Source organism: Bos grunniens, chromosome 2 (assembly GCF_055505025.1).
Source record: "Bos grunniens cultivar Pamir isolate PY7600 chromosome 2, Bosgru_T2T1.0, whole genome shotgun sequence".
Lineage (NCBI taxonomy): Eukaryota > Metazoa > Chordata > Mammalia > Artiodactyla > Bovidae > Bos > Bos grunniens.
The window spans coordinates 73,273,578-73,541,492 of record NC_141166.1 but is presented as its reverse complement, the minus strand read 5'-3'; the positions used below and the strand labels follow the sequence as shown (position 1 = coordinate 73,541,492).

The 267,915-nt window shown below is 41.3% G+C and overlaps 2 long non-coding RNA genes and 2 other non-coding genes across 5 annotated transcripts; 3 read left to right on the top strand and 1 right to left on the bottom strand.

Annotated features, from left to right (window-relative positions):
- Window positions 1–37,463: 37,463 nt before the first annotated feature.
- Window positions 37,464–182,178, bottom strand: LOC147378232 (uncharacterized). Of its 2 annotated transcripts, none has more exons than XR_015149754.1 (3): window positions 181,912–182,172; window positions 167,185–167,265; window positions 37,464–37,638 (listed from the first exon to the last, which is right to left on the bottom strand). It is a non-coding gene; the product is annotated as an uncharacterized LOC147378232 (long non-coding RNA). The 2 variants fall into 2 exon arrangements; XR_015149751.1 differs by lacking the exon at window positions 37,464–37,638 and adding an exon at window positions 73,990–74,400 and having other exon boundaries at window positions 181,912–182,178.
- On the top strand, window positions 82,697–82,803 carry LOC147378233 (U6 spliceosomal RNA). Its single transcript, XR_015154087.1, has one exon. It is a non-coding gene; the product is annotated as a U6 spliceosomal RNA (small nuclear RNA).
- Window positions 182,179–220,598: 38,420 nt separating the features above from the next.
- Window positions 220,599–220,724, top strand: LOC147378231 (U6atac minor spliceosomal RNA). Its single transcript, XR_015153976.1, has one exon. It is a non-coding gene; the product is annotated as a U6atac minor spliceosomal RNA (small nuclear RNA).
- Window positions 220,725–246,481: 25,757 nt separating this feature from the next.
- LOC147378230 (uncharacterized) lies at window positions 246,482–266,440 on the top strand. The gene is made up of 2 exons (XR_015151534.1): window positions 246,482–246,696; window positions 266,111–266,440. It is a non-coding gene; the product is annotated as an uncharacterized LOC147378230 (long non-coding RNA).
- Window positions 266,441–267,915: the final 1,475 nt, after the last annotated feature.

Genomic DNA, 267,915 nt, shown 5'->3' with positions numbered 1-267,915 from the left:
TCCCTCATCCATTATCTAATTTGTTGTTTACAACTACCCTGGTGTAGGCACTGCAGTTCTTATTCTTTTGCTTCTTCTTCTACAAAGATATATTTAAAACACAAATTTACCAGAATCAGAGCAAAGATTCAAAATGGAATAAACAGTGATATTTCTGAGAAGGATACAATGGCTCCCTCCTTAGAGAGAAAATTCAAACAAAATGAAATATTTAACATATAAATAATTCCTTTCTGCCAAAGCACAGCACTAAGTGCTTATTAAAGGAGAACACATTTTTAGGTCATTTTTTTCCAAGAGAGAAAATGCTTATAAAAAATTCAAACAATATGGCAGTGTTGTAGAGAATACTTAAAATTTTTTGCTCACCTAATATAAAAAAAAATCAGAGAACTTGTGTGAGGCTGAGTCCAGTTAGGAAACAGAAATAATAATAGTTATTTGAATGAAGCAAATTTTATATAAAGAATTGCTAACTAGGTATAAAGTGGTTAACTAGGTAACTAAAAGTGTAAACAGAGAAAAAGGCAGAGGTCTGAAAACTATAATACAACCTGTGGGCCAAATCTGGACAGCTGCCTATCTTTGTAAATAAAGTTTTCTTGGAACACAGCCATGCTCACTTCCTTACAGACTGTTTATGGCCACTTTGTGCTATGATGGTAGAATTAAATAAGCTCAACAGAGACCACATTGCCTGAAAAGCCTAAAATATTTACTATCCAGCTCTTGGCCAGGAAGGTTTGTGGGCCTCTGCTCAGTATCAGTATCAAGGGTTTCCCAGTATTTATCTCAGTGGTAAAGAATTCCCTTGCCAATGCAGGAGCTGCAGGAGACATGGGTTCGATCTCTGAGTCAGGAAGATCCCCTGGAGAAGGAAATGGCAACCCACTCCAGTATTCTTATCAGGATAATCCCATGGAAGCTCCAATACTTTACCTGATGTGAAGAGCCAACTCATTGGAAAAGATTCTAATGCTGGGAAAGATTGAGAGCAAGAGGAGAAGGGGACAACAGAGGATGAGATGGTTGGATGGCATAAATGACTTAATGGATATAAGTTTGAACAAACTCTGGGAGATAGTGAAGGACAGGGAAGCCTGGTGTGCTGCAGTTCATGGGGTCACGAAGAGTCAGACATGACTTAGTGACTAAGCAACAATCCCATGGACAGAGGAACCTGGTGGGCTGCAGTCCATGGGGTCACAGAGTCAGATATGACTGACTGAGCACGCACTCATGTTTAGTTTCAAGGGGGCAGCAATTGCAGGAAGCAACTTTGACCTCTAGAAGGGAGGGAACAAAGAGAAGGAGTTGGAATTATTAACCCTTGGAAGCTCGGAGGAGCCAAAAGCAAGACCACAGAGGAAGGGGTTGCAGTCTGGGTGCTGCTGGAGTTTCAGGGATGGGGCACCATAATGCTGGTTTTCCAAGTGTTGGAAGAACTTTAAACTTTGTCCCTTTGAGCCAAGAAATGAGGCTTACAAGGGTTAAGAGCCTGCCTTCAGACCACACAACCTTAGGAGCAGAACTGTAAGTTCCTCCAGGAAACAATTTTTCAGAATTGCCATAAAAACATTTGAAAGGAGAGAGAGCTTGGTAGGATGGTAATGTTGGAAGAGTTTTCTTAGGGAACAGCTCAAGGTGGGAAATGCAATGCAGGCATTAAGCTTGGGAAAAAAAAATGAAAAGGGTGCCAGATCCTCTGCCCAGGTCGCAGCTCAGACAGGTTAAATCAGGACCTCTAGGCATGGTTCTTGAGCATCAGTGGTTCTGAAAGCCCTGCAAGTGATTCCAATGTGGGGCCAAGGCTGAGACCAAGTGCTTGAATGAGACATGGATGCATTCATGTTCAAAATCATCCTCATACCCACTCCCTGCTTCACTCATGGTATCTTCCACCTTGGAAGGAGTCCATTGTTTTGGGATGGAGGGGATCACTTCTGCATTTGGGGGCAGAGTGGCTGTGGGAGGGAAAAACAGCAGTCCCTTTTAGAGGAACAGCAGTCTCTTATGCCTCACCAAACAGAGACGTAGGTACACGTTGGTACTGCAGCCACAGGGGTGAGCAGCTGTTACCAGACTCTTGGCTTAGAGCAGCTTGGCTCCACCCGCTGTGTTTCTCTTGCAGTCAAGCCCCTTAATCAAGCTTTCATTGAGCGAGGTCATTTTCAGAGCATTAGCACTGGTGTGTTGCAGAGAAAACAAACCCTCATCAAGGAGGAAAACACCCACACAGGAGGAGGCTAGGGCAGGAACCTCCTCACCCCAGAAAACTCTGAGCTGGGCCTTCCTGTGGAAGGTGATACCAGAGGGCCCCAAGGGAGGCATCTTTGCCGAGCAACACATCCCGGGGCCTGATTCTTCTTTAACACTCTTTTCCCACAACAAAAGAAATGCATGTTCATTTTTTTTTTTAATTTGAAAAACCCTGAAAAGCACAAGGTAGAAAATCGTCAGCTGTATTCTACTCCTCAGAGATGATTACAGGTAGAATAATAGGGTAATTGGCCTGGACAAGCCATACATACATAAAATAAAATATAGATAAGAACGAAATTTGGATCATATTGATTGTATATCTTTGTACTGTTTTTTTCAAACTTAATAAATCTTGAGCATTGTCATCTGTAGTGTTATTTTAAAGAGTTCATTGGATTCTATTGCATGGATAGCATAGCTTATTTAAGACTTTTTTTTAGAGTAGTTTTAGGTTCACAGCAAAATTAAGAGGAAAATACAGATTTCTTACATATCTCCTGCCCCCACACATGCATAGCCTCCACCATTATCAAATCACCCATCAGAATGGTACATTTGTTACAGCTGATGAGCCCACACTGAAACATCATAATCACTCACAGTCCATAGATTACATTAGGGTTCTTGGTGTATTTTCCATGGATTTAGACAAATGTATAATGACATGTATCCATCATTATAACATCATATAGACTTTCTTCACTGACCTAAAAATGCTCTATAGCATAATTAATTTTTCCCCTGTTATTGGACCCATGGGTTGTTTTTTATTTTTCATTCTCATAAATATTACTCTAATGATCATTCTTACAGATAAGTCTTGATACTGCTGCTACTGTTTAGTCGCTAAGTCGTGTCCTATTCTTTGCAACCCCGTGGATTGTAGCCTGCCAGGCTCCTCTGTCCATGAGATTTCCCAGGCAAGAATAATTGAATGGGTTGCCATTTCCTTCTTGAGGGGATCTTCCCGGCCCAGGGATCAAACTCACATCTTCTGCATCTCCTGCTTGGCAGACAGATTCTTTACCACTGAGTCACCTGGGAAGCCAAGTCTTGATACATGTATTGATGGTTTTTCATTTCCTCTTAAGTTCTGAGATGTGGGCTTTTATACCCTCTGTTTGTAACACTTCCCTCTCTCTAGGCTCTTAGTTAACTGTGAACCTAAAATATCAATTCCTCCAGGGAGTCTTCCTGATCCCAAGGCTAGGTTAGACCTACTATTATATAACTTGGTAACAACTGTACTTTACTTTCACAGCAATAGGACATTTATTTCTGTCTTGTTTCTCCCAAGCTCCCAGAATTTGAATAGTGTCTGGTCTACAACAGGTATACAAGCATATGCTAATTGAATTTATATGGTCATCAATGCTTCTCAGCAGGGTTTTCAGATATCTTATCATTTTTCAGAGAAATGTTTTAGAAGACTGATTTAACCTCCAGTTCACCCATTGTCCTAAGGCTGCATTGCCCAGGTTGCAGGTAATGAAGTTAAGGTCAGAGTCTGATCATTTTAACTGTTAATCAATTATGTTTGCCTGATGACCATGGTCAGATCCTCCAATCTAGGCCCTAAGAGAACAAATTTATCTTTACTAGAGGAAAACCTACATATCTCTCTAACCAGGCATCTGTCAGCCTGCCCATCCATCCATCCATCTTACTCAGAGTGAACATGTATTATTCCTTCTCTCAAAAATATTTATTGAGTGTCTACCATGTGCCAGGCATGGTTCAAGTTTCAGTGAAAATGATGGCTAACATTTCCTTTTTCTTGGAGATTATAATTCATTTACTATATGGAAAACATTGCACCATCAATTTAGAAAATACTACAGAGAAAGAGACATGGTTCTGATTCCTAAGGAACTTAAGGTCTACTGATGAGTTATGGCAAGCACACAAATAGCCATAATACAAGAAGATATGAGAGCTATTAAAAGAAACTAAGAATTGTCACAAGCATTACCTCCTTCATGATGGAGTTCCCATGTTCCCATATATGGAAGTTCCCATATAATTTCAGCTCTTGGTCCACTGGTGGGATGTCATTCAAACTGATCACTATCCTCTGGTCAAGGTGTAGAGAAGAAATCTGCTTCCTTCCTTGGAATATTTCACATTAAAATCGAGAGTATCCGTTTCTTTCTAAGAGTATACATTTTAAGAGGAAAAGTTCCAAGGAGCTGTAGGCAGCATGTTTCTTGACATGTGGGGAAAAATGGGCTGCAGGGAGAGAGAATGGAGCCTACATGAAGGAGGTGGAGAATCTGGTGCCTTTCATTCACGGTTCCAGCTGTTTCTGCAGACCAGCTGTGATTTTTCGGTCATATTGTCTGTTAACGTCTTCCTTATATTTCAACAGCTGACATATTTACCACCAGTATTTATTGCTTAGGGTTGGGTTTGTATCACTTGCAACTAAAAGAATCCTTTCTAAAACTAAAGACTTTGGAGAAGAGGTGAAATTTGAGCTTGAACAATAAATAGGATTCAAGGTTTTAAGCTTTGACTTTTGCTCCAAGCCTGAGCTACCAGATAAAATGAGTCAAATCACATTTCAACTGTCATTTTGTATTTGGAAAAAAATTGAAATAACTTTTCCCCTGATAATATTAAAAATATGAATATTTCAATAATACAGAAAAAGTTTGTGTTTATCCCTCAGTGTCACTTAATCCCAGCCTCAAGAAATAACCATTGTTAACAATATGGGATGAATACACAGTCTTCTATAATCTACTTTTTTCCTCACTATGGGCTTCTTTTAAAATCATTTTATTTAGAAAGTTTTTTTAAAATTTGGCAATAATTTCAAATTTATAAAAATTTGAAAAGTCAAAACAGTACCGTGAAAAGAAAACAAACCTAGATTCATCTTATCTCATTTACTTTTCTTTTGCTTTCTCTTTTTGAGTCATTTGAAGGTAGATCATATACATCAGGAAATGGCACCCCACTCCAGTACTCTTGCCTGGAAAATCCCGTGGATGGAGGAACATGGTAAGCTGCAGTCCATGGGATCACAAAGAGTCGGACACGACTGAGCGACTAAACTTTCACTTTCATCTCTAAATTCTTTAGTGTATATATGTAAGTATAGGGACATTCTCTTATATGACTATACCTCAGTTGTCAACTTCATAACTTTATACCAATATGACAGTCTTACCTAACCTACAGTCTACAGTCCAGTTTTCCAGTTATCCTAATGATGTCCTTCACAGTCTTCTTCCCTCTCAGGACTGCGTTTAGCTGTCATGTTTCCACAGCTTTATTTAATCTGGAATGTTTCCACAGCCTTCTTTGTCCTTTATGACATTAACATTTTAAAAATAGAAAATGCTTCATTTTGTGTTCATTTGATATTTCCTTGGGGCTTCCCTGGTGGCTAAGCAGTAAAGAATCCTCCTGCCATGCAGGAGACAAGGGTTCGATCCCTGGGTCAGGAAGATCCCCTGAAGAAGGAAATGGCAACCCACTCCAGTACTCTTGCCTAGAAAAATCCCATGAACAGAGGACTAGCAAGCTAGTCCATGGGGTTGCAAAAGAGTGGGACACAACTTAGCTACTAAACACAAACACACACATGCTATTTCCTTGTGATTAGTTTATTTATTCTCCACTAGAATATTGCATAGGTGATATTATAGTCTTTTCAGAGTATTTCATCTAAAGGTGTAAATTATATGCAGAAAAATGCATGAATCCAAAGTGCATAGCTTAATGTATTTTTTAAATTGAAGTATAGTTGATTTATAATATTGTGTTAGTTTCAGCATATGGCAAAGTGATTCAGATATATATGTGCATAAAATATATATGAAAAATATATACATATATATGTATATATATTCTGACTCTTTTTCTTTTCCATTATAGGTTATTACAAGATACTTAGCATAGTTCCTGGTGCTATACAGTAAATCCTTGTTGCTTATCTATTTTATGTGTAGCAGTTTTTAATTTATTATTCCCATACTCCAAATATATTCCTTTCCTCTTCCCTTTCTCCTTTGGTAAACAAAAGTTTGTTTGATAATTTTTCTTTGCATATTTACATACCCATATGACAAGGTCAAAATCTAGAATATTTCCATCCACTCAAAACGTTTTCCTGTGCCCCTTCCCAGTCAATGCCCACTCTTAGCCCACCTGAGAGAACCACTATCCTTCTATCAATATATATTAGTTTTTTGTGTTCTTGGATTGCATATAAATGGAACCATACACATGTTACTCTTCTACATCTTACTTCTCTCATTTAACATAATCTTTTGAGATTCTTTCATATTGTATATATCAGTAGTTTACTCCCCCCCCGCCCCCCCGTAGGCACTCTTTTGTACGAATGAACCACAATTATTTTTATCCATTTTCCTGTTGCTGGAGAATATTTTCACCTTTTGGGTATTGTGAATAAAATTGCTATGAAAAACCTATTTACAAGAATTTGTAGATATTCAGTTTTATATGTCTTGGGTAATTAGCTTGGAGTAGAATTGCTTGAAAAAGCTTATGCTTACATTTATTTTTTTTTTGAAATAGCTAGTTTTCCAAAATAGTTCTATCATTTTAAACTCGTAGCATGAAAATCCTGTGGCCCCACGTTCTCGCCTAGGCTTGCAGTTGTCAATCTTTCATTTTAGCTTATTCTAGTGGTTATACATTAGTTTCTTTTTGTGATTTTCATTTGTATTTCCCTGATGATTAACTATTTTAAGCATCTTTGCGTGGACCTTTGGGTCATTTGGATGTCTTCATTTGTGAAATGCCTTCTTGAGTCTCTTGTTTACTTTTTTTAATTGGACAGTTTGGTTTTTCTTCTTGATTTCTCAGAGTTCTTTGCATATTCCAGATAAGTTATGTCAGATATGTAGATAGTGAATATTTTCTCCCAGCTTCCCCTTAATTCTCTGAATAATGTCTTGTCAATGAGAAAAAGTGTTTTATTTTGACTGAGTCATAATTGCAGCTTTCACATTTCACATATCTATGTATTATTTTTTGCATATGGTGAGAGATAAGAGATAAGGGTCGAAGTGTCATCCAATAGGTGTTACAGGTCCTTGCCTCTAGCGGGACTCTGGACCCCAAGCCCTGGATGCCTAAGCCTCTTTCTCTGCCCTCCAGCTAGGCTCTAGTTTCTCTACCTGCTGTCACTGCATACCCAGCACATGGGATGGGAAGAATTGGTGGACAAGGAGAGTTAGCTCTGCACTGAAAGCTCTAACAGATCCCAGGCTCTCTGGCCAACCCAGAGACTTTCTGAGCTCCACTGGTTTCTCCTTATCCCTATGAAGTCTCTGCCTACAACAGGATGGATTCTCCATACACTTACGTCAAGATTCAGCAGATATCTCAAAGGCAAAAAGCAATCTCTAATCTCCTGTCTTCTGAGGAGACCCCATCCTTTGCTGGTACTTTGTTCCCTTAGACTTCTTTGCTCTCCCAAATTCTGGAGTCCTTTAAAAATGTACATTTTATCTGGCATATCCACTTTTTTTTTAAAGTTATTACAGGGAGTGTGATGAGCCACTACAACTGTCTGTCAGAACTGAAGCTAGAAACAGAGTTTCATGAATTTCAACTTCTATTGTCCGGTTGTTGATTCTCAGCTGTTTATTTTGAGCCAGGATTATGCTAATGAATCCCAGACCTTTATCTTTAGTTATGCTAATATTCTATTACCCTTTGACATTTGCAAAGAGTAATACACCAGCTCCTATCTGGAATTTCCTGTCTTGGTGAATACCATCCCCACCCACCCAGCCACTCAACCCCCAAACTTGATGATTTTTCCTTCTCTTTCTCTACCCTAGCAATGGGTTATAATAATTTCACTGGAGTCTATCTCTGAAATTCTTACAAATCCATTCTCTTGATTCCCCTACCTCTGCTCTACTCAAGGCCTTCAGAATCACTGGCCCAAACTATTATAACAGCTTCCTGACTGAACTCTGGTGCCTCTCTCTGCCTCTCTATTTCTTTTCTAGAAACCACACACACACACGTACACTATTTTACTTATTACTTTAAGAATGATCTTTTAAAACAAATATCATTTCGAAGAGTCAAACATGGTTGAATAGCTCCAAGACTTGGGCTCAGTTACGAGGATCTTTGAATTCTAAAGAGCTTATACTTTCTTCCATGGGAATTAAGAGATCTATCAGGACTAGAGTAGAAATTCTTTAGACCACAAAATCCTTTATTACCTAGCCCAAACCTACCTTTCTAGTCACACGTCTAGTCCTCCCACTTAGATGCTTGTGGACCAACTGCTGTGCAGCTTCTGGGCACCATTCCTGTGGAATTCTATATAAATGGCATCCTATAAAATGTAGTGTTACTCACTGGAGGTTTTGCAGTGAAATAGCTTGAGTATACTGTAGCATCTCTAGATTGTTTTCTGTTCCCCCCTAAATAAAGTACATTTACACCTTTGTATTCTTTCTCATGTTCCCAAGAGACCCCTTCCATAGCTGGCAAAATTCCTCTTCTTACTCCAAGATCCAGCTCAGATGGCTCCTGGCCACCTTAGGTTTTTCTAAAAGCCCCCTCATCCTACACAGAGGAATACATTATTCCATTGTGTTATAGTTGTTTGTTTCTCTCTCGCTCGCTCTCTCTTTCTAAGCAGTCAGATTTGAGGAGAAGCTTATGTGGGTATATGTCCTCATCTACTAGGCTGGGTAATCTTTGCTCTTTTGAGTTAGAAATAATTTAGATGTCTGGGTGTGGCTGTGGTTGAGAGCTTTGAATATCCGTTTGTGGAAGTTGTATTTATCCTGCAGACAATGGAGAGGCATTAGGATTGGAGCTGGGTGAGTGGTAGGTAATAAAATGAGCTCTCCTGTGCTTAACAAAAGAAGTCAGCATCAAACAAAAGAACAATTCAGGTATCCGTGGAGGCAGGAAGGGCAGCTGGGTTGCCTGCCCAACCCACATGAGTCAGTAATAATTTCCTCACACATTACAAACAGTCATGTTGTTGTTGTTATTCAGTCGCCAAGTCATGTCCGACTCTCTGCAACCCCATGGACTGCAGCCCATCAGGCTCCACTGTCCATGGGGTTCTCCCGACAAGAATACAGAGTGGCTTGCCATTTCCTTCTCCACAAGCAGTCACATGAAGGCATTATTTTTGCGGAAGAGAATAATTAGCCAATTTCTGAATTGTCCCCGTTAGCTTTCAATCTGAATGTCCCATTTAATGGTCCAAGTGTTGACTTGTTGAAATCTCCCTGGAAGCATATTCATGTGTATTTCTTGATGGCTTTGGCTAGGCTGTCTCTAGGTATAAGGAGCAGTTTCTTCATTTATGATATGACTGCATATTCTGCTTTCTGCTGGGATATGTGGGGAGAGAACCACTCAGCTCAAGGGCAGGTGTAGGTCCAGTCTCTTCTTCATTCCCTTGTTTGACTGTTTTCCTAATTGGATCCCACTGACTCCTCTAAGCGAGCCTAGGGCCCTTCCTTGCTGGACATACAACATTTTATTTCAAGACAGAATCAAATCATTTTTGCAGTTCCTCCATTTCTCTCTCCTTTCTTTATTTGCTTTCTTTGTTTCTCACTTGGTCTTGATTTTCTATTTCATTAACCTCATTGTATATTTCTGTTGCTGAAAGCCATGTCAAATATACTGTACAAAAGGCAGGCTATAAATAAAACCAAGAAAAAAAATGAAACAATAGCATGCTTTTGAAAAAAGCAATACACATATATTACAGAAATTTTATGACATGTAGACAGGTAAAAAGAAAAAAACTATTTAGAGAATAGCAGTATTAACATTTTGGTATATACCTGTAGACAAAGAATGCTGCCTACCATCAAGCCATCAGCCAATGCCCCACCCCCTGCAGCAAACAGTGTACTTTGAAGGGAATTCAGGATGGAGAAAATAGGATACTAGCCCTAGATATTTAAAATGTGTATTAAAGGAATAATTTCAATGAGCCCAAACTCTTGCATCTTTCCACATATAGAAAAGCACTAACATTGACTTGAAATGTCTATTTTGTGATTAGCAGTAATTTTTTGATGTTCTACTACATATTTTTTTTCAGCAAAAATTCCTAGGTATCCTGGCTCCTTCCTTACCTCTTTGGAACCATTCCTCAGAACTATCTAAGAGGCACTCTCCCAGGCTACAGTCCTCAATAATATCTCCAAATAAAACATAATGCACAATTTTAGGCTGTGAATTTTTTTCAGTTGTCTTGCCCTTACAAATTTTTACATAGAATTTCTACACTATAGTTTTACATATCTATATTTGTGGGCTTCCCTGGTGGCTCACATGGTAAAGGATCTACCTGCAATGCAGGAAACCTGAGTTTGATCCTTGGGTTAGAGAGATCTCTTGGAGAAGAGAATGGTAACCCACTTCAGTATTCTTGTCTAAAGAATTCCATGGACAGAAGAGGCTGCTTCCTCAGTCCTATATACACATATATATCTATATCTTTAGATTTCAATATAGCTACAGATACATACAGAAACATTGACCAAATATATATTTTTATAACAATAAAATGCTTATTTCATAACCTGCCTTTTTATCGATTTGTTTCTCCATGTCAGTCTATATCCATCTAGTTTCCAGATAAGTGTAGTTAAATGAAATTGGAGCTTAGAGTTTATTTCTCTCTCTGTCTAATTAAATAAAAGCAGCAAAAGCAAAAACAAAACCAATGCAACCAAATAAATAAACACAACCTCATCATAACCTAATATTCTTTTTTTTTAAATTTTTATTTATTTTTTGACCTCACTGCATGGCATGTGGGATCTGGGATCTTAGTTTTCTAACCAGGGATTGACCAATGCCTTCTGTATTCGAAGTGCAGAGTCTTAACCACCAGATCACCAGGGAACTCCCTAGCGTTCTGATCAGGAAGACAAATACTTCTTTTTCCAACCCTCAGAAGCAGGTTATTAAAAAAAGAATATCAATCAACAAAGCCCTGAGAATTTTTGCAAATATTTTCTAATATGAAAGGAAAAAAGAATAAAAGTTAAACAGGAAGCTCAGGATCTTTTCTATCGAGGGAAGCAAGAACATCTGCTAGGAAGAGATGAGTGAAAAGAGAAAGTAAACAATAGGAACTGACAATCTCATTTGACATATAGTTTCTAGGGAGTCATACTGAATTAAGCAAATAATCCAAAGTTGAAGTGCAGAACTAATGCTTCCCACTTTATTAAGTGGAGCCCTTTTACAGGACATTTCAACTCACTTGAGTTGAGAGTGAGTTGAGAGGAGTTGAGTTGAGAGGTCAGAGCCAAGTTTTCCAATGAAGATTGCATACAGTACAAGCTGATCACTTCCTCTATCTTCAAGTGAACCAAATTTCATACTTAGTTGATTTGGAGCAGAAGGAAACAGATGTCAAGTGGGAAGGAGTCAAGGATAATTCATTTATCTTCCGTTATAGGACAGAACTTCCCTCTTAAGCATGACCAAGATCAAAAGAAACTACATGGCACTTAGGCCTATGTACTAATAGTATTAATAGAAATAACAACAAAAAGTGAAAGGAACATAGAATGCAGCTGACAGCTGAAGATTCCATTCTGGGAGAAAAAACCTAAGAAACAGAAGAAAACTGTCTGCAAATATTTCATTCTACACAACAATTTAATGAGAATTTGAATGCAATATTTAGAAGAGCTCTGAAATTAGATGATAAAATATCTAAATGAGATGGATATGGAGCTGCAAAACTAAGGGGTGATAATAAATAAACCACTATCACTATAGAAGTTATTACTTAGAATAATTTAGAAATAGGGAGGAATGGAATAAATGTGGTTGGAAATGTAACCATGGAAATTCAGGAAAAGCTAGAGGTAATTTCAACAAATTTAAATGATTTAGGAACAAGCAAAAGGAATTAGAGAAAGAGAAGATAACAACTATAGAAGGGAGATAAGAATGATCAAACATTGATAAAACATGAAGCAGAAAATCCATCAAATAGAATATAACATTTATTAAATTTCGTAAAAGAAAAATGTCCCTGAAAAGAATACTTGAGTTTAATATAGAAGATAATCTGTGCTGTAGAAAATCATTGGTCCAGATAGTAGACTCTGAATTATATCCTTTTAAACTCATTGAAGAAGGGAAAAATAGTATTCTTTAGGTCACCATGAATAAAAAGTCTTTTGAACAAGAATCAGGTTATCTTTAGACTTTCCATAGCGATATTCAATGCAGCAATGCCTACAACTAATACGAGGGAAAGTATGGGAAAAAAAACCACTTAGCAATTAACAAACATTAAAGAATCAGGGAATAAGCACATATGAACCATTCTCGAAGCAAATAACAGTTACTTTGTAATAAAATCGAGTGATCAAGAGATGAATGGAGAGGCCATAGGGAGAAAAACAACAACAAAAGATTAGTGGAACAATTTATGCAAGAGCACAGTGAAATAATGTCTACAAACTTCTCAGGTGAAAAAAGTGTGACTCAAAGGTTTTATAGTCACATAGATTTTATAGCATAAAAGTGAGGACTCCTCTCTACAGCCCCCAACATACACATGTGAGAGTTGGATTTAGTGATTAGACTCAGAAGTCTTGCAAAACAGAGAGTTGAAGCCCTCTGGTGATGAGCAGATCCTCTGTGGAACTTCTACCTTGGACTACTGCTGCCTTTGTGCCATCTCATGTTCTGACCTCAGTATCTCCACCACTTTGACTTCTATCTCCTTCTTGGTCTGCCAATAGAAAGAGGAGATAGGCCTGGGACCTGGAACCCTTTGCTGTAGTGCTGCAATGCTTGCACCTGGATACCCCTCTCCTCGAGCAACAAAATGCAAAAAAAAAAAAAATATATATATATATATATATATAGAACTAAAAATAACTGCATGCACGTGCAGTTGGATCAAATTCTGGACCCTCAAAATTCAGAGAGACCAAAAAATCCAACTGACAGTTTTGAGGAGCCTGGAGCATAAACAGAGTGTTAGGAGCAAAAGCAGGGTACTGCACACACCCCCTGCACTCAACATCACCAAGGGGGTGGGCAGACCATCTAGGCCACCCTTACCCTCACCCCATTTAAGAAACAAGATTGCCCCACCATTAGGGAGTGAGCAAACCAGGGAAATGGGTGTTTGTTCTCACCACCCTCTGCTGCAGCAGAGGTCCCAGTAAAGCCTTGCCTAAATTTCTTGTCTGGCCTCTAGCTAATTTCTATTCATTGGGGAAGGCCAAGAACCCTGTCAGTAACAACAGCATGATACTTAATACAGGGATTCTGAGTTTATATTCATAAATGCTGCTGCTGCTTGAGCTAAAGTGTTACTTTCTCATAATGTCCTTGCTGTTTTTGAATCAAGGTGATTCAACCTTATGAGTTGGTATGTATTTTTTCAATAGTTTGGATAAGATTGGAATTAATTTTCTTTAGTTGTTATGTAATAAGTGTTTTTAGTTGTGAATCTCTATATTACTAGCCTAAGAGTAAAAAAGGATAATCTGATGATACCAGTTGTTTGAAATTTACTGAGATATATCATATGGCCTAGTACAAATACCATTCCCCAATACAAATATCAATGTCATTCTTACAACTGCTTAATGTTTGCTTCATATGTTTTATTTTATTATTGGGTCCAGGATTATATATGTACGATTAGGTCAAAATCGTTTATTATGTTGTTCAAATTGTTTATACTCTTATTTATTTTTTGTTGACTTGAAATCATACAATCACTTCCAATCATGTCCTCTTTCTTTATATGCTGTTTTTGTCATTTATTTTCATTGTAATTTCATTTTATTTTCTTGCCATAGATACTGTTCTTTGATAGTTACTTATTTGGTTTTCATAATACAGCCCATAGTCCAAAAAGTCAAAATACTGAGATAGGTGTGCTAAAATCTCCCACTATGATTGTGAAACATCACAATCTTTTAGCAGTTCTGTCAAATTTTGCTTTGTTTTTTTGAGGCTACATTATTAGAGAAATACTATATTAATTACATCAGTCATATCAAATGCTATGTAATTAAAACTTTGCTTTTAGAAAGTCTTTATATTTTAAAATGGATCTTTAAAGTTTGACAGACTTTGTGTATAAATGAGCAATCTATTTACATATATTATTATTTGTGTATTTAGATTTATTTTCTGCCATCGTATGTTGTGTGTTCTATCTGTTGTGATTTTTCTCACTGTGGTTTTCCTCTCTCCTCTTTTTTTTGAAAGATTAAATATTTTTTCTTTATTCATTTTTTTCTATTCTTTTAGTCATTAACCTAGGATTGTAATATTAGTGCTTAACTTACTACCTTCTAGGGCTTCCCTGATTGCTCAGTGGGTGAAGAATCCGTCTGCAATGCAGGAGACACAGGAGACGCAGGTTCGATCCCTGGGTTGGACCATCCCTTGGAGGAGGAAATGGCACCCAACTCCAGTATTCTTGCCTGGAAAATTCCATGGACAGAGGAGCCTGGCGGGCTATAGTCCATGGAGCCACATGGGCCGCAGTCGAACATGACTGAGCACCTGGCACATCTCCATTCTAAAGTTATACAAGATGTTCGTTTAACATCTTTTAACATCATTTATGAAGGCAATGGTACCCCACTCCAGTACTCTTTCCTGGAGAATCCCAGGGACGGGGGAGCCTGGTGGGCTGCCGTCTATGGGGTCGCTAAGAGTCGGACACGACTGAAGCGACTTAGCAGCAGCAGCAGCAACATCGTTTAACACCAGTTCCAATCATGTCCTCTTTCTTTATATGCTGTTTTTGTCAGTTATTTTCACTGTAATTTTATTTTATTTTCTTGCCATAAGATATTGTTCTTTAATATTTATTTGGTTTTTATAATACAGCCCATAGTTCAAAAAGTCAAAACACAACATTAAAGGGGAAGTTTAATAAAAATTCTTCCTTTGTTTCTGACTACAACCCACTCCTTACCTCTCCAAAGAGATTTTTATAATCTTCTAGTATCTCTTAATATTTGTACAAACAGCTATAAATACAAATTCTCATTTTTTGACTTTCATATATAACTGCCAGCATATTATAAAACGCTTGTGTATTTTGATTTTTAAGTTTAACAGTATACCTTAGAAATGATTCATATTAATACGTGGTTGTCATTTAGTCACTAAGTCATGTTCAACTCTTTGTGACTCTATGGACTGTAGCCTGCCAGGCTCCTCTGTCCATGGGATTTCCCAGGCAAGAATATTGGAGTCCTTCTCCAGGGACTCTTCCTGACACAGGAATTGGACCCAGGTCTCCTACATTACAGGCAGATTCTTTACCACTGAGCCACCTGAGAGGCCCATTAATACATAGAGATTGTCATTATTCATTTTTATAACTGCACAATATTCTACTGTCTGGGTGTACAGTAATTTATTTAACAAGGTCTTTACCATTGGCAACTTGGGCTGTCTCCAATCTTTTCCTAATACAAACAATGAAGCAATAAATACTCTATATGTGAAAACTATCTTTTTATAGGAGAGCAATTAAATCTGTGAAACAAATTCTCAGAATTGTGATTGTCAGGTCATAGGATAAATGTACTTTTCATTGAACAGATCTTTCCAAATTGCCCTGGTAGACTTGGTTTGCTAATATTTTGGTTAAGATTTTTTACATCTTTGTTCATGAGTGAGATGGATTTGCTTTCTTGTCATGTTCTTGGCAGATTGGGGTATTAAGATTATGTTTGTTTCAGAAAACAAACTTGGGATATCCCCTTGTTTTCTTTACTTTGGTAGAGTTTGTATAAGATTGATTTTATTTTTTATTTATTAATTATTTAGTAGAATTTGTCAGGAAAGCCATCTGGGCCTGGAGTTTTCCTTGTGAGGAGGTTTTAAATTACAGCTTCAGAATTTTAATTGAATTATATGGCTTGCCATTACCAGAAAGGAATCTCCCTATGGCCTTATTATCAAAAGAAATCTTCACAGGTAAAAAATTCAGGCTGATATTTGTCTCAGCACAGGGAATTGATTGAATATAGTGGTCAAGGGCATAGTCTCAGAAACAAGGCTAACTTGATTTGAATTTTAACTCTGAAATTTACTAGCTGGGTGAACCCGTTAAGATTCCTGCTTGATGTGGGCTTTCCCTGGTGGCTCACTTGTGAAGAATCTGCCTGCCAATGCAAGACACATGGATTTGATCCCTGTCCCGGGAATACCCCAAATGCCACAGAGTAACTAAGCCCATGTGGCACAACTATCGAGCCTATGCTCTAGAGCCTGGGAGCCACAGCTACTGAAACCCTTGCACCCTAGAGCCCATGCTGCAAAATGAGAGTAGCCCCTGCTCACCACAAGTAGAGAAAAACCTCCACAGCAATGAAGACCCAGCAAAGCCAAAAAAAAAACACCACAGATTCCTGCTTCAGTTTTCTTATGTATAAAATGAGAATAGTATCAGTACCTACCTCCTTCTGATTCTGAGGAGTGAATAAATGGGTTGTGAAAGCAAGAAAAGCCCTTAGAACATTCTTAGGTACAGTACAGGTACCATGGAAGTGCTGATTTCTATGATTCACGATATTATCCTATGATACCGTGGTTTTTCCACGGAGAGGAGACTTAGACTTTAGCTTTTGTTGCTTTGAAATTAACCTGTGTTTTCTTCCTGGCTACTTGTATGATCTGCTTTTTGTTCGTGGTATTTCCCAGTTTGATTATGATGCAGCCCAAGATATATTTCTCTTTATTAATCCCCTTGCTTTTTACAATTTTCTATTTTCTATTGGAGTATAGCCGGTTAACAATGTTGTGATAGCTTCAAGTGCACAGCAAAGTGAATCAGCCATATCCTTTCTTCTTTTTAAATATGTGCATAAGAGTAACACAGCTTTTTGAAAACGTTGAGCACTTATTTCCTCAAAGACTGCTTCTGTCTCATTCTTCTTCCTCTCTTTATGGAGTTCTAACAATACGTATGTTGTACCTTCCTACTTGAACTCCTTTTTGTGGGGGGATGTGTTTTTCCATCTCTTTGTGTCTGCTTAACCTTGGATAATCCCTCCATTTCTCACTGAGTTCACACTGTCTCTTCAGTTGTGACTAATCTGTTTTGTAGCCTATCATCAAAGTTTTAATTCCAATTATTATTATTATTATTATTTTAATTTCTAGAAGTTCTGTTGGGTTCTTCTTGAAATCTGGGTATACTTCATATTTCTAGCTCCTTGTTCATTTTTCAAGTGTCCCCTCAGTTTCTCTAAGCATGATAAACACAGTTTTAAGTTATGTGTCTGATACTAATATCTGAAATATTTCATGTTGCTTTAGCCTTCTCTCTTGCTTTGGCTTACTCTCAGACCTGGTGACTTGTGTTCATGTGTGTTTTATGACGTTGTATTCTACACTGCTCATTTTTCTTGGACTTGATGCATAGGAATCCTCAGGACCTGGGATGAGTGGGCCCTTCAGAGAGGAACTGTGTTTATTTCTTCTCTGTATCTTAAGGCAGTATCATAGTCTGTGATGATTTGAAACTATTTTTGGTTTGAAGATTTTTAGAACATAAGGAAATATGAATTTGGGGGTACAGATTTAAGCAAAATTTAAATTTAAGAAAATCTAAGTAAAATCAAATAAAATTAACTTTAATACTTTGAAAGTAACAGTATCTACCTGTCTGTTGAGGTGTTCATCCATGTGTCCATGGATCTATTTGTCTAGATTTCTTTGCACATATGTGCTTAGAATTGTCTGAAATGACATCCATCTAACAGGAAGAAAGCTTATTCCTCACTGATACAACTTAATGTTTTATTCTTTGGTCTCTGTTCTTTTTTGTATTGCTTAATTTTATGTTATAATGACCACATGTTCATTTCCTAAAACAATGAAGTCATTTTACTTTGAAAGCAAATGAATATGTAAATAATTTTCTATGTATGCATAGTCTATAAACTATTCCCCCTCAGTCTGACCAGGAGGCATCTTATATGGTCTCTCCTTGTGTTTTTGTTCTGTAACAGCATTCCTGCCTAGTGCGCTGGTCCTAAATCTTTTTTGTAACATTGGATGAGAGTCCAGTCTCTGGTTTCTATCCGGCATGTCCGGCTTCACTAGTTGCTGACACACTTTGAGCCTGCCTGCTTGATTTTCCAATCTGGCTGGTGGAGAGAATCTTCCTGCCAAGGCCTGGTGTCCCAGCAGGTCATTCTTGTCAGATCTTGGTGCTGACTGCTGTCTTGGTATCGCATCGGGGGTCTCTGGTCCCGCCCTTAGGATGATATGCTCAATCCAGATCCTCTGGACACCTTCTGCTGGACCTGGGCTTCCCTTGGGGCAAAGGTGCTTGGAGTTGCCACCTGTTTATTCTTTAAATCTTTCCTTCCCTCATTCTTTCTCCATTGCACCTCTTCTCCATTCCTAGTCCCCCTTCCCCTCCTGATCCTATCCCACCCCCTTTTCTTTTCACTCTCCTTCCATCTGCCTTCCCCTTTCCTTCCACCCTCAGCTACCCTCCATCCCCTCTTTTCATCCTTCTACCTCTTTCCTTTTTCTTTTTCCATTTCTTTTCCTCCCCATTTCTTATCTATAAAATGCTTTGTTAGAAGGACTAAACGGGATGATAAAATGTCAGTTTTTAGCATAGTGTCGAATACGTAGTTAACGCCTGTTCTATATGGGCACCGCTATAATTGCTATCTATTTATGAATGAATGAATCTATTTATGAATGAATGCTATCTATTTATGAATGAATCCTTCATTCAGGCAACAAACATGAGTGAACCTACCACACACCAGGCACAGGGCTAGGCATTCACAGTTACAGTGAGGATTCAGATACTTTGTGCTCAAGGAGCTCACAACCAAGAAGGGAGAAAAAACACAGGAAAGGACAGATACTGTGCAGCTAGCTGGCCATTTCTGCTCCTTCTGCTCATTTGTGCACAGAGGCTGGGGATTGTCAGCTCTGGGGCAGAATTCGAGAGAACCACTCCATGACTTGTCACTGTTGCTGCTGAAGGATTTGCTCCTTGAGTGAGGAGGGGAAGGGCAATAGCAAAGATAGATTCTATACCTTAAATAAATGGATCTTTTTGGTCTTCGCAGACCAAAGTCAGCCTGCTTAGTCTCTACATTGGGAAAGCTCTGAAGCAGAGTTTAAGGAATCTATATTTGAGCCACTTTTATTATACAAGCAAGACAGTAAATTGGAAATCAGAGGGAGCGATGATGCTTGCAGGAGGCAAACTCGGTCTCATAAGAACTCAGGTGTCCTTTAAAAAAGAATTACCATGAATTCTGCCATTTTCATTATGAGCCAGATTTGGGCCTCCTGCACCCCTTCTAACACACAAAATTTTGCCTTTGGAAAATAAGATGTCCTAAGACATTCAAAGGACAATTTTCCACAAAGAGTCCAACTGCTTTTCAAACAATCGTGTGTGAAATGTACTATTCCCAGCTGTCTGAGCCATTTGGCCTTTGCAGTAGCCCCCCTGCCAAACTGCTGTGCATGTTAGTTGTCCCAAGGTGGGGCAGTTTAAGCTTGGCCCTGCAGTGAAGCCCAGGCAGGAAGCCCTGTGGCCAGGCTTAATGTTATTTGTGCATGTCAGCCTTAGCGCCTCTTCTCCAAGTCCCCTTCCTGGGTGTGCTCCTGGATATGCACAGCTGCCCACTGTTTCCTCCAGGCTGGGTGGTGTGCCCTGGAACTTTTGGGACTAAATCTGCCAGCAAAATCAATCTGTCACCTGTCTCCTTAGACTCCTGAAGCCTTCTAGTGTTGTTGTTGTTCAGTTGCTAAGTCACATCTGACTGTTTGTAATCACATGGACTACAGCATGCCAGGCTTCCCTGTCCTTCACTATCTCCAGAGTTTGCTCAAATTCATGTCCATTGAGTCGGTGATACTAACCGTCATCTAATTATCTCATCTTCTGTCACCCCTTTCTTTTGCCTTCAGTTTTTCCCAGCAGCAGGGTCTTTTCCAATGAGTCAGCTCTTCACATCAGGTGGCCAAAGTATTGGAGCATCAGCCTCAGCCTCAGTCCTTCCAGTGAATATTCAGGGTTGATTTCCTCTGGGATTGACTGGTTGGCTCTCCTTGCAGTCCAAGGGACTCTCAAGAGTCTTCTCCAGCAACACGATGTGAAAGCATCAATTCCTCAGTGCTCAACCTTCTTTATGGTTCAACTCTTACGTACATATATGACTACTGGAAAAACTATAGCTTTGACTATATGGGCCTTTGTTAGCAAAGTGATGTCTCTGCTTTTTAATACATGTCTAGGTTTATCATAGCTTTCTTTCTAAGGAGCAAGTGTCTTAATTTCATGGCTGCAGTCACCATGTGCGGTGATTTGGAGACCAAGAAAATTAAAATCTGTCACTGCGGGCCTGTGGGATTTGCTTTACCCATTGAATCACACCTACTGGGTGGCTGCTGTCTTTGTCTTTAAAAAGATGCTGTTTTTGTTTGTTCATTTGTTTGTTTTGTTTTTTGCTGTTAAATGTCTATCGCACAAGATTCTGAGAAGGGAAGGGCCAGGCCAGGCCTGGAAGGAAGAGTGAGTGCCCAGCCCTTGGTCATTGTCATTTTCTAGGATTATATTAGAGAGGTCCCAGCCAGCAAGTCTCTTTTGAATAATACTTTTCCTATAAAAGTATCTTTGAATAACATATGTCCTATATATGTATTTTTCAAACTTCAAGAGAAATAAGTGCTTGGTTTAGGTAATTAGAAAAGTTCAGAATGGACAGAGTTAAAAAATACAAATCATCCATAATCTTACAGCCTAGTTATAATCACAACTACCATTTGGTGTACATTGTACTTCTGGTCATAGATAACAGACAGAAAAATGGAGAAGCCTTAACATCATTACATTTAGCTATGTCCAGACCATGATGTTTCTTAACTCTCTAGAAGAGTGGTTCTCAAGATATCATTCCTGAACTAGCAGCATTTTGGGGAAACTTATCAGAAATGCAAATTATGAGGCCCCATGTCAGACTTCCCAGGAGTCCAAAGCTCTGGTGGTGGGTCCAGTACTTTGTAATTTAACCAGCCCTTCTGGTGATTCTAATACACAGGAAAGCCTGAGGACTTCTATATCTGCAACTAATCTGATCCTCTGCGCCATTCTGACCCCTATCACATCCTCCATAACTACACAGGGTTGCTGGAGAAGATCTTCCACTGAGCTTACTGGAGTTGAAACTTAATCCAGACTAATAATTTATATAGTCTCTTTAGGCTTACCTTCATCTTCCTGGGACAATTGTTGAGTCTTTCAGATTCTTACTCAGCTCTTCTCAAAGTAGCATTTGGGAAATATAGGGCTTAAACTTTCATGTCCCCATAGCCAGAGGGACCCCTGGCCCTGTATTGGTGTCCCCCGTGTGCTGACTGCTGATAACGAGAGACAGCTGGCCGAGTCTCATCTTGGACATTCTACTGGCATTTGCCTCTACCGTGTGACTGCTGACATGTGTCCTATTCTTTCTCAGCTTGTTTCGGGGCTGGGAGCCTCCCTCTGCAACCTAGGTCCTTCCATGGCTCCTACAGGTGCTGCAGACCCCTGAGTTTCTGTCGTTTCTTCTTATTTACTCTTGATCAGCTTGATCCACCCGTGCTGTCACCTGTCCACACCTTAATTCAGATGCTACAGCCACGGGGATGCTTGCTCTGCTCAGCTGTGTCTCTCTGCTATGAGTTGTGCACCATGGACTTGTCTTGCACCTTGGCCTTGTCCTCTTCAGGAGGAGACCTGGGTAAGATTCTGTCTCTCCTGAGCTCAGCAGAGACAGCTTCCCCTCTCTGTCTCCATTTTCATTCTCTCTAATCCCTTATGCAAAGCTATTGGCTTCCCAGCTTTCAAACCCATCTCAGGTGTAAAATCCTCTTTTGAATGTCAAAAGCTAAACAGTCATTCTTTCCCTTGGCAGCTGTAATCATGCCTTGCCCCTAGGCAGATGGAAGTAGGAAGACAAAATAGAAAAACACAACAATATGTTTCCAAATCTTACTGTCTTCTCCTAATCGAACATACACACTACTTCCATACAATTTGAATTCTACTGCACGTTCTTTTGGATAGGTCTTTTTTTTTGTCACTTATCCATATGCCATGAACACTGTTTCCATGTCATTAAATACTTTTCTACAACATGACTTTTAATGACTCTGAGGAACTCAATTAAATGTGTGGTGGGAAGGAAAATAAATTGCTATTTTAAAAGCCACTGGTAATTTGTCTTGGTTTCTCTAGGATGTGGTAGCAAAATTCATTTGAGGAAGAATTTTTTTTAATTGATATAAAAGAAACATTTCAATGGGACTTTGATGATGCAAAGTTAAGAACGAATTCCTTCAGTGGAGCCAAAGTTTGAAACAAGGAGGAAATAAGTGGCAGCGAAAAATGCCTCTTTAGTTGTTCTAATAGTTATTGATTTTTGGCTTCCTTTGGGGGTCTGAGGTCAGGGTTACAGGCTTAGGGCACAGAAAGGTGAGAAGAACATGGATATAAGTAAGAGTGGACTTTTGAGGGTGGGGATGGGGAGGGAGTGGTGAGGTAGGGGATGGACCAGGACAAAGAGGTGAGGTCAGCAAGGAGATCCTTGTATTGAGGCACCAAAGATGGATTTATGAATATTAATGTCTGATTTTGAGATTTAAGTTTAGTGTTTTTGGTCTTGAACTCTATGATCTCCCAAGTCAAGATTCACAGTGATGCCTTGAGAAATGAAACAAAGGGGCTATTTCCATGTTTGCAGTAAAGTGGAGAGAGGGTAAGGATACCACCAAAAGATACTAGAAGTCAAGAGATCATGAACCAAAGGGTGAGAGCCACCACCAATTGCTATGGCTACTTCCTAGGACTTGTTAGAAACATTCAGGAGTCCCAGTGTCACAAGGAATAAAAAATCCAGTTGATTCATTTGAGAATTAAATAGCAGGGTGATTACACAGGATTGGAAAGCCTGGCACACTTTAACCATAAGTGTATATAACTTATTTAACCACTTCCTAATTTGGGGCATTTTCCTCTCCATTTTCCACTATCATTCATAACACTGCTATAAGCAGCCTTATAGATAAAGTTTGGGGTATATTATTGATTGCCTCCTTAGAGAAAATGCTAGAAGTGGAATTGTGAGGGTGATGATATGCCCATTTCAAAGGCATGTTATGTAGAGCAATTTTGCTTTTGTCCTTGAACTCCTTAGAAGAACAGCCATCTGTAGGGTCATGTGTCTATCAGAATTGGCATTTTGCCTGTAATCTGTGAACCAGACAGAGGATTCTAGTGTTTGAAGGAAGATCTACATCCTAGGCTCATACTCTGGCACCATACCATGGCCTGGGACACCTGAAGTGAGTCAGATGTCTGAGACTGTTCTCGTTGAAAAATGTTGTATATAAACACATATATGTGGACTCTAGAAAAATGGTATTGTGTGTGTGTATTAAATCATTTCAGTTGTGTCTGACTTTTTGTGACCCTATGGACTGTAGCCTGCCAGGCTCTTTTGTCAATGGAATTCTCCAGGCAAGAATACTGGAGTGGGTTGCCATGCCCTCCTCCAGGGGATTTTTCCCGATCCAGGAATTGAACCCACATCTCTTATGTCTTGTGCATTGACAGGTGGGATCTCAACCACTAGCACCACCTGGGAAACCTATTTCCAGGGGAGGAATAGAGACACAGATGTAGGGAACAGACTTGTGCACACAGCAGGGGAGGGGAGGGTGGAACGAACTGGGAGAGTAGCACTGACACATATACACACTACTGTGTGGAAAATAGCTAGCTAGGGGGAACTTGCTATGAAGCACAGGACTCTCAGCTTAGCGCTCTGTAATGATCTAGATGGCTGGGATGGGGATAAGGGTAGGTTAGGGTGGGAGGGTGGAGAAGGAAATGGCACCCCACTCCAGTATTCTTGCCTGGAAAATCCCATCGAAGGAGGAGCCTGGTGGGCTGCAGTCCATGGGGTCTCGAAGAGTCGGACACGACTGAGCGACTTGACTCTCACTTTTCACTTTCCTGCATTGGAGGAGGAAATGGCAACCCACTCTAGTGTTCTTGCCTGGAGAATCCCAGGGATGGGGGCGCCTGGTGGGTTGCCGTCTATGGGGTCGCAGGGTCGGACATGACTAAAGTGACTTAGCAGCAGCAGCAGTAGCAGCAGGGTGGGAGGGAAGTCCAAGAGGGAGGGGATATATGTATACTCATAACTGATTCACTTCATCGTACAGCAGAAACTAACACAACATCGTAAAGCAATTATACTCCAATTTAAAGAATTTTTTAAAGGGAAAAAGATAAAATGAGGATGATTCCATATGAACTTTATCAATTTGATTTCATGGAAATTACACATAGAAAGTATGTGAAATTTTATGTATACTAAAAAAAACCATAGATATTAAAAGCATTGAATTCTCTGCCATTTTTTTATTTAATAGTGAAAGAAATGAAAATTTCAATGCTTTCATCTCTACAACTCCAGAAAGAAAAGAAAAATAAACCACATAGAACCTGCTTGCTGTGGTGGCCACAGTCAGCCATTAGCCCCAGTAATTAAATTCAAGGATATTTATGACCTACTTTTTGAATCACTGCAGCCCAAGCAGTGCTGTTTCTCATGTTCTCTTGCTAAGAACTCAATGTCCAAGCAGAGGTTGTGTGGTTTTCCGTAAAGAGGTGGGTAGAATTTCTCTGGAAATTCTGGAAACCTTTCCAAGTGTGCAGCACAAGCTACGAGAATGATGGAGACAGGCTGTAATGCAAACTCATGCAAGTCTGCTCTCTCAGTCTTGCAGCCATGAGCCTGGGGGAAGTTCTTGCCTCCATATGTGCTCATCTCTCTGACACTCACTGACAATAATTGGATCCCATTCGGCCAGAAGGATGGGCTCTGACTCTCTCTCAAACACCATTATTTCACTGAAAATTTGTTGTTGAGTCCTTCAGTTGTGTCCGACTCTTTGGACACAGCACTCTTGATGGGATGTGCAACCCCATCGACTGCAGCATGCCTGGCTTCCCTGTCCTTTACCATCTGCTGGAGCTTGCTCAAACTCATGTCCATTGAGTCGATGATGCCATCCAACCATCTCATCCTTTATCATCCCCCTTCTCCTCCTGCCTTCAATCTTTCCCAGCATCAGGGTCTTTTCCAATGAGACAGTTCTTCACATCAGGTGGCCGAAGTATTGGATCTTCAGCTTCAACACCAGTCCTTCCAGTGAACACCCAGGACTGATCTCCTTTATGATAGACTGGTTGAATCTCCTTGCAGTCCAAGGGACTCTCAAGAGTCTTATCCAACACCACAGTTCGAAAATATCAGTTCTTTAGTGCTCAGCCTTCTTTATAGTCCAACTCTCGCATCCATAACTGACTACTGGAAAAACCATAGCTTTGGCTATGGGTTTTTATGGCTGGCTGTTCATGGAGAATGGCCAGCCATATAAAAGGATGAAATTATGCCATTTGCAGCAACATGGATAGACCTAGAGATTATCATACTAAGTGAAGTAAGTCAGAAAGAGAGAGACTAATATCATATGATATTACTTATATCGGGAATTAAAAATAATGCAAATGAACTTCTGTGTACAACAGAACAGACCCAGAGACATAGAAAACAAACTTACGGTTCCCAAAGGAGAAGGAGAGGGTATGGATAAGGTAGGAGCTTGGGATTAAAAGATTCACACTGCTATATATAAAATAGATAATCAACAAGGTCCTACTGTATAGACAAGGAAATATATTCAGTATCTTGTAATAAACCATAATGGAAAAGAAAGAAAAAAAAAAAGAATGGAGTTACGCCAGTATGGACAATGGGTGCAAGAGGGAAAAGAAATATTCTCAACTGTGCTTGTGCCCCTTGACACCTGAGAGGTCAAATCCCAGCCCCATGATAGTTCCTCGCGGGAGGGTGTGCAGTGCAAAGTGGTAGAAGAAATCGTTGAGTGTGTCTTTCTAGTTCCCTGATCTTGTTCTGGAGGCTTTTTACGGAGATGATCTCATCAGGGCTGGGCCTGGGGGAGGTGAATGAAGTGCATTGTGCCAGTGCAGGGGTGGATCCTGTACTTAGAATTTGGAAATTTTGTTCTTTTTTTTTTGCATGAATTTTGCTCTAAGAAATATTGCTGTGGTTGAATAGTGTCCCTTCAAATTCAGAACCTCAGAAGATGACCTTATTTGGAAATCCATAGAGTCTCTGCAGATGTAATTAGTTACAATAAGATCATACTGGATTCGGGTGGATTCCAAGCCCAGTGGCTGGTGTCCTTATGAGAAGGCCACCACGTTTATGTGAGATTCAGAGACACAAAGGGAAGACATCCATTTGGCCTGTAGCTGCATCCCTCCTACCTCTTTTTGCACTATGGTATCACCTGCAAATCCCAAATCCCAGAGTGAAGGCCGAGGTAGGAGGGATGCAGCTATAGGCCAAGGGATGCCAAGACCACCGGCAGCCAGCAGAAGCTAGGAAGAGGCAAGGGAGAAGTTAGGGAGCATGGATCTGCTGACACCTCGACTTCTGTCTTCTCGTGCCCAGAACTGCGACAGGATACATTTCCATTGTTTTGAGCCACTCAGTTTGTAATGCTTTGTTATGGCAGTGCTAGGAAACTAACACAATGGCATTGAAGTGTTTATCTGACTACTGAGGTTTGGTGTGCCCCCTTAAATATTGATTCTAGTCTGCGAGTCTGTTTCTGTTCTGCTCTAAATAAATTCATTTGTATCATTTTTTGGATTCCACATATCAGTGGTATATGATTGATACTAATGTAACTTTATTTGAACCTCTGGTTGGTGAGGTCAACATATCCAAGCTATAGATGTGCCCAGTGGCATTCATTCATTCATTTAACAAATGCTAGATGTGAGCAGTGTCAGAAACTATGCTGAGTGACAACGCTGAAACACACAATCTCTGCAGTGAGAAGGGGATACAAGAGACAGACCCAAGCACCACAGAAAGAGATGGCATAGAGTGGGGTCCACAGTCCCCCAGAGGTTTTCATCTGCAAGGATTCTTCCAGGCCTTTCACAAAACACTCCCTGGACCTCGTCCTCCTCATCCACAGGACAAGAGATGGAGCTGTGGGAGAGTTTCCTTTGCCTTGTTCCCTCCCTCCTGCTTCTGATAGGCGTGGTCCTCCTGGTGGTGTGCCAAAACCTCTCTCTTGGCCAAGGTTGTGAGTGAGGAGGTCAAGCCCATAATGATGTCAAAACAAACTTCCAGAGCCAAGACACCCACGCCAGGGTTCAGAAAGCACATTGTCAAAATAAAACTAGGAATACACATTTCTCTTGGTATGAGGGAGTATGGATAGGGGACCTCAGTGGGGCCACTGAGCATGTGCCAATTGTAAGAGGATAAATCAGATCTCCGTTGGTTTGGAGAGGCAGTTGGACAGGATAGGCAAGAAAGAAGAAACAGGTTGATGGTCCCAGGAGCCTGGGATTTGCAGGTGATACCATAGTGGAAGAAGAACATCAGGGGAAAGAGGGATGGGCAGTGACTCTGGTGCATAATTTTCCCAGCTGGAGAAAACTCAGCCTTCTTGGAAACAGCTGTACATAAAGCCATTTGCCTTAGTGATGCAGGTTAAAAATAGTGGTAATTGCCAGCTGCCTGAGTGTGGCCAATTATTACCATTATTATAGTTGGACTGGAAATTAACCCATTGTGTATGGAACCCACAACATATCCACACTTGTTTCAGGCCAGCTGGTTTGCAAAACACTAGCATTAATGTGGTTGGTGTTTTCTTGGAAGAACTCAAAGCAGGGGAGGAGGGGGTAGGAGGGATGGTACCAGCTGTAGCCCTTGATTTTTCCAAGCTCTGGAGCAGTTCTTTTTTTTTTTTTTTTTTAATTATTTTTTTATTGGAGTATAGTTGCTTTACAATGTTGTGTTAATGTCTGCTGTACAAACAAAGTGAATCAATTATACACATATCCCCCTTCTTTTAGATTTCCTTCCCATTTAGGTCACTACAGAGCACTGAGTAGAGTTCCCTGTGCTCTACAGTAGGTTCTCATTCTTCATCTATTTTATACATAGCAGAGTATCTGTGTCAATCCCAATCCCCCAATTCATCCCATCCCCTGCGAGTTGATCTCTACATCTGTATCTCTATTCCTGCTTTGCAAATAAGTTCATCTATACCATTTTTCTAGATTCCACATGTAAGCAATATTATATGATATTTACTTTTCTCTTTCTGACTTACTTCACTCTGTATGACAGTCTCTGGCTCCATCCATGTCTCTGCAAATGGCACGATCTCATTTTTTAGGGTTGAGTAATATTCCATGATATATATGTACCACATCTTCTTTATCCATTCCTATGTTGATGGACATTGATATTGCATTCTTGTTCTAGCTATTGTAAATAGTGGTGCATATATGGTTCCAAATTAAGATTTTCTCTGATATATGCTCCAAAGTGGGATTGTTGGTTCATATGGTAGTTCTATCTTTTGTTTTTAAGGAACCTCCATATTGTTCTCCATAGTGACTGTACCATTTACATTCCCACCAACAGTGTAGGGGTTCCCTTTTCTGCACACTCTCTCTAGCACTTACTGTTCATAGATTTTTTTTTTTTGATGATGGCTATTCTGCATCATTTCTAAAGTCTAAAGCTAGGAGAAGCTGTGCTAAGGGGCTGAGTGGCTTTGCCCTTCCTGGTGAAGCGGCATTCAGCCTCACCATTGTGGTGTGTTTACCTGCTCTCTAGGGGTGATGGGGACATGGCTGTGATGGTGGGACCTGTGTGTTATAGAGGGTGTGAAGAGATCCGAGGTCTCTGAGAACTCCCAGCTGACTGAAATTCTGAGGCTCACTTAGAAGGGTTGTTCATTTTGGAAAATCAGATCTAATGGGAAGATACTGCCCTGAACAACATGGTGAGGGGGAAATAAGGGCTGGGTGTTTCCACTTGGCAAGTTTAAGATCAAGATGGGATTAGGATTAGGCCTGGAAGTTGCCCGGGTTGCAAAATTTAAGGAGGCTCTCAGTCCCAGGTTCAAACAAGTATACAAGTGCATGAACCTAACAGTAAGAGCCTCCTTAAATTTTGTGCTCTGGTCCCAGTACTGCTATCTGGTGGACCCGCTTTTCCCAGGTTTTTTTTTTTACTTTACAATATTGTATTGGTTTTGCCATACATCAACATGCATCCGCCACAGGTGTACATGTGTTCCCCATCCTGAACCCCGCTCCCACCTCCCTCACCATACCATCCCTCTGGGTCATCCCAGTGCACCAGCCCCAGCTTCCTGTATCCTGCATCGAACCTGGACTGGCGATTCATTTCTTATATGATATTATACATGTTTTAATGCCATTCTCCAAATCATCCCCTCCTCCCTCTCCCACAGAGTCCAAAAGACTGTTCTATACATCTGTGTCTCTTTTGTTGTCTCGCATACAGGGTTATCGTTACCATCTTTCTAAATTCCATATATGCGCGTTAGTATACTGTATTGGTGTTTCTGAGGAGAAACGTGAGCATGATGCCTGTGATGGGAGTGACCTAGAAACGAGCTCAGGAAAATGGGGGCTTTTGTGGCAACAGTTGGTTGCCTCCGTCAAAGTTCATTTCTCCTTCCTTCTTAGGAATAGGAGCCCAATTTTATTTAAGGGGATGAGCAATGAACCTAGTTTAATAAAAGCACACAAAAGATTTCCCTGGTACCCTTATACCTTACAGCTTCGTCATGAAACTGAGTTCTCCTCCTTGAAAGAGAAGAGTAAATGTATGTCATGTGGGCAGCACAGTTTGCTTAAAAGGAGCTGATTAAACCAGACAAGGCTCTTTCTGTCCTCTTTTTTTGCCATTTTGACTTTTCTCCTCCTTCTGTGTATACCTGAAATTAAAAAAAAAAAAAAAATTAAAAAATTTAAAAAAAAAAAAAAAAAAGAAATCTGGGTGCTTAATGCCAGTGTGGAGCTGTTAGTGACGCTGTTATTAAATCTCCTATGAGACAGGTCTTTATAGATAAGGAAGCATGATGCTGGGGGATAAAGTAACAGGCTTCACATCCTTTTCCTAAGAAAGGCCAAAGAGGACTTGAGACTCAGAACCATCTGATTACAAACCTATGTTCTTAGCTGCTACCTCATTCTGCTATGAGCCAAGGGTGCTTGTGGCCAACCTTTGGGAAATAAGTTGTACCGGGGCCTGTTTGGGGTGGGACTAGAGGTCAGCCCCTTCCCTGATACAGCGGGAAGGTTTCTGCCAAGTTCCCCTGAGCGGCTTGTGCTACCCGGACCTGAAGCCTGATCACTGGCTCTGCAGTCCCACGGCTACCTCCACAGGCCGGGCCTAAGGATCAGCTTCCCTGCTGGGACCTTTGAGCTCTCAGCTTCCAGGGAGCCAGCTTCACTGCACTGGTTGACCTGCCCAGCCAGGATGGAAACACTCCCCAGGGCTTCTTTTTCCAACCTCCACATGCTCAGTTAGATTAGGTTTCCATGAAATATGTATGCTTTTTCCTATGGTTCTGGGAAGTCTATGGCTGCCAGCATCAGCTGGGCAGGCTGATAAGTCAGGCTGAGGAGAGCTACTTTTTTATTTAGCTGTTTGTCCTCCACCAACAGTCAGATGGCAAAGAATCTGTCTGCAATGCAGGGGACTCAGGTTTGATCCCTGGGTCGGGAAGATCCCCTGGAGGTGGGCATGGCTAACCCCTCCAGGATTCTTGCCTGGAGAATTCCAAGGACAGGGGAGCCTGGTGGGCTACAGTCCATGGGGTTCCAAAGAGTTGGATACAATTGAGTGACAAACACTTTCACTTCATTAAGGGGCTGGAGTATCTTCATGTTTTGAGGGTAGCTTGGGATCAGAAAGGCTGCCCACAAACTGGTTCTGTGGGTGGCAGGGCAGGTACAGTGGATTGTTCTCAGGCAAATCATTCAGTCGAGAGGCAGGACAGGGCCTATCTGGTGTGACATGAGGCCCCTAGTTCTATCCTGCTGCCCTCAAACTTCCCACTTGTCTCCAACCCCAGAAACTCTACCAATAGCAGAGATGCATATCTTTCATCTTGAAGCCTGTGAGACCTTCAGCGGGTTTCCCAACCCAGTTGAAAACTTGAATTGTGTTTAGGGTTAGGGTTGTTGTGTTTATCTTAGGATTCAGCCTTGCCTAATCAAGTGGAGAGCTGATGGTGGGGTGCCATGAGAGGCCACTGGCGGGGTTCGGGGGTGGGTTGCTGCTTATATGAAAAATAAAGGAGTTTGTGGGGGAGGATCTTAGGGTTAGAGAAGAGAAAGTTAAAGCCATACTTTGGTTCAAGGGGTAAGGAAGGGGATGAAGGTGAGGTGGGGCAAACTCTTTTCCCATCAGAAGAAGCAGCTATGGTAAAGGATTTGGTGCCAGCCACATGAGCTGTGTGTGTCCGTGTGTGTGTGTGTGTGTGTGTGTGTGAGTTGGACCATATAGAAGGCTGAGCACCAAGAATTGATATCTTTGAACTGTGATGCTGGAGAAGACTCTTGAGAGTCCCTTGGACAGCAAGGAGACCAAACCAGTCAATCCTAAAGGAAATCAGTCCTGAATATTCATTGGAAGGACTGATGCTGAAGCTGAAACTCCAATACTTTGGCCACCTGATGTGAAGAGCTGACTCATTGAAAAAGACCTTGATGATGGGAAAGATTGAGGTCAGGAGAAGAAGGGGGAGACAGAGGATGAGGGTTGGATGGCATCAATGACTCAGTAGACATGAGTTTGAGCAAACTCTGGGAGAAAGGACAGGGTAGCCTGGCATGCTGTAGTCTATGGAGCTGCAGAGTCGAACATGACTTAGCGATTGAACAATAACAACTACACACGAGCTGTGTTCCTGCCTGCTTTGTGGAAGCCGCATGCTGCTCTGTATCAGCCCCAGTAGCTCCAGGTGATGCACTGACTGTGAAGTGCGGGCCATGGTGCTGGATATCCCTGGACTCTGTGTACCCTGGTGCTGCTTTAGTGGCATCAGTGGCGGTGTCAGCGCTGGGGGACAACCACCCCAGCAGACATAAGCAGCACAGCTGCCACCTCTGTCGCTAGTGCTGGCTGCTGCTGCTGCTAAGTCGCTTCAGTCGTGTCCGACTCTGTGCGACCCCAGAGACGGCAGCCCACCAGGCTCCCCCGTCCCTGGGATTCTCCAGGCAAGAACACTGGAGTGGGTTGCCATTTCCTTCTCCAATGCATGAAAGTGAAAAGTAAAAATGAAATTGCTCAGTCATGTCCGACTCTTAGCGACGCTGGAGGGGTGCTTAGTTTTAGGTGTCAACTTGTCTAGGCTATGGTGGGAGATTGGAAAAAAAGCAGGTTGCTTTTCTTAATGTGTGTGGGCCTTAGCCAATCAATTGAAGACCTGAATTGAACAAAAAGGCTGACCTACCCATAACTTGAGAGAGAATTCTGCTTCCTGTGCCTTTCAAACTGGGACATCAGCTCTTCCTGGTTCCATGGACTCTGGATTTTGGACTCACTTGTCAGACTCCAGAATTGTGTGTGTCAACTCCTTATAATAACTCTTTTCATCTATATCTATACCTGAAGCTAATCTCCTAATGATGCTTCGAAAAACCGTTAACTGTCCAGAAACATCACCACGGGGGCCCAAAATAAAGGTTTACCTTTAACCTCATCACACCTGTCATGGAGTAGCCAAACCACCTGGGGAGGCTGAGTGAACTGAGAAACACATGTGGAAATTTCTAGAATTATCTGACTAAATCTTTAGAAAGAATGGTTTATTTCCTTAGAGTGAGTGGGCGCTTAGAGGATGTCACCAAAGAGATACACTTGTGAGGCCTTGCGGTAGGCTGAAAAATGGTCCCCTAAGGATGACCATAGGAGAAGGCAATGGCACCCCACTCCATTACTCCTGCCTGGAAACTCCCACGGACGGAGGAGCCTGGTGGGCTGCAGTCCATGGGATCACTGAGAGAGTCGGACATGACTGAGCGACTTCACTTTCACTTTTCAGTTTCATGCATTGGAGGAAGAAATGGCAACCCACTCCAGTGTTCTTGCCTGGAGAATCCCAGGGACATTGGGGCCTGGTGGGCTGCCATCCATGGGGTCGCACACAGTCAGACACGACTGAAGTGACTTAGCAGCAGCAGCAGCAAGGATGACCATAGGCTTCCCGGGTGGCTCAGATGGTAAAGAATCCATCTGAAATAAGGGAAACCTGGGTTCAATCCCTGGGTTGGGAAGATCCCCTGGAGGAGGGCATGGCAACCCACTCCAGTATTCTTGCCTGGAGAATCCCCATGAACAGAGGAACCTGGTGGGCTATAGTCCATGGGGTTGCAAAGAATCAGACACAATTGAGTGACTGAGCACAGCACAGCACAAGGATGACAACGACCTAATCCTCAGAACCTATGACTGTGTTACCTTTCATGGCAATAGGGACTTTGTGGTGAGTAAGTTAAAGATTGTGAAATGAGGAGTTTGTCCTGGATGGTCCAGGCAGGCTCAGTGTAACTGGAATGGTCTTCATAAAGAGGTAGAGAGGATCAGAGAAGAGGGCGGGAGATGTGAAGGTGGTCGTAGCAGTTGCAGCCGTGTGCTTTACAGATGGAGGAAGAGGTCACGAGCCAAAGATGCTGCTGGTCTCCAGAAGATGGAAAAGGCAAGAGAGACAAATAGCTGGAAAACACATTACTGTCCCTGAGTAGGGACAGTAGGGTAGGGCATGAAGACATCAGCTGGGCAGAAGGCAAGCCTGTCTTTACACAAGTAGGGAGGCAGACCCTGAGGACGGCTCCCCAAACTGCACAGACTGATGTACTGACAACACAGAGCAGCTGAACTGATCCTGGAACTAGCTTCCCCCAACTGTCTTACTACACTACAAAAACATATGCACCCTTCCGGGTGAGATCATTGTTTAGGAGGGTTTTCTGGTGTGACAGCCAGGTGTGTCTGAACAGACCCAAATCTTGGCTGAGTTTCCTGGGGGCATCTCAAAATTTTGTGTGGGGGCTGGGCATTTTTTGGAGACACAAAGCTTTGCTATTTATTTCCCTTGTGCATAAGGCGGGTCCATCCCATGGGAGAGAAGGGTGTGGAGACCCTCTTGCTGCCCCAGGATTTTGCTTTGTTTAATGGTTGCACAGTACGAGACAAGGCGGTTTGCTTATCTGATCTGAAGGCTTTGATGTGTGGTGCAGGTGACCTGAGATGGTTTCTACTGGGAAGGAATAGTGGAGGGATAGAGTGCTGCTCAGCCAGCCCACAGCAAGGAGGGGTGTAATTGTTGCTGGGGAGTGAGGCTGTGGTTCTGTTTTTTCTCTCTCTCTCCCATCTTGTAGTTTTTCTAAGTTTGGCTTGGCTGCCCAAATAATCTGATTTTCACATTCTGTCTTTGTGTTTGCTTTAACTATTTTTAGATCCTTAGTTGGCAGCTGTTCTTCCCCCAAATACTTGAAGAACTTCCAATTTCACAGTCAGATGAGGCAAAGTTGAGGTGGCTGGGAAGAAACCCCTTCCCACTGCCGCCTTCCTGAGTCACCAGGACACGGGTGGCCTGGACTCAGCAGGGCGTGCACTGGCCCGCAGTTGGCGTCCTCTGTGGGAAAGCTCCAAAGGAGGCTTTCTCACGCGACCAGAGAGCTCACGTCACCTCCTGTGAATGCAACTCATGGCAACATTTTGAGGGCAGCCCTAGAAGTCCTTTCTTGGGAGAACTTACGCTAGCTCTTCTAAGGTTCTGTTTGCCAGAATGGGCAAAAGTAGGATATCTGATGGCAAACTTATATGGCAAATGCGTGGGTTTTAAACTCAGCTGAGATTTCAATACTACTTTCTGATCCCTCAGTCATTCCCTGGGTATTTCTTCTCTAAATCCTGACATTGCTTGGTGACCACCTGGGTTCAAGTCCTGGCTTTGCCACTTTCCCCCACGTGACCATAACCTCTAAGCCTCAGTTTTCTCTGCTGTAAAATGGATATGATGATAATAGTGTGTCCCTCCTGGAGTTGTGGGGAGGATTAAATGAGTCAATATATATGAAACACTGATGACAGTGCCTGACATATAACACACACTACGGAGGTGTTAGCTATGTTCTCAGGCGACGGCGTTGCTGTGCTGCTGTCTCATGACTGAGGAAATAGAGGCCTCTACTACCAATGATCTCAGCTCTGTTCCATTTCAAAAACTGATATTTCTAGTTCAAATCTTATATTCTGTGTATGTTAATTTTACAATTAGACAAACAACATCAACACTTTGCCTTGGATTGTTTTTAACTGATTGAGTACCCAATAAAACCTGAGTCATCTGAAAAAAAAATAAGTATTTCATGAATTTTTATCCTCTTCTTGTTGATCTCAAAGGACAAACGACTCCTCCTCTTTGTCAGTACTAACCCTTCTGCCTGTGGGCTTGATCACTGCTCTTGTCTTTAAGTCTGGGTCTCGAGGGCTTTCCCGTCTTGGGTTACACCTTTTCTTCATGGCTGTACTTCTTAATTTCAAAGGAAGTCCTGAGTAAAATACTTTCATAGTAGGGTAAAATATAAATAAATTAAAAAAAATCAACCAGAATCTCACTGAACTGGCCCCCTCTCCAACTTTAAGATTATGAGTGGTTCTTCCCACTCAAACCAATTGGTCTTTCTATGTATCTATTTCATCACATCATCCCCCTGCCTCCAAGGGTCTCCACTTTCCACAGAAAAATATTCATCTTCTTCAGGTTGTTGCTGGAGCTCTTTGTCATCCACCTTCCCATCCTTCTCTCCTTCCCAGGTGGCTTTTGTGAGCCCCCAACCTTTGTTCCAACTTGTTTCTCTACCTTGTAAAATTCTACTGGTGATTCAAGCTCCACAGTGAATGTTATCTGTTGGGTAAAGCCTTCCTTTTTTATCCGCAGTCAGCAGCACTGGCTGCCTCTGTACTTGATCACATTGTGTTCAAACTTCTAATGAAGCCCTTATCACACATTACCACCTGTGCAGGTGCATATTTACATGATTCTTTAGATTTATGGCATTTGGCTGTTGTGTGATTCTCTCTCACTCAGCACTCCTGGAGATGGCTGAAATATCAGCAGGGAGTTCTTCCTCAAAGTTGCATGCATAGGCATTTAGCGTACTTTTGGAAGTAGCATGCTACAAATTGTCCTAGATCTCCATTTGCAACTGGAGGAGGGCACTTTAGGGGCTTGTCTTACGAGCACCCCTGTCAGGTGTATCTTTTGTGGTTTCTTCAGGAGACAGGGGTAACTCATCTATGTCAGGTTTTCTGCTGTGCATTTGCCTTCCTGAGTTATTTAGAATCTAGTCCTCACTGAACTTTGAGTCAGGGGTTCTCAATGGCAACCCACTCCAGTATTCTTGCCTGGAGAATCCCAGGGAAGGAGGAACCTGGTGGGCTGCCGTTTATGGGGTCGCACAGAGTTGGACACGACTGAAGCGACTTAGCAGCAGCAGCAGCAGCAGCAGCAGACTTTAGCAGACGTCAGAGTCACTTGGCAGTGGAGGTGAGAGCTGGTCAGAGGCAGGTGAAGACGGGGAAGGGGAAGAAGGATGTGTTAAAATGCAGATGGTGGTGGCCCCACCTCCAGGGTTTATGATTCCCAGAAGGTCCCAGATGGGGAGCTCAAATGTGCATGTCAAGTAAGGCCCCAGGAGAGGCTCATGCTGCTGGTCTGGGGACCATACCTGGAAAACCTGTGTTCTTAGAAGAAGGACAGGCTTAGACCCTGCTTCCCTCCATGGTCACCACCCTACACTTTCCTTCTGTCTCAGTGGCAATGGCCACAGGCTTTTCCTCTGCTTACTACCATCACTTCTTGTGACTTCCACTCACTTTATATCCATTCCTTGCTTTTCCCTGGCCCTCTTTTCTTTCTCCAACATGCCTATTATGAACACCCAAAGGACAAAGATTATGCCAGTGAGGTTTTTATATCCTCATTGTCCACAATGAGTGACATACACTAGATACTTGAATAAACTTGAGAATAATTGAGGTGGATGTCTGGTCCTGGCCCTGCTATTGCACTTTGTTCTTTTGGCAGTGAGTTAAATATTCTCCCATCCATTTCTATTGTTGGTAAAATGAAGGGAATGGTGTTTGACAGTAGATATGCATTAGAGAATTGGGTACAAAAACAAGTCTGCCTAGGAAGAAGGTGAATCAATAACCTGTTAATCAATCAGGTGGAGGCAGTGTCCACTGGTGCCGCTGGGAGTGGTTGTGCTGGGCAGCCGAGAGCCCAGGCGGCCTGCAAAGCTGTTTCCCGGGCAGGCTGCTTCCAAGACTTGTTCCTGAATGTTCTCCACAGGAACACAAGCTACTGCAGCATCCATGAGAAGAATTTTCCCTGAAGAATTTCAGTTTGGGAAAAGAAATAAGGAAATGTGAGCCATTACATAGCTGCTCTGGCCTAACACTTCACAGGATAGTAATATAAAAGTTGACTTTAAAAAATAATGATGTCTACTTTTTTCTGACTTAAAAAATTAATTTACATTTTTTCAGGATACAAAATGTATCCTGAAGGACATAAGTTATCTACAACCTTCATACCCAGAAATTACCTGCATTTACATGTTGAATTATTTTCTTCCTTTCAGTGTCTTTTTTGACCTTGTGCATGTGTGTGTGTGTGTGTGTGTATGTGTGTGTTGGAGGGACAAAATATTTTATGGGGTTTTAGCCTTTATATATTGTATGTCCTACTTTAAAAAACTAACCTTGCATTATAAACATTTCTATTTCATCCATCAATCTTCAAAAACATAATTTTGGGGGATTTCCTTGGCAATCTAGGGGGCATGGGTTTGATCCCTGGTCAAGGAGCTAGGATCTCACATGCCAAATGATGTGACCAAAAAAAAATACACACAATTTTTAATCTTTATTTTTTTATTTAAAAAAAATTATAGTAAGTAAACCCAAGGATTCACAATTATATATAGTAGAAAAGAGAAATTTTCTCTTCTCTAAATTCATTCCCCAAAAGAAATCACTGCCAACAGCTTGAGACTTTTTATTCCAGGCATAGTTAGTAATTTAAAGTTTAAAGAAAATAAACAAATGGGTTTATATCATTCTGCCACTTGCTCTTAAAAAAGATTTAGCATTTTGTAGCCACTTCTTTCATACAAAAAAAAAGTAAAAACGTGATTATTTTCGCTAGCTATTCCAAGATTCTATTATCGAACACTCCCATTGTTTGGCATTTTCAATATTCTAAAGAATGCTGAGAACACCCTAATATAGACGTCTTTATCTGTGGGAGGTAGTGAGTGAGTGAAGGTCACTCAGTCGTGTCCAACTCTGAGACCCCATGGATTATACAGTCCATGGAGTTCTCTAGGCCAGAATACTGGAGTGGATAGCCTTTCCCTTCTCCAGGGGATATTCTCAACCCAGGGATCGAACCTAGGTCTTCCACATTACAGGTGGATTCTTTACCAGCTGAGTCACAAGGGAAGCCCGAAAATACTGGAGTGGGTAGCATATCCCTTCTCCAGTGGATCTTCCTGACCCAGGAATCAAACTGGGGTCTCCTGCATTGCAGGCAGATTCTTTACCAACTGAGCTATGAGGGAAACCCCCATGGGAGGTAGGACATTTTTAATGGCACTTGTATGCTAAGCAAGTCAGTATCAAGGATTCAGTCTTCAAATAGGGCTCTTGACTTTGGTCTCACCTTGACTCCTGACCTCACCCCTCACTCCCACCAATGTCTCAAGGACCTTTGGGGTTGAGTGCTGTCTGCAGGGTGGATCACTGAACTCTGGGTCCCTTACTTGGTCCCTCAGGTCACGCTCAAGGTGGCATTTTCCCAGAGGAAGGAAATGTTTTGAAAAATTCAGAGCAGCATAAATGTCCTGGAGGGTAAGAGGGTTCTTATCATTCATCCCTGTGAACACCCAGGGTCAGGGGGTCTAGGATGAATCCTGCTTCCCCCTTCACCCCCTCAATTGGAAGTCTTCTAGCTCCATCTCTGCTCCTGAAACCCACTAGAACAAACAGCTTTTGTATATGATGCTGAAAACTCAGCTTCTCTGTAGAGCAGTGCCAAATCAAATCTCAGAGACAGAGTCCTGGTTGAGGTAGAAAAAGATAGTTTTATCGCTTTGCCAGGCAAAGGGGGACACAGTGGGCTACTGCCTTCAAAACCATCAGTCCCCACTTTGGAAACATAAGGAGAAGTTTTATAGTAAATGAGGGCATGATCAGTTTCTGGACATTTCTTCTGATGGGTTAGTAGTGAGGTAAGTGGGAGTCAGCATCAACCTTCAAGTCCAACTGGTCTGGGTCTGCATGCTTGTGGACAGGATGCCATTAACTTCTCCCACCTAGGGGGGATTTCAGTATCTGTAAAATAGCTCAAAGATATTGTTGTATGTATTGATGGGGAAACAGGACCTTGCCCTAAGGCTGCTCTTGACTGTTTGTTTCTCCCCAGACTTGCATCACCTCCCTTCCCTAATTAACAACTGTTTGAATCTGCCTATTGGAACTCAGGGAGGGTCATGGAGGACGAAAAAAGGCTGTTTCCTATAATCAAAAAAATGGGGGACATAGAAAGGCCTTTGTGCCCAGGAACCCCACAGGGATCTGCATGGTATCAGATAGAAACTTCTGAAGTTATCAGGATGATTAAATGTGGAGGACAATGTTACTGGTCCTCCCAGAAAGTCAGATTCACTGCTTATGTAGGGGAGGGGTGGGATTTTGACAGAAAGCTCTCAAGACAATGGGTAGCAGAGCTAAAGTCTTTTGAAAGGGAGTGCGTAGACCCTTCTTGGATGAAACCAGAAATACATGCAGTTTTACATGACAGGAATATGTGCTTCTTGGTGAAAGACTGGAGAGGGTTCACAGTTCACTGGGAATGAGCAGGAAATCACCTCCTCCCAAGATGCACAGAGATAAGGGAGGAATCCTGAGTCCTTGAGGAATACAGCTGATGTGTGATTATTCCAGGCCTGGGACACAGTTCAAGGGTCTTGGCAGCCATTTCTCATTTCCTCCAGCATTCTTTCTCTGGAAGCATCTCTGTCATAATCCCCTCCCTGAGATGGTGCAGTAGGGGAAAGGATGAGCCTAGAAAGAAAAGAAGCCATAAAGGCACAAAGACTTCTCCTCCAGACCCAGGGTTGGGAGTTTTATGATGGATGGTTATCGTGCAGACTGGGGGCTCTTCAGAGTCTCACAGGGTGTGTGCCTGGTGGTCACATCTCTGATCCTTTGAGCTAGACCTACCAAGCAGGAACCTATGGGACCTTCCAGGGACAGGACCCACTCTCACCCCTTGACCATCACTCCCCACCCATGATCTGTCTGCTTCTTGTTTCATGAAAAACTTTAGCCTTCTAGGCCTTCCCTGAGTTCCAAAGAACAAATTTAATCAGAGAGATGAGAAAATACAGAAACAAAGGAAAACAGTTAAGCAAGACAAAACAATATAGTTTAGCCATTAAATAAAGTCAAGGACATTTAGTGCCTCCTCATTGGTTCTTGATAATATTCTGAGTCATATCCTTGAGTTGAAATCTCCACGAGGTGGAAGAAATCAACAGCATGCTGACCGCAAGCACATAGACCCCATACTAGATGGAACCAGAAGGTTGATGATGCTGACTCCCGATTACCTTACCACCAACCAATCAGAAGAATGGCCAAGGGCTGATCACACATCCCAAGACCCTTTCCCTCACCCTGTCTTTAAAATATCTTTTTGTAAAAGGGGAAGTTCGGGCCTTTTGAGCATTGGTGGCCCACACTCCTTGCTTGGCCTTGCAATAAATGCTGCACTTCCCTTCACCACAGCCTGGTGTCAGTAGACTGGCTTTATTTCAGCAGGGTGAGTGGACTCAAGTTTGGTTTGGTAACATATGGGTCAGGATTCAATCAGAGAAGCAGAGTCACTGGGAATGAATATCTATACCAGGGACTTCCATGGTGGCACAGTGGATAAGAGTCTGTCTACCAATGCAGGGAAAACAGGTTTGATTCCAGGGAGGATTCCATGTGCTGAGAAGCAGCTACACCCATGCACCACGACTACTGAGCCTGTGCCCTAGAACCCGCTAGCTGCAACTGCTGAAGTCCGTGTTCCTATAGCCTGTGCTCCACAAGAAGAGAAGCTCCCACAATGAGAAGCCCGCAAACCACACCTAGAGAGTAGCCCACACTTGCCACACTTAGAGAAATCTGCACGTAGCTACGAAGACCCAGCGTAGTGAAAAATAAAACAAATTAATAAAAAGGAATATCTATCCTAAATCCCTGCAACAAAGTATTTCTGTGTATTATATATAATATAATGCTTTTATATTATATATTTGCATAGATAGTTCTTACTATTGGTAAGGTCAAATTCCTGCAACAAATCATAGATAGATAGATAGATGTGGTTGGCTAATAATATTATATGTGGGAGACTATTTATTGGTCTCTATTCACACTATTTATTGGTAAGGTCAAACTTCTGAAACACATTATATGCCTATATATGTGACTGTGAAGTAGAAGAGAACAAAGGACAAGCTGGAACCCACAGGATGAGTGGGGTCTCATGAGGATAAACTTAAGCCCATGTCAGTTCTCACTGCCTCTGAACTGGGTGGTATGAGCCACCACCATGAGAAGCTGAGGCTCTTCATCAAGGTGTGAAACACACTCCTGGTCCAGAAACTGCACAAGCTGAAGAGTTCAGGAGAAGGCAGAGCAGTTGCAGCCCTGGCTTCTTCTCGCCAAAGAGATGAGCCAGCAGATAAATGAGCACACGCGTGAGCTTTTCAACACCTGCAGCTTCCCTTCCATCCCCAACTCCAATCTCCCACAAGAATCTCTCTTGTGGCCCATCCTAACCAGAAACACTGAGCCAAAAAAGGAATCTAGCAAATGTAGGGTAGCTTAACCACACTGACACATCACACAGATACTGGAGTCTGCTTCCTGACCGTTTGGCACTCATACACACCCTGAAACCACACTTTTTAATCTCCAAATAAAGACAGTAGCAAAGTCATCCTTCCACCTACCATAATACGACTATTTAGTGTGAAAACAGAAACATTCTAGCCATTTCTCCAAAAAAGAATATAGAATCCTTTCTTTGGTCTTTGGGTAAAGTTTCTTCTTCCCCTAGGAGATTCACACACCCTCTTTTACATCCTCTACTTTAAATATTGAGATTAAAATACCAGGAAGGTAGATAAGGCATTCTGTAGGTTCATAGATGGTAGTTTTGGCAGAAGACCTGCAGGGAGGAAAGGCAAATTTCTACCCAGTGACTACGCTTCCATGATATTCCATAAATATCCCATAAATATCCACTGGGAATATTTCCCTTTTCCACTGTCATTCTGGCTCATCCAAGAGTGAGGCTATAATGAGGCAGTCACCCGCTTTCAGGTACAGAATCAATTGTGAACCATACCCCAAACTTCTTCATTCTTCTCCTCAACCAATTGTCATAGGGAATATCCTATGAAGCCATAGGTGTGGGTTAAAAGAGAGAAAGTGATGAGAAGATAGAGGAGCTGTGGTGGTGATGGTTTAGTCGCTAAGTCATGTCTGACTCTTGCAACCCCAGACTGTAGCCTGCCAGGTTCCTCTGTCCATGGGATTCTCCAGGCAAGAATACTGGAGTGGGTTGCCATTTCCTTCTCCTGGGGATCTTCCTGACCCAGGAATCAAACCCGGGTCTCCGGCATTGCAGGTAGATTTTTACCGACTGAGCTAGAGGGAAGCCCTAGAGGAGCTGTAGGGATCTGATTTACTTCTTTGTGCAACTTGAATCTTTAAACCTGCTTGACTCTGATCTCATATGTACTACTTCCATATGATGATGGAATGCTGTTGTGGGTCAGACATCCCCCCCGGTCCCCCCCCACCCCACCCGTTTACAATGTGTAGCTCAAGTCATATAATAATGTAGTGTCCTATGGTCAGGAGCATTTTGTCTCCATCAGCGCCCAGCAGAAAGCCCAAAGCTGTTGTTGTTTCTCAAAGGAAAGTAGTTATCTGCAGAGGATAGCATGACTTTTCTCCCACATCCTAAGAATCTGCCCTGTGAATCACATACAAGTGCTTTCCAAAGCCTCCAGACATCATGCCTACCAGCCACTTCCACTTCAAGCGTGATTGGACCCGTGGGTTCTGTGGTCCAAGTGTCAGAGCAGCTGGCATGGCAGACCTGCTTTAAAGTCTTCTCTTGTTCTGGGACCCACTCAAAACAGGAAGCTTTTTGAATCACTTGGTGAACGGGTATGTGTTGCTTCCAAAATCCAGAGAACCGCTATGCAGGATGGGGCAAATATAGCAATTTGTCCTTCACATTGGAAGAGATATCACAACATGCCTCAGACAATGAAATTTCATTAAGGTTTTTATGGAATTTATTTCCCTTACCTTACTTAGATGTTACCTCAGTATGCCTGAAGTTTGCTCACCAGGTTCAATTATCATAATATCATCAGTGAAATGGACAAGCCCAGTATCTTATGGGATGGAAAGGTAGTCATGTCCCTATGGACTAGATTGTGGAACAGGACTGGAGGGTTTCTATAGCCCTAAAATAGAACAATGAAGGTATATTACTGGCCTTGCCAGCTGAAAGTAAACTACTTCTAATGATCTTATTAATAGGTATAGAGAAGGAGGCATTTGATAGACCAATAGCTGCATACCAGGTGCCAGAGGATGTGTCGATCTGCTACAACAACAAAGCCACATCTGGAAGAGCAGCTGCAACTAAATATACCACCTGATTAAGTTTAAGGTAATTCAAGTTCCATCTGTTTTCAACACAGGCGAACAATTATAGGCTAGTTGTGTGGCATGTGGTAGTAATCGCCATGCCTGCACCTTTCAAGTCTTCAGTAGTGACAACAGCCCCCACAATGTCTCCTGAAATGTGGTACTGCCTTTGGTTTTTGATTTTCCTGCGTATAGTACTAATGGCTTCCCTTGGTCTTTCCTAGCACGATAGTCCTCATTCTACAGATTAGGGATTCTGCTATGTCTATTCCAACTATGCAGCCCAGATCTGGGCAAGTAACCACAGGATGATTTCAGGAACCCACTGAGCTCCCTATGAAGTGTAACTGTACCAGAATTCCATCAGCCATTTGGTCAATAGAACCCCTGCTCTGACTGGTGGACTACGGTGACATTTTAGACTTTTTAGGAAATCATGCACATCCAGATTCAGTGTTCCAGAATCCTTCCCCAGTGCACAGCCTCTCTGGTAAACAGTCAGAGATCTTTGGAGAGAAGGATGGGAGGGAGTTAAACAAGATATATTTTTGATGCTGGAGAGGTGCAGAGAAAAGGAAACCCTCTTAACACTTTTGGTGGGAATGTATTGAATAAATCAGTGCAGCCACTATAGAGAACAGTATAGAGGTTCCTCAAGAAGCTAAAAATAGAGTTATCATATGATCCTTTAATCCCATTCCTGGACATATATCCAAACAAAACCATAATTCGAAAAGATATATGCACACATATTTTCATAACAGCAGTATTTACAATAACCAAGCCATGGAAGCAACTTCAATGTCCATTGACAGATGAATGGATAAAGAAGATGTGGTGTGTATATATATATTTAATATTCATATTGTGTTATATATAATATAATAGGAATATTGAATGAATATGAATGAATATTATTCAACCATAAAAAGACTGAAATAATACCATTTGCAGCAACATGGATGGACCTAGAGATTATCAAACTAAGTGAATTAAGTCAGAAAGAGAAAAACAAATACCATATAATACCACTTGTATGTGGAACCTAAAATATGACACAAATGAACATATCTATAAACAGAAACAGACTCACAGTCATAGAGAACAGTTGTGTTTGTCAAAGAGGAGGGGGGGAGAGGGAATAATTGGGAGTTTGGGACTAGCAGACACAAACTGTTATATATGGGACAGATAAACAACAAGGTCCTACTGTGTAGCACAGGGAACTATATTCAATATCCTGTGATAAACTATAATGAGAAGAATATGAAAAAGAATGTATATGTGGATACCTGAGTCACAGCAGAAATTACACAACACCGTAAATCAACTATAATTCAATAAAAAAGATACAGTTTTGAGAGTGTGGCAGGCTTCTTCAAGGACCCACTGAGTGGGCTGGTGAACTGGCTTAAGTTTGGAGATGGACTGAAAGGCTAAAACTTTCTAGTTTGGTAGCTTGAGTCAGAATTCTGTTCACTTAACTTCAAGCTTTGATGACTATACAAATAAAATAAGGCTTTAATATACCGTCCAACTATTTTGGTCCTAGGGACAGCAGGATCAGTTATTCAGTGCTAAAGATCTCTGTGAGTCAGACTTTTGATTACTGCCTGGACTCTTCTGTGCCACTCCAGAGTCCTATCATTCTCATCACACTTAGGAATCACAGTTGAGTCACAAGTCACACTATAACATCTGACCTACAGAGAAGAGCAATCACAAAACTCTTCAACAATGCTGGTGGAGGGTATCCTCTAATTAATTTATCACAGCCTTAGTGAAAAGCGTATCCTCTGGATCCCACCCAGAATGGATGAGGTGGTATTATACAATCTCTCCATCCTATCCATCCTAATCTCAGCAAGGAAGTTTTGGCGTCTCATCTTCGTTTACTATAGACCACTTTTGGATACAAATTTCACTCACTCAATCAAGCAAGATGTGAGAGCTATTCCAATTTCCTTGAGCTAAATCCTCAATTATGGAATCTTTACTCAGTGAGCCTGTATTGATTAGAGCTTTCCAGAGAAACAGAACCAATCAGGTGTGTGTGTGTGATTTATTACAGGGAATTGGCTCATATGACCATACAGATTAATTCCAAGATCTGCAAGGTGAGATTTGTGAGGTGAGTCCTAAGTCTGTAGGGTGAGTTGCTAAACTGGAGACCCAGGAGAGTTGATGGGGTGGTTCCAGTGAGAAAGTGGGCAGGCTTGAGATCCAAGAAGAGCTGATGTTTCAGTTCAAGCCAAAGGCCTGAAAAAGTCAATGTCCTAGTTTGAAGGTCATCAAGCAGGAAAGCTCTTCCTTACTTGGGAAAGTTCAGCCTTTCTGTTCTATTCAGATCTTTGACTGCCCACCCACATGAGAGAGAGCAACCTGCTTTACTCAGTCTACAGATAAATGTCCATCTCACCCAAAAACAGCTTCATAGAAATACCCAGTATAATATTTTACCAAACGTCTGGGCACTCTGTGATCAAATTAACACAGAGAATTAACCAATTTAGAGTCCTTATCAATAAGTTTGGATTGATTCAAGTTTATAATTCTTCTGTCTGAACCAACTAAGGCAGGAAAGGAGAGGGAGTGGAGGAGAAAGCTAGGATAGAGAATCTATATGGTATATAATGATCTCACTAGTCACTATTTATTCCATGATGTACAGCCTTTAGAATCCCCAAGAGATTGATAAGGCACACTTCCTAACTAGCAAGGCAGCTAGCTATACCCTTAATTAGCTTATCTTTGTATTTTCAGCCTATTCTTATTGTTTGTATTGAGGTGAATAGACAACAGAACTAGGAAAGGATGCTATTGTCATCTGGATTCTATTCTTGCTCCTTCTTTTTGGAAGAAAAAGTACATAAATTCTAGTTTCTTTCTCTTTGAATGGGGTGTTGCTTTGTGGAAGTTGTGATGATTAGAGACACTGTAAAGACCTGAGTTCTGGCTTCCCAGGTGGCACAGTAGTAAAGAATCCACCTGCCAATGCAGGAGATGCAAGAGACTCCGGTTTGATCCTTGGGTTGGGAAGATCCCCTGACATAGGAAATGGCACCCGACTTGACTATTTTTGCCTGGAAAACTCCATGGACATGAGGAGCCTGCTGGGCTATAGTCCATAGTGTCGCAAAGAGTTGATCATGACTGAGCATGCGCACACTACTGTAAAGAGCTTGGCACAGAGTCAGCATGGAATAAAACACGTGGTGTCAATTCTTATCCTTAGGCCTGAGCATGCAAATAAATTCCATTCCCATCCTTTTTGCATGAATACTTCTGGAGAGCTTTTTTGCTTTTAAATCTTAAATTTTGTGTAATCAGAAAATTATCCCTTTCATGAAAAGTGAAAGTGAAGTTGCTCAGTCGTGTCTGACTCTTTGCGACCCCATGGACTGTAGTCTACCACACTCCTCCATCCATGGGATTTTTTAGGCAAGGGTACTGAAGTGGGTTGCCATTTCCTTCTCCAGAGAATCTTCCCAACTCAGGGATCGAACCCAGGTCTTCTGCATTGTAGGCAGACGCTTTACCATCAAGAAAACTATCCGAAGGACCTGACATCACAGAGATAATGAGAAGGTGCTGTTTCGGAGTATTAGAAGCATACCAATGACTGGTTTATTTTGTGCAAACCTCATTGCAAATGCTGCTTGACCACATGGGGGAAAAAACAGGGTAGTGGAGCGTTTCAAAGCATGTATTCTAGAGCCAGTTGGTGAGGGTTTTAATCCTGGCTAGGCATGGCTTATCAAATCTCTTTGTACCTTGGTTTCTTAAACTGTACAGTGGGGGCTACTGTGCCTACTCCCAAGGTTTGCTCTGATGATTAAAGGTGTAAACACATTAAAGACCCTTAAAACAGCTGCTGGTACACTGTCCTTGTGCTCAGTAAGTATTGCTCTTGAAAGCAGGTCTCTGCAGTGTACTGTGGCTATGTATTAATAATATATGATCTTGGGGGGAAGCAGGGTGAAGGGGTTCATGGAAATAATTTTCACTGTTTTTGTAACATCTTGTGTGTCTTAAATTCTTTCAGAATAAAATGGTATAGAAACAAAAGGGAATCTCCTGACTCCAAAGCCTGTATCCATCCTTAGATGTCTCTTTCTTCATTATTAGGAAAAGGCATTTCTTAAATGTTCCTCTACAGTAGCTGCTCTGGCCTAAGGACTGCAAAGTTAATCAAAGAGTTCTTCAGGGTCCAACTATACATATAGAGAACAGCGTTAACTACTTATGGAGCAACTGATTACACCTAGAAGGAACTGCAAGTAACTTGTAGTTGAGAAGCCCAGAGGTTAAAAGCAATGACAGAAATATCACTCTGTCCAGTTTAACTATGAGTGGAAGACGTTGGCAAAAAATCTTTAGTAGCCTGAGTTCAGGATGTGTGTGCATATACACAACACACACTTGCCTTAGGAACCTCAGAGGTCATCTACTTGTCATGTGTATATGGCTCAGGTGTCTGATAAAGCCCCATTAAGAATGGAGAACATATGTTATAATCTTGTGCATCACATAAAGGAAAAGAAACAGGAGGAAAATACCCAGGAATATAATTTTTAAGACATTAAAAAGAACGACACATCCAAACCCCTACTGATCAGGTGATTTTTGCTACTCTCAGTTCAGTTCAGTTCAGTTGTTCAGTTGTGTCCGATTCTTTGCAACCCCGTGGACTGCAGCACACCAGGCCTCCCTGTCCACCAACTCCCGGAGTTTACTCAAACTCATGTCCATTGAGTCAGTGATGCCATCCAGCCATCTCATCCTCTGCTGTCCCCTTCTCCTCCTGCCTTCAATCTTTCCCAGCATCAGGGTCTTTTTTGCTACTCCAGGGAGGAACATAAAGATTTTTAGAGCCAAGGATGAAGAAGAAACAAAGAATTTTTTGACTCCTCCTACTTGCAAAATTATTCCTCCTTCAGAGGCTCTTGAACTCTAGGAAGTATTCCAGAGAATATATGTTCAGACAAAAGTTCCTAGTTGTAATGTTTCTCTCAGTGTTCTTCAAGGGCAGTGAGAAGGTAGAGTCTCTCAAATGGGAATATGAGTGGTTTGAAACATATTTAAATTGTAATAACATTTATATTTGGAAAACAAACCAAAAAAACCATTTTTGTAATTCTAACTAGAAAAGTAAAACTCAGTATAGTCTTGGCTAGGAAGGCTATGTCAAAAAACAAAACCAAAACAAAACAGACTCTTTTGCACATTAATAATTCTTAGGGTGGTGATGAAAATTTTTAATCAAATGGTAGATGTGTGGTCAGTTGCTCAGTTGTGTCCAACTCTTTGTGACCCCAGGGACTGTAGCTCGCCAGGCTACTCTGTCCATGGGGTTTCCCAGCAAGAATACTTGAGTTCATTGCCATTTCCTACTCCAGGGAATAATCACCATGGTGTGATCACTCACCTAGAGCCAGACATCCTGGAATGTGAAGTCAAGTGGGCCTTAGAAAGCATCACTATGAACAAAGCTAGTGGAGGAGATGGAATTCCAGTGGAGCTATTTCAAATCCTGAAAGATGATGCTGTGAAAGTGCTGCACTCAATATGCCAGCAAATTTGGAAAACTCAGCAGTGGTCACAGGACTGGAAAAGGTCAGTTTTCATTCCGATCCCAAAGAAAGGCAATGCCAAAGAAAGCTCAAACTATCACACAATTGCACTCATCTCACACGCTAGTAAAGTAATGCTCAAAATTCTCCAAGCCAGGCTTCAGCAATACATGAACCATGAACTTCCAGATGTTCAAGCTGGTTTTAGAAAAGGCAGAGGAACCAGAGACCAAATTGCCAACATCTGCTGGATCATTGAAAATGCAAGAGAGTTCCAGAAAAACATCTATTTCTGCTTTATTGACTATGCCAAAGCCTTTGACTGTGTGGATCACAAGAAACTGTGGAAAATTCTTCAAGAGATGGGAATACCAGACCACCTGACCTGCCTCTTGAGAAACGTATATGCAGGTCAGGAAGCAAGAGTTAGAACTGGACATGGAACAACAGACTGGTTCCAAATAGGAAAAGGAGTACGTCAAGGCTGTATATTGTCCCCCTGCTTATTTAACTTATATGCAGAGTACATCATGAGAAATGCTGGGCTGGAAGCAGCACAAGCTGGAATCAAGATTGCCGGGAGAAATATCAATAACCTCAGATATGCAGATGACACCACCCTTATGGCAGAAAGTGAAGAACTAAAAAGCCTCTTGATGAAGGTGAAAGAGGAGAGTGAAAAAGTTGGCTTAATACTCAACATTCAGACAACAAAGATCATAGCATCTGGTACCATCATTTCATGGGAAATAGATGGGGAAACAGTGGAAACAGTGTCAGACTTTATTTTTGGGGGCTCCAAAATCACTGCAGATGGTGATTGCAGCCATGAAATTAAAAGATGCTTACTCCTTGGAAGAAAAGTTATGACCAACCTAGATAGCATATTAAAAAGCAGAGACATTACTTTGCCAACAAAGGTCCATCTGGTCAAGGCTATGGTTTTTCCTGTGGTCATGTATGGATGTGAGAGTTGAACTGTGAAGAAAGCTGAGTGCCAAAGAATTGATGCTTTTGAACTGTGGTGTTGGAGAAGACTCTTGCGAGTCCCTTGGACTGCAAGGAGATCCAACCAGTCCATTCTAAGGAGATCAGTCCTGGGATTTCTTTGGAAGGAATGATGCTAAAGCTGAAACTCCAGTACTTTGGCCACCTCATGCGAAGAGTTGACTCATTGGCAAAAACTCTGATGCTGGGAGGGATTGGGGGCAGGAGGAGAAGGGGACGACATAGGATGAGATGGCTGGATGGCATCACCGACTCGATGGACATGAGTTTGAGTGAACTCCAGGAGTTGGTGATGGACAGGGATGCCTGGCATGCTGCGATTCATGGGTCGCGAAGAGTCAGACATGACTGAGTGACTGAACTGAACGGAACTGAACTCCAGGGAATCTTCTGGACCCAGCGACCAAACCTGTATCTCTTGTGTCTCCTGCACTGGCACAGAGATCTTTACCATGGAGACACCTGGGAAGCCCCTCATCAAATGGTGATATGGGTTAAAAAAAACTATTGACTCAGATAACTACAAATAGAATTAGCATATGATCCAGCAATTCCACTCCTGGGTATATATCTGGACAAAACTATAATTCAAAAAGGTACATGCACGTTTATGTTCAAAGCAGCACTATTCACAATGGCCAATACATGGAAACAGCCTAGATGTCCATCACCGGTTAAATGGGTAAAGATGTGGTGCATATGTACATCAGACTGCTACTCAGCCACGAAAAAGAACAAAATAATGCATTTACAGCAACACAAATGCAACTAGAGATTACCATGACAAGTGTGTCAGAAAGAGAAAGACCAATATCGTATGAAATCACTTAGCTACAGAATCGAAAAGATGACACAAATGGAGCTATTATGAACTAGAAGCAAACTTATGAACATAGAGAGCAGACTTGCAGTTGCCAAGGGGAAGGGATTTGGGGAAGGGATGGATTGAGAGACTGGGGTCAGCAGATGTAAGTAAGCTATTATATATAAATGGATAAACAACAAGGTCCTACTGCATAGCACAGGAAACTATACTCAACATCCTGTGACAAACCATAATGGAAAGAACATTAAAAAAAAATATATATATATATGTATAACTGAATCTGCTGCACAGAAGAAATTAACACAACATTGTAAATCAACTATACTTTAATTAAAAAAAACAATTTATATAGACAACTATTAAATATATATAAATTTATATTTTATATTAAATAACATATATTCATAAACATTTTAATTTATACTTTTAAATAAATGGCAAATGAGCTTATTGAAGGCCGATGATACAGCAGAAGCGGTAGAGTATAAAAATGCACAAAGAATGGTAAATTTGAAGAGAAGTTTTATACTGATGAAGAATAAGTGGTTCTGAAGTCATTATTCAACAAGGGAGATTCTTTACCATTGGAGCCACCTGGGAAGCCCCTTCTTATTTTTAAAATGATAGAACTTTTAAAAGTAGCAATATGGCGTTACATTTGTATTTTCTTACATTGTTTCCAGTCACAATTAAGTCTTAAAAGAAACTAGAAGAAAATCTATTGAAAACTTCTGGACTAGATGGTGCAATTCTCAGGTACCCTACATCTTATTTGCCCCCTCCCCCACTTCTACATCCCTATCTTCCACCATTGGCTAAGACAAACTGGGATGACTGCTAAATATTAGCAGACATTTTTCTACGGGATGATTGAGGACTCAATATTTGGAAGGAGAGTTGGAGAAACATTTTTCCATGGATCTCTGCTCTTTCACTTGTCTTAAAAAGCAGAGTTCTCTGAGCTTTGGAGAACAGATCAAGGTTTATTTTTTCCCACCTGGTTTCCATGAACTACAGACTACACATCAGCACACACCTTCCGTCTGTAGTCCTGCTTGACAAGGCTGACTGCTAGACTTAAATCCTATGTCAACAGCTTAAAAGCTGAACTGTATTGAGTGACACATTTAATCTCTCTGAACCTCCATTTCCTCATCTATAAAGTAAGAAGGATAATAAGAGTACTCCTAAGTTGGTCATTGAAATGCTTAAATGAGATAATGCACTTAAAACCTCCAGCACTTAAAAGGCCCTCAGTAATATTAGCTATCATTATTAATATCTGGGGATAGAATTAATTGATCCTTTGCTCTCCTTCCCCTAAATGCCACCTCCTATGACTTCTCCACACATGTTTTCAGTACTATCATAGGATCTTATATAAATGCCTGGTCATGTTCCAAGTATATATTTGTTGTATACATAAGAAGACAGTCAACTAGAATCAGCATTAGTCTGTAATTTGGACAGTGGTCAAGATGGAACCTGGGTGTAAAAGGCTGAATTCCAGATGCTTCAACCTGGAGCATCTCTCTGGTCAGGAAAGGCCATAGTAAGACCTAATAACAATCCTTGACCTTACCTGTTAAGTTCTTAAAAGTGTTATCCTTCTTGGGCTTTCTTCTGGGAACCTGAAACGTCCCAAGTTGTAGAAAACAGGACCTTGGTCGCCCACTCCCTTTTCACTCAGGAGTGCTTCCAGCTTGTGAGGATCCAGAGTATGGTCCCCATCTTGGTAAGAGATGAGCAGTTTTTCCAGCAGACAATCCAGTGCCTAAGGCGCGTGTGCTCCCTGAACACCCAGCTTGCACTATCCTGGATTTTCTCTCTGTGAGGTGAGTCTCTCCTGAATGGAAGCCAGCTGAACTTTGTGAAAGTGACCTCAGGGTGACTCACATTTACATTTCCAATTTTTTTCCTCTTTGGCATTTTGTTTCTATTTTTTATGCTCCTTTTTTGGTATTTGATATATCATTTTAAGCCATCTGCCATCCTTTCTGGAATGAGATGGCATATAAATACATACATAGATGCATACATAAAATGAAATGCTGAGATTTGAGAGAGACATCAAACACAAATGTATCCCTCTAGGTTATTGATATTCAAGAGAGTGACAAGGGAGGGGAAAGGAAAGGGAGTTCTATTTTTCAAAATGTACATTCTAGTATTTTTTTCTCATCCTTCCCAACCCCCACTCTCCAGCTTCCTAGGTAATATGAAAATCAAGGTGAAGGGTGGATTTGTATTTTGAAAAATTCTTTCAGATGATTTTGATATATCTCTTTGTCTCCCAAAATCCTCTCCCCAGAGCTCAGAGTCATATCTCCAGGTTTTCTCAGCTCTGTCCTTGTGTTTGGTCAGGAAGCAGCTCGTTCTGCCAGACTAGCTCATCTCTCCATGGAAATGCCATCCCAGAGTTATGATGGAGAATTACACCCTTGGCTCTTAAAGTGGGATAACATGAGAAACAAGCAAGATAGTTGAAGGGCATTTCTGAATCATTTGCAAAACCTTAGATGAGGCCACTGTCTGCTATGTGACCAAATGTCACCCAAATAAAGATTTCTCTTCATGATATTCAGTCCCTGAGAAAGATCTGACTCTCCAGGAAAACTTGACTGTCTATAGAGGAGAACTTCAATGCCCATCATTCTGTCATTTCCTCCCCATTATCTTTCAGGGGATTCTATTCAATGCAGCAAATATTGGATGCTGGGTACCATGTTACACAGGTTTATAAAGATCAGCAGGGCCAGTTCTGGGCTCTAGAACATTTATTCAATATAATCTACAGGATGCAGAGTGAAATACATGTTCCATTATAGCTATACTTTCCTAAGATTCTTCTTATAATAATATCTCCATACTTTCTCAGTAGTTTCTATAAAGCTTTGTTATATGAATTTTTAAAAAATATGACAAATGGATAAGAAAGCTATGGTACATATACACAATGGAATATTACTCAGCTATTAAAAAGAATGCATTTGAATAAGTTCTAATGAGGTGGATGAAACTGGAGCCTATTATACAGAATGAAGTAAGTCAGAAAGAAAAACACCAATATGGTATATTAATGCATATATATGGAATTTAGAAAGATGGTAATGATGACCCTATATGCAAGACAGCAAAAGAGACACAGATGTAAAGAACAGACTTTTGGACTCTGTGGGAGAAGGCGAGGGTGGGATGATTTGAGAGAATAGCATTGAAACATGTATATTATCATATGTGAAATAGATTGCCAGTCCAGGTTCAATGCATGAGACAGGGTCCTCAGGGCTGGTGCACTGGGATGACCCTGAGGGATGGGATGGGGAGGGAGGTGTGAGGGGGGTTCAGGATGGGGAACACATGTACACCCATGGTGGATTCATGTCAATGTATGGCAAAAACTACTGCAATATTGTAAAGTAATTAGCCTCCAATTAAAATAAATAAATTAATTTAATAAAACATTTTTATAGTTTTTAAATATTATTTTGCATTTACAGTTATAGAATATGGGTTATATTTCCTGTATTGTACAATATGTTATACATGTACAATGTTGTACATCCTTGAGCCTATCTTACGCCTGACAGTTGTTGTCTGAATTTTTTAATGTCTTGGCTTGGTTTTCCCCCAGTAGAAGGCAGACTTTTGGAGGTGTTTTCTGTTTTGTTTGTTGGGTTTTGGCTGTTTGCTGTCCTGTATTTTCTCTCACCCTATATCCACTACTCAAAATCTCTTTATAAAAGCCTCATGTGCAGTGTAACCCCTCCTCCAGTCCAGGTAAATGGACTGGAGGTGACCACCTGACCCAAGCTGGGCAATAAGGTTTTTCACACTAGGAATTTGAAATTAGAACTCTTAGAAACAAATCAAGTGGTCTTGTGGGCTCAGGTTACCATTTTGAGGTGACTGTGGTGGAAAATGAGATGAGAATGATGATCTTCAGAAAGGAGGAGACTGAATTAAACAGCCAAGAAAAATCTGACACAGAGACCATAAAGAATGAAGGGAAAATGGGTATAAGTCTAAGAGGATGAGAAAAGCAGATGGCAGCACATGAAAGTTCTCTAGATTATTTCTATTTTCTCAGCGAAATGAAAGGTGAGGTCTTCAGCTGAGATGAGTTGTGGGAAGGAGGTGGGCAGCTTGAGAGGAGAGAAGGTGGTGTGAATTACTCATCATGCTATGGGGGAGTGAATTGACTCAGGGAACGTGGTGGGTGTGACAATCAGTGCTACAGACTCACTGGAGTGACTAAGTGGAGACAAGTCATCCTAGTTGTATGCTTTTCTCTGACCACTTTCAGCTGTGTGGATATGGAGCTGTCAAGTGAATATGACAGAACAAGAGAGGAGCAAAGGAGTCGACTATGCCTATGAAGGATTATTCCAATAATGGACCACGGAATCTAATGAGGGAGTGGACAAGTGAAATGATGACAGGGTTCATGATTCCAATGTAGTCAAAGCATCAGTGATACTGGAGTACAGAGGGAATAAGCTTGAGACAAAAGACTGAGGATCAGTTCAGTTCAGTTGCTCAGTCATGTCCAACTCTGCAACCCCATGAACTGCAGCATGCCAGGCTTCCCTGTCCATCACCAACCCCCAGAGCTTGCTCAAACTCATGTCCATCGAGTCAGTGATGCCATCCAGCCATCTCATCCTCCGTTGGCCCCTTCTCCTCCTGCCCTCAATCTTTCCCAGCATCAGGGTCTTTTCCAATGAGTCAGTTCTTCTCATCAGGTGGCCAAAGTATTGGAGCTTCAGCTTCAGCATCAGCCCTTCAAATGAATATTCAGGACTGATTTCCTTTAGGATGGACTACTTGGATCTCTTTGCTGTCCAAGGGACTCTCAAGAGTCTTCTCCAACACCACAGTTCAAAATTGGTGCTCAGCTTCCTTTATAGTCCAACTCTCACATTCATACATGACTACTGGAAAAACAATAGCTTTTACTAGACAGACCTTTGTCAGCAAAGTAATGTGTCTGCTTTTTAATATGCTGTCTAGGCCTAGACTACTGGTTTTTCCAGTAGTCATGTATGGATGTGAGAGTTGGACCATAAGGAAAGCTGAGCACTGAAGAATTGATGCTTTTGTGGTATTGGAGAAGACTCTTGAGAGTCCCTTGGACAGCGAGGAGATCCAACCAGTCCATCCTAAAGGAAATCAGTCCTGAATATTCATTTGAAGGGCCGATGCTGAAGCTCCAATACTTTGGTCACCTGATGAGAAGAACTGACTCATTGGAAAAGACTCTGATGCTGGGAAAGATTGAGGGCGGGAGGAGAAGGGGCTGATGGAGGATGAGATGGTTGGATGGCATCACTGACTCGATGGAAATGAGTTTGAGCAAGCTCTGGGGGTTGGTGATGGACAGGGAAGCCTGGCATGCTGCAGTTCATGGGGTTGCAAAGAGTCAGACACGACTGAATGACTGAACTGAACTGAACTGAACTGAACTAGTTGGGTTATAGCTTTTCTTCCAAGGAGCAAGTGTCTTAATTTCATGGCTGCAGTCACCATCTGCAGTGATTTTGGAGCCCCAAAAAATAAAGTCTGTCACTGTTTCCATTGTTTTCTCATCTGTTTGCCATGAAGTGATGGGGCCAGATGCCATGATCTTAGTTTCCTGAATGTTGAGTTTAAAGCCAGCTTTTTCACTCTCCTCTTTCACCCTCATCAAGAGGCTCTTTAGTTCTTCTTCACTTTCTGCCATAAGGGTGGTGTCATCTGCATATCTGAAGTTATTAATACTTCTCCCAGCAATCTTGATTTCAGCTTGTGCTTCATCCAGCCCAGCATTTCACATGATGTACTCTGCATATAAGTTAAATACGCAGGGTGACAAAATACAGCCTTGACGTACTTCTTTCTTGATTTTGAACTAGTTTGTTGTTCCATGGCCAGTTCTAACTGTTGCTTCTTGACCTGCATATAGATTTCCTAGGAGGCAGGTAAGGTGGTCTGGTATTGGTTTACTTGAAATACAGATTGTGGAAGGGTGTGACAAAGAATAAAGTGGTGGTGAGCAGAGGTAGGGAGGACAAAATAAGTGGAGAAGAGAAGATCAGGAAACTGGGAGGTAAAGTCCTGGAGGTATTATCTATGTGAATACTGAAACTATCAAGTGTTGTACAAGGAGTACTAGAAGGAGAGAGAGGGAAACAAAGACCTTCACATGGCCCTGATAAGATGATACCATACGGTGCACAAACATCATGGAAGCCATGTGTGTCCTTGTTTGTGTGTGTGTACAGGAGGAATGAAGGTCTGAAAGTTGCATTGAAGAGGAAAGAGGATATGTTTCCCACTAATAACCTCAGTGGTTGGAGAGGAGTGAGATAAATCTTGGACTTGAGAGGGCTGCAAGGGTTGGGGAAAGTCCTCAGGGAAGAGTCAGGCTTCAGCCAAGAAGGAAACATTCAGCTGTTAAGGATGGATGGGATTTTACTGATGATGGATCATGAGTTTCAGAATGCACAATGAAAGAGTTATGAATAAATAGGAAATTGGATTTGGTTAGGGGATGTTTCGAAGCTTACGGGGGTGAGAGTCCAGGTGGAAAAGAAAGACCGGAATTGTGGAATCTTGTGGTGACTTAGGGAAACAGGAATGTAGGATTAGATGGGAATGGCATTTATGGTCTCTGACTGGGAGGTGGACAGTTCATTGTAACTGTATCTTTTTTTTGTATCCTCTTCTTAAAAGTAAATTCTCAGGCAGATGGGAACCGTGAAGAGGAAGTCCTGGGGAAGGTTGCTTGTGGTGTTCCTGATGGTGGAGGCATGACTGGATAGGCATGATGGCATAGAACATAGGAGCAGGCATGTGACACATGCAACAAATCACAGACCCCAGCTTCCATCAGAGGTGGTCTCAAACACTAGAAACCAGTATCCAGGTTTTAATGATCTTTTATCCACATCCTTGTAGCTCTACCATCTCTTATCCGTTATTCTGAAATCCTCCTACTTTGAAAATCAAAGTTTTATATTATACATTTATTGGCAAAGTCTGACCTGATCTGAGTTAACGAGAAAATTTACATTAACATCATTATCTTGAAAGTGTGACTCTTCAAACATTTTACCATAAAAGATTGCTTGAGTTGGATGATGGAGTACTGCTCTACACTCCACTGGTAGGGATATGTAATATATACCCTATATTATTCATAAAACCTGAAAAATTATAACACTTATCTGACTCCTAAGGTCTTGGGTAGAGATTTTTGGATTTACATACGTAACCAAGTGTGCAAAAATCTCTCCCAAGCCTCTCGAAGGTGGGGCAGCTTCATGGGACTTGGCCCCACCTGGGAACACTGTGAGAGCTCCCAGGACCTGGGGGTCCTGTGGGCTTGACCTGCTTATTCTCCATTCCTGCTTCTAGTCTTTTCCTCTATAGGCCAAAACAAGATGGGAAGAGAAGCAAAAATACAGCCACAGAAAAGAACAAAATTTTTAAAAAAAGAATGAAATAATGCCATTTGAAGCAACATGGGTGAACTTAGAGATTAATAATATCATAACAGGCGAAGTAAGGCAGAAAGAGAAAGACAAATATACCATATGATATCACTCATATGTGGAATCTAAAAAATTATACAAGTTAACTTATTTACAAAACGGAGATAGACTCACAGACATAGAAAACAAACTTATTGTTACCATAAGAGAAAGAGGTGAAGGGAAGGATAAATTAAGAGTTTGGGATTAGCAGATACAAACTAGCATATATAAAATAGATAAAAATGACCCACTATATAAGCACAGAGAACAATATTCAGTATCTTGTAATAACCTATAATGAAAAAAAATCTGAAAAATATATACATACAGATATATGTACACACACATATATATATGTGCATGGATAACTGAATCACTTTTGCTGTACACCTGAAATTAACATGTTGTAGCCACACATTCCAGGAAACAAACTCCCTCAGAAGGACAATGCAGATAGTGGAGCGCAGCGGTTTATTATACCTGCGGGCCCAAGGCAGAGTCTCCTCTTAGCCAAGGACCCTGACCAATTTTTGTGAAAACCTTACATACCCTAAGTGTATGTGCACAAACCCACCTCCCCAAATTCCCTGACAATCAAAGTTAACCCATGATTTATATGCCTTAAGCCTAGGTAGTTAACAGTGGACAGTTATCAACAGGCCTGTGGTCATACCCCAATAAGCATAATAGAATGTATGGTTTTTTCAGTTACACAGATAATTAGGGTATTCTTTTAGCGAAGGAAGAGTGGGGCTCTTCCTTCTGGGGCCTGGCTTACCAGTTGGTATGTTGTTTCCATAATACTGGGCATATAGCTCAAAGTCCACAGTCCAGCCCAAGATGGAGTCCTGCTTTCAAGATAGGGCCTGTTCTGATTCCTCCTTCAAACACACTATAAATCAATTATGCTTCCATAAAAAAAAAAATTAAAGGAAGCTACAAACCTCTATCCTTCTCCTCTCTTTATTGATAGGAGAAAGAGAAGGAATTTTTATTCAGGTACTGAAATTCATATCCACTAGAGATTCCATGGCTGCTGCTAACCATGGTTCCTGCCCTTAGAAAAAACTTTCTTTAGGGAGTAAAGGTGAAGCCAAGATTTTAAGACAACACTGGTGGAACGCAGGACTAGAAACAGGTCCTAACTATGTTCCAGTCCTGGAATCTATTATTTCTGAGCTCCCAAATCCTCATCTCCTGCTTAAACTGGGTCAAGTATTCTGTTCATATATGACACAGCAGGAATGCTCTTCCAGGCAAGTGGTATAAAGTGACAGAGATCCCTGGACCTGGGGATGTTGGGCATCTTAGAAGACAGGTAGTTATGAGTACCATGGAAATGTGTCAGCCATTAGCAAAGTCTCCATTTCCTGGGCTTCAGGATGGGACTCAAGTCCTGTAGAGAGAGAAGGAGAAGCCAATAATTCCAGAGAAACTAGGGTCTTAAATGAATTCCAAGTCAAAGACTCAGGATCATGAGGCAAATATACACATCTGAGTATTACACATCTCAGCCAAGCAGGATCGAAGATGCTGGACCCAGAAGCTCAGGTGGTACATAGAAATAAGAATGCAGTTTCAGGGGCAGCATCTGGGTTGAAACCCAGTAATAAAAATCAAACAGCTTTTCCTTAGTAGTAGTTGTCATTGGAAAGAGTCTAGCAGAGAGGGTGGATATGGTAACATTTATAGATAGAAGAGACTTGGTGACTGAGCACACACACTCAGAAGAGAAGAGAAGCAGATGAGAGAGAAGATCCTCAAAGAGGAATGAAAGAGAGAGAGTCTGGAGAAATTCCTGAGTTGAAGGAAGGGTAGGTGTGGCTGCTTTTTAAGGGTTATCTGCGGCTTAGGTTTTGAGCACAGAGAAAGCTGCTGAGGTAATAGTTCACTGGAGACAGCAGACACACAATGGTCAGAACTGCGGCACAGGATTGGGTCTGGACAGGACTCTCAGATGAGCCAGACTGTGGTAACTATTATGCTTATGGCCCCTGGGAAGCCATGCGTCTCAGTATTCACACTCTTGTGTGGTCCTTCCCACAGTAGTGACTCTGGGCTCAGCCAGATACCTGGCTTTGGCCAATGAGATGTCAGCAAATCTGATTAATTAGAGATCTGATAAGCACTTGCGCATTGACTTTACACTCTTAGAATTCTCCCTCTTTGAACTCTGAGGCCACCATGGTGTGAGGAAGCCCAAGTTCGCCATGTAGGCTCTCAAAGTGGAGGACAACAAGGAATTCAGCCAAGAACCAAACTCTAGGTCCCCCAGTTGGCCAGTCCCCCATCTGAAGCTTCAGATATCATGGAGCAGAAACGAATCTTCTCCATTGTGTCCTTCCCATTTCCTGCCTCATAGCACTGTGAACAAATCAAGTGATTGTTGCCTCAGGTTACTAAGTTCGGGGCCCTTTGTTATGCAGCAATGGGTAACCAAAACAGGTGACCTCCTATCTACAAAGTTGCCGTCTTAGGTTAGAACTGGCCCTAAAGCTAGTGGGGTCAGGGGTGAGAACAGTGAAGCCTGCAGGTTTGTTAATTAACTGTTGCTGTAGGGGTTTGAAAGGTGGAGACTTGACCCGGGCCTGACACAGTGATCTGTCTGCAGAGGGTGTTGGTGGTTATCTACTATTTTTTATTTCTCTTCCTAACAGTTCTGACCAGGTATAAATCTCTACTCTAGGTGATTTGTAGAAAGGTGACCCAGTCCCCAAGGATAGATACTGGTTATGGAAGGAATATGTGGCTTAGTTTTGGCCAATGAAGCATGAGGGTGATCCTGCAATGGGGATATGTACGGTTTCTTTTTTGTTTTTTTCTGCTTTTTAAACAAGTATAATTGATTTACAATGTTGTATTACTTTCATGTGTACAGTGAAATGATTCAGTTACAGTATATATATATATATATATATATTCTTTTTCAGATTCTTTTCCCTTATAGGTTATTACAAAATATTGAGTATAGTTCTCTGCCTCTATAGTTTCTTGATCCTAACAAAGTCCTTTTCCTCTCAACAGTCATTGCCCACATGACTTGACGACCTATCATCATCTTTCTACAAACCTGTTAATGAAGCCAGCACAGCAGGAATGGAAGGAATGAGAAAGTAACAGAGATGTGGGGCTGGAACTCTAATACAACATGTCTGGCCCCCTCTCTGCCCCTGGCCTTCTTGTTAATGTGTTAATGTGTTAACTTTTTGTGTGAGCTTTTCAGTAAATTCAGTTACTTGTAGCTGAAAGTGCATTAATAATATAGGCTTGGGCTTTGTTGTGTTTTTAATCTTTGGAAGTAAAATTCTTGACATAGGTGTTTATTGCAAGCTGGACATTCTATAAATAAAAATTTTACAAACTACTTCCCATCTTCAGTGGGGAGGCTCTATCACTGTGTCCTTACTTTCGTCCTACCCAATCCCCTCAGGACCAATTTCTAAAATGCACTGGGATGCAGCAAGGAGCTAGGCTGGTAATTTTAGAGGATCACAGCCATGCAGAATTATTATGGGTTATGTGTATTCATTTTGAACTAAGATAGACTTTTTGGTTCCAATTGTCATCTTGTGACCCAAGTGGGCAATACCCATTTATCCTCACTCCAAAGGGCTTTGAGGGGCACACCAAATATAAACACTTCTCTTATCCCTTCTTGCTCAGTGCCTAACACATCTGCTGTCTTTTCCCTCTGGTGCTTGAAACTTTAAAAAGGCAATAAAAGACACACATCAATATGTTAAAACAACTGTATCTTCCAAATATCATATTCTGGTTTTCTGGACATAAAAAAAGTGTACAATAGCCTTCTGTAAAAATAAAAGCACAGCTTATAACACTATTTCCATCTGACATGTTCTCCTGCAAAGAAGACTGTATTATATTTCCTAATGTTTCCCCAACATCTACTTGAGTATCAAACAACTGTAAGATGCTGTTATAGAAATTAGTGGTTATTTATCTGTAATTGTCTTCAGGTTCAACTGTATCTATAATATGTCACTGTGCTGAGGTCATTAAGCTCTAAATAAATCAGAGGATGGGAATGACTCGTTCTATCCCCACTACTGGGTGAAAACTCAAAGCTTGTCCTTATTACTCACTCTGGGGTGTCTTTCTAAAGAGAGAAGAACAAGGCTGAGTTATTTGGAGAAAGCTGAAACCTGTGAATGCAGAGGCACAGCAGTGATCAATGGAGCATCCCCATCATTCATCACTGGGAAAGTCTAGAGAGGGACTATGAGCCCTATTTCCTCTCACTACCCTTAATGGAACACAGTCTCATTGCTCCATCTCTCCCCATAGCCTGTGCAAGAGCAAACAGTTTTGGGATGTGCACACTTCAAAACAACCCCATTAAGTCAGGATGGCAAATGTTGTAAAGAATTTGCCATTCCTCTTTTGGAGAAGTTGGATAAATGTGGCAAGTGGTAAAGCCTTTCCTACATAAAGACTGTGACAGAGCATTAACTAAGTTTAGAAAAATAGGTCAAGGTCCTTTCTCAGAGGAGAACCACCAACTACTTCCACTTGGTGTGGTAGCTATACTAGAAACCTGTGGGTTTGCCCTAAGGCTGTAGCTGGAAGCAGGGCAGTTATTGGGACATTTAGGCCAGAGTTCCATCCTCTGAGCAGTGCTGCTATTCCAGGAAGACTCTAAATGAGGTAACTCAAGTGTTCAATGGGTTCCGTGTTTTAGTCTCCATCACTCCGTTGACACTTGGTCTTATCCTATTTCCATCCCTTTCTTTTTGATCTTATGCCCAGCTGTCTGCAAATTATAGGACTTCTTCCATACCCAACCAGAGGGTATCTGGTCACTACATTTCCACATGCTGCCAGAAGCCAAACAGGACAAGAAATTCTAGCAACTCCTTTTGTCCATGGAAGGGAGATAGATGGTGCAAGGGAATTTCTGTTCAATTCAAGTAAGAATGTATGAAGTACCACATACTGATGAGGCCGTCAGGGGACACAAAGGTGAATGAAGCATGGCCCATCTCAAAGACCTCACTATCTAGAGAAAGGATTGGCAAACTACATCTGAAGGCTGAAGACCGCTGCCTGTTTTTGTAAATAAAGTTTTACTAGAACACAACCATGTTCATTCATTTACACATGGCCTATGGCTACTTTCTCTCTACAGTGGCAGAGCTGAAGAGTTGTAACAAAGATTGTATGACCCACAACGCCTATGACATTTACCATCTGGCTCTTTACAGAAGACGTTGGCCCACCTCTGTATAATTCAGTGATTTTTTTTTATATATTTACAGAATTATTGCACTCATCACCATTACTGAATTTGACAACATTTTCATCACCCCAGGAGAAACCCAGTGTTTATTAGCAGCCAACACCCTAACCCCTGGCAACCAGTGTAATACATATCTCTATGCATTTGTCCATTCCTGACATCTCATATAGGTAGGCTAATATGTGACCTTTTGTTACTGACTTCTTTCATTCACTAAGTATACTATTTTTCAGGTTCATCCATGTTACAGCATGGATCAACACTTTATTTCTTTTTATTGTCAAACAATAGTCAATTGTGTAAATATACCACATTCTTCTTATTTATCAGTTGATGGATATTAAGGTCATCTCCACTTTTTGACTCTTATGGGTAATACTCCTATGAACATTTGCTTTGTATGGTTTAAGTTTTCAGTCCTCTTGAGTATATAACTAGGTGTGGAATAGCTGGGTCACTGAAATTGAAGAAGGTGGAGAAAACCACTAGACCATTCAGGTGCGACCTAAATAAAATCCCTTATGACTATACAGTGGAAGTGAGAAATAGATTTAAGGGACTAGATCTGATAGAGTGCCTGATGAACTGTGGATGGAGGTTCTTGACATTTTACAGAACACAAGGGATCAAGACCATCCCCATGGAAAAGAAATGCAAAAAAGCAAAATAGCTGTCTGAGAAGGCCTTACAAATAGCTGTGAAAAGAAGGGAAGTGAAAAGCAAAAGGAGAAAAGGAAAGATATACCCATATGAAGGCAGAATTTCAAAGAACAGCAAGGAGAGATAAGAAAGACTTCCTCAGTGGTCAATGCAAGGAAACAGAGGAAAACAATAGAATGGGAAAGACTGAAGATCTCTTCAAGAAAATTAGAGATATCAAGGGGACATTTCATGCAAAGATGGGCTCAATAAAGGACAGAAATGGTAGGGACCTAACAGAAGCAGAAGCTATTAAGAAGAGGTGGCAAGAATACACAGAAGAACTGTACAAAAAAGATCTTCACGACCCAGATAATCATGATGGTGTGATCACTCACGTATAGCCAGACATCCTGGAATGTGAAGTCAAGTGGACTTTAGGAAGCATCACTATGAACAAAGCTAGTGGAGGAGATGGAATTCCAGTTGAGCTATTTCAAATCCTGGAAGATGATGCTGTGAAAGTGCTGCACTCAATATGCCAGCAAATTTGGAAAACTCAGCAGTGGCCACAGGACTGGAAAAGGTCAGTTTTCATTCCAACCCCAAAGAAAGGCAATGCCAAACAATGCTCAAACTACTGCACAATTGCACTCATCTCACACGCTAGTAAAGTAATGCTCAAAATTCTCCAAGCCAGGCTTCAGTGATACATGAACCGTGAACTTCCAGATGTTCAAGCTGGTTTTAGAAAAGGCAGAGGAACCAGAGATCAAATTGCCAACATCCACTGGATCATTGAAAAAGCAAGGGAGTTCCAGAAAAACATCTATCTGCTTTATTGACTATGCCAAAGCCTTTGACTGTGTGGATCACAAGAAACTGTGGAAAATTCTGAAAGAGATGGGAATACCAGACCACCTGAACTGCCTCTTGAGAAACCTATATGCAGGTCAGGAAGCAAGAGTTAGAACTGGACATGGAACAACAGACTGGTTCCAAATAGGAAAAGGAGTACGTCAAGGCTGTATATTGTCACCCTGCTTATTTAACTTCTATACAGAGTACATCATGAGAAACACTGGACTGGAAGAAGCACAAGCTGGAGTCAAGATTGCCGGGAGAAATATCAATAACCTCAGATATGCAGATGACACCACCCTTATGGCAGAAAATGAAGAACTAAAGAGCCTCTTGATGAAAGTGAGAGTGGAGAGTGAAAAAGTTGGCTTAAAGCTCAGCATTCAGAAAATGAAGATCATGGCATCTGGTCCCATCACTTCATGGGAAATAGATGGGGAAACAGTGTCAGACTTTATTTTTCTGGGCTCTAAAATCACTGCAGATGGTGACTGCAGCCATGAAATTAAAAGATGCTTACTCCTTGGAAGGAAAGTTATGACCAACCTAGACAGCATATTGAAAAGCAGACATTACTTTGTCAACAAAGGTCCATCCAGTCAAGGCTATGGTTTTTCCAGTGGTCATGTGTGGATGTGAGAATTGGACTATAAAGAAAGCTGAGCGCCAAAGAATTGATGCTTTTGAACTGTGGTGTTGGAGAAGACTCTTGAGAGTCTCTTGGACTGCAAGGAGATCCAACCAGTCATTCCTAAAGGAGATCAGTCCTGGGTGTTCATTGATAGGACTGATGTTGAAGCTGAAACTCCAATACTTTGGCCACATGATGCAAAGAGCTGACTCATTTGAAAAGACCTTAAGGCTGGGAAAGATTGAGGGCAGGAGGAAAAGGGGACGACAGAGGATGAGATGGTTGGATGGCATCACCGACTCAATGGACATGGGTTTGGGTGAACTGTGGGAGTTGGTGATGAACAGGGAGGCCTGGTGTGCTGCGGTTCATAGGGTCACAAATAGTCGGACACGACTGAACGACTGAACTTACTGAACTAAACAGTAAGTATATGTTTAACATTTTGAGGAACTAGCAAACTGTTTCACAAAGCAACCGCACTGTTTTACAAGCTTAGCAGCAATGTCTGAAATTTCCTATTTCTCCAAATCTTGCTAACACTTCTTATTGTCCATCTTTTTTACTCTAGCCACCTAACTGGGTTTGAAGTGGTATATTATTGTGGTTTTGATTTGCATGTCCCTCATGAAGAATAAGGTTGATCTTTTCAAGTGCTTACTGGCCAAATGTATACTCTCTTTGGAGAGATGCAAGGAAAAGCATATGCTTTTTTTTTTGAGAAATATCTATCATATCCTTTGTCCACTTAAAAATTTGAGTTATTTGTCTTTTTATTGTTGAATTGTAAGAGTTCTCTATATACTCTTGATCATAGTCACTTATCAGATATATGATTTGCAAATATGTTCTCTTATTCTGTGGGTTGCTCTTCACTTTTTTGATGATATACTTAGAAGTAAAAAAAAAAAAAAGATGTAATTTTGTCAATGTCTAATTTATGTATATTTTTGTTCACTTATGCTTTTGGTGCCATATCTAAGAAACCATTGCCTAATCCAATATCACAAAGATTTATTCCTATGTTTTTTCCTAAGAGTGTTATGGCTTTAGCTTTTACCTTTAGGTCTATCATCCATTTTAAGTTAATTTTTGTATATAGTGTGAGGTTGAGGCCCAACTTAAAGTTTTTGCATATGATGTTATTTGTTGAAAAGACTATTCTTTCCCCATGAATTGTCTTTACATCTTTGTTGAAAGTCAATAAACTGCAAATATGAGTTTATTCCTTGACTGTGAGTTCTGTTCCATTGATCTATATGTCTATCCTTATGTTTATACCATACTGTCTTCATTACTAAAGTTTTGTAATAAATTTTGTAATTGCGTGAGTCTTCTAACTTTATTCTTCCTTTTCAAGACTGTTTTGGTTATTTTGGATTTTAAGAAGTTTGTTAATTTCTGGGGAAAAAAAAGCCATCTTGGAGTTTTGATTGTTGTTGTTCAGTCACTCAGTCATGTCCGACTCTTTGCAACCCCATGGACTACAACATGCCAAGCTTCCCTGTCCTTCACTATTTCCCAGAGTTGGCTCAAACTCATGTCCATTGAGTCAGTGATGTCATCCAACTTTCTCATCCTCTGTTGTCCCCTTCTCCTCCTTCCCTCAATCTTTCCTGGCCAGCATCAGTGTCTTCCAGTGAGTCAGCTCTTCACATCAGGTGGTCAAAGTACTGGAGCTTTAGCTTCAGCATCAGTCCTTCCAATGAATACTTAGGGTTTATTTCCTTTAGGATTGACTGGTTTGATCTCCTTGCTGTCCAAAGGACTCTCTAGAATCTTCTCCAGCACCACAGATCAAAAGTGCTTCAGTTCAGTTCAGTTCAGTCGCTCAGTCATGTCTGACTCTTTGCGACCCCATGAATCACATCACACCAGGCCTCCCCATCCATCACCAACTCCCGGAGTTCACTCAGACTCACGTCCATCGAGTCAGTGATGCCATCCAGCCATCTCATCCTCTGTCGTCCCCTTCTCCTCCTGCCCCCAATCCCTCCCAGCATCAGAGTCTTTGCCAATGAGTCAACTCTTCGCATGAGGTAGCCAAAGTACTGGAGTTTCAGCTTTAGCATCATTCCTTCCAAAGAAATCCCAGGGCTGATCTCCTTCAGAATGGACTGGTTGGATCTCCTTGCAGTCCAAGGGATTCTCAAGAGTCTTCTCCAACACCACAGTTCAAAAGCATCAATTCTTCGGTGCTCAGCCTTCTTCACAGTCCAACTCTCACATCCATACATGACCACAGGAAAAACCATAGCCTTGACTAGACAGACCTTTGTTGGCAAAGTAATGTCTCTGCTTTTCAATATGCTTTCTAGGTTGCTTAGCCTTCTTTATAGTCCAACTCTCACATCCGTATATGACTACTGGAAAAACCATAGCTTTGACTAGGAAGAGCTTTGTTGGCTAAGTGATATCTCTGCTTTTTAATGTGTTGTCTAGTTTTGTCATAGCTTTTCTTCCAAGGAGCAAGAATCTTTTAATGTCATGGCTGCAGTCACCATTCACAGTGATTTTGGAACCCAACCATTGTTTCATCATCTATTTGCCATGAAGTGATGAGACTGGATGCATGATATTCGTTTTTTGAATGTTGAGTTTCAAGCCAGCTTTTTCACTCTCCTTTTTCACTTTCATCAAGATGCTCTTTTGTTCTTCACTTTCTGCCATTAGGGTGGTGTCATCCACACATCTGAGGTTATTGATATTTGATGGAGATTGTGTTAATCTGCAGATCAGCTTGGGGATAATTCTAGGATCAGTATTCACCCTTTTGTTTACAAAATATGTGGATGGATTGTCTGGGTAACTTTCCTCAATGATGCCCAACAGTTTTGAACATCAAGATCCTTCTATAATACAAAATATTACTTCTGGCTCATCAAAGGGTAAAAATTGTACTTTTTAAATTAATAATAATCATTTATTGCCTAAGTACACAGGAACAAAAACTATTATGAATTTGATAATGCTTTCATGTGAATTTGTATTTTATCAATTCACAGTTGCATCTATATAACATCCAGAAGTCATAAGCCATAACATGGAGAAATGCTAAGTACTCTGTCTTCAGTCATGTGTCGTATATTTATGGCTTTGTTGTAGCATTTGCCCAATGGCTCCCATGCTGAGAACCTCTAGTCAGCATAGAAGTCCTTCTTATGTATTCCATCATAGCATTCCTTCTTTCTGTACAGCATGTCTCAGCCACAGAAGAAGGAAGTTTGGCCAGTATTGGCCCCTGAGAATTAATGCACAATCAGTCCAGTGCTTGTGATAACCTGATTTTCTTGTGGAGAAGGAAATCCCATACTGAGCCACTGCCCTGCCATCTCAGGCCAACCATGCTGATTGTCTCACCTGGCTTAGGAATCCTTGCTCCCAAAATGATCTAACAATTGAGCTAATTGGCAGTAATACTTAGATGAACAAATTAGCCACAGAGATACTGTAACATTTTTTTCTTTGACACCTCCAATTACCAGTCTTTATAAAAATAGAAAACAAGCAAACAAAACTTACAAAACATTCTGATCTTTCCTGCTGCTACCACTTTTCTTTATATTTGAAACAAAGTAAAGAAATGAAAAATTATCATTTTTTTAAATGAGTCAAGGAGCTCTACTGAATAAAAGAATGAAATATGCTGATTGCTTACAACTGCCCAGAGAGATGTTTAGTTTTTTTATCTTCTTTTACTTGAAAAGATCCATTTTGCCACATGTTAATTGAAAGATCACTGATTTTAGCATAAAAATATTTGAGCTCAAGTCTCAAACCCCTGTCTTGCCAGTCCACATTTCTTTATCAGTTATAAAATTAGTAATAGCTAACTTTTGGATATAAGAATTAAGGAGAAACTTGAAGAGAAGTGGTTCAATAATTTAAGTATATTTTTGTCATTAGTGCACCATTTCCACATTAATACTAATGTGGATGTGTTCAGTCATGTCTGACTCTCTGCAACCCCATGGACTGAGCCAACCAGGCTCCTCTGTTCATGAGATTTTCCAGACAAGAGTAATGGAGTGGGTTGGCATTTCCTCCTCTAGAGGATCTTCCCAACCCAGGGGTCAAGCCTACATCTCCCTCATCTCTTGCATTGGCAAGTAGATTCTTTACCACAGAGCCACCTCAGAAGCTCTCTTTAATGCTGCTGCTGCTGCTCCTGCTGCTGCTAAGTTGCTTTAGTCATGTCCGACTCTGTGCGACCCCAGAGACAGCAGCCCACCAGGCTTCCCCGTCCCTGGGATTCTCCAGGCAAGAACACTGGAGTGGGTTGCCATTTCCTTCTCCAATGCATGAAACTGAAAAGTGAAAGTGAAAGTCACTCAGTCGTGTCCGACTCTAGCGACCCCATGGACTACAGCCTACCAGGCTCCTCCATCCATGGGATTTTCTAGGCAAAAGTAATGCTAATGTGCCTGAAACCTAATAAGATCCCCAGACTCTTCTAGAGGGTCATCTGTTTTCAGAGAAGCATGAGTCTATGTGGCTTCCCTTCCTCTGGAACAAGTAGGAGGTGTGCACACTCTCAGAGATGTGCCCAAATCATGGAACGCTCGAGATGCCAGGTCCCAGGAGTTTGTTTCTGGGACAGGAGTTCTTTCTTTCTGATGGCAGGAGTTGCCAAAGGCAATGGACCACAGGCCCACATGAAGTGAGACTGAGACAGCTAGGAGAGAGAGAGGAGCATACAATTTTTCTCTCTCCAACTTCTCACTTGCCCAGGTAACTGACATTGCTTTCATCTCCATGTGCCCTTTGGGTCCTCGGGTCTTCTATTTTCTTTTTCAGTATCAGTATTTTCTAGGCTTCTGGCTTGGTGCAAACTATTTGCCTTTATGGAAAAATAACACTTTTTTTTTTTTTTTAAGATTCACAGAGTTTTAAAAATCCCTCTAGTTTCCCCTTCTTTTCTCTCTTTTCCCCCTTCTGACAAACCAGGTTCCATTTTGTGTTCATTGCTTTAGGAACAGCTTGAAAGGGCAGGCTAGCTTGCTAGTCACTGGCTTTATATTTCTGAACCTTGACCCATGAACAAGAGTTGGTAGCGTGCCTTGGGTAGGATTGGGAGATAATAGGAGAGCATGAAGATGGAGGAAGTGGGAATGCCTCTGAGGACAAATGCCCAAGGTCAACAGAGAAGAGGTTCTTCCCCCTACTCTCCTTTCTCCAGACTAGAAAAGGATCCTCTGGGCTGAGGGTTAGGTTCAGAGGGAAGAGGTAAGAGCAGAAAGTCAACAAGTCAGAGAAGTTGACTTGTGCACCCTACTTCAAAGGCAGGACCTGGGATCCCATGCAGCCACAGAAATTTGGGGGAAGCTGGAGAGCAGGTTTGCAACCTTCCTCCATGGCAATAGTCCAGAGAGGCTGCAAGTGCCTGGATGGATTATGTCTGAGCAGGATGTCTCACAAGATAGGCCACAGGAAACCTGGCTGAGAATCTTGTGTTCTGTTCTGCTCAGAAACTTCACAACGGGTCATAAATAGAAAAGAGAAGTGCAGCCCCAAAGGGGCTACATGAATAAGAATCTTAGGATGTGGACAGGTGACAGAGGAGCAAGTGGGTAAGGCATATTTTGGTTAATACCTGTGACTTAAGGAACAGGAGATACCTTCCCTCTACTCCCACCCTCATGGCCTTGGCACTAAGTAATATCTCTTGAATTTAAAAAAAAAACAAAAAACAAAACACCCTGGGCAAAGAAGTGGATTCCTATCATGTGAGATCACATCTTTGTCATTCTGGCAGGATGAGGGCTCAGAAAAAACAAACTGAGTTATAGGAAACTTTGTACTTTTCACATTCTTTGGTTGGTGGAATGAAAGTCATACCCACCACACGTTTCTTTGTTTATTCCTTGTATATATCCTACTCTCCTTGGTGTGAGACCTTTGGACTGGCTTACTTCCTGTAAAACAATTATAATTGAGGCTACCATTTGCCTAACTCTGTAATAGGTGCTAGGCACACCCATGTGACTGAGATGGATTGCTTGAATGAAGCTTCAAGGAAAACCCAGGTGAGCTCTACCTCCTTGGGCAATTTCCCAGGTCTCTTGGTATTTATGATCTTCTGAATCCTCTCCATTTGGGTATAGGCTGGACCTAGTGACTCACTTTTAGTAAAGAGAATATGGCAAAAGTGATGGAATGCCATTTCTAATATTAGGTTATGATAAGACTACTGAGGAAAGTCAGCTGCCGTGTTGTGAGCCGCCCCATAAATAGATCCATGCAGAAAGGAATTGATGTCTCTTGTCAACATTCAGTGTGTCTTGTCAATAGCCATGTAAGGGAGCTTGATTTCTTCCCATGTTGGACCTTAAGCTTTAGTTGACCCTTGATTACAGCTTTGATTGCAGGAGGTGCCCTGAGACAGATACCCAGAGGAGCCACCTGGATTCCTGACCCTTGGAAACCATGAGATAAAAAATGTTTTCTTTTTGAAGCTGCTAAGTTTTGGGGGGGTGGCATTTGTTATGCAGTGATAGATAACTAGTACGTGGTCCTTCTTCTCCAATAACTTTTGCTCTAGGATGTGAATTTCTTTGGAATGGGCATCCATGATAGTCAATGTGAGCTGGGAAGAATGACATAGGTTCTGTTAATTAGGCTTCAGGTGGTGAGATGGGAAGGAGGGGATACTCAGATTGATGAAGAGGCAATAATGGCTTTTGACATCTGTGATGGACTTCCTCTAGACAAGGCATTCTCTTTAATTTACAAAAGTTCATTTTCTTGAAATGACAATATTTGCATTTTCACTTGGGTGGCAGAAGTTGGAGAAACAGCATCAAATGGTAGAGAAGAAAAATCAGGGCTGTTCTGCTATTGAATTTAGCTCAAACCAACATCTATTTGGGGGGGCATGTTGATGCTATACTCGTGTATGCTTCATATACTCACACACGTTCTGCCCTAGGCCTTTACTGAGGACATCTTTGCTAGGAAGGACTGCCTGTGAGTGATATCCTTAGTCCCCATCTCTTCTGTGATTGGAACACACAGAAGGATGGGAGCTCTGAGTCAGTGATTCTCATCTGCCATCATTTACACTTGTAATCAGTTTTGGAACTACTTTATTGAAAATGGAAGGGGGTGGTGGTGGAAGTGGAGGTAGTCATGAGGGAGAAATCAGACAATCACTGTTTCCCCTAAAAAGTCTCAGCTTAGCCCAAACATTGGAAACAGTACTTTTTTTTTTTTTTGATTCTGCTACCTACAGCTGAGGATCCCTAAACCACCCTCAAGGTAACCTGCCTTTTCATTCCAAATAATGTATTCTAACAAAAGCAGCCCTGGGCATCTAGATCATTTTCCTATCTATTGATTCGTTTTCCCTTGAGTGTCATCATATTGGAACATTATTCCTGAATCTTCACATGAGGAGAGTTCAGAAGAAAAGCTTCAAATTGAAAGATGGCATTGATATCAACTATAAACCCATTAGCTTGAAACAGTTTCCTTGTTCTTTTTTCTTTTTCCCCTTTCTCTTTTGGCAAATCCCCACACATACTGCATTTGGGTGCAATCAAACTGCTCCAGTCTTCTGATAACTGCCTTGAATGTCAGAAGTCACAGGGAGTACCAGCAGTCAGGCACCATTTCTGCAGAAACACCACTGAGTTATATGGAATTATGCGAATTTTATTGGAACAGCTTATGTTTCATCTTGTGAGCCCAATACCTTAGCTTACTGCTTGCTATTTGCAATGTTTGAGAGATAACCAAAGTATTCGCTCCTTTGTCTTCTGTTAATAGCACTGACTTCCTGGGGAGTAGATCCCACTCTTGGTCCGCATGATTGGGTGGGACTGCTCCCATCCTTGGCTCTGGAAGGAGGCACAGGACCCAGGGATGAACCTTCAGAGCACTGTATCTCCTGGACCTAGTAATTGGTTTAAGATGGACTGATTACCCAATCCCGGCCAAGCCATCGAGACGTGATTCCCAGGTGTTTATTAGAAGGGTTGTAAAAGGCATGCTCTGTTTTGGAGTTGGTGATGGCAACCCTCTTCCAATCACAAGGGAAGTGCCTAGAGGCTAGTGGAGACAACATAGAGGAAAAGGGAGCAGAGAGAAAAGAGAGAGAGGAGTTTTGTGAGTTGATATATTTCTCTATATCTTCTTTTTTTTGGTTTCATTTTGTTTAAACAAGTTTAAGCTGGGTTTCTGTAATTTGCAACTTGAAGGGTCTTGGGTAATGTCAGGGAGCAACCTGCATGGGCCCTGCACACTCTTGCTGGATATGCCAAGGACTCAAGGCCCTGACTGATCTTTTTTTGATACACTTTTCAGGACTGTGTTTGCACAAAGCAACTTGAGGGATGAGGTGACTTCTTCCATAAAGAGCACACTTGTTTCCAAGTGCTATAAAGATGGTGAATCTTCCAAGCTCAGTGTTCCTGTGTGCACTGGGGAGCCTGGGAGTGGAAACAGGAGAAGAGACACAAACCAACAGAATGTTCACATTATCCTGTCTGTGACTGCTAAAGACCTTTGTCTCTTACCCAGGAGTCTCATGTCTCCTGCCAACATCCATGAAAAAGTAACAAAGTAATTTACTAGCTTGAAAAGTAAAGCAAAATCATATCCTTCACCCTTGTTGACACTGTATAGTTCCTAGGGCTTCCCTGGGCCATTGTGGGGTGCATGCTATTTCACTAGGGCACATACCAAATAGGAAGACAGACAGTTGATTCTAGGCTCTGCCACTGACTGGCTTTGTGATTATGCTTGCGCTTAATCTTGCGCTTCCCATGTGGCAATAGTGCTAAAGAACCTGCCTGCCAGTGCAGGAGACATAAAAGATGCGGGTTCGATCCCTGGGTTGGGAAGATCCCCTGGAGGAGGGCATGGCAATCCACTCCAGTATCCTTGCCTGGAGAATCCCATGGACAGAGGAGGCTGGCGGGCTATGGTTCATAGCAGTGCAAAGAGTCGGACACGACTGAAGTGACAACACTCATGCACACGTATCTAACCTCGGGCTGTCTGCTTTCTCCTCCATGGAAGGGGGCTACTATTGCTAATCACAGATTTTTTCCATGAGGACTTAAGAAGAAAATGGTTGTAGTGTACCTGACACAGAACCCGGCATAGGGTAAGCTCAGCAAGTGTTAACTATTATCAACTCCTTAGTCGTAGCATTTAGTACATTATATTATTAAAAAAAAATTCTGAAATATTTTCTCATTACAAAAAAGTTTATTGTTGAAAACTTAGGAAATACATATCAAAAAAATAAGAAAAGCTTTTTAGAAGTTATAATTCCATAACCCACACACTTCTTAATATCATTTTGCTCAATATCTAGCTAGAATTTTAGTGTGGATATATATATGTGTGTGTGTGTATGGGTGTATGCTTATCTGGTTCAAGGCAGGGTCATAATGTACACATTGTTTTGTTGTCTCTTTATCCTTACTTAACATATCATGACCAGACTTTCTTTTCAGGTTATACTTCAGTTTATACTTCATATACTTCACTAAAGAATGAGTAAAGCGCGCCGGCTGCAACAGACGGTGCAGAAGCGTGGTCACCCCTCGCCCAAGGTCAGGGGTAGCGGCCAAGAGGAGCCACCCCACGTCCAAGGAGCAGCGGCTGCGCAGGCACAGGAGGGCAGAAAGGAGCTACTCCATGTTCAAGGTCAGGAGGGGCGGCCGTGAGGAGATACCCCTCGTTCAAGGTAAGGAGCAGCGGCTGTGCTTTGCTGGAGCAGCCTTGAAGAGATACTCCATGTCCAAGGTAAGAGAAACCCAAGTAAGATGGTAGGTGCTGCAAGAGGGCATCACAGGGCAGACACACTGAAACCATACTCACAGACAACTAGTCAATCTAATCACACTAGGACCACAGCCTTGTCTTAACTTAATGAAACTAAGCCATGCCGTGTGGGACTACCCAAGACGGGTGAGTCATGGTGGAGAGGTCTGACAGAATGTGGTCCCCTGGAGAAGGGAATGGCAAACCACTTCAGTATTCTTGCCTTGAGAACCCCATGAACAGTATGAAAAGGCAAAATGATAGGATACTGAAAGAGGAACTCCCCAGGTCGGTAGGTGCCCAATATGCTACTGGAGATTAATGGAGAAATAACTCCAGAAAGAATGAAGGGATGGAGCTAATGCAAAAAGAACGCCCAGTTGTGGATGTGACTGGTGATGGAAGTAAAGTCTGATGCTGTAAAGAGCAATATTGCATAGGAACCTGGAATGTTAGGTCCGTGAATCAAGGCAAATTGGAAGTGGTCAAACAGGAGATGGCAAGAGTGAATGTCGACATTTTAGGAATCAGCGAACTAAAATGGACTGGAGTGGGTGAATTTAACTCAGATGACCATTATTTCTGCTATTGTGGGCAGGAATCCCTTAGAAGAAATGGAGTAGCCATTATGGTCAAAAAAAGAGTCCAAAATGCAGTACTTGGATGCAATCTCAAAAACGACAGAATGATCTCTGTTCATTTCCAAGGCAAACCATCCAGTATCACAGTAATCCAAGTCTATGCCCCAACCAGTAACACTGAAGAAGCTGAGTTGAATGGTTCTATGAAAACCTACAAGACCTTTTAGAACCAACACCCCAAAAAGATGTCCTTTTTATTATAGGGGACTGGAATGCAAAAGTAGGAAGTCAAGAAACACCTGGGAAATTTGGCCTTGGAATATTGAATGAAGCAGGGCAAAGGCTAATAGAGTTTTGCCAAGACACTGGTCATAGCAAACACCCTCTTCCAACAACACAAGCAAAGACTCTACACATGGACATGACCAGATGGTCAACATCGAAGTCAGATTGATTATATTCTTTGCAGCCAAAGATGGAGAAGCTCTATACAGTCAGCAAAAACAAGGCTGGGAGCTGACTGTGGCTCAGATCATGAGCTCCTTATTGCCAAATTCAGACTTAAATTGAAGAAAGTAGGGAAAACCACTAGACCATTCAGGTATGACCTAAATCAAATCCCTTATGACTATGAAAGTGAGAAATAGATTTAAGGGACTAGATCTGATAGATAGAGTGCCTGATGAACTATGGACAGAGGTTCATGACACTGTACAAGAGACAGGGATCAAGACCATCCCCATGGAAAAGAAATGCAAAAAAGCAAAATGGCTGTCTGGGGAGGCCTTACAAATAGCTGTGAAAAGAAGAGAAGCGAAAAGCAAAGGAGAAAAGGAAAGATATAAGCATCTGAATGCAGAGTTCCAAAGAATAGCAAGGAGAGATAAGAAAGACTTCCTCAGTGATCAATGCAAAGAAATAGCGGAAAATAACAGAATCGGAAAGACTAGAGATCTCTTCAAGAAAATTAGAGATACCAAGGGAACATTTCATGCAAAGATGGGCTCGATAAAGGACAGAAATGGTATGGACTTAACAGAAGCAGAAGATATTAAGAAGAGGTGGAAAGAATACACAGAAGAACTGTACAAAAAAGTTCTGCATCATCTTCATGACCCAGATTATCATGATGGTGTAATCACTCACCTAGAGCCAGATATCCCGGACTGTGAACTCAAGTGGGCCTTAGGAAGCATCACTACAAATGAAGCTAGTGGAGGTGATGGAATTCCAGTTGAGCTATTTCAAATCCTGAAAGATGATGCTGTGAAAGTGCTGCACTCAATATGCCAGCAAATTTGGAAAACTTAGCAGTGGCCACAGGACAGGAAAAGGTCAGTTTTCCTTCCAATCCCAAAGAAAGGCAATGCCAAAGAAAGCTCAAACTACTGCACAATTGCACTCATCTCACACGCTAGTAAAGTAATGCTCAAAATTCTCCAAGCCAGGTTTCAGCAATACATGAACCATGAACTTCCAGATGTTCAAGCTGGTTTGAGAAAAGGCAGAGGAACCAGAGACCAAATTGCCAACATCTGCTGGATCATCGAAAAAGTAAAAGAGTTTCAGAAAAACATCTATTTCTGCTTTATTGACTATGCCAAAGCCTTTGACTGTGTGGATCACAAGAAACTGTGGAAAATTCTGAAAGAGATGGGACTATCAGACCACCTGACATGCCTCTTGAGAAATCTGTATGCAGGTCAGGAAGCAACAGTTAGAACTGGACATGGAACAACAGACTGGTTCCAAATAGGAAAAGGAGTATGTCAAGGCTGTATATTGTCACCCTGCTTTGCAGAGTACATCCTGAGAAATGCTGGGCTGGAAGCAGCACAAGCTGGAATCAAGATTGCCAGGAGAAATATCAATAACCTCAGATATGCAGATGACACCACCCTTTTGGCAGAAAGGTAAGAGGAACTAAAAAGCCTCTTGATGCAAGTCAAAGAGGAGAGTGAAAAAGTTGGCTTAAAGCTCAACATTCAGAAAACTAAGATCATGGCATCTGGTCCCATCACTTCATGGGGAATAGATGGGGAAACAGTGTCAGACTTTATTTTTGGGGGCTCCAAAATCACTGCAGATGGTGATTGCATCCATGAAATTAAAAGATGCTTACTCCTTGGAAGGAAAGTTATGACCAACCTAGATAGCATATTCAAAAGCAGAGACATTACTTTGCCAACAAAGGTCCGTCTAGTCAAGGCTATGGTTTTTCCTGTGGTCATGTATGGATGTGAGAGTTGGACTGTGAAGAAAGCTGAGCACTGAAGAATTGATGCTTTTAAACTGTGGTGTTGGTGAAGACTCTTGAGAGTCCCTTGGACTGCAAGGAGATCCAACCAGTCCACCCTAGAGGAAATCAGTCCAGGGTGTTCATTGGAAGGACAGATGCTGAAGCTGAAACTCCAATACTTTGGCTACCTCACGCGAAGAGTTGACTCTTTGGAAAAGACTCTGATGCTGGGAGGTATTGGGGGCAGGAGGAGAAGGGTATGACAGAGGATGAGATGGCTGGATGGCATTACCGACTTGATGGACATGAGTTTGAGTGAACTCTGGGAGTTGGTGAAGGACAGGGTGGCCTGGCGTGCTGCGATTCACGGGGTCGCAAAGAGTCGGACACGACTGAGTGACTGAACTGAACTGAACTGAACTGATCTAAAGAATGAGTAGCATAGAAATCATTAAGAGGGATAAAATGAACACCCAGGAGCCTACCATATACCTTAAACAGGAGAATATCCCCACAACTCAGCCTCCTATGTGCCCCTTCCTAATTAGACCATCCTGCCTCATCCCTTTGCTCTCATGATACCACAATCCTGAGTTTCTCTTTATCATTCTCTTATAATTGGCATAGTTTTACCATGCATGTGCATATTAATAAACATTGCATAATTTGGCTTGCTCATAGAACTTAGTAGACATGGCATTATGCTGCGTATGTTTTCTGTGACTTGTTTTTATGCTTGGCATGTGTCTCTGAGATCCAACCATGTTGATATATGCAACTGTTCTTTTGTTTTTCAGGGATGTATAGTTTTCCCATGTAGACACATGACACTATTTAGTCAATGATATTTGGGTAAATTGCCAAGGAGATGGGTTTGGAGAAGGATGTCTTATCTCCCTTGACAGGTGCTTCAGACTCTAGGTGGGAGATGGGAGTCCCACCCCAACCTAAGCTATTTGCTCCCAGGCCACTTAGAGGTTTCCCAGCACTAAACAGACTGACCCAGATAATACACATCCCAGGGGTAATGTGGAGGAGACCCTTACAAGCAGAGGAGAAAAAGGAGGATTGGTGGTTCAAGGCTGTAGATAGAAGACAGTATGGATGCCATAGGTAGATTGCAAATATTGCACTGAGGGAAAACATTTTCCCATAAGAATAAATGGCTGGAAATGTAGTACTGAGTAAGTTAAGATTACTTTGCCTAAGAAAAAGCATGGAAAATGTCATGCCGTTTAAAACAAGCTATGTGGGCTGAGTGTGTGGGTAACTGACACTCTCTAACATTGCTAACAAGAGGATAAATTAGCAAAACCTTCACGGAGGATAATTTGGCCGAATTTACAAAAATGTAGATCTAAAATGTGCCCAAAATGTACCTTTGAGCCAATGATTAAATTTCTAGGAATTTATCTTACAGATGAGTAAAATTACATATGTAATTCGTTAGTTACTGCAGCATTATTTATGATAATAAAACATTGAAACAATTTGAATGTCTTTCTATAGAGAATTAGATAAATTACATTTGTTCCATCCAATGGAAAAAACGTAGCTGTTACAGAGGATGAGGTAAACTCTGAGGTACTAGTAGGGTACAATCCCCAAGTTTTATGAATTAAAAAGGCAGAGTGTAATGGTTTAAAAAAGAAACTGTGTTATGTGTATTTTCTATAAATAGAATATTCTTCGTGGTTGCTTCCATGAATCTGGATTATAGGGAATAAAGATGGGAGAAATACATTATGGCTGCCTTTTGTGCCTTTACAATTTTGTACTGTATAAATGTATCAGTGAGCCAAAGAGTAATAAACATAATTAGAGGTGAGAAGCTGCAGTCAAAGTGAGGGAAGCAGAGGAGTGAAGAAGTTGCAAGTATAAGCTGGAGCTTTGAGGAAAAGCAGAGGGGTTTGTCCTGAAGGAGACTGTCAGAAGATAGGGTGTTAAAGAGGATTTTTGATACATTTTGTAGACTGTTGGAGTAGTTTTGCCAAGATGCCCTTTGCCTGAGGAAATCTTTACTCTCAATGCAGTTTGTGAAGTTGGATTCTTTTTCTTTTATTATTTCCATTTTTTTTCACCTTTAAAGTGAAAGTTGTAACAGTGGTAATAACAATAATAGTAAAATAGAGATAATACTAATATCAACAATGACGATTGGTTACTATTTTGGCATTTTGAATTTGACAGCCATTGACTAAGACTTCACATGCTTGATCTAATTTATTTCTTGTATCAACTGTAGGAAGTCAGTGGCACTATAATTCCCACTTTATAGATGAGGAAACTGAGGCACAAAAATATTAAGTAACATATATTAAGATTACATAGCTAGGAAGTGATAGCACTGAAAAGTGAGCTCACTTTGGTCTACCTTCAAAGACTGCGCTTTTATCCATTTTGCTGTATTCTTTTCCTAATAAATGAGAAATCTGTTAGAAAGTATAGTAGCCAGAAAGCATGCATACACACATACACACCCCTCATCTAACTTCAGATGTTAACTGCTTACAAATGTCTATGGTCCAGCTTTCAGGCAGAGGTGGGATAAGAACAGGGAATTGATGTTATAATCTTGTTCACCCAAGAAAAATCTAGAGATATTAGGACAATAGGCAGGGTAGTCATTTGGGGAGTGTTAGGAGGAAAGATAACTGCAAATCGACAGCCAAGCAGGTGTTGCTACCATTACTATTAGGCTACTGGGGATTCTTAGAATGTGAGGCTGAGGAGGAAATCAAATAAATACTTTGCTGACTCCACTAACTTGCGAAATATTTTCAAAACTCCAAGCAGATTATTGCCCACTGTTCAGGGATTCTCTGACTCTTGGTGATATTTCAGAGATAATGTGTTAAGCCGAAAGCTCTCACAAATCACCCCAGAGCTAAGATGAGCCAAGCTACTTCAGCTCACATGGGGCACGAAGGAGCCACTATTTTCCCTGGAAGACTAGTTCTTTCTTCCTTTCCCTTATTGTTCCAACAAGGCTGATTATTTCAGTAAGTTTTGGAGAATAATTCAAGGCCTATTTTCTCCAAAGGGAGCTGAAGTAACATTAGTATCTTTGTTCCCACCAAAGGAGAAGTGTATTTCCGTATTGTTCCCCACCTTAAGCTTTGATTTATTTGGACAGAAAATTTCTAATCAGGTACTCATATTCCCATCAACACCAAAACTTTTAAACTCTGGTTTCAAAAGACTAGAGTGGATTTGTGCTATCGGAGGCTATAGTCCCGATGGCTCACTGGGTCAAGAATCTGCCTGCAATGCAGGAGACATAGGAGATGCAGGTTTCGGTCACTGTGTTGGAAAGATACCCTGGAGGAGGGAATGGCGACCCACTCCAGTATTCTTGCCTGAAAAATCCCATGGACAAAGGAGCCTGGTGGGCTACAACTCAAAGGGTTGCAAAGAGTCAGACGTGACTGAGCAACTAAGTCCACACGTACACACACATATGCTGTAGTCACTAGTCTGTGTGGCTACTGAGCACTTGAAATGTAGCTAATCTAATCTGAGCAGTTTTGTAAGTTGAGATACATATCGTATTTTGAAGACTTTGTATGAAAAAAGAATGCAATATACCCCAAACTTTTACATTGAGTATTGAAATGATAATATAGGCAGTCCTTGCTTTACAGACAGTGCAAAACCACAAAAGTGACTTAGTAAGCCAAAACTACAGTTAGTAAGCCAAAATGATTGTAATAATCAATGGAGGGAAGTTATGATTATTATGTGATCTTTAGTGCTCACTTTGGCAGTACATATACTAAAATTGGAATGATGCAGAGAAGATCAGCATGGTCCCTGTTCAGGGATGACAAACAAGTTCATGAAGCATTCAGTATTTTTAGCATGAGAAAGGAAACATTCACTCAAGTCCACTTGAAATATTCAGTGAGAGTCCCATATAGGATTACTCCAAGGAGGAACACATCAAGACACATATTAATAAAAATGACAAAGTTAAATACAAAAATATTTAAATCAACAAGGGAAAATCAATAAATAATATACAAGGGAACTCCTAAAAGGTTATCAGCTGATTTTTCAGCAGAAACTCTTCAGGCCAGAAGGGAGTGGCATGATAATGTTTAAAGTGATAAAAGGGAAATACCTACAACCAAGAATACCCCACCCAGCAAGGCTCTCATTCAGATTCAATGGAGAAATCAAAAGCTTTACAGTTAAGCAAACATAGAGAATTCAGCACCACTAATCTAGCTTTATAACAAACAGTAAGGAATTTCTCCAGGCAGAAGGGAAAAAAAAAAAAAAGACCACAACTAGAAACAAGAAAATCATAAATGGGAAAGATCACCAATAAAAGAAAACATACAGTAAAAGTAGGAAAGCATCCACACACAAATATGAAATCAAAACCAGCAAACACAAGAAGAGGAAAATACAAATGCAGTAAGTGGAAGGTGAAATTAAAGAGACAAGCAACTTAAAACAACCTTGCATATAAATAGACTGCTATATCAAAACCGCATGAAAACTGCAAACCAGAAAACTATAACAGACACACACACACAAAAGAAAAAGCAATCCAAACACAATAATAGTCATCAAATCACAAAAGAACTATGGAGGAAGGGAAGAGAAAAGACCTACAAAAACAAATCCAAAACAATTAAGAAAATAGCAATAAGAACATACAAATTGATAACTACCTTAAACGTACACAGACCAAATGCTCCATTCAAAAGACATGGACTGGCTGAATGAATACAAAAACAAGATTCATATATATGCTGTCTATAATAAAACTCACTTCAGACTATAGACTAAAAGTAAGGGGATGAAAAAAGATACTTCATGCAAATGAAATCCAAAAGAAAGTTAGAGTAGCAATACTCATATCAGACAAAACAGACTTTAAAATAAAGATTGTCACAAGAGATAAGGAAGGACACCATATAATGATCAAGGTGTCAATTCAAGAAGATATAACAACTGTAAATATATATGTACCCAATGTAGGAGCACCTCAGTATATAAGGCAAATACTAACAGTCACAAAGAGAAGAAATCAACAGTAACACGGTAAGAGTTGGAGACTTTAACACCCACTTACGCCAATGGACAGATCACCCAGACAGAAAATTTTTCCTTTTTGTCACAACCGCATTCCTCATTTCTTTCAATAAGTTTACCTTCACTAAGTTTCTGAGGCTATTCATCTGGTCTCTTGAACACTAGAATTGTCAGAGTCCCCGCAATTGTTCATCATCACATCTGCTTTCACTTCCAACAGTATCTTTTAAAAATTTCTTTGCTGATCTCTCACTTTATCAGGCAACTCCCTAAATGATTATCCATTTTTATGACGTGTTATATGGGCTTAACAGTGAGCTACAAGAAGGAACACAACTATATGCTTCACTGTCCATGCATGAATTGAATAACAGTTGTGCAGTGAACAATTACCAACAGACTTCGAAAGAAAACAATGTTTTGATTGGTCACTGATAATGATGCTCACTTGTTCAGGTAGTTGTTTGTGGACTGAAAGTCTAGTAGTGAAGTTTGTACAATGCAACTACTCACAGTTATTATATAAGAATAATAGAGATTCAGACCATGTTATTGGAAGATTACTTTTATTAAACTAAATGGTGATAACTGAAATTAATGCATGCCAGAATCATGCAAAGTAAAATCTGCCTGTATTTTGGATACTGGGTCAAATAAATTATATGATTAAAATTAATTACACCTGTTTATTTTTACTTTCTGTGACTAATAGAACATTTTAAATCACATATGTGGCTTGCATTAAATTTCTGTTAGTGCTGCTGTATACCGTATATTAACAAAAATGTTAAAAGAACAAAAAGAAATACTCAGCTAGGAAAGAATCAAACACTGTCACAGTTTCCATGTGAGAAGAGTAGTCACAGCAAAGGAACAGATTCAAATCTACATAAACTGAACATAAGTGTATGGTGAAAAACAGCAAAGCTAAAACTAAAAGACAATAAATTGGGAAAACATTTGCGACAAATATGAGCCAAGGGTGAATTGCTGACATTATAAAATTACCCATTCAAATTTATTCTAAAAGTATCAAGATACCAGTAGGTTGTAAAACAGATGAATAGGCAATTTATATGAGAGGAAATTGAAGTAGTAAGTAAACACCTAGAAAAGTATTTATCTTGTCTAATTATCAAAGATATGAAAATTATTGCAACTTTGAGTTACAATTTAGTATCTGCTTTATTAACAAAACAATTACAACACCCAACACCATGGGGGAATTTTGTGAATTCATGCATGATAACTGGCATTATAATCAGATATAATACTTTTAGTAACCAGCAATGTATAAACAGGAAGAGCCATACAGATAGTCCCAACCCTTTGACCTCATACTGGCACTCCTGAGAATGACTTGAAGGAAGTAATTCAACAAGAACAAAAAGTTATATATATAGTAAGATACATACTGTATCTGTATCATTGCTTATAATGGCAAAAACCTGGAGATATTCTAAAAATTTAATGTAGAAAACTGCATTCAACAATGACAGAATACACAGTGTTTTTCAAATGCATATCAAACATTTACTAGAATTTACCATATGCTGTGTCATAAAGCAACCTGCAATATATTTCAAAGGATTGAAATCATTCAGGGTGTGCTCTCTAAGCATAGTGGAATTTCTCTCAACATCCATAACAAAAGCTAATTAGAAGAGTACCAACTGCTTTTAAAATTGAGCAATAAAATTCTAATCAATCCATGAATCAAATAAGGAAATACATAGAAAGTAGAAAATATTGAGCTAAATGACACTGAAAATATGGCATATTAAAACATCTGGAAAATAGTTACATGATAATCAAGAAAATAACTACCAACCTGTAATTATATAATCATCAAAAGTATCCTTTATCTTCAGATTAACAAAAACTGAGAGAATTTATGCAGTTCTTAGAGAAAAATTTATATTAAGTGTATATATTAGAAAGAAAATAGAATGCTATTCATCCATGATTCAATTTTCTGTCTCAAAACAAAAAGAATGGCACATACGATTAATTAGTACAGAGAAAGTAGAAGGAAAGAAACAATAAAAAATAAAAGCAGAAATAAGATAAACAGAAAACAAAATACAATAAAGAAAATCAACAAAATGAAAACTTTGTTCCTTGAAAAAAAGTAATCAAATTGATAAAACTCTGGAAAGACTGATGTAAAAAGAGAGAGAAACAATATACTAATATCACTAATGAATAAAGAGACATTCATATGGGTCCTATAGATACTTTAAAAATAAGGCTGCAAATAACTTTATGGCAATTTAAATGAAATAAATTCCTTAAAGAATATAGTGTACTGAAGCTGACACAAAAGGAAAGAAAAAACAGAACATCATACATCTACTAAAGAAATTAAATGTTTTATTTTAACCTCTCCACAAAGTATGCTCCTAGCCCAGATGGTTACTTTGGTGAATTCTAGCAAATAGTAAAGAAAGTAGAAGCTTCAATTTTATATATACTCTTCCATGAAATAGAAGAAGAAGCTACCTTTTCCAATATTTCTATGGTATCAGCATAATCTTGATAGCTAAATTGTTACAAAAATTAAAAGAAAGGAAAATTACAGACCAATATGCAGCATGAACATACACATATAAAAATTTAATAGACTAGAAAAGGGAATTCAGTAATATATAAAATGGATAATGCATCGCAATTTAATGAAGTTTATTCTAGGAATGCTAATAATAGTTTACCATTAATAGGACTTCTGGTAAAGAATCTGCCTGCCAGTGTAGGAGATGAAAGAGACATGAGTTCAATCCCTAGTTTGGGAAGATTCCCTCCAGTAGGAAATAGCAATTCACTCTGGTATTTTTGCCTAGAAAATTCCATGGACAGAGGAGGCTGGTGGGCTGTAGTTCATGAAGTTGCAAAGAGTTGGAAACAAGTGAGTGACTGAGCACGCACACACAATAGTCAGTATAATTCAACACATTCACAGAAAAATGGAGATAAATAAAATGATGATCTTAATAACTAGAGAAAAACTTTTGATAAAATATTGATTTATGATGAAGACTCTTAGAAAATAAAAAGGGAAGCTAACTTAATGATCAATTACTGAAACTTTCTTCCTGAGATTAGGAACACTATATGGATTCTACTAATACTACTTCCATTAAAAAAAAAAAAAATAGAACTTAACCAATGCAATGAAGCAATACAAAGAAACAAAAATCATAATATTTAGGAAAATAAAAAATAAAACTATCATTACTCACAGAAAATATAATTGTGTATAGAGAAAAATCTTGAAAAAAATCTAGAGGTAAATATCTAGAATTAACATTTATTATTCAGGTTGTTGGATCTAAGGTCAATGTATGAAATCAATTGCATTTTTACATACCAGCAACAAAAAGTTTGGAAAAGAAATTAAAGTGATAACACTTATAGCAGCATAAAACCCTTTAAGTCCAAAAATATATTTGATGATAGATGATCAGGACCTCTACACTGAAAATTGTAACACTTTGTCAAAAGAAATGGATAAAAGCATAATAAATAGATAAATTATTTTCCCTCATTTTCATGTACTGGAAGAATTTAAAACTGTTAGAATGTAAATTTTTCCTAAATTAATTTTTAGATTAAAAACAATTCTAATTAAAACCCCAATACATCTGTGTAGAAATTGACAAGCTGATTTTAAAATTCATATAAGAATGGAAGAGGGTAAAAACTATCAAGGTGATCATCAATAAATAGAAACCAGCTGGAGGACTTATACAGCCACGTGTCACAACAATTAAAAGCTATTAAAATTAATACAGATTGAAGTTAGTATAAGAATAGACTAAAAAAAAACAATAGAAAAGAGTTCCACATCTCAGGGCTACCTCATATCGGCAGAGGTGGCACTGTGGTGTAGTGTAGAAATAATGCTCTTTTTGACAAATAGTGCTAGGCTATTTGGATTTCCAAGTAGGAACAGTTACTCTTTACTGTCACCCCTCACAAATCAATTCTAGGTGGATTATAGACTTAGATATGCAAAAGTTAAGCAAAGGCTTTTAGAAAACAATTGGACAATATTTTTATTAACTCAAGTAGACAAAGTTTTCTTCAATAAGATACAGAATATTCTAATCATAAAACATTAACTTAAACTATATAACTTCCCTGGTGGCTCAGATGGTTAAGAATCTGCCTGCAATCCAGGAGACCTGGTTTGATTCCTAGTTGGGAAGATCCCCTGGAGGAGGCATGGCAACCCACTCCAGTATTCTTGCCTGGAGAATCCCCATGGACAGAGGAACCTGGTGGGCTACAGTCCATGGGGCTGCAAAGAGTCAAACTCAGCTGAGCAACTAAGCACATATTAAAATTAGGACATTCCTATTCCTCAAATGACATCATTCAGTTCAGTTCAGTTCAGTTCAGTCACTCAGTCATGTCCGACTCCATGAACGCAGCACACCGTGAACCGCAGCACACCAGGCCTCCCTGTCCGCCACCAACTCCCGAGTCTACCCAAACTCATGTCCACTGAGTCAGTGATGCCATCCAACCATCTCATCCTCTGTTGTCCCCTTCTCCTCCTGCCTCCAATCCTTCCCAGCATTAGGTCTTTTCAAACGAGTCAACTTTTTGCATCAGGTGGCCAAGGAAGAGAATCAAGACTCAAGCCACACAACATTGAATATATTGGTAATTCATATAAAAAGACTCATATGCAGGATATATAAACAACTAAACATTCAATATAAAATAGGACAAATGACTTAAATAGTCAAAGAGGATAGCCAAATGGCCAATAAACATATAAAACATGTTTAATTTCATCAATCAAGAAATGCAACTTAAAATGGCAAAGTAATATCATCACACATTCACTGGAATAGCCAAAACAAAGTCAGACACTACCAAATTTTAGCAAGGGAATAGAAGAACTGAACTCTCATTCACTGCTGCCAATTTAAGTGTAAATTCATACAACCACTTTGGAAAAACGTTTGACAGTCTCTTCTAAAGCTGAATGTATATATTTCGTATGAGCCAGTAATTTCTCTCCTAGTGTATTCATTCAATAGAAATAGAAACACAGGGCATCCCAAAACTTACAAGGAAGTTTATTGTACTATTTGAAATAGCTCTGAACTGAAATAATATGTATTTTTCAATAGTTGAATGTATAATTTTTGTATGTTTATACAATAAATACAAATGATAATAATGACCCACTGCTACATGCAACAGAGTGAATCTCTAGGAGTGACATGTGCATCATGGAAGCATAAGCTACCCCTCTTTCTCCTTTTTAAACAACTAATTAGACATCCATGACTGAACAAAAGTGCTTCTGTACATTACACCAAGGCACTCAGCAGGTGTCTAGCCCACCTGTGCATCTGAAAAACAAATGAGCAGAGCCTGAGAAAGAGCTGAGGATTCAAAGGAGTCAGCAAGCCTGTCCCACCCCACTAGCCATGACTGGGAGAAAGGAAACCTGAAGATTGCACATGTGGGCAGATACCCATGGATGAGAGAGAATTTGTGGAAGTGCAACCTGCCTAAGGGGGAGAGTCTAGCAGAGCATTGGAGAGGGATAGGGATGAGTTTGAATGCAGAGGAGAGGGAGGAACTTGCCAAGGTGACAGGCCTCACAAGGGTGACCCTGCAAAGGGTTGGACTTTTGGTGGCAGCAGTGGAGACGTGTCCAACAAAGGAGGAGAAAAGCAGTGACCTTTCCAATGGAGGAGGTGGAGAGCAAAACTGATGAGTAACTGCCCAGCTACCCCAGTTAATGAACAGAAGGAGCTCTTTACCAAAGAGAGTGAAATTAAAACAAACAAACAGAAATTCTGGACCTGAGTAATTCAATGAATGAGATGAATAATACAATAGAGGTCACTGGTAATAGGGCAGACCACATGGAAGAAAGGATAAATGACTTGTAGGATAGAAATACAGAAGTAATTCAATTAGAAGAGGAAAGAGTTCTAAGATTTTTTTTAAGTGAAGAAACCCTACAAAATCTATTGAATTTGATAAGAAAGGTAAATATAAGAATAACTAGCTTATAAGAAGAAGGAAGGAAGAAAAGAAACAGTATATTTAAAGAAATAATAGCGAGAATTTCCCAAACTTGGGGAAAGACTTGGACATAAAATTCCATGAAGCTAATAGAACACCTTATTATTTCAATGCAAAAAGATCTCCAAGACACATTATGGTAAAACTGTTAAAAACTATAATAAAGAATCTTAAAAAAATTATTATTATTATTATTTTTTACTTTACAATATTGTATTGGTTTTGCCATACATCAACATGCATCCACCACGAGTGTACACGTGCTCCCCATCCTGAACCCCCCTCCCACTTCCCTCCCCATACCATCCCTCCGGGTCATCCCAGTGCACCAGCCCCAAGCTTCCTGTATCTGGCATCAAACCTGGACTGGTGACTCGTTTCATATATGATATTATACATGTTTCAATGCCATTCTCCCAAATCATCCCCCACTCCCTCTTCCACAGAGATCAAAAGACTATTCTATACATCTGTGTCTCTTTTGCTGTCTTGCATACAGGGTTATTGTTACCATCTTTCTAAATTCCATATAGATGCGTTAGTATACTGTATTGGTGTTTTGCTTTCTGGCTTACTTCACTCTGTATAATAGACTCCAGTTTCATCCACCTCATTAGAACTGATCCAAATGTATTCTTTTTAATGGCTGAGTAATACTCCATTGTGTATATGTACCACAGCTTTCTTATCCATTTGTCTGCTGATGGACATCTAGGTTGCTTCCATGTCCTGGCTATTATAAACAGTGCTGCGATGAACATTGGGGTACATGTGTCTCTTTCAATTCTGGTTTCCTCGGTGTGTATGCCCAGCAGTGGGATTGCTGGGTCGTATGGCAGTTCTATTTCCAGTTTTTTAAGGCATTTCCACACTGTTCTCCATAGTGGCTGTACTAGTTTGCATCCCCACCAACAGTGCAAGAGGGTTCCCTTTTCTCCACACCCTCTCCAGCATTTATTGCTTGTAGACTTATGGATCGCAGCCATTCTGACTGGTGTGAAATGGTACCTCATTGTGGTTTTGATTTGCATTTCTCTGATAATGAGTGATGTTGAGCATCTTTTCATGTGTTTGTTAGCCATCTGTATGTCTTCTTTGAAGAAATGTCTGTTTAGTTCTTTGGCCCATTTTTGATTGGGTTGTTTATTTTTCTGGCATTGAGCTGCAGGAGTTGCTTGTATATTTTTGAGATTAGTTGTTTGTCAGTTGCTTCATTTGCTATTATTTTCTCCCATTCTGAAGGCTGTCTTTATATAAAGAATCTTAACCTTAGCCAGAGGGATAAAAGAAAGTAACCGCCAAAGAAGCCCTGTTTGGATATCAGTAGATCTCTTAGCTGAAACCCTACAGGATAGTAGAAAACAGAATGATATGTTTGAAGTGTTGAAAGATGAATTTGTCAGGCAAGAGTAATTTCAGCAAAGTTACCCTTCAGTTATGAAGGAAAAATAAAGATTAAAAAAAAACTAACAAAAAATTAGAAAAGAACCAAAAAACTGAGGGAGTTCACCACCACCAGACCTGCCTTGAAGAAACAGTGAAAAAAGTTCTTCAAGCTAAAATGTAAAAAGAGTAACTGGCAACATGAAAATATTGCCAACACAATATTAGGGATACAACACACACTGGTGTAGGCGAAAACAGAATTTAAAAAAATGTAATTCTGTATTGAAATGGTGTGTTAACCACTAACCAGAGTATAAAGATTAAAGGAAAGGAATATTAAAAATAACTATAGGTACAATAATTTGTTGGCCTTCCCTGGTAGCTCAGCTGGTAAAGAATCACCTGCAATGCAGAAGACCCCAGTTCGATTCCTAGGTTAGGAAGATCCCCTGGAAAAGAGATAGGCTACCTGCAGCAGTATTCATGGATTTCCCTGGTGGCTCAGATGGTAAAGAATCTGCCTGCAATGTGGGAGACCTGGGTTCAATCCCTAGTTGGGAAGATCCCCTGGAGGAGGGCATGGCAACCCACTCCAGTATTCTTGCCTGGAGAATCCCCATGGACAGAGAAGCCTGGTGGGCTACGGTCCATGGGGTCACAAAGAGTCAGACACAACTGAGTGACTAAGCACAGCATAGCACTATAATTTGTTAATAAATATACAACGTAAAAAGAGATAAATTGTGACATCAAAGGTATGAAAGGGGATGAGTATAAGAGTGGAGACTTTATAGGTGAACAAAGATAAGTTGTTATCAGTATAAAACCAAATGTTTTGTCTGTAAGATGTTTTATATAAGCCTCAAGATAGCTACAAAGCAAAACTCTATAATAGATTCATGAAACATAAAATAGGGGGGACAGAGCTTACCAGAAGGGGGAAAAAAAAAACAATGGAGACACCTAACAGGAGGCAAACAATACCACGGCAGTAGGAAGTCCTTGCTGCTGTTGTTGTCACTAAGTTGTGTCTGACTCTTTGCAACCTCATGAACTGCAGCACGCCAGGCTTCCCTGTCCTTCACTATTTCCCTGAGTTTGCTCAAATTCATGTCCACTGAATCAGTGATGCCATCCAACCATCTCATCCTCTGTCACCCCCTTTTCCTCCTGCCCTCAATCTTTCCCAGCATCAGGGTCTTTTCCAGGGAGTTGGCTCTTCACATCAGGTGGCCAGAGTGAAAGTCTTTACATGTCACTAATCACTCTAAATGTAAATGGATTAAATTTACCAATCAAAAGGCACAGAAAGGATGGATAGATAAAAAATAAGACAACTATACGCTGCCTATAGGACACTCACTTCAGCTCTAAGGACACACATAGAAACAAAGTGAATAGGATGAAAGAAGATATTTTATGCAAGAGGAAACCAAATGGAAGCAGAGATACTCGTATTTATATGACACAGATTAAACCTTAGGCCAAAAATGGTAACAAGAGGCAAAGAAGGTCACCATGGTTAGAGAACAAGATGTTTGGTTAAAAAAAAGAGGTTACGTGGAATCAATTATTTCTCTATGAAATTGTCAGTGTCTTCACTTTACGGATGTGGCTTCAGTTCAGTTCAGTCACTCAATCGTGTCCGACTCCTTGCGACCCCATGAATCACAGCACACCAGGCCTCCCTGTCCATCACCAACTCCTGGAGTTCACTCAGACTCACGTCCATCGAGTCAGTGATGCCATCCAGCCATCTCATCCTCTGTCATCCTCTTCTCCTCCTGCCCCCAATCCCTCCCAGCATCAGAGTCTTTTCCAATGAGTCATCTCTTTGCATGAGGTGGCCAAAGTACTGGAGTTTCAGCTTTAGCATCATTCCTTCCAAAGAAATCCCAGGGCTGATCTCCTTCAGAATGGACTGGCTGGATCTCCTTGCAGTCCAAGGGACTCTCAAGAGTCTTCTCCAACACCACAGTTCAATTTGTCATTGTCATTGTCATTCTGAGTGAAGTTAGACAGAAACACAAATATTGTATGACATCCCTTATGTGTATATCTAAAAGGAAATGATATAAATGAACTTATTTAAAAAAAAATAGAAACAGACTCACAAACTTAGAGAATGAACTTATGGTTACCCGGCAGGGGGTCGGGGGTGGGGGAAGGTGGCAGAAAGGGATAGATGGGGAATTGGAGCTCAACATGTATACACTGCTATATTTAAAATGAATAACAACTCTGATCAATTTTGAACTGTGGTGTTGGAGAAGACTCTTGAGAGTCCAACCAGTTCAAAAGCTTTTGAACTGTGGCGTTGGATGTGGCTTAGAACTATTAAATAACCTATGACTATACAATCTAGTCAGAGAAGACAATGGCAACCCACTCCAGTACTCTTGCCTGGAAAATCTCATGGACGGAGGAGCCCAGTAGTCTGCAGTCCATAGGGTCACTTAGAGTCGGACACGGCTGAGCGACTTCACTTTCCCTTTTCACTTTCATGCATTGGAGAAGGAAATGGCAACCCACTCCAGGGTTCTTTCCTGGAGAATCCCAGAGATAGGGGAGCCTTGTGGGCTGCCGTCTCTGGGGTCGCACAGAGTCAGACATATGACTTAGCAGCAGCAGCATACAATCTAGTAATTCTCTGGGGTGAGATCTGAATATGGATTTATCCCACTCTAAAGCTTATTTCTTTCATAAAATGTAGCCCATAGCTGTTCACTGTACAAGCAATTCAGTTACAGGAACTCACACAGCAGAGAGAACATTGCAGGCTGGGTTCATCTGGAAGCTGAGTGGAGGGGGATACCCTCTGAGATTGGACTTAAACAGGAGACCCATGGAGAGGAAAGAATCCTGGGTTGAGGGTGGAGGTGGTCAGGAAAGTCCTGGGAGTTTCAGTGGTCAGTAAGCAACTTGTTTGATTGAAGAAGAGGATTTTCAAGTTCCCTGAAGTTAGGGATTGTGTCTGTTGTGAGAACTGAGTTATCCCCAGAGCTTGACACATTTTAAATGCTTGATTGATATCTGTTAAATGAATGAAAGGGTAAATGAATAAAGGTTTCACATCAAAATTGGTTTGAAGCAACCTAAATGTCCATTGACAGAGGCTTGGATAAGGAAGATGTAGCACACATATACAATGGAATATTACTCAGCCATTAAAAAGAAAAAGATAATGCCATTTGTAGCAACATGGATAGACCTAGATTGTCATACTGAGTGAAGTTAGACAGAAACACAAATATTGAATGACATCCCTTATGTGTAGTATCTAAAAGGAAAGGATACAAATGAACTTATTTAAAAAAAAATAGAAACAGACTCACAAACTTAGAGAATGAACTTATGGTTACCGGGCAGGGGGGGCGGGGGTGGGGGAAGGTGGCAGAAAGGGATAGATAGGGAATTGGAGCTCGACATGTATACACTGCTATATTTAAAATGAATAACAAACGAGGACCTACTGTATAGCACAGGCAACTCTGATCAGTGTTATGTGGCAGTCTGGATGGAGGAGAATGGAGACATGTATATGTATGGCTATCTGCTCTGTACCTGAAACTATCACAATATTGTTAACTGGCTATACTCCAACATAAAATAAAAAGTTTTTAAAAATTGGGCTAAAGATAACTGTTTATAGATGGCATAGTTCATTTACTCCATGAATAACACAATTTGACACACCAGTTAAAAAGTACCCAGAAAATAAGATGGTATCAGCCAAATTTATTGAGAAAATATTCAGGGAAATTGAGCTTTCCAAGCATGACTTTGCATTTAGGTGCTGGGGGTATCTTAGAGCACAGGGTGGAAGTGGCTTGGATTAGGCCAGCACATGGACATGTTACCCAAAGCATCTGCTTCGGCCCTTCCATTTGGGGCTTTAGAACCATTGTCCTTCCTGTCAGAACTGCATTTCTTGGAAATTTCTTTCTGAGTTCTCTTTTCACTAGAAATACAATTTGTTGAGATAATGATCTATACAACACTACAAAATATTTCAGGCACCACCTCTGCTTTTAGGGGGAAGACTGGCATTTCAGGTCACTGTTAAAGAATTTCTCTTTTTTGGTGTTGCAGGAACACTGCTTCTCAAACAGTTTCCTCCTGGGGGAGGAGAAGATGATGAATCTCCTAACCTCAGTGTCTCTGACATTTACATCTGTGGGCTTCAGGTAAGACTCATTTCTAAGATATCATGGTTGGTTACTTACAAAAGGTATTGATTAATGGACCCAAGTCAACCTTGAAAAATGTTTCTAATGGATTGCAACAAGGTTCTGTGACTCTATTCATTTTATTATCTACTCGTGAATATATGAATGAAATCCAGACTTCAGACAGACAATTGGAATACATTAGTAATATATGTTGGATGAGAAATTCCAGTAAAAATTTCAGGCTTTAAAGATGTGCTGAAATTCAATCAGTACAAATGATGTCATAGGTTCACAATATCACAAATACAGAATGGGATACATGAGACTATACATCAATTTAAATATAAATGGAAAAGATAGTTTAATTAACTGCTAGTCAAAAAAAGAAACCTGAAACATTGTATTCTCTAGTAAACACTTGCATTTCCATTTGTACCATGACAAGACCTGGTTCCCTGCCCATAGTTAAGGGGTCCAGGAGTGAGCATGTGACTCAAAAATGAGATACCATCGCTTAGTTCTGATTAAATAATTATTAAGTTCATAGTAATTTAAAAAATATGATTATTTTGATATAGAGAATGGTAAGCCAGTCTCCCCTTGAAACCCTAGGTTCTGAAAGGCAAAGCTCTGGATTTGTAGGCAGCCATGTTTTCATCACTGGGCAACAGACGAATCTGCCATGGAGAGAACATCAGCTGAGAGATGAAAAAAGAAACCTCTGTTGAAATTTGGGTTCCTTGGGTCAGTTGTGCCTGTGACTCAGCTCCATTCCTCCTTTCTTGGTATCATTCTATTCTAATAGCCTAATGTGTGTGTGTGTGTGTGTGTGTGTGTGTGTGCATGCACATGTGTGCACATGTGTCTGACTCTTTGCAAACTCATGGACTATAGTCCGCCAAGCTCCTCTGTCCATGGCATTTTCCAGGCGAAGATACTGAAGTGGGTTGCCATTTCCTTCTCCGGGGGATCTCCTCAACCCAGGGATCAAACCCTTGTCTCTTGTGTCTCCTGAACTGGCAGACAGACTTTTTACCACTAGTACCACCTATAACTAAGCAGAACCTGAGAAATTACTTTTTAACTCAAGTTATTTAAGTTTCTGTTATTTATAATACAAAATGTCATAAGTAATAATACACAAACTTAAGCTCCAACTCTAGTGTCTGGAATAAGGGTGGGATAATCATTAAATACTAAATCTCTGCTGCTGCTGCTAAGTTGCTTCAGTTGTGTCCAACTCTGTGCGACCCCATAGACGGCATCCCACCAGGCTCCCCCATCCCTGGGATTCTCCAGGCAAGAACACTGGAGTAGATTGCCATTTCCTTCTCCAATGCATGAAAGTGAAAAGTGAAAGTGAAGTCGCTCAGTCATATCTGACTCTTAGAGACCCCATGGACTGCAGCCTACCAGGCTCCTCCGTCCATGGGATTTTCCAGGCAAGAGTACTGGAGTGGGGTGCCATTGCCTTCTCTGACACTAAATCTCTAGGTAGCTATAATCTCAAGCTCTGTCCTGGCCACACTAGTATGGACTGTTGTGGTCATTTCTGGGTTCAACTTTCTACAGATGCCTGTCAACTGGGAGAAATCTTAGAGGAGGAGGATGCAGCTATGTAGAAAAGTTTAAAGGGCTGCCATGTGGAAGGCAGAGTAGATGTTCTATTTGAGTCAATGGACAAAACTGATCCCAAGAGTAGGAAGTTAGAATGAAGATTTTGACTCAATATAAAGATAGCCTTTTATAAATGGAGACAGTAGCATGGATGCATATACACTAACATATGTAAATAAATAACCAGTGGGAATTTGTATGACTCAGGGAACTCAAATGGGGGCTCTATAATAACACAGAGGGGTGGGAATAGGTGGGAGGTGGAAGGGAGACTCAAGAGGAAGGGGACATATGTACACTTATGATTAATTCATGTTGATGTATGACAGAAATCAAATCAATATTGTAAACCAATTAAAAATAAGTAAATATTAAAAAAATAAAGGTGGCCTTTCTAAACCTTAGAGCTATCCAACAATGGAATGGACGACCTAATGAATGATAAAGGTCTCTATCAATGGGAAGGTTGGCTCTGAACATGGACAGTCACTTATTTGGTAATTTGACAGATAGGTAGCAACTAATAGCTATAATCTGTTGAAGGCTTCCTATATGTAAAGTGCAGTGGTTAATACACGCTTTATATAAATTTACTCATTTAATCTTTATAACAATGAGTGACTATCATACACTAACAATTTTGCAGTACACTTAGGGCTTCCCTGGTGGCTCAGATGGTACAGAATCTGCCTACAATGCAGGAGACCTCAGTTCAACCCCAGTCGGGAAGATCCTTTGGAGAAGGGGATAGCTACCCTTCTTCAGATAGCAAGAATACTGCCTGGAGAATTCCATGGACAGAGGAACCTGGTGGGCTATAGTCCATGGGGTCTCAAAGAGTTGGACATGACTGAGTGGCTAATAAGACAGATAAGACTCATTTAATCTCTATAACGATCAAGCAAAACAGACATTTCATATCCATTTTTTTAAAAGGTACTAAATATTGTACATAGGGCAATATTTCAATAATATTTAAAGGTAAAAAATATGTATAGAATTATACTACAGGTAGTGTCAGTCTTTGTCATAAATACTTGTAATTTTATTATTTCATGGTTATTTAAGTTGATAAATAGTTTTCAACTCACTTCTACAGCAAATGGTAACCTATAAGATTTTTAAATATGGACAAGATAAAGCCCTTTCATCTCCATTATGATTAATTCCGTATGTTTGCCCAACAGCCTCCCTGTAGTGTCTTTAGGACCTAGTGGATAATGGCTTTTCATTTATTCTATAGTAGGAAAATTGACCTTTGTTGTCCTAATATTCACTAGTTGCGAAGCTCAAACACTTTCTTTCATAAGTGGGTAAGATAAGGAGTTAAACTGTCTGCTTTACTATTGCTCATCAACTCTTAAATCTTTAATATTATCTGCTACATGAAAATTCCAAAGACCAACACTGCTTAACATCAGCCTAGAAATGAATCATTTCTTTTGGAGGATAACCTAAATTTGATAACTAACCCAACCTACCATACTCTTTATATAATAAGGAAATCTTATCCATCACACTAACTTCTATATGTATATATATATATACATATAGAAATATATTTTTGAGTTTTAAAATATTTTCTATAGCCATCTGTTCAATTTTGCATTTACTTTTTTTACCAGGTACTGTAACAATTTTGTGACGGCACATCAGTATTGTTTTCCCTTATCTCTTTTCTTAGTTTGCTCCACATTCTTTTTCTTTATAAAATGTCTGTGAAAAGACTAAACATGAACATACAACGATCCCAGCTAAGCCAGATGCAGAGAGACTGAGGGTTAATGCCAGATGCTGGAGGTTCTCTTCAAATTAAATATTCAGCACCAGGTGTTTGAGTTGGCCTAACAAAGGAACATGTGCTTACGAGGGATACAAAGACGGAATTAGAGGGACCAATTCTCATTTGGATAAATTATTTAATCAAAGTATGTAAAGAGGGTTTGAAATCAGAGTAAAAATGAGATTAAGTTAAATCATTCATTCACAGCTATACAAAAGGGTATACAAAAGGGAAATATTGCAATTTGTAAAATTTCTTTTCAAAACTCATACTTAGGACAAATGCTGGTATTTATAATACAGCTAAAGGAAAAACCTCTTTAATTTGCTTTAGTGACAGCATAATATTGTCTGTTTCCAACTCCCTCCAGACTGGTAATATTTAAAATAATCAATTTTTTTTTCATTTGACTTAAAGTAGAAATAGCATTTCTCTCAAAAATGTATTTCTTTACTGAAAGATCTCACAGCTGAAATTCAGGTTGATGCCTTTACAATTGGCTACAGTAAGTGAACTGACCACTCGGTATGACCTCACACAGAAACTAGTGACTTAGCAGCATTCTAAGATGCTTTCTTAACACAAGTAAAGCAAGTCATCACAAATACACTGTGAAATGTGTTTAAGATAGATGTTTACACATGTGTGGATGATGCGGGCAGGTGAATGTTGCTATTGCCAAAGTTGCTACTGTTTCAGAAAGCTATCATGAGGGCAGGATGCTAATTTTACCATGAGATGTATTTATCAAGGTAGCACTGTCATTACTTACATTTATTTCATAAAAGTTACTTTTTAAGAATATAATATAGATGAACAAGAAAGTAGCCTCTTAAAAATATTTCAGACAATATTACAGACAACAAATGCAAATGCATAGCTGTATTGTCAACACACAGGAGTCTCCTTTCTTCTTTGCCAACTATCACCTTGCAGAAATAAGCTGAATACACAGAAGAACTGTACAAAAAAGATATTCATGACCCAGATAATCATGATGGTGTGATCACTCACACTCACCTAGAGCCAGACATCCTGGAATGTGAAGTCAAGTGGGCCTTAGGAAGCATCTCTTTGAACAAAGCTAGTGGAGGTGATGGAATTCCAGTTGAGCTATTTCAAATCCTGGAAGATGATGCTGTGAAAGTGCTGCACTCAATATGCCAGCAAATTTGGAAAACTCAGCAGTGGCCACAGGACAGGAAAAGGTCAGTTTTCATTCCAATCCCAAAGAAAGGCAATGCCAAAGAATGTTCAAACTACTACACAATTGCACTCATCTCACATGCTAGTAAAGTAATGCTCAAAATTCTCCAAGCCAGGCTTCAGCAATACGTGAACCGTGAACTTCCAGATGTTCAAGCTGGGTTTAGAAAAGGCAGAGGAACCAGAGATCAAATTGCCAACATCTGCTGGATCATTGAAAAAGCAAGAGAGTTCCAGAGAAACATCTATTTCTGCTTTATTGACTATGCCAAAGCCTTTAACTGTGTGGATCACAATAAACTCTGGAAAATTTTGAAAGAGATGGGAATACCAGACCACCTGACCTGCCTCTTGAGGAATGTATATGCAGGTCAGGAAGCAACAGTTAGAACTGGACATGGAACAACAGACTGGTTCCAAATAGGAAAAGGAGTACATCAAGGCTGTATATTGTCACCCTGCTTATTTAACTTACATGCAGAGTACATCATGAGAAACGCTGGGCTGGAAGAAGCACAAGCTGGAGTCAAGATTGCCGGGAGAAATATCAATAACCTCAGATATGCAGATGACACCACCCTTATGGCAGAAAGTGAAGAGGAACTAAAAAGCCTCTTGATGAAAGTGAAAGTGGAGAGTGAAAAAGTTGGCTTAAAGCTCCACATTCAGAAAACGAAGATCATGGCATCTGGACCCATCAATTCATGGAAAATAGATGGGGAAACAGTGGGAACAGTGGCTGACTTTATTTTTTGAGGCTCCAAAATCACTGCAGATGGTGATTGCAGCCATGAAATTAAAAGATGCTTACTCCTTGGAAGGAAAGTTATAACCAACCTAGATAGCATATTCAAAAGCAGAGACATTACTTTGTCAACAAAGGTCCGTCTAGTCAAGGCTATGGTTTTTCCAGTAGTCATGTATGGATGTGAGAGTTGGACTATAGAGAAAGCTGAGCACCAAAGAATTGATGCTTTTGGACTGTGGTGTTGGAGAAGACTCTTGCGAGTCCCTTGGACTGCAAGGAGATCCAACCAGTCCATCCTAGAGGAGATCAGTCCTGGGTGTTCATTGGTGGGACTGATGTTAAAGCTGAAACTCTAATACTTTGGCCACCTGATGCGAAGAGCTGACCCATTTGAAAAGACGCTGATGCTGGGAAAGATTGAGGGCAGGAGGAGAAGGGGACGACAGAGCATGAGATGGTTGGATGGCATCACCAACTCAGTGGACATGGGTTTGGGTAGACTCTGGCGGTTGGTGATGGACAGGGAGGCCTGGTGTGCGGCAGTTCATGGGGTCACAAAGAGTCGGATATGACTGAGCATCTGAACTAAACTGAACTGAACTTATCATTCTGGAATGGATTCTTTCAAGTCTTTCAAACAGCAGATTATTTTTATATTAAAAAGGGTAGGAAAAAAGCAAATTTCATGTCTGTTTCTGATACATTGTTGGACTTCCTATGGTTTACAACAAGAAACACTTTAATATGGTTTAAACTTGCTCTAAAATCCATCATTTATGTCCAAAACCTTTAGAACACTGAGATTTATTCCAAAGTCCTCATGTTAGTCATGATCATTAGAGGCTGAACATGGCAGGAATCAAGAGAACATAGGATGCCCCATTAGTCAAATGATAGAACTGCAAATGAAATACCATCACTCTCATGTAAACATCATATATTTCATGATTTCACAAATACGGTGATGCAAATGTGTACGCTTTAAGCATACAACACTGAATATTTAAATGATATGGGATATGCTTAAAATAAAATGAAAAATAGAATAATAGAATAATGTAAATAATAATCTTGTTTGTTACAGAATGGCTGGATAGTAACTGGTTAATTCAGATGTAATATTATGGTAAAATATTGATCTTGCAGTCTAAGGGGCTCTGAAGAGTCTTCTCCAACACCACAGTTCAAAAGCATCAATTCTTTGGCGCTCAGCTTTCTTCATGGTCCAATTCTCACATCCATGCATGCCTAATGGGTAAATCATGGATTCATGGACCTTTCTCGGCAAAGTAATGTCTCTGCTTTTTATAAACTGTCTAGGTTGGTCATAGCTTTTCTTCTAAGGAGCATACCTGTGGCATAACAAGTGGTTTTCACTACCTGTGGCATACCAAGTTGACGATGTCAAAATCTAAGAAACTTAATATTTTTTTAGTATTTTTACCATAATATTACAATATCATTTTAAAAGTTACATGCATTTTTAAAAATAAGACTTGCCATAAAAACATTCAGACCCCTCATCTATGCTAACCCACCACCAACTCCCTCTCTCCTTAAGTAGTTATGTTTAATTTTTCTAGCTATTTCTTCTGGAATTTATTCTGAGTTGGGTTTGTGTGTGTGTGTGTGTTGGGGGGTGGTGGTTGGTATGGATAGTTTTTGTTTTTGCTTTGCTTTTTGGCTGTGCCATATGACTTGTGGGATCTTAGTTCGCTGACCAGGGATTGAACCCAGGCCCATAGCAGTGAGAACGCCAAGTCCTAACCACTGGACCACCAAGGAATTCCCTCTGTATTTTGAAATAACACGTGTGTGCTATACTATTGCTTCCTGAGAGGATGTATTAGTTTTCTGTTGCTTGTGTAACAAATGACCACAAACTTCGTGGCTTAAAAAACACAGACTTACTATCTTACAGTTCTGCAGAAGAGAAGTCCAACACTGGCCAAACTGGGCTAACATTGAGCTGTCAGCTCTGTTTCCTCCTGGATGCCCTAGAGCAGCATCCACTTCCTCACTTTTCCATCTTCTAGAGGCCACCCACATTCATTGGCTCATGGCCCCGTTCACCAGCAACCTTGCATCGCTGTGCTTTTCTTCTGTAGTCACATCGTCCTTTGAGAGACCCTCTGCCTCCCTCTTTCATTTTTAAGGATGCTTATGATTTTCTTGGGCTCACTGAATCATCTAGCATGATCTTCCTGTTGTAAGGTCGGATTATTAGCAATCTTAATTCCATCCAGTAGCTTAATTGCTCTTTACCATGTAATGTAACGTATTCACAGGTTCTGAGGATTAGGATGTGGATATTTTGTGGGGAGGAGTAGGTATTTGTTTCAATTAACAAAGGGGTCATGGGGATGTTGCCATCCAAAAAGAAGAGTTTTGCTCAATTTCCTTGTTTTTACTGCAACAGCCTATCTTGTCTATTCCTGGTGTCTCTGAGTCCCTTGGTTCAATTTTTCATCTAGTCTTTGGCTGTTGTGAAGGAAGATCTGACAACACGCATCTAGAAAGGGAACCTAGGATTTTTTCTGCTTCCTCCACCTTCCCCCATCCCCTTCCCCTACCCTCAGCCAGGCAAGAATACTGGAGTGGGTTGCCATATCCTACTCCAGGGGATCTTCCTGACCCAGGGGTTGAACCTACATCTCTTGTGTCTCCTGCATTGGCAGGAGGATTTTTTTATGCTGCACCAGTCGGAAAGCCCTCCGCAGTGTCATGTCCCCTCCAAATCTTGAAACTCTCTGAGGTTCTTTGTGTTGTGAATCGACTTTTTTCCCTGAAAGAAATTGGCTTCTTTCTGCTTATAAGCATTTTTGCCCATTTTCCCCTCTCTGTTTCTCTTGTTTCTTGTGGGTAAAAAACTTTGCTGCAATTTATTAGAGTTTAAAGAGAGAGTAGAGACAAACATGTGTGTTCCATCAGCCATGTCCAACCAGAAATTTAGGATACTCATTTTACAGAGGAAAAGCAAAGTCCCAAAGCTATCAAATAACTTGCCTATGCTCACAAAGCCAGTTAATTTGGAGCCAGAATTCCTGTCTAGGCTTTTCTGATTCTTGCATTGGGAAGAAGATAAAATGAGATGAACTTTAAGTTCTCTCCCTAATCTAAGACTTTATGGATACAATTAACCACAGTGATTCTCAAGATTTATTGCCTTTCTGATCGGAAAGGCAATTTAAATTTATATACATGCCATATAATGTCTATAAGATGATAATTACCTTGAGAATTTTATATATCTTTTTAACTCATGTGTCATAAACATAATGGTCACCTGATAGAAGAATGAAATAATAAAAAAATTCTTATTTGCTAACAGATTTGATCTTCAGGGTCTCCTAATCTATAATTCTAGAAATGGTTAGTGTCAGAGCTAGAGCTCAAATCCAGCCCTGATATAATGTGAGGGTTACTCTAGAGTAGGGTTTCTGTGCTTTGTGAGTCAGCAGTCTACTCATGTGGTGTTTCCAAGGCTCTTTCAAAAGCACATGTAAGACAAGAGGCCACAGACATCTATGTGGATTATTAGCACTTGGTATATATTGGTACAGGATCAAAATTTTGGATAATTTTTCTTGTTGACACTTTTGGTATTTGGGGCTAGAAGGCATCAATGTTAGCAATAAAATTCTTGCAGTTTCCTATTACCAGACAGAATGGAGATGGTATTAAGCCTGGGCTATAACTTTAAAGGATTTGAGAATTGTAAAATTTATAGTGTCCAGAGAATGAGAAGATAAACCACAGAGTTGGAGAAAATACTGTCAAAATACACATCTGATAAAGAACTGTAATCCAACATATACAAAAAATTAAAACTCAACAGTATGAAAACAAACCAACTACAGTGGGGAAAAGATCTTAGCAGATACCTCACCAAAGAAGATATACAGATGGCAAACAAACATATGAAAAGATATGCCACATCTTGTCATTGCGGAATGCAAGTTAGCACAACAGTGAGTTACCACTACACACCTATCAGAATTGCCAAAATCCAGAACACTGACAATACCAAACGCTGACAAGGATGTGGAACAACAGGAACTCATTCATTGCTGATGGGAGTGTGAGGTGATACAGTCAGTTTGGAAGATAGTCTGATGGTTTCTTACAAAACTAAACATACTCTTACCATACAGTTCAGCAATCATAGAGTCTAACTGTGCAAACTGAGGCAAGTTGTGTTATTTCTCCAAACCTCAGATGCTTCAGTAACATTCACTTTAAAACACCAACCCCTTAACACATACATACTACTATAAATAAAATAGATAACCAAGAAGGATCTATTGTATAGCACAGGGAACTATACTCAATATTTTGTAAAAACTTATAAAGGAAAAGAATCTGAAAAAAAAAAAAAATATATATATGTATAAGTGAATCAATTTGCTGTACACCCAACACAACATTTTAAATCAATATATTTCAATAAAAAAAGAGAAAAAAATTTTTACAAACTCATTTAAAAACTTATTTCATCTTCTATTTGTTTTTTCTACCTGTGCAAATACATGTGTTTAAATGAATAAAATACACTTTCCACAGATGTTTACTTAAAAAATAAAATACCAATCATTTAGGAGGAATGTGAAGGAGAAATGGAAAAATACATTAGGAGTTAGTGCCTGCCAATAGATATCAGTTCCATTCCCCCCTTTCCCATTATAAATAAGGGGATTCTGGTGACAATAATGAAGTACATTTTACTTTAATTTAAAAACTACAAAGCAGTTTCATATACATTCATAGAATGATCAAATATTAGTATTTGAAGATAATTTTAAAATTATCTAATTCTTTATTCCTATCCATGAATAAACTGGGGTCAAGAGACTCTATGTAAAATGTATCCAAGGCCATTCAGTTAGATAAGGGCAAGATTAAGATGAAAAACATGGGTGATACTCTGCTCCTAAACACACCTTTGGGTATATTTTATCTTTATGGATGATGTAGAGTAATATAATGGTAGCTATTATTTATAATCACTTACATACAGAAATCAAAGTGATTACATTCTTTGTAGCCAAAGATGCAGAAGTTGTATACAGTAAGCAAAAAGAAGCCTGGAGCTGACTGTGGCTCAGATCGTCAGCTCCTCATAGCAAAATTCAGGCTTAAACTAAACTGGGAAAAGCACTCGGCCAGCCAGGTATGACTTAAATCAAATCCCATGTGAATTCACAGTAGAAGTAACAATTAGATTCCAGGGGCTAGATCTAGTTAACAGTGTGCCTGAAGAACTATGGGCAAAGGTCTGTGATACTGTGTAGGAGGCGGTGAACAAAACCATCCCAAAGCAAAAGAAAAGCAAGAAGGCGAAGTGGTTATCTGACGAGGCTTTACAAATAGCAGAAGCATGAAGAGAAGTGAAAAACAAGGGAGAGAGGGAAAGGTACATCCAGTCAAATGCAGAGTTTCAAGGGAGAGCTAGGAGAGACAAGAAGGCCTTCTTCAATGAACAGTGTTTAATAATAGAAGAAGACAACAGAAGCGGAAAGACTAGAGAGCTCTTCAGAAAAATTGAAAACATCAAGGGAACATTCCACCCAAAGATGGGCACAATAAAGAATAAAAATGGTCGAGTCCTAGTAGATGCTGAAGAGATCAAGAAGAGATCGAAAGAATATATGGAAGAACTGTATAAAAAAGATCTTAATGAACCAGATTACTATGATGGTGTGGTTAGTCACCCAGAGCCAGACATTGGAGTGTGAAGTCATGTGGGCTTTAAGAAGCACTGCTGTTAATAAAACTAGTGGATGTGATGAAATTCCAGCAGAATTATTCAAATCCCTAAAGGACGATGCCATCAAGGTTTTGCATTCATTATGTCACCAAATCTGGAAGACCGAGCAGTGGCCACAGGACTGAAAAAAGTAAATCCTCATCCCACTTCCCAAGAAGGGTAGTACCAAAGAATGTGCTAACCATCGGACAATTGGACTCATCTCCCATGTTGATAAGGTCATGCTAGGCTTCAGCATTATGTGAACCAAGAACTTCCAGATGTCCAAGCTGGGTTTAGAAAGGGAAGAGGAACTAGAGATCAAATTGCCAACATTTGCTGGATTATAGAGAAAGCAAGGGTATTTCAGAAAAACATCTATCTCTGTTTCATTGACTGCACTAAAGCCTTTGACTGTGTGGATCACGACAAATTGTGGAAAGCTCTTAGAGAGATGGAAATATCTTACCTGTCTCCTGAGAAACCTGTATGCAGGTCATGAAGCAACAGCTAGAACCCTGTATGGAACAACTGACTGGTTCAAGAACAAGAAAGAGAACAACAGGGCTGTCTGCTATCTCCCTGTTTGTTTAATCTGTATGCTGAGCACATCATGAGAAATGCCAGGCTGGATAAGCTGGAATCAAGACAGGTAGGAGAAACATCAACAACCTCAGATATGTGGGTGATACCACTCTAATGGCAGAAGGCGAAGAGGAACAAAAGAGCCTCTTGATGAGGGTGAAGGAGAAGAGTGAAAGAGTCAGCTTAAGACTAAATATTAAAAGAAAACTAAGATTATGGCATCTGGCCCCATTACTGTATGGCAAATAGAAGGGGAAAATGTAGAAGTTGTGATAGATTTCCTCTTCTTGGGCTCCAAAATCACTGCAACAGTGACTGCAGCCATGAAATCAGAAAGTGTTTGCTTCTTGGCAGGAAAGCAATGACAAACCTATACAGTGTGTTGAAAAGCAGAAACATTAAGTCCATATAGTCAACAGACGTACATATAGTCAAGGTTGTGGTCTTCCCTGTGGTCACGTACGGTTGTGAGAGCTGGACTGTAAAGAAGGTAGAACACCAAAGAATTGATGCCTTTGAACTGTAGTGCTGGAGAAGACTCCTCAGAGCGCCCTGGACTGCAAGATCAAACCAGTCAATCTTAAGGGAGATCAACCCTGAGTACTCACTGAAAGGACTGATGCTGAAGCTGAAGTTCCGGTATTATGGTCATCTGATGCGAACGGATGACTCATTGAAAAAGTCCCTGATGCTGGGAAAGGTTGAGCTCAGGAGGACAAGAGGGCATCAGAGGATGAGATGGATGGCATCACCAATGCAATCAACATGAACTTGGGTGAACTCTGGGAGATGGTGAGGGACAGAGAGGCCTGGCATGCTGCAGTCCATGGGGGTTGCAAAGAGTCAGATATGACTGGGTGACTGAACAACAACAATAATCATTTACCAAATTCCAAGATTTTCCCAATACTTTCTCATCTAATTCCTATAACAATATTCCAAGGTGGGTACTATTATTTTCCCATTCAAGGAATTAGGAGTGGAGGCTCAGAGAGGTTGAGGAACATTTATAAGTTCACTCAGCCAACAAGAGACAGTGTAGGAATGGGTCTGACAAATTCCACAAAAGTGTTGTCAAATGGGGTTATTAAAGGACAGTTTGGGTGGAATTAGTTGCACTGTTCAAACCACCTGTATGAGTAACTCCCTGAAACTGGTATTTATTGCTAGGAAACACAGTAGTGAAAAGTCTATCTGCTTTGGAGTTAGGCAGACCTGGGTTGGAGTTGGAACTTCAGAGGATATCTTTTGAGTGGAGTGGTTGAGTATGCACTCTGGTGTCTATCTGACCCCTGTTCCAGGCCTGGCACTGCCACTGAGCAATTATGTAACCTCCAATTATGTGCTACTTGTCCTCTCTAACCTCTTTCTCCCATCTGTGGAATAGGCATAATAATAGTATCAACCTCGCTGGGTTGTTGTCAAGAGGAAATGAGACCAAGAATGTTTAAGCAAACAGTAGAGACACAGCATTTTGCACCATGCTTGTTACCTAGAGGGTGCTTACTGAATGCTAACTCTCATTATTATTGTTTTCAATAATTTCCTAACCTCTCTGAGTCTTGTTTTTTTTATTAGTAAAATGGGAAAATGATATCTGTGTTATAGTATAATCATTAAAGAAATGTATGCAAAGTACCTGGCACCAAATAAATGGCAACTCAAAAGTCCAGAGTGCCCTAGAGACTTTCATCACTGAGTCTCTGCAGATAAATACTGAGCATTCGGAAAAGTGTAGGTAAGTAGTCTCAATGCCAGTAATGCTGTCCCAGATGGGAAGTTGCTTCCTTATACTCATGTTCTTGGAGAGGGAAATGGCAACCCACTCTAGTATTCTTGCTTGGGAAATCCGGAATGGACAGAGGTGCCTGGTGGGCTACAGTCCATGGGGTCACAAGAGTCAGACACAACTTAGTGACTAAACCACTCCCACCGCCCATGTTCTATTTTGTAAAACCAACTATCAGAAGTAAATGAAAAGCTACAGATGAGGAAAGACGTCAGCTTTGCCCAGGACTAATTTTTTTAAACGGCTGAAATGCTCTCAACCCCAAGGTTGAAAAGAAAAATCTGTTGTTCTTTTGCCTTCCTCCAACATTCACTGAGAGCTGAGTTTGCTGAGACATTAGACTTAGCTTATAAGAAAAATGATTTAAACTAGTTAAAATAGCAATAGTTCCAGAAGGCTCTTGAGGAGGGAATAAAATGGTGGGCGTTTCATGGCTTTGCAAAGAGTGTGGAGTGTGATGCCTTTTCTCAAGCGTGCATCTTGTGCCTCATGATTCACACTATGTGGTGAGGTACTGCTCATATCACACCCAAGTGGCTGAGTCTTCTCATGCTCCTTGGCAGGCAGAGAAACGAGTGGTTTTCTGAAGCCAGTGTATGCTTGGGGATGGGGAGGGGCTGCAGGTAGCATGGTAGGTTGGGAGCAGGGGTCCTGGACCAGAAGTTCCCTTGAGTGCACAATGGGTAGGAAAAACTATCCATCCCCAAGATGCTGTCGTGGGTGGTAAGAAGAGAGACCACTCAGGAGAGCCCTGATGGGAATGTGACCTTGCTGGGTGCCTCTGCCTTCAGCCACAGTGCCCTGAGGTCTCCCTGCTGCTGCTGCTGCTGCTGCTAAGTCACTTCAGTCGTGTCCGACTCTGTGCGACCCCATAACCTAAAGAAGGCTTAGTGAGGTTGGTTCCTGACATTGTGGTAGCCCTTCTCCTTCAGATTCCCTCACAGAGGATAGGGTGCACAGGGGCAGAGTGGGATGTCAGAAACCACTGGGAAACAGAGAGGGCATAAGACAAACCCCAGCTTACTTTTTTATCAGCTGGGGACCCCAGGGAAGTAAATAAATCCACACCCCTATGTTGCTCCCTGACTCAACCATCTGTAAAATAAGAACTGTGAAAATAAAACACAGAAATGTGTTTGCTATGATGTATTGTGGGTGCTCCAAAAATGTCTTCAAATATTTAAAAATCATTAATGTTAAATGTTGGAGAAATAGAGAATACATCGTAAACAGCGACAACAAAAATAAAACCAAACCCCTGAATCAAAACCAAACCTGAGCTTTCCAGGCCTCCTGTTCAAAGCATGAAATAACACCCAGTGGATTGTTCTGATGATTACTTCAAGTCTAAATTGGTAGTACTGTTTAAAAAAATAACCATTGATTTATATTTTACTGGCTTAAAACTCCCTTGAAAGATGTTTTCATCAGTGACATACTCTTTCTAAATTAATTTGAGAGATTAAGTCATAGGACTGTTTGAAGGAACTTAAAAACAATTCTTCTTTAACACTTGTTATCTCAATAAATAAATGAATTTCTAACTTTGGTATTTCACATTAAGTAATCGCCTATAGTCTAGAAAAAAGTCTTTATATTTCTGAAAAGCTTCCTACTATCATCTTAATTATGACAAAGTATTTAATTTTGTATGAATATTGCCCTTTTCACAGCTCACATGATTGCACAAAGATCAATTAATGGATTCTGAATCCCTGATTTGCATAGTTTGAGGCCATAACTACGAAGACTCAGAATATTCTTTTTTTTTTTATAAATTAGCTCATTTCCAACTCCAGTACTCTTGCCTGGCAAATCCCATGGACGGAGGAGCCTAGAAGGCTGCAGTCCATGGGGTCGTTGAGCGTCAGACACAACTGAGTGACTTCACTTTCATTTTTCACTTTCATGCATTGGAGAAGGAAATGGCAACCCACTCCAGTGTTCTTGCCTGGAGAATCCCAGGGATTGGGGAGCCTGGTGGGCTCCCATCTATGGGGTCGCACAGAGTTGGACATGACTGAGGTGACTTAGCAGTAGTAGCAGCAGCAGCAGCTCATTTCCAAAGAGCAGCCAAAACTGGATCCCCTGACTATTCCAACCTTTTCTTATAGGAAATAAAGGTACAATAAATACATTTCCCCAAATAGAATTTGTAGGTTTCCATATAGAAAGGCAAAAGCTACACCTCCCCAAAATAATAGTGCCCAAGAAGGAGAGGAAATAGTATTTATTGAGCATCTGCTTTGGAATCTAAAAGCATTAGATGCATGATCTCATTATACTTTCACAGGCTCCATTTCATTTAATCCTTACAGCAACACTGTGACATAGACATTGCTTCCATTTTTCTGCATCCTGCTTCCCAAACCTGTCTCTCTCCCCAGTCATCCTCCCTGCTTAAATTCCAGGTAGACATTGCTTCCCAGCATTTTCATATCTTGGCATACCTGGAAAGGTGTAACATTTGCATGGCACATTGAAACAAACAACAGAGTCCTCTGAAACACTTTAGATAAGTCTTGGTGAAATATACGTATATAAAATAAGAAAAATAAAGCACATATATTATAGAAGATATTAAATATGGAATTTGTACCATCCTTAAAAATTAAAATTTTTTGAGAAACTTAAAGCCTACTTTTGCAAACAATACTTCATTTTTTATTAGAAAAGTTTATTGAGGCTTAACATTCAGTGAAATACACCGATTTTAATACACTTTTGATCATTTTTGACAAGTGGACAAATACCTAGGCCCCAATCAAGATACAGAACATTTTTTCACCCTAAAAAGTTTTTTTTTTGTGTGCTAGCAATCAGTCAATGGCCCAAGAAGCAGCCCCTTGATCTGGTATCTATTACTGTGGAAAAGACTTTGTACAAATGGAATAAATCAGTGTATACTCTTTAGTGTCTGACTCCTTTTATTAAGCTTAATATATTAAAGATTCATTCAGTTTGTTGCATGTATTGGTAATTTGTTACAGGCATACCTCATTTTATTGTGTTTCATTTTATTATGCTTTGGAAATACTGCTGTTTTTTCCCACAAATTAAAGATTTGTGGCAACCTTGTGTTGAGCAATCTATTGGCACCATTTACCATTTTTTCAATAGCATTTGCTTACTGCAGATCTCTGTGTCACATTTTGGTAATTCTCATAGTAGTTCAAACTTTTTCATTATTGTTATAGTTGATATGGTGATCTGTGATCAGTGATCTTTGATGTTACAATTGAAATTTTTTTGAGGCTCCATGAACCATGCTCATATAAGACGGTGAACTTAATAGATAAATTCTGTATGTGTTCTGACTGTTCCATGGATCAGGCTGTTCCCTCATCTTTCTCTCTCTCCTTGGGCGTCCTTATTCCCTGAGAGACAATATTGATATTAAGCCAATTAATAACCCTATTCTGTCAAAGGAAGATTCACATGTCTTTCAATTTAAATCAAAAACTAGAAATGATTAAGCTTAGTGAGGTGGGTGGTGGTGGTTCTCGCTAAGTCATATCCAACTCTTGTGACTCCATGGACTGTAGCCCACCATGTCCCTCTGTCCATGAAATTTCCCAGGCAAGAATACTGGAGTGGGTTGCCATTTCCTTCTCCAAGGGATCTTCCTGACCCAGGGATTGAACCTGGGTTTCCTGCATTGCAGACAGTCTTCTGCACTGCAGGCGATTCTTTTCTGCTGATCCACCAGGGAAGCCCAAGCTTAGTGAGGAAGGCATGTCAAAGCTGAGATAGATTAAAAGCTAGGTGAATGTATGGCAAAAACCACTACAATATTGTAAAGTAATTAGCCTCTAATTAAAATAAATTAATTAATTTACCAAAAAAAAAAAAAAGCTAGGTTTCTTTCACCAAACAGTTAGCCAACTTGTGACTGCAAAGGAAAAGTTCTTTGAAATTAAAAGTTCTACTCCAGTGAATACATGAATGACAAGAAAGCAAAACAGCCTTACTGCTGATATGGAGGAAGTTTTAGTGATCTGGACAGAAAATCAAATTAACCACAACATCTTCTTAGGCAAAAGACTAACCCAGAAGAAGACTCTAACTCTCTTCAGTTCTATGAAGGCTGAAAGAGGTGAGGGAATTGCAGATGAAAAGTTTGAAGCTAGCAGAGGTTGGTTCATAAGATTTAAGGAAAAAAGCCATTTCTGCAATATGAAAGTGTGAGGTGAAGCAGCAAGTGCTGATGTAGAAGTTACCTACAAAATCTAGCTAAGATAGCTATGGAAGGTAGCTACACTAAACAGCAGATTTTCATTGTAGACAAAACAGTCTTGTGTTGGAAGAAGATGCCATCCAGGACCTCCATGGCTAGAGAGAAGTCAGTGCCTGTGTCCAAAGTTTCAAACGACAATGTGATTCTCTTGTTAGGGGCTAATACAGCTGGTGACTATAAATTGAAATAAGTGCTCATTTATCATTCTGAAAACCCTAGGACCCTTCAGAATTGTGCTAGGTCCACTCTGCCTATGCTCTACATGTGGACCAACAAAGCCTAGATGATAGCACGTCTGTTTACAACACAGTTAACTGGATATTTTAAACCCTCTATGAGACCTACTGCTCAGAAAAGTGATTCCTTTAAAAATGTTACAGCTCACGACAATGTACCTGACCACTACAGGCCTCTGATAGAGATGTAAAAATTCATGTTGCTTTCATGCCTGCTAACACAACATCTATTCTAGAACCCATGATCAAGGAGTAATTTTGACTTTCAAGTCTTACTTTAAGTAATACATTTTGTAAGGTTATCATTGCCATAGAGAGTAATGGATTTGGGCAAAGTAAATTTTAAAACTTCTGGAGAGGATTCACAATTCTTGATTCCATTAAGAAGATTTGTGATTCATGGGAAGAAGTCAAAATATCAACGTTAACAAGAGTTTGAAAGAAGTTGACTTTAGCCCTCATGAATGATTTTAAGGGGTTCAAGACTTCACAGGAAGAATTAACTGCAGATGTCATAGAAACAGCCAGAGAACTAAAATTACTAAGTGGAGCCTGAAGATATGAAGATGATAAAACATTAATGGATTCAGTTCAGTTCAGTCGCTCAGATGTATCTGACTCTTTGCGACCCCATGAATTGCAGCACGCCAGGCATCCCTGTCTATCACCAACTTCCGGAGTTTACCCAAACTCATGTCCATTGACTTGGTGATGCCATCCAGCCATCTCATCCTCTGTCGTCCCCTTCTCCTCCTGCCCTCAATCCTTCCCAGCATCAGGATCTTTTCCAATGAGTCAACTCTTCACATGAGGTGGCCAAAGTATTGGAGTTTCAGCTTCAACATCAGTCCTTCCAATGAACACCCAGGACTGATCTCCTTTAGGATGGACTGGTTGGATCTCCTTGCAGTCCAAGGGACTCGCCAAGAGTCTTCTTCAACACCACAGTTCAAAAGCATCAATTCTTCAGCACTCAGCTTTCTTCACAGTCCAACTCTCATATCCATACATGACCACAGGAAAAACCATAGCCTTGACTAGACGAACCTTTGTTGGCAAAGTAATGTCTCTGCTTTTGAATATGCTATCTAGGTTGGTCATAACTTTCCTTCCAAGGAGTAAGCATCTTTTGATTTCATGGCTGCCATTACCATCTGCAGTGATTTTGGAGCCCCCAAAAATAAAATCTGACACTGTTTCCACTGTTTCCTCATCTATTTCCCATGAAGTGATAGGACCAGATGTCATGATTTTAGTTTTCTGAATGTGGAACTTTAAGCCAACTTTTTCACTCCTCTCTTTCACTTTCATCAAGAGGCTTTTTAGTTCCTCTTCACTTTCTGCCATAAGGGTGGTGTCATCTGCATATCTGAGGTTATTGATATTTCTCCCGGCAGTCTTGATTCCAGCTTGTGTTTCTTCCAGCCCAGTGTTTCTCATGATGTACTCTGAATATAAGTTAAATAAGCAGGGTGACAATATACAGCCTTGACGTACTCCTTTTCCTATTTGGAACCAGTCTGTTGTTCCATGTCCAGTTCTAACTGTTGCTTCCTGACCTGCATAGGTTTCTCAAGAGGCACTTCAGGTGGTCTGGTATGCCCATCTCTTTCAGAATTTTCCAGTTTCTTGTGATCCACACAGTCAAAGGCTTTGGCATAGTCAATAAAGCAGAAATAGATGCTTTTCTGGAACTCTCTTGCTTTTTCAATGATCCACCGGATGTTGGCAATTTGATCTCTGGTTCCTCTGCCTTTTCTAAAACCAGCTTGCACATCTGGAAGTTCGTGGTTCACATGGCTTGGAGAATTTTGAACATTACTTTGCTAGCATGTGAGTTTTGCCAAGAGAACACATTGGTCATAGCAAACACCCTCTACCAACAACACAAGAGAAGATGGACATGGACATCACCAGATGGTTAACACCGAAATCAGATTGATTATATTCTTTGCAGCCAAAGATGGAGAAGCTCTATACAGTCAGCAAAAACAAGACTGGGATCTGACTGTGGCTCAAACCATGAACTGGAGAAGGAAATGGCAACCCACTCCAGTGTTCTTGCCTGGAGAATCCCAGGGACAGGGGAGCCTGGTGGGCTGCCATCCATGGGGTCACACAGAGTCGGACATGACTGAAGCGACTTAGCAGCAGCAGCAGCAGCAGACCATGAACTCCTTATTGCCAAATTCAGACTTAAATTGAAGAAAGTAGGGAAAACCACTAGACCATTCAGATATGACCTAAAGCAAATCCCTTATGATTAATGGATTAGGAGTTGCTTTCTTATGAATGAGCAAAGAAAGTGGTTTCTTGAAATGGAATCTACTGGTGAAGATGCTATCAGTTCAGTTCAGTCGCTCAGTCGTGTCTGAATCTCGACCCCATGAATCGCAGCACGCCAGGCCTCCCTGTCCATCACCAACTCCTGGAGTTCACTCAAACTCATGTCCATTGAGTCAGTGATGCCATCCAGCCCTCTCATCCTCTGTCATCCCCTTCTCCTCCTGCCCCCAATCCCTTCCAGCATCAGAGTCTTTTCCAATGAGTCAACCGTTCGCATGAGGTGGCCAAAGTATTGGAGTTTCAGCTTTAGCATCATTCCTTCCAAAGAAATCCCAGGGCTGATCTCCTTCAGATGAAGATGCTATAGGGTTATTGAAATGACAACAAAAAATTTAGCATATGACATAAACTTAGATGATAAAGCAGCAGCAGGGTTGGAGAGGATTGACTCCAGTTTTGAAAGACATTCTATTAATACTGTGCATAAAATGCTATCAACCAGCATTTCACACTACACGGAAATTATCCATGACAGGAAGATGTGGCTTTGCCACAGCCACCCCAAACCTCAACAGCCACTACCCCAATCAGTCAGCAGCCACAAATATCAGGGCAAGGCCAACACCACCAACAAAAGAAATTCCCTCAAAATTCAGATGTCGGTTAGCTTTTTTTTAGCAATTAAGTATTTTTAAACTGGGGTATGTAAACTGTTATTTTTCAGACATGATGGTATTGCACACTCATCATGTAGTGGACTACAGTCTAGTATGAACATAACTTTCATAGGCACTAGGAAACAAAAAAATATTGTGTGACTTGCTTTATTGCAGTATTGCGGTATTTACTTTACTGCATGGTCTGGAACCAAACCTGCAATATCTCTAACATGCCTGTGTATAGATATCCAGTTGTACAGCCATCACGCTTTAATGATACTTTCCTTTACTGTTTGAATTTCTTAGGTGCCCTTGTTGAAAAATCATTTCACTACATATGTGTGGATTGCTCTGTTTTGTTCCAAGAATCTATTTACCTATCTTTTAACCAATATCACACTCTTATGATTAATGTAGCTTTTAAGCAAGTACTGAAATGAAGCTAAGTCCTCCAGACTTGTTTATCCTTTTGAAAATTTGACCCTTGTAGATCCTTCTTGTTTACATATGTTTTATATATATATATAATTTATTTTTCCTTTGGCTCATGGCATGAGGAACTTCCCCGACCAGGCATCAAACATGCATGCCCTGCAGTGGAAGTGCAAAGTCTTAACCCTAGGCCACCAGGGAAGCCCCTTGTTGAAGTTTTAGAATCAACTTGTCAATTTCCATACATAGTCTGCTGTTATTTTGGCTGGGGTAGCACTGATTCTAGAGCATTTGAGTAGAATTCCCATAGTAACACACTGAATCTTCCCACTCAAGAACATGGAATTTTTTTCCCTTTATGTCTTTAATTTCTCTTAGCAATGATGTTTAGTTTTCAGTATAAAAGTGCTGTGTATCTTTTGTTAAATTGATCCTTAAGTGTTCTATATTTTGGGGTGCTTTTCTAGGATGTTATTTTAATTTAGATTTTCAGCTATTTATTGTTAATATACAGAAAAACCATTTGATTTTGTGTATTTTTGTATACTTTGTATTCTGTTGTTTTTGTTGTTTAGTTGATAAATCGTGTCCAACTCTTTTGCAACCCCATGGACTATTACCCACCAGACTCCTCTGTCCGTGGGATTTTCTAGGCAAGAATACTGAAGTCAGTTGACATTTCCCTCTTTAGAGGATCTTCTCTTGACCCAGGGAGTGAACCTGCATCTCATGGTTGGCCAACCTGGGAAGCTCCTTGTATTCTGTACCTCTGTTAAATTTTACTTATTAGTTCTGATAGAGTTTTTGTACATTCCTTAGTATATTCTATACACAAAGTTATTCCGCCTATGGAAAAAACTGCTACTTCTTCTTTTACAAACTTTATTCATTAAAAAAAAAATAAACTTTATTTATTTTTGGTGATCTTACTGTGCTGGGTAGGGCCTCTAGTAAAATCTGTGATAGAAGATAAAGTAGTAGACAAAACATTCTTATCTTGTTTCCAATCTTAGGAGGAAAGCATTTGATATTTCATTGATATTAGTAATAGGTTAATCATAGATGACTCTTACTACATTGGGAATTTTACTTTGATTCCTGCTTTAACATATTTTTGGTTTACGTGAAATAGTGTTGAATTTTGTCAAATGATTTTCTGAATTCATCAGGAGAATCATATAATTTTTTTCCCTTTAATCTGTTAATGTGGTTAACTACATTGATTTTCCAAGGCTGAAACAGACTGGTTCCAAATAGGAAAAGGAGTATGTCAAGGCTGTATATTGTCACCCTGCTTATTTAACTTCTATGCAGAGTACATCATGAGAAATGCTGGGCTGGAAGAAGCACAAGCTGGAATCAAGATTGCTGGGAGAAATATCAATAACCTCAGATACGCAGATGACACCACCCTTATGGCAGAAAGTGAAGAGGAACTAAAGAGCCTCTTGATGAAAGTGAAAGAGGAGAGTGAAAAAGTTGGCTTAAAGCTCAACATTCAGAAAACGAAGATCATGGCATCCGGTCCCATCACTTCTTGGGAAATAGATGGGGAAACATTGGAAACAGTGTCAGACTTGGGGGGGCTCCAAAATCACTGCAGATGGTGATTGCAGCCATGAAATTAAAAGATGCTTACTCCTTGGAAGGAAAGTTATGACCAACCTAGATAGCATATTCAAAAGCAGAGACATTACTTTGCCAACAAAGGTCGGTCTAGTCAAGGCTATGGTTTTTCCTGTGGTCATGTATGGATGTAAGAGTTGGACTGTGAAGAAAGCTGAGTGCTGAAGAATTGATGCTTTTGAACTGTGGTGTTGGAGAAGACTCTTGAGAGTCCCTTGGACTGCAAGGAGATCCACCTAGTCCATTCTAAAGGAGATCAGTCCTAGGTGTTCTTTGGAAGGACTGATGCTAAAGCTGAAACTCCAATACTTGGGCCACCTCATGCGAAGAGTTGATTCGTTGGAAAAGACCCTGATGCTGGGAGGGATTGGGGTCAAGAGGAGAAGGGGACGACAGAGGATGAGATGGCTGGATGGCATCATCGACTCGATGGACTTGAGTTTGGGTGAACTCCAGGAGTTGGTAATGGAAAGGGAGGCCTGGTGTGCTGCAATTCTTGGGGTCACAAAGAGTCGGACATGACTGAGCGAATGAACTGAACTGAACTGAACTGAAACAATCTTATATTCTTCCAATAGAGTCCACTAGTTCAGGATGCATTCTTCTTTATGTTATATATATATGTATATTTCATATTTTTATATGTATCTTTATATTTTATATATACCTGAGTTCAATTTGCCAATATTTTGTTACGAATTTTTGCATTTACATTCATGAGGACTGGGGTTCTTGTAGGCAACTTTTAATTGACAAATTCAATTTCTTTAATGGAGCTAGGAATTTTCTGTTTTTTGTTGTGTCAAAAATCCTTTTCAAGGAATATGTTTATATCATTTGAGTTATCAAATTATTAGAATGAAGCTTCTCCTAATGTTCTTTTATTAGCATTTTAATACCTGGAGGATATAACCTGCTTCCTTCATTATTGATATGGGTATGTGTGCTTTTTTCTTTATGCTAGTTGTTTATTACTCTCCTGGATCTTTTTGAAGACTCTACATTTACTTGTTGATTTTTCTCTATTGTTTCTTTTCTATTTTTTTTGGCTTTGTTGTAATGTTTTCCTTTTATTTATGTAATTTGAATTAACTACGCTACCTTTTTAGCTTCTTAAAGTGGAAGACTGGATCACTGATTTTAGATGTTTACCCTTTCTTAATATAGACATTTAAAACTATGAAATTTCCTCTAAAAACTTTTATCTATATTTCATAGAATTTGAAATTATGTGTTTCACTATGATTCTGTTAAAAATATCTTCTAGTTTATCATGCTGACTTTAAAAACACCATGTGTCATTAGAAATGTGTTGCTTAATTTCCAAATACATGAACATTTTCTACTTTTCTACATTTTTACTATCCAGTACAGTAGCCACTAGCCATATGTGTGTATTTAAATTTTTATTAATGAAAAGAATTAAAATTAAAAATTCAGCTGCTAAGTCACTCTAGTCAAATTTCTAGTGCTCAACAGTTACACATGGAAAGTGACCACCTTATTGAGCAATACAGATACAGAATATTTTCATCATTACAGAAAAATCTATTATAATATTTTATTGTTATCAATTTCTAATTTAATACATTGCAGCCAGAGAATACTCTATATAATTTTGACTTTTTGAAATTTATCGAGATGTGTTTTATGGCCCAGAAAAGAGTCTATCTTGGTGAATTTTTCATGTGCGCTTGAGAAGATTATACAGTCCTTTTCTGTCATTGGGAGTAACTGTCAATTAAGTTGAGTTACATCTTCCATGTCTTGGGTACATATTCTTTTTGTCTAGTTGTCCTATCCATTGCTTAGAGAAAAGTGTTAAATTTTTCAATAATTGTATATCTATATATACTTTTATTTAGCTCTGTTTCATTTAAACCTGTTTTAGTCTTTTTTTCTTTGATGTGGACCATTTTTAAAGTCTTTATTGAATTTGTTACAATATTGCTTCTGTTCTATGTGTGGTTTTTTGGCTATGAGGCATGTGGGATCTTAGGTCCAGGACCAGGGATCGCTGCATTAAAAGGTGAAGTCTTAACCACTGGACCACCAGGGAAGTCCCTGTTACAGCCTCTTGATCACCTATTCCCTTTATCATTGTGAAATGCCTCTCTATCCCAGTAATACTCTTTATCTAGATATCTACTTTTGTTATTAAGTGATGGTAGATTTTTAATGATTAGTATTTGCACAGTATATCCTTTTTCATGTTCCATTATTTTACTTTCAAATTTTCTGTGTCTTTATGTGTCAAGTGTGTTTCTTGTCAACAGATACACTTTAGTCTTGTTTATTTTTAGCCAGTCTGACAATCACTGAGTTTCTTGGCTCTTTAGTCCGTTTTGCAGCTATTGGTGTGTGTGTGTTTGTGTGTGTGTGTTAAGTAGCTTCAGTTGTGTCTGACTCTTTGTGACCCTATGGACTGTAGCCCATCAGGTTCCTCTGTCCATGGGATTTTCTAGGCAAGAGTACTGGAGTGGGTTGCCATGCCCTCCTCCAGGGGAGCTTCCCGACCCAGGGATTAAATGCACACCTTTCCCATCTCCTGCACTGGCAAGCAGGTTCTTCACCGCTAGTGCTGCCTGCGAAGCCCAAGTTACATGAATTTTAATCTAACTTAGCGATCATAGTGATATTTGATTTATGTTGTTCCATCTGCTTTTTTCTTTGATTCCTCCTCTTCTGCCTTTTTTTTGTGTCTGTGTGATTTAATTATTTTAAGTATTCATGTCATTTTTATTTTCCATGCTAGTTATTATCAACAGTTATGTCTCTCCTTGTTAAAATTTTAATGGTTGATCTAGAGATTATCATAGGCATTTCTCACTTGTCACATCTACCATGAAACATTGTTTACTACTTTACAATGTAAGAATCTCAAAATAACATGTTTTAATTACCATCCTCTCACTCTTTGTCCTCTTGTTATATATTTTACTTCTAAATATGCCAGAACCTCACACTACAATGTCATTAGCTTTACTTTAAAAGATTAATAGTCTTTAAAACATGTATTTTTGTGTATGTGGGTTCTAATGTCCTTTATATTTACTGACATGTTTTCTTTTCCCTCCCAAAGAACTGGTTCTCTATCTGGTATTATTTTTATTCAGCTAAAATAATTTTTTGCATTTCTTATAGTAGAGGTCTCTATGAGACAATTTCCTTCACTTTTGTCTGTTTGAAAATATCTTTATTTTGCCTTTTTAATTTAACAATGTCTTTATTTATTATTGGAGGACCCCAGTATCGCTCCTAAGTCTCTATATCTATTTTGGGTAGTCCCCAAGAAATGTCTCTATAAGCTCACAAAACTGACACTAGCCAATTTTCTTATCTCCTGCTTCAATGCTGAGATCTCAGAAACTCAAGAAATTTGCCAAGGCATTAATTTTCCCAAGTTCCCAGAAAAAGGCCTTCAGCTACAGCAAAGGCTGTTGCCTCCTGTGTCTGCTTTTTCTGAGTCTCTTGTGCCAGCCCTAAGAATTTGCTCTGATGCCAGAACTGTGTGTGCGTGCTCAGTCCCTCAGTCGTATCTGACTCTTTGTGACTCCATGGACGTTAGCCTGCAAATCTCTTCTGTCCACGGGATTCTCCAGGCAAGAATACTAGAATGGGTTGCCTTTTCCTACTCCAGAGGATCTTCCTAACCCAGGGATCAAACCCATGTCTCCTGCATACATGTATTTCCTCTTTTTTGGATTTCCTTCCCATTTAGGTCACCACAGAACACTGAGTAGAGTTCCCTGTGCTGTTCAATAAGTTCTTGTTAGTTATCTATTTTATATGTAGTAGTGTATATATGTCAATCCCAGTCTCACAATTTGTCCCACCCTATTTCAGTTTTCTTAATTTTTAGGAAATAATTCCACTAGACCTAGAATTCTAGATTGATTTCTTTTCTCCTTTCCTTAAAGATGTCATTCCATTGTTTTCTCTTCTCCATTGTTGAGAAGCTATAATTTCTATTGTTATTTCCCTAGATGTAATGTATCTTATTTCTTCTGGCAGCTTTTAAGATTTTCTTTTTATGTTTGTTTTTCAGCAGTTTGGTTACAATGCTCTAAAGGTGCTTTTATTATTATTTCTTTGTATTTATCTTTCTTTGGGTTTGCTGAGCCTATTGAATCATGGGTTGATGTCTTTTATGTATTTTATAAAGTTCTAGGCCATTCAAATAATTCTCCAGCAACTCAAATTACATGTTTATTTGGACATTATATATATCCCAGGTATGTGTGTGTGTGTGTGCGCTAATATATAGCTTTAGTGCAAACAGAATTCAAAAGTGAACTGTCTATTTTCAATTTCACCAATTCCTTCTGCTGTGTCCGGTCTGCTAATAAACTCATTGAAATGAATCTTTATCTCTGGTATATTTTTTATGTCTAGCATTTCCACTTGGATATGAAATTGTTTATCTGTTCAAACGTTCACTTTTTCTGTGTTATCATTTTATATATCTATTGTTATATAAAAATGCCTGATAATTCCAGCAGCAATGCTATTATTTACTAGGTCCGGTTCTATTTACTGTTTTCTGTTTAAGGGAAGAGTCATTTTTCCATGTGCCTTGTAACTTGATTTTGACTGAATTCAGACATGATAAATGATCAATGAATAGTAGAGTCTGAAGAAATCAATAGTCAATGGTAGACTTTTTTTTTTTTCTGACCGACCATTAGGGAGAATGTTTGATACAATCCAGTCTGTCCTTGATTCACGTCTGAAAGTTTTGCTGCTGGAGTTAGATTTAGTTCACCATATGCTTCACGTTAATGAGAACCTTTCCTGTAGCAGGGCTTGGAATATGAGTACTTGAGGGTATGTTATCAGCACTTTGCCTTGTGCTCATTGCCACATCTGGGGGTTTCTGTCAATAGCTCTGTTCTGCCCTTGGATTCTAGCTGGCCCTATGCACTTATGTTCAGAGCAAGGTGTCTTCCTCAGCTCACCAGCTCCTCCCCTGGCAGGGACAAGGATGGAATCTGGTAAGGTAAGATCCTTTAGTGTCTGTGGAGTTTCTCTCCCCTCTCCTTGGACTCCAGCAGGCTTCACCCAGCTGCACGTGGGAAAGCTTTCCTCAGCTCTCCAGTTTCTCCCCCAGGAGTAGGCAGTTACTCCTCAAAATCAGCACCAGGATCTTAGAGCTGAGGGAGTTCCCTAAGTTCTCTTGCGCAGACTTCTACAGTCTCCACACACCTGTGCATTGGGGGTCTCTCAGCAATTTTACCATACCCTAGTCTGTCCTGTACACACTCTGTGAAGGCTTGTGGGAAGAGTTGGTGGGGAGGGGCAGACCCCTCTGTGTCTGAGCTCCTGAGGATTTAAACACTTTTAAAATTGCACTAAGTACATGCACCTCAGTATTCATAGCAGCACTATTTACAATAGCCAAGATACAGAAGCAATCTAAATGTCCATTGACAGATGAATGATTAAGGAAGATGTGGCACATCTGTATGTTTTCTTTGGAGAAATGTCTGTTTAGATCTTCTTCCCATTTTTTGATTTTTTTAAAATATTGAGCTGTATGAGAAGTTTGTATAGTTTGGAGATTAATCCCTTGTTGGTTACTTCATTTGCAAATATTTTCTCCAATTCTGTGGGTTGTCTTTTGGTTTTGTTTATGACTTCCTTTACTATGCAAAAGCTTTAAGTTTAATTAGGTCTCATTTGTTTATTTTTTGACCAAAAAACACATGAAAAGATGCTCAACATCACTAATTATGAGAATGCAAATTAAAACCACAGTGAGATATTCCCTCATATTACATATGAGATATTCCCTCATATTACATATACATATCTCATATTATAAGATATTACACCAGTCAGGATGGTCATTATCTAAAAATCTATAAAAACAATAAGTGCTGGAGAGTATGGAGAAAGGTGAACACTCCTATACAGTTGGTGATCATGTAATTGGTCCAGCCACTTTCTTTCTCATGAAAGTTCCTAAAAAACTAAAAATAGAGCTACCATATGATCTCACAATCAGATTTCTGGGCATATATCCCAGAGAAAACCATAATTCAGAAAGATACATGCACCCCAATGTTCATTGCAGAACTATTTACAACAGCCAGGAAATGGAAGCAACCTACTTGTCTATTGGCAGATGAATGGATAAAAAAGATGTGATAACATATATACAATGGTATATTACTCAGCCATAAAAAGAATGAAATAATGCCATTTGCCGTGACATGGATGCACCTTGAGATTGTCATAGTGAATGAACTATGTCAGACAGAGAAATACAGTTATCAATGATATAGCTTATATGTGGAATCTTAAAAATGGTACAAATGAACCTATTTACAAAACATAAATAGAGTCACAGTTGTAGAAAACAAACTTATGGTTATCAGAGAGGAAAAGTGGGGTGGGGGCAGATAAATTGGGAGATTGGGATTGACATATACACACTACTGTATATAAAATACATAACTTATAAGGGCTTACTAGATAGCACAATGGAGAAGGAAATGGCACCCCACTCCAGTACTCTTGCCTGGAAAATCCCATGGATGGAGGAGCCTGGTAGGCTGCAGTCCATGGGGTCACTAAGGATTGGACACTATTGAGTGACTTCACTTTCACTTTTCATTCTCATGAATTGGAGAAGGAAATGGCAACCCACTCCAGTGTTCTTGCTTGGAGAATCCCAGGGATGGGGGAGTCTGGTGGGCTGCCATCTATGGGGTCGCACAGAGTCGGACACGACTGAAGTGACTTAGCATAGCATAGCATAGCATGTATATGCATAACCAATTAACTTTGCTGTACAGCAGAAACTAACACGTTGTAAATCAACTATATTCCAATAAAAAGTAAAAAAGATAGATAATGGAATATTGCTTAACCACAAAAAGAGAATGAAATAATGCCATTTATAGCAACATGGATGGACCTAGAGATTATCATACCAAGTGTCAATTAGTCAGACAGGGAAAGACAAATATCTTATGCAGTCACTTACAGGTGGAATCTAAAAAAATAAAACAAATGAACTTATTTACAAAACAAACTTATGGTTACCAAAGGGGGAAGCAGGGGAGGGAGGGATAAATTAGGAATTTGGGATTAGCAGATATAAACCACTATACATAAACAATAAGGTGCTACTAAATAGCACAGGGAACTATACTCAATATCTTGTAATAACCTATATGGGAAAAGAATCTGAAAAAGAATATATGTGTGTGTGTGTATATATATATATATATGAATCATTTTTTGTACTCTTGAAATTAATAGAACATTATAAATCAACTGTACTTCAATAAGAAACATTGCACTCAAGATTCAGCTTTTTTCTTATCAGCTTCCTCTCACATTAACAGTGCTGCCAAGGATAGAAGAAGCTCTCAAGAAGGATGTTGTTACTTTTTGGACTTGGGTTCATTAGGTTTCTTTATACTCATATCAGCTTTCAAAAGTTATGACTTTGTAGATTATCTGGCTTGTTCTTATTGTTAGGGTGAGAGCAATGTTCTCCTGTGACTTTCCATATCTCAAGTAGAAAGGGAAGTCAACATAGCTTTTTCTATCAAGTTATATTTTGAAATTGTTATAAGCAAATCCTAATAGGCTTTTTAATGTGTTCTTGTCAAATCCTCATCATCACCATTGAAAACAGAGTTTCATGTAGAGGTGATGAAATACTTGAAAACATTTTTTACAATCATTCAAACAGTTGCAAGAGCCAAAGCTCATTTAAAACCCTCAATAGTGCTTCCCTTTCTTGTATGGACAAAGTTATGTTAAATTTTGTTTTGTAATAATGCAACCAGAGTTCAAATGCAAGCTATTTTGGCATATCAAGAATTTGAAAATAATAATGAGGCTTTAATTTACAGAACATACATAGCAAAGCCTTTACCAGGAAGATATTTGGATTGCTAGTAAGAACACTTCAGCCACAAAGCAACACTTTCTAATCTGTGTTAAAGAGATTTGGAACTACACTATCCAGTCTTCTAGGGCCCCTGGCCAACAAGTTGCCCCCTGGCCTATAAGCCCTGTTCTGTGGGCATTTGGAATACCCCTGGCCACCTTCACTGAAACAAACTATACCTTGACCTATGACCCCTGTTATGCAGGCACTTAGAATATGAACCTTAGTGGGTCCATGAGTCCCATGGCTGTGATGGGCAGCTGAGTGCCTTACAACTGGCTGCTGATATAGAGGTCCACCTGGAACAATCTAGATGCTACCTGAGGAAACCAGGGGCCCACCATTAGACCTCATCATGCCTTCATCACTCTTCAAAAAGCCCTAGAAGAGACTTCTATGGCTACAAGTGCCTGGCCTTGTGTTTACCTTCAGCCACTGGCACACACCAATTAGGGAACTCAGGGATAGAAGTGGCCTCACACTGCTTCCAGGCCCCCCGGCCTCCCTTGCTCTTCCCTCACTTAACCCTGTGTTCTGAGCTTGGTTCTCACTTGTAAGGTTGCCAAGTGAAATGCTGGAAAAAAAATCAGGTAAACATAGATAACATTTTCATATGTCTCAAACATTGCAGGAAACATACTTTTACTTAACATTATTTTCTATCTGAAATTATAATTTTACTGGGAGTCCTGTATTTTTATTTGCTAAATCTGGAAAGGCTACTCACTTGGAGATGGGCCTATTACTGGCTATCTCTTGGAGATATTTTATTTTAGTCTTTGATTAGCTATAATGAGTTGGCCAACACACTCAACCTCTGTACTCTAATTAGCTACACCATCGAACAGGGTTGGGTAAGATTAGATAACACATGTGAGTGCTATTGGTGTATTATGAACTTCTCTGCAGAAGTGAGGCAGCATAATGATTACAGAAATGATAAAATCTAGTTAAATGACTAATTGCAACAGAGAACAAACCTGACGCCATAGTGGATCCATTCCTTTAGCTCTGACCCTTGTGCTTTGTTGCCTGTGCTTAGTCATGCTGGCCCTGCACTTTTGTAAAAGAATGTCGCCCATAGCTTGAAATATCTCAGTGCTCTGCCTTTCAGTCTTAGCCTTTCAAGGTATAACAATTTTCCATTCTTACAGAGACAAAAAATCGCAGAACAGAAATAACAATTGTTTTGGAAGATTATAGGAACCTTGTGACCAGACTTAGCAGGACAGTTGCAAGAACAAAGGATTCCAGAACCAAGAAATTTGCAACAACTAGCCACACCTCCTCCCCTTTCTGTAGAAAAGAAGCCTGAATTCTAATTCTGGTAATATAGTTCTATGGGACACTAGTCTACCATCTTCTCAGACTGCTGGTTTTCTGAACAAAATTGCTTTTCCTTGCTCCAACACTTTGTCTTTTGATTTATTACCCTGTCATGCAGAGAGCAATACAAGCCTGGACTCTGTAACACAGCCATTTTAAAAAGTCTTTTTACACTGTTCTCATTTTAGGCCACACGTCTGTCCGTGGGGGAGACAGGATAGCGAAGTCGGGGAGTTCTAAACTTGAGGCCTCAGTTTGAATCCTGACTCTTCCAATTAACTGGCTGTGGGATGTTGGACAAACAATCTGTTATGTCTGTGCCCCAGACGCCTAGAGATCCTGTTAGTACAGAGCCCCCAGGGTACTGTGTAATCACATTTAGAATAGCATCAGCAAGTAGCAAGTGCTCAGTGTGTGAGCAGACCCTCCCTCTTTTGCATCCAACAGGAGACTGCCTCCTCTACCTTTGTACAAGCATTTTCTTATGATATTAATAGATGTTCTGAGGGAAAAAAGTACATGTGATTAAGTTTGGGAAGTGCTACACATTATAAGCCCCTTTGAAGCTTCATAGCATATATTTGCATATCAAAGCTACTGAGATGATCTACTACTGTAAAGAAACTTATTCTATTTATTGATCTAGGATTTCTAAAACTTTTTTATACATAAAACACCGTTTTAAAAAATGCTTCATCTATTAACAGTCTGTGAAACTATGTTCATCTGTCAACATTCCCATTAAAAGTCCTTCCAATGCAAGGCAGAAAGTCAAGAGGAACAAGACATAATGCTGTGGAATATATCACTCAAAGTGACAAAAATAATCCATAGAGGAAGTACAAACAGTGATAGACCTTTACTGAAGTTAGGAATTGGGATGATTTTTATAGTTGAGCTAAATCTTCGTCTACTAAAGAGGGTCAGGAGATCTCTCAAATTATCACACAAAGCAAGAGTGATAGAAACATAAGTTTTTCTAGGCAAGATAGGAACAACCCAAACAACTGAAAACAGGGCTGGGGGGTGGACAGGGGCAGAAATGCTTTCTTTTATTACCAATTCCTCGGTAAAAGCCTGACTTTTTAAAGAATATATGCTTGTACTATTTGGATAAACATTTTAAATAAGAAGAAAAACTTTGAATCTTCAAAGTTTTCAGGCTTGGGTAACTCTAAGTGGGGCCTATATCTTATGAAAAGGGAATTTCTTGCGACTAAGACCACCCCCCACCCCCTGCCCCCCCTCACCTCCACCACTTTGATAACAAACAGAGCTGTGATCAATCAACACCAGCCAGTTGGAACTTCATGCACGGCTTTCTACTTGCTCCCTTTCAATTTTGTGCTTGCTCTAATACTCTTCCCTCCCTCCCTTCTCTCTTTTTCACATTTCACGCCATCCTGCAGTTCTATATTGTGGGGTAAGATTAAAAAGAAACTAATAAGCCCAGGGCAACTGGCTGATTGGTGAATTCAGCTACCATACTATTTAGACAATATTATGACTATTTTTCCTCCAGCAACTCCACATATGCCTGCTCCTTTATGGCTTTTTTTTTTTTTTTTTAGCAAAAAGATGCTGAAAAGTCTTAGTAATCCTAAGATAAGAAGACTTTCAAGATGCAGCAAACTTTAGAAATGGCATCCAGATGCATTGTTTAAGCCCCCTGACATCACCAAAGTAGCCTACCTGACTGATTAAATGATTAATTCTGCCTGGATTTAATTTCTGGCTCTCTTAGAATTCCGCTGTGGTCTAGATTAAAGCATTAGTCTTTTATGAATTTGGTTTACATGTGCAGCTCCCATTAGGAACTAGTTCTCATCCATCAAATCTCAGCTCATAATTCATCTCCTTTCTCAACTCCATTTCCCTCCTCCTCCTCTGATTTTACTCCTAATTGCCTATAGGTCTCATATGCACCTTTTGTGCCAACACCTCCTGTGCTATATTACAACCTTTTTACCTGTTTATCCTCACCTTACTTACTACAAGGTATATTTTAGACACAAGATGGTATATAAATGGAGGTGTATGGCCCCCTCCCCCTGAGTGTAGGCAGGGCCTGTGAATCTGACATCTTATCACTCTGTTGACCTGGTTACTTTACAGGGCAAAGGTGATGGGAGAGTCCCTCTGTGATTACCTTATGTTATGTGAGACTCACAGCAGATAGCAGGGACCTGCAATGCTAATGCCTTGGTTTCAGCCCACTGAGAAAGATATTTGGACTCTGATCTTCAGAAGTATAAAATAATAAATGTGTGCTATTTTAAGCCACTAAGTATGTGGTAATTTGTTACAGTAGCAACAGGAAATTGATAGAGATTTCAACCCCACCACCATCCTATATTCTCTTGGTGACTATCAGTCACTGTGCTTACCCTGCTTCCTCTCCAAAGAGAAGACAGGATTCAGATTTCCTATCCTGGAATATGAATTTTAAATGAACTGAAACAAGGATCAGAATGGAAGCCTTCTGGAGCTAAATCATTCCAGGGCAACACCCAGAATAAGGCTCTTAAATTCCAGTTGCTGAGATCCCTATAGGTGCATCGTTCTCAAGGTTGATAGTTTCGATTACACTTTGAGCCAGTTAGTGCCCCAGCATCTTTATAAATTCCTCTTTTTTTTTTTTTTTTTTTTCTGGCTTAAGCTAGCCAAATGCAATTTCTTTCACTTGCAGCCAAAAAAAAAAAAAAAAAAAGCCCTAACCAACAAACAAAACCCTACCAGCTATCACATGGTCAGCACTTTTCTCTTTTTCCTCAAATATTCTCACCAGCTTGACTTTCCCTCCCAGGTATTGTGCTTTGTCCTTAATTGTATTTTAACTCTATTACAATGAGGGCAGGAGGAGAAGGGGACGACAGAGGATGAAACTGTTGGATGGCATCACTCACGCAATGGACATGGGTTTGGGTGGACTCTGGGAATTGATGATGGACAGGGAGGCCTGGCGTGCTGCTGTTCATGGGGTCGCAAAGAGTCAGACACGACTGAGTGACTGAACTGAACTGAACAATGATTAACTCTTTATAGTAACTCTTATAATAACTTTAGGATTAGCTATTCTTAGTCATTTCACTGACGGGAAACAGACACAAAGGATTAACTTGCTCAGTGCCACATGGCTATTTCATGGCAGCACCTGAATTCAAACATGGATCTCTTATTCCAAAGGTCCATTTGCCCAGCCATGAAGCTATATTGCTTTAAAATAAATGATGTTTGTTGAAGAAAGATGAAAGAGGCACTCCTCAGAGGGAACAGAAGAATCTAAGGTTGAGGGCAAGGAATAGCCTATGTAGATGTTGTAGATACAGAAGCTAACGTGAAGTAAAAGTTGCTCAGTCGTATCCAGCTCTTTGTGACCCCATGGACTATACAGTCTATGGAATTCTCCAGGGGAAGTCTATTTTCAAAGGGCAGGAAAACTGGTTAGAGGATGAATCTATCAACCGATGTAGGCTGTTCCTCTCAGTATTGTGTTCGGTGCTGTGATATTTGGGCCCCATATTGAGCAAAAGAATTATGAGAAACAGAAGGCATAGTTTCTGTTCCCATGAATATCAGTAATCTACTTTTAATGATAAAAACCAGTGGTAGCAAGGGAAAGGGCTGTTGGAGAGAGCAGATTACAGGAGATAATGCAAGGAAATCTCTCAGCAAGGTGTTTGGCCAGTATTGAGGCTAAATAAATATTTGCTCTAATTCTAGGACTTCGAAGCCCTCTGTTAAGGAAGAGAGTTTTCCTTTAGATATGGTAGTGCCTCCACCTGAGATTTGCCACAGCTTACAGCCCTGATCCAGTGTTGGTTGCTTCCTATTTGTGTGTCTGAAGGCTATTTTATTTTTTTCCTATTTCAGTTCCTCAGAGGACTTTTCACTTTGGGTTCTCACACATTGTTACCATTGCCTATAGGATAATGTGGCAGGGTGAAGCTTTTTCCTTTCACCCAAGGCTCTCCCATCCTCTCCTTTCCCCAACTGTGTGGCCAGAAGACCATCTTTTATGGGACAAAAAAATATGAACATAGCAATGCATCAGAGCTATCCTTCTAGCAATATTAGAAAGGTTGGTTGTCTTTGAAGATTCCCACTTACACTGGATTATTCAAACTAATATCCTCCAGAAAGAGTGAAAGTGAGTGTTAGTTGCTCAGTAATGTCTGACTCTTTGTAACATTATGGACGGTAGCCTGCCAGGCTCCTCTGTCCATTGAATTCTCCAGGCAAGAATACTAGAGTGGATTGCCATTCTGTTTTCTAGGAGATCTTCCCAACCCATGGATCCAGCCCAGATATCCTGAATTTCAGGCAGATTCTTTACCATCTGAGCTACCAGGGAAGCCCTAAAGAGTAGAAGGATCTAAAACCATTTCCAGCACTCCCTAGGGGAAACTATTGCAGAGTTGGGGTCTAGAGGAAGAGATGAAGAATGGGGGAAGAGCAGAGATAAAAAGACTGAAAAAACAAAGAAGAGAACTGGGTAGAACAGAGAGGAAGTGGAATGAGAGACAAGAGGGACAGGTACACTCCATTCATGCTATGAATATTTGGGGGGGTCTACTACATTTCAGGGAATGTGAGCATGGCAAAAGAAGGCCCCAGACCTCAAGGAATTCACATGACAGTGGGCAATAAACTAGTTAACAATGGATGAACTAGATGATTACCAAGACTGGTAAATCCTAAGACTAATATACAAGAGAATGATATTGTGGAGAGCACCTAGGGATGAGAGGCAAGGGAGTGATATTGGTTTGGGGGCCTGGGAAGGCCTCTGAATAAGTGGTGGGTGAGCTAAGATCTAAATGATGAGCAGGCAGCATGTAAAGATGAAAAGAAAGTGTTCCAGGCAAAACCAAAACTGCAAGTCAACACGGAGGTGCAGAGAAAGACTGATCCAAATAAGAGAAGGACTGTAAGTCTCAGTGGTCATGGACCTGCTGTGGTCAAGCAACAGGAAACAGACTTCAAGCAGAGGATCTCCTGCTCCTTCTCTGGGAGCACAGGTACAGGTAGCATGGTCCATGGTGAGAGCTTTCTGTAGTGGACTCCTCTCCACTTTCTCAGATAGTACCCATCCAAATATTCAGGGGAAGCACAGGGATAATGATGTACTTTTTAACAGATGAGGAAACCTAGGCACAAAGTGAAGATGACACCCCCAGAGAAACAGAGAAAATGAGTGGCTGAGCCAAGGGTTCAAAGGTATCACAGCCACATGATGTATCCCTTAAGCCACGCAGATGTTCCCTGGATTCAGCTATTGGGTTCCCTGCTTCTAAAAAATAAACTTCTCTCTTTTCACTAACATCCTGTCTGCTGTGGATGTTACAGTTTCTTTATTTGGCTGCATCAAGTCTCTTAGTTACATTAAGTAACCAATAGGTAAACTTCCTTTTTCAAAAATTTTATTTTAAAATTATTTATTTATTTTTATTGGGGTGTAATTACTTTACAGGGCTTCCCTTGTAGCTCAGATGGTTAAGAATCCACCTGTAATGAAAGAGACCTGGGTTCAGTCCCTGGGTTGGGAAGATCCCCTGGAGAACGGAATGGCAACCCACTCCAGTATTCTTGCCTGGAGAATTCCATGAACAGAGGAGCCTGGCAAGCTACAATTCACAGGGTCGCAAAAAGTCAGATGCGACTGAGCAACTTTCACACACACACAATTGCCTTACAATGTTGTGTTAGTTTCTGCTATACAATGAAGTGAATCAGCTGCATGCATACATATACCCCCACCCTCTTGGACTTCCCTCCCATCCCAACCCCCATGCCACCCATCTAGGTCATCACAGAGCACCAAGCTGAGCTCCCTGTGCTTTAGAGAATTTTCTAAGTGTATTCTTGAATATCTCTTGAAATCTGACAGGTATCGTATCACTTGGGTCAGATAGCTCTAGTACTTCCTGGCTGGGCTTCGGCTCTGAGACCCTAGGGGAAAAAGTATGGAAGGCTGTGACCCTGGTGTCAAGTGTCCACCCTCTCTTGGGGGCCAAGTAGTTCTTCCCTCTGTCCCACCTGGCATTGTTATTCTGGAGGCCTCAAAAGAGCTAACTAGGGAAATAAGAATTCCTCTCCTTACCCATTAGGGAACCACTCAGGAATCTGAATTTAATGTAAGTTACTTTAAAGAATTCTGACCTCGGTGGTTCTTGGACTAGCTTCCAGTAACACTTCCTTAGGGAATATACTCTGGATTCATTTGTTCTTTCATTCTTTTTATTCTTTCCTTCATTGATTCACAAGTGTTTTCTGACCCCCACTCTGTTCCGGGTGCTGTTTTAGACACCGAAGAAGGAGCAGTGATCAAAGCAGGCAGAAGTCCTGCCCTCGTGGAATTTCATATTTCTCTGTTGTTAGGCAGGCAATAAACAAATTAACAAAGAAATATACATAGCATAGTGTTAGGCAGTGATGGAGAGAGGGATGCTGGGAAAAGGGAAGAGGGGCAGGGGTGCTTCTTTGAAAAGGGTGATCAGGTCTCCTGGAGAAGATGTCACCTGGGCAAGGCCTGGGGGCAGTGAGGCTGTTCTCCAGGGAAGAGAGTCCTGAGCAAAGACCAGCATAGGTCCGAGTCCGGGGTGAGCCAGTGTCTCTGTGGGAAGCCAGGTAGGACAGCTGGAGCAGGAAGAGCAGGATGAGGGGGCAAGAGGAGGAGGACCGAATTACACGGCCGGGCAAGGCCACTCAGGAGGACCCTGGGGCCTTGTTGGGGGGATTCAGATTTTTACTGGATTTCAAAGGATGGACCTCTTTGGATGCTGGGGATGATCATAAGAGTGCATGGTGCTGGTGCCCTGCCTGGAGCCTCTGGGACTTCCTTTCCTTGCTCTGTGTGTCCATGCCCCAGCTTCTGTGAGCGTTCAGAGGACTGCCCAAGCACCCTGTAGCCATGACCCCAGGGAGATTGGGAAGGGCTACAAGAGTTTGAAAGCTTACAGCCTGCCTGAGAGCCGTGGCCCCAAACCAGTGCTGACTGCTGTGGTTAACAAAAGCCCGCCTCCTCCCCTTCCCTAGCATGCTGCCTGCCCCCACTCTCTCACTGGTGCTTTGTCGCTTGTACTAAATCTTTGGTTGAAGTTCTGCTTCTGGGATTAAGTTCCGCCATGACAACCTCCGGGTAGGCTGCTACTCAGTGAGCCCTCTCTTTGTCAGACCAAGTCCCTCATCCCCTGTGGCAAGCAGGCTGGCAGCCTCCAGCAGTGACTCTGTGTAATTCTCACTTGCCTCCTATTCGTTTGGCTTTATCTTCCTGATCCTTTCGATTTTCAACATCTTCCTGTGACTAAGAGTTCAAAGTGTAATTCTGGGACTGCAGACTTTCCCATCCAAGAGAGTTTCGGTCTTGGCTCTGACACCTGCTGCCTGTGTGGCCTGTGCCATCTGAGTTGCGGTTTTCTCTTATGGAAAGTGGTGACAATCAAGCCACCTGGCCAGGTGGTTGTACAAGTTAAATGCCACAAAGCATGTGAAGTGCCTTGTTCCCAGGGTTTGCTCAGCAAATGCTGTAACTTTCCTCTCCTCTCCTACCCTTACAGCTTAAACTCTCCTCTCCTCCGTCTCCTCAAGGAGCTGAAGAAGGCTTTTGAAAATGATTACCCAATAGCAAACGTATTTGCATATTGACTAACATCCCAGAAGAGTGTTAAACACTTTGCACATGGTTTCTCTCTGAGCTCTCTTGTGTTAACTGTGATTTACTTGAAACTTTTGAACCAAAGTATTCTTGTGTGTATGTGCGATTGCAGTTAACCAGTTGCCTGGGTGCAGCTGGCATTCTAATGTGGGCTTAATGGCCAGAAGTGGTCCGTAAGCACTCTACCCAAGAGGCCTCTCCAAGGACCAATGCAGGCTTTTGTATCTGCATCTCCATCAAGCTCAGATGTGTTGCCTATTAGCTCAGAGAATGTCAGAAATGTTTCCTTACTGGTGAAATTAATGGCTTGTTAAGTAACATAGCAAGGGCTTCCCTGGTAGCTCATACAGTAAAGAATCTGCTTATCATAAAGGAGACTTGGGTTCAATCCCTGGGTTGGGAAGATCCCCTGGAGAAGGGAATAGCAACCCACCCCTATATTCTTGCCTGGAAAATCCCATGGACAAAGGAGCCTGGTAGGCTACAGTCCAGGGATGGCAAAGAGTTGGACACGACTGAGCAACTAACACTTCACTTCAAATAACATGGAAACTGTTAGACATGTATTTCAATGGGGAAGGAAAAATCTTCAAGATGGTTGGGCTGGATAAAACATCTTAGAAATGCTCTACAGCCTGACTCCTTAGAAATAACTCACAAGGGCTAAATCTCCAATCTGTCTGATGCCAGCGTAAGCAAGGAAGAGTCTGGTGCCTGGTGCCAATTAGAACATAAACTGAGTCCCTGCCTCAGCAGTCACCGTGTGTCTGCCCTGAAGGAATCTCCCAAGCAGACAGAGGTGGAAACACAGAGGGGCCGAGAACTTCATGGAGCTTACAGACAAGCACCCACTATGAATTCTTTTGGGTTTGCTTTCTAATAACTGTGTGGCAGAATTGTAAAATCTCCTTCCTTATTAACCTGGTTAGCTTGTAGAGGAGGAGTTGGCCAACTCTTCTCTACCTCAACCCTCTTTGTTACCCACATCTACCAAAAGGAACCCAAGAAGTGTGCAAGATCATACTCCATTAAAAGTTATTACAAGAAAATGGCTGTAATTCCCTGTGCCATAAAATATATCCTTGTTGCTTCTTGTGTTTTATACACAGTAGCTTGTATCTCTTAATCCCCATACTCCTAATGTGCCCTTCCCCAGTCCCTCTCTCCTTTGGTAGCCACTAGTTTGCTTTCTACATCTCTGAGTCTACTTCTGTTTTATATATACATTTGATTTTACGATCAGACTGTTTCAGCTGAAGCTGGCTGAGATGCCTTCTGCCTATTCCTTTAGGAACAGAGGCTGCCTCAGTGAAACTCTGCCAGTTCAGCCATTGGCCTGTTCCTTTGGAATAGGGGCTGCTTTCTGGAAACTGGCTGATAAAGCTTTTGGTCCAGCTCCTCCCAGACCAAGCTGTCTCCTTAGAACTGGCTGGCAAGTTGCTTGAATTGAGTTGTTTTGTACTGTAAGCTGTTTGAACATGATTCTTCTACTCTAGAGGGAAAAACCTCTGAGAAATGGGATCCCAGTTATCTAATATTTAAGTGAATATGCCCACCAGGGACTCTGGCTGATTTTATGTTTAAAAACCATGATTATTCTTCATGCATATTTCTAACTAATTGGATTGACCTAAACAAAGGCCACTGGGCTTCCCTGGTGGTTCAGATGGTAAAGAATCTGCTTGCAATGAAAAACACCTAGATTCAATCCCTGGGTTTGGAAGATCCCCTGGAGAAGGGAACAGCTACCCACTCCAGTATTCTTGCCTGGAGAAATCCATGGGCAGAGGAGGCTGGCAGGCTATAGTCCATGAGGTTGCAAAGAGTTGGACATGACTGAGCAACTTTCACTTCACTTCCCAGTAATAAACAATATTATTATCCTTCAGGCTTCCTAGGTGGTGCAGCGATAAAGAATCCGCCTGCCAGTGCAGGAGACACATGAGACATGGGTTCGATCCCTAGGTCGGGAACATCCCCTGGAGTAGGAAATGGCAACCCACTTCAGTATTCTTGCCTGGAAAATTCCATGGAGAGAAGAGCTTGGCAGGTTGCAGTCCATGGGGTCACAAAGATTCAGACATGCCTGAGCATGCATGCACACACACACACATTATCCTTTAACACTCTTTTGCTTCTAATCCTCATATATTACCAACATCCATTCTCACCAGAAATAAATTTGTTACTATAATTGATTTACATGGTGCATTTTTTAGTATTGCAGTTGATGAAGCCAGTCAATACCTTTTGGCTTTCACTTGGGAAGAAAATAATTCACCTGGCCAGTAATGCCTCAGGGTTTTACTCAGTCCTTCTTGTTTCTTGCAGATTCTAAAGGCTGATGTGGATGATATAACGTTCCCTAGAGGTTCTACTTTTTTGTAATATCTGGGTGATTTGCTTCTTTTCTCTCCTTCTCAAGCCTCCTCAGAGGAAGACAGCAACTAATTGCTATAGCTTTTAGCCTTAAAGAGACATAAGGTCACCAAAGGACTTTGCAGATCCATAGAGACTTCACAGTGTCCTAAGTTTCCCCAAACCCAAAACTAAGTGCCAACTGCAAGATTTTCTCAGGCTAGTTGGTGCTGCTGAAACTGGATCCCAAACTTCTCTTTTGACTAAACCTCTATATGTTTTACTCAACGATAACAAGCCAAAAGCAATGTTATGGGAAGACCAGGATGATATTGCCTTTAAAATCTTAAAGGGAGAATTTGATGAACTCATCTACCTTTGGGCATCCAAATGATCAGATTTCCTTCCTCCTTTCTGTACATGAAAAAGAAGGGAATGCCCTTGGACTACTCACTCCAAAAGACAGGGATGACCATTGACCCAGAGGCTGTTATAGACAGAAACTGGACCCTGTTATATGGGGATGCACTCCTTGCCTTAGAGTCATTACTGCCCTTTTGGTTAAGGCCACGGAGAAAATTACTGTGGGCTCTCCTTTAACCATTACTTGTGCCATATGCGGTAGAAGTTCTTCTGAATTCACATCACATTCAACATTTCTCAGCCAGTCACCTCACCTTCGAGGTAGTCCTTTTGTTAAGTATTCTTCACATAACTCCTTTATATTGCAGTAACCTTAAAGATGCTTACTCCTTGGAAGGAAAGTTATGACCAACCTAGGTAGCATATTCAAAAGCAGAGACATTACTTTGCCAACAAAGGTTCGTCTAGTCAAGGCTATGGTTTTTCCTGTGGTCATGTATGGATGTGAGAGTTGGACTGTGAAGAAGGCTGAGCGCCGAAGAATTGATGCTTTTGAACTGTGATGTTGGAGAAGACTCTTGAGAGTCCCTTGGACTGCAAGGAGATCCAATCAGTCCATTCTGAAGGAGATCAGCCCTGGGATTTCTTTGGAAGGAATGATGCTAAAGCTGAAACTCCAGTACTTTGGCCACCTGATGGGAAGAGTTGACTCATTGGAAAAGACTCTGATGCTGGGAGGGATTGGGGGCAGGAGGAGAAGAGGACGACAGAGGATGAGATGGCTGGATGGCATCACTGACTCGATGGACGTGAGTCTGAGTGAACTCCGGGAGTTGGTGATGGACAGGGAGGCCTGGCGTGCTGTGATTCATGGGGTCACAAAGAGTCGGACACGACTGAGTAACTGAACTGAACTGAACTTTAAAGCCTGCTACTCTTCTCCCCTCCCTCACTGACAAAGTCTCTCATGACTGCTTAATGCTGACGGACCACCTCCTGACGCTGTGATGATCTACATGAAATTTTTTGGGGGTAGTTTTGACTTCTCATGGATTGTCGATAGTTCTTAATTAGAAGGTGACAATGGTCCAACTGTGTTGGACATGCTATTTTTGCTATTGTTGATGCTGTAGCTTTACATATGGCTATTTCAGCCCAACCAGTTGAATTATTTGCTCTTACTTGGGCTTGTACTTTAAGCAAGGACAAAACTGGCAATTCTTATACTAATAGTAGTATACTTTTGGAATAGCTAATGATGTTGAAATATTGTAGAAGCAACATGACTTCCTTACTTCCAGAAGAAATAAATTTAAAAAAAAATGTCTGTTTAGGTCTTTCTCCCACTTTTGGATTGGGTCATTTGTTTTTCTGGTATTGACTTGTAGCAGGCTGCTTATATATTTTGGAAATTAATCCTTTGTCAGTTGTTTCATTTGCTCTTATTTTCTCCCATTCTGAGGGTTGTCTTTTCACCTTGTTTATAGTTTCCTTTGTTGTGCAAAAGCTTTTAAGTTTAATTAGGTCCCTCTTGTTTTTATTTCCATTACTCAGGAGATAGGTCATTGAGGATCTTGCTGTGATTTATGTCATAGAGTGTTCTGCCTATGTTTTCCTCTAAGGTTTTTACAGTTTCTGGTCTTACATTTAGGTCTTTAATCTATTTTGAGTTTATCTTTGTGTATGGTGTTAGGAAGTGTTCTAATTTTATTGTTTTATATGTAGCTGTCCAGTTTCCCCAGTACTACTTACTGAAGAGGCTATCTTTGCCTCTTTTGTCAAATTGTTTGTCAAACAATTGCCTCGTTTGTCAAAAATAAGGTCCCCATAGGTGTATGGATAAATCTCTAGACTTTTTATCTAGTTCCATTGGTCTATATTTCTGTTTTGGTGCCAGTACCATATTGTCTTGATGACTATAGCTTTGTAGTGTAGTCTGAAGTCAGGAAGGCTGATTCCTCCAGCTCCATTCTTCTTTCTCAAGATTGCCTTGGTTATGTGGTGTCTTTTGTGTTTCCATATGATTTGTGATATTTTTTTGTTCTAGTTCTGTGAAAAATGCCATTGATAATTTAATAGGGATCACACTGAATCTGTAGATCACATTTGGTAGTATAGTCATTTTCACAATACTGATTCTTCTAACCCAGGAACATGGACTATCTCTACATCTATTTATGTCGTCTTTCATTTCTTTCATCAGTGTCTTACAGCTTTCTGTATATAGCCCTTTTGTCTCCTTAGGTAGATTTATTCCTAGATATTTTATTCTTTCTGTTGCAATGATGAATGGGATTGATTCCTTAATTTCTCTTTCTGATTTTTCAGTGTTAGTATATGGGAATGCAAGTGTATTGATTTCTGTGTATTGATTTTGTATCCTGAAACTTTGCTAAATTCAGTGATTAGCTCTAGTAATTTTCTGATAGTATTTTTAGGGTTTTTTTTTTTTTTTGTGTATAGTATCATGTCCCCTGCATACAGTGAGAATTTTACTTCTTTTCCAACCTGGATTCCTTTTTTTCCCCTCTGATTGCTGTAGCTAGGATTTACAAAACTGTGTTGAATAATATTGGTGAGAGTGGGCACCCTTGTCTTGTTCCTGATCTTAGAGAGAATGCTTTCAGTTTTTCACCATTGAGAATAATGTTTGCTATAGGTTTATCATATATGGCCTTTACTGTGTTGAGGTAGGTTCCTTCTATGCCCATTTTTTGAAGAGTTTTTTTTTTTTAAATCATAAATGGGTGCTGAATTTTGTCCAAGGGTTTTTATGCATCTATTGACACATACAGATGGCTAATAAACACATGAAAAAATGTTCAACATTACACATTATTTGAGAAATGCAAATCAAAATTACAATGAGATATCACCTCACACCTATCAGAATGGCCATCATCAAAAAGTCTACAAACAATAAATGCTGGAGAGAGTGTGGAGAAAAGGGAGCCCTCTGGCACTGCTGGTGGCAATGTAAACTGATACAGCCACTAAGGGAGACAATATGGAGATTCCTTGAAAAACTAGGAATAAAACCACCATATGACCCAGCAATCCCACTACTAGGCATATACCCTGAGGAAACCAAAATTGAAAAAGATCCATGTACCCTAATGTTCATTGCAATATTATTTACAATAGCTAGGACATGGAAGCAACCTAAATGTCCATCGATAGATGACTGTATAAAGAAGCTGTGGTACATACATACAATGGAATATTACTCAGCCATTAAAAGGAACACATTTGAGTCAGTCCTAATGAGGTGAATGAACCTAGAGCCTATTATACAGAGTGAAGTAATGGACATGACTGGGTAGGGGATGAAGGAGAGGGTGGGAGTTATGGAGAGAGTAACATGGAAACATACATTACCATATGTGGGAATTTGCTGTATGATTTAGGGAACTCAAACTGTGCCTCGGTAACAATTTAGAGGGGTGGGATGGGGAGGGAGGGGGGTGGGATGCTCAAGTGGGAGGGGACATGAGTAAACCTATGGCTGATTCATGTTGATGTTTGGCAGAAACCAACACAATATTGTAAGCCAATTATCCTTTGATTAAAAATAAATACATTAAAAACAAAAACAAAAAGAACTAAGATCATGGCATTTGGTCCCATCACTTCATAGCAAATAGAAGGGGAAAAAGTGGAAGAAGTGACAGATTTTCTTTTCTTGGGCTTCAAAATCACTGCAGATGGTGACTGCAGCCATAATATTAAAAGACATTTGCTCCTTGGAAGGAAAGCTATGGCAAACCTAGGAAGCATATTAAAAAGCAGAGACGTCCTCTTTGCCAACAAAGATCCATCTAGTCAAAGCTATTGTTTTTCCAGTAGTCATGTCCAAACATGAAAGTTGGCCCATGAAGAAGATTGAGTGCCAAAGAGTTGATGCTTTTGAATTGTGGTGCTGGAGAAAATATTGAGATTCTCTTGGACTTCAAGGAGATCAAACCAGTGAATTTGAAATAAAAAATGGTCTCTATGTTCACACTGACTCAATGGATATAAATTTGAGCAAACTATGGAAGATAGTGAAAGACAGGGAAGCCTGGTGTGCTACAGTCCACGGGGTCACAAAGAGTTGGATACGACTTAGCAACTGAACAACAACGAAGTTCACAAATTATAGGATGCAATACTTTTACCTGATGATTTATCTGTTAAGATTCTCAAGTACTCTAAACTTCACTCTCTAGATGCTAAGGGAAATTAACTTGCTGTTATTTCTGCAAAGAATGCTGCTCTTAAAAAGACCACCTTCAGCCAAAATGCTACCATGGTCCAAAGGCATATTTTCTCAAATGATAACTTAGAAAAACTGGCTACAGAAGCCCAACAATTGACCTCTGAAAGGGAAAAACAAGATTGGAAATCCAACAATTGTTGGTTGATAAAAAGAGAACGCTCTGGTTTGGACCAAATAACAACCCAGTCCTAAAATCCCCACTCCTCACCACTGTACAAGCACTAAACCAAAGATCTACTGACACAATGATAGCCTTCATGAATCAATATTGGTGGAGAAACATAAACAAGACTGTAAAAGTGCTGCCACACTTGTTCCAGTTGTCTGAAGTATAACCCAGGGACGACTGTTCTTACTGCTCCCAGATGTTTTAAACTGCCTAATGGCCCATGAAAGTTCTGGAAAATAAATTTCATACAACTTTCTCCATCTTGTGGATATAAATATGTTTTAGTCATGATCTGTATGTTTTCACACTGGACTGAAGCCTTCCCTTGCAGGCAGGGTACTGCCTGTTCTGAGACTAAAGTCCTTTTAGAAAAGATTATCTCTACATGTGGACCTCCCCTCGAACTTCATGGTGATCAAGGGACCCGCTTCACTAGGCAACTTCAGCAAGTTGTGCTGTTTGGCCAGTTTTACAACACTTTCACTGCTCTGGTTTAGTCAAATGCACTCACTAATGGCATTGTTAAAACTAAGCTGACAAAATTTGTACAGGCGTTCTAAATGCTTTGACCAAAAGCATTGTTGTTGATCTTTCTAAATCTTAAATTCACACTCTTAAAATCTCACTTGATAGTCACAGGGCACCCAATGGACTTTGCTCCTGCCTTTTTTTTTTTTTTAAACCTAAAGCTGATAAAAAAAAAAAAAGAGCTATTCCAATATTATATACAGAAGTGAAAGTCCCTCAGTCTTGTCCGACTCTTTGCGGCCCCAAGGACTATATAGTCTTTGGAATTCTCCAGGCCAAAATACTGGAGTGGGTAGCCTTTCCTTCTCTAGGGGATCTTTCCAAACCAGGGACCAAACCCAGGTCTCCCACATTGAGGGTGGATTCTTCACCAGCTGAGCCACAGGGAAAGCCCAATATTGCAAAAACCTAATTGTTTTTATTGAAATTAACCATATTTTGATAGAGCACTCTTCATAGTGTGTTCTCAGGAGATGAAGACCTGAAGCATCACATCTTGCAACCTGGAGGTTTTGTCTTTTGGAAAACATACCTCCAAAAGTGTTCTCTTCCACCTCACTTGAGTGGCCACTTTCAGGTACTGCTAACCTATCCTTGGGTCACCAAACTCCAAGAAACAGACTGATGGATTCACAAGACACACCTAAAGAAAGCACTGGATCCTGACTGGACCTGCATGCCATCTGGTGATTTAAAAGTGAATTATTTCCTGGAGTTGAAGCAGGTAACATCTGTTAAGATAGTCTTCCCTGGAGATCAGAACCAGACCTGTTGGAAGTTTATCCCCACATCTTTGATGATGACATATTGTTTCAGATGATCTCCAACATCTATGATTTTGAAAACACATGGACGTTAGACTAAAAAGCGCCTGAGAATTCTTCCTTGTACCCCTCCTTTTAACTCAAATGTGACCTTAGTACGTTTCCAATCTGTTTATTTTCCCTTTGACATGGACGCTAACCTAGAAAGATCCCTTCTGACACTGAGGGACAAAAAGCTGCTGAAACTGCAAAACCTAACTCTTGATCAGTGATGCTTTCAGAGAAAAATCTTAATCAGGAGGGAGAAATGTAAAAAACTAATAAACGGAAACCTCAATTAAACAGAGTTGGGAGGCCAGAAGGGACACCTCTTATGCCCTGCAATGGTAACAGAGCCCAACTGAAAGTACAAAGACTCCTCTTCTTTTCTGGCAACAACTTGGCCAGTGAAAAGTCATGGAATCTTTGTTTACTATCGCACTCTCAAATTCCTTTCTCCCCTCTATAAAAGAGTTCTGCTTCTCTTGTAGCATGAAGGCTTGCATGTGGCTCACCACAGTTGTAGACCTTAAACTGCAATTCTCTGCAAATCCCAAATAAACCCATCTTTGCTGGAGAAACACCTTACAGTCTATTTGTCTTAGGCCAACAGTACAAACAGGGCTCAATTTTCAAAAGCTTTCTAAATAGATGAAAGATATTATTTGCAGAGACAGAGATAAAAAAGAAAGATAGGAAGATAGATAGATACTGAGAAAGAGGTATAAAAACCATCTGAGTGTTCACAATCTCGCCACAGCGGTCTTATTTTATATTCTCACAACCACTATGTAAAGTATATGCTATTAGCCTGATGTCCCTTTCACGGATCACTACCTTGTCATGGTGAAGGGGTTTGCATAACTCCATGAAGCTATTAGCCATGCCATGCAGGGCCATCCAAGACAGATGAGTCATAGTGAAGAGTTCTGACAAAATGTGATCCTCTGGTGGAGGGAATGGCAAACCACCCCAGTATATTTGCTGTGAGAACCCCACGAACTACCTAAAAAGAGAAAGAGATGTGACGCTGAAAGATGAGCCCCCTGGGTTGGAAGGAGTCCAATATGCTCCTGCAGAAGAGCAGAGGACAACTACCAATAGCTCCAGAAAGAATGAAGTGGCGGGGCCAAAGTGGAAGCAACACTCAGTTTCAGATGTGCCTGGTGATGAAAGTAAAACCCAGTGCTGTAAAGAACAGTATTGCATAGGAACCTGATGTTAGGTCCATGGGTCAAGATAAACTGGACATGGTCAAGCAGGAGATGGCAAGAGTGAACATCAACATCTTAGGATTCAGTGAACTAAAATGGATGGGAATGAGTGAATTTAACTCAGATGACATTATATCTACTGCTGTGGGAAAGAATCCCACAGAAGAAATGGAGTAGCCCTCATCATCAACAAAAGAGTTCGAAATGTAGTACTTGGGTACAACCTCAAAAATGAGAGAATGATCTCAGTTTGCTTCCAAGGCAAACCATTCAACATCACAGTAATCTAAGTCTATGCCCCAGCCACCAATCCCAAAGAAGCTAAAGTTGATTAGTTCTATGAAGACCTAGAAGATGTCCTAGAACTATAGAAGGTTCTATAGGACCTCCTAATACCAAAAAAAGATGTCCTATTCATCATAGGGGATTGGAATACAAAAGTAGGAAGTCAAGACATACCTGGAGTAACAGGCAAGTTTGGCCTTGGAGTACAAAATGAAGCAGGGCAAAGGTTAATATAATTAGAGAGAATGCAGTGGTCATTGCAAACACCCTTTTTTCAACAACACAGGAGATGACTTTACACATGGACATCACCAAATGGTCAATATCAAAATCAGATTGATTACATTCTTTGTAGTTGAAGATGCAGAAGCTGTATACAGTCAGCAAAAAGCAAGACCTGGAGCTGACTGTGGCTCAGATCATCAGCTCCTCATAGCAAAACTCAGGCTTAAACTAAAGAAAATGGGGAAAACCACTAGGCCAGTCAGGTACTACTTAAATCAAATCCCCTATAAATATACAGTGGAGGTGATGAATAGATTAAAGGGATTAGATCTAGTAAACAGAGTGCCTAAGAACTATGGACAGAAGTTCATAATATTGTATAGGAGGCAGCGAACAAAACCATACCAAAGAAAAAGAATGCAAGAAGGCAAAGTGGTTGTCTGAGAAGGCTTTACAAATAACTGAGGAAAGAAGGGAAGTGTAAAAGAAGGGAGAGAGAGAAAGATACACCCAACTAAATGCAGAGTTCCAGAGAATAACAAAGAGAGACAAGAAGGCTTTCTTCAGTGAATAATGCAGAGAAGTAGAGGAAGACAATAGAAAGGGAAAGACTAAGAGATCTCTTCAAGAAAATAGAAAATATCAAAGGAAAGTTTCATCCAAAGATGGGCACAATAAAGGACAGAAATGGTAAAGACCTAATAAAAGCAGACAAGATCAAGAAGCAATGGCAAGAACACTCAGAAGAACTACACTGAAAGATTTTAATGACCCAGATAACCATGATAGTGTGGTCACTCACCCAGAGCCAGACTTTCTGGAGTGTGAAGTCAAGTGGCCTTTAGGAAGCACTGCTGCCAATAAAACTAGTGGAGGTGATAGAATTCCAGCAGAGCTATTTCAAATTCTAAAACATGATGCTATTAAAGTGCTGCACTCAATCTGTCTGCAAATTTGGAAAACCCAGCCATGGCCACAGGACTGGAAAAGATCAATCCTCATCCCAGTTCCCAAGAAGGACAGCACTAAAGGATATTCAAACTACCAGACAATTGAACTCATCTCCCATGCTAGTAAGGTTATGCTCAAAATCCTTCAAGCTAGGCTTCAGCATTACATGAACTGAGAACTTCCAGATGTTCAAGCTGGGTTTAGAAAAAGCAGAGGAACAAGAGATCATATTGCCAACATTTGCTGGATCATAGACAAAGCAAGGGAATTCCAGAAAAGCATCTACCTCTGTTTCATTGACTGTGCTAAAGCCTTTGACTGTGTGGATCACAACAAACTGTAGAAAACTCTTAAAGAGATGGGAATACCAGACCATGTTATCTGTCTCCTGAGAAACCTGTATATGGGTCAAGAAGCAACAGTTAGAACCTTGTATGGAAGAACTGACTGGTTCAGAATTGAGAAAGGAGTACGATAAGGCTGTTTATTGTCACCTTCTTTATCTTATACACAGAGCGCATCATGTGAAATGCCAGGATGGATAAGTTACAAGCTGGAATCAAGACTTCTGGGAGATATATCAACAACCTCAGATATGCGGATGATACCACTCTAATGGCAGAAAGTGAAGAGGAACTAAAGAGCCTCTTGATGAGGGTGAAGGAGGAGAGTGAAAAAGCCAGCTTAAAACTCAATATTTAAAAAACCAAGATCATGCCATCCAGTCCCATCACTTCATGGCAAATAGAATGGGAGAAGGTAGAAGCAGTGACCACCTTCCTCTTCTTGGGCTCTAAAATCACTGTGGATGGTGACTGTAGCCATGGAATTAGAAGATGATTGCTTCTTGTCAGGAAAGCTATGACAATCCCAGACAGTGCTTTAAAAAGCAAAGACATCACTTTGCCAGTGAAAGTGCATATAGTCAAGGCTATAGCCTTCTAGTAGTCATGTATGGATGTGAGAGCTGGACAATAAAGAAGACAGACTGCTGAAGAATTGATGCTTTCAAACCGTGGTGCTGGAGAAGACTCTTGAGAGTCCCTTGGACAGCAAGAAGGTCAAATCAGTCAATCCTAAAGGAAATTAACCCACCCTGAATATTCATTAGAAGGACTGATGCTGAAGCTGAAGATCCAAATCTTTGGCTACTTGGCACAAAGAGCTGACTCACTGGAGAAGTGAGTCTAATTTCCCTAATTCTGGGAAAGATTAAGCAGAAGGAGAAGAGGGTGACAGAGAATGAGATGGTTGGATGGCATCACTGATTCAATGGACATGAACTTGGGCAAACCATGGGAGATGGTGAGGGACAGGGAAGCCTGGCATGTTGCAGTCCATGGAGTCATGAAGAGTCGGACATGACTTGGTGACTGAACAACAACAAGCCTTATTCTAGTACTAAGGAAACGAAAGATCCAAAAGTTTAGGTAATGTTCCTAATGCTACATAGCTGATAATAGAGGAGATTGAAGTCTAGTACTCTGCAACTTTAAAGGCCATGCCCTAAAACACCACCTAGCAGACTTTGACTCCCAGTGCTGGGGCACTAGGTTAATAGGGCAGGAGATATCTGCCTTGGGACAATGTTTCTCAAACAATCTACAATGGGGGCCAGTCTGTTTCAGATCAATAAGTTGTTTATCGCACAGGACCCAATCACATCTCATGCCAGAAATGACTTACTAGCAAGTGAGTAACATCATGACTATTCCAAACCTGTTCAATGGATCACAGCCTGGGATGTTACAGCAAGGTCAAATCACCTTACCGGTTTCTAATGCTCACTCTCACCCTCTGTTTTTACCTTCTTGTGACTTGGTAGCAAACCATTCACAGAAAAGAAGCACTTTGCGAACCACACTCAGTATCAGTGGTGCAGGGCCCAGCTCTTGCAGGGAATCCAGGCCTCCAGCAGGGCCCTGAGGTCAGGGAAGAGACGCTGCCCAAGGAGCTATCATTCTTCCTGCTAGCCACGTAGTAGCAATCTCTAGGCATTTTACAACTCAGCGGATGCACAGCTGGCTCTAGATAAATAATTTGACAATGTCCTCATTCATGGGGAAGAATATCTATGACTCCTTTGAGATGCTAAATGAAATATTTTCAAAGTTTCCTTTGCTCTCCGTGTGATGTTAATTATAGTGTATTTATGGCTGTTGCTATGCGTTTTTGCCTAGGAGGCAGTTGAATCATTTAAGAGCTGCCATTTCAACAAGGACTTGTTAAGGTGTTTGGACATCCTCACTGTTGGTGATTGTGCCTATAATTTTTCTTTTCTTGGAGCACCCACAGGGATTTCTGTGTGCTCCTGGTAAACACGTGTATTTAAATAGTCTGCTTCTCTCAGGATTATGATTTTTCACTGGCATACAAACATTAGGATTTGCTGCTATCTTTTTCTGTCATCAGTCAACACCTGAGGAAACGTGTTTTCCAATCTGCTTCTTGGACCCTTGGCTTATTTCCTTCTGGGTGGCTTTGCCTCCCTGTTTGCATATGGTTCACCTCCACAAACACCTCAGAGCAGAAGACCACTGTACTTGCTGGCTTTTGTCTCAGATGTGCTTTTTTGGTGCCACCTAGTGGCCAGTTGGAGAAGGCAATGGCAACCTACTCCAGTACTCTTGCCTGGAAAATCCCATGGACGGAGGAGCCTGGTGGGCTGCAGTCCATGGGGTTGCTAAGAGTTGGACACGACTGAGCAACTTCACTTTCACGCATTGGAGAAGGAAATGGCAACCCACTCCAGTGTTCTTGCCTGGAGAATTCCAGGGATGGCGGAGCCTGGTGGGCTGCTGTCTATGGGGTCACATAGAGTTGGACACGACTGAAACGACTTAGCAGCCAGCAGCAGCAGCAGCAGAAGTGGCCAGTTAGGTTGATTTCAGGTCTTGGAATTGTGACTGGTGAACTTGGCCTCGCATTGTTTAAGGAACACCTCAAATGTTTGAAAAATGGATGTCTAGAATTGTTTGGGTTTTTTTTTTTTTTCCCCCAAAAGGCCCTACTGAAAGCAGAGTTTTGAGAACCTGAAACTCATAGTTTTGAGTCAGGTTTGGGTTTGAACACTGACTGAGACTTGCTACCTGGGTGACACTGATCACATTACTTAACCTCTTTGGTCCTGGCTTACTCAACATGCTGGTGAGGATTAAATAAATATTTCTGGAATAAACAGTGCTTGGAAGAACAGTCAGACCTGCACCCAGGAGAAGCCTGGAAACATTTGGTAGATGACACAGATGACAGCCCTGCTGTCAGAGCTTCAGTCCAATCTAAGAGCAGAGCATCTCTGCCCAGGTAACCTCTGGCTCAGTGCATTCAGGTATATAGGGGTTTGTACGCACGTCTTCATAAATTCAGGACAGATGCAGAAAAAGGAAGGGCATGGAATTAACTTTCCACACCTGCCTTCAAACTTACCTATTCAATTCCTGGGCAGTGGGGAGGTCAAAGGCAAGGAGGACTCTGCCTACAGATTTAATAAGTTAAGAAAGGGCTGGGCATTTCACAGAAGCATCAAGAGAGGTACTTTGGTCTCCCCCACCCCCAGTCCTGATCTTCTCTCTACTTGAGGGGTTCATGTGACCAGAGGAAGGGGCAACTCTGCCCTAACCCAGGCTCTCCATGCCTCCTCCAAAGGTTCCAAGAATGCATAGGAACAGAAGTCTGTTATACCTGACACTGTGGGTTCCTCTGCAAGGAGAAGGGTGTCTGCAGGCACCAGAGGGGAAGACTCAGGTCTCATTCCAGGAGCTGCTCTGAGGGTTCCTCTTCCATCTCATTAAAAACAAAGTGTGACTTCAGATGTGATGCTATGGGGCGGGGAGTGTACAGTTTCTTGCGTGGCAGAAGCTGCACTTTAAGGAAAGGACACATGAAACTGGAGATAAATTAAGGACTGGCTCTTCGCCCTATGAAAGGGTGCTTTGATGTAGAAAGAAGATTTGTCATGAAATTTAAGATACTGGATATATGACCTGAGCTACAAAATCTCAATTTGTATGTAACATTACAAGAACACGTGTCTTTTTTATCTAAAGCTCATCTAAATATTGGAAGCTGAAGAATAAGAGGCTATTAACATAAAATAATAGAAACTGAGTCCAGATAGGGAAAAGTCATGGACTTCGGGTCATGCAGACAAGGTACTGAACCCTGTCTCTGCCCTTTACTCTGAGTCACGTGGTCTTAGAGAGGATGCACATCTAAATTTGTTCAGTGGGCAGGAAACCACACACCTCAGGGGTCTCATAAGGAGTCCATAGGCATGTAGCTTTAAACTGGCACTGAGCAGGCTCTTAGCAAAAGTTTATTTTTTTCCTGTTCCCCAAGGAGTCGATCAGGATGGTATTCTCACTGCGTTTGTGTCTGTGTATGTGACTGTGTATTAGAGTCTGTGTATGTGTCTCTAGACAGACTTGTCTGGTTTCAGAGGGAGCAGGGTAACAGGCTGGGATTTGGTCTATAAGAATCTCCTGTCTTTATTTTACAGCTGAGTGAGGTCAAAGTGAAGGCAATGGCTAAAATTCCCTGCCAGTCCAGTGGTTAGGGCTCCATGCTTCTATAGCAGGGGGCACAGATTTAATCCCTGGTCAGGGAACTAAGATCCCACATGCTGCACAGCAAAATAAATAAATAAATGAAATAAAAAGTGAAGGCAATGACTTGGGTTGCTCTTCAGTTGCCTCTAGAAGGGCCCCAAGTTTCTCCCTCTCATGATGTTAGAGAAAAAGTACTATACACAAGGTAAAAACATTAGTAGGTTGGCAAGTCCCTAATATTTAGTTACCAGAAATCATGTGAGATTGTACTTTATCCACAAAGTTGACCAGGAAAGCTCCCGTGTTCTAGCCAGGTGGGTGGGAGAGGAAGGGGTCCTAGAAGCAGCATAGCCTTCTACTGCTTCCTTGTCCAGGATCCTGGAGACCTTGACCTCATCTGACCACATCCATCTGTGAATCTGTGCCATAATGTCGTGTCCGACTCTTTGTGACCCGAGGGGCAGTAGCCACCAGGTGCCTCTGGAATTTCTGTCCATGGAATTTCTCAGGCAACAATACTGGAGTGAGTTGCCATTTCCTACTGCAGGGTATCTTCCTGACCCAGGGATCAAACCCACATTTCTTGAGTTTCCTGCATTGGCAGGTGGATTCTTTATCACTCCACCACCTGGAAAGTCCACATTCATGCTTCCCTAGGAAAAAAGGCTGGGAAACCAGCAGCAGAGTTCTGAACACTTAAATATCATTCTCTGCTAAAGATGCACGAATATGCTTTATTTTCCACCTCCTCTTCTTTAATTTTTTAACAAATATTATTATTCCTTTTGAAGATTTTAAAAATATTTCAGATATGAATGCACTGATTTATCTTGTCTTCCCTTAGTACCTCTCTGTTCCTGTTCTGTCTCTTTGGGGGACTGACTTGCTCACTCGTGAATTGTGGAGGCCCCTCTCTTTCCCCTTCACACTTTCTCTTCTCTCCCCAGGCAATATGACCTTCACCTGCAGTTTCAGGAGATGCCACCTCAAGCCTCCTAAATTCAAATTTCTGTATGAAACTCATGTCCAGTTACCCAATGGGTGTCCTTATGGCATTGTCCCACTGACATCTTAAGGTCACCATGCCTTAGGCTGACCTTATTTCCTACATGGATCAGAAAGTTACTCAAGCCAGAGACCTGCATGTCCAATTTTACTGCTTTCTCTCCATCAACCCTCATAGAGAGTCAATGGCTGTATCCTTGCTTCTGTCCCTTCTTATGGTCAGTTCAGGCTAGATCAGGCCCCTGCATCATCTTCCTAACGGGTCTTTCACCTTCCATTTTGACCTGCTCCAATGTGTTCTCCAAAGAACCACCAAGTGTCTTTTTTAAGAATGCAGGTTGGGATATTTCTTTACTTAGAAACTTGCAGTGGCTCCCACGCCCCATAGAAGAAGCCTCACTCTTCCTAGTAAGCCAGGAAGGGGCTCTGAGGTCTGGTCCATCTCCCTACTCTGCCTTCATCTCCCTCCACCACCATGCTGTATCAGCATCAGTGGTCTTGCAGCTCACAAGCTCATCATGCTGCTTCCAAGCTGTGTTCTGTTTCTGGAAAGCCTTTTTTTCTGCTGTACACTTGGTGGACCCAAATGCATCCTTAGATGTTAATTTTTCCTCTATAGAGTTGTCTCTGCCTTTCAAAACTGAATTAATCACTCCCCCCTCTGGGCAACTGCTGTAACTCACACCAATGTACCTCTATTGTTGCACTTGAAATTGCTTTTGATGAGTTCATTTTTCCCACTAGACTGTGAGTGCTTGAGGGCAGGAACTGAGTCATATTCATCTTTGTGTCATCAACTTCTGGCCCGAGGTCATATTGTCAATATTAAATAGATCTCATGGTTCAGACCTCAAGTGTTTCACAGGAGGTTTTCTGTGCATTTAGTAGGAAGAGGCACAGGAAAACCATCTGTTCAGCCCTTGTGGCCCTTCCTGCACAGCTCCAAGAATTGCCTTGATATCTGAGAGCTGTTCCCTGGCCTCCCCACAGCATTTTTCTCTGGTCTATAAACTTTCTGAACTATTTTTTCTTCTGAAACTGTGTTCTATTTTGCTTTCCAATATGATGGATAAGCTAACCTGGTCTAATTTTCACAAAGGTACCGATGGCTGATAATGACATAAATACCAACTATAGGCAGTATTTGTTGTTGTTTAGTTGCTAAATTGTGTCCAACTCTTTGCAACCCCAGGGATTGTAGCCCGCCAGGCTCCTCTGTCCATGGGATTTCCCAGGTAAGAACACTGGAGTGGGTTGCCACTTCCTTTTCCAGGGGATCATCCTGACCCAGGGATCAAACCCACATCCCTTGCATTGGCAGGCAGATTCTTTACCACTGAACTGCCAGGGAAGCCCCATAGGCAGTATGAATTTACATAATGTAACTGCTCCTTGGGTTATTTATGCTTTAGTAGAGATGGAAACCTTATTATTATTTTTTTTAAGAAAGTTGGTTTTGTATGCATATTATGTCTCCTGCATTGCAGGCAAATTCTTTACTGGCTGAGCCACCAGTGAAGTCCTAATATAGTATTATGGTATGCATATTACTGGGCTTCCCAGGTGGCTCAGTGGTAAAGAATCTGCCTGCCAATAAAGGAGATGTGAGAGATGTAGGTTCAGCCCCTGGGTTGAGAAGATCCCCTGGAGTAGGAAATGACAAACCGTTCCGATATTCTTGCTTGGAAAATCCCATGGACAGAGGAGCCTGGTGGGCTGTAATTCACGGGACAGCAAAGAGTTGGAGTGACTGAGTGACTGAACACAAAGTATAGATATCAATACGAATATAGAAAAAGAATCTCAAATAATTGCTGAACTTTAGCTAAAAGATTTTTTCTAGCATAAGAGAGAGCAGTTTTTAAAAAACTTAAATATTAAAATATTCATAAAGAAAGTTATTACATAATGTCAGGAATTAGAGTCAGTATATTTGTTTAATCACCCATTTCAAATTCAGGCAGTGTCTACTGAGTCCCTTCTTTCTTGCTATAATTTTGTTTAGGTCTCACCCTTTTGAAGTGAAAGTGAAAGTTAGTCACTCAGTTGTGTCCAACTCTATTTGATACCATGGACTGTAGAGCCCGCCAGGCTCCTCTGTCCATGGAATTCTCCAGACAAGAATACTGGAATGGGTAGCCATTCCTTTTTCCAGGAAATTTTCCCAACCCAGGGACAGAACTCAGGTCTCCTGCATGCAGGCAGATTCTTCATCATATGAGCCACCAAAACTCACCCTCTTACATGTCCTAATTAATTTGTGCCCATCATGATAGTTCCATTCACCTTGTTAGAGAATGAATGAGGACTCAGTTCTGGCAATGAAATGAGGAAGGGGGTCTGCAGGAAAGTCCTGAAAAAAATTTTGCCTTTTTACTCTTCTTTTGGAGACGATCACATCTACATGGATATTTGTAGATATGCCAATCATGGAGAGGGGGAAAGTGAGGGCCACCCCAAGATGAAGATCACAGGGTGGACACGTGGAAGTTATCTAGATCCTTCATGACATCACAGCTGCTGAATTAACCTACTTGGAGCCTCTCTACATGGGAAGTTTTGCAATGTGAGCAAGTAAATCTTCCTTCTTGCTTACTACAGTGGTTCTTTGAAAAGATCAACAAAATTGACAAACATTTAGCTTGACAGATGAAGAAAATGAGAGAGAAGAATTAAATTAATACAATCAGGAATGAAAGAGGGAGCTCCATTATTGACCTTACAGAAAGAAAAAGGATTATAAGGCCATCAACAATGGCATGCCAACAAATTAGAAAACCATGATGAAGTGGGCAAATTCCTACAAAGAAAAAAACTATCAAAAGTGACTCAAGAAGAAATAGAACACCTGAGTAAACCTATATCAAACAATAAGGTTGAATTAGTAATCAAAAAATTCCCCCAAAGAAAATTCCAGGACCAGGCTTCACTGGTGAATTCTACCAAACACTTAAAAGAGAATTAAAGCCAATTTCCACAAAGTCTTCCAAAAAATAGAAGAAGAAATACTTCTCAATTCATCCTAAAACAAGACAAAGACAACATAAAACCCATAGATTAGTATTCCTTATCAATACAGACTAAAAATCCTCCACAAAATACTATCACACTGATACAGCAATATAAAAAAGATTATACACCATGACCAATTGGGAAGTTTCCCAAAAATGTAAGGTTTGTTCAAGATACAAAATTTAATCAATACAATATTAATAGAATAATGGACAAAAATACATAATCCTCTCAATAGATACAGAAAAAACATCTGACAAAATCAACACTCCTTTACGTTAAAAACACTCAATAAACTAGGTATGCAATGGAACTTTTTCAACCTGAAGAAGGGCATCTAGGAAAAACTTACAGCCAATATCATACCTCATGTTTAAAAACTGAAATCATTCCCCCTGAGATAAAGAACAAGACAAGGATGTCTGCTGTCACCATTTCTATTCAACATTGTACTGAAGGTTCTAATCAGGGCAATTAGACAAGAAATATAGGGCATCCAGATTAGAAAGAGGAAAAAAAACAACCTATCTTTTTGCAGATAATATGATTATATATATGAAATCTTAAGAAATTCACACCAAAAAAATCATTAGAGCTAATTCATTCAGAAAAGCTGTGGGATAGATGATTGCTATTCAAAAGTCAATTGTATCAATAATCCTACATACTGGCAATGAACAACCCCAAAATGAAGTTAAGAAAACAATTTTATCTACAATAGCATCAAAAAATAAGTAAATAAAAAAGCATCATAAATCAAATACTTAGGAATAGATTTAGCAAAAGCAATGTAAACATCATACACTGACAACTACAAAATTTCATTGAAATGGATTTAAAGGCTTAAGTAAATGGGACGGTATCTCAGAAACTGGAAAACTTAGTACTGTTAAGATGACAAATCTTCCCAAATTGATCTACAGATTCAGTGTAACCCCTATCAATATCACAAGCAAATTTTTCTTCAAAAACTGATAAGATAATCATAACGTTTGTTTGGAAATGCAAGGGACTCAGAATAGCCAAAACAAATAAAAAAGTTGCAAGAGTTACATCTCCCAATTTCAAAACGTAGGCCAAAGCAACAGTAATCAAGACTGTGGAGTACAAGTGTAAAAGGGACATGCTGTTACCGTTGTTGTTTAGTTGCTAAGTTATATCCAACTCTTTTGCAACCCCATGGACTGTAGCCTCTGTCCATGGGATTTTACAGGCAAGAATACTGGATTGGGTTGCCATTTTCATCTACACTAGATGCATACATTAATGTAAAACAACTGAGAGTCCAGAAATAAACCTTACATTAATGGTCAGTTGATTTTTGACAAGGATACCAAGATATTTTAATGAGAATAGTCTTTGTAACAAATAGTGCTGGGACAACTGGATAGCCACATATAAAAGAATGAATCTTGGCCCCTCTGTCATACTACATACAAAAATTAACTCAAAATAGATTATAGACCTAGGTGCAGGAGCAAAAACTATAAAACTCGTAGAAAAAAATATAGGAATAAATCTTTGTGAGTTTGAATGAAATAATGATTTCTTAAATATGACACAAAACACAGAAACAAAAGAAAAAATAATAAATGGAATTTCATCAAAATTAAAACCTTTTACATTTCAAAGGTTTCCAGCAAGAAGTTAAAACAACCCACAGAATAGGAGAACATATTTGCCAATCATACTTCTGATGATGGACTTATGTACAGAATATACAAAGAAATTTTGTAGCTCAAAAATAAAAAGATAAAATTAAAGACAAAATAAAAATTAAAAATGGGCAAAGAATTTGAATAGTCATTTCTCTAAAGAAGATATTGTAATAATCGATAAACACATGAAAAAATGTTGAACATCTTTAGTCATTAGAGAAATGTCTACAAAACCACAATGAGATACCATTTCACACAAACTACGATGGCTAGAATAAAAAAGACCAACATTAACACATGTTAGCTAGGATGTGGAAAAACTGGAACCCTCAGACATTTCTGCTGGGAATTTAAAATGGTGCAGCCTTTTGGAAAGAATTGGGCAGCTTTTCAAACTGCTAAATGTAAAGTTGTCATATGAGCCAGCAGTTCAACTCCTAAGTATGTACCCAAGAGAATTCAAGCATATATCCACATGTAAACTATTCATAGCAGCATTATATGTAATAGACAAAAAGCTGAAACAACTCAGATATCAACTGGTGAACAAAAAAATGCAGTATATATCCATACAATAGAATATTTTCAAACCATAAAAAGGATCAAGTACGATTCATGCTACAACATCAATGAATTTGAAAAGAGTGTATTAAGTGAAAGACACCAGTCACCAAAGGTCACATAATGTATGAATTCATTCATATGTAATGTCCTGAGTAGGCACATCTGAAGAGACAGAAGATAGATTAGTGGTTGTCAAGGGCTAGAGGTAAGCATAATAGAATGTGACCAATAATGAACACAGGCTTTCTTTTTGGGGTGAAGAAAATGTTCTGGAATTAGATAGTGTGATGGTCACACAATTTTATGAATGTACAAAAAGTCACTGAATTATATACTTTAAAAAGGTGGATTTTTAAGGATATATCAATATACCTTAATAATTTATATTAAATGTAGAGAGAATAGGGATAGTTTATTGGAAGTGTTTCTGTTTCATATTCCTCTCTCCTAGCCCTTCTTGGAGAAGGCAATGGCAAGCCACTCCAGTACTCTTGCCTAGAAAATCCCATGGATGGAGGAACCTGGTGGGCTACAGTCCATGGAGTTGCCACGAGTCGGTCACGACTGAGAGACTTCACTTTCACTTTTCACTTTCACGCATTAGAGGAGGAAATGGCAACCCACTCCAGTGTTCTTGCCTGGAGAATCCCAGGGACGGCAGAGCCTGGTGGGCTGCTGTCTATGGGGTCACACAGAGTCGGACACGACTGAAGCGACTTAGCAGCAGTAGCAGCAGCAGCCCTTCTAAAGAACTAAAATCTGTCTTAATAGAGATGCCCTCTGCCTGTTCTATGACTGGCTTTGATCTTGAAGCTTTAATTAAAGTATTAATGGATTTAATGTCATGGACATTGGCTACTGCTTTTATGGTAGTAAACTATTTTATTTACCAAAGTATAACACACTCAGAAAATTGCACCAACCATAAGTACACAAAGTGAACATATTTGTTTAACTGTGAACCAGCTCAAGAGAAAGAGTATTTCCAGGATCCTAAAAGTACAATTTGTATATCTGCCCATTCCATAACCTTTCTATTTTCCCTAAACATAACCACCTGACTTCTAACACCATAGATAAGTTTCATTCATTTTTGAAATTTTATAAGTGGAATTACACATTATATACTCTTTTCTTCCTGACTTCTTTTGCACAGCTCCATGTATGTGAGATTCATCCATGTAGCTTGTTGTATACAACTATAGTTAAGCGTTTTTTGCTGTACTGACTTCGTTGCTTGTATAAATAAAAGAGTTTTTAAATTTTTCTGCTGTGATGAACATTTGGCTTACTACCATTTGGAGGGCTATTGTGAATAATGATGCTGTGACCTTTGCTGCATATAACTTTTGGTGCACACGGGCATGAATTTCTCTTTCTATAACTTTAAAAGATTTTTAAAAATTAAATAATTTCCTGGACACATATATAGGAATTTATGGGTTATTGACCATGTATATATTTAAATTTAGTGGCTACTGTCATACAATTTCCTAAAGCATTTATACAAATGTATATTCCTATCAGCAGTAAGTGAGAGTTTCAGTTGCCTTACATATTTGTTGAACTTAGTTTTGTCAGGCTTTTAAATTGAGGCATCTTAAAAATTATGCACTGGTATCTTACTATAGTTTTAATATGTATTTCTTTTAATGAGTCTGGGCACATTTTCCTTTCTTAAAAAACTGTGGTAAGAACAATGAGATCTACCCTTAATTTTGTTTTTCTTTTATTTTTTTGGAGGACAGATGCTCTATAATATTGGGTTGGTTTCTGCCACACATCAACACAGATCAGCCACAGGTTACCCTCAATTTTTTAAAATGTAGACTACACTATTGTTAACTATAAGCATAATGTTGTAAAGAAGATTTCTAGAACTTCTTTATCTTGGGTAATGGGAGACGTTATACTTATTGAACAGCAACTCCCCAACCTCCTCCCCCAACCAGACCCTGGCAATCACCATGGTATTCTCTGTTCCTAAGAGTTTGACAATTTTAAATACAAAAGTGGAGTCAGGCAATATTGGCCCTTCTATGACTGGCTCACTTCACTAAATATAATGTTCTGAATGTCTAATTCATGTTGCTACATATGGCAGGATTTCCTTCTTTTTAAAGACTGAATAAAATTTTATTGTATCATATGCCATGTTTTCTTTCTTTATCCACTCATCTGTCAATGGACATCTAGATCGCATCTACGTCTTGGCTATTAGGAATAATACTGCAATGAACACGGGAGTGAAAATATCTCTTTGAGATACTGATTTTAATTTTTTGGGTAAGTAAACAGAAGTGGAATTGCTGCATTTTACTTTTAATTTTTTTAGGAACTTCTATTTTTAATTTTTTAAGGAACTTCCATATTATTTCTGTAGTGGTTGCATTTTGTACATACATCCATGTATATTTAATATATATACACACAAAAATATATATACATACATAATGTACACACATCAAACCCCATTGAATTATACACACACTATGTATGTATATATACATATTGGCTTCCCAGGTGGCGCCAGTGGTAAAGAACCCAACTACCAGTGCAGGAGACATAAAAGATGAGGGTTCGATCCCTAGGTTGGGAAGATACCCTGGAGAAAGGCACAGCAATCCACTCCGGTATTCTTGCCTGGAGAATCTCACGGACAGAGGGGCCTGGTGGGCTACAGTCCATATGGTCGCAGAGTCAGACACTACTGAAGCAACTTCACACACACACACATAATGGCCATCCTAACAGGTGTGGTTTTAATTTGCATTTCCCTAGTGATCAGTGATTTTGAACATCTTTTTATGTACCAAAGAAGATATACAAATGGGAACATTTTCATCGCTTGTTGGCCATTTAAATACCATTTTTGTGACTCATTCAAATATTTTGTCTATTTCTAAACATATTAAATTGATGGGATTTAAAAACTCATTGGTAGTATTTCTTAATATAGTCTGGATATGTGTCCCTTTTAGTGACATACAGTGTATAAAATCTCCCATTTTGTGGCTTGTCTTCTTACACTCATAGCAAAGTCTTTTCATGAACAGTTATTTTTACCTTGCTCTAATTTGTTATCTTTTCCTTTATGGTTAATAGATTTTGTGTTCTTTTCAGAAATCTTTGACTACTCCAAGGTCGTAAAAATATTCTATTTTTTCTTGTAGATCATTTTATATTTTGCATTTATGTAAACAATTCATCCGAAATTGATTCAAAGTAGCGATTGGGTTTCGCTTCTTTATGTACAGATATCTAACTGATCAGCAAGACTTAATGACAGAATTGTCTTTTCCCTGCTGCTTTCCATGCCATACTTGTCATAAATCAAGTGTAATACTGTATGGGTCTCTTTCTTGGCTTTCTGTCCAGTTCCATTTTCCTATTTGTGTTTTCTTGCACCAATACCATACTGACTTAATTACTACAACCTTATTACAAGTTCTGGCATCTTTTAGACATCTTTGAATTTATCTTGAATATTCTTGGTATTTTACATTGCCATATCAATTTTAAAGGGAATTTATCAAATTATATACACTATCACACACACACCATATCCTGCTGAGATGTCTGGGATTGTGTTGAATCTAGAGATCAATTTGAAGAGAACTGACACATTTACAGTATTAAAACTTCCAATTCAGGGACATGGTGTGTGTATGTGTGTATATATATATATATATATATAAATTTATTGTCTTGTTTAACTTCTCTCAATAATGCTTTAGAATTTTCTGTGTAGCCATCTTGTACATCCTTTCTCAGATTTATTTCCTAGGCATTTGATTTTTTAATGTTATTATAAATAGTATAAACATTTTCCCAGCATAGTTGCTAAGCCCATTTCTTAATAATTTATCTATAGTTTGTGTTTCTAGTTACACAACTATCTCTTATGAAAATTATGACAGTTTTCCTTATTTTAAATTTTTTCCCCTTGCTTTGTTAGACTGACTAGGACTTCCAGTACAATGTTAATTAGAAATTAATAAGTTTCATTATTGTTTCATTTCCAATTTAGAGGGAAGGTGTCCACATTTCACTAGTAAGCATGACATATGCTTTTAGATTACTGAAGATCCCATTTATCAGTTAGGAACTTCACTTCTATTCCTAGTGTTCTAAGATTTTATCATAAATAAATGTTAAATTTTATCAATCTTTTTTCCATGCCTATTGAATAAAATCAAGTACTTTTTCTTTTTTGTAAATGGAATGAATAACTTTGAGCTTCAAAACTTAAACCTCCCTTGTACTTCTGGAATTAACTTTTTCACCATTTATTATCTTTCTCATATATTACTTGATTCTTTTTGATAATACTTTGTTTAGTATTGTTGAATCCTGGTATTGTTTTTGGGATTCATGTGTTTGAATCATGAATTCATGTTTGGTATGAATTCCTGTTTGGTATGTAACTTTCCCTTCTTGTAACATCCTGTATCAGGTTTTGGTACTAACGTTATCCTAGCATCAAAAAATGACTTAGGGCACACTCTCCATCAAAAAAAAAAAAGTCTCTGAAAGGGTTTATAGACAAGTAATAGACCTTCTTTCCTAGTGACACTTGACTTTGGGAAAATCTGAATCTTCCAAGAAGTCCGAGGTAGATGCATTGACCCTCACCACATTCCCTCAACCAGACTCAGATCTTGTAGTGCTTGATTTACTTAAGCTTTGTGCACACATTTGTTTCCTTACTTTATTATTAGTGTTTGGTGGTTTCCTTCTCTCTCTCTTTTTTTTTTGGAATATAATTGCTTTACAATGTTGAGTTAGTTTCTGCTGTACAACGGAGTGAATCAGTTTTATGTATACATACATCTTCTCCCTCTTGGACCTCCCTCCTACCCCTCCTTACTTTATTTAAAGTAGTGTTATTTCTCTATCTTTTGTCTAACTTTTCAGTTTTAATTAATTTTTACAGAGAGACTCCAGCAAAAACAATGGTATTTTTATACCTCTCAGTGAAAAATCTTCTCCTCTATTTTAATATGGGAATCCTTGCTTTAAGACAAAGAAATGAATATGTCTCTTCTAGACATCTAAGATGGGAGAATGGAGGGACTGTATTTGGAGAAGCGAGGCTCTTAAGAGAAAGACCACAACATACAGGAGGAACACTGGATCAGGAGTTAGCAGGCCTGGGTATTTGACTATGTTTCCTCTCTTATTATTTGCATGAAGCACTAAACTTCTTTGAGCTTTAGTTTCTTTTCCTATAAACCACAGAGAATAACACCAGCCTTACAAAATTCAGAGGATTAATGGGAGGATCAATATTATTATCAATAATATTGGAGTAAACAATATTATTCTATTTGCAAAATGCTATAGAAATACAGTATGTTATTTTCATGCCTTCACAGTGAACACTCTGGAAAACTGTCAGGGAACACGAAACAAAAGAATGTCATAGCTCCTGTTGCCTTTTTATTCCATTTTAATGAATATCCCCCAGCTAATCTGTAGTCACAAAGGAGTCACATTAATATGGAACTTATATAAATCATAAACTGATACAGCAGCCTGGAAAGGCTTTAATCAGTTGCCTTCACTCCAAATTATTTTAAAACTTCAATAATGGCCAAATGAGCTGCATGGCAGTTTAATTAATTTGCATTAAGCCCAGAGGTCCTGAAAGAGTAGTGAGTTTATGAACACAACGCCTAAGGGTTCGGCAGGAGTATGTCAAGCCTGAATGGGTATCTGGGCTGGTTCCCTTCCATTTCTCCCAAGTCAAGCTGTGTGTCTGTGTATGTTGTATTCACACGATTTGTCTCCCTGTTTATTATATTAGAATTGGCCTTGAAGCCTCTGAAAATGAGCTCGCTTGCTGTCACTTGCTAAAGAAAAGCTTCGGAATTGTCTGTGAATTCCAATTGCCTCTGCTCTCATTGCTCCAGTTTCTATGGTTAATAGCGAGCTGGCTGCATGCCATTTTTATTTTTGTAGAGGAGAATTGATGCCTTTTATTCCCTGCCCATCACACTGGCTTGGTCATTAGTATGTTACAATGCAAAAATCCCACTGGGTGATAGTGGCATTCCTGAACTCTTTCAGTCTGAGCCAGATGCTGCACTGAGTTGGCCCTGCTCATTCTCAACCTGGAGGCTGTCTTCTCAGGCATGAGTCTGGGCAGGAGTTATCACCCACATTACCATCTGTCTGAGTTTGGAGTCATACCCATTCCATCAAGAGACATTTATAGCCAAATGGTCAGGAGGGCAAAGAGGAAGAAAAACAAAGTAGGTAAGTAGAGTCCTTTATCTGATTCATTGTATTGGTCTTCTATTTTTATATCAAATGCAGCCACCAAATGTGTGATATTTTGCAATGGCAGCACTAGCAAACTAGTTCAAGGGACAATAATGTATTAATACTACATATATCCCAAATTGTGAAGATTTAATGATGCACAGTCTGTGAAGCAGGTCCAATAGAATCTGGTGTGTAGTAAAAAGAGTGGATGTTTACTGAACATTTCCTATCTAAGTGTAAGTCCTCTTGCTGAGATGACTTATCACCCTGGTATGTGTTCAAACTCTTTGTGACCCCATGGACTGTAGCCCACCAGGCTTCTCTGCCCATGGAATTCTCCAGGCAAAAATACTGGAGTGGGTTGCCATGCCCTTCTCCAGGGGATCTTTTCCCACCTAGGGATCGAACCTGGGTCTCCTGAATTATAGACAGATTCTTTACTATCTGAGTCGCCAGGGAGAATGAAGTCACTCAGTCGTGTCTGACTCTTTGCGACCCCATGAAGCCTGGCAGATTCCTCCATCCATGGGATTTTCTAGGCAAGAATACTGGAGTGGGTTGCCATTTCCTTTTCCAGGGGAACTTCTTAACCCAGGTATCGACCTGAAGTCTACCGCACTGCAGGCAGACTCTTTACCATCTGAGCCACCAGGGAAGCCACACTTACTGAACATTTCCTATCTAAGTGCAAGTCCTCTTGCTGAGATGACTTTTCATCTTGGTACTTGTTCAAAGAACCTAGGGTAGTGCTGTTACTTAGATCTTTCTGTATTGATACGAATGTAACATACCACTGTTCAACATGATGCCATGGGCCACATGTGTCTCAAGCATTTGAAGTGTGACTAGTGAGACTGGGAAACTTAATTTTTATTGAATGTAAGTGTAAATAGCCATAGCTACTGTATGGGAAAGTACAGATCTAGACCTCACTAGAAGAGGCCCATTTAAACTTGAAATAGTTACAATACGATCTCATCCATCAGCATGGGGTATCACATTCCTTGCAGTCCTCTAAGATAGTCTAGAGTGCCATCAATGTCACTGTCACGAAGAATCACAGTAAATCCCCTATATATGAACATCTAAGTTGAGAACTTTAAAAGATGTGAATGTGGGTCTGGTTTCAGCCCTTCCTGGAACCTGTCCCATCAATGTCAGACATGAATGAAATTGCGGCTTGCCCTCCATCTCCTATTGTTGATGATCCTTCAGCTCTACCATCTCCCACTTCTTCTCTTTCCTCCAGTCAATAACTCTTCTTGCCTGTTTACTCAACACTAGCCCCTATATGCCAGCTGTTGTACTGTACTACTGTACTTTTCAAGATAATACTGTAAGATTAAAAATGTTTTATTATTTGTTTGTGTTTTTTTATGTGTTACTTGTATGGAAAATATTACAGTACAGAACTATACAATATTACATGCGTGCATGCTCAGTTGCTGAGTTGTGTTCGACTCTTTGTGACCCCATGGACTGTAGCACACTAGGCTCCTCCATCCATGGAATTTTCTAAGCAGAAATACTGGAGTGAGTTGCCATTTCCTCCTTCGGGAGGTCTTTCTGACCCAGGGATCGAACCCAAGTCTCCTGGGTCTTCTGCATTGGCAGGTAGATTCTTTACCTCTTCACCACTTACAGTACTGTACTATATATAGCTGATTGTGTTAGTTGGGTTCCTAGGTTAACTTTGTTGGACTCACGAACAAATTGAACTTAAGAATGCATTCTCAGAATGAAATACTCGTTCATATGCAGGGTACTTACTATACACAATGTCAGATCTTAAGTACCCGGCACATAATTTAATTGAATGTGTTGCTATTTCCATCCAAACATGTTAAAATCTCCATTGTTGCACATTCTAGTGGTAGAAAATAATATTTAAAGAATGGCCTGAAAGAACCATAAAAGGCTTTTATTTGGCTATTTGAGGGAATTTTCATCTCTGCTCAGGTTTGGATGGATCTCTGTGGTGTAAGAAGGAAAAGTTGAACGTGGTAAGGAGTTTTCTGAACAGGATGGAGGCATGAAAGTGAGGCGGAGATGGTGAAATGTGGTTTAGAGGTGAGTAAGGATCTGGATTCTCATTCTTTGCTTTCAAGGGAGAGCCTGATGGAGAAGCCTCTGCTTTTACCTTAGTGGAAAACCATTACCCCATAGCTTCAACATATTCTGTTGTGTCAGAAACACAAGTCCAGCAGGAAGAGCTGATGGTAGGAAGAGGAGGAGGTCTTTCCTAGTTAAGTCAGTATCTATCACGTGGGTATCAATCCTCTAGGCAGAGAATCAGAGAAGGCAATGGCACCCCACTCCAGTACTCTTGCCTGGAAAATCCCATGGACGGAGGAGCCTGGTAGGCTGCAGTCCATGGGGTCGCTAAGAGTTGGACACAACTGAGCGACTTCACTTTCACTTTTCACTTTCATGCATTGGAGAAGGAAATGGCAACCCACTCCAGTGTTCTTGCTTGGAGAATCCCAGGGACGGGGGAGCCTGTTGGGCTGCCGTCTATGGGGTTGCAAAGAGTCAGACATGACTGAAGAGACTTAGCAGCAGGCAGGGAATATAGTGAGCAAAAGTTGATGCTGTCCTTGCCCTCATGGCACTAGCAGGCTAGTGATACAGACAAACATGATTACATAGTGACTCAAAAAGCCATGAAAGTGAAAGTCACTCAGTTGTGTCCGACTCTTTGTGACCCCATGGACTGTCCATGGACTTTTCCAGGCCAGAATACTGGAGTGGGTAGCCTTTCCCTTCTCCAGGGGATCTTTCCAACTTAGGGATCAAACCTAGGTCTCTCGCATTGCAGGTGGATTCTTCACCAGCTGAACCACAAGGGAAGCCCCCCAAAACTGTAGTGACAGGCAAAAAAATTTGCTGAGGAAGGAAGGTCTGGGCTGAATTCTACAGGATGAGTCCTGGCTTAGGGAGTGCCTCCTGTGACTGATGATGAAAGAGCAGAAGATTATAATACTTTTCACCCAATACCTTAGTATTTGAGGTACTACATTAGCTACTAGTAGAAGATGTAAATGTGACTAAGATGATTTCTTCCTTTGAAGACCAGGGGAAGACTTGGAATGGGGTAAACTGGAGGAGTAAGTGTGAACAAAATAGATGCCAAGGCAAATGTTAGAATGCAGTCAACGTCAAATGGTGGGGGAGGTCAAGAGATGGGGTTCAGAAGAGGCAAAGATCTGTCCTGATGGCAACATTGGGAAGGCCTTGTTGACAATGGGCTTTAGACTGGACTTTGGAAAAAGACAGGAGGGGGTGGAGTCCCCTGCTTCAACTTAACCAAGTGGGCTTGAGAAGTGAACACCATAGCTGACACCACCCTTCTCAAATGACAAGACCATTTTCCTTTTAAACTCAATATTGTTTCACGGTGGTGGTGGGAGGGCAGATGTGAGAAAGAAGCTCACCAGTGGCTGAAATTTAATGTTTCTCCTGCTAGGCAATAGAGATTAGAACTAATTTAAGTTGATACAGAAGAAGAAAGAAGTGATCTTTGCTGTACCTTCAGTTCGGTTCAGTCGCTCAGTTGTGCCCGACTCTTTGCGACACCATGAATCACAGCACGCCAGGCCTCCCTGTGGGTCTGCAATGAAAATCAAACTTTTTTCATACACTGCATGGAAGTGCATGATTCCTACCCTCAGAGAGCTTACTGTCAGGAGGATGGGTGGATAAAAAAATGTGTTACTATTTTCCACAATGTACTTAGTGCCATAGATGAGGCATCTTACAGGACTTTCAGAAGAAGGAAAGGCCACATGGTAGAACAAAAAAAGCTTTAGAATATGAAACGATATTGGTAATAGCTCAAAGAGAACAGTGAGATTTCATAGAGGGGTGGGAATGGAACTCCAGTAGGGAAAAGTGCTTGAACAAAGACTTGTGAAATGTCCTTGTTCTAGGGGTAGAGATGAATTTAATCCTTCTAGGGAAGATTGGCAGAAACACCTTGCCTTCCCCTATCTCAGGGTCTGACCACTCTTTACTGGGACAAATTCCCGCTGAAAATCAGTATGTTTTTCTTGTATTCCCCAGATCAGGGATATTTTATTAAGATGTACTTCATGCAGTTTGTATTTAAAAAATGATACAAATATTATTTGAAATACAGTGTAATATTGGACACGCTTTTTATAAGATACAAAGGACCTTTAAGGGCCCTCCCTTTAGACTCTGACTCATTGTCAATCTTCCTCCTCATTTGAAAATCATCAGAGTTTACTTGGGGTTAAGATATGTGTATGGGGAGCTGTGAGAGTTAATATTGGGAAGCTTTGGTCAGACTTGGCAGTTAGTACTGAGTGGACACAGAAGAAAAGGATAAGATCAGAGGACTCTGATCAGAGGAGGATGGACTTAATCAAGGAAGACATCTTGGGAATGGTGCCATGAACCAGGCATTGATGGGCAAAAAGAAAAGACGGTGAAAGGATAGTAGGGTAGGGGGAAGGAACACCCATGTAGTGCTGCATTGCAGAATAAGCAGTTAATGATTAAATGAATGAATTACTGCAGGTGATATGAAATTATTCAAGATCCTATGGATAGAATGAGCCACTGAGAGAGAGTTTCTTCAAAGATGAATGAGTCAAAAAAATGCATGGCTCATATTTGGAACTCTGTATGTTGACAGCAGATAAAGAAAAAAAATAGTATTGCTACTATCACATGAGAAGAAAAGGTGTCCTTGGGGCTAATTGAAATTGAGTGCTACCACCAGACTGGTTACATGGAGTCAGCGGGAGCAGCTGTTTGACTGAGGGGTAACCTGGGAATTTTATCTACTCTCAGCTAAAAATCAGAGAGGTCTTCTTTTCATGTGAAATAACCCCTAAAAAATCTCCTGGGTCTTCAGTAGATTAACTGGGAGCAAAATTCAGGCAGAAAATAGAGGCAACAGGCTGATGGGCAGGCTGTGGTATTGGCTGTTGAATCCAGGGTGTGGAGTTGGATTTAATTCAGCAGAAAATTATTTTCAGGGTGAGCAGTCCACCCAGTTGGACTCCCAAGACTGAAGCAAGAGTTAGTAATTTTGGTGGCCTCCCCGCAGTGGGGAGGAGGATGGAGGAACAAGTGCACTAGTATTTAGAGGGAGGAGAAGCTTGTTTTATCTGAGATGTAGGGCCTCCTGCCTAAAAGTCAGTCACATAGAGTTCAACTTAGGCTGGCCTTTACTGTGGGGATGTGGCCAGAGAACACTTTGTAGGTGGCTCTTGCACCAGAGTTCTACTACATTTTAAAAGAGAGGGGAAAGCACAGTAATTTTCTAGAAGGTTTGAAACCTGGTCAGCTCCCTTTCTCTGTCCAGGTCCTGAATGATTTGAGAAGACAAAAGAGAAGCGGATAGAAGCCAGGATGGTGGATATGGCTCTGGGTCTGTCAATGCCTCCAGAGTTAGGCATGCTCCTCCCTCTCCTCACAAGCTGGAGAGGGAAACATGTTCTGGAGGAGTTCCAGAAGCCACCTGCTCCCCAAGGGCAGCTTATTCCCCAGAGGAGAGAAGAGGGGCTGAGATAAGCAGATCCAGTGGCTCTCAAACTTATCAGTCTGGCCCATGATGGTGTGTGGTGCCAGCAGCAGGAGGAAATAAGACTGTCCTCCAGGATCTGGCTGAACCAAGTGGTTTTCCTGATTCATTTAGAAACTGACTCAGGACTCAGAAGATGGCAGCTCCCTTCACTCTTCCCTTCCCCATCTCTTATAGATCTACTATGGACTTTGAAATCAACTGGATTCTCTGGGGACTATACAGCAAAGGCAGCTTCCTTCTGTGCTATAGTTCCTTACTATAAAGGGACTGGAATGAAGTGCCAGTTTCCTTGAAAAGGTATCTAAAAGTGTTTCAGAGGTTGAAAGTGAAAGTGTTAGTCGCTCAGTTGTGTCTGACTCTTTGTGACCCTATGGACTGTAGCCCACTAGGCTCTTTTGTAATGGAATTCTCCAGGCAAGAATACTGGAGTGGGTTACCATTCCCCTTCTCCAGGGGGTCTTCCCGACCAAGGGATTGAACTCGGGTCTTCTGCATTGCAGGCATTCTTTACCATCTGATCCATCAGGGAAGGTTAAGTTTATTCAGTTCAGTGAACTTCTCTCAGATCTACTAGAGAAATTTTGGATTCTGGATACTGGGAGCTGATGATAAACCTGTACTCAGAATTGGCTATGTAATTTGAAAGGCCTACCATGAAGGGAAAAGCGGGTCCCTGGTTCAAAAGTTATTAAGAATTGTAGGATGGCGACAGCATAGCACGGATCCATGTTTGGGACCTTATCTATACAAGGTCTGGTGCAACTGCAAAGCTCCCACACCATGTGAAGTTAGCCCTTGATGCTCCTGGATGTTATCTGTGGTCTGTAGAATAGTTTCTTCCCTGTCTGCTCTCCAGCCAGGAGCATCTCTTTCTCTCTCTGTCTTCATTTTACACATATACACACACAGACTTTAAATGTAATTTATGTTTAGCATGTATAAGAGAAATTTTACTTATCAGTAGTGTACAGCTTGATTGATCTTTCACAAAATAATCACATCAATGTACTCACACCAGTTCACAGAACATTACCAAAATCTCAGAAATCCCTTTATGTTTCTTTCTAACCATTACCTGTCTTTTGTGATTGGCTCTCTCAGTCAGTTCTCTTTTTGAGATTTATCTGTGTTGCTGTACGTGGCTGAGTCAGTTCATTTACTTTGCTGTGTTTTAAGTCATTGTACTTATTCACTGATGTATTTATTCCTTCTATGGTTGATGAACATTTGGGTGGTTTCTGCTGCTGCTAAGTCACTTCAGTCGTATCCGACTCTGTGCAACCCCATAGATGGCAGCCCACCAGGCTCCGCCGTCCCTGGGATTCTCCAGGCAAGAACACTGGAGTGGGTTGCCATTTCCTTCTCCAATGCATGAATGTGAAAAGTGAAAGTGAAGTCGCTCAGTCGTGTCCGACCCTCAGCGACCCCATGGACTGCAGCCTTCCAGGCTCCTCCGTCCATGGGATTTGCCAGGCAAGAGTACTGAAGTGGGGTGCCATTGCCCTCTCCGATAGTATTTGGTTATTACACTTAGCACAGCTGTGAACATTCCAGTGAATCTCTCCTGGAGCATACATGCATTCATTTTGTTGGAGTTGCTGGCTCATGGAGTAACCTTATGCTCAACCATAGTGGCTACTGGTATTTCCCCAAAGTGGCTGACTAATTTACCCTCCTATTAGGCTCAGACAGTAAAGAATCTGCCTGCAATGCAGGAGACCCCGATTCAATCCCTGGGTCAGGAAGATTCCCTGGAGAAGGGAATGGCTACCCACTCCAGTATTTTTGCCTAGGAAATCCCATGAACAGAGGAACCTGGCGGGCCACAGTCTATAGGGTTACAAAAAGTGGGACACGACCGAGCAACTAACATTTTAAAATATATGAGAGTTCCGTTTGCTTAATATTTAATACTCTTGCCAACATTGGTTTGTCTTCTTATAAAACTGTTTTTATTTTGACCATTTTGATTAGAAGGGTATATAAAATTGATTCATGTCTCCATTGTCTAATTCAGAAAGGATGGAAAATTTCTTATACTTGTGCATAAAACACACCTCCTAGCTAAGCTTCTCTCTGTCCAGTGGCTTTACTTTTGAATCATTTTTTTTTTTCTCCACCTAGTGGCAAACAGAGCCACAGCAAATTTTTATTGCTGTCAGAATTTGGGAAAAGAGAAACCTATGGACTAAAGGAGTCAAGGGAGACTTTGTGGAAGTTATGAGATTTGAGTTAGATTTCTAAGAACATCAACAAGGTGGTGGGTTGGCAGGGAGGGATTCTTAGGTGGATTAAGGTGGAGAGAGTGGTCACATCAAACCTGCTCTGGCTGCAACGGCAGATTCTGCTTGGGAGCAGTAGTCAGTATGGCTGAGGGGCTGTAGGGCTAGAGTGCATGCAATGACTCCCCATGGCTGAGAAGCTTGGTTGCTATCCCTGGTTTGCTCATGTCTGGTTTAGGAAAATTAACCTGACCAAGGTCCATTCAAGGGAACCCAATGGAAGGGCTGGAAGCTGGCTAGGACAAGAGGAAAGGATGATGGGTGTGGGGGTCTGGATTAGGGTTTCCAGTAGTGCCAGAAGACCAAAAAGGAGTTGGATATATTTGGAAGGAAGGATGGATGGTCCTTCATATTCCTTGTTCCTATGCCAACATCATAGGAACAAGGATCATCAGAGGATGCTCATGGAGAGGCACCATGCTATCTTCTTGTCTGGGTCCTTCCCTCCCTGCCTCCAGTACAGAGCAACAAAATATAGATACGCATATTAGGTACATCTCATGAAATCCTTATCTAACTAACAAAATTGTGGCAGTGCCTCTTGGCTCTGAATTTAGAAGAATATTACAGAGCTACCTGAAATCATACATTTCAACTGATTTCATGATTTTTCATTAAGGAAAGGAAGGACTGTTTTTGTTTTTTAATTTTGTAAGGATATAAAGATTGTTTTGGTAGTTGGAAGTCCCAAATATATGTTGAATATATTTGCATGCAGGACATGATATAGGCTATTTTGTGCAGTTCTTTTTCTCCATGGTTGCAAATGATGTCTTCCTGCCAGTTTCGCTGGAAAAGGTAAAAGTTACTGCTTCAGTTTCTTTCACACTTCAATACTTGCCTACCATGCTATTTGTATATGAAGTTGATTGCCTCTCTATAGGGGTGTATGCGGTTCTTTTAAATATTTAAAACAATATTTTCCCTAAAGACTCCACACAAAACTACTAGAACCGATAAACAGACTCAGCAAAGTAGCAGGATATAAGATTAACACACAGAAATTGTTTGCATTTCTTTACATGAACAATGAAATATCAGAAGGGGAATGTTAAAATTGCATCAAAATGTTAGGAATAAAATGGTATTTCATTCTACCTCATTCCCAAATGCCTATTTTAGGATGCAGGAGATATGTACTTAGCTCTCTTTTGTGTCCAGAAGGCATGAACTCATATACAGAATGAACTTTCAGTGGCTTGTGCTGAAGGGAGGTGGTGGTGGTAGGTGAGTTACCAGGGGTCTCTTTCTTTGCCAGGATCTCCAGTCTTTCTCACTTAAAGCCAAATGGTTGTTGTTGATGCATGTGGGTTTCTGTACATGTGGGCATCTTCAAAATAATCTGTGGTGGGTAAGAATTTGCAGAGTAGTATCCCGAATGAGGGCTCCAATTAGTCAATGACTAGGAATGGCTGTATATTTCTTGAGTGATGGTTTCCTGGCCTTTTTCCCACCATAAATGTTCATAAGCTTTAGGACCTCCTTGGTGGCCCAGAGGCTAAGATTCTGTACTCCCAATGCAGGGAACCTGGGTTCAATCCCTGATCAGGGAACTAGATCCTGCGTGCCACAGCTAGAGATCCCACATGCCACAGTTAAGACCAAGAACAGCCAAATAAGTAAATAGTAAAGTGAAAGTCGCTCAGTTGTGTCCAACTCTGCAACCCCATGGACTATAGTCCATGGAATTCTCCTGACCAGAATACTGGAGTGGGTAGCCATTCCCTTCTCCAGGGGATCGTCCAAACCCAATGATTGAACCCGAGTCTCCCACATTGCAGGCGGATTCTTTACCAGCTGAGCCACCAGGGAAGATTTTTTAAAAAACTGTCCAGAAGCCTCAAGACAACGACCTGCACTCACTGGACCTCAGTTTCCAACTGTTTAGGTTGAAGTTAAGGTCATTTGTCCTACTTTTCTCTTAGCTGTATTGTAAGCACCCCATACAAGGTATTGTAAGCAAGGTATATGGGAGGCTTACATAAAGGATTTTTGTTATTAACCAAATAAACACTTCAGAAATCCTTCAGAGATTCCCCTGTGAGACATTTAGACTTCGAGCATTTGACTTTATAGAGTTAGAAAGACAGGAAGAGAGAATATTTATTACCAATTCTTATTTACATAGAGTTTGCTTATCCTGTTTATCTAAAATAAGAGGCAACAATCTGGAATGGTTTTGATTGGATCTAAATATTTCTCCATATTTGAATGGACTCCAAGGGTATATTTCAGCATTTGGGCCAAGAGATCTGCACGTTCTGCAGGGGAGCAAGGTTGTCTGTGTGCGCAGTGGTCCTGCTCTGGCTGCACAGAGGCGATGATGTCATGTCCTCGCTACCCTAGCTGTCACCATCACCTGCCTCCTCCTGCTCTAAGCTGATGGTGGGCTAGGATCCCTGGAATTATGAGAAGCAAGCTTCTGCTTTTCGCAACTCAGGACACTCTGGACATTTTAACTCTGAGAAACTGGCCTTTGTTCAGGTACTGTTCATACTTTGGGAGAGAAGAATTATCATAGCTAATATTTATTGAAAATTTATGTACCAGGTATAATTCTAAACATGGTCCTTTTGCTGACTCATTTAATCTTCCTAACACTTGAGGTAGGCAGTGTTACTGTTCCTAGTTTATAGATGAGGAAACTGAGGTGTTTGGTTCAGTTCAGTTGCTCAGTCGTGTCTGACTCTTTGCGACTCCATGAACCGCAGTATGCCATGCTGCGGACATGGCCTCCCTGTCCATCACCAACTCCCAGAGTACACCCAAACCCATGTCCATTGAGTTGGTGATGCCATCCAGCCATCTCATCCTCTGTTGTCCCCTTCTCCTCCTGCTCTCAATCTTTCCCAGCATCAGGGTCTTTTCAAATGAGTCAACTCTTCACATCAGGTGTCCAAAGTATTGGAGTTTCAGCTTCAACATCAGTCCTTCCAATGAACACCCAGGACTGATCTCCTTTAGGATGGACTGGTTGGATCTCCTTGCAATCCAAGGGACTCTCAAGAGTCTTCTCCAACACCACAGTTCAAAAGCATCAATTCTTCGGCGCTCAGCCTTCTTCACAGTCCAACTCTCACACCCATACATGATTACTGGAAAAACCATAGGCTTGACTAGATGGACCTTTGTTGACAAAGTAATGTCTCTGCTTTTTAATATGCTGTCTAGGTTGGTCATAACTTTCCTTCCAAGGAGTAAGTGTCTTTTAATTTCATGGCTGAAATCACCATCTGCAGTGATTTTGGAGCCCAGAAAAATAGTCAGCTACTGTTTCCAATGTTTCCCCATCTATTTGCCATGAAGTGATGGGACCAGATGCCATGATCTTAGTTTTCTGAATGTTGAGCTTTAAGCCAACTTTTTCACTCTCCTCTTTCACGTTCATCAAGAGGCTCTTTAGTTCTTCTTTACTTTCTGCCATAAGGGTGGTGTCATCTGCATATCTGCATTACTGAGGTGTAGAAAGGCTTAATATCTTCAGTCCACCCTGTAGTAAGGGACAACATGGGTGATATTCAAAAGCTGTAATGAGTAGGATGATCCAGACATTGGCCAATCAGAGGCAAGACTGTGACCTCAGAACAGATGCTACATATAAGCAAAGGTGGCATGGCTACATAGGTCCTATTGGCTGAGCATCACTCCAAGTGGGGATTCAGACCTGGGCAGTCCAGCTACAGGGTCCACATTCTTGCCACTGCCCTGTAACATCTCTTTGCTCTGGGAAGATGTTCCATCAACAGTGGGCAAAAGTAAGGTGCTATGATCCAAGTGCTCCCTTGCAGGGGGTGGGGGGAGTTCTGTTTTTTCTGTCTCCTGCCCCTCCTCTTGGCATTTATAACACCCAAAGCATGATTGTGCTCTTGTGGCACCATTCATAAGTGATCTTCTGGTTTCTGCTCCATGGTACTCTTTCTCTCTCCTTGTCAAGATCCAGGGTTCACTAACCTGCTTTCAGTCTCTCCACAAACAAACAACCCTTTACTCTACATGTCAACACATCCAACAGTTATGCTTTTGCTCTTTTGTTCTATGCCATATGATGGCTTCCCTAAAGGCATTGAGAGTCTGTGGTTTTCAAGAGGTGGCCTAGGCTGGTCTTAGAAAATGTAGGGCAGGAAGAAGAGGCTCACACAAGGTTTAATGACCAGCCTCAGTAAGCCCTTCAAGTTCCCAAGTGTCTTTTAGGGAAAGAAATAGAATATATAGACTGGAATTTCTCCATAGACAGAAAACTGACACAGAGCGCTTCTCTGTTTGCTTGGTGGTAAAGAATTCACCTGTCAATGCAGGAGACACAGGTTTGATCCCTGGTCTGGGAAGATCCTGAGAGGGTAACAGGCAGGAAGGCCAGGGGTCTCCAAATAGAGGAAATAGCCTGCAAGTGTCAGACATTTTTATCTCTCTTAAGCGGCAAGAGGAAACAAACTAGCAATATTTTTTCCTTCTCTATACAAATTTAAAGAGAGGTTTCTCTTAAAATACTGTGTTGCCATAATGACACCCGGCTTCGCCTGAAGTTAGCTATTCTCGAGTCTAGAGATAACCAATGCCTTTTTCTTATGGAAATGTTTGTCTTAAGCTATGCTAATGTACTATGCCTTTACCCCAAACTCTGTCTCCAAGTCGGTTCTGCCTCTTGGCCCAGAACCTACTTGACAAACCAGTATGGATATTGTTCCCCTAATCTATGTAAATGAAACTATTTGTATGGTGGTCTGCCCTTCTTCAAGATTTAAGTTAATCATTTTATGGCCCAAGATAAACCATTTGGTGCCGAGATTATCCCAAAATGCATCTTATGGGTGAGGGGCCTGGTGCCATTCTGAATTTTAAGATATTCCTTTCTTTCATTAACAGACTGCTAGTGACTATATAACATCCAGCTAAAGACCAGCAGGGGGGTACTCTTTCTGCCCCCTTCTGATGCCTATGTCAGAAGCTTTCTCTATCTCCTTTATACTTCAATAAAACTTTATTACACAAAAGCTCTGAGCGATCAAGCCTCGTCTCTGGCCCCGGATTGAATTCTTCTCCTCCGGGGCCAAGAATCCCGGTGTATTCGCGTGATTCAACAACAACCTTTCAATCCCACATGCTGTGGAGCAACTAGGCCTGTACTCTAGAACCTGGAAGCTTCAACTACTGAGCCCACATGCTGAAACTACTGAAGTCCACAAGCCTAGAGCCCATGCTCCACAACAAGAGAATTCACTGCAGTGAGAAGCCCTTGCACTGCAACTAGAGAGAGCAGCTCCTGCTTGCCAAGACTAGAGAAAAGCCTGAGCAGCAACAAAGACCCAGCATGGCATAAATACATAAGTAAAACTATATATATATTTAGAAAGCTGACACAGACTTTCTGATTCAGTAGGTCTGGAGGGAATCCTGAGAATCTGCATTTCTAATAAATTTTCCAGGTGATGCTGCTATTGCTGGTCTGGGTACCACACCTTGAGATCATAGCACATTATTCCTCTGTCTTTAGAGCCAGCCCACCTTCCTAGTGATTGATTTCACCTAGGGAAGGCCTCCTGGTTCAAGGCTCAGGGCTTGTTCTAGTCATTTCTCAGTAGCATTGGCCGCATCCTCATTAAGGGCACTTGTGTGAAGAGTTTATCCTGACCCATGTCCAATACCTGGGCCTTGCTGGCCTGAAACCAAGGGCTGCTCTGAGTATGGTGTGGTATGGAGGTAGTCATGGGCAATCAAGAATGCTTGTGATCAGTGTCCATTAGGCAGCCATCAATCTCCAATTCCACATGCTTGCTACTGTCCCATTGGGATCCTGATGTCGAAAGGCACAAAAGGGTGCCTAGTGCAAATTCCCCCTCATACCGCTCCCCAACCCCTACTCCCAAGTTTTCCTCCTTAGAACAGTCTTACCTCTTTTCTGCAATCTTATCATTCCTCTGCAGCTTTCACTTCTGGGATTCCTGAGCACTCCTTCCCATCAGTTTTATGCCACTGATTTAGACTGTGAGCAGCTGGAGGGCGTGTCTCACTGCCTTGTTGATCCTTGTCAAAGTGCAGAGCACACTGTAGGCACTCTCTGAATGTTTGATTATTGTTGTTGTTCAGCCGCTCAGTCATTTCTGACTCTTTGTAAACCCATGGACTGCAGCACGCCAGGCTTCCCTGTCCTTCACTATCAGAGTTTGTTTGAACTCATGTCCATTAAGTCGGTGATGCCATCCAACCATCTCATCCTCTGTCATCCCCTTCTCCTCATGCCCCCAATTTTTTCTAGCACCAGGGTCTTTTCCTATGAGTCGGCTCTTCACATCATGTGGCCAAAGTACTAGAACTTCAGCTTTGGCATCAGCCCTTCCAATGAATATTCAGGGTTGATTTCCTTTAGGAATGTTTGATAAATGAAACAAAGGCACCAACTAGGAAGATAACATAACACAACAGAGGTAAGGTAGTCTGACTCTGGAGTCATCTGACCTTAGTGTAGGTTTCAGTTTTGTCATTTGTTAATTGCAAAACCCTGTATAGGAATTACTCAACTTTGTTCTCAGTTTTCTAATCTGCAAAGTGGATACAACAGTATCTTCCTCATAGAGCTGTTGTATTAAGATAATACTTATAAAGCTTTTATCACTGGGCACAGAATAGATTCTCAGACAATGATATTTATTAGCAAAAGAACCACTTGCTAAACATATGGGGGTGGGCACACAAAGAGGAATCTTGGGACCTTTATGTTTCAGGCTTTCACCCAATATCATATTTTAGCTTGATCTGAAGGCAATGGCACCCCACTCCAGTACTCTTGCCTGGAAAATCCCATGGACAGAGGAGCCTAGTAGGCTGCAGTCCATGGGGTCGCTAAAAGTCAGACACAACTGAGCGACTTCACTTGCACTTTTCACTTTCATGCATTGGAGAAGGAAATAGCAACCCACTCCAGAGTTCTTGCCTGGAGAATCCCAGGGATGGCAGAGCCTGGTGGGCTGCCGTCTATGGGGTCTCACAGAGTTGGACACGACTGAAGCGACTTAGCAGCAGCAGAAGCAGCAGCATTGAAGTGGGATAAAGCAAGAGACTCTACAGGGTAGATGTGTCATGTCTGAAGAGACAGAACAAGGAGAGTGCAAAGAGACAAGAAGACAGACCCAGCAGGCACTTCACAGCCTGTCTGGCCTTTGTTTTCATTTCTGTGTTTGTTTCTAATGGTGTTAATTCTCTGTCTGCTCTCTTTCACAGACACACTTTTTGTCTGTATTCATCAACAGATACAATAAAACCTGAATCACCCTGTGCTGAGAACTAGGACACCAGAGCTCTGTGTTTAATAGGTGTTTGGGAATGCCACTGCTTATTAGTATACACGATATGTCAGGGCTGTTAAAAACACAGCTTGTTCAGTCCTCCAGGCTACGCTTGGCTCTTGCATTAGCTGACTTCCCTTTGGTGCTGTGGAGAGGCACACCACGTAACATGGTAGACATCCTGGGTGCCAACGTCACACTAGTGTCATGTCCAGTTTTCCTTCCCTTCCAGGCATGTGGACAACAGGCCCCCTGCAGTTGAGCAGGACCCTGAGCCTGCTCCTGGGTAGCTTGTGAGCAGAGGCAGTGAAAACCCCCCACAGCTCTCTTGCTGAGGGCATGCGATCCTACAGGAGGCCTCATTTTAGGGGCAGAGCTTCAAGATTAAAACAACCTGGACCCTGAGCTGCACCAGGAGGAAAGCTGCCTTAAAGAGGTACTTTCATCATCCCAAATCATTTGATGCATGAAGGCATTGAAATTTTGAGGTTGTTTGTGACTGTCAGATACCCTGGCTCATTCTAATTTTTAAAAATCTATAAGAAAATATTACAAGTCTTTCCACACTTTTTCCATCATCAGTAGGTTATCTGCTTGTGCTTTTCCTATAGTAGCCCAGGCATATCAGTTTATAATGTTCTTGATAATTCTGTTTTTGGCCAGGAGCCTTTCTTCATTCTCCACTACCCACTCCACCCCCCAATTTTGTAGACCAGGTGGCACTAGTGGTAAATAACCTGCCTGCAGTGCAAGAGACATCAGAGATGCAGATTCAGTTCCTGGGTTGGGAAGATCCCCTGGAGAAGGAAATGGCAACCCACTCTAGTATCCCTGCCTAGAGAATCCCATGGACAGAGGAGCCTGGTAGGCTGCAGTCCACAGAGTCGCCAAAAGTCGGACATGACTGAAGTGATTTAGCCTGCACATAGCACACATATTTGCCAAAACTCTGCAAGAAAGATCTAGATGCCATCCTGGTTGGATCAAACCTATCCCTCTCCTGCTGAAAATTATTTATATTTTACTTGTGGTGAGAAAAGAGTGCCAGCTGCTTTGTAAACAGAAGCAGATCTCCAGATGGATCTTTTAGGGATAAAGTCTAGAGAAATACATGAACCAATAATTTACTTTATTTTTGTTTCTTGTGTGTGTGACCCCAAGTAAGAAGTAGCGTAGTGTGGATATCTAGATGAGGGACTGTGAAACTGGGTTTATGGAGGAGACTTGACTGGAATCAGCATTGTGGTTGAATGTAATTTATGTCCTGGGTCCCTGCTCATGGGCCTGAAAGACACTTCCTATTGTGTGTGATAGAACTGGGGCCTCTGGGCTCAAGGAACACAGGTGGACTGCACAGCATGGCAGGCCCTGAATATGTCCCATCTACTTCTCCGTTTCCTCACTGTGGAATGGGACTGTTACATATTTCCCAGGCCTTTGGAAAAGACACAATGCTTGGTACTTTACTGTATAGCTTTGCTTCTTCTATTTTAATATGGGTAAATTTCTTAAAAAAATCCACAAACAAAAAGGATTTCCAAAGAACCTAGGATCAGAAACATGGATGAAATAAAAATTCTGACTGATTAAACTATATAAAACTCTCAGGGGTATATCAAGAGAGAGTAGGTTGAAGGGCTAGCCTACTCTCCCTAACTCCCATCCTGGGACCAGATCTGGACTCCTGATTACTTCTGTAAATAAAGTCTCACTAAAACACAGTCAGGGTTTCCCAGGTGGCTCAGTGGCAAAGAATCTGTGTGCCAATGAGGGAAACACAGGAGACACAGGTTTGGTCCCTGGTCAGGAAGATTCTCTGGAGGAGGGCATGGTTACCCACTCCAGTATTCTGGTCTGGAAAATCCCATGGACAGAGGAGCCTGGTGGGTTACAGTCCAGGAGGTCGCAAAGAGTCGAGCATGACTGAGTACGCACTCTCACACAAAAACAAACTCAAGCTCATCCACCTTACACAATGTTCATGGCTGTTTTCATAGTACAATGGCAGAGGTAAATAGTTGTGACAGGAATTTATGGCTCACAAAGTTTAACATATGTAGGATTTGGTCCCTTCTAGCCAAGACTACAACAGTGGTTCTCAAACTTGAGCAAGCATCTTAGAATCACACGATGGACTTATTAAAATACAGATTTCTGAGCCCTACCTCTAGTTCAGTAGGTCTGGGGTAGGGCTCATGAATCTGTATCTATCAAGGTCCCATCCAGGTGATGCTGATGTTGCTTGTCTGGGGACCACATTTTGAGCACCATAGGACTAGAGATTATAGCTGGCAAGCTCTAATGATGAGACAAATTCTAATAGAACAGAATGGGCACCAGCTGTGTTTGGGACACTTCTCCAGTTTCCAGAACAGAGTCGAGGAAGAAGGGGGTGCCTCTTTCTCTAGGACTCCTGGACTGATTATTGTTGCTTGGCTTCATCTCACAAAGGCTACTTCCAAAGGCTCAGAAGTTGACACCCATCAGAAAGAAGTGATACTGGATGAACAAACAAACAAAATGGGATATTCCAGGGCTGCAGAGAAGTTACTGTGCATGTATTTGGGGAACTCCATGAATAAGGCTGTCTATAAAACAACTCATTTATTTGTGGGTGTGTGGGAATCCTGTAGATCTGCAGAGCCTGAGGCAAAATGCTTCTTATGTACAATCAGCAGGTACCAACTTGTAGCTATATAATTATTGAATTCCAGATGAACATGTCGAAATTCACCTGGTATCACTTCTTTCTGAGGGTTGTCAACTGCTGAGCTCTGGGAAGTAGCCTTTGGGATATGAAGTCAAGCAGTGATAATCAGGCTTTTTAAAATATTTACTTATCTTTGCCCCCATACCCGCTTTGGAACATTAGTTCATTGGTATAGGGATTGAGAGGAAGCCACTTGGTATAAAAACGGAAGATAGAAAGTGAAGTTGCTCAGTCATGCCCGACTCTTTGCGACCCCATGGATAGTAGCCTGCACCAAGCTCCTCCGTCCATGGGATTTTCAAGGCAAGAGTACTGGAGTGGGTTGAGGCAAAGTCAGTCCCAGAATAGGAAATGAAATGGAGGTTGCCAACAACAATTCTTGTGTTGGAAATTCCGCTGTAAAAGAAGAAGGCTAGAGTCTTCTTACCGTGAGGATTCAGAAATGAGATCCTGTTTTTATCACTTGCTTCTGAAAATTCTCTCCACACAGCCATGCAGCAAGGAGGATGAAGAAGAGGGAGGTTTATGGTCCCCAGTGTCCCATACAAATAGGACTTAATTGCCTTTCAGGCTGGGCTAGGGTTCTTTGGGAGGGAGCACTCAGAGACAGCAGAGGAAAGCTGGAATTCACCCAGAGCTGCCTCTGCCCATCCCCTCCACACGCTGCTGCTTGCCTCTTCATCTCTTTAACGTTGGGCCCTCCAGGTGCAGAGAGAACACAGCTGTTGTGATGGCCCCACATGGAATCACCGTGGCAGCCCCACTGCAGGTGGTTTAAATTAGCCCAATCTTGATGGTCCCGAACGGAGCACGATGGCAGTTAGGAGCCTGGCTGACCATTTACCCAGGGGCTGATGAATTAGGTATCAGGTTTGCAAAGCAAAACTCCCAAGTACACCTTTTGCAGCCCAGCCAAGGGGCACTTCTTGTTCTGGGGCTTGTCTCTTCCATGCAGGCTCAGAAGACACCAGACCAATTAAGAAGGGCAACTGAGATGCATGAATATTCCAGGGCCTCTGCATCCTCCTTTGTCTCCCTGGAGGCCTCCTTCTCACCCTGTAGATTCAGTGGTGGGATCACCCTTCAGTCCTGCAGAAGCAGGCTGGCTTTCCGCTTGTGCTAATTCTCCACAAAGGCACACTCTTGCACAGGGAGTAATGTGCACAGTAATGTGCACAGGGAGCAGGCCATGGGGTGAGGGGTTTGTGGGTAAGGCATGCCGAGTGTTGGGATGCCTACAGGTGAGGCACCCCCAGTGGCTCACGAGAGGCCTTTCAGTGGAGTCTCTGATGTGGTTAGTAGGATCTGTGTTCCTTTGATGAATTCTGTTCTGAGCCCGGGCTGCTATTCTTTTAGTTGCTCACCACTCCCTGGCATGCGACTGGCAATTCAGCATTCTGAGGGGAAAGTGAAAGCAAAAGTCGCTCTGTCGTGTCCCACCCTGTGGGAGTCCATGGACTATACAGACCTTGGAGTTCTCCAGGCCAGAATACTGGAGTGGGTAGCCTTCCTCTTCTCAGGGAATCTTTGCAACCCAGGGATTGAACCCAGGTATCCCACATTGCAGGCAGATTCTTTACCAGCTGAGCCACAAGGGAAGCCCAAGAATACTGGAGTGGGTAGCCTATCCCTTCTTCAGCAGATCTTTTCAACCCAGGAATCAAACCGGGGTCTCCTGCATTGCAGGCATATTCTTTACCAACTGAGCTATCTGGGAAGCCTATTCTGAGTGGGGTGAGAGGCAAATGTCATTCTTTGGCAGTGACCAGCATAGTTGTAGAAGCAGGGAGTTTACTTACACACTCTCACTCTCCCCATGGGAAGAATCATGGGCTGATTCCTTGTCCAGTGATCTGTCTTGTCACTGAGCTGTGCCATCTTGGGGGAAGGGGTTAACACAGGTAAAGTGAAACTATTCCTTTCATCCTCTTCAGTGTGTAAAATCTTGGATTTTTTGTTTTTGTTTTTGTTTGTTTGTTTCTGCTTTTGCTCCAGCAGTGTGCTGGAACTTCTCTGCTGGAATCCCAGGCTTCTGCAACGCCCTTCTTGTCCATTGGTGACATTGTCAACATTGTCAACATTGGTATTCTTTGAGGGGAAGGTGGTAGAAAACTTGTATTTTGCCATGTTGATGATATCACTTTCCTCATTTAATCTTCATAATAACACTGTGAAGTAGGTATTATTATTATGCTCATTTTATAGATGAGAAGACTGAGGCAGAAGGAGGTTATAATTGCTCATGATCACACATCTCATAAGTGACAGAGCTGGTATTCATAACTAGGCAGTCTGACTCTGGAGTCTTAATTACAGTGCTATGCCACTTCCCCTTATGGGAACCGTTTATTCTTTTTTTCATCCTTTATTTCTAGTTTCTAACACCGAGCCAGGAATAAGGAAAACCTAACAAGTGTTTTTGAAAAAAATAATAGAGCACTTATTTGCTAGGAAGACAGAGGACTGAATATTTTTTTGGAATCAATACATACATATCCCATTAATGGAATCCACACTGTGGTAGTTTATTATGTTATTTGTCTCTGGAATTATTTTCCTAACAAAAATATGTATGTGTGTGTATGAAAAATCCCTTGTAGATTTCTGTTACATATTTTCCACAATGTGCCTTTGTATATTTTCATATTAAAAAAAGTGAGAGTGCAAACATAGAAAATAAATAGACTTGTGGTTGCCAAGGGGGAGGCAGAAGAGGAGGGGGGAGGGGAGAGGCCTGTACTGAGAGTTTGGGATTAGCAGATGTAAACTATTCTACATAGAATGGATAAACAACAAGATGTTACTGTATAACAGGGAACTACATTCCGTATCCTGTGATAAATCATAATGGAAACGAATAAGAAACATAATATGTGTATATATATATATAACTGAATCACTTTGCTATATAGCAGAAATTATCACAACATTATAAATCAACTATTGTTGTTGTTTAGTTGCTAAATCACTTCTGCCTCTATGCTACACTTCAATAAAATAAATTTAAAAAAGGCAAGAGTGGAAACTGTCCTGGACACTCTTAAATAATGAGTATTGGCATCCTCTGATGACAACCCTCTATGCCAGTGAACCCTCTACCCTCATTCTTTTTCTTTTTTTGGGGGGCGGGTGCTGTTGCATGCTTGTGGGATCTCAGTTCCCTGACCAGGGATTGAATCCAGGCCATAGTAGTGAAAGCCTGGAATCCTAACCACTAGGCAACCAGGGGATTCTTATGCCTTTATTCTCTTGAGTATATTCCATAAAGAGGGCTGTTAATGCCACTGTAACCTCTCTTTCTGCTGTGTATTTTGCACCCCAGTTGCTGCTGCTGTTAAGTCGCTTCAGTCGTGTCCGACTCTGTGTGACCCCATAGACAGCAGCCCACCAGGCTCCCCCGTCCCTGGGATTCTCCAGGCAAGAACACTGGAGTGGGCTGCCATTTCCTTCTCCAATGCACGAAAGTGAAAAGGGAAAGTGAAGTCACTCAGTTGTGTTCAACTCTTAGCGACCCCATGGACTGCAGCCTACCAGGCTCCTCTGTCCATGGGATTCTCCAGGCAAGAGTACTGGAGTGGGGTGCCAGCATCCCAGTAGATTATTTTAATCTATAGTTACTGACCAAGGAAATGTGTAAATTAAGGGTCTGAGCCTGTATCAAAGAAACAGGCAGAGGATCAAGTTGGATCTTAAAAGACAGGCAAGGTTGTTATCTAGATCTGGCAAAGTTGACCACTAGCACAGCTCTGAAGTGTAATATTTCATAAGCAGCTCTTCATCCAAGGGAAATCAGAGAACCTCTTCAATCACTTCTAAAGTGCAAAGCAAAGAGCCATGAACAAAAATATCTGGAGGCAGACCTAGATGACGGGACAGATTCAAACACTGTAGAAACCTACAAGGGTAAAATGTTTAAGGAGGGAGCCAGTATTGACCAGCAAGCTGCATTTGGATTCTCTAGCACTCCAAGGACTTCACAAGACTGATATTAACCCTCCCATCCTGTCTTCATTGTGGATAAACCTTGCCTTTATTGGAAGCATGTGTTAATAAGTCACTTGACTCTTGAGAAAAGAGCAATGCGTTAGATTGTAAAGTCACCAAAGATAACTTCTCATTCTTGCTGGGGACCATGCTTTGACAGAGTCTAATCTGAGCTCCATGACCGTCCATTATTAAATGAGAGCAAACACTTTGTCTTCATGTGGCTGCATTTGTTATACTGGGGCTGTGCTGTTACCAGACATGTGCATAACTTCCTGAATATCATTTTCTTTTATTCATATGCATTTTTTAATATACAACATTTAAATTAATCTGCTTATTACTTGTACTACAGTTTAAATAATCAAGCCCATGATTCTTAGTAATAAAGAGTTTGGGTAGTAGGAACACATCTCTATTGGGACTATTATAAAATGTACCTTTACTAAGCATTTAGTCAAGGCTCAAGTTTTCAGAAGCATTTACAGTACCAAATGCTATGTGCCATGTTCTGTGCTAAGCTTTTTACACATTTTATCTCATTCAGTAGTCAAGATACAAACTTAGGAACTGCAAGGTTGAAATTGCAACCAGGTAATAAAATGCAGATATTATCCAAACTCATTAACTCCTTTGTGTGCGTTTGTGAATTGGTAGGCAGAAATTGAGTGCCTCTTTAGTACTGAACCCTCTTACTGAGCACCTGCAATTATACTAATTAACAAAAACATCTTTCCTTCCTTCATGACTAAGTAGGCAGTTGCTTATCCAATAATAATTGTTCTGTATCACTTAGGGCTTACATTCAGCAGCTAATATCGATGTTAAAGAATAGTGACTCATTCCAATGAAGAGTTTTATTTTTCTAATTCTAAGTATGGATATAGTCAGTTCAGGACTGGAAGGGCAACTCCATAATGTAATCAGAGACCCAGTAGATTCTAAAATCTTTCTGCTCCATCATCTTTAGTACATGCTTGTCTCATGGCCACAAAATGACTGCCATCCTCCAGCCAGCTTATTTGCATTCTTGGCAGGAAAAAGACAATGGGCAGGGGTTAAAAGGAACATGCCAGCTGAGTCAGCTTTCCTTTAATTTGGCTTTCCCAGATTTCTTATCTGTGAACTTCCTCTTGCTTCTCATTGGCCAGCTTTGTGTCTCATATTCACTCCTAAATGAAAAGGTGGCTGAGAAAATTAGTTACCTTTTTGAAAGGGACATATAAACCTGCCACGCATCTTTGAGCTTTGGTTTACTGTTTCCAGCTTATGTAGGGACAGGGTGGGTACAGACACAAGCAGACTCACAGCCACCTACATGGTGTGGATTAAGGAACACTGGGTAGGCTCAGAGGCCAAGTCATATTGTCAGATAGTGACAGAAGCTGGAACCAGCATCTTTGAGCCTCTCATGACCTTGCCAGTCTTATTCTTCACCTGAGAACTCAAATTCCTGTAAACTGACAGCCCACTGAGTAGCTGAGTGAATGGCTCCAGGCAATAAACGTTCTTTCTAAGCCATGTGACCTCCATGTGGCCAGTAGGACATTTACAACCCTAGGGCATCAGTTAAGACTGGAAAATGTCCAGATGGTGCTCTTTACTTCCCAGCCTCTGGGCAAAAGCAAAAGAGGATGGATAATTCTAGAGACAATTGAGCCATTATCTGTCTTTACTACAATCATAGATTGAGCTTGGAATACAGGAGGAGGGGAAATTCTTTATATTGTAAAGACACAATTACAGGACAGAAAAAAAAAGTGAACTACATACGTGGTTAAAGTCATTTTTGAAATGTTAGTGTTGCAGGGAGGCGGACCCCTTCCAGGGCCCAAAACTGGGCTCTTGTCTAACACTCAGAAGTGAATTGTCTGAGGAGACACATGTGGTGACAAAGCAAGAGATTTTATTGGGAAAGGGCACCCAGGTGGAGAGCAGTAGAGTAAGGGAACCCAGGAGAACTGCTCTGCCGAGTGGCTCTCAGTCTTGGGTTTTATGATGATGAGATTAGTTTCCGGGTGGTCTTCGGCCGATCATTCTAATTCAGAATCTTTCTGGTGGTGCATGCATCGCTCAGCCAAGATGGATGCTAGCGAGAGGGATTCTGGGAAGTGGACGGACACGTGGTGTCTCCTTTCGACCTTTCCTGAACTCTTCTGGTTGATGTGGTGGCTTATTAGTTCTGTATTCCTTATCAGGATCTCCCGTCATAAAACAACTCATGCAAATGGTTACTACGGTGCCTGGCCAGGGTGGGCAGTTTCAATCAGTGTGCTTCCCCTAACAGTAGGAGCCTCATAGTAGCCAGATTTTAGACAGAATTTAATAAAATCATGGATGACACAGTCATATAATTGATTTTCTCCCATCTTTGGGGCCAACTACATCCAGGAGCTCTATACTCATTAACACATTTAATCCAGGTAACACTTCTCGAAGCAGCTGGTTATCACCCTTGCACAACTGAGAGGACTCTAGGTTTAGCTGGTGAGCAGCTTGCCCTGGGACATATACAGTGGCTGGGCTCAATCTAGCTGTTCCTAATCTTGTGTTCTTCTCACCACCCTGTGCAAACCTTACAAGGCACTGCTAACATTTTCCATGCAAAAGGAATAGATTTCTTTTCTCAAGTATCACAGTGTTTATTGATAGATACACATCTATAAATCAGGGCATGAACATGACTTGATACATTAAGCAGACTTAATTTCAATATAATAACAAGAGAGACAAGTGGAGCCCTGTACCAAGATCACAGGATAAAAGTCTCTGGAACTGACCAAGCCCATACCAACTGTTGCCATGAGCCTCTGGATCTAAACCGGCCAGTTTCCTGACCCCATGTTAGGTAAAATACCCACCCTATAGCATCCTAACCAATCACCTAATGCCACCATTCCGGTGGGAATTTTCTCTGTCTTGAAACTATAAAAATTGGCTACTGGCCTGAGAAAGAGGTCAGCTCTCCCTTGAGCTGCCCTGCTGTTGTAACAGCATCTCCTACTCTAATAAACTGTATTCACCTCCCTTCTGCCTCATGTCTGGAAATTCTTTTCCAACCCATGCAGGGACGACGACAGGACACATTCAATTTCTCACCAACTGTTTTATGTCTATGAAAGCCACTTTAAAGGCATTAACCATTTCTCAAAACTCATCAGTTTTGTGCAAGTAAATCATGTTTCTTCTAAAAAGACTTGTGTACCTGCCCAGGCTCAAGGATATTAAGTATTAGGAGATTGGAATTAACACATACACACTAATATATATAAAACAGATAACAACCAAGGACCTACTGCATAGTACAGGGGAATAAAAATAAATATCTGAATCACTTTGCTGTATACTTGTGAGACAGGAGGGAAGGGGGCAAGGCACAACCTTTAAAAGAATCACATGGGTGAAGGACATGACAAAAACTGGTTAGAACCAAGGCAGATACCACTTCCACTAGACCTTGAACTTCATTATACACTCATTATAATACATTGTTGTTGCTGTTTAGTTGCTAAGTCATATCCAACTCTTTGTGACTCCATGGACTGTAGCCCACCATGCTTCTCTGTCCACGGGATTTCTCAGGTAAGAATACTAGAGTGAGTTGCCATTTCCTTCTCCAGGAGATCTTCCCAACTGAGGGATGTACTGCATTGCAGGCAGATTTGTTGCAGGAAGGGGGACCCCTTCCAGGGCCTGAAACTGGGCTCTTGACTATCAGTAGGAAATGAGTTGTCTGAGGAGACACATGTGGTAACACAGCAAGAGATTTTATTGGGAAAGGGTGCCTTGGTGGAGACCAGTAGGGTAAGGGAACCCAGGAGAACTGCTCTGCAGTCTCGGGTTTTATGGTGATGGGATTGTCTTTAGCCAATCATTCTGACTCAGAGTCCTTCCTGGTGGTGCACACCTTGTTTAGCCAAGATGGATGCCAGCGAGGATTCTGGGAGGTGGTCGGATATGTGGTGTCTCTTTTTGACCTTTCTCGAACTCTTCTGGTTGGTGGTGGCTTATTAGTTCCGTGTTCCTTACCAGGATCTCCTGTCATAAAACAACTCATGAAAATGGTTACTATGGTGCCTGGCCAGGGTGGGCAGTTTCAGTCAGTGTGCTTCTCCTAACAGATTTCTTTAGGATTGAGCCACCAGAGAGGCCCTATAATACATTCAGTTCAGTTCAGTTCAGTCACTCAGTCGTATCCGACTCTTTGCAACCCCATGAATTGCAGCACGCCAGGCCTCCCTGTCCATCACCAACTCCCGGAGTTCACTCAGACTCACGTCCATCGAGTCAGTGATGCCATCCAGCCATCTCATCCTCTGTCGTCCCCTTCTCCTCCTGCCCCCAATCCCTCCCAGCATCAGAGTCTTTTCCAATGAGTCACCTCTTTGCATAAGGTGGCCAAAGTACTGGAGTTTCAGCTTTAGCATCATTCCTTCCAAAGAAATCCCAGGGCTGATCTCCTTCAGAATGGACTGGTTGGATCTCCTTGCAGTCCAAGGGACTCTCAAGAGTCTTCTCCAACACCACAGTTCAAAAGCATCAATTCTTCGGCACTCAGCCTTCTTCACAGTCCAACTCTCACATCCATACATGACCACAGGAAAAACCATAGCCTCGACTAGACAGACCTTTGTTGGCAAAATAATGTCTCTGCTTTTGAATATGCTATCTAGGTTGGTCATAACTTTCCTTCCAAGGAGTAAGCATCTTTTAATTTCATGGCTGCAGTCACCATCTGCAGTGATTCTGGAGCCCAAAAAAATAAAGTCTGACACTGTTTCCACTGTTTCCCCATCTATTTCCCGTAAAGCGATGGGACCAGATGCCATGATCTTCGTTTTCTGAATGTTGAGCTTTAAGCCAACTTTTTCACTCTCCACTTTCACTTTCATCAAGAGGCTTTTTAGTTCCTTTTCACTTTCTGCCATAAGGGTGGTGTCATCTGCATATCTGAGGTTATTGATATTTCTCCTGGTAATCTTGACTCCAGCTTGTGCTTCTTCCAGCCTAGCGTTTCTCATGATGTACTCTGCATATAAGTTAAATAAGCAGGGTGACCATATACAGCCTTGACATACTCCTTTTCCTATTTGGAACCAGTCTGTTGTTCCATGTCCAGTTCTAACTGTTGCTTCCTGACCTGCATACAGAATTCTCAAGAGGCAGGTCAGGTGGTCAGGTATTCCCATCTCTTGAAGAATTTTCCACAGTTTATTGTGATCCATGCAGTCAAAGGCTCTGGCATAGTCAATAAAGCAGAAGTAGACGTTTTTCTGGAACTCTCTTGCTTTTTCCATGATCCAGCGGATGTTGGCAATTTGATCTCTGGTTCCTCTGCCTTTTCTAAAACCAGCTTGAACATCAGGAAGTTCACGGTTCATGTATTGCTGAATGACACACCCACCAGCACCATGACAGTTCTGAAGTAACCATAAATAACCCAAAAGTGGGTGGTGGCCCAATTCCTAAAAATCCTTGCCTTTTCCCCTGAAACATTTGGAATAATCCTTCCACTCCCCAGCCTATGAAATTACTCAGCCCATAAAAATTAACCACCCCATATATTGGCCCTCTCTCTAAGAGGCAACTTGTGCCTTTTGAGGGCCCACACTCTGCCAGTGGAGTGTGTTTCTCTCTAAATACATCCACTTCTTACCTATCACTTCGTCTCTGAATTCTTTCTTGACAAAGCGAGACCTAGAATTCACCAGAAGCATATTGGCAAAGCCAGCCAGAAGAATTCAGGATGCCTCAGCCTCTCGGCTCCCTTGTGTTTCAATCGCTGCCTCACCTTCCGCCATTACTCTCCCGCTGTCTGTTGCTTCCTTCCTACCTCACTCTTACTTTCCACTCTTATCTCTTACTCTGCTGGAAAATGGGGAAAAGAAGCCTTCCAGGCATTTTCCACCCTTCCTGCCAAGTCTTCCCCTTCTTACTGTACATGCACACAGGGAATGTCAGGGAAAGTTTCCAGCTGTCCTCACAGGCAGCTTGAGACATGAACCATAGGCTCTTTGCCCTCTGGGTTTGCCTTATCTACCATTTAATTAACTGTTAACAGGTCGAGCTGTGTAAAAACATGAAATACAGCTTTACTTAGAGTCTATGCCACTGTTAAGGTGGCGACAGCAGTCCCTTCTGGAGAGCTCTTGAATCGCAGGCAGGCAGTCTGCTCGCGCATGCTCCCAGGTGTTAGGAGTCGTGGATGGTCCTGCGCCACATGGTTGGCACTTCCGGTGGTGGGGCCATCAATCCCAACGTGCTGGTTGTGGCCAGCCCTTGCAGGGTCTGCCCTGATCCTACCTCCACTCCCTCCCTCTTAGGGCGGGACTGGCTACTCAAGCTGGGTGGGAGGTACACTTGGCACAGCCCTGGAGATATACTCCTGGGCAATGATTCACATTTGCCGTGCTTACCTCCTCCGGGTCGTACGATTGGGAGTGTCTTTCCGAGGTCCTGGGGTCCTCCATCTCCGTAACTGCAGTCACAGTGCCTCCTCCTGGGCTGCCATATCTGCCTCTGAACCCAGCCCCACTGGCCAGAGCACGTGTGGGGAGAGGGAAGAGAGAGGATGACAACAAGGTCCCAGGGGTGCCTTCCACAAAAGGGAAAGGAAAAAGAAAGATTTTTTTTTCCCCCCACAAACTCTCTTCCTAATAGCCAGTGCCTGATATTTGAAACTTACCACCTTTTAAGAGAAAAAGACTGGGGCTTAAATAGGTCTCAGAACAATGTGGATGTCTGTTCCAGGGGAACATATCCTGGAACACAAGGATTAATCTATAGAATCTGTAGAAAAACCTTCAGGAAGATCATCACGCATCATGGGTACCTCAGTTAGTCAGTTCAGTCGCTCAGTTGTGTCCAACTCTGTGCACCCCATGGACTGCAGCACACCAGGCTTCCCTGTCCATCAGCAACTCCTGGAGCTTGCTCAAACTCATTTCCATAAAGTCCGTGAAGCCATCCAACCATCTCATCCTCTGTCAACCCCTTCTCCTCCTGCCTTCAATCTTTCCCTGCATCAGGGTCTTTTCAAATGACTCAGTTCTTCACATCAGGTGGGCAAAGTATTGGAGTTTCGGCTTCAGCATCAGTCCTTCCAATGGCTACTCAGGACTGATCTCCTGTAGGACTGACTGGTTTGATCTTGCAATCCAAGAGACTCTCAAGAGTCTTCTCCAACACCACAGGTCAAAAGCATCAATTCTTCGGTGCTCAGCTTTCTTTATAGTCCAACTCTCACATCCATACATGACTACTGGAAAAACCATAGCTTTGACTAGATGGACCTTTGTTGGCAAAATAATGGCTCTGTTTTTTAATATACTGTCTAGGTTGGTCATAAATTTTCTTTCAAGAGCACAAGTCGGACACAACTGAGCGACTGAATAACAACAACAAATACTTCAATTAAAAAATAGCACATAAATCTCACTCTTATAAGTGGAAGTAGAAGGACTATAATACTGCAACAACAATCATCAAATGAGCTGGATATTCTCTTCTTCAACGGGACTCGTGGGGAAATCTTTCCTTCTCCATGTTTACAGTTCTCCAGCAGATGGCACCAGATAGCTTAGAATCAGTTGCAGAGAGCGTTAAACTGAACCTAGCAGACGGCTCAGGTGCCTGTCGGAGGGGAGGAATCTCAGTACAGACTTGGTACCGCCAGCATTTAAGCATTCTCCATCTATTCAGGGAACTCTGGGCTGTTTCTGAGGTGTTTGAGACACGCAGCTCTCCGAGAATCAGGATGATTCATACATGAAAGGTGTTTGGGAGGAGGGCAGACTACCTGAAGGTGAGGCTGGCTTCTGAAAATGGGGATGTTGACTTCTGTGTAATTGGAAAGAAACAACAGAACAACCAACTTCATTCTGTAAGGAAATGGATCACTCGGTGAAATCTCCCCAGGGATCTCATCATGTTACCTAAATATTTATTCTGTACAAAGAGGAATGGGTTGTCTAGGAACTACAGAAGGTGGTGCTAGTGGTAAAGAACCCATCTGCCAATGCAGGAGATGCAAGAGTCGTGGGTTCAATCCTTGGGTTGGGACGATCCCCTGAAGAAAAGCACGATAACCTGCTCTAGTATTCTTGCCTGGAGAATCCCATGCACAGAGGTGTCTGACAGGCTACAGTCTATGGGGTCGCAAAGAATTGGACACAACTAAAGTGACTTAGCATGCCCACACAGAAGCCATAGGACAGGAAACAAGTATTGCCTCCAAGGGGTTTTCTTCTTGAGGCAAAACTGGAGGAAAAAAGAGAGGAAAACCAAAACCCAAACCCAACCCCAAACATTTTTTTGGGTCCAATTCCATGAAGGTTTGTCCACTAAAATGGCTATCTGCAAAAATACAGGTGACCCCCTCACCATTTCCCCTCGTTGCCATTAAGTTGAGAGCAGCCAGCTACACGCAGCACAAGGTAGGCCTGTGTCAGCCCTGAGGTGGGCTTCTCTGAGCTGCAAGGTGATGTCAGTCGCCTGCCCTTATCTCTGGAGCCCTTTCAGGTTCAATTTCACATCCACAAGTCAATCTCACCTGCAGCCTAGAGTCTCTAGGGATTTACCTGGGGGTCCAAAATGAACGTTCTCTCCTTCTGATGTTTCTATCTTTCCCTATTAAATGCATTTTGAATTTGCCATGGGTATAAAAATTTTTTTATAACAGGCATTTATAAATATTATAAAAGTGTTAACACCTTGAAGCCATCTGGAGACAGAGACCTTGAAAGCAATCCAATTCAGAAACAGACCAACAGAGCACATTTTGAGGGTCTCCCCTTACCCTGCTGTTGTTTGCCTTAGAGAGCCCACGTGTGAATACATGCACTGGAAGCTCAGAGTTGTATATTTCCTTCGTCCCTGCTACTTGAAATGTAGTTCATGGACAAGTAGTACGGACATCGTCAGGGAGCTAGTTAGACACGCACCCTTTTGGAATCCAGTTGCATCAGAAACTGCATTTTAACAAGATCTCTAGGATTTTGTATGTTTTTTAGAGTCTGAGAAATGCAGCCCTATGATACTCTTTTTAAAACTAGGAGCTAATAAGTCCAACAGGGTTGGGGAGGATCCCAGAGCTGGGCTCTGCCTCCTGGGGTGGATGTACTGTATTATTATTAATCGCCAGGTACTGTATTTTCTTCCTCACTGTCCTCTTTGAGGAAAGAGGGCTGATTGATAGGTATCAGCACATTGCGTTAGATAATAATAGGCAGGGGCTACATATCTATGCCATTTCCGGGCATGGGACATAGATAAGTGATACACAGAGAAAGACTGCTCTTCTGATGAGCAAGTGATGGGCATGGAGTGTCATGGAGGGAGAGGTGTCAGGAAGCGGCCAGAAAACAATGAAATCTCAGCACAGACATGCTCATTCAGGCTGCCAAAGATTACCTGGAATCATAAGGCGTCTCCTGAGATGAGAGTGGGGTGGGCAGTCTGAGCTGGAAGACTTCAACCTTCTCAGGCAACACCCACAAAGACCAAGAGATTTTCCATGGCCAAAGGATTCCTGGTCTTGTCTCAGACTGTGCCCGGGGACTGTCCCCAGCAAACTCTGTGCTAAATGAGACGATTTGACTGTCTGGTTAGGTGGCAGATGGAGATAGGGTAGAGGTGCACAGCTCTCATAGTTAAGAGATTTTTGTGCCCATTAAATAAGAATATTAGTGGCCCAAAGGGGCCATTCCAATTCTTTTCCTGACTATCACAACTGCCTGTCGTGTGGCAGAGATCAGATCAATATCTGTGTCTATGCAAGTATTACAAGTACTTTAAAATAGGATCTAACTTTTGCCTGGGATGAAGATAAACTCTTTCTATGATATTCTCAGACTAGTGGATATAATCTAATCTGATTTTTCTTTTAAAATGAAAACAATATTAACTGCCACTGTTAAGGGGATAACTGGAGTGAGAAAGGAGGTGTTACCCACCAGAGAGGCAGATTCACCTAGATTGTTTGGGGAAGGGAAGTGAAGGGGAGTGCTGGTGAGTGTTGGAGGGTGGAAGCAATGCCCTACTCCTTTTTCATATCTGCAAATGTCATTAGAAAGTCAAGCTGCCCTTTCAGAGCATGCTTCGTGTCTGACCTACTCTTGAATCTCCAAGGCCACCCAAGTGTTTGGAATTTCATCTTGAGAAGAAGTAATATTTCTCTCTCTCATTGGCTTGTTTTTCCCCCTTGGGGGCCTCAGTTACTCATCAGGCTTTAGTTTCTATCTACAGAATATTACCCAGAGAGAAATACAACCCAGAGGGAAAACGGCAGCAGGTCACATGGGGCCTCTGCTTGGCATGTTGGGCCTTGAAATTTGGTCAGAATCCCAAATCTATAAGTTAAGGTCCCTGGCAGGCTGAAGTCTCCTCTGTGTGCCTCTGAGTTTCCTAGGCACAACCTGACACTTCAGAAGCAGTCAGCCATCGTTTCTGGTTTCCTCTCGCCTGGAATGTTGGTCCCTGTAGGCCTGGAACTTGGTAATGACTTTGACCCTGCAGCCTGATGGGTTGGTTCAGCTTGTTCTCTGGGGGCATCTGAACCATTGATGGTTGGGGCCGGCCAACTGTGTTAAGTGTGTCTTTTTATTCTGATATTTGGACATCTGGTATCTTGCAGACTCTGGAGAGACAGCCTTCCAATGTTAGCTAATTCTTAGAGACACTAAACCACCTTCCTGGAAGTGCATTCTTCATATGCAAATCAGCCAACCCAGAACCCACACCCACCACCCTCTGCATCCGGCTTTTGGCTTTTATGACAACTGGAGACAGTCTCACAGCCTGCCCAAAATATTCAAATTAGCCGATCCTTGGCTGTTTACCTGCTTCACCAAGGCCTTCCCATGAAAACCACAATGAAGCCTTTTGCCAACATCTTTTCACTCTCTCTGCCTCCTGCCTGACCCTGGTGCTGTCCTGTGTGGCACTGCCTAGCACGCTCTGCCTCCTGTTTCTAGAGAACTTTGAGTATAAAAGCTTCTTCCTCCATGACAACCACTTGCATGTCTCACCAAACCTAATTAAAACAAATCTGGAGAACGTTTCAAACACCATCCCTCCTACCCCTAGATTGAGATTGGGGCCTGCATGGTGTTTCCTGTACTGGATGGGTCTACCTCCTGCCTTTCTGACTTCCAACGTGAAATTATTTCCTTCCACATACATTTTGTAATTTTTTATTGTCACTTTATTTGATAGCCTAGGGCCAGCAACATCTGGAAAGTAGGAATATGACTATCATGCATACCTCAAACACTGTACCTGACCCACTGAAATGCATTTTCCCAAACTGGTGCTGTTATTTCTGTGGAATGGATTCCAGGAGTAAAACTTCTGGGCTGGGGGATATGTTAATAGTCAATTTTGATAGGTGTTTCCAGATTGCGTTATAAAAACAAAGCTGTCAAAATTTATATTTCCACCAGCAAGAGATGAAATGAACCCGTTCCCAGAAGCTCCTTGAGATTCCTAGAATCTAGCCCCTCAGCATCCCAGGTGGTAAACACTCTCTGCTGCCCAAGAGGGTGGGGCTCCCAAGGGAGTGGGTGAGGCTGTTGGCAGCTCACAGATGTTAAAGCCACTTAAGGACCTGGGCTGATTGGTGAAGGCAGGGGTGCCTCCCACTGGCCTGCCCATAGTGGGTACTGCTTCTCTGAACTGAGATCATGCAGGCGACATTGTTTATGGTCCCCTTCCTTTCAACTGGGACCCCCAGGCTCAGATCACTCTGCAGGAGAGTCTGTTATTGCTTTTTAGTATCGATTTAAGGGACTAAGAGAGAAGCTTCCTCTCAAATAGCTCTTGCCAAATTTGCTTTCATAATTATTGAATATCAAGGACTTTATGGTTCCTGGTTTGATTTTTTTTTTTTTTTAATCTTTTTCAAACCATTTTGACTTCCAAGTCAGGACTGATTTTAGTGGCAATTATCTGCTGGGGTGGTGGGATTTCCTGGACACAGGGCTTGCTACTTATCTTCAAGACCACCCTAGTGACTCCCTCTTTTTATGCTCTAGGGCTCCCTATTAGGAATGTATTTTGCCTTTTTAGAAAATTGCACGATTGTTATTTTATAGGAGAAAAACAATAAACAGATAAAATATTATTTAAATATGACTAACCAGAACAAACTGTGGAAAATTCTTTAAGAGATGGAAATACCAGACCACCTTACATGCCTCCTGAGAAATCTGTATGTAGGTCAAGAAGCAATAGTTAGAACCAGAAAGGGAACAATGAACTGGTTCCAAATTGGGAAAGGAGTATGTCAAGGCTGTATATTGTCACCAGCTTATTTAAATTATATTCAGAGTACATTATGCAAAATGCCGGGCTGGATGAAGCACAAGCTGGAATCAAGATTGCTGGGAGAAATATCAATAACCTCAGATATGCAAATGACACCACCATTGTGGCAGAAAGCAAAGAGGAATTAAAGAGCTTCTTAATGAAAGTGAAAGAAGAGAGTGAAAAAGTTGGCTTAAAATATTCTTTGCAGCCAAAGATGGAGAAGCTCTATACAGTCAGCAAAAATAAGACTGGGAGCTGATTGTGGCTCAGATCATGAACTCTTTATTGGCAAATTCAGACTTAAATTGAAGAAAGTAGGGAAAACCATTAGATCATTCAGGTATGACCTAAATAAAATCCCTTATGATTATACAGTGGAAGTGAGAAATAGATTCAAGGGATTAGATCTGATAGATAGAGTCTTTGATGAACTGTGTACGGAGGTTCATGACATTGTGTAGGAGTCAGGGATCAAGATCATCCACAAGAAAAAGAAATGCAAAAAGGAAAAATGGTTTTTTTGAGGAGACCTTACAAATAGATGTGAAAAGAAGAGAAGTGAAAGGCAAAGGAGAAAAGGAAAGATATACCCATTTGAACGCAGAGTTTCAAAGAATAGCAAGGAGAGATAAGAAGCCTTCCTCAGTGATCACTGCAAAGAAAGAGAGGAAAACAATAGAATGGGAAAGACTAGAGATCTCTTCAAGAAAATTGGAGATACCAAGGGAACGTTTCATGCAAAGATGGGCACAATAAAGGACAGAAGATATTAAGAAGAGGTGGCAAGAACACACAGAAAAACTGTACAAAAAAGATCTTCACGACCCAGATAATCACAATGGTGTGATCACTCACCTAGAGCCAGACATTCTGGAGTGTGAAGTCGAGTAGGCTTTAGAAATCATCACTACAAACAAGCTCGTGGAGGTGATGGAACTCCAGTTGAACTATTTCAGATCCTAAAAGATGATGCTGTGAAAGTGCTGCACTCAATATGCCAGCAAATTTGGAAAACTCAGCAATGGCCACAGGACTGGAAAAGGTCAGTTTTCATTCCAATGCTGAAGAAAGGCAATGCCAAAGAATGCTCAAAATACTGCACAATTGCACTCATCTCACACACTAGTAAAGTAATACTCAAAATTCTCCAAGCCAGGCTTCCACAGTACGTGAACAGAGAACTTCCAGATGTTCAAGGTGGATTTAGAAAAGGCAGAGGAACAAGAGGTCAAATTGCCAACATCCGATGGATTATTGAAAAAGCAAGAGAGTTCCAGAAAAACACCTACTTTTGCTTTACTGACTATGCCAAAGCCTTTTACTGGGTGGATCACAACAAACTGTGGAAAATTCCTAGAGATGGGAATATCAGACCACCTGACCTGCCTCCTGAGAAATCTGTATGCAGGTCAAGAAGCAACGGTTAGAACTGGACGTGGAACAAAGGACTGGTTCCAAATTGGGAAAGGAATACATCAAGGCTGCATATTATCACCCTGCTTATTTAGCTTATATGCAGAGTACATCATGTGAAATGCCAGACTGGATGAAGCTCAAGCTGGAATCAAGATTGCCACAAGGAATATCAATACCTCATATATGCAAATGACACCATCGTTATGGCAGAAAGTGAAGAAGAACTAAAGAGCCTCTTGATGAAAGTGAAAGATGAGAGTGAAAATCTTGGCTTAAAACTCAACATTCAGAAAACTCAGATCATGATAACTGGTCCACCGCTTCACGGCAAATAGATGTGTAAACAGTGAGATATTTTATTTTTGGGGGTTCCTAAATCACTGCAGATGGTGACTGTAGCCATGAAATTAAAAGATGCTTGCTCCTTGGAAGATAAGTTATGACCAACTTAGACAGCATATTATAAAGCAGAGACATTACTTTGCCAACAAAGGTCCGTCTAGTCAAAGCTATGGTATTTACAGTAGTCATGTATGGATGGGAGAGTTGGACTATAAAGAAAGCTGAGCACCAAAGAATTGATGCTTTTGAACTGTGGTGTTGGAGAAGACTTTTGAGAGTCCCTTGGACTGCAAGGAGATCAAACCAGTCAATCCTACAGGAGATCAGTCCTGAATAGCCATTGAAAGGACTGATGCTGAAGCCGAAACTCCAATACTTTGGCCACTTGATGTGAAGAACTGAGTCATTTGAAAAGACCCTGATGCAGGGAAAGATTGAAGGCAGGAGGAGAAGGGGTCGACAGAGGGTGAGATGGTTGGATGGCATCACCGACTCTATGGAAATGAGCTTGAGCAAGCTCCAGGAGTTGCTGATGGACAGGGAGGCCTGGTGTGCTGCCCTCCATGGGGTTGCAAAGAGTCGGACACGACTGTGGGACTGAACTGAAAGCTCAACATTCAAAATACTAAGATCATGGCATCTGGTCCCATCACTTAATGGCAAATAGTTGAGGAAACAATGGAAATGGTGAGAGACTTTATTTTCTTGGCCTCCAAAATCACTGCAGATGGTGACTGCAGCCATGAAATTAACAGACGCTTGCTCCTTGGAAGAAAAGTTATGACAAAACTAGACAGCATATTAAAAAGCAGAGACAGTACTTGAACAACAAAGTTCCATCTAGTCAAAGGTATGGTTTTTCCAGTAGTCATGTATGGATGTGAGAGGTGGACTATAAAGAAAGCTGACTGCCAAAGAATTGATGCTTTTGAACTGTGGTGTTGGAGAAGACTCTTGAGAGTCCCTTGGACTGCAAGGAGATCAAACCAATCAATCCTACAGATGAGTCCTGAATATTCATTGGAGACACTGTTACTGAAACTGAAGCTCCAAATCTTTGGCCACCTGATGTGAAGCGCCGACTCATTGGAAAAGTCCCTGATGCTGGGAAAGAGTGAAGGCAGGAGGAGAAGAGGTCGACAGAGGATGGATGGTTGGATGGCATCACCGACTCTATGGAAATGAGTTTGAGCAAGTTCCGGGATTTGTTGATGGACAGGGAAGCCTGGTGTGCTGCAGTCCATGGGGTTGTCAACAGTCAGACATGACTGAGCGATTGAACTGACCGAACCAGAAATAACTGTTACTAACATTTTGGGTAGATTGTTTTCCAGACTTCTTTCATGAAAAGATTATTATTTTCACTCTGTCACCTGCATAGGACAACCTAAAAAATCATATGCATCATTCTTTGTCAGTATATTGGTTTGCGACAGCACTTTCCATGGATGCACGGGTATTTTGTCATGCCTTATATTGTTTAAACAATTCTGTATTGTTTGATTTTCTCAGATTTTTGGTATTGTAATAACTTCTATAATAGACAGCTTTGCACATATGCCTGTATAATTGCCCAATTATATTCTTAGGCAAAATGCCTAGAAGTGAGATTACAGAATTAAAGCATAGCTACTTTTTAACAGCTTTGAGCTGAATTGTATGCTAGAAATTGTGTACCAATTTACTTTCTCCCAAGAGGTATTTGAGTAACTATTTCCCCGAACTCTCCTCAATAGTTAAGATTTGTAAAAAAATTTTGGCCAATTGTTAGGTACATTGGATATATTTACCAGTAAAGGCAATAACCCCCTATCCTCAATTCTAATAAAGCCTTATCCTTTACCACCTCACCATCTAACATGAAAGGCTAAGAACTTGGGGTCTGCAGTCAGAAAGACCATATTTTTATGACCCTGGGTTAGTCACTTAATTCTTACGTTTCAGTTTCCTCAACTCTAAAATGGTGTAATAAAAAAACTTTATATCACTGATTATTGAGTGTTTAAGTGAAGTAATGTAGAAACAGTGCTTACCCGTGCTTGACACAACATGTACTTTTAATAAATATCTTTTTAGAGAATCCTCACAAATATCCCATGGAGGATGCTGGAGGAAGAACCTTGGCTACTTGGCTGCACACACAGAGGAGTAGTGAATGAGGACACATGTCTGCGTGCTGTCTTTCAATGCACGAAGAAGGGTAGGGAAGAGAGAGATTTTATACGGCTTGTTTTTTATTTTGGCCATGCCTTGTGGCATGCAGGATCTTGGTTCCCCAACTAGGGGTTGAACCTGTACCCCCTGCAGTGTAAGTGCAGAATCCTAGCCACTGGACTGCCAGGGAAATCCCTAATACAGCTTCTCTGAAGGAAGTTCTGCCAATCTGATAGGGTCAGATGAATTGATCAAATGTCTTATCTCCCTTCTTGTCACTTCAACTCCAGTATCAGCTCAGGAAGATGATTCCCCCTGAAAACCTTGAATCCAAATGTGCGAGTGAGATGACAGCGTCACTAGCGCCCCTGCACAGGAGCTCCTCATAGGAGGACATCTGTCAGCACTAAGACCAATTTCACAAGACCCTTTTGGGTGACTGCGAATGGACACCCCCTCAGGGTCCAGCCTGAATGTGACATCGGCTCTCCTGGCCTCCACTCCATCATCCCAGTCTCTCCCTTCCCTCTGGACACCCTGTGAGACCCAAGCAGGTCTGGAACCCTCAACACAACCTCAGAACATTTCTCAGAATCTTTTGATTTGCAGTTTATTCTAGCAACTTTAGTTATCAGACTCAGCCAGTAACAGATGAAAACAAAGAATTGTAAAGCAGAACAGAAGGTATCCAGAAGGAAAATGGATAGTCGACAAGAAGGCAGAAGAAAGACCACTGACACACTTTGGGACTGAGTCATAGACTGTGTGCACCCAGCTAAGAGGCTGCCCGGAGCCCCTTGGACGGGCTGTCAGTGTGAGCCCACCTGTCATTGAAGACTCTGTTCTAGCAGGAGTGGGGTGCCTGTTACCCAGGCAGGTGCCTGGTGGTGCGCTTGACTAAGAGGCGCATGGAGCTTAGACTTGCATCCCATGTCTGGCACCGATGAATCAGATTCCTTATGGTGAGGAGATGTCTATCAGCCCCTCTGTGTCTGGTGGACGCCATTTGGAAACCAAACACAATGCCAGGTACATATTAGGCCTTTTGGCTCCCTTTCTCCCAGCCTGAGTTTGTTGAGGGTGGAGTTTGGACCTGGGGCAAGAGGAGCTAGGTTGTATACTGAAAAGTTTTAGTTTCATAGCTGCTCACTTCTATTTCTTAAGATCCATTGGAAGATGCACCTACATTTTGGAGATGTTAAAAAGGAAAAACATATGTATCTTAGAATTGATGACATGTATTATTGGTTTGGGAAATTCTTGCCTTTGGGAGATTTAGCCAGCTTATCAATGTGGTAACAGCTCCAGAAGTCCTGGACTAAAGGCACTTGCTTAACTTTGAGTTCTCAGAGAATCCTCTCTGTATGGCTCCAATCAGCATTCTTTGGAACTTGCACTTCATGGGACATATCTTAAGTTGCCTTAAGTCACTTAGAAAAGTTTAAAGTTTATTCAGTATACCTTCTTCATTGACCTTAGTTCTGTGATATGATACATTTTAGGAAGATTTTTGTTAAACATGCTTAAAGACATGTCAATTTTAGCTACAGATTTGCATAAGTGCTTCAGGGAGCTTGGGACACTTGTGGCTTGCTCCAGGGGCTGATTTGTATAACGTACTCTAGGTTTGGGGGAAATTGCTGGCCAGGCCTCCCTACATTTAGGTTAAGACTGTTCCCTCCAAAAGGGGTGATATAGAACATGTGGCCATCCCAGGACCACCAAAAGCCAGAAGTACCTTCTGTCCCAGTGTCTTCCCATAGCTAGTGACTGGTGCTCAGCTGTAAAAAGCCTTGTCTGACAGTGAAACAGTGAAATAGCCACATTAGATCACCCTACAGAATCAGGCTTAGGCTGTGATTTTGCCTCAAGTTCCCACCTTGCCAAAATTTTCTCTTCCCCTTCTTCTTCCCTGATTCACTTGCCAGGTTTTCCTGGTGTCATCTCTTTGATAAAGCACTGGCATGTAAGTTTTGTCTCAGAGTTTGCATCCACGGATCCTAAACCCAGACAGGCCCTAAAAATGTAATACTTCTTAAGCATTTAACACATTCAATTTGCATAAAATTTTCACCAGTGTTTCACTTATTTCTTTTACTAGTTTGCTTTTTGCATCAGACTCCAAATATGATCCACATATATCAATAGGGAGACTTTTAAAATCCCTTTTAGTCTCTAGGTTCCCTTTATTTTCTTTCCCATTGCAGTTGTTTTAAAAATTTGTTTTGTTTTTGAGAAATGATCCTGTTTTCCTGAGAGTTTTCCACAGACTGGATTTGAGTGCTGGCATTCTCTTGGTCTTATTTAACATTTTCCCCTGTCTTTGCTTTTCCTATTAATTGGAAGTCACCTCTACAAGCGGGATTTGATTCAGATTTTATTTTTGACAAGACTCTTTCTTAAGAAGTAGTGTACTCTTCCATCAGAAGGTATCTAATTTATGGTTGTTCTTCTCTTTGTGATGTTGGTATCATCACAATTGAATACTGATGCTCTATACTCAGATATATTAATTCTTTGGGGGTTGCCAAATGGTGATATTCAGATTCTAATATCTCTTCTTAATTAGCACAAATATCTTGAGAAACTTTCCTTTATCAACTATTTGGTTATGTTGAAGTATAGTTTGTACAGGGAATTTGAAGAAGAAATATTTGATTTTTATCCTTTAATAGCCTATTTTCAAAGATAATGAGTTGGTCTCCTAGCATGCTTGAAAGTTTTCTTACCTTACTAGATTTCCTTTTGTATCATGATGTGCTCAGGGATTTATCCATAGAGCGTGTTTTTCAATCCACTGTAGCGGTATGAATTTTCAGAAGAAAGTGTTATCTTGCTGTATATTTCACTTTATAATTTCCATTTAAAAGCCTTTGAAGTACAACTGGCAGATCTTTTCAGGCTTGTGTGAAGATCTACGTCATTCTTTTCATTGCTACTGAGTGTGACACTATATACATGTCTTAAGGTTTACATTAGAGTGTTCCGTACTAGGCTGAGCCTTTTGTGTGCATTATTTCATATAGTCTTTAAGACACCCTATGATAGAAGTATGTTTTGGATGTGGAAGTGGAGTTCAAGGTCATCTAGCTTTGAAGAGGTAACCTGGGATTTGAGCCCAAATCTGCTTGAATTTGGAAGCCCTCTTCTTGACCACCGAGTCTCCGGCTGGTCCAAGTGAAGATGCTTTTCTTTTCCAAGAGAGTTCTTCACATGACCCCTTCTTTGTCTGAGTCCAATCCTCCTCTGGGTGGAACCTCCAACCTCCTTAGGAATCCTGCTTTAATCAGTTATCCCTCTGGGTACACACATCTGCCTCTCAAGTGGAATCTTTCCCTCAGTAGTAAAACAGGCTCCATCCTAAGAAGACAACCTGCTCACCCCTTGACACTGTGCCCTTTGACACAGCCCACCTCTCTCTCCCACAGCTGCTGTTTATTTGATCAAGTCGGTTGAGAGTAGGGTGGTCTGTGAACTGGCTTTTTGTCTGCTCCCTGAGTGATCTTTGGGCCTTTGTACCTGTCTTGGAGGGACTATCTCAGCCCACCCACCGCAGTTAGCTCAGTCTCTGTAGAAACCCCTACTATTGCTCCTACCTGCACTCCCCTGGCTCAAGCCTGAAGAGCGCGTAAATTTTGGAAAATCAAACATGGCCTTTGCGCTTCTGGCTTGGAGATGTTGGGAAAATTGCAAGAGAAAAATCTTATCTTAAAGAAGAGTATTCTTTTCATAGCCAGGAAATATGTTTCCACAACCTGGATATTCATTCTTTCTTGATGAATTTTTCCTTGATGTGCTCAGCCTTCATTAATATGTCTTTTTCTGTCCAATTATTTACAATTTTCTGCATATTTGGGTTTCCCTGGTGGCTCAGACAGTGAAGAATCTGCCTTCAATGTGGGAGGCCCAGGTTTGATGTCTGGGTTGGGAAGATCCTCTGGAGAAGTAAATGGCTACCCACTCCAGTATTCTTGCCTGGAGAAATTCCATGGACAGAGAAGCCTGGCGGGCTTGTTTGTAGGGTTGCAAAGAGTCAGGCATGACTGAGTGTCTAACACTTTCACTTTTTCACTTTTCTTTGCATATTCTGCTTTGCATTGTTAGCCAGGTTAGAATAAACATAAATCTTTGAGGGCTGGTATGTCTCCTATTCCCTTAAAATTACCTAACCCACTAATTACCCTCCACATGATGGGCACTCAGAGTTGTTGGAAGATGGTTTAATTTATTGTTCTTACCAGCCTTTGGGGAATAAATGAAGTATAACAGACAACCCAGACAAACCAGGCTTTAGAAGTTATCTACTGATTTAAGGGATCAGACTGTGGTGACATTCCTGGGTAATGTCTTGCATGAGCTCCCCCTAAAAGCCTATTTCTGACACCATTATTGTCTGAGATATCTGTTTTAGAATTTTCTGCTATTTCTGTGAGCTCTTCAGAGAGCCTCATTGTTCCTACCATAGCTGAATTATGGGGTTTCCTGGTGTCCAATCTTTTTAACATTAAGTAATAGGACTGGGATGGTATTCCTTTTGCCTGGCAAGAATCCCTTATGCCTTTTAAGAATGTATTTTCCTTGAAAGACCACCCTGCACCTGTAATCAGTTCTCATAGTTGGGGTAGGCCTGATTTTCCCTCTTCTTGCCCCAGTTCTGGGTATGTGCAGATCACATGACCCAAGTCAGGCAAATGAAGCTCAATTTTGGGGGCATGACCAAGAAAGACCCTGTCTGCTGGACTTACCAAAGTGGAATTAAGAAGCTTCCACGAAGACAGAGACTTTCTGAGAGAGATGCAAACACACAGTGGAATCAGAGCAATCAAGACAGAGCCAGGACCGATGACACTGTGTGAGCTTCTGGATCCATCCATGCCTGAAGCCTGAATGCTCCCTGCATTGACAATATTGAAACAACCGGTTCCTCATTTTGCTCAAACCAGCCTGTGTACATTTTCCATCACTTTAAACCTAAAGAGCCCAGTGAGCTTAATCGCTCAGTTGTGTCCAACTTTGTGTAACCCCAGTGACTGTAGCCCACAAAGCTCCTCTGTTTATGGGATTCTCCAGGCAAGAATACTGGAGTGGGTAGCCATTCCTTTCTCCAGGGGATCTTCCTCACCCAGAGATCTCACCCAAGTCTCCTGCATTGCAGGCGGACTCTTTGCCATCTGAGCCAACAGGGAAGCCCATAGGGCCCTAACTCATAGCATATCTTCCACATTTAAGTTAGATTGTTAGAAGAGTACAGTGTTTACAGGGGAGGAGCTCTGTTAACTTTGGTTTTTCCCATGGGTTCCCTATTTTCCTAAATGTTTTGACAGTGGTCTAGTGGGGAAAGGGAGCAAATCAAAGCAACAGACTCATGTTGTATGAGAACCTCCTTCTCCATCCAAGGAAGGGGATGTATCACTGGGGTACATCAGTTATAAATATGTTTGGCTTTAGGTAGTAGAAAATTCCAACAGAGACTTAAACCAATAGGCATGTAATTTTGTCATGTAACAAGAATTCTGTAGGTAGGTGGTTGGTGTAGATGAGGAGAGTAATCATGTCTGCCAGTCCTGTGGTGTTTATTGTTCTTCCTTCATACTGTTGCCTCATAGTCATAAAGTGGCTGCTGCCACCCCAGACATCACATGCACATTTAAGACAAAGTGAAGATGGAACAGAGAAGGGTGTTACTACCTCCATGGCTCCCCTTCCATTTGAAAACTGGAAGCTCCCTGAATCTCTGGGAAGATTTCTGTTTTCATCTAATGTTCCAGAACTTAGTAACATGATCAGTCCTACATTCAAGGAAAGCTGAGGGAAAAAAACTTTAAGCTAAATGTATTGATTTATAACCCTTACAATTATACAGTACAAGTGACAAATAGATTCAAGGGGTTAGATCTTATAGACAGAGTGCCTGAAGAACTATGGATGGAGGTTCATGATATTGTACAGGAGGCAGTGATCAAGACTATCCCCAAGAAAAATAAATGCTAAAAGGCAAGATAGTTGTCTGAGGAGGCCTTACAAATAGCTGAGAAAAGAAGAGATGCTAAAGGCAAAGGAGAAAAGGAAAGATATACTCATTTGGTTACAGAGTTCCGAAGAATAGCAAGGAGAGATAAGAGAGCCTTCCTCAGTGATCAGTGCAAAGAAATAGAGGAATACAATAGAATGGGAAAGACTAGAGATCTTGTCAAGAGAATTAGAGATACCAAGGGAATATTTCAGGCAAAGATGGGCACAATAAAGGACAGAAATGGTGTGGACCTAATAGAAGCAGAAGATACTAAAAAGAAGTGACAAGAATACATGGAAGAACTATACAAAAAAAGATCTTCATGACCCAGATAACCACTATGGTGTGATCACTCACCTAGAGCCAGACATTCTGGAGTGTGAAGTCGAGTGGGTTAGAAATCACCATTACAAACAAAGCTTGTGGAGATGATGGAATTCCAGTTGAGCTATTTCAAATCCTAAAAGATGATGCTGTGAAAATGCAGCATTCAATATGGCAGCAAATTTGGAAAACTTAGCAGTGGCCACAGGACTAGAAAATGTCAGTTTTCATTCCAATCCCAAAGAAAGGCAATGCCAAAGAATGTTCTAATTACTGCACAATTGCACTTATCTCACACACTAGCAAAGTAATGCTCAAAATTCTTCAAGCCAGGCTTCAACAGTACGTGAAAAGAGAACTTCCAGATGTTCAAAATGGATTTAGAAAAGGCAGAGGAACCAGAGCTCAAATTGCCAACATCTACTGGGTCATCAAAAAAGCAAGACCGTTCCAAAAAAACACCTACTTCTGCTTTATTGACTACGCTAAAGCCTTTAACTGTGTGGATTGCAACAAACTGGAAAATTCTCAAAGAGATGGGAATATCAGACCACCTGACCTGTCTTTTGAGAAATCTGTATGCAGGTCAAGAAGCAACAGTTAGAACTGGACATGGAACAAAGGACTGGTTCCAAATTGGGAAAGGAATACATCAAGGCTTCATATTGTCACCCTGCTTATTTAGCCTATATGCAGAGTATATCATGCGAAATGCCAGGCTGGATGAAGCTCAAGCTGGAATCAAGATTGCCAGGAGGAATATCAATAACCTCAGATATGCAAATGACACCACCCTTATGGCAGAAAGTGAAGAACTAAAGAGCCTCCCATGAATCGCAGCATGCCAGGCCTCCCTGTCCATCACCAACTCCCGGAGTTCACCCAGACTCACGTCCATCGAGTCAATGATGTCATCCAGCCATCTCATCCTCTGTCGTCCCCTTCTCCTCCTGCCCCCAATCCCTCCCAGCATCAGAGTCTTTTCCAATGAGTCAACTCTTCTCATGAGGTGGACAAAGTACTGGAGTTTCAGCTTTAGCATCATTCCTTCCAAAGAAATCCCAGGGCTGATCTCCTTCAGAATGGACTGGTTGGATCTCCTTGCAGTCCAAGGGACTCTCAAGAGTCTTCTCCAACACCACAGTTCAAAAGCATCAATTCTTTGGTGCTCAGCCTCTTCACAGTCCAACTCTCACATCCATACATGACCACAGGAAAAACCATAGCCTTGACTAGACAGACCTTTGTTGGCAAAGTAATGTCTCTGCTTTTCAATATGCTATCTAGGTTGGTCATAACTTTCCTTCCAAGGAGTAAGCGTCTTTTAACTTCATGGCTGCAGTCACCATCTGTAGTGATTTTGGAGCCCCGAAAAATAAAGTCTGACACTGTTTCCACTGTTTCCCCATCTATTTCCCATAAAGTGATGGGACCAGATGCCATGATCTTCATTTTCTGAATGTTGAGCTTTAAGCCAACTTTTTCACTCTCCACTTTCACTTTCATCAAGAGGCTTTTTAGTTCCTTTTCACTTTCTGCCATAAGAGTGGTGTCATCTGCATATCTGAGGTAATTGATATTTCTCCCAGCAATCTTGATTCCAGCTTGTGTTTCTTCCAGTCCAGCGTTTCTCATGATGTACTCTGCATATAAGTTAAATAAACAGGGTGACAATATACAGCCTTGATGAACTCCTTTTCCTATTTAGAACCAGTCTGTTGTTCCATGTCCAGTTCTAACTGTTGCTTCCTGACCTGGACACGACTGAGTGACTGATCTGATCTGATCTGATGAAAGTGAAAGATGAGAGTGAAAATCTTGGCTTAAAACTCAACATTCGGAAAACTAAGATCATGGCATCCAGTCCCAACACTTCATGGGAAATAGACTGCAGAAACAATGGAAAGAGTGAGAGACTTTATTTTTGGGGGTTCCTAAATCACTGTAGATGGTGACTGTAGCCATGAAATTAAAAGACACTTGCTCCTTGGAAGAAAAGCTATGAGCAACCTAGACAGCATATTAAAAAGCAGAGACATTACTTTGCCAACAAAGGTCTGTCTAGTCAAAGCTAGTGGTATTTCCAGTAGTCACATATGGTTGTGAAAGTTGGACTATAAAGAAAGCTGAGTGCTGAAGAATTGATGCTTTTGAACTGTGGTGTTGGAGAAGACTCTTGAGAGTCCTTTGGACTGCAAGGAGATCCAACCAGTCAATCCTAAATGAAACGAGTCCTGAATATTCATTGGAAGGACTGATGCTGAAACTGAAACTCTTAATACTTTTGCCACTTGATGCGATGAACTGACTCATTTGAAAATACCCTGATGCTGGGGAAGATTGAAGGCAGAAAGAGAAGGGGATGACAGAGGATGAGATGGTTAGATGGCATCACCATCTCGATGGACATGAGTAAGCTCGGGGAGTTGTTGGAAAGGGAAGCCTGGCATGCTGCAGTCCATGGGATCGCAAAGAATCGGACATGACTGAGTGACTGAACTGAACTGACCAATGCTTGTGTTTCTTTAAAAGAAGGTGAAGAATGGATCTTAGTTACTTAGCAAACACATGTCTGTTCTCTCTCAACTCCCTTATTGTGACTTCTCTACCAGGAGGCTCCTCAGACTTATTACAGAAAGACTCCAGCAGGTATCCCTTGCCAGGCTGTCAGATCTGAATCCCAGCTAAAAGTCATTCTCATTCCCCTCTATGTTTGATAAAAGTGGATTCTTCTGAGAAAATCGAAGGCTAAATTATAAGTACTAGTGTTCTAACTTGCTGTGTAGAAAGGTTATAATAAAAATTCTGCAAACAGTATCATAAAAGACATAAAGTGCCTAATACAGTGTCCAGCATATGGTTGGCACAAAATGAGTATTAATTTCCTTCTCCCTCTCTCTTTCCTGTCAGTGTCCACCTCCTCCCTTTACCCCCTTACGTCAGTAAGAAAGGTCATTGCAACATGCACTGGGCACTTCAGCTTTTTGGTTTATAACCCAGAACACTCAGAACTTATCAGTTTCAAAGAACTTATCAGTCTCCAAGATCAAAGGAAGTAAAGCAATTATCCTTCAATTAAAAATAAATAAAAAATTTAAAAAGACCCAAAGAAGCCACAAATGTCACATACCTTTGTTTTAATTCAATTCACAAGTTGTTCACCCAGAAAACATGAATCTATAGCATACCACACCCAATTCGTTCTGGTGCTTGCTTCATGGATCTGCTCATTATCCTGTAACGATGTAATCAATACTGCGCACTTGGCATGGAGTAGAGGTTCCACAAGATGCAGAGACACGAGAGGCTATCCAGGTTGCAGCATGACAGAGAGAACTTATCCTAGTGTTTTGCAGCAGAATCGGTTCTGCACAGAGGCAGGAAAGATGGTCTCCTATGTCACACAAGATCAAAGCAAGGACTTCTCCCCTGCCTTTATTTTTCTCTTTTTGCGAGATCCTGTGCTGAAGTAGAAGGACCACCCGAATGACAGTCCCAGTATGAGTTTGAAATTTGGATCCACCACCGACTAACTATATGATCCTAGGCAAATCATTCAGCCCCTCTAATCCTCCATCCTCCCTAGCCAAATGGGCTGTTGTGAAAATTAAAGAAGAAGACTTCCGTGAGAGGATATGGTACATGGTAGGTGCCAATTACTGCCTGTTGCTTCTCCTTCCAAAACAATAAGAGCATCTACTATGAACCAGATATTTTCAATATGTTAGATCATTGATTGTCATTATAAAATGAAGTATGGATAGAATTTCCAGTTACAGATGAGAGAGAGCTCTGAAGTCCTGAAAGTCTAAATAACTTGTCCTAAATCACACACTGGGTACATGAGGGAGCCAACATTTGTTCCTAGGATGGTTCTATTCCCTATTTTTCTATCCATGCACATACTGCTTATCAGAGAGTCTTTTGACTATTCCTGGCCTAAAATCTTATGACTTTACCTATTACATTTTCATTCTCATAGGGAGTACAGTTTAGACTAAATGGAAATCCTTCATAATGGCATCCCAGGCACCCGAAATTAAGCCACCAACCAAAGTAAACTTGATCTAAAAGACTGAACTCTGAGACTTCAGCACTAACCTATCTAATTTGGATAAGGGCTTCCCTGATAGCTCAGTTGGAAAAGAATCTGCCTGCAATGCAGGAGACCCCAGTTCGATTCCTGGGTTGGGAAGATCCCCTGGAGAAGGGATGCTAAGTCACTTCAGTCGTGTCCGACTCTGTGCGACCCCATAGACGGCAGCCCACCAGGCTCCCCCATCCCTGGGACTCTCCAGGCAAAAACACTGGAGTGGGCTGCCATTTCCTTCTCCAGTGCATGAAAGTGAAAGTGAAAGTGAAGTTGCTTAGTCGTGTCTGACTTCTAGCGACCCCATGGACTGCAGCCTACCAGGCTCCTCCATCCATGGGATTCTCCAGGCAAGAGTACTGGAGTGGGGTGCCATTGCCTTCTCCGGAGAAGGGATAGACTACCCAATATAGTATTCTTGGTCTTCCCTTGTGGCTTAGCTGGTAAAGAATCTTCCTGCAATGCAGAAGACCTGGGTTTGATCCCTGGGTTGGGAAGATCCCCTGGAGAAGGGAAAGGTACCCACTCCAGTATTCTGCCCTGGAGAATTCCATGGACTGGATAGTCCATGGGGTCACAAAGAGTCAGACACTACTGAGCGACTTTAAAAAAAAAATTTGGATAAGCCCCCTTTCAAGACTCAAGACCCTAGTAAACCCACAGAGCTGAAAGCGAATGAGTGTTTCTAGAATCTGTCAGGGCAGAGTGATGTAGAAGGGCACTTTTACCCTAGTATGTGATTTGACTGACACTGGACCATACTAGCTTGAGATTTTCCCCCAAGAGAATTGGGTGAAAGCCACTTTATTATATGTGCATATTTCTATTTTCTTTTCTTTTTAAACTTTACATAATTGTATTAGTTAACGAACCATACCACATTACAGAAAAGCATCTATACCTTGTTTTTTTCACTAAACAGTACATCTTGGAGATGTTTTATATCAATGCATGTAAATCTATCTCACTTGCTTTAACAATTTTATAGTATTCTATTGTATGGAAGAACCATATTTTATTAGATGTTTAAGAATACATTTGAATCAGTTCTAATGAGGTGGATGAAACTGGAGCCTATTATACAGAGTGAAGTAAGCCAGAAAGAAAAACACTAATACAGTATACTAACGCATATATATGGAATTTAGAAAGATGGTAACTATAACCCTGTATGCGAGACAGCAAAAGAGACACAGATGTATAGAACAGTCTTTTGGACTCTGTGGGAGAGGGAGAGGGTGGCATGATTTGGGAGAATGGCATTGAAACATGTATAATATCATATATGAAATGAATTGCCAGTCCAGGTTCGATGCAGGATACAGGATGCTTGGGGCTGGTGCACTGGGATGATCCAGAGGGATGGTATGGGGAGGGAGGTGGGAGAGGGGTTCAGGATGGGGAACACGTGTACACCCGTGGCAGATTCATGTTGAGGTATGGCAAAACCAATACGATATTGTAAAGTAATTAGCCTCCAATTAAAATAAATAAATTTAAATTAAAAAAAGATATTTTCTATGTTTTGCTATTACACAATACTTGTAGTAAAAAAAAAAGAAAAAGATGCTGCTGGACACTATGGCAAACCCTCTCTGCCCAGAGATGGATCATGAGGATTTACGAGCTCCCCTGTCCCCTCAGGCCTTTCTGGGAGGTCCATTCCTCTTTTCTCTTGTAGATCCTGGCACAAGGCTATCCTCCTTTATGAAATCCCAGCAGAGAAGGGCAGCATTTTTCTTTATCTCCCATCTGTTGCCTTCCAAACAGTACAGAGTCCCTATTGATTTTTTTATGCCACAGGGAAACAGCAAAGTGTGAATAAAAAGATGAACTACTTGATAAATTATGTAATGTTAGGAAAATTCATGAAGCTATGATGGGCATTATCCTTGCAGACGTGTAAATGTTGCTGGTCTCAGTTCTCCAGTCCCCTTGCCAGCCATACTCTCATCTCCTCCTTGGGAATATCCAGCTTGGTTTACATTCTGTTTATCCTCTGCCTTCTCCTCTTCTCTGGAAGAGTAATTTTCAACTTCACCGACATCATTCCAGGTCTGGCATCCAATAAACCTGCTTTGAATCTTAGCTCTACCCCTTGTCTGACTTTGGATATTTCATCCCTCTGAGACTCAGTCTCCCCCTTCTCCAGTGGCATCTCCTCAAGGTGTTGTTATTAAGATTAGATAGGAACACACAGGGCTTCCCAGGTGGCGCTAGTGGTAAAAAACCTGCCTGCCAATGCAGGAGATGTAAGAGACCCACGTTCAATCTCTGGGTCAGGAAGATTCCCCTGGAGGAGGGCACAGCAGCCCACTCCAGTAATCTTGCCTGGAGAATCCCATGGACAGAGGAGCCTGGCGGGCTATGGTCTATAGGGTAGCACAGAGTCGGACATGACTGAAGCGACTTAGCAGCAGCAGGAACATACAAGAATGTGCTAAGCCCAGTGCTAGCACATGGTAAACAATTAATAAGTGTTAACCAGTCATAAGAATCATTATCCTGTAAGAAAATCCAAATGAAGTCTTCATTTTGGTTTTTTTCCCCATTGGATTTTTTTCCTCTTCTGGGGAACTACAACAACAACAAAAAAAGAACTGTCCAACCCAGACGCCAGAGTTCAGAATCAATCGTTGTTCTGTATCTTTGTGACAAGGGGAAAGAATCATATTTAAAAAGATAAGTCATTCCGTTCATGGAAGAAACACACACGAGTCATAGATGGAATGATTGGAGGACTAAAAGAGAGTCTGTGAAGAGACTGAGGACATAATACATTGCCACGATGTCGTTGGGTAATTTTTTTTTTTTTTTAAGGAAGTCAGTAGACAATGGAGTGAAAGATTTGTCTGGATTTTTTCCTCTGCTTTTCCTCTTTGATCTGAGATCAACTGGGTTGTTCTTTGAAGAGCTGGTTTCCGAGGCTTCTGATGAGTTGCAGGTGGCTTTCCAAACCATCATGTGATCATTCATCAATCTCCATGACATATTTGCCAACACCCAGGTGGAAGTTTTGAAATCTTTTTGGCTGATTTATGTATGCAAAATATGACAGGTACATTTTAGGCCTTTATTTAGGGTCAAAGGATGGCCCTGCCTGCTTTAAGCATGAACCCACACAGATAGCTATCAAAACATTCAGGGTTGCTAATGGGGACGGTGTCTGCAGACCACTCCAGAGGTCACTCAAACACTGTGAATCATTAACAAATGAACAACTGTAGTCTCTACATAAAGCGACTGTGTGGGTAGAGGCAAAAAAGCATATATTCTCAAAATTTTCCTGGTGAGTGGGATGTTATTTTTGTGATTCTTGTAAACCACTCAGAGCATGATTTTCCCCCATATCTGTCATACATGTTAGTAGGAAAGAATCAAGGAAAATCAGTGAAATAACTTTTATTATTTTGTGGAAATCTTAAGTACTATCTGAATTTGCTAACACATGAATTCTTGCCTTGATATTTCTTAGGAAAATCTTTTGGATGAATAATTCAGTAACTTAAAATGTTTACTTTGAGATTTTTCAGATTAAAATTGCTTTCATAATTTCCCAATTCAAAATCCCCATAGTCTTTGAGCCCAAACTGATAGTTATGGGGTCTCCATCACCTGTTAAGCGGTTTGTTTTTTTGTTTTTTTTGATCAGCGCATCCAATAGAACTTTCTCTGGTGATTTTTGGTTTAACTTTAATTATTAAAATTTTAATTTCAGTAGCATATATGACTGGTCCCTTCTTTATTTGACAGAGCAGGGTCGGAGCATTCTGAGAGGGATGTCAGGGGACCTGCGTTTTCTGAGCCTGACTGAGGTCAAGGAGAAGAGCCTCATGGCCTCTCTGGGTCAGGAAAGAGAGGCAGCATTGCAATGTGTCCTCTGGTTCCCATCTCTCCAGCCCCACTCAAGTCTCCCCTGAAAGCCCTAACAAGATGCTCCTCCTTTTGGTACCTTGTAAATCACCATCTCTGCCCCTCTCTTGGTCCTCTGTGAGGCTACTTTGTGTAACAAGGTTTCGTCCTGTAGGTCAACCCTCTGTGTCCCCCAAGACTGTAAGAGCACTGAAAGTCCTATCCCAGCATAGGGAGAAGAACTAATCCAGGCAAAAACTAAGCAGTAAGACCACAGGCCAGGGCTTGTGAAATTCATCCCGAACTCACCTTGACCTGCTTTGCAACCTCCCCCTCCCCACACCACCCTTATTTTCCCTTGCTTTTCAGAAACTCATTTTTCCCCCCTCTCCATCATCCTCTTTCTCCTATTTATGTCTTCTGTCTTTGACCCTCCCACTTGGTTCCCACCCTAGCACCTCTCTCTAGTTTCCAGCACCTTGTGAATTTTCCACTGTGTTTCCTGGTACCTGACCTCTTTGGATGAACACAGGTGTCCTCCTGAGGTTAGAGCCAGGGCAGATCCTGCCAAAGGTGCCTGGGGTTCTGGGGTTGTCTGCCTCCTTCTTTAGTTATCACGCTAATGCTTAGTCGTTAAGTCTGTCTGACTCTTTGTAACCCTATTGACTGTAGCTTGCCAGGCTCCTCTGTCCATGGAATTCTCCAGGCAAGAATACTGGAGTGGGTTGCCATTTCCTTCTCTGGAGGATCTTCCTGATCCAGGGATCGAACCACATCTCTTTTATGTCTCCTGTCTTTTGCATTGGCTTGTGGATTCTTAACCACTAGCACCACCTGGGAAGCCCCTTCCATTAGGTATGCTGTTGTTCAGTCGCTCAGTCATGTCCAACTCTTTGTGACCCCATGGACTGCAGCACACCAGGCTTCCCTATCTTTCACCATCTCCCAGAGTTTGCTCAAACTCATATCCATTGAGTCAGTGACGCCATCCAACCATCTGGTCCTCTATTGTCCCCTTCTCCTCCTGCCTTCAATCTTTCCCAGAATCAGTATCTTTTCTAATGAGTTAGCTCTTTGCATCAGGTGGCCAAAGTATTGGAATTTCAGCTTCAGCATCAGTCCTTCCAATGAATATTCAGAGTTGATTTCCTTAATAATTGATTGGTTTGATGTCCTTGCAATCCAAGGGACTCTGAGTGTCCAACAGCATAGTTTAAAAGCATCAGTTCTTCATCGTTCAGCCATCTTTATGTCCAACTCTCACATCCATACATGACTACTGGAAAAACCATAGCTTTGACTAGACAGACCTTTGCTAGCAAAAGAACATCTCTGCTTTTTAATATGCTGTCTAGGTTTGTCATAGCTTTTCTTCCAAGGAGTAAGCATCTTTAAATTTCATGACTCCCGTCACCACCATCTGCAGTGATTTTGGAATCCAAGAAAATAAAGTCTGTCACTGTTTCCATTGTTTCCCCATTCATTAGGCATAGGGGCCTAAAAATACTTGTTGAGAACTTAAAAAACAAAAGTCTTTTTTTAAAAAAACATTTCTGTTTTGTTTTGAATTGCTTCTCAGTGGTAAAATACATGCAATTGCTTTCAAAAAGCAAAACCAAAATGGGGGCCATAAGGGGGGATCTAATCACCCAGTTCGATTTCTCCTTTTTGTTATTACTGACCTGCAGCAGGTTCATAAGCCATCATGTGTCTGTTTCCAGCAGTACTGTGGGGTGTTGTGGGAAAGGTAAGCCGCAAGTAGGATAAGGGTCCCATTCATGTATCTTCAGTGTACGAGCAGGATAGCCCCAAAGGAATGAGATTTTCCCCTGTGAAGGGGTGGGGAGGATTTCACAGAGATGAGAGGGGCAGTGTTGCCTGGTTGGAAGGGTGAGTGTATCCTCGGGCTGTAGTTTGTTAGACATGTGACCAGATGGTAAATGCTTTGGACATAAATGGAAAAGTGCTATCATAGGCTTTTTTTTAATCAGGGCAATTTTTAATCAGGAGAAAATTTTTCTAAAATTTAGGCAGCATTTAATCCCTCTGTCGAGTGAGATGCCCATCTTGTAAGGCACTAGATAGTTTTATATAAAATATATGCATACACAGACACACACATAGATGCATGTACTCATAAAGAGCTCTAGTGGAGACATGGACAACTCATCACACTCAGCTGTGCAGAAAAATGTGTTTTCCTTAATCTGCCTGTTACTGACATGATTTTCCTATGAGGTCCCTTCCTATGGGAGGGAGTAGCCCAGAAGGTACTTAATTTAGTCTAATCTGGCAGTCTTAGTCTGAGCCTATAGTTTGAATAGACTCTCCAGGTAATTTTGTTTCTTTGGGGGTAAATTTTGCCTTTCCTTTTCTGCCCCTCCCCACCTTCTTTCTTTCCCTTCCTTGGACAGATGGGGAGAGGGGTGTGGCTTAGGTGACCTGAGCAGTGGAGGGAAAATGGGGACTCTTGCATACACAGGGCATCTTCTGGGCGCTCCCTGAGTTCTTGTACAATGAGGCAGGACTGGCACGTGTGGGACTGGTACCACTGACCTGGCACTGATGAAATTGTCCAGATGGTCCGACGGGCTGGTATTTATGCTGCAGACATTAGCTTCCACATTTCACATCCAATTTCAAAGTTCCAAACTATCTTGAAGGTCCCTAGCCTTCTGCTGGGCCATATGGCCTTTAAGCATTTCCAAGACCCCAATTAGGGCCTTTCAGACCCTACCTGTCACACCAGGGGGACATACAAAGCCAACTCCTGCTGCTAGTGCTGGGACAGCCCATCCAACCATGGTCCGAGGGGCTGCTTGGAGGTGTCTTGATTACCCTGGGCTTCCATAACAGGATTCCTCATACTGAGTGGCTTAAATATCAGGAATTTATTTCTGGAGGCTGGAAGTCCAAGATGAAGGAGCTGGTAGGGTTGGTTTCTGGTGAGACCTTTCTTCTTGGCTTGCAGATGGCCACCTTCTCACTGCATCCACATATGACATCTTTTCTGTGTGTGTACCTCCCTAAGGTCTCTTCCTCTTCTTTAAGGACACTGGGAATAACTTTAATCACATCCTTAAAGTTCCTAATTCTAAAGAGTGTCCCATGGAGGTTAGGGCTTAACATACGTATTTATGGGGAGGACACATGTGAGACCATTCAGGGGACATCTTCTGGATGCTTCTTCCACTGTACCTGTGGGAGCTGCCACTGGCTGTCAGGTCTTGTTCCCTGCCTCCTCCGTACTCATCTGGATGCTTCTAGACTACCTGTGCTTTCCAGAAGTGTACCAAAAATGAAGACTTCACAATCCTTGTCTCTACCCCTCTTCCTTCCCACAACTCCTGAAGAAATTCTGTTGTCTGGGTCTTCCCATCTTCATGCCTGATAGGTTGAAAGCATCTTAGATGTGACTTTCTTTCTAAATAATGCTGGGTTTTCCAACTACTTGTCAAAACAACATCCATTGTGATTTTGCTCTGCTTGGGAGCTAATCCCACCCTGAAACACTGATTGAGACCCACGGTCTCAAAGCCCCAGGGACAAAGAGGGTCACAGAGTGAGAAATATCTCTGAAAATGCCTTAAAAACTTCACATACCTACAGTATATGTTTATGCACAAACACAGAGGTACCGTTGATGCTCTATCTTTTGCTTCTCTCAAATTCAATGGAATTATTTATGTAAATATTAATCACTGTCAGTATATATCAATGATTAGTGGTATTTTAGTTACATTTAATATTAATATAGTTAATAATTTAAGAATGTCATTCATATCCATGGATGGACTAGGGGGTATAATGCTTAGTGAAACAAGTCAGACAGAGAAAGACAAATCCTTTCACATAATGTGGAATCTAGAAAATTTAAAAAGAAAAGAGTCATTATAACAAAACAGAAATAGACTCACAGATGCAGAGCAAAAACTCATGGTTAAAGAAGAAAGCAGGGTGGGGGAGGGACAAAATAGGGAAAGGGGATTAAGAGGTACAAACTGTTAGGATAAAATCAGTAAGTGACAAGGTTTTCGTGTACAATACAGGGAATATAGTCAATAGTTTATAATAATGGTGTGGGGTTAAGTCTATAAAAATATAGAATTGCTATGTTATATACCTGAAAGTAATATAATTTTGTAAGTTAGCTACACTTCAATTAAAACAAAAAAGAATGTCATGTTCTGGAAGTATAATATTCCAAATCCCTAGCAATGGGGTGGCCTAAACGAATTTGTTCCAGTCATGTCTGACTCTTCGACATCCCATAGACTGTAGCCCGCCAGATTCCTCTTTTCCATGGGATTTCCCCAGGCAAGAATACTGGGGTTGCCATTTCCTTCTCCAGGGGATCTTCCTGACCCAACAAAGGAATTTGTTACATTTGCTTTTAGCCCTCACTGTCTGTCAGCCTCCTTGAAGTAAACTGGGACCATGGTAGGCAGGCATCTTTCAAGGTTCTGATGTGTGAGAACGTGAGGTCTCAGGAGAACACAGCATCTCATACTGTCAGCCTTCAGGGCTCCCCTGCCTCTACTGATGCTGTTCTCATGCCCAGACCCACTGATGCTTCCACCTCTAGATCTGACATTAAAAACAAAAAAAAAGGTTGTGTCTTAAATGGTACCATGTGTTGTATGAAAGGAGAGAAGGTTAGCGCTCCCCTTGACAAGGATGGAAGAAACTCTGGAGCCCGACAGCATGCATATGGTCAAGGCATTGCCACCTACTTCATGGCATCTAACCATGGGGCTTTCCTGATGGCTCAGCAGGTAAAGAATCTGCCTGCAATGCAGGAGACATAAGAGATGCAGTTTTGATCCCTGGGTTGAGAAGATCTGGAGAAGGAAATGGCAACCCACTCCAGTATTCTTGCTTCAGAAATCCCATGAACAGAGAAGCCTGGTGGGCTACAGGCCAAAGGGTTGCAAAGAGTTGGACACTGCTCCACAAATTTCACCCAGCCTCCATCCCCCATCGTCCCACCCTACCCCAAATAGGTAACCATTTTTATTGTTTTGTAGTGTGGGGGTGTGGTGTGGGGGTGTGGTAGGGTGAGGGGGAGGAGTGGGGAGGGGGTGGGAGGATTTGAAAAGCAAAAGAAGAAAATACAAATACAGATTTCTGTCTTCCTTACTCTCACATTGAAAAGGTAACATACTGTACTGACTGTTTTGTACACTGGTTTTTTTTAATTTCATTTTTTGAGAAAAATTTCCATGTTAGTATATAGAAAGCACCACGTTTTCCTTCTTTTTAAAAGAAATCCTTTCAGAGTATGCAGTCTTAACGTACAGTGATGAGAAACTATTATTTTATAATCTTTTCATTAAAAGCTTGACTGGAAAAAAAAAAAAAAGTTGCCTAGGGACTTCCCTGGCAGTTCAGTGCTTAAGAATCTGCCTTCTAATGCAGGGGACACAGATTCAACCCCTGGTCCAGGAACCAAGATCCCACATGACCTGGGGCAACTAAACCTGCATGACTCAAATACTGAGTCCTTGTGCTCAGGAGCTCCAGAGTCACCATTGCAGCCACGCATTCCAGAAAACAAACTCAGTAAGAAGTACAATGCAGATAGTGGAGTGCAGTTTATTGCACCGGTGGGCCCAAGGCAGAGTCTCCTCTTAGCCAAGGACCCCAACCAGTTTTTGTGAAAACCTTATATACCCTAAGTGCATGTGCCCAAACCCACCTCCCCAAATTCCCTGAAACTAGTCTGAACAAAGGAAAAGAAAGATACGGTCAAAGTTAACCTGTGATTCATATGCCTTAGGCCTAGGTAGTAAACAGTGGACAATTATCAATCGGCCTGTGGTCATACCCCAATAAGCATAGCAGAATTTATGATTCTATTTGGTTACTCAGACAATTAGGGTATTCTTTTAGGCAAGGGAGAGTCTAGGTATGAGCCCTGGGGCTCTTCCATGGTGGGGTGGGGGGGGCGGGGTGTGTGTGGGGGTGAGGTGGGGGATGGGAGTGAGGTGATGGGGTGGGGAGATGGGCTGGGGGGTGGGGTGGGGTCTGGTTTTCCAGTTGGTTTGTTGTTTCCATAGATACCGGATATACAGCTGAAAGTCCACAGTCAGGCCCAAGATGGAGTCCTGATTTCAAGATGGAACCTGTTCTGTTTCCTCCATCACAACTAGAGAAGTCCCTGGGTGCCACAACGAAGACCCAACACAGAAAAAAAAAAAGTGTTTGCCCAGTATTCCATTCTTTGGTTGTTTAAACCATTTAACTAGTCATTAGCTATTTAAATGATTTAACTGTAAACTATTTAACTAGTCTTCTCTTAAGAAACACTCAATTATTTCCAATCTTTGATATAAGCAAAACTGCACTGAATAAACTTATATACATGTCATCTTGTACCCATCTTGCAGGTGTGTCTATAAGATAAATTCCAAGAAGTAGGATCGATGGGGCAAGTCTATGTTCTTTAGTGGATTTGCTAGCTATGAACAACTTGCTGTTTTCTGAGGATGTTCCCAGGTGGTTCAGTGGTAAAGAATCCACCAGCAATGCAGGAGACGTGGGTTCAATCCCTGGGTTGGGAAGATCCCCTCGAGAAGGAAATGACAACCCACTCCAGTATTCTTGCCTGGAGAATCCCCATGGACAGAGGAGCCTGACGGGCTATAGTCCATGGGGTCACAAAGAAAGAGTCAGACAAAACTGAGCACGCACGCATGCACAAGGCTGTACCAATGTGTGCACAGTAGTGTACTATGACCACTGAGAGGCAGACTTGATTCAATCATGCATTTCTTAAATATCTTGGATTATGAATCTTCAGTGTGACAGGCAGTGTTTAACTGCAGTAAATTACAGTTGGCACCTCTGGCTTACCTTAGTGTCTCACTTCTCAGTAATGTCCCAGCATTTTCGTGTCCTTGGGCCAGGACCCGCTACCAGACTGGACACAGGGTGCTTGCTCTCATGCAGGCCTGGTTTCCCCAAGATGCTGCTTAATTTTATTGGCTTGAAATAACTTTTTCAGAATAATGCTCTCTTCTATAAAGTCTTGACTGCTTTTAAGGTCATCAGATTGTTACTAAACACAACTTGGATCTGCTTGCCCACAAGCAGTAAGGTCACTCTACTGACACCAGGTTGTGGTAAGGGCAAGTGCAACATTTACTGCGGGCACCAAGCCGGAGCCTAGAGCAGTTAGTGCTTAAAAGGCCTGAACTCCCTGAAAGCTTTCGGGGAAATGTTTATAAAGACATAGTGAGGGAAGGGAGTTGTGGGCTGTGGGATCCACTCACAAATATTCTTCTGATTGGTTGGTGGTGAGGTAATTGGGAGTCAACATCATCAACCTTCTGGTTCCAACCCATCTGGAATCTACATAGGCAGCAGCATACGATTAACTTCTTCTACCTGATGGGGGTTCCAGTATCTAAAACAACTCAAAGGACATGGCTCAGAATAGTATCCATTGTCCTTGAAGAAGAACTAAAAATGGCTTTGACTTTGTTTAATGGCTAAGCTATTATTATTTTGTTTTCCTTTCTCTCTGCATTTTTTCACTTCTCTGATTATATTTACTCTTTGGAACTCAGGGAAGGCCCAGGAAGCCACACTTTTTCTACAGACAAAAGGTAGGCAGAGGACAAGGAAGGGGAGAGGGGTCTTTTCCAACAAGGCCCCAAAGGGTCTTGCTTGGTTACAAAAATCACAGTTAAAACTTGTGACTTCCAGGAGTGTGTACCTGGGAAAGCCCAGTACTCCAGCCACCCCTACATATATCTGTTTGCTTTGAGGCTTGGTTTTTCCTCTTGAGGGTATACAAAGGGTTTCTCTTTTTTGCATTCATGAATATACAAAGACTGCTTCTCAGAGGTACAAACGACACCATCTTACAAGTCTCTGGTCATATTAACCACTGCTTTCAGAAGCTGAAGCAGTCTTGTCTACGGTCATAGCCTCATCTTGGTTCTTTCTAGAAGAGTCTTCAGATGAACCCTTTGCTTGATTCTGCCTCTCCTCTTAGTTCCTCTCTTGAGCAGCATTTCCTTTTATTCTGGGAGGGAGAGCCCAGTAATGGAAACAGTATATTGATTCTGCAGCCTTTGTTGTCTCTCCAAGCCTCAGATTCCTCAGCTGTAAAATGGGATCATTAATAGCATCCTCTAAGCTTCACAGAGCAGTAGTGAGAATGCTCTGTGCACTGAAAAGTGCTGATTATACAGAGTGAAGTAAGCTAGAAGAAAAACACCAATATAGTATACTAATGCATGTATATGGAATTTAGAAAGATGGTAACGATAACCCTGTATGTGAGACAGCAAAAGAGTCACAGATGTATAGAACAGTCTTTTGGACTCTGTGGGAGAGGGAGGGGGGGCATGATTTGGGATAATGGCATTGAAACATGTATAATATCATATAAGAAACGAATCGCCAGTCCAGGTTTGATGCAGGATACGGGATGCTTGGGGCTGGCATACTGGGATGACCCAGAGGGATGGTATGCGGAGGGAGGTGGGAGGGGGGTTCAGGATTGGGAACACGTGTATACCCGTGGTGGATTCATGTTGATGTATGGCAAAACCAATACAATATTGTAAAGTAATTAGCCTCTAATTAAAATAAATAAATTTAAATTTAAAAAAAGAGTATATTTTTTCTAACTTTAAATTAAAAAATTTTATATCAGACTGTAATTACTTTATAATGCTTTGCTAGTTTCTTCTGCCCAATGAAGTGAATTTGCTCTATGTATACATATATTCTCTCCCTCTTAGACCTCCCTCTGACTCACCCATTCTACACATCTGCAAAAAGGAAACATTGAAGACATAAAAAGGGGTCTGAATATTGTGTATTAAAGCATATGTATGAAATCTAGAGAAATGGTACTGATGAACCTATTTGCAGGGGAAGTAGAGAGACACAGACACAGAGAACAGATGTGCTGACTCAGCAGGGGAGGGGAGACTGTGGGACTAATTGACAGAGTACCCTTGAGACAGATATATTACCAAATGTAAAATAGATAGTATTGGGAAGTTGCTGTATAACACCGGGAGCTCAACTGGGTGCTCTGTGACAACCCAGAGGGGTGGGATGGGGTGGGGAGTGGGAGTGAGGTTCAAGAGGGAGGGGGGATATGTTTACTTTTGGCTGATTCACAGTGTTGTTGGGCAGAAACCAACACAGCATTGTAAAGCACTTATCTTCCAATTAAAAGAAAAAAAGTCCACAGTCTAGCTATGCTAATCCCCGCAATTGCTATTTTCCGGTATTTTGTATTCTCTTCCCATCCTTATCCCCACAAAAACAATCAGATACGATCCTGAGCTGAATCACCACTCCCTCCAGGCTGCTCTCTGCCCTTCTGTTCTCCAGCCCATGGGAAGGGAGCAGAACCGAACCCCCTTCAGGAGGATGCAGGGTGAACGATTTATCTCTGAGTGTTTTGAAAGAGATCAGACATTTTATGCAGCATGATCAGGCTGATGTAGAGTTTGCCTAACACCAAACAGATATACACAGACAAAAAAAAAAAAAAAAAAAAAACACTCAAAAGAGACTTTGTAGCAGCGATGACCTATTTTTCCAAGTATCTCATAGTTTTGAAAGGGTCTTTATATGTATTAACTCACTCTAACCTTTTAACAGTGCAGGGAGGTAGGTAGGACAGAACTCATTTATTTATTTTTGTTTTCTGGTTGAGGACAAGAAGCCCAAAGAGGCTGAATAATTTGTTCAAGGTTGTGGTTAGTTTGTGCTAGGGTTGGACTTGGAACCCAGATTTGATAGATTCTTTTCTCGATCTTCAAGTTTTTGTTAATTTAATCCTTCATTATAATCTCTGTGCTTGGTGGCTATGTACTAGTATTGCTTTTGTACCCATCTCTCCATGGTATCTCTCAATATACACTCAACTGATAATTTGATTAGTAAAGTAAGCTTGGAAGCTACATATTTGGTTATCTGAAAATCAACAATTGTCAGATATAACTTACTATAACCCTTTCTAATGAACCCTGCTGCTGCTGCTGCTAAGTTGCTTCAGTCGTGTCCGACTCTGTGCGATCCCATAGACAGCAGCCCACCAGGCTCCCCTGTCCCTGGGATTCTCCAGGCAAGAACACTGGAGTGGGTTGCCATGTCCTTCTCTAATGCAGGAAAGTGAAAAGTGAAAGTGAAGTCGTTCAGTCGTATCCGACTCTTCATGACCCCATGGACTGTAGCCTACCAGGCTCCTCCGTCCACGGGATTTTCCAGGCAAGAGTACTGGAGTGGGGTGCCATCGCCTTCTCCTAATGAACCCTACTGAACTACAAATCTGGTGGCTTTGCATTTACTTGGAAGAAAAGGGTTACAGACTTGAGATCTAATAATTCAGATCTAATAGGACCCGACTTTGTATGTTATTAATACTGTAAAGTTTTCCAATCACTTTTATATATTTTATTACATACAGTTCTCACTGCGTCTCTGAGGCAGTTATGACAGCTTTGAAACCCTGATGCATCTGAGTCTGCCACCCTCTGGGGTCACATTTCACTTGAACATGCAGATATGAAGACTCACGTCTCCCTTCTGTGTGGTTCAGAAGGGAGCATTCAATGGTTCTGTGTATTTCCGGGGGAGACAAGCTTGGGGTGGAGAATGGAGAGATGAGTTCTGTTCTGCTTCAGAGGGGCCCTTATGAGGGAAGTTTGCAGCCCCCTGGTCAGTGTCAGCCTACCCTGCTGCCATCTGCTGGCAGGATGCTGTCTGATCCTCATGAGTGCTGTACCCCGCCTGACTGTCACCCTATGGACAGCCTTTCTTCATCCTGACAATTCACTATTCATATCAGATTGCTCTGTATTGCAGACTTTTTTGAAGTTTGGGGGAAAATGGAAGATAATTACACTGCAGGTAGAAAACGACCTTAACTGCCATTCAGATGTTCTTGTTCATAGAAATCTACTAAGCACTTTTCACCGCAGGGAACTTCTTATTCACCTGCTGCCATTTTGTCCAGCCTTCTCACTGCCAACAAGGTCTCCATCTTCCTTTCCGACAACTCTCCACCCTTTTATTCTGGGCCTAAATTTTCTCTTACTTTGGTTTGCAGAGCAATTCCTTTCTTCAGCTTGTTTTTAACCTTATCTTTTCAGACCATGACTCTGGAAGTTCTTACCTTTGATTCTCAATACTTTGATAAAGTATTTTCCTAAATAAAGAGCTATTAGATTTGAATTCCTAGCTATACCAAAGTGACTACAGCTGGTTCTTATATTAAGTATTGATTTTTCTTTCCTTTTCATGAATAATTCTTTCCATTTAGCAGATGAGGAAACTGAGGCTCCAAGTCTATAATTAAATGAGCACCAGAGCTAGTAAGTGGTGGTGCTGAGACCTTATTTTTCCACTCTGTTCTGTTTTTCAAGAGACTTTAATGACACCTTCATTGTTTAATGTTGTCATGATATCAAGCTGTATCTTAATTTATTTTTCTCCATTAGAACTGATTACCTCAAAGAACACTTTTCATTGACTTTCCACTGCTCAGAATGCAAGGAACAAAATCTCCACCCTAAGGAGCGATGGATGTCATAGCTGCTGTTCACATAGCTGAGTCAGGCTGTTTATATTCCTTGTAAAAGTAATTGTCTCATTAATCTTCACCTCAATCACCTAGTCCTGTGCCAAGGTCAAAGATGCAGGTGAATTGCAAATGTGTCCCCATGCACGTGGAACACAGCGCCTATGTCAGTTTGGTTTGACATGGCAATGAATGTTGAGGAGTCAGAAGCTGGAGGTGAAAGAGATGGAGGCCCACCTTTTGCAAATGTGCACAGTGTCTCTACTTTTAGTAACACCAGAAATAAGTATGTTAACCAGGCATGGAAAAATCCTGTTCAGCAAGGGAGGGCTAATTTCCCTAAATTCTACCATTGTTGCAGAAACCAGTACTTGAGAAACCACGCACCACACTTGGAGAGTTGGAGAACTTAGGTATATTATGCCGGTGGCCCCAGAGGAGTTAACACTCCAAGCTCTGACCTCCCAACAAAGGGGTTACAGAGTTTTTATATATGGACAGGCGTGATTGAGCAGGTTTGTGGGTTTGTAGGGGCTCGAATGATTGCAAAGAGTGGGACAAGGGTGGGTGAGATAAGATCCAGTTCCTAGTATTGTGAGTCCCCACTTTCTGAGACCTACATGATCTAGACTTTGCAAGGAGCAAGCTGAGTTACAGAGCCAGAAGGAGAAGGAGGTTATAGAAAAATTTTCATTTTTCCTCTTCACCATAAAAAAGGCTCAGCACTGAAGAATTGATGCTTTCAAATTGTGGTGCTGGAAAAGACTCTTGAGAGTCCCTTGGATGGCAAGGAGATCAAACCAGTCAATCCTAAAGGAAATCAACCCTGAATATTCATTGGAAAGACTTATACTAAGGCTGAAGCTCCAATACTTTGGCCACCTGATGCAAAGAGTTGACTCATTAGAAAAGACCGTGATGCTGGGAAAGATTGAAGGCAGGAGGAAAAGAGAGTGACAGAGGATAAGATGATTGGATGGCATCATCGACTCAATGAACTTGAGTTTGAGCAAACTCTAGGAGACATTGAAAGACAGGTAAGTCTGGCGTGCTGCAGTCTATGGGTCACAAAGAGTTGGACATGACTGAGTGACTGAATAACAACAGCAACACATTTACTCATTTACTCAGTATTGAATTAAATGGTAAACTTTTACTCCATTCTTAGGCCTTCGTTTGTTTTTTACTCATCATCCTGCTGTCACAGAGGCAATGACTTAAGTGCAGAAACACCCATACAGACAAGAGTTTTCACATCAATGCTCAAGTTACATCACTGGGCAATCACTGGAAAAGAACTATATCACAGCAGGTCACTGATTTGTGGGCTAAGCTTAGGAGAAAGAAATAAGGGAAAGGATCCTTAGAGATGGATTATATATCTTTTAGGAGAGAGAATCAAGTGTGTGCTTTTTAATTTGATTTTCTTATTCGACAGTTATTCACTGGGCCAGGTACAGTGTTAAATACAGGAAAAGCAATACATAAGATGCTGAGCCTGTTGTCAGAAGCTGAGGGTAAACAGGTGATTATGTTATGACTGCGCAGATGAGCTGACAGGTGATGGGAGAGAGGTAAAAATCCAGGGTGCTGTGAGACCCTAGAGCAGCACAGTCTTGGTGGGCAGAGAGAGCTTCTTTGAGGAAGTGTCACCTAGAAGAACCCTACGGGGCCTTCTTGGAACAGATTCCCCACCCCCATGTCCTCCACCTACCACTTGTCTGTAGAAAACTTCAGCCTCTTAGAACTTCTCACTTCTCTGAATTCCAAAGACTAAATTTAATCAGAGAAGTGAAAAAATGCAGAAAGAAAGGAAAACAGACAAGCAAGACAAAATAATAGCCCAGCCATTAAACAAAGTCAAGGACTTTTAGTTCAAGGACTATGAATAATATTCTGAGCCGTGTCCTTTGAGCTATTGTGCAGATGCTGAAACCCCCGGCAGGTGGGAGAAGTTAACTGTGTGCTCCCCACAAGCACGGAGACCTCCAGACTGGTTGGAACTAGAAGGTTGATGATGTCACCTCCCAGTTACCCCACCACTAACCAATCAGAAGAATGTTTACATGCTGATCCCGCACCCCACAATCCCCTCCCTCCTCCTGTTTTTAAAACATTTCCCTGAAAGCGATCAAGGATCAGTCTTTTAAGTACAACTGTCTTGACTCCTTCCCTGAAAGTGTTAGTCACTCAGTTGTGTTCGACTCTTTGCAACCCCATGGACTATATATTCTGCCATCTCCTCTGTCCATAGGATTCTCCAGGTAAGAATACTGGAGTGGGTAGCCAGTCCCTTCTGCAGGGGATTTTCCAGACCCAGGGATCGAACCCAGGTCTCCTGCATTGCAGGCAGCTTCTTTACCATCTGAGCCACCAGGGAAGCTGGTTCCTTGCAATAAAGGATGCACTTTCCTTCATCAAACCCAGAGTCAGTAGATTGGCTTTACTGTGTGCCAGCAAATAGAACCAAGTTTGGATTGCTAAATGGAAGTAAGCTGGTATCTGAAGGATGAGAAGGAGTTTGTTAGGCAAAAAGAGAGGTGCAAGTGGATGTTCTAAACAAATGGGACAGCAAAGTTCAGAGGTTGGAAGAAGAATTGTGAGAGCAACTGCTGCTGCTGCTGCTAAATCGCTTCAGTCGTGTCCGACTCTGTGCGACCCCATAGATGGCAGCCCACCAGGCTCTCCCGTCCCTGGGATTTTCCAGGCAAGAACACTGGAGTGGGTTGCCATTTCCTTCTCCAATGCAGGAAAGTGAAAAGTGAAAGTGAAGTCGTTCAGTCGTGTCCGATTCTTAGCGACCCCATGGACTGCAGCCTACCAGGCTCCTCCATCCATGGGGTTTTCCAGGCAAGAGTACTGGAGTGGGGTGCCATTGCCTTCTCCGGTGAGAGCAACTAGGTGTGGTCAAAGGGGAAGAAAGAAAATAAGGATTAGTTTTGGACTCAGTGAGGTTGAGATACTTTAGAAGCATCTAAGTAAAGATGCTCAAGAGAAAAATGGAGCAGACACTTGGGGAATGAGCACTGCATGATCTCAGGAAAACCTTCTAGGGGACTGGTCCAGGAGATGTCACAAGTCAGGCAGAGCTGGTGGGATGTGGCACATGGTAAATGTGGCATGTCTGCCGGCCAGATTCAGCTTCAGGATGGCCACTTTGAGACCCTGAAAAGAAATCAATTCATTGCATTTGCAGATGAAGAAACTTGACAACCATGGTTCAGTGACTTGCCCGGTGACTCATCTTTGGTTATTGTCAAAGCAGAGAGAAAACACACATGAGTCCTGAGTGCTTTCCCATGCTCCACCCTGCTTCAGTTTAGAATAGGCATTCACAACCCCCAGTTTGGTGCCAGGTTTCAGGTGAGGTGAGGAAGACCGGATACTCATTTATCTGCCAGGATAAAGTCATGAAAATTCTCCATGCTGTAACTGATCCACTTTGCTTATGCCTGAAACTAACACAACATTGTAAATCAACTATACCCCAATAATTTTTTTTTTTTTTAGTAGAGAATACAATTCACATGAGCCTATCTAGGAAGCAGAAACAGACTCACAGACATAGAGAACAGACTTGTGGTTGCTAAGGGGGAGGAAAGGTTGGGGAGGGATGAAGTGGGGATTTGGGGTTAGCAGATGCAAACTATTGTGTATAGAATGGATAAACAACAAGGTCCTATTATATAGCACAGGGATCTATATTCAATATCCTGTGATAAGCCATAACAAAAAGGAACCAGGAAAAGAGTATATATATATATATATATATATATATATATATATATATTGAGTCACTTTTCTGTACAGCAGAAATTAAACACAACTTTGTAAATCACCTAAACTTCGATAGAATTAAAAAAATAAAACCCACTCTCCATGCTGTACAGAAGAAATAAGGCTTTTCATGCACTTTTTTCTCTTTCTTTTGTGAACAGAGGACAGTGTGTGTGCTTTTCCTCCACTTGGTACAAATGGTATACTCATACCCCTGATTCACAGAACATTCCAGAGTCTCCCAGAAACCTCTGGAATCCTTTGATAACACAGACCTCACATTAGAGAGTAACATTCCCACTCAACTCAGCTAGCACTTTTGGGGCTGCTGCTGCTGCTGCTGCTAAGTTGATTCAGTTGTGTCCGATTCTGTGCAACCCCATAGATGTCAGCCCACCAGGCTCCCCTGTCCCTGGGATTCTCCAGGCAAGAGCACTGGAGTGGGTTGCATTTCCTTCTCCAATGTGTGAAAGTGAAAAGTGAAAGTGAAGTCTCTCAGTCGTGTCCGACTCTTTGCGACTCCATGGACTGCAGCCTACCAGGCTCCTCCGCCCATGGGATTTTCCAGGTAAGAGTACTGGAGTGGGTTGCCATTGCCTTCTCCTACTTTGGGGGCTAGCACTGGGCAAATGGGCTTCCCAGATGGTGCTAGTGGTAAAGAATCCATCTACCAATGCAGGAGACTTAAAAGATGTGGGTTCGATCCCTGGGTCTGGAAGGTCCCCTGGCGAAGGGCATGGCAACCCACTCTAGGATTCTTGCCTGGAGAGTCCCTTGGACAGAGGAGCCTGGTAGGCTACAGTCCATAGGGTCACAAATAGTCGGACACGACTGAAGCAACTTGGCACGCACACACTCTGCAAAAACTGTTTTTAGTTTCTTTTCATTGGGAATGTAAGAAGTTGAGGGTGACTGGCTGCTTCATATTAGGGCACAAATAATACCAAACTTGTCTTTTACATCTTGAGGAACATCTTAAAACTCTTCACAAGCCACCAAAGCTTTGGGGGAAAACAACAAACAGTTTTCTCTCAAAGCTTGCCAAGCATAGCCGGGCCCCTTGCGTCCTCCGAGGCGGGGGCAGGCCTCCAGAGCTTTGAGGGCCTAGAGAAACATGAATGGACACAGTAAATTCCTTCATTCTTTCATGTTTTGAATAACAAAGATTTTACTGTATGGCGTTGCCAGATCTGGTTCTCCTTTAAAAAATTCTTTAAACTGAATTTCCTTTTGGCCTCAGGCAGGACAAGCCCATTTCATTCACTGCCTTGGGCACAGGAAGTGACACACCTTTGTCTCTTTTTGAGTACTCTGTGCAGAGAGGCCAATACTAGGATAGCGTTTGGAGAAAAGAGTTTCACTCAGAGATCAATCAGAAAGAAGACAGTAGGTAAAGCCCTCAAGTCTGTCTCCTGGATCCAGGGTGCAGTGTGAGATGTAAGGAGTTGGGGGGAATTTCAAACTTGGAAGCTGGTTGCTGGTCTTGAATTAGTCCACACAAGCTATTCCTGCTGCTGGAGTCAAATTTTCCTTACTGAAGAACTTCTTGTTTGCTATGGAGAAGGAAATGGCAACCCACTCCAGTGTTCTTGCCTGGAGAATCCCAGGGACAGGGGAGCCTGGTGGGCTGCCGTCTCTGGGGTCGCACAGAGTCGGACACGACTGAAGCGACTTAGCAGCAGCAGCAGCAAGGGGTTCTGGAGGCAGCATTTCTATTCTTTAGGCTCTGCAGATGGAGGGTTCTTGGTTCCAGGTCATCCTGGCAGCATGGGTTCCCTTCGTGCATGTGCGCAATGCTGTCTCTAAAAACCATTCAAGGTTTGATTAATCAGCCTAAGGAGGCAAAACCAGTTAAAACTGGCCAGTGTTTTACACATTAATTTACTGCCCTGCTTCCCTTTCCTTGCTTTTTTCCCCTCTTCTTGTTTCTATTTCTAGCTTCCCCTTTCTTGCTTTTTTCCCACTTTCTTATCTTGCTTCTTGACTCTTTTTCTTTAAAAATTTTTTATTGTAATATTATGAATTTACAATATTATATTAATTTCAGCTGTACAACATTGTGATTCCATATTTTAAAAGATTTATACTCCATAGAGATCTCTTCAAGAAAATTAGAGATACCAAGGGAACATTTCATGCAAAGATGGGCACAATAAAGGACAGAAATGGTATAGACCTAACAGAAGCAGAAGATATTAAGAAGAGGTGGCAAGAATACACAGAAGAGCTGTACAGAAAAGATCTTCACGACCCAGAAAATCACGATGATGTGATCACTCACCTAGAGCCAGACATCCTGGAATGTGAAGTCAAGTGGGCCTTAGGAAGCATCACTTTGAACAAAGCTAGTGGGGGTGATAGAATTCCAGTTGAGCTATTTCAAATCCTGAAAGATGATGTTGTGAAAGTGCTGCACTCAATATGCCAGCAAATTTGGAAAACTCAGCAGTGGCCACAGGACTGGAAAAGGTCAGTTTTCATTCCAATCCCAAAGAAAGGCAATGCCAAAGAATGCTCAAACTACCGCACAATTGCACTCATCTCACATGCTAGTAAAGTAAGGCTCAAAATTCTCCAAGCCAGGCTTCAGCAATATGTGAATCGTGAACTTCCTGATGTTCAAGCTGGTTTTCAAAAAGGCAGAGGAACCAGAGATCAAATTGCCAACATCCACTGGATCATCAAAAAAGCCAGGGAGTTCCAGAAAAACATCTATTTCTGCTTTATTGACTATGGCAAAGCCTTTGACTGTGTGGATCACAATAAACTGTGGAAAATTCTGAAAGAGATGGGAGTACCAGACCACCTGACCTGCCTCTTGAGAAACCTGTTTGCAAATCAGGAAGCAACAGTTAGAACTGGACATGGAACAACAGACTGGTTCCAAATAGGAAAAGGAGTACATCAAGGCTGTATATTGTCACCCTTCTTATTTAACTTATATGCAGAGTACATCATGAGAAACACTGGGCTGGAGGAAGCACAAGCTGGAACCAAGATTGCCAGGAGAAATATCAATAACCTCAGATATGCAGATGACACCACCCTTATGGCAGAAAGTGAAGAAGAACTAAAGAGCCTCTTGATGAAAGTGAAAGAGGAGAGTGAAAAGTTGGCTTAAAGCTCAACATTCAGAAAACTAAGATCATGGCATCTGGTCCTATCACTTCATGGGAAATAGATGGGGAAACAGTGGAAACAGTGGCTGACTTTATTTTGGGGGGCTCCAAAATCATTGCAGATGGTGATTGCTGCCATGAAATTAAAAGACGCTTCCTCCTTGGAAGGAAAGTTATGACCAACCTAGATAGCATATTCAAAAGCAGAGACATTACTTTGCCAACAAAGGTCCGTCTCTTCAAGGCTATGGTTTTTCCAGTAGTCATGTATGGATGTGAGAGTTGGACTGTGAAGAAAGCTGAGCACCAAAGAATTGATGCTTTTGAACTGTGGTATTGGAGAAGACTCTTGAGAGTCCCTTGGACTGCAAGGAGATCCAATCAGTCCATCCTAAAGGAGATCAGTCCTGAGTGTTCATTGGAAGGACTGATGTTGAAGCTGAAACTCCAATAGTTTGGCCACCTGATGTGAAGAGCTGACTCACTTGAAAAGACCCTAATGCTGGGAAAGATTGAGGGCAGGAGGAGAAGGGGATGACAGAGAATGAGATGGTTGGATGGCATCACTGACTTGATGGACATGGGTTTGGGTGTACTCTGGGAGTTGGTGATGGACAGGGAGGCCTGGCGTGCTGTGGTTCATGGGGCCACAAAGAGTCGGACACGACTGAGCGACTGAACTGAACTGAACTGATACTCCATTTAAAGTTACTATAAAATATTGGCTATATTCCCTGTGCTGTACCATATACCCTTGTTGCTTATTTATTTTATACATAGTAGTTTGTACCTATTTATCCCCTGCCACATGCTGCCCCACCTCACTTTCCTCTCCACACTAGTAAACACTAGTTTATTCTCTTTATTCCTGGAAAACTGGGGCTCAGAATTTCCTGTCTAAAATAGGAAATTCTTCATATTTCAGCCCGGAAACTTGGGGCACAGATAAAAATATGGGAAATACATTTACACAGTTAACACATTTTGAATTGTTTTTGAAGAAATCATCAAAATTTTTATATGTCTTATGGTACTCATTATCAGAGTACTCCTTATGAGAACGAGTATCAGAGGTACTCACTATCAGAACGTGGACTTGGTAAAACGTGACTTTCGCATGGCTTTCTTGTCCATATTTATCTTGTTGGTAGATTCATTGGCTTCTTTTGACTAATTAGTTCTTTCTGAAGCAAAGATTAAAATGGTATATCTAGTTCATGTGGTTTTTAATAATTTCATGCAAAGTAATTTATCAGTTGATGTTTCTATTGTATATAATTTCCCATTTTCATTTTGTCACTTTTTTCTTCTTGTTGTTTGTAGCTATACATCAAATTTTTTTTAAATTGCAGTAGAGTCTGTATTTGTGTTGCAATACAACATAGTGATTCAATATTTTTATGGCATAGGGTTTATTTAAATATTACCAAGTTGTGAGCTGTTTGGAGATGAATTGCTTGTGGGTATCTTGGTTTGCAAATATTTCTTTGCTTTCTGGGTTGCTTTCTTTCATTCCTTAAGGCCCTTCTTTTGGGCACCTGCTTTGAAACTGAAGTAGGTCATGTTTTCCTGGTTTTGGGTTTATTTCCCATTGCTCTATGAGATTGATTCAAAAAGACCTTGCAATAATGTCATCCAAACTCAAAAAGACCTTGTAGTTTATATCATCACATGTCCTACCTATGTTTTCCTTAAGACTTTCATAGACCCCCTCCTGACCTTTAGAAATTTATTAATTGGAGTTAATTCTGTGTATGGTGTTAGAATGTTCTAACCTCATTCTCATTTTCTTTGTTTTAATAACCCTCACAAGATCCTTCAGAGTGTCTCTTACCAATGTATATCCCCAGCATCAGGAGAGGAATATTCCCTTTTCTCCACACCTTCTCCATCAGTTAGTGTTTGTGAAGTTTCTGACAATGGCCATTCTGAGTGCTGTGAGGTGATTTCTGCTGAAACTTCCTGTGGTTTCAATTTGCACTTCTAATATTTAGCGAAATTGACCTCTTTTCATGTGGTTTATTTTCAAGGGTGAGTTCATGTTACGTCTCGAGGAGGCGTCTTATAACTCAGCCCTGTTTTGAATTCTTTTCTCATAACCACCCCTAGGACGTTTGTTGAGATCAGCTGTTTTTGACTTACAGACCCTTTGGCCTTGAGAATACTCAGTGCCCGTCAGCACACTTGCTCCTTGGAAGAAAAGCTATGACCAACCTAGACAGCATATTAAAAAGCAGAAATATTACCTTGCCAACAAAGGTCCATCTAGTCAAGGCTATGGTTTTCCAGTGGTCATGTATGGATGTGAGAGTTGGACTGTGAAGAAAGCTGAGCACCAAAGAACTGATGCTTTTGAAATGTGGTGTTGGAGAAGACTCTTGAGAGTCCTTTGGACTGCAAAGAGATCCAACCAGTTCATCTAAAGGAAATCAGTCCTGAATATTCATTGGAAGGACTGATGTTGAAGCTGAACCTCCAATACTTTGGCCACTTGATGAGAAGAGCTGACTCACTGAAAAAGACCCTGATGCTGGGAAAGATTGAAGGCAGGAGTAAGGAGTGACAGAGGATGAGATGGTTGGATGGCATCACCGACTCGAGGGATATGAGTTTGAGTAGGCTCCGGGAGTTGCTGATGGACAGGGAAGCCTGGTGTGCTGCAGTCCATGGGGCCGAAAAGAGTTGGATACCACTGAGCAACTGAACTGAACTGAACTGGATCAGCACAGCTTTTCAAGATGTCATTACAGAAAATGGCCACAAAGCAGCAGCATTATTTAACCTGATACATTCCCCTCCCCCCACCCACCCCCCGACCCTCCATCGCCCGTCATTTCTGTGTGCTTTTACATTGGAATAGAGGTGATTTCTTTCTTTCTTTCTTTTTTTTTTTTTCCCATGGGGATGGTCTGCTGGTAGGGATTGGGGGTAGGAGGAGAAGGGGATGACAGAGGATGAGATGGCTGGATGGCATCACCGACTTGACAGACTCGAGTTTGAGTGAACTCCGGGAGTTGGTGATGGACAGGGAGGCCTGCTGCTGCTGCTGCTGCTGCTGCTAAGTCGCTTCAGTTGTGTCTGACTCTGTGTGACCCCATAGATGGCAGCCCACCAGGATCTGCCTGGCGTGTTGCAATTATTCATAGGGTCACACAGAGTCGGACACGACTGAGTGACTGAACTGAACTGAACTGAGAGGTGATTTCTGATTTTATGTGTGTTTCAGGTGTACATGAACTTGATTCATTAATGCATGAACAATTATCTATTCTCTTTCAAGTTCTTGTTCCCATCTAGGTGATTACAGTGTGTTCAGTAAACTTCTACCTGCTATTCAGTAGGTCGTTTTCCATCACCTATTAGATACATGTATGTGTGTCTACGTGAATTCAAATCTCTTAATTTACTTTGCCTGTATCTAGAGATTGATGGAGAAGGCAATGGCACACCACTCCAGTACTCTTGCCTGGAAAATCCCATGGATGGAGGAGCCTGGTGGGCTGTAGTCCATGGGGTCGCTAAGAGTCGGACACGACTGAGCGACTTCACTTTCACTTTTCACTTTCATGCATTGGAGAAGGAAATGGCAACCCACTCCAGTGTTCTTGCCTGGAGAATCCCAGGGATAGGGGAGCCTGGTGGGCTGCCGTCTATGGGGTCGCGCAGAGTTGGGCACGACTGAAGTGACTTAGCAGCAGCAGCAGCAGAGATTGAGGGCTCCTGCAGAGGGCAAGAGGCACTCCAGAAACATCGTGAGGTCACACTGCCTGCCACATCCTCCCAGGACTCTGAGCCCCACAACAATCCAGCCTTGGGGGACCCAGGCCTGCGGTCTCCAGAGATGTGATTCCAGTCAAAGTAACCATGGGATGAGGGGAATAGAGTCAGCATATGTTCTATACTTATTGTGTTTATACAGTTATTTGAACTTGAGTATATACGGGGGAGCCTGGTGGGCTGCCGTCTATGGGGTCGCACAGAGTTGGACATGACTGAAGCGACTTAGCAGCAGCAGCAGCATATAGGTGAATTACAAGGCAGTGGGTGTTTTGTTTTTTGCTTTTTTCAATTCATAGCCACTCCATTCACTTACACATAGATGTGTATATGCTGTATTTCAGGCACTGTTCCTGTATTGATTATTACAGAAATTGGAGTATCATTCCTAGTGTTACCCAGTGGGTCCTTGTGATTTGTTTTCTAAATAGTAGTATGCACATGTTAGTCAAGTAGCTCATTTTCATGTGCCCAACACCTTTTTTCTCTGCTAACAGTAAGTGAGAAGAGTTTTTCCCAAGTCTGTGAACTATTAATCTTGGCTTAAGGAGCTCATATGTATCCATTTTTAGGTTCCACCTAGAAGTGACGTCATATTTGTCGCTGCCTGTCTCTTACGCCACTTGCTATGATCATCTCTGTCTTCTTGCCTGTGCCTGAGCTTGACATTGTTTCATTGCTCCTTATGGCTGATTAATCTACCATTGTGTGTATAGAACCCATTTTCTTTATTCATTTATGTGTCCTTGTACACTTAATTTGCAGCCATGTCCTTGCTATGGAAACTGGTCTGGCAGGGATGGCATGGCTACCCTTTGTCTTTGAAAATGTTGCTTTTCCCTGACTGTATGCCCAGGCATGTGAATGCTATTTCCTAAGGCACTTCCATGTTTTGTTTCTAACCATCCTCCATGTTGTTCTTTCTAGTGAGTGAAACAATGGACATTTTTAGTAATCCCATTCAAATTAATCTCTTGATGGGAATTCTGTTCCTGAAACTTCCCCATTTTTATTTTGCTAACCTTCATTCTTGATTATTGCTTTTGTTTGTAGGTATCCATCACTCCTTTTCAACTGGGGTACAGTTGATTCACATTACTGTATTTGCTTTGGGATACAACAGAATGATTCAATATTTTAATGGAATGCAAATGCCAAGTTGTTTCAGTTGTGTCCAACTCTTTGCAGCCCCATGGGTGGTAGTCCACCAGGCTCCTCTGTCTATGGGATTTTCCAGGCAAGAATACTGGAGTGGGTTTCCATTTCCTTCTCCATTTAATGGAATATCTACCATTTAAAGCTATATGTCAAGGCTGTATATTGTCACTCTGCTTATTTAACTTATATGCAAAGTACATCAGGAAAAATGCCAGCTTGGATGAAGCACAAGCTGGCATCAAGATTGCCAGAAGAAATATCAATAACCTCAGATATGTAGATGAAACCACCCTTATGGCTGAAAGTGAAGAAGAACTAAGAGCCTCTTGATTAAAGTGAAAGAGGAGAGTGAAAAAGTTGGCTTAAAATTCAACATTCAGAAAAGTAAGATCATGGTATCCGGTCCCATAGCAAATAGATGGGAAAACAATGGAAACAATGAGAGACTTTATTTTTGGGGGCTCCAAAATCATTGCAGATGGTGACTGCAGCCATGAAATTAAAAGACACTTGCTCCTTGGAAGAAAAGCTGTGACCAACCTAGACAGCATATTAAAAAGCAGAGACATTATTTTACCAACAAAGGTCTATCTAGTCGAAGCTGTGGTTTTTCCAGTAGTCATGTATGGATGTGATAGTTGGACTATAAAGAAAGCCGAGCACCAAAGAATTGATGCTTTTGAACTGTGGTATTGGAGAAGACTCTTGAGAGTCCCTTGGACTGCAAGGAGATCAAACCAGTCAATCCTAAAAGAAATGAGTCCTGAATATTTATTGGAAGGACTGATGCTGAAGCTGAAACTCCAGTACTTTGGCCACCTGATGCAAAGAACTGACTCCTTGGAAAAGACCCTGATGCTGGGAAAGATTGAAGGCAGAAGTAAGGAGTGGCAGAGGATGAGATGGTTGGATGGCGTCACTGACGTGATGGACTTGAGTTTGAATAGGCAGGCTCCGGGAGTTGGTAATGGACGGGGAAGCCTGGTGTGCTGCAGTCCATGGGCTTGTAAAAGTCAGACATGACTGAGCAACTGAACTGAACTGAAAGATGTTATAACATCTTGGCTATATTTCTCTCTGATGCATACTATATCCTATTTTCTTCTTACATTATACATAGTAATCTTTGTCTCAATTTTTACTTCAATCTGGCAACACCCACAACCAAATCCCCACAGGCATCCATTTTCTGGATTTGTGAGTCTCTTTCTGCTTCATAGATAAGTCCATTTATGTCTTATTTTAGATGGAACTTAAATGTGATTTCTTATGGCAATTTTCTCTGTGTTTCTGACAACCTAGCCTTAGATGAGAATATGTAAATATATTTTTCTGAGAAGAGTGTAATTTTGGGGAATAGTATAATGTCAAATAGAAGTTTATTCTCTAGATCTATGAGTCTGTTTCTGTTTTGTTATATTATTTATATTATAATATTTGTTTGTTTTACTTTTTCAATTCCACATATGAATGATAAGGTACAGGTTTGTTTTTCTCTGTCTGACTTTTATTTCACTAAGCATAATACCCTGTATGTCTATCCATGTTGCTGAAAATGACATTATTTCATTCTTCTTAATTGCTGAGTAATATTCCATTATATGTATACACACACACACACACACACACACACACACACTCATCTTTATCCATTCATCTGTCCATGAACACTTAGATTGTTTCCATACTTTGGTTTTTGTAAGTAATGCTGCTATGAACATTGGGGTGCATGCATCTTTTCAAATTAGTGTTTGCTTCTCTAGTCTTGCTTCTTTTTCTTGGTTCCTTTTCCCCTCCTTTTCTGTATCACTTTTCTCATTTCTCTTTTGTTGTTTCCGATGATGGCTGGGCAACTTCAGTGGCCATTACACTGCTTTCCCTGGTGCTTACCCATCCTACAGCAGTCTGGGGTTCTCTGCTCTGTTATATCAAGAAAGAAAAGCTATGACCATGAAGGTAGGGGCTGGCGAATGTGTTTCTGGCTGAAAATCTGTCAAGGAAAAAGGCCTTTTTGGTATGTGAAGAGGGGGCTGGAGATGTACATCAAGGGATCATCTCATGATTGAAAAGTGAGTTTGGTCCTCTCAGTCCGACGCCTCTAACTTCACAGCGATGAAGTCACTTTATTCTCAATGACATTCTCAGGCTGTGGTTCTTTCCTCTTCTCGAGGCAGAATTAATTGCTTCTTCATCTTTGATGCCTTTGCTTTCATGTATTCTTGTGTTGGGGCACTATCACCTCGGAATAGAATTGGTTGTCTGGGGTCTGCTTCTTCCCTTCCACAGTTGAGCATGTATACATTCGCCCACAACACACATACACACACACACACACACACACACACACACACACACACACACTCTTCTTTGAAGCCTTTGTTCATCTCTATTTTTCCTTACTTGGTGCCTGGAACATAATAAGACATCAGTAAATGTTTGCTGCATGAATAAGTGACTGAATGAGAGTTGTTCCACCTAGGATTGCCTCCCTCTCTGTCCACGAGTTCTTACCTGTGTGTTCCCTGTAATGAAAACACACATATACGTTTCAATGTTTTTTCAAGGTCCTGCTGGGACCTTGGACTGGCTCAGACATTTGATTTTCCAAACCATGGCAATGCAAGAGTGAATACAATGGGTTATGTGTTTCCCTGCACTGGTGTTATAGATAAGTGTCTTCTCATCTTAATCTATACAGAATGATTTCCCCATGTGCCCTCTTCAGCAATCCAGTTATTTTGTAGTGTTTCTGATCAAGTGTGCTTGTACTTCTCTCCTAAGTGACATGTCTCCATTGGCCGCCTGTGTTGCCTAATTATAGTGCAACCTTGGGTTAACTCCTCCTCAAGCTGACTGTCCATCTTACCTTTTCCTCCACTGTTTTTTATCCCTGCAATAATTTCTAAGCCATGGCAGCTACCCGGGACATGGTCATTTTGTACTGAGCTTCCCTTCTTGTAGCTGAGTGAGTGGCAGGTCGGGGCGGGGGGTGGCGGCGTGGGGGCAGGGTGCTGTTTCCTACCTTCCTGAAGATATTGAAGGGAGTCTCCTGGCATCTCTAAAGGTGGTGTGAAACAGATTCATGTGTATTTGTGCCTGTGTATTAAGCCTGTGAGTGCGTGTGTGCTCAGTTGTGTCTGACTCTTCGGAATCTGGTGGACTGTAGCCTGCCAGGCTCCTCTGTCTGTGGGATTCTCCAGGCAAGGATTCGAGTGGGTTGCCATGACCTCCTCCAGGGGATCTTCCTGACCCAGAGATTGATCCTGGGTCTTCTGCATTGCAGGTGAACTCTTTACCGCTGAGCCACTGGGGAAGCACATGTATTAAGCCTAAACTACTCATATTATAAAAATCTGATTGTGGTCAAAGGAGTGAGTTCAGCACACAGAAATCAAAATTTTTTTTAAAAAATGAGTGCTTTCCTTTCTAAAGTGGTATCAATGTTGGTGTCTACCCAGATCGGAGTCATTTTGCAGATGTCTGGGCTCTCCTAGTTCACCAGCATTCTGCCATCTGACAGCTGATAATTCAGAATTTGCTGATTCAGAGGCTGCTTATGGCTACAGAAATTTTAATCCACTTACTGTCTATAACTGATAGCTCCTCTGGTTATGTATAATCCCCCATAGGAGCGCTGAGCCTTGCATATGCCAGGTTTTTGACAAGTGATTTTTGCACATATAGGATTAAATTATTTCACAGGGGAGAAAAAAGAACAAGGAATGGGAACATTGAAGGCTCCAGAAAAGGGGAGAGCAAGGTCACAGTAGCTCTTTTTTCTCAGATCCTACAGGAATCTCTGTAAGTTTTCTGGCTTAGGGAAATGACTCTGATATATCAGAATATTTTCCTAAGATTGCCCTTTTCAAAGACCACAAGCCTAAAGGTTTGAACCCAAAAGGAACAGTTCAGAGTCAGGGCTCTAGAAAACTCTTCAGTCATAGAAATCTTTGTAGATACCCTTCCTCTTATTTTTGCAATACCTTATTTGCTGAAGCACCTGGTATGTTTATTATTTTGACTGTTAGTGGTGTCCTTTAGATGAATGTAGCCACTATGAAGAACAGTATGGAGGTTTCTTAAAAAACTCATAATAAAACTGTCATATGACCCAGAAATCCCGTTCCTGGGCACACTCCCGGAGAAAACCATAATTCAAGGAGGCACATGTACCTCAATGTTCATTGCAGCACTATTTACTATAGCCAGGACGTGGAAACAACCTATATGTCCATCAACAGAGGAATGGAGAAAGAAGATGTGGTACATATATACAATGGAATATTACTTAGCCATGAAAAGGAATGGAACAGTGCCACTTGCAGAGATGTGGCTAGACCTAGAGACTGTCAGACAGAGTAAAGTTAAGTCAGAAAGAGATAATCTCTAGGTTTCTTAATGACAGGGATTTGACTTCATTCATTATGGTAACTGTGCCTGTTATATACCAAGTATTCAAAGTCCTTAGCTATGAATGTTGTGATAAAATGTGGCAATCAGAGAACTGACAAACCAGCATTTTTCAGGTCCTCTTCTAATACAAAAGAGAGATAGAGATAAAGTTACAGTGACAGTGTAGCAGAGAGAAATGCCACAGGAGAAGGGGAGTCTGGGCCACCGAAGTGTTTACATGTAGAGGAACCAGTGTGTAGCTGAGGCCAGTAGACCTTGGCAGGCTGTGCTGGGGTGGTGTCATGCTTTAGAAGCTTGGTGATCGGGGGATCATACAGCAAAGCAAGCTGTAATCCTAACATAAGCCAGGAGGATCACCTTGGTGCTCAGAACATGGTCAAGGTGTCCAAAAGCATCACTCAAAGCATATCACCACTGACCTCAATGGGACCAGTGTTGATTCTGTGATTACATTTGGAGTGATGGTGCCAGTGGTCAAATTGAACCTTACAGTTCTCTCTCTACTTGGCATTTGGAAGTCACATGGACTCTGGGTCTGAAAAAGGGTCTAGAATATCAAAGAATCACAGTAAATGTGGGTCTTGAGAAGGAGCATCTGGACTTTCTATTGGTAAGAACAGTTTAGTGCACCAGTGATTAACTGGAAAAACAAAAAGAAGTTTTTTTTTTTTGGTCCTAGGTTGAGGTGACCAGACATAAAGTTTCAAATGTAAAATCTGAAACATCTATGAAATATCAAGGTGGAGGTTCCAGAAGGCACATATGAGCCTATAAACAAGGACAGGATGGGGGTGGAAATAAAAGCTTGAAAATCATCAGCAGATAGATAAGACAGTCTTGTATTTAGCTTAATATCCCAGTACCTATAGAGGAGGGGTGAAAAATCAGCCTTTGTTGAATGAACAACTTGATGAATAAGTGAATGAGTCATGTTCCAACGACAAAGTAGAATAATTAGTTTTTTCAAGCAAATATATTAGGAATTTTCATCTAGATTTTTCTCTACTTCAAAGTAATCATCTTGGATGTATTCCTGCAATATCTTTATTGCTCAAGGCAGTTTCGAGCTCCTGTAGGAATTAATTGCATTCAGAGCACATGTTTTTACTTATCTTCAGTGGTGACGACTTTTTATCCTTTGAGGAGGATTGTGATTTTTGGAAACAACTGAAAGCAATTCATAGCCATATTTGGTGAATGATTTGGGAAACAGGAGAGAGAACACAATTTTGGTCATTAACAGTTTTAAATTTTAAAGTGAAAGAGCTTAGTTCCTAGTTCTGAAGTCAGTTTTAAAATAGGAGCACGAAAACCACAGCCTCCCAAGGTGATTACTTTGAAGCCCATATTGTATTTATTTTAGTATAAAGACCTAAAACAAAAGAACATTTATTTTTAAAAATATTTATTTAAAAATTTCATTAAGTATAATGTGAAGATCTTCAGCGTGGACCAAAAGTATGCTTCCTCAACTTTCTGTTCTTCCTCATTGGAATTCACCTTCTCTTTCTTTTTTGTTCCAATCCATATATCATTCCTTGAGTCATAACAGCTGGGTTGTTTAAAATGCCCTATGAGTAGACATAAGTACTGCTAACGATAGGACAGACTCTGGCAAATGGCAGGAGATGGGGTTGATACCTCACTACACTTTGATTCTTGTGTCTTTCGTTACATTGTGCATGCATGCCTGCATGCTAAGCTGCTTCAGCCATGTCTGACTCTTTGTGACCCTATGGGCTGTAGCCTCTCAGCCTCCTCTGTCCATGGGATTCTCCAGGCAATAATACTGGAGTGGATTGCCTTCCCATACTCCAGGTGATCTTCCCAACCCAGCGATTGAACCTGCATTTCTTATGTCTCCTGCTTTGGCAGTTGGGTTCTTTACACTAGCATCACCTGGAAAGTTCCTATTGCGGGGATGGTAGGAAAAAACCCAATGGTAAGCTCAGAAGACCTGGGTTCCAGTTCTGCCAACATTAAAAATGTTATTACTTTTCCTTCTACTATTACTGCTGCTGCTATGATTACTAGTGTGTCTGTATTTTAGGTTTACACAAAATTATGTATATTTTGTCCAATTAATCTTCACAATAGTCCTGTGAAATAGGAAGACATCAGTGGATCCATTTTCAGATAAGTAAAATGAGTACAAAGTAAACTTTCAATATTCAATCAAGAACAACATTGGACATCTTAGTTTAGATCTTGGAGCTAGACCCTGTAAGACTCATTTTATACTCTTTTCTTTTAATAGGGTGCAATATGTCATTATGTTATCACAGTATAGCTCTATATTTCATGAATTCCTCAGAAATGGGATCCTAGGGAAATACTCTCTCCTGGTAAGAGTTATAATACGTGCAACAAACAAGTTACATAAAGTCAAATACTTAAGGAAAAGATTAAGTCATGCAAGTGTTTGGAGCATATTGTAGTCTTCCTACTTTCCCCTCTACGTTGGGTAGAACCACTACTCTTAGCGGAGAAGTTGCTATGGAAACCAATTTGCACTGTCTCCCTTTGCCATGGTATTTTTCTTAGGCACGCTCTATCTCTCAAGAATCTTAACAGCAGTGAAACAGACATTCAACCTCAGAGGATTAAAAAATAGGATTTGTATTTCTTCTCTCCAGCCTCACCCTCCTCCCTTCAAAGGTATGTCTATTGACAAATTGGTGGCTCACAAACTCCAACAATGGTCTACTTTCCCCTCAGACAGATGCTGACAGAGGGGCTGCTGCCTTGGTGAAGGGAAGGCTGTGACTGCCAGTCTGTGACTCTCCTGCTGACTACAGTCCCACCTTCGGTGGACACAGGCGCTCTGTCCTGGTTTGAAGGATGAGAGCCATTCATCGTACTGGGAGGAACATAGGAAGCACAGAATTATTGTTCATCAACATCAAAATGATCAAGCTGGAGCAGAAAGAGGGGTGAGAATGAGGCTAGTTTTATTTTTAGGGTTCTGAAGGCACTGACCAAATAGGCACTGGGGAAACTTGGAAAGAATCTGGAAACACTGTGTTTGTGGGGTTCTTAATCTTGTAGGAGAGTTTTCAAGGGTTCCACTGCATGTCTAAAAATGGTCTCAAAACTTAGTGATGTAAACTGGCAGCCATTTTACTTTGCTCACCAAACTGTGAGTCAGAAATTCAAGATATTTCTGGCTTAGAAGCTCTCACTTAGAACCTCTTATGTGGTTGTCTACAAAGGTTGCCTGAAGTTACTGTCATCTGATGGCTCAACTGGGCGGGATGCTCAGGATGACTCAGTCACAGGGTGGCATTTAATACTGTCCTTGGGTTAGTCATTCAGCCATGGCTGTTTATCGACACCCTACATGTGATATCGGAATGACGGTTCATGATAGCTGTATTTCTTGCACGGTGGCCGACTTTCCCTGGAGTGAGCATTCCAAGAAAAGTAGGTAAAAGGTACATGAGCTTTGATGACCCAACCCAAGTCTTGAAGCATCATTTCTGCCATACTGAATTCGTGGAAGCAGTTATGAGCCTGGGAAGACATAGGAGAGAGGGATGTAGACCCTAACTTTTGCTGATAAGGCTGTCAAAGAGCTCATGGTCATTTAAAAAACCTTCTAATTAGATGAATTTTCTGGAAACCTGCTGAAGACTTAATGTACAAAACTGCAAATTCTTTCTGGATATCTCAGATCTCCATTAAGAGCATTTGTTAATGCACTGTCTGAAGTAAGTATTATCCCTAGGGCATATTGAATAGAATAATTTTCTTTTTAAAAAACTGCCTTTTACTGAGTGCTTCCTCTGTTCCAAGTGTTTTACATGTTTTATATCAGTTAATATCTGTAATACTCTGATGGTAGATAGATAGTGTTAGCTGCATTTTAAAGCTGAGGATTAAAGACAAATTGCCCAAAGACACGTAGTTAATAGGCCTCAGAAGTAGGTGGCTAAGTTTGAAGTGCCAGATTGTAAAACCCAGATTTTTTTTTTTTTGGTGGGGGAGTGATGGTGTTCTTAGTACTCTTGCCTGGAGAATCCAATGGACGGAGGAGCCTGGGAGGCTGCAGTCCATGGGGTCGTGAAGGGTCGGACCCAACTGAGCGACTTCACTTTGACTTTTCACTTTCATGCATTGGAGAAGGAAATGGTAACCCACTCCAGTGTTCTTGCCTGGAGAATCCCAGGGACGGCGGAGCCTGGTGGGCTGCCATCTATGGGGTTGCAGGAAGTCAGACACGACTGAAGTGACTTAGCAGCAGCAGCATAGTTGATTTATAATGTTGTGTTAGTTTCAGGTGTACAGCACAGTGATTCAGTTATATATATATATGTTAGATTCTTTTCCCTGATAGGTTGTTACAAACTATGGAGTGTAGCTCCCTGTGCTATAGGATAGGTCCTTGTTGTTCATCCATTCTATATATAGTAGTATGTATATGTTAGACCCAAACTCCTAGTTTATCCCTCCCAACCCTCCCCCCTTTGGTAACTATAAGCTTGTTTTCTATGTCTGTGGTCTATTTCTGTTTTGAAAATAAGTTCATTTGTGTCATATTTTAGATTCCACATATGAGTGATATCATGTAATATTTGTCTTTCTCTGTCTAGCTCCCTTCACTTAGTATGACAATCTCTAGATCCATTCATGTTGCTGCAAATGGCCTTATCTCATTCTCTTTATGGCTGAGCAATATTCCATTGTATATGTGCACCACATTTTCCATTCATCTTTTGATAGACATTTATGTTGCTTCTATGTCTTGGCTATTGTAAATAGTGGTGCAATGAACACTGGGGTACATGTATTTTCAAATTTTGTTTTTCTCTGGATATATGCCCATGAGTTGGATTGCTGGATCATACGGTGGCTCTATTTTTAGTTTTCTAAGGAATCTTCATACACTTCTCCATAATGGTTGTACCAATTTACATTCCTACCAACTGTGTAAGAGGGGTCCCTTTTCTCCTCAGTGAGGATATTTTTTTTAAAAAACACTTCCTCTTGAAGGAAATAGGGGCCTTCTCAGGCCCAGCGTCTTCTTCACGTTCTCTTTTTTGTCTTGAGGACAGCCACTTTCCACTCTTTTGTGATGAAGCCCCTTCTTTACCTACATTTTTGAGTCCTTTTCCCTGATAAAATGATTGACAGAGAGCTCTGTCTCCTTGATTTTCCCTCTAGCTTATTTTACTGCCCCCCCAAAAAACTAAGAAACACTTTGTGCTTAAAGAGTTTACTGCTGATCCTCATAGAAAAGACAGACAGAAGGCAACAGAAATTTCACTTTTGCAAGCTGAGTAAGAGTCCACATAGCTTTAGTCTCTGGCCTAAAGTTCTTGACAATATTTTTGCTGTAACTGGTAGGTCTGGGACTCCCAGTGCTTGCTTCTAAACAAGGTTAGGTTTGTACTCATTATACTCAGATGGAGACTGACCTCCAGCTTGCCTCTCCCCAGCCTATTATTGGAAACCCTTCCTGGTGTTGTCTCAGGGGACCTTGTTACTAGATCACTGCCAGCTTGTGTCTTCCACTCCGGCCTCCTCATTCTGCTATCTGGCCATGTCTCTGCTGGTGACCCTTGCTGGTGCCCTCTGCTGCCACCACCAGTCCTGCCTCAGATGGGGGCAGTGGGCAGAGAGAAGTCATTACCTCCGTGTTACCATGGCTTTCCAAGTGTGTAAGAGATCTTTCTCTGGATTTCCCACTGCACAGCCAACACCAGGCTCCTTTTGATCACAAGCTGGAGATTCAGTTATACTAGGTGGAGGAGAGTGAAAAAGTTGGCTTAAAACTCAACATCCAGAAAATGAAGATCATGGCATCTGGTCCCATCACTTCATGGGAAATAGATGGGCAAACAGTGGAAACAGTGTCAGACTTTATTTTTGGGGGCTCCAAAATCACTGCAGATGGTGACTGCAGCCATGAAATTAAAAGACGCTTACTCCTTGGAAGTGTTATGACCTTACTAGATAGCATGTTGAAAAGCAGAAACATTACTTTGCCAACAAAGATCTGTCTAGTCAAGGCTGTGGTTTTTCCAGTGGTCATGTATGGATGTGATAGTTGGACTGTGAAGAAAGCTGAGCACCAAAGAATTGATGCTTTTGAACTGTGGTGTTGGAGAAGACTCTTGAGAGTCCCTTGGACTGCAAGGAGATCCAACCAGTCCATTCTGAAGGAGATCAGCCCTGGGATTTCTTTGGAAGGAATGATGCTAAAGCTGAAACTCCAATACTTTAGCCACCTCATGCAAAGAGTTGACTCTTTGGAAAAGACTCTGATGCTGGGAGGGATTGAGGGCAAGAGGAGAAGGGGACGACAGAGGATGAGATGGCTGGATGGCGTCACTGACTTGATGGACGTGAGTCTGGGTGAACTCTGGGAGTTGGTGATGGACAGGGAGGCCTGGCATGCTGCAATTCATGGGGTCAAAAACAATCGGATACAACTGAGCGACTGAACTGAACTGAACTGAGGTGGGTCACGTACCTCAGCAGGAAATAGTAGCTCTTACCAGACGAGCACCACCCGAAGGGTCCCTGAACGTGAACTTCTTTTCCCACAAAGGAGCAGAGCCCTTCTCCACCTGGATGCTGGCCGCCACCTACACTAGTAGGTAGTTCTGGTCTCAGTAGCCCTGAAAACCAGAAACAGAAAAGACATCTCCTTCCCTGAATTGAAGTCCCATCCAGGACTCTTCATTTCCTGCCTTAAGGCTGACTTCTTTCTAGGAAGCTTGAGGGTAGGAATATTCACTTCCTTAGGGGAAAACCACCCGTCCTCAATGGTGTATTTTTCTGGCTTCTCCTGTCCTTTTTTTTTTTTTTTTTTGGCCAACTTCTGAGGTTTGGAGAGTGGCAATTTGGGGATGAGAGGTATCCACATCACTGAGATGATGAAATGAGGATCAGCCACTAGTTCATCACCCACCTCCAAGCTCTGCAAGGGGAGCTGGGACTTCACAAGGAGGGAGCAGGCCATATGTCTTGTGTGTTGTCTGCATCTTGACTGGGGAGGGAAGGAGGGCAGGCTGGGTGGGTGTGGAGATTTCCTTCAACCTAGGTCCAACTTTAAGAAAAATAATTAGAGAGCTTTTTATTCATCTCTTGGAAGTAGGGGATGTGAGGCCATCTAACTTATATAATGTATGAGGCATCTAACTCCTACCCAGTAAAACTTAGAGTTGTATCATGTGGTGTAAAAGTCAAGCTGGTCTTGGAAACGCCCTGCAGTCTAGGGGGTGCAGCGCACTCTGTAGGTATGTACTTCCTGTGGGTCTAATGTGAATTCTTTGAAAAAGAATCAGGCATCTGTCTTCTTTATTTATTGATTGGTTGTTCTGTGTCTTCATTACTGCGCATGCTTTTCTCTAGTTTCGGTGCCTGGGCTTCTCATTTTCACTGGGGTGGCTTCTCTTGTTGCACAGCACAGGCCCTAGGGTACTCGGGCTTCAGTAGTTTCAGCACGTGGGCTCAGTAGTTGCAGCTCCCAGGCTTAGTTGCTCCGTGGCATGTGGGATTCCTCCCAGATTAGGGACTGAACTTGCATCTCCCATTTGGCAGGCAGATTCTTTACCACTGAGTCACCAGGGAAGCCCCGGCATCTGTTTTCTTATCCTACACAAGGGGACCCTCTGGAAGGGAGAGATAATTCCCAACAAGAAGAAGAACCCTAGAAAGCCAGGAGCTGAGGGAGCATCAGAAGTGAATAGCTAGGAGAGATGTCATTTGTGGCAGGGGAGCTGCAGGTAGGAGGACCCCAGCCTCCAGCATGGAACACGTTCTCCCAGTGCCTCATGGGAGATTTGGCACTTTTGCAATGGCACACATCCAGAAGGCTCATGGCCTTCCACAAGTGTGCTGGCCAGAGATGACTGTGTTCCCTCCTTTTCTCCCAAGCCCAGGCCAACCCAAGAGTGGCCAAATAGCTCTGCTAGTGGAGAAGGCAATGGCACCCCACTCCAGCACTCTTGCCTGGAAAATCCCATGGACGGAGGAGCCTGGTGGGCTGCAGTCCATGGGGTTGCTAAGAGTGGGACACAACTGAGTGACTTCACTTTCACTTTTCACTTTCACACATTGGAGAAGGAAATGGCAACCCACTCCAGTGTTTTTGCCTGGAGAATCCCAGGGATGGGGGAGCCTGGTGGGCTGCCGTCTATAGGGTTGCACAGAGTCGGACACAACTGAAGTGACTTAGCAGCAGCAGCAGCAGCAGTGAGTAAGGAAAATTACAGGGAGAATAGTACACTTCTTATCAAGTCTGTGCTCCCTACTGCTGGCTCCTCAGTCTGGAGCAGAAGACAAGGCAATCCAGGAAGGCAAAGAGTGTCTATTTTACGTGTTTAAGTACTCTGTATGATATTGTAATATTGGATATGACATTGTGCATTTGTCAAAACCCAAAGAAATTTATGGAACAATGAGTGAATCTTAATGCACACAAATTTAAAACCAGTTCAGAATGTCAGAGGATTTCAGGAAAGAATGTATCCTATAATAAAAGAATCTAATTGTATCACAAATGTATGAAACAGCCCACTGAAGGAGTTTCAGGGGGAAGGTGTTGAACTAAGTCACTTTGGAAATTAATGGAGTCTGTAAAACTAAAGGCAAAAGGAATTGCCCATAAGAGATATATTTTAGTTAATAAAGCCAGTTTTCCACAGGGTACAGGTTAACAATTCTGATACTGCTATATATGTATAGTGGAGTGGACCAATTAAGCAAATGGATGGTGGATGGTGGGATCAAGTTTTCTCATTGTAGAAGTGGGAATTTATAGATAAGCAAGAGTAGGGGATGTTAGAATCCATGTGGGGTGGTCCAAAGGTACAAACTTCTAGTTATAAAGAAATAAATTCTGGGGATATAATGTATGGTGTGGTAATTGTAGTTAACACTATTGTATTTTGTATTTGAAAGTTGTTAATAGAGTATATCTCAAAAATTCTCATCACAAGAAAATAATTGTAACTAGTTGTGGTCATGTATGTTAACTAAATTTATTGTGCTGATCATTCCACAATATAAACAAATAACAAATCATTATGTAGTATAGGAAAAGGAGTCCGTCAAGGCTGTATATGGTCACCTTGCTTATTTAACTTATATGAAGAGTACATCATGAGAAACTCTGGGCTGGATGAAGCACAAGCTGGAATCAAGATTGCTGGGAGAAATATCAATAACCTCAGATATGCAGATGACACCACCTTTATGGCAGAAAGTGAGGAAGAACTAAAGAGCCTCTTGATGAAAGTGAAATAGGAGAGTGAAAAAGTTGGCTTAAAGCTCAACATTCAGAAAACGAAGATCATGGCATCCGGTCCCATCACTTCATGGCAAATATATGGGGAAACAGTGGAAACAGTGGCTGAGTTTATTTTTTGGGGGGCTCCAAAATCACTGCAGATGGTGATTGCAGCCATGAAATTAAAAGATGCTTACTCCTTGGAAGGAAAGTTATGACCAACCTAGACAGCATATTAAAAAGCAGAAACATTACTTTGTCCACAAAAGTCCATCTAGTCAAAGCTATGGTTTTTCCAGTAGTCATGTATGGATGTGAGAGTTGGACTGTGAAGAAGGCTGAGCACTGAAGAATTGATGCTTTTGAACTGTGGTGTTGGAAAAGACTCTTGAGAGTCCCTTGGACTGCAAGGAGATCCAACCAGTCCATCATAAAGGCGATCAGTCCTGGGTGTTCACTGGAAGGACTGATGATGAAGCTGAAACTCCAATACTTTGGCCACCTGATGTGAAGATCTGACTCATTGGAAAAGACCCTGATGCTGGGAACGATTGAGGGCAGGAGGAGAAGGGGACAACAGAGGATGAGATGGCTGGATGGCATCACTGACTCAATGGACATGAGTTTGTGTCAACTCTATTAGTTGATGATGGATAGGGAGGCCTGGAGTGCCATGGTTCATGGGGTTGCAAAGAATTGGATGACTGAGCGACTGAACTGAATGTAGTATACCTGAAACTAAGACAATGTTATCTGTCAGTTATATCTCAACAAAAATCGTAAAAGAAGAAAGATTCATGTGGACTAGAGATAGAGACATCAGTTAGAATTAATGTTAACTTAAAGGAGCCATAGGTAGTTACATATAGAAATGTTTATACAAAGTCACATATACACATATATTTGTTCTGCCCACTGAGAAGGCCAGTAATTAATGAGCACAACTAGCGTCCAGATTTTGGTTTCTAATATCTTTCTCTAAGAGTAACCAGGGCTCCTTGAAGACATGGCTGATTCTAGGATTGGGGCAGGAGATATGCAAATGAACCAGAAGCATCTTGTAGAGCCAGAAAATAAGGAAGTCAATAAACAAAAACAAAACAAAATGATGACTCATTGGTGGGGTATCATTTGTCCGGTATGTCAAAGGGACACAGGAGTGAACTGAAAGAACCCCCAGTGGCTAAAGCTGGAACAATCTGAGTGACAAATTAAAGTAACATTGGGTCATAACCCAAAGTTCCCTTTTCCAGGGGATCTTCCCAACCCAGGGCTGGAGTCTCCAGCACTGCAGCAGACCCTTTACCATCTGAGCCACCAGGGCAGCCTTATACATAAATATATATATCCAGGAGCCTCCAGATCACAATGCATTAATAAATGGGAGAAGAAGCCATTTTCCTGTGCACAAGAATTCCAAATAAATTATGTACATATTCCACCCTACAGGAGCATAACTCCCCATACCTTAAATGTGCATAGTAATTTCCTTCCAAAGAATACAGTATGGAAAGATGGGAGGGAAAAGAAATAACTTTACTGATAAATACTACCTCAGCCAGATGATCACGGTCAACATCAACTGTATAAATCATGTTGATAGTGTGCACACTTGATACAGTGTGCTGAAAATGGCATTTTATGTCTGTGATCTTTCTCCCCCAAACCCATTACCTCAGTCTAATCATGAGAAAGCACCAGACTGGTTCTTATAAAGGGGCATTCCACAAAATCCCTGACCAGCTCTAGTAAAATTGTCAAAGTCATCTAAAACAAGGAAAGTCTGAGAAACTGTCAGTGTAAAGGAGCCTCAGGAGATATGACGACTAAATGTAATGTGGTGTCCTAGATGGGATCCAGGCGTAGATAAAGGACAGTAGGTAAAGCTAAAGAATTTGAGCAAAGTATGGACTTTAGGTAATAATAACAATGTATTATTCTTAGCGCATTAGTTGTGGCACGTGTAACATCCTAATGTAAGATGCTAATAATATGGGGAAACTGGATGTGGGAGGTAGTTGGGAACTTTCAGTACTATCTGATCAATTCCTCTGTAAATCTAAAACTGTTCTGAAAAATAAGCTCTGTCAATTAAAAATTAAACCAATGGATTCTATATCTAACCATGATCTTATCCAGGCTATAGGAAAGAACAAGTTGACATGGCTTCAAGTTAGAAGACTGTGGAGTTCAAGTCTTCTTTGCCATTAACTCTCCTGTGACCTTGTAATGGTCATTTGATCTCTCTAGATCTCAGTCGATTTATTTATAAATGGTAGTAATATTATTGTATTCACCAAGGTTCTTCAGAGAAAGAGAACCAATAGAATGTATTATATACACGTATCTATAGAACTGCTGCTGCTGCTCAGTCGCTCAGTCATGTCTGACTCTTTTCGACCCTATGTACTATAACCCACCAGGCTTTTCTGTCCATGGGATTTTCCTGGCAAGAATAACAAAGTGGGTTGCCATTTCCTCCAGGGGATCTTCCTGACCCAGAGATTGAACCTGAGTCTCCTTCATTTCATTCATTGCCAGGGGATTCTTAACCACTGAGCCACTGGGGAAGTCCTCCATACAGATACAGATACACATACACATACACATACATATACACATACACACACACATACACACAGTACATCCTATTGGCTGTATACATGTCATATTGTAAGGAATTGGCTTACATAATTATGGAGGCTGTCAAGTTCCAAGGTCTTTAGATTGAGACCCAGGTAGAGACCCAGGAGAGCTGATGGTGTAGTTTCATTCTGAAGCCCAGCAGGCTCAAACCCAGGAAGAACCAATGTTTCAGTTCAAATCTGGAGGCAGGAAAAAGCTGATGTCTCACTTTGAAAGCAGTTAGACTGGAGGCATGCCCTCTTATTCAGGGTAAGATTTTCCTTCTATTCAGGCCTTCAACTGATTGGCTGAGGTCTACCCACATTAGGGGAGAACAATCTGCTTTACTTAGTCTACTGATTTAAATGTTCATCTCAGACAAAATCACCCTACTTTGAAAGAGACATCAAAATAATGTTTGACCAAATATCTGGGCACTATTCTTGCCTAGGAAATCCCACAGACAAAGGAGACTGGTGGCTACAGTCCATGGGGTTGCACAAGAGTTGGACATAACTTAGTGACTAAACAACAACATGCAAAGAGCACTCTGATGTACTCATGAATTACAAGGCCTTTGGCCCTGCCTGCCCTGTCTAATTGCCTATGTCTCTCTCTGCTTCTGGTCACATTGCTTTCTTTTCAGATTTTGTTCTTTCCAGTTCAAACCCTGTATTTTGCTCTTAAGTTCCTGCTTGTTCATGGCCTTGGTGCATCAGGACTGACATCAGCTTACCCACTTTGTGGCTATTCACACAGTCCATGGACTAGGTTCTTAGCCACTCTCTGGGTCCCCTGACTCCCTGCCCAGTTCATGTTTATTTCATGTGGTCCCATCTCTGACCAGTACCCTCCTAGCCAATATTTTGTCAGGCTCCTTGTTCCTTGAACATCCACACCTGCCCTTTTTATTTTGCCAGGAGTCCATCGTGCCCTTTTCCCCCTGGAGGGCAGACTGGAGGAAAAGGAAGGAAATGAAACATGGGATCAGTTGGCCTCACTGTAGCAATTCGTCTGTGATGCTGGTGTCTCAGGTCACTCATTCCCTCAGGACCCTCTGTAGCAGAGTACACAGAACTCACTCTGATGTCTGATGTCCTGGCTGGACGTGCAGGTGAGGGAGCTGCTCCTGTTTCCAAATCTGAAGCCTGCACATAGCTGTTCTCATTACAAAATAATTCCCTTCCCACTGGCTGCTCTGTTTTTCAAGTAGGAAAAAATTGTCCCCCTAAATGGCTGACATTTGTTACTCTCCCTCTCAGATTGCATGCTTAGCTATGTCCTCAGCTCAGCTTCATTTGGGTCTCAGCAGGATCCTGGAACCAGTGGAGATTAACAGTGTGACTAATGTTGGTGTCTAATCAGTGACTAGCTTCCCAGTGGCCATGCCTCCAAGTCTTCCCTTGAAGCTTGTGAGTCCAGCTCATTTTAGACCCCAGCCAGCTGCTCGCATCTCTCCTAGCAGCTGCTGAGCATGCAAATGAGAGCTTTTTCGGGAAAATAGTTCTATGACTACTATGGACCTCCACTCTTATCGCAGAGAGGAAATGCTTATCTCTGAGTCATAATTCAAATGAGAGAGCTGCATAATGTCTCACTCCTTTAAACTACAGGGAATCAGTGTCTGTCCTTCTGAAAGTTCCGCTCTTCTGCCTGAACGTAAATGATGCCAAAGTAGGGAATGTCTAATGATGCTTGTCACTAACAGGACACTAACAGGATGCTCAGCATCCTCACCAGGCAGGGCGGCCAGTAGGCTCCTCAGATATTTCAGATACTGTTGTCCCTTGAGATCTCCTTGAGGTTCCCTACATTAATTAGTCTATTCCTGACATTCACATCAGATAAATATCAGGAGGGAACACTCGGGTAAAAGAGGGTTTTGAAACTGTCTCCCATGAATGAGAAAATTAGGGTGAAAATGCCCACCTGCTATCTTTTGTGGGTGAACTGGACTCTTTATGCAAAGATTATAAGGATGGCTGCTTTTCTGCAGAATATTTTTCAGCCTGAAGGCTAGATAGCAATTTGCAGGGATTTGAAAAACCTATGATTATGGCTAGTTTGCTGATCTGTTTTTTTTTTTTTTTTCTGTGCCTTTCAGAAGTATTGTGACTGCCTATACTTGGAAAACAATAGTTCTCAGGAAACTCTACACTACTCCAATTGTTTTATGTATGAATGTCGGTTTAAAAGTGAAGTTATACACAACCATGTGTCAAATAGAGAGCTAGTGGGAAGCTGCTGTATAGCACAGGGAGCTCAGCTCACGGCTCTGTGATGACCTAGAGAGGTGGGATGGAGGGATGGGAAGGAGGTCTAAGAGGGAGGGGATATATGAATATCTATAACTGATTCACGTGCAGCAGAAATTAACACAACAACATAGTAAAGCAATTATATGCCAATTTAAAAATAAACAAAAAGTGAAGTTATGACTCATGTTTGGGGGCGATGGGGCCAAATTTTATTATTTCAAGTCACTGCTACAAGCTTTTATATGGAATGTCACTATCAGTGATGACCCATTTCCAAGAGCGCCATCATGGAGAGGGGCTGTGATATGGGTTAAGAACAAATTCCAAGTTCAGGGATGTGTATGAAGGTATTTCTCTTGGGGAAGAACTTTTAGGAGGAGGAGGAGAAAAATGGAAAGCTATATAAAATGATGAGGGACAAAACTTTATTTTTAGAAATTGAGATATAATTGACATGTAAAATTGTATTAGTTTCATGTATACAGCATGATGATTTGGTATTTCTACATACTGTGAAATGATCGCCACAGTCCATCTAGTTCTCATCCATCTGCACACATAGCTATCGTTTTTTCTTATGATGAAAACTTTTAAGGTTGACTTCCTTAAGCAAATGCATTTTTGGAATTCTCTTCCTGGGGTGCATTCTGAAGTCGTTGGAAAGCTGAAAGTGAACTTACCATTGGAAAGTTGAAAACGAACTGGGGTAGGGTCTAGGGGTAAGCAGCCATGGAGTAGCCTGTAGTTCAGGTGAACCAACCCCTTCTCATACCCTATTTGCATAGGCAGCTTACCAGGTAAAGGTGACTCTGAACTTTGGTCCCAAAGCCTTAGCAAGTGTTTACAAAGCAGGGATTTCTCCTGGTTGCCTCAGACCTTTAGAGAGAAGTTGCCTCTGGCCATGGTAGGTGATAAATGAAACCTTAGAAACATCAGGATCTTGGGCCTCAGCCAGTGGAGGCTTACTATTTTTTTTTTTTTAATTGAAGGATAATTGCTTTACAGAATTGTGTTGTTTTCTCTCAAACCACAACATGAATCAGCCATAGGTATACATATGTCCCCTCCCTCTTAAACCTCTCTCCTATCCTCCTCCCTATCCAACACCTCTAGGTCCTAACCCTGTTTCTATTTAACATCTCCTAATAAAGTAGATACATGTGCCAAGTTACAGGATAAGGTTCTGATGCTAAGAACCTTGAAACTAACACAATATAGTACATTACAATTCAATAAAAATTTTTATTTACATTTACTGGTTTTCCACTTAACCAAGCATCCTTCCTTACTGTCTTCCTGCCTGAACCTTTGACCTCTTAATACAGTGAATGGACATGCTTGATCTACATACCTCGACAGGTTGACAAAACAGTTTTCATATTTAAAACTCGTGAAGTATTACACACTTTGTCTACATGTCATATTTAGGAGCTCAGCTATTTTCAATGAAAGGTGTACTTAGCTGTGGGCTGAGACCTACAGTCTACCCTGTGGAGTGGCTGCAAGTCACCTAATGTTATATTGGGTTCACTAGTGTATTAATGACCGTGTACTATTATTTAATTCAATCCCAAGTTTCATGTCATTAAGGAATGAGAGACAGGGAAACAAATTTGTGGAACTAATTATTTAAAAGGTACACATGTTGAAAATAATTTATTGAAAACAAAAACTTTTCAATTAAAGCATAATGTATGATGTGTTAGTTTTAAGTGTACAGCAAAGTGTTAGATATATATGCTGCTAAGTCGCTTCACTCGTGTCCGACTCTGTGCGACCCCATAGACGGCAGCCCACCAGGCTCCGCCGTCCCTGGGATTCTCCAGGCAAGAACCCTGGAGTGGGCTGCCATTTCCTACCAGGCTCCTCTGTCCATGGGATTTGCCAGGCTTAGGAGTCGGACACGACTGAGCGACTTCACTTTCACTTTTCACCTTTATGCACTGGAGAAGGAAATGGCAACCCACTCCAGGGTTCTTGCCTGGAGGATCCCAAGGACGGTGGAGCCTGGTGGGCTGCCGTCTACGGGGTTGCACAGAGTCGGACACAACTGAAGCGACTTAGCAGCAGCAGCATATATATCAGATCAGATCAGATCAGATCAGTCGCTCAGTTGTGTCCGACTCTTTGCAACCCCATGAATTGCAACACGCCAGGCCTCCCTGTCCATCACCAACTCCTGGAGTTCACTCAGACTCACGTCCATCGAGTCAGTGATGCCATCCAGCCGTCTCATCCTCTGTCATCCCCTTCTCCTCCTGCCCCCAATCCCTCCCAGCATCAGAGTCTTTTCCAGTGAGTCAACTCTTCACATGAGGTGGCCAAAGTACTGGAGTTTCAGCTTTAGCATCATTCCTTCCAAAGAAATCCCAGGGCTGATCTCCTTCAGAATGGACTGGTTGGATCTCCTTGCAGTCCAAGGGACTCTCAAGAGTCTTCTCCAACACCACAGTTCAAAAGCATCAATTCTTCAGCGCTCAGCCTTCTTCACAGTCCTACACATATATACACACCTTCAGTTCAGTTCAGTTCAGTTCAGTCGATCAGTCGTGTCCGACTCTTTGTGACCCCGTGAACTGCAGCACGCCAGGCCTCCCTATCCATCACCAACTCCCGGAGTCCATCCAAACCCAAGTCCATTGAGTCGGTGATGCCATCCAACCATTTCATCCTCTGTCATCCCCTCCTCCTCCCATCCTCAATCTTTCCCAGCATCAAGGTCTTTTCAAATGAGTCAGCTCTTCACATCAGGTGGCCAAGTATTGGAGTTTCAGCTTCAACATCAGTCCCTCCAATGAACACCCAGGACTGATCTCCTTTAGAATGGACTGGTTGGATCTCCTTGCAGTCCAAGGGATTCTCAAGAGTCTTCTCCAACACCACAGTTCAAAAACATCAATTCTTCTCTAGTTGCTCAGAGATCCAGGTTCAGTCCCTGAGTTAGGAAGATCCCCTGGAGAAAGGAATGCCTACCCACTCCCATGTACTTGCCAGGAGAATTCCATGGACAGAGGAGCCTGGCGGACTACAGACAAAGTGTTGCAAACAGTCCGACATGAGTGAGTGACTAACATACAGTCACACACACACACACACACGTTTCTTTTTTTCAGATTCTTTTCCAAAATATAAAATATTATAAGATAATAATTCCCTGGGCTATACAGTAGGTCTCTGTTGGTTAAAATAAAAAAAAAATAATTTTTTGAAGTTTTGGATATAGAAAATGGAGTCTTAGATGATTGACTCATGGCTTGATGTAGTTGTGAAGAGCATTTGGGAGGAGAAGGTTATCAACAACATATCTGCCATGTTCCTTTAAAATGTTCTATGGATCCTTTCTTGTGCAGGATGGGTCACAGGTCTGACCATTTTATTTTTTATTTTGAGTCTTAATGATGTACTTAGTTAAGAAGACATCTTAACTAGAAGACATGCTGAGGTGACATTCTCGAGTGCTCTTTTGGACAAACTCACCAGCTCTTCCTTCGTAGTTCTTACACCTAACCTACTGATTAATTTGGGTCTTGTTCTTTTCCATGGCCTTGGAGGAGGTGCTGGTAATAAGTGTGACTCTCTAGAAGAGCAACAGAACAGGGGAGGAGGAGAAAGAACCAGATATTAGATGATTTACTCCCAGATGCTTCAAAATATTGACAGTATATTGCATTCCTGTCCTTTGCCAAGATAGAAATGAGCCTGACTTCACTGACGCAAGCCTCAGTAAATCTTCCTCATGCTCAGGCAGCCATCATTAAGCACTTCTGGTCTGCCATAGGCTTTGAAGACCCACTTCCAGCCAGAGCAAGGAGACACTGGGTTTTATCCTACTCCTAAAGTCCACAGGGAAGCCTGATGGGCTGCTGTCTATGGGGTCGCACAGAGTCGGACACGACTGAAGTGACTTAGCAGCAGCAGCAGCAAAGTCCATGAGCCATTTGACCTCAGTTGTTTCTGTTACTTTCTAAGCTCGTTTCTCATTCAGATGCTAACCAGCTGTCTACCAGGACTATTCTTGGTGTCACTTGTCCTGACATCTGGATGATGGAATTCTTCATCAGCTCAGCCATGTGTGTTCTCAAATGTGGACTGGTTGAGTCGGCTGCTCTAGGAACTGGTCACAGGCTGGTCCTCATTTCAGGGTTTCTGGGCTCTGTTTGAGGCCATTTCCCACTGCTCTATTTTCAGAGATTGGCGTGAAGACATGGTAGATTTGGAAGACTTGGTTGCTTTAGAATTTCAATTTTCACTTTTTAATGAGGTGGCACAGCTGTGGAGTTAGATTAGCTATTGGAATTTTATGGTGTGTGAGATTTGAGATGTCAAGGGAAGGGAGGAGGAAACACAAAATAATTAGTTACAAATTCATCCTCTTAACTTTGTCCTCAGAGGATCTGTAAAGTTCACACTGGCAGCTACCTTCAGTGCTGTGGGAACTAGGTTCCATCCAGCTGCTGTCCCTGTCTTGGGGTGGGCCTCTGGCCGGCCAGTTGTCATCTTTGAGTCTTCATTTTCTACTAATGGGGATTTTGAGCTTAGGAACATTAGGATTTTAGCTTAGGTAACCCTTGCCTAGGAGCTTGTTGAACCCACTAAAATTAGATATATAAGTATGGATGTTGGATGAATTTTTTTGGAGGAAGAGTATCCAAAACCTTCATCTAATTCTAAAGGATCTGTGACTGGAATAATATTATGAGAGACTGTATTGGATGGTTTCCATAGCCCATTCTAACCTGGATGTCCCTGGATTCTGGAATGCTTTATAACAAAAAGAAGTGGACGTCAGGCTCAGTTCCTGCCCACTGCCTGTGACGGAGCATCATCTAACTACTTTCATCCATGCTGAACTCTGCTTATCTCCTATAGGCTTTAATTAAATCATTCAATTATTCATTCATCCACTCATTCATTAAATATCTACTAGAAAGCCAATTAACAAATATTGATTGAGCACCTTCTCCATGTCAGGCAGTGTCAAAATGAAGCCCAACTGCTCAAATCAGGCATAATGAGCCTGAAAGCATTTTTGGAATCCCTCCTATACTTCCAGTACTACTGAAACTGGTGGGTTTTAATTTTGGCTGAATATTGGGGATCATTAAAGCTCTTACATCTTAGCCTTAGCCTAGACCCATTAAATCAGAATTCCTACGGGTTAGAGCTCAGGCAGTAGGGTTTTTAAAAAGTTGCCCCCATGGTCCAGTTGATTCCAAAGTGTAGCCAAGGTTGAGAACTGGTAATTGGGCTGGTGTTCCCTGGCCTGGAAATGACGTGAGTGGGCTAAGAAAGACCAGTAGCATGATTGTTTATAATTGTCAAATTGATTGGCATAAACTCCAAACCATGGTTTCAAGTCCTTAGAAAATCTGGCCCCTCTCCACATTTTTTCATTCATTCCACAAGAATTACTGTATGTCCAAGTTGTGCCAACCAATGATCTAGGCAGTCAGGATAGAATGAGGATAAGTCAGATAAGTTCTTTACTGTCTGGAATTTACATTCCAATGAAAGAGGCAAACCATTAGCATGTAAACACATTTATTGATAAGAGAGTCTCAGTGGTGGTGGTTATTGTTTAGTCACTAAGTTGTGAGTGACTCTTTTTGACCCCATGAACATAAAACAGTTATAAAACTTGTGTAGGAAACACGTTAGGTTAGTGGTCCCAAGAGTGATAGGATGGTGGAAGGTTAATTTAGGTTGACATGTCAGGAAAGGGCTCTCTGGAGACATAAACTTGAAGCTGAGGTTTCAATGCTTAAAAGGAGTAAGCTTTATGAAAACTAGGGGAGGAAGGACTCTAGGCAGTGATAAAAGCATGTGCGAAGCTCTTGGGGTAGTAAAAATGGAGATGAAATCTGAAGGTGGTCTTTTGCCCTGGTGATTTAGAGCCTTGCAAGCATGGTTTGGGTTTCCTTTGAAATGCCCTGAAGAGAACTTGCCCTGAGGCCCCACTTTAGAATTGGGCATTTATTAAGTATTATTAGGTACAGGCAGTCCTCATATTATACAGTACTACATGGTCAAATCTCAGTTCCCACTGAATCCTGCAAAGCAAGGACAAGATTCCTATGTGTACAAGCTCCACGTAACATGGTACCATGCAAAGTGAGGACAACTGTATCATGCATAATCCTATAATTATTTTTATGCTAGTCTTGTTTTCTTAATTTAATTGAGAGATCATTTGGCAAGGTGATGAGCCATTGAGCTGGTGGATTATTGCTCCCAGCTATTCACTCCCTTTGTGTGATTAGCTTACACCTTCCATGGGAGAAGTAGAAAGCCTTGCCTAATTTACTTTGGGCTTGGTCACATGACTTACCTTGGCCAGTGGGATAAGTAGACTGGACATTTGCTATGTTCAAGCAGAGTCAGTAAATGTGTGTTCTGCTTAGCCTCCCTCTACTGCTTTGCAATTCCTGCCCACTGCATGTCCCAGGAGGAGCTCCTCATTCATCTTCGTCCTACAGGGAGGAGATACACATGGCTGAGCTAAGTGGAGCTGAGGCAAGCCCAGCAGAATCAATCAGAGTTGTAGTCAACCCACAGCCCTTAAGTAACATGAGCAAGAAATAAACATTCAACACAGTAAGCTGCTAGTAAGTGGGAGGTGTCTGTTTCTGAAGTGAAAACTGACTAATATAGCCTAGGTGGTACTGAAAACGCAGGACTCATGAAACAGTCCTGAAATATTTAATGACTGATTTAATGCAATCAGGAGCATGGTTCCTGAAGTCAGATTGCTTGGGTTTAAATACCAGCTCTGACACACAATCTGTGAGATAATGAGCAAGTTACTCAACGTCACTATGCCTCAGTTTCTCCATCTGTAAAATTGAGATAATAGTAGTACCAACCACAAAGGTTTTTGTAATGATTAAATTAGTTCATATATGAAGTGAAGTGAAGTGAAGTCGCTCAGTCGTGTCCGACTCTTTGGGACCCCATGGACTGTAACCTACCAGGTTCCTCTGTCCATGGAATTTTCCAGGCAAGAGTACTGGACTGCGTTGCAATTTCCTTCTCCAGGGGATCTTCCCAACTGAGGGATCGAACCCAGGTCTCCCGCATTGTAGGCAGATGCTTTACCATCTGAGCCACCAGAGAAGTCCATATATATGACCGTACATATATGTCTAAAGTGCTAGTGCTTTTTAACATACATGAAGGACTTAGACAAAAACACTGATTTTAAAAGATACACGCACCCTGATGTGCACAGAAGCATTATTTGTAATTGCCAAAATATGTAAACAACCTAAGTATCCATCAACATATGACTGGATTAAGAAGATGGGGTATGTATATATGTGTACACACACACACACACAATGGAGTACTATTTGACCATAAAAAATAATGAAATTTTGCTATTTTCAGAAACATGGATGGACTTGGAGGGCATTATGCTTAGTGAAATAAGTCAGACAGAGAAAGACAGATGCTGTCTGATATCACTTCTGCTGCTGCTGCTGCTAAATCCCTTTAGTCTTGTCCAACTCTGTGTGACCCCATAGATGGCAGCCACCAGGCTCCCCCATCCCTGGGATTCTCCAGGCAAGAACCCACTCCAGGCAAGGAATGGGTTGCCATTTCCTTCTCCAATGCAGGAAAGTGAAAAGTGAAAGTGAAGTCACTCAGTGGAATCTAAAAACTACTTTGAATATAACAAAGAAGCTGACTCACAGATTCAGAGAACAAACTAGTGTTTACCAGTGGGGAAAAAAAGGGAGGAGGGGCAACACAGAGGTAGGGGAATAATTGGTACAAACTATTAGATATAAAATGTGCTACAAGGATGTATTGTACAACATGGGGAATATAGACCATATTTTGTAACAACTATAAATGGACTATAATCCTAAAAATTGTTATTACTATATTGCGCATCTGTAACATATAAAATTGTACAACTATGCCTCAATTACAAAAAAAAAGGGAATTAAAAAATATGTACATGAAGTGCTTAAAATTGTGCCATGGTACATAGTATTTGCTGCTATTGTTATTATTCAATATTTAGCCTAGCTTAATTTTGACAATACAGTCATCTTTATTATACATTTAAGTTTTTTCTTTCATTATATGCATTATTTAAAGTGACTTCTTACCAACCACAGTTCATTTTATTAAGTTGATTTTGTGTTGAGTATCTAAGAACTTCTCTGTGAATATAATATTCCCCTGTATTCAGTGAACCTGTTTTTATTCTCATTTCAGGTCAAAGATGGAAAGTTTCAGCAGAACCACATTTTATACATAATACATGTCTTCTACATGATGCTTTAGCAAGTGAGAAAGGATTTTTATTAAGTAGAAAATAATTAATTAAAAAGAAACACAGAGTGAAATGAATGTCAAGCAATGGAGGAGATTCCAATATTGGAAACGGGAATCATGACAGAGGAAGAGATGCTCATATTTAATAAAAGTGATGGACATGTGCTTAAAGCCAAAGAGCAAAAACAAGAATCAAACTTGCAATTTCATTTCAGAGAAAAGTCAAAAGCTTGTAAATCATGAAGTCTGTCAGTACAAAATTTACTTCAATTTCTCTTTCTTGCTTTATTGGTGATGCCTATTCACTCAAGCTTCTATTGTATAATGTACCCCTTTTTGTACAGCTCGCTGTGCCTCAGTTAAGCTTTACTAGCCAGCCCACCCTGAAGCCTAATGCAAGCTAAAGGTTTTTCTTTTATTCCTTTATCTTTATTGGACACCAAACTTAAGCCATCTATCAGGACTTTATACTCAGTTCCTGAATAGGCATTTGTTACCTGAAACTCTTCCCCAGTTTCCCAGAGTGTTCAAAATATTCACTGCCCCTTGAAATACTTTTACATCCAAAAATACAGACCTTTCAGCCAGAACTGATACTGCCACAATATAACTATTGATTGCCTGAGTTTTTATTTTTGAAACATCATCAGACAGTGGATGTGAACAGAAATAGGAAAGTCATCCAACTTAACCAGGTTTATCTCTGTGATAAGGATGTTCAGCAGCAGAGAATTGTCCCTGGGCATCAGAAGCCCTGAGAACAGAGGGAGAGTCATTGCTGAGGTTTTATTGCTACAGATCATCTTTGGGTGAGCTGGTGATGATAAAGAAATAATAATAAAACTAGAAACAAAATTTAGAGTTATTGGGAGACAGTCTGATGGACTGGAAACCTCATGGACTTGAGCAGCAGGTTATCTGTGATCTGATGTCACATCTTAGAATAAGTGCATCTTTCCATAAGTATTTTAGGTCTCATTTTCCTCATCCATGAGTCCAAAGCATCCTTTGAGCAAAGAGAAAAAAACGTTTTTTCGTTCAGGAACCGACTGCCTTGTCCCACACTATTTTATCACCAACAACTCACAAGACATAAACCTCCTATGGGCCGGGATATTGCCTGATTTGTTCATCCCTATTTTCAGTGCCTAGTACAGTACCTGACACACAGTAGACACTCAGGTTAGTTCAAAGAAAGGGGTGTCTTTGTACCGATGAGCTGGTCTCATGGGAGTTCAAGTTCAGGAACAGTTTCTGGCTGGACTTCACGAAGGTGAAATGCCATGAAAATTAAGAATCTGAGGCAGGATTGGGGAGCAGTCCCTTTCACTCTCAGCTAATCTATGCCTCTCTGTGCATTTGCTAATTTCTCTCCTTTCTTTGCATCGCTGCCTCCTAACGTATATTTGCATATGGCCGTAAATATTTCCCCAAGCTTGCCTCCTGACTCTCATTGGTGGCTGCCCTGTTGTCTCTGTCTCTCAGTTCTCAGTTCCTAAGAGAAGAATCTGCTTAGCTGAGTTCATCTGTTGAACTCAGATATGGTAACCTGCAAACCTGCAATAGGATCTTCTGTTGGGTGACCAGGCTTGGTCTGGTCAGCTGTGGCTAGGGCGAGCAGAAAATGCACACAGGACAATGCATGGCTTTTAGGGGTATGGATGGTTACACAGAGCAGTTTCCCTTGAGTGCGGAGTGAGCCAGTAAGCAGACAAGTAATGAATGGGGTGTACATCAGGGCCCAG